General features: G+C 41.0%; 2 protein-coding genes and 1 long non-coding RNA gene across 3 annotated transcripts in view; 1 reads left to right on the forward strand and 2 right to left on the reverse strand.

The window, feature by feature from the left end:
- Window positions 1-43,358: 43,358 nt before the first annotated feature.
- pcgf5b (polycomb group ring finger 5b) lies at window positions 43,359-226,261 on the reverse strand. The gene is given in 12 exon segments (XM_087999271.1): window positions 43,359-45,920; window positions 45,922-45,962; window positions 45,965-46,008; window positions 77,005-77,009; window positions 79,609-79,698; window positions 85,753-85,851; window positions 89,321-89,466; window positions 98,309-98,368; window positions 101,536-101,591; window positions 130,829-130,925; window positions 223,452-223,799; window positions 226,045-226,261. Coding segments are annotated over 11 exon segments (912 nt in total). The 5' UTR covers window positions 223,564-223,799; window positions 226,045-226,261; the 3' UTR covers window positions 43,359-45,758.
- A 55,900-nt stretch (window positions 226,262-282,161) lies between these two features.
- Window positions 282,162-283,513, reverse strand: LOC122561074 (uncharacterized). The gene is made up of 2 exons (XR_006314897.2): window positions 283,051-283,513; window positions 282,162-282,258 (listed from the first exon to the last, which is right to left on the reverse strand). It is a non-coding gene; the product is annotated as an uncharacterized LOC122561074 (long non-coding RNA).
- Window positions 283,514-283,766: 253 nt separating this feature from the next.
- LOC122561073 (uncharacterized) overlaps window positions 283,767-288,358 on the forward strand; it is an 8,682-nt gene continuing 4,090 nt past the window's right edge. Inside the window, exons 1-7 of the mRNA XM_043712444.2 lie at window positions 283,767-283,916; window positions 285,114-285,320; window positions 285,481-285,612; window positions 285,710-285,817; window positions 285,917-286,015; window positions 286,639-286,737; window positions 286,832-286,930. Of these exons, the coding sequence (XP_043568379.2) occupies window positions 283,767-283,916; window positions 285,114-285,320; window positions 285,481-285,612; window positions 285,710-285,817; window positions 285,917-286,015; window positions 286,639-286,737; window positions 286,832-286,930 (894 nt within the window). The remainder of the gene's footprint in view (window positions 283,917-285,113; window positions 285,321-285,480; window positions 285,613-285,709; window positions 285,818-285,916; window positions 286,016-286,638; window positions 286,738-286,831; window positions 286,931-288,358) is intronic.

Consider the following 288,358-nt stretch of genomic DNA (forward strand, 5'->3'; position numbering starts at 1 on the left):
AACCAGAGTCTAGATTAGAGAGGTGCTGGTAAAGCACAGCAGTTCAGGCAGCATCCAAGGAGCAGTAAACTACTCCTTGGATGCTGCCTGAACTGCTGTGCTTTTCCAGCACCTCTCTAATCTAGTCTCTATATTGTAGTCTCCATTGAAATAAGTAACAAGTCCTGCGGCATTTGCAGTGGGCTCTGTAGTTGCACAGGACTGTTTGAGAGCAAGAGAGTCTTTCATGAAATGCTCACATTATTGTTTTAAAGGTTTCTTTTGTCAGATGTCAGCCAAGGTATGGGCTGGTCTACAGTATACAGGCTTCTTGCCATACTCTATAACACAAATCACTGGGATTGCTCAATCCCTCAGGTATTGGATTATAAATTCTGTTAAAAAATAAAATATAGAATCCAGATTACTTGAGAGTAATGACTGAATTAAATTTTATAATATTTTCTATTTCATCGCCACTCTTTTGAATTGTCTTCTTTCCTTGTTCAAAAAAAGGAAATTCAAACTTCTAGTTAAAACTGAAAGGATGTTTTAAGTCTTTTAGCACAGTAATCAAACTAAAAGCACTATAGTTCTCAAGGCAGCCCATACTTTAAACTACAGACAAAAGTCCCACCTTTACACAACTGAAGAAACCACTTCATAGGTAATCTTCACACTCCTCTTAAGTAAACATTTGATTTTCCCAGACCCAGTGAAGTGATTTTTAGTTCAATTCATTATGGCCTTTTCAGATTGGAGGCCTGTGACCAGCAGCGAGCCAAAGGATCGCTGCTGCATCCACTCCTTTTCATCATTTATTTAAATATTTGGATGTGAACATAGGAGGTATGGTTAGTAAGTTCACAGATAACACCAAATAGGAGGTGTAGTGGACAGTGAAGAAGGTTACCTCAGTACAACAGAATCTTGATTAGATGGGCCAATGGGCCAAGGAGTTTAATTTAGATAAATGTGAAGTGCTGCATTTTGGAAAGGCAAATCAGGACAGGACTTATACATTTAATGGTAAGGTCCTGTGGAATGTTGCTGAACAAAGAGACCTTGAAGTGCTGGCTCATAGTTCCTTGAAAGTGGAGTCTCAGTAGATAAGACAGTGAAGAAAGCATTTGGTATGCTTGCCTTTATTGGTCAGTGCACTGAATATAGGAGTTGAGATGTCATCTTGTGGCTGTACAAGACATTGGTTAGGTCACTTTTGCAATACTGTGTTCAATTCTGGTCTCCCTCCTACAGGAAGGAAGTTGTAAAACGTGAAAGAGTTCAGAAAAGATTTACAAGTATGTTGCCAGGTTTGGGGAGTTTAAGCTATAGGAAAAGACTGAAAAGGCTCGGACTATTTTCCCTTGAACATTGGAGGCTGAGGGATAACCTTCTAGAGGTTTATAAAATCATGAGGGACATGGATAGGGTAAATAGACAAAGTCTTTTTCCCAGGGTGAGGGAATCCAAAACTAAAGGGCATAGGTTTAAATTGAGAGGGAAAAAATTTAAAAGGACCTAAGGGGCAAATTTTTCACACAGAGGGTGGTGCATGTATAGAATGAACTGCCAGAGGAAGTAGTAGAGGCTGGTACAATTATAACATTTAAAAGGCATCTGGGTGTTTAAATAGGAAGGATTTAGAGGGATATGGGCCAAGTGCTGGCAAATGGGACCTAGATTGATTTAGAATATCTGGTCGGCATGGACAAGGGTCTGTTTTCGTGCTGTACATCTCTCTGAATGTATGACTCTAAGTCTACAAAATGCTTCATTCTGGTGTTGACATACTGGGTGATTGGTTGAGAAAACGCTGAGCCATGGATCTACTCTCACCCAGATGAATGACCAAGTAAGAGCCCCAGCAGCAATGTTATTGGGATAGATATAGATGATTCCATATTCATCCCATTTAGCATCTCTGTGCAAGTGTCAGTAGACGTGCCCAAATTGCAAAGAATCAGCCAGCTACAGCAGCAACAGATAAGACTGAATTGGTTTCACAGCCTTCAGTCTTCAGTCCAGCCACCTCCTGCTGCAACATGTCAAAGTGTCTGATCCTTCCAAACGAGAATCAGTTTGGAGCAGTCAGAACAGGTCAGTCAGTTTGACATAAATATTGAGCAACCTTCTACAATCTATAATGTGAGAAAGTGAGAACAAACAGCTAGAATCAATCAGAAACAACCAGCATAGTTAAAGATAATTTCAAATCATTTCATAAGTATTGCCCAGTATAGCTCCTTTGAGATGCCTTGAGGTCATGAAAGGTTTACAACATGAGGAAACAATAAGCATAAATAACCAAATTGACCATCTGACATCCAATGTGAAGAACTGACCACAAGATTTCACTTTTTGTAACTATGTGAACATGAAGCAGAACCAACACAAATTGACAGGCAAATGATACTTCAATAGAAAGATAAATTTCACTTTAAAAAGTTAATGCAACTAAAATACATCTTTTACAAGCATGTGTACCTGCTCCACTCCCTGCAGAAATGGTCAGTTTGAATGTTCCCGAAAGCAGTCTCCGGTACACAGGACCTCGCACTTGCCTATTTCCATTGAGTCAGCTTTTGAGTCATATACAGCAGTAGCCAGTTTCCATCTTGGGTCCCCAGATACATTCATCATCTGGACAATCAATGAATGAATTAATTAATTCATGATTTATTGTCACATATATCTAGGCAGATACAGTGAAAAGTGTTCTGCTGCCACAATCTGGCACCATTTTGAAGTACAGAAGAATAAAAGGAAGTACCTAAATAGAGTTCCTGATAGGCTTGTGACCACAGATTCTCCAGAGCCTGCATAATCACTTCTTTAAAACATCGCATGAAATGGCCTGGTCAGTTCTGCCAAAATTGAAAGCAGCTTCAGTGAACTTGCCCAAAATTCACAACCTCTGCTCTAAACCTATTTTCAGCTTGCTGTCCTATTTAACAGTATGACACATGCACTGTTCTTTGCAGATGTGCCTTCTCTGTTCTATTCTGCGCTGCAACCCTTTTTTTGTTCGTTCTTGGAATGTAGGTGTTACTGGTTGGGCCAGCATTTATGTGTCCATCCCTAAATGCCCTGGAGAAGGGCCTACGTCCCTGGTGGAAGAGAGGTTGGGATTTTGACCCAGTAGCAGTGAAGGAACAATGATGTATGTCCAGGTTGCAGTTTGCCCTGAAGGGGAATTTGCAGGTCATGGTGTTCCCATGTATCTCCTACTCTGTGTTTGGAAGGTGTTGTTGCAGGATGCTTGGTAAGCTACTGCACTGAATTTTACAAATTGTACTTGTTGCTGCCACTGCTTTGACGGTGAAGGGAGTGAATGTTGAATATAGTGAATGTGGTGCCGATCAAGTGGATTGTCTTATTATGGATTGTATCAATTTTCTTGAGTGTTGTTGGAGCTGCACTCATCCAGGCAAGTGGGAAGTACCTCATCACACCCTGACTTGTGCCTTGTAGAGGGTGAACAGACTTTGGGGAGTCAAGAAGTGAGTTACCCACCTCAGAATAATTAACTTCATATCTGCTGTCATAGCAACTGTATCAATATAGCTAGTCCAGTTGGGGAGACAGGCCGCCTACTTGCGGAGCGTTTCAGAGAACACCTCTGGGACACCCGGACCAACCAACCCAACCACCCTGTGGCTCAACACTTCAACTCCCCCTCCCACTCCACCAAGGATATGCAGATCTTTGGACTCCTCCATCGCCAGACCACAACAACACGACGGTTGGAGGAAGAGCGCCTCATCTTCCACCTAGGAACCCTCCAACCACAAGGGATGAACTCGGATTTCACCAGTTTCCTCATTTCCCCTCCCCCCACCTTGTCTCAGTCAAATCCATCGAATTCAGCACCGCCTTCCTAACCTGCAATCTTCTTCCTGACCTCTCCGCCCCCACCCCAGTCTGACCTATCACCCTCACTTTGACCTCTTTCCACCTATCACATTTCCGACGCCCCTCCCCCAAGTCCCTCCTCCCTACCTTTTATCTTAGCCTGCTGGACAAACTTTCCTCATTCCTGAAGAAGGGCTTATGCCCAAAACGTCGATTCTCCTGTTCCCTGAATGCTGCCTGACCTGCTGCGCTTTTCCAGCAACACATTTTCAGCTCTGATCTCCAGCATCTGCAGACCTCACTTTCTCCTCAGTTCTGTTTCTTGTCAATGGTAACCCATAAGATATTGATAAGAGGGATTCAGTGATGGTGAAACCATTCAACATCAAGAGACGAGAGTTAGGTTCATGCTTGCTGGAGATGGTCATTGCTTGACAATTGTATGACACAAATGTTACTTTGTTACTTTGCAGTCCAAGCCTGGATATTCTCTAGGTCTTGTTGCATATGGACTACTTTGAGAAGTCATGAATGGTGGTGAAAGTTGTGCAATCATCAGTGAACATTCCCACTTCTGACCTTATGAGGAGGAAGGGTCATTGATGAGGTAAGTGAAAGGAGTTGGGCCTAGGACAATACCCCTGCAGAGATGTCCTGGAGTTGAGATGACTGAGCTCCAACATTCACAGCCATCTTCCTTTGTGCTAACTATGACTCCAACTAGCGAAGTGTTTTCCCCCGATTCTCATAGACTCCAATACATCTAGGGCTGTTTGGTTCCACAAGGTGCATCAGTCAAATGCTGCCTTAAATTCAGGGGCAGTCACTCCTATCTTACATCTGGGCCTCAGCCCTTTCGTTCCAATCAAGTATATAATGAGGTTTGGCCCTGCTGGAATCCAAACTGGGCATCAATGAGCAGGTTATTGTTAGCAGGTGCTTCTTGATAGCACTGTCAATGACCCCTTTCAGTGCTTTGCTAGTGATCAAGAATAGACAGATTGAATGGTAATTGGCCAAGCTATATTGTCCTTATTTTTGTGAACTGAACCTACCTGGACTATTTTGCACATTGTTGGTAAATGCCAGTGTTGTAGCTGTGCTGGAACAGCTTTGTCAGGAGTGCAGCTAGTTCTGGAGCACAATTCATCAGTACTATTGCCAGAATATTATCAGGGCCCATAGCCTTTGCAGTATCCATGTCTTTAGCTGTTTCTTGACATCATGTGGAGTGAATTTAATTGGCTTAAGATTGGCACCTGTGATCTGCCTTAACTTTTATTTAAGTCTAGCTAACACAAGACCTTCAAAGTTCCTTTAATAACAAAGGTCACATGCACAGCACTGGGAACTTTCTTTGGGAATGCTCCCAGTAACAATATGTAAATATGAAGGTTCCAATGTCACTGATTAATTATGACCAGCTTCAACTCCCTTGGAGGAAACGTTACTGAAAATTGTGAAAGCAAGTTTCAGAAAAGTCATAGACACTCAATGGGCAATATGAAATGATGTGCCCCAGCAGGGACATATTAGGAGATATACAAGAACAGATGGTTAGCACTTCTCTGTCAGTGATAATTTTGTGCTGTTGCATATCCCTGCAATAGTGAATGCAGATGATGCTCCAAAACACTGTGCCAACAGTGATTCAAGCGAGAAATGCAATTGGCATTAGTACAGATATATCACAATTACTGTCAGATACAATTTTAAGAACTTCCTATATCTTAGTAAGGTAAGTGTCCACTTATCAATGCTACCCTAACAGATGGAGGAATAAGATACATAGGCAATTTCAAAAGAAAATTCTTCCATGAGACACGTGCCCATGACAGCATTTATTGCCCATCTCTAATTGCCTTTGAGAAGGTAGTGGTGAGCTGCCTTCTTGAAACAATGCAGTCCAAATGGTGTAGATGCATTTACAGTGCTGTTCAGAAAGAGCTTCCAAGATTATTCCAGCGATATTGAAGGAACAGCAATATAGTTCCAAATGAAGACAATGTGTGACTTGTAGGAAAATGTACAGTCGGTGGTGTTCCCAGTATCTGCTGCCCTTGTCCTTCTGGATGTTAGTGGTCAAAGGTTTGGAAGATGCTGTCAAAAGAGGCTTGGTGAGTTGCTGCACTCCATCTTGTACATAGTGCACAATATAGGCATTGTGTGTTGGTGGTGGAGGGAGTGAATGTTAAAGGTGATGGATGGGGAGCTGATCAAGTGGACTGTTTTGTCCAGGATGATGTGAAGCTCATTGAAAATTGTTGGAGCTGTACTCACTCAGGCAAGTGGGGAATAGTTTATCAGACTCCTGACTTCTGCTTTATGAACAGTGGATAGGCTTTGAGAGCAACAATACAAATAACACATATTTTGCAAACATTTTAATTTGTTTCACTGGTGTGAATGTTATTTGTAATACATCTTCATTTTTTAAAACTTCTGAATGTAAATGTCAACTATACTATCAATAGAACACCTGTAGATCTGAACAAAAGTTGCACAGGACTGCAGATGCTGGAGATCAGAATCAAGAGTGTGGTGCTGGAAAAGCACAGCAGGTCAGGCAGCATCCAAGGAGCAGGGGAATCAACATTTTGGGCATAAGCTCTTCATCAGCCCTTCCTGATGAAGGGCTTATGCCTGAAACGTCAATTCTCCTGCTCCTCAGATGCTGCCTGACCTGCTGTGCTTTTCCAGCACTACACATGTAAAGAGGATGTTTGTGTTGGGATGGTTGAAAGGTGGGGTGTAGTCAGGTCAGTAGACTGGATCAGGTGGTAATGAAGGCATACGGCATGCATGCCTTCATCAGTTGGAGCATTGAATATAAAAGTTGGCAAGTCATGCTGCAGCTGATAAGACTTTGGTTAGGTCACATTCTGAGTTCTGTCACACAGTTCTGGTCACCGCTTTGGAGAGAGCATGGAAGAGGTTTACCAAGATGTTGCTCAGATTGGAGTATATTAGCTATGGGAAAGGTTGGACAAACTTGGACTGTTTTTGCTGAGTGTCAGAGGCTGAGGGTTGACCTGATAGAAGGAAATAAAATAATGAGAGGCGTGGATGAAGTGGATAGTCAGAGTCTCTTTCCCAGGGGAACTATCAAATACTAGTGGGCATAGGCTTAATGTGAGAGGGGTAAAATTTAAAGGAAATGTGTGAGGGGCACTTATTACACAGAGGTTGTAGGTGCCTGGAACATGCTGCCAGGGGAGGTAATTGATGCAGATATGATAGCAAGGTTTAAGACACATTTAGATAGATATATGAACAGCAGAGAATAGAGGGATACAGACCATGTGCATGCAGATGGGATTAGATTAGAACAGTATAAAAGGCAGCAGATATGGTGTGCCGAATGGACTGTTCCTGTGGTATAGTGCTCTACATTCTATGTTCTAGTAGTTAGGCCAGGTTGGGGAGGCAAGTGATCAAGAGGGCAATTGAATCAGGGGATAGTTGGGCTAGAGGTTATTTGGATTGGATTAGTTGGGCTAAGGGGTTGTTGAGTGAGGTTGGCAGTAATTGCATAAGATGGGAGATTGTCAGATGGCCAGTCATAGTCAGATTGTGACAGTGTAAGTTCCATCAGGTCTGAGGTAAGGATAGGTCTGATGCTCAGTTGAGAAAAGTGGTTGTTTAGGGTGGGAGCCTGATTTGGGGGTAGGGGGGATTTCTGTGTGAAGTTAACTTAGAGTTGGACCAGATTTTAATCTGTCTAACATTCCCTGGGTGAGTATGTTGTAACTGTCCAAAATTGTTCACTTTAACTCAGAGTCACACATATTCATGGGGATCATTGGGGAAATTGAGAAGTTGCCCATATTCATGGGTTTTACTTCTGTTTACATTATACTGCTAACTGATTTGATAGGTATGTGATTTATGTCTATTAATATTCCTTTTAGAGTTTGGATTTCAAACTAGTGGCATATGTTGGCACTGAGAAGCCCTGCAGCGTTAATGGAAGATGGTTTATGATAAGGGAAGCAAACATCGAAAGGCATTAGCATGCGTTTAGTTTAGAATAAACAAGGATTGATTTTCTTTTTGAAAAGTCCACAGATTGAAAGTTTTTACAGCAGTTTTGGAGGAGACCCGACTGAAGTCAGACGCAAATATAGTTTCTCTTCTTGAAAGGAGTATAGGACAGTTTAGGGGAAGCATTGTGACCTTGGGGTAAAAGCTTAGCGTGAGAAACCACTAGACTTTGAGTGTTTAGTTAGAAATCTACAGATTATTAAAAAGACTGAGATAGTCTAAGCTTTAGTTTTGTCATGTTCATATAAGAAGGATTTACAGTTCACAGGCTAGAACTAGGGTGACACAATTTAGTTGAACCTAAAGATTTGATATCGAGTGTAATTTCTCTGGATTTGAATCATTGCAAAATGATGGTGTTGAGGAATAGATAAGACTTTATTTTGCTGTGTTTTAAGATCTTTTAAACTATTTTCTATATTTAAAAAGCTTAGTATGTTATTTTTCTTTCTTGTAATAAACTTCTGTTTCATTGTTAAAGAAAATCTTCAGCTTTGTGCACTTATGATTCAGTGATTGACCTCAATATTAAACAAAAACAATATGGTCTATCAAGCCAGATCTCATTCTGGGATCTGACTTGTCCTGTAGTAACATCAGCCGGAACCAGAACACAAACATTTTGCAGAACCTCCTTAAATATATTGTATTGGGTCCAAACTTTACAACTTACACCCCAAAATAGCTGTGCAGTAAGGGTCTGGGATTGCCCATTTTGCTAAGGGTACTTGTATGTAGGACCATGCAGATCATATATCATCAGCAGAAGTGATGTTGAGTATATTGCCATTGAGCAAGCAGTCCACTTAAATCTGGGTTATGCAGCCTGAACAAAATCCATGCATCAGTCCTGGCTCATCTGTGCAGAGGTACATGAAGTAAAATGGGAGAATAATAATGATAGTAGATTTGATAGTTAGAGAAACAGACAGGCATTTCTGCAGTGCTGAATCCATGACTGCATTTTGCATACCTGGGGCCCAGGTTAAGGATCGAGAGAGTGGTGTTAAAAAAAGACAGCAGGTCAGGCAGCATCCGAGGACCAGGAGAATTGATGTTTCGGGAATAAACCTTTGATCAGGAAATGTCGATTTTCCTGCCCCTTAGATGCTACCTGACCTCCTGTGTTTTCCAGCCCCACACTCTTGACTCTGATCTCCAGCATCTGCAGTCCTCACTTTCTTGTAGCCAAGGTTAAGGATAAAGTTAAAATTCACACAACACCAGGTTATAATCCAACAAGTTTAATTGGAAGCACTAGCTTTCGGAGCAACACTCCTTCATCAGGTGGTTGTGGAGGACACAATTGTAAGGCACAGAATTTATAGCAAAGGTTTACGGTGTGATGTAACTGAAATTATACATTAAAAAATACCTTGATTGTTTGTTAAGTCTCTCATCTGTTAGAATACCATGATAGTTTCACTTCTTTCATATGTAAATCACAAAACCGTTTTTTAAAAGTTACATTCTCAGGTTAGCTTTAATAATATGAAAGAAGCAACTAACATGGTCACTCTAACAGATGAGAGACTTAACAATCAAAGTATTTTTCAAGTATAATTTCAGTTACATCACACTATAAACTTTTGCTATAGATTCTGTGTCGTACAATTGTGTACTCCACAACCACCTGATGAAGGATCAGCGCTCCGAAAGCTAGTGCTTCCAAATAAACCTGTTGGACTATAACCTGGTGTTGTGTGATTTTTGTATATCACAGTTACTATGCATGTATTTGTATTCCTAGAATATATTAAATAAGATTGTTGAGTTACAGTCACATGGGAGATGAAAATGGAGATGTGAATCAAAGACAGATAAGTCTAGGTATACAAATTTTTGTACAAGATATTTAACAAAAGAAGGAAGGAGGTGGGTGACAGCATTGATTAAGAAGAACACTGCAGTTTAGAGAAGTAAGGGTATCCCAGAAGGGTAAAGGACAGAATCTGCTTGGCTAGAACTAAGGACAAATAATGTGGAATGACATTGCTCAGTATCATGTGTAGGCCCTAACTAGCGGCAAAGTTGGAAAGGAACAAATTGGAAAGGAAATTACAAAAAGGTGTAATACTTATAGAATATTGACTATGGGAACTTTAATAATCAACAGTACCATACTCTACAGGAGTTCCTCGAGTATGTTCAGGAGATTTTTCTACAGCAGTACATTTCCAGTCCAGCAAGAAAGGAGGTGCTGTTACATCTGTTTCTTGGGAATGAGGTGAGACAAGTAGACAAGGTAGCGGTAGGAAAACACTTAGACAACAGTGATCATTGTATCATTAAGTTTACTTTGACTATGGAAAGGACAAGGAACATTCCAGAGTAAGAATAATTAACTAGGAAAAAGCCAATTTTAATGAGGGTAAGAATAGATCTTGTACAGATGAATTGGAATCAAAGGTTTGCAAGCAAAACTGTAGCTGAACAATGTGTTGCCTTTAAAGACACAGTAAAGTTATATTCCCACAAAAGGAAAAGATGAAAAAAAAATAGTTCAGATGCTTTCAGAGTTTAAATTTACAAAAAGGAGATATAGGGTACATTGCTTCTATCAAAAGTTGATAATGGGGGGGGGTCCAAGATGGCAGCGACTCAGCAAGTCTGAGTCTATAGTGCTCCTCCCAAGACTTGGGCAAATTGGGCCACCCGCCCCCACCACACTAACCAAATAATTTAAAATAGTTTTTACTTAATGTAATTAGTTGCTCAGTACTAAATTTAAACAGTCTGGTCTCCTGTAAAAATGACTAAAGGAAAAGGAGCCTGCAGTTCTCAGCAGGCAGGAGCCCCTCCCCCACCCTCCCCAGCTGCAGCAGAGCCATCTGCAGCTGCCCCGGGGGACTTACCTACGGAGGCGAGCCTCGCGGAAATAATCTCCAAACGTGACGCGAAGATTGACGCCTTCATCGAAGAATCCCGGAGTAAATGGAATTCACTCTTGGCTGTGCTACAAGAGCACGACCGAGACATCGAGGAAATTGAGCACCGAGTCGGAGGGGCGGAGCTAAAGGAGCAGAATTGGCCATGGATCGGGTCGGGACTCTCGAACAGCGAGTCCAGACCTTAGAGAATCACATTGACGACCTCGATTATCGAGGTTGTCGAAAAAATATTAGTTTGCTGGGCCTTCTCGAACGGGAAGAGGAAGGCCAGCTTTCAGTGTTCCTGGAGAAGTGGCTTCCGCGGCTGTTAAATCTGGAGGCTGGATAAGGCTGGGTAAGGGTGGAATGGGCCTACCGGGTTGCAGTGCACGGGCCCGGCTCGAACCAGCGCCCCGGCCTGGTCCTGTTCTGGCTGCAGAGCTACAAGGAGAGGCAGATGCTTTTAGAAGCTTCCAGAAATCTTGGGAAAGATCCCCAAGCCATTATTTATAAAGGATCCAAGATCATGTTGTTTCAGGACTTTTCCCTAGCTTTGGTCTGAAAGAGGAAGGCATTTGATGAAGTGAAGAAGCATTAAGGGACTTAAACATTCAGTACTCCTTGCGCTACCCAGCAACGCTACGCTTTAGCCATGAAGGGTCCGTGTATAACTTCGGATCACCGAAGAAGGTGAAGGAATTTTTGGACTCTCTTAGATAAATTGTAAGAGTTAATTGATGTTGTTTTGCCCTTCCCCACCCCAGTTTACCCCCTTTTTTCTATCCCTTTCATTACCTTACTGTTTAATATTATCTCCGGGGGGGGGGGGAGAGGGGTTTATTTATTTGTTCTTCACTTAGCAATTTTCTCCCCTTTTTTTACATATATATAGGCCGGGGGGGTCTAGTTAATGTAGATGGGGGGAGGTGGTTACCTTATCCTATTTTATCTCTGTCTTTAGGAGTGGGGTTGTTTTCCCCTGTAATTTTGCATTACTATATTTAATTATTATTTGTTGAGACTGTAATTTTATAGTTATATATGTTCATACATGGTATTAACATTACCAAATATATCCAGGTGTTGGTGTGGGTGAGGGAGGGGTGGGGTGCTCACTGTTAACTCTAGCTCTGTAGTATATTTGAATTTTCTTTATCCTATTGTGGGGTGCCTGGATCAAGGGTGGGGCACTGGTTGGGAGAGGACATGATGGGCTTTTGGAAAGAAAGTGATGCCCCCTGGGAATAAGGGGGAAAATCTCCGTTTAAATACTTTTTACTTTTTTTTATTTAGAAATAGTTTTTTAATTGTATTGATGTGAATGTATTAAAGAGCCTTTATTTTTGTGAATTTTATATGCTCTATGCTCGGGATGCTTTGGATAGGTTTTCTTCTCCCAAGGGGTCCTGGACTTGCCCAGACGATTATGGTTAGTCAATCGATTAAATGGTGCACCTGGAATGTCATGGGGAGTAATTCACCAATCAAAAGGAAGAAAATATTATCAAACCTCAAGAAAGACAGGGTTGATATAGCTCTCTGACACACTTATTGGATAAAGAATACTTGAAATTACGACAGGGTGGATTTGATCAGGCCTCCTTCCTTCAGCTCAAAAAGTAGGGGAGTTGTTATCTTTACTCGGAAGAATCTCCCTTTCAAAATCCTAAATCAGATAAAAGACAAATCTGGACGATATATTCTGATTAAAGCCCTTATAAATGGAGAGGAATATGGGATCTTAAATTTGTACTGCCCCCCGGCACATCCTTTTAAATTTATAATAAAGCCTTCTCAAAATTGATGGCTCTTGGTGCCCGTCATACAATTATAGGGGGAGACTTTAATTGTATTATGGATCTGGAAATAGATAGGATTCCCAAGAGTACTGCAGGAGTATCCCCCAGATCCAGACAATTGGTGGATTTGAACAAAGAATTAGGATTAGTAAATGTATGGAGATGTCTTCACCTGCGGGGCAGAGATTTTTCTTTTTACTCCAATCCACATAAATGTCACACCAGAATCAATATGTTTTTTGCCCCCTCAATTTTTTAAAATTCCATATCATCCTGTAAAATAGGTAGTATAACAATTTCTGATCACACTGCTGTATATATGGAAATCAAGGCGAGGAACAATGGGACATCCCCCCGGCAATGGCGTATGGATTCCTTCCTGATGAAAGATAGTAAATTTGTAAAGTACTTCCCTCAAGAATTTAAAACTTTTTTAGAAATTAATTCAGGTACGGCTAGCAACCCATCAATGCTGTGGTAGACCATCAAAGCTTGGTGGGCGGCACGGTGGCACAGTGGTTAGCACTGCTGCCTCACAGCACCAGAGACCCGGGTTCAATTCCCGCCTCAGGCGACTGACTGTGTGGAGTTTGCACGTTCTCCCCGTGTCTGCGTGGGTTTCCTCCGGGTGCTCCGGTTTCCTCCCACAGTCCAAAGATGTGCAAGTCAGGTGAATTGGCCATGCTAAATTGCCCGTAGTGTTAGGTAAGGGGTAAATGTAGGGGTATGGGTGGGTTGCGCTTCAGCGGGTCGGTGTGGACTTGTTGGGCCGAAGGGCCTGTTTCCACACTGTAATCTAATCTAATCTAATCTAATCTTATACGCAAGGTTTGATCATTTCATACTCAGTGACCCAGAAAAAATTAAAGGGAGAACAACAGCGTCTGCTCGAAGCTCACTTAAAAGCAGCTGAAACAGCATACGCTGACAGACTTTCTACTATCAAATTACAAAGGATTATGGCCCTTAGGACAGCTCTAAACACCACACTTACCCAAACGGCTAAGAGGGAAATATTATTTGCAAAACAAAGATTATATGAATTTGGCGATAAACCTGGTAGATACTTAGCATTTCTCGAAAAGAAAAAAAAGGCCCCTCAAACTATCACGTCTATCAAGGAAAGTGCGGGTACTCTGACTCATGATCATAAAAGGATTAATGCAATCTTTAGAAACTTTTATTCTGATTTATATAAATTGCAGGATTGTGAAGATAGATCTAGGAGGGTGCAGTCATTTTTTAAAAACTTGACCTTTTTGGACCTAACTCCAGAACAGGTATCGGTCCTGAATGTTCCCCTAACAAGCCAAGAAATACTTGATGCTATCAGGCAACTTCAGAGCGGGAAGGCACCCGGCCCAGATGGTTTTCAAGCTGAATTCTATAAAGAGTTTACAGGAATATTGGCTGGTCCACTTATGGACGTGTATAACTACTCATACAGTGAGGGCTATCTCCCGCCTTCGCTGAAAGAGGCAAATATCTCTCTTATTCTCAAAAGGAAAGGACCCCAGAAGATTGCACATCATACAGACCAATATCCTTGTTAAATGTAGATTTTAAAATCCTTTCTAAAATGTTAGCATTGAGGCTAGAAAGGGTATTGCCATACATCATAAAGGAGGATCAGACGGGGTTTATTAAGGGCCGTAGATCATCCAATAATGTTAGAAGGGTTTTGAATATGATTCAAGCCTGCCATCAGGGAAAGATACCAGGAGTAGTAGTCTCATTAGACGCGGAAAAGGCATTCGACAGGGTTGAATGGTCATATCTGTTTTACACATTGGAAAGGTTTGGCGTTTACCAAATGGGTCTCAACACTGTATAATGATCCCAAAGCAGTTGTGATTACAGATGGATTAGGCTTGGATAGCTTCAGTGTGGGTAGGGGCTGCCATCAGGGATGTCCTCTCTCGCCATTGCTATTTACGCTAATAATTGAGCCACTAGCAGAAGCCAAATGGGCTGACCCTAATATAACGGCCCCGAGCGTTGGTACAGGTAAACATAAAATTACCCTTAATGCAGATGATGTTCTTCTATTTCTCAGTAATCCCCTGATGTCCGTGCCTCACGTAATTCAAGTTATTAATATATTTAGTGTATTTTCAGGCTATAAAATTAATTTTTCAAAATCGGAGGCTAAGCCAATGGGCGGCCTTGCTAGTATATCCCACCTACTGGACGGATCCCACTTTCCCTTTTGGTGGTCCCTGGAGGGTTTCTTATATTTAGGCATTTTTATCACCCCAGTGTTTGGTCAGTTATACAAAGCTAACTTTGTGCATTTACTGGAGAGGATGGGGAGACCTTCCAATTTCCTGGCTGGGTAGGATAGCACTAATTAAAATGAATGTCCTGCCCCGTCTCCTATACCCTATGAGAATGCTTCTGGTGATGCTGCCGAGGTTGGCACTACGTAAATTATATGGCTGGCTGGGTTCCTTCATCTGGAATCATAGACGGCCCCTTATTAAACTGAAGAAGCTACAGCTTCCATAGGCAAGGGGAGGACTGGATTTTCCAGATTTTAGAAAATATCAGTTCAATTCCCTAATAAGCTACTTAGCCGATTGGGTCTTGTCTGACCCACAATCAATCTGGCTGGACATCGAGGCTTCTCAAGTAAAATGCCCATTTATTAACCTCTTGTTTTCAGACAAGAGGAAAATCATCACGGATCACTGTAAAAACCTTATAATACTAAATACAGTTAAAGCTTGGAATATAATGCGACAAAATGAGGGCAATTCACATAAAATATCCCCCTATGCTCCGATAGTGGGAGCATGGGGATTTCAACTGGGGCTTACAGATGCCACTTTCAAACTCTGGAGATTCAGGGGTATCTCCTGTTTAGGGGATCTGTTTAAAGAAGCGGTGCTGATGTCTTTTGAACAGCTGCGTCAGAAATTTGGATTACCTAATGGTGATCTCTTTTGATACTTCCAAATTCAAGATTATATACAGAAGAAGACTACGCTATTAGATAATCTTTTTAAATCAGACAGAGAACGTAGAGTGTTATGGCCAATGGGGGTATCTTCGGTCAGCACTCTTTATCATTTATTACATGATGAAGTATTGGAAGATATGGACAATCTGCTTAAAACATGGGATCAGGATTTGGGGCTGGAAATCTCTATAGAAATGTGGAATGACATTTGGGAAAATGCCAGAAAAATCTCCATCTGCAACAGAACTCAGGCCATTCAATTGAAGATACTTCATAGGGCCCATATAGCACCGGACCGATTGGCAAAATTTAAGGCAGGAGCATCTCCAATGTGTCCCAAATGTAAAATAGAGGTGGGCACTCTTGTACACTGCTTATGGACCTGTCATAAGATCGGTAGATATTGGACTAAAGTAGCAAATGCTCTGACAGAAATCTTGGGAACGGAAATTAGAGTGGATCCAGTATATCTCCTTTTGGGCTTTTTGAACTTACCCTCTTTGGATATACACGGGAAGAGATTGTTTTCCATTCTCTCTTTCTGTGCAAGGAAAAATATTTTGGTAAACTGGGTGGCTGAGGGCCCCCCTGGATTTTCGAATTGGCACAGAATAATCATGGAATATATTCCCCTTGACTTCCTTACAAATATGGTGCACCAAAAAACCAAATTATTCCATAAAATATGGCAGCCCTTCTTGAATTACACAAATACAGATATTTCGGCCATCCTAACAAGGGCTTTTATTTAATTGAGATGGTGAACCTGGCTGGTCCGGGGCCCCCTTGGGAGAGGAATCCCGCACGAATACGGGTTTTGTTACGATCTGATGTTAACACATTCCGAGCATGTATTTCACTACTCAATTTCTGTGTTTTTTTTTCTATAATGTAAGAGATTTAATCATACATTATGGTTAGTTGTAGGTTAGATTAGTAGTTAGTTGAGTTTTATTTCTCGGTATATCTTTTTTCTGTTTGATAGATTTTGGTTATTATTTATTTAAGATTTAATTGTATATCAATGTTTATACTTGGGTTTTTTTTATTTGCAAACTTGTAAAAACATGTTAAATTTTCAATAAAAATATCTATTAAAAAAAAGTTGCTAAGGCTCCAGAATGGGATGGGATACAGCCAAAGATACTGAGAGAAGTAAAAGTGCAGAACCACTGGCCATAATTTTCCAGTTTCCTTAGACTCAAAGTGGTGCCAGAGGAGTGCGATAGGGATAGAATTGCAAATGTCCCTTGTTCAAAAAAAATAAAAATTAGCCTAACTACTACAGGCCAGTCAGTTTAATCATGGTGTGGGGATGCTTCTGGAAGCAATAGTTTGTAACAAAATTAATAGGTACTTGAGCAAATGCCAGTTAATTAATGATATTTAGCCTGGATTTGATAAGAGCAAATTGTGTCTAATTAACTTGTTTGAGTTTTTGATGCAGTAAGAGAGAATGTTAATGAGACTAATGCTGTTAATGTGGTGGACCTTGCCTTCCAAAAGGCATTTCATAAATGAGCAAGGTTAGAAGTTATAGAATAAAAGGTACAGTCATGACATTGGCATGAAACTGGCTGATTGTCAGAAAACAAAATAGTAGTTAATCATTGATTTTGAAGTGAAGGGAAATTTACGTGAATTTCTCCAGGTGTTATATTTGTTCATGATGATATTTATTAAAAATCTAGACCTCAGTGTACACATCACCAATTGGGAGTTTGTAGCAATATAAAACGTGAAGTATGAGATGTGGGCTGGTGGTTGGGGGCAGGGGGGTGGTGGTGTGCGTGGTGGTGGTCATGTCAAACTTCAAAGGGACATAGGTAGTTTGACAGACAAATGGCAGTTGAAGTTTAACACAGAGAAGTGTAAAGTGTTTCATGTTGGTAGAAAAAATGCAGGAAGACAATAAAAAGAATATAATATTAAAAAGGGTACAGGAGCAGATGGGCCTGTATGGATACATGTACAATGTGGCACAACAGATTGAGAGAGTAATTAATAAAGCATACAGTATCATTGACTTTATTCATAGGGGCATAGAGTTCTGGATCAAATGAGTCATTAACTTTGTATAAAACATCACTTTGACTTCAATTGAAATATTGTATCCAGCTTTGGAACTATGCTTTCAAATGAATGTGAAGGCATTCGAGGAGATAGAGAAAAGATCTAAAGAATGGTTTTAAGAGTGAGGAACTTCAGTTATATGGAAGAAGTTGCAACTGTTTTCCCTGCTCAAGAGAAGGTTAAGAGGAGATTTGATAGAGATATGCAAAATCATGAAGGATGTATACAAGATAAAAGGGAGAAAATGTTCCGATTGATGGAAGGATCTAGAGAGGACACAGACTTAAGGTAATTACAAAGCAAACAGAGGCAGCATGGTAATCAATTTTTTTCACAAAGCAAGTAGTTAGGATCTGGAATGAATTGCCTAAGACTGTGACAGCATAAGGTTCAATCGAGGCTTTAAAAAGGAATTAGATTATTATTTGCAAAGGATGCAAAGGGTTTCTTGAGGGTATGGCAATAGGCAAATTGTTCCTTTAGAGTGTTAGCATAGAATTAATGGGCCAAATGTTGTTCTTCTGCGCTATGACAATCCTGCAATTCCTTGATTTAATTGTCTTACTTTTTCAATGGGCAAATAATATAAATCATGGAGCCCTTGAGAACTGTGATCTGTCTTGTAATATTTTCTGTTGACTGTCCCACTTCATTTTCACATTGAAGGATCTAATAACTCTCTGTAAAATATTGACATAAAGCCATAATTGGCACTGACTGTAGGCATGATAGGCTCTCCCATCTCTGATTACTTTTGTTGTATGAAAGGCCTGATTCCTTTGGGAAACGTGTTCCAAGATAATTAACTCATGAAGCATATGCTTTTATTCATTGAATCTGCAGCCAGTACCAATTACGGAACATGAATCCTAGGAGTCTGAATCTCAATTTCTGATGTTTGACACTATGTTGCAGATAACTGGAGGAGTTCACCATAATTATTTCACCACTAATGTCTTCAACAAGATAAGATACAGGAATGATACAGAAGCTAACACTGCTGATATGACCTAAGTGGTAACCAGAGAGCTAGAGAGTATGTCTCTCCAGCAGGGCTATAGGGATGCTTACTGAAAGAATGGATTGGTAACACTAAAGCATGGCCTTACAGAAGCTCAAAACAGATGTTGAAATGAAAGCTGACAGGATAGTCCTTAAGAGTGATCTGAGACAAGGGTGTGAATAGCCAAGATTAAATTACTGTCAGTTTCTTTTCCATTGGCTGGGTATTTTGCTTTCTATTAATGTTGTATCTAACAGCTCTGTTACAATTGGCAACTTGCCATCTTGGACAACATTCAGAGTGAATATAAACCCAGGCAGAAGCTAAAATCTAGGACTTCCAGTCTGTGAATAACTGCAGTAAAGCATCGCTGAGTTACCTATGGGGCTTTCTTTAAATTAATTTGATCTTATGGGTACTTAACAAATTGGTATTTAAAAATGTGGAGAATAGGGATTGTGAATTCAAAAGTGCTTACAAGAAAATCATTGTGCACACTGGAGAAAATAATTGAAGATAACTTGGCTGGAGGAAGTCAAGGAAGCTTTTGAAACAAAAACAGAAAGTGCTGGGGGAAATTCAGCAGGTCTGGCAGCATCTGCCGGAAGAGAAAAACAAAGTAAATGTTTCAAGTCCAGTGAACCTTCATCAGAACAATTGTTTTGATACATTAAAATTACAGTGGAATTTACATTTGTCTGGAGGTAGGGTGGGAGACAGCAGGGATATGGTTGGAGACCCTGTCACCTCTCCAACCCTTCGCCATTGTGGATTAACGATCAAGGATGGTCTTCCCACCCAGAGGTCAATTGAGGACCTTTAGGAGCCACATAATGGTCTCTCCAGAAGGAAAAGCCAATAGAAAAAAGACAGTAATGCTTGGAAATGAATGTGCTGGTCATATTGGTGCTTCATTTTGAAATGTACAATTTGAGTCAGATCAGTATGTGTCATTTGTACTTTTTATTGTTTGTTTGTTTCTTATGGGTGAGTGGGTAAAGTCTGCAACCTGCCAGCTAAAGCCTGGGCAGATGTGTCTATTGTCCATTGGATAGTCCCTCCCTTTCCAGGCATCCTGAGCCCATGAAGGGATTATTACCCTTAACAATGACATGTCCTCCTTTCCTCCCCATCCCAGTTTCACCTTGACACCACTGAATATCCACAGTGACACAATGGGCCTCTTGTTGATAACCTCTTCTCACTACAATGTGAGGTTCCCGCCTGTATAAAGAAGACCACAATCATCCCAGTGCCAAAGGAAAATCAGGCCTTAATGACTACTGCCCGGTGGCTCTGACATCCATCATTATGAAGTGCTTTAAGAGGTTTAGTCATGGCACACATCAACTCCAGCCTCCCAGATTGTCTGAAACATTGGATAACAAGGGCACCTATGTTGAACTCCTATTTTATATACTTTAGCTCTGTCTTCAACACCATAGTTCCAACCATGGAACTGGATTCTTGATTTTCTGACTCACAGACCATAGGATAGGCAACAACACATCTCAATAATCCACAACACTGGTACCCTGCAAGGCTGTGTACTCAGCTTCATACTGTACTTGTTTGCACTCACAACTGTATGGCCAAATTCAGCCCTAACTACATTTACAAATTTGCTGATAACACCACTATAGGGGTCAGATTTCAAACAATGGCAACACAGAGTCCAGGAAACAGATAGACAGCTGAGTGGTGTGGTGTAAAGATAATCTCAATGTCAGCAAATCAAAGGAGATGGTCATCGATTTCAGAAAGCAGAATGGAGGACATGCCCTTGCCTGTATCAATGGTGCTGAGGTGGAGGTGATCAAGAGCATCACGTTCCTAGGAGTAAATATCACCAATTGGTCCATTCATGTCAACACTACAGTCAAGAAAGCACAACCACATCTCTATTTCCTCAGAAGGCTAAGGAATTTCAGCATGTCCATAATGACTCTTGCCAATTTTTATAAATGCACCATAGAAAACATCCTATCTGGATGCATCAAAGCTTGGGATGGCAACTGTTCTGTTCAAGACTGTGAGAACTACTGATAGTTGTGAACACAGTCCAGTCCATTATGAAAACCTGCCTTCCTTCCATTGACTCTGTCTATACTTCCTGCTGCTTTGGGAAAGCAGCCAACAAAATCAAGCAGCTCTTCCGTTGGGCAGAAGATACCAAAGTTTGGAAACACATACAAACAGATTTAAGAGCAGCTTCTTCCCTGCTCTTATCAGACGTATGAACGGAACTTTCATATATTAGAGTTGATCTTTCTCTGAACCTTCTCTGTAGCTGTAACACATTCTGTTCTATTACCCTGATGTACTTATGTAAGGTACGATTTGTCTGGTTAGCACACAAAACAAAACCTTTCACATGTATCTCAGTACATATGACAATAATAAATCAAATCAAATCAAAATCCACATGCTCTCCCCTTCCAAAAACTCTTTACCAAGTCTGCCTTTTTACCTCCTCCCTTCCAGCTATCCTTGGCCCCAAACATTCCATCCATGTGAAATGTTGATGGACTTATATTTCTTTTAAGTAGGTTTCCTGTATTCACTGTTCACTATGTGGACTGCTGCTCAGTGCATGAATCACACACAGACTGGGTGACTGCTTTGCTGAAAACCTCTGAGCATTTTATAGATCTGATCCTTGGCTTCCTTCCACCGGTCACATTACGCAGGATTTAACCATGGGCTTCATGCCCCCTACATTGTTACTGACTGGGAGCCTGAGGCTACTTTCTGCAGCTGTGGGACCCAAAAATTTAATGGACACAGCCTCTTCTGGGCTTGCTTTCAATATAGGATGGATGGTGAGATGTAGGTTCTGCCAGCCTAGTCAAAAAAGCCTTGGCATCCCCCTCCACCCATACCAAATGCTGACACAGGTGAAGAATCTAGAAGCCACTTCAATATGAAGCTCCCTTGGAGATGTGAGTAATTGTTTAAAATCAGAGATTCTAAACTTCTAGATGGCCCATCAGGATTGTGGGCTGACCTTCACTGCCCACAGTCTCCCCACAGGGCATGAGACCCCCAACACCAATGGGTCCCCAGTAGGCCACAAGATGACTGCCTCCATGAAGCTAGTCTAATTGGTAAAATTGTTGACCAAGAAAAGCACCCTAATTAAGGCCTTTAACAACAAAAATCACTGCTCATCTCCATTCAATGGGGAGCCAATTCGTATCCAGTCACAGAGCTGGGAAACCTCCCCACAGGAAATGGTCCCATTGGAAAATGGAAAGGGCGATATGTTTAATGGTGAGATCATCAAGTAATTGTGCTACACTTTAGCAAAACACTAAGCTTTACTGCTACAGAGATAGAGTTGAAAAGCACAGAAATCATGCTAAACCTTTATAAACCTTAGTTTGACCACAGATAATTCTGATTGTATCTTATAAAAATGAAACCGAGTCCAGAGAAGATGCAGAGAAGATTCACAACAATATTACCAGAAATATAGGAATGTTCACGTCAGGAAAGAATAAAGAGACTGGGTTTCTTTTCTATGGGAAAAAGAAGACTTGGGGTAGTCCAAAAGATATCTTTAAAGTCATTAAAGGTTTTGATAGAGTGAATAATAGAGAGACTGTTTGTTGGGGAAGAGCATAACCACAGGCCATTGCTGTAAAATAGTCACCAAGAAATACAGTAGAGAAATCAGAAGAAAGTTCTACTCTTCCAAAAGTGTGGCGAGAATGGGAACTTGCAAAAACAAAAGTAATTAAAGTAAATCGTATACCTACATTTAAGGGGATGCTCCTCAAGTATTTGATGGAAAAAGAAACAGAGGATAAATTTAGATGGAAGGAGGTTCGAGTGGAACAAAATCACAATCATGGATTTGTTGAGTCAAAGGGGCTTTCTCTGTGTCATATATCCAAATAATTATGCTGGCTGTAGCAGAAATGATAGGGAATGACAATGATAAATATAATGTCACCACATTTACTCGCATTACAAAGATAAATTGGAAAGGAAGTTGCAAGAAGGACATCAAAGGTGAAATCTCTCAGGGGCCTGACTGACATGGACTATGGCAAGAGATCTGTGGCAGAATTGCTTGAGAAGTCCAGCAAGACATTCCTCAAAGTTGGAAAGAACACATTGAACCTTTTATGCATCTGTTGGGTGTTAAGGCAAGTTTCTCACAAAACAGTGGTGATTTATCAATTAAGGAAAATTATTATTTGTTGAACACTGCAACTCACTTCATTAATATTCACCTTCCTACCAGACCATAGCTAGACATCATGGATTCCCAACATGGAGGTCAGAGAGACTTCCTGGTGACTTCAGTTCGCCCCTTGCTCCAAAGAACCTCCATGTTAGACATCGGTCTCCAACATCTCAGGGCTCACTCCGTGGACAGGACACACATATATCCCACACCCATGGACATTGGCATCTGACATTTCCAGCTTCCATGATCCAATTACAGGATGTTTCTTCACTTCAATGCTGCACCAGCAACTACTATTGTCATGCTTCAGCAAGGACACTGTGCACTCAGGGACATGTAACCAGCTCATGGACTGCACTAGGAAATCCTTTCTTGCATTGCCATTGCCTTTTTGTGGTTGTCTCCTCAGCCAGAGATACCAGGCTCCTCCTGCTTTAATGTTTTATGCACTCACAAAGCCAGGAAGCTTTCATGGTTGTCAGCAGTCCTTGGTCAAGGGAGCTAATCTTCACTCTGAGGATCCCGGCAAAGTAAATCAAAAGCAGCCTCTAATACCTGTCCAGGGGCTTGGACATAGTCACTCATTCACTCTGGACAGTCAGAGTCAGGATCCTGTCCTCATAAGGGGTGAGGTGGTAAATGTTGGGCAGCTCACCATCCGTTTTGACACTTTCTGCCCTATTTTGGGCTGTTTGCTGCTTGGAATGTGACAGGTAATAAGTGAGTTGAAAGAAGCTGGCACACAACAGTTACTTTTGGTGCAGACTGAGTGTCTTGAGCAAGTGAGCAGGCATCAAAGAGGGCATGCAGGATTAGTGTTGACAGGGGTTGGAATTGGTGAGAGCAACTGAAAGAAGATGTTGCAGGGAATAGTAAGAGTGGTAGAGCAAGAGCCTTGATGGGAGGTGGATACAGTAGCAGAGACAGCGCGAGAGTGAGGTATTGGAGAGAAGGTGGTGGCACACATACGCTGGCAGAGTGAAGGAGGTCATTGATCTTCTTCCTAAAGTACTGGACATTCCTGCCAGATGGCTGAGAGTACACTGACCTAGGTGGAAACCCAGAGCAGGCTGGCAAAGTCTGGTTTCTTGGCCTTCTCTGTTGGTCCTGGGGGAAAAGGCCATCTTGCCTTTGCACCACCCTGCCCAACAGGACCGCCAGGTCCCTCCCCACAACTCAGGGTACCAAATCTCCCCTGACTGCCATAGCAAGGGCAAATGGCAAAAACCTCTCAATGCAGCTCCAGACTGACATAGCTTGACTGAGTACATTGCTGCCTTTTAAAGATGGTGTCAGAATCGGGGATGCCAGTCCATTCTGTGAGTTTTTCCAGGAAGGTAAGAGGTGGCTAGAATTGGGCAAGAGGGATGCCATGGGGCCGGGTAGGTATTAATGAGGTGTGTTTGGTAGGATGTGGTGATGAAACCAGCTAGGCCTCATGATGAAAAACTACAAAAAAACTTGATGCAACTCGCACCTAGCCAATAAAAACATAAGTTTTAACCCAAAATGTCTGCAAAGGAATATTAAAAGTTAAGTGAGCTGGCAATATCTGGTACGTGGAGTGTAATATGGGAAAAATGTGAATTTGCCTCACTTTGGCAGGAATAATAGAAAAAATAGATATTTTTAAAATGGACCAATTTAATCAGGAACAGGTCAGAGAAGATTCTTTACTGGCTGATTAATGGAATGAAGGGGTTGTTTATGAGGAAAGTTTGAGGAGGTGGGTATATACTTATTGGAATTCAAAAAAACAAGAAGTGACCTTATTGAAAAATATAATGTTCTAAGGTGGCACTGACAGGGTAGAGAGCTGAGAAGATGGTTCTCTGAAGGGCGAATCTAGACCTTGGAGGTACACTTTAAAATTAAGGGGTCTCTGATTTAAGACAGAAGTGAAGAGGAATTTCTTCTCTCAAATGGTCATTAGTCTTTAGGATTCTCCCATTCAGAGAGTGAAGGAGATCACTGAATATATTCAAGGCCAAATTAAACAAATTCTTAGAGTTACTGGAGACTCAAAGGAAATGCAAGGTGGGTGGGTAAGTAGAATAAAAGACACAATGAGATCACCCATGATTTTATTGAATGCTGCTGCAGCCCCAAGCTACCAAATATTGAACCATGCTCCTGGTCTGCTCTTATAATTGTATGTTTGAAATGGAGACTTGAGGAGTAGATAGTGACTATAAAGAGTCCAGATTGTAGTTCTGAGATGGAGGAGAAAGAATTAGAGCACAAATCATACTAACAAGATCAAACATCATGTCAACTATGGGGATGGTATGGGTAGAGTCTTCAAGATTGAGAAATGAGGAAGAATTATTGGGAGCCCTGATAAGACAATTGGCTCCATTTGCAGTTGAACTCTCTAGTGCTTTAATATACCTTTGGCTTCATAGTCATTAGTTAAATCATTCTAGTTACATATAAGCAGGCCATTAAATTTATCGCAACATATTTAATCCTCTTGGAGACTCAATCATTGTTATTATCTGCCACTTATTTGGTTAATATAAAATTACCTATTGCTTTACCTACCTCTAGATTCAGTGCTCCTGATTTGTAGTTTAACTATTTAGCCTGTTCTTTGTCAGTTCCTTTTCTTCATCTGGCTGTATAATACATTACCTGGAGGGTGATTCATTCTATAAGTATGCTGCCTGCTATAGTATTCAGGTAGATACCTACTTCCTCAATATCGTCCTGCAGACATCAAAAAGGCAAAATTAATTCACGGAAATTAACAAACATCTCACTAAATAAGATAATATATAATCCAAAGTCCTCAAACTCCTCTGAAGGTAATCAATATTTTCATCACTGAATTACTCCCCTCTACTCTATTTCAATTTTCTTGCAATAGCCATCTTAGCCACCTTTGGTCTGATCCTCTATTTCCAATTAATTTAGATTTGGCTCTCCAGCAGCTTCCTTACCATCAATCATTGAGTAATTATCAAGTCTTGTCCAGTTTTTAAAATATTAAATTACTCAACCTCTTCAAACTTTAATCTGAAATTCAAACTGGTATATACATGTGACAGTAGGTCCTCCACAGACTAGTGTGCCTAGTATGTTGATATCAAAATAATGGGTGTCATTTCCTGATTCAAAGTCAGTATGTGTTTACTGAAAGCTGTTTGAAAAGCTTCCATGTGACAAACAGGTCAGAAAATTAAAGACTCTTAGGATCCAAGACCATGTGCCAAATTGGTTCAAAACTGTTATGCCTGGAAGCTATTTACAGTGAGATTTTATAAGGTTTAGTATTGGGTCCCTTGCTGTACATGAAATACACATCGATGAATTATACTTAAATACAGGGTGCATGATTAAAATGTTTGTAGATGATGTACTGAATGACTGCATAGTTGATAGTGAGAAATGAAGCTCTACGGCAGGAAGATGTGAACGTCACATGAGCTGAAAAATGGTGGTGGAATTCAATCCAGAGGATGTGAGGTAATGCATGTAGGGAGGGCAAACAAGGCAAGAGAATTCAAAATAATGAGCTGAATATGAGAAGTACAAAGGAACCTTAAAGTGCATGTCTAAAGGAACCTGGAGGTGAAAGCACAGGTAGAAAAGGTAATCAGGAAATCACACAAGACATGGCCCTTTACTGATTGAAGCATAGAGTATAACAGCAGGATGTGCTATGTACAGTGCTGCTCATCACCTTACATAAAGAATGTGATCTCTGTAGATTCAGTACACAGGTGATCGATGACTTTGTTGCCAGAAATTGAGTGATGTGGAGAAACTGGGTAGGGTAGAATTGTTTTGGTTTAGAACAACAGATGCTAGAAGAGGTGTATAAAATTATGAAGAGTCAATATAGAATGAATTAGACATTTCAAATGTAAAGATTGAAAGTAATTATCAGAGGGATTAGCTTTTCATCTGATGAAATGTACATAAATTAGGCCTCTCTGGAGCACTGTGTGCAGTTCTGGTCACCATCCATTGGAAGGACACGATTACTATTGGGATGTTGGCTGTAACAATTAAGCTATGAAGAGATGAAATGGGCTGGTGTTGTTTTCCTTTACATTAAGGGGTGGATCTGATTGAGATGTACAAATTCTAAGGTACAAAATAAGCTAAATAGAGAGAAACCTTTTCCCTTAGTAGATAGTTCAAGAACAAGAGAGCACAGTTTTAAGGTGAGGAGCAGGCTGATTAGAATGGATTTGACGAAATCTTTGTCACCCAGAGAGTGGTGGCTATCTGGAATTTACTGCCTGTGAGAGTGGTAGAGGTGAAATGCTTAAACACATTTAAGAACTATTTAGTTGAGCATCTGAAACACATTAGCATACCAAGTGTTGGAAAATGGCATTAGAATGGATGTTGCTTGATGACCAACACAGACACAATGGGCTGAAGGGCCTCCTTCCGTGCTGAAAAAACCTCTAAAGACCTATGGCTCCTGATGGACTTCATTCAAGATTCATGGAATCTTAGCAGTACAGAAGGAGACCATTGTGTCAGCACTGACCCTTCGAAGAGCATCTCACCCTATCCTAGTAACCCTGCATCTGCATGGCTAGCCCACGGAGCCTGCACAACCCTAGAAACTGCAGGGCAGTTATAGAATGGCCAATCCACCTAGCTATCTTTGGAATATGGGAAGAAAACAGAAGACCCAGCAGACACTTATGCAGACCACAGGGAGAACGTGCAAACTCCACACAACCAGTCACCCAAGGCTGGAATCGAACCTGGGTCCCTGGCACTGTGGGGGGTCCAGCTGTGCTAACCATTAAGCCACTATGCCACCCATAATAGAAATGACTAGTGACATAATTGATGCATTGTTTTTAATTTTTATCTTTAAAAGAAGGTTCCTTTAGATTATTCAAAGTGGGAAGAAAGAGGAAGCAGGAATCTGCTGGCCGGTTAGCCTAAGATATCATGGGGGAAATGTTAGAAGATATTATTAAACAGGTTATTGTAGAGCACTTAGCTATGTCAAGATAATCTAGTGGAGTCAACCTAGTTTGTGAAAGGGAAATCATGTTTGACCAATCGATTGGAGTTCTTTGGGGACGTAAATCATGTCATAGATAAAGGGGAACAGGTCAATGTTTTATGTTTAGATTACCATATACAGCTATATCAAAGGATATTGCAAAAGCTAATGCACATGATGTAGGCATTGTATATCAGCCTTGAATGATGATTAGCTGGCTAACAGTAAGCAGAGTGTCGGCAAAAATGGGTATTTTTAAGATGTAACGTCACAGGGCATGATATGGGTGGAGAGATGGAAGGTATGATTTCAAAACATTTGCTGATATCATAAAGATAGGTTGGAAGCTAAGTTTTGAGAAGGCTACAAAGGAATAAAGAACAAAGAAAATTTACAGCCGAGGAACAGGCCCTTCGGCCCTCCAAACCTGAGCCAACCCAAATCCACTGTCTAAACATACCGCCCAATTCCTAAGGATCTGTATCCCTCTGCTCCCCACCTACTCAGGCATCTGTCCAGAAGCACCTTAAATGAATCTACCGTGCCTGCCTCTACTACCTCTGCTAGCAATGCATTCCAGGCACCTACCACCCTCTGAGTAAAGTACTTTCTGCGTGTATCCCATTAAACCTTTCATCTCTCACCTTGAATGTGTGACCTCTCATTATTGAATCCGTCACCCTGGGAAAAAGTTTATCTCTATCCACCCTGTCTATACCCTTCCTAACTTTGATTTGGAGATGCCGGTCTTGGACTGGGGTGTACAAAGTTAAAAATCACACAACACCAGGTTATAGTCAATCAGGTCCCCCCTCAATCTCCTTTTTTCTAATGAAAACAATCCTAACCTACTCAACCTCTCTTCATAGCTAGCATCTCCCATATCAGGCAACATCCTCGTAAACCTTCTCTGCACCCTCTCCAAAGTATACACATCCTTTTGGCAATGTGGTGGCCAGAACTGAACACAGTATTTTAAATGCAGCTGAACCAAAGTCTTGTACAATCTTAACATGACCTGCCAGCTTTTATACTCAATACCCTGTCCAATGAAGGTAAGCATACCATATGTCTTCTTGGCCACTCTATCCACCTGTGTGGCCACCTTCAGGGTACAATGGACTTGAACTCCCAGATCTCTCTGCTCATCAACTTTTCCCAAAGCTGTTCCGTTTACAGTGTAGTTCGCTCTGGAATTAGACTTCCCAAAAGGCATCACCTCACATTTACCTAGATTGAACCTCCATCTACCACATTTCCGCCCAACTCTCCAGTCTATCTATATTCTCCTGTATTCTTTGACAGTCCCGTTTACTTTCTGCTACTCCACAAATCTTTGTATCATCTGCAAACTTACTGATCTGACCAACAGTGCCTTCTTCCAGATCATTTATGTTTATCACAAACAATGATGGCCCCAGCACTGATCCCTGTGGAACACCACTGGTCACATTCCAAGAAATTCCCTTCAACTACTACTCTCTGTCTCCTGTTGCTCAACCAGTTCTTTATCCACCTCACTAGAACACCCTGCGCACCATGTGACTTCACTTTCTCCATTAGTTTACCATGGGGAACCTTATCAAATACCTTACTAAAATCCATTTTTATGACATCCACAGCCCTTCTTTCATCTATCAACTTGGTCACTTGCTTAAAGAACTCTATTAAGTTGGTAAGACATGATTTCCCCCACACAAAACCTGTTGCCAATCACTGATAAGCCCATTTGTTTCCAAATATAAATAGATTTTATCCTTCAGTACCTTCTCCAGCAACTTTCCAACCACTGACATCAGGCTCACTGGTCTGTAATTACCTGGAATATCCCTACAACCTTCTTGTACAGGGGGCAACATTAGCAACCCTCCAGTCCTCCAGTACTTCACCTGTGTTTAAGCATGCTACAAAGATATCTGTCAAGGCCCCAGCTATTTCCTCTTTTGCCTCCTTCAGCAATCTGGGATATATCCCATCCGGTCCTGGGTGGGTCCGGTTTAGCCTACCCAACACATCTTCTCTCCATATGTCAACGTGATCCAGAGTAAACAAACATCTATCTCTAATCTTAACATTCATCATGTCCCTCTCCTCAGCGAACACTGATGTAATCATTGAGAAGCTCACCCATTTCATAGGTTCGGGCCATTTGGATACAGAACTGGCTCAAAGGTAGAAGACAGAGGGTGGTGGTGGAGGGTTGTTTTTCAGTCTGGAGGCCTGTGACCAGTGGAGTGCCACAAGGATCAGTGCTGGGTCCACTACTTTTCATCATTATATAAATGATTTGGATGTGAGCATAAGAGGCATAGTTAATAAGTTTGTTGATGACACCAAAATTAGAGGTGTAGTGGACAGCGAAGAAGGTTACCTCGGATTACAATGGGATCTTGATCAGATGGGCTAATGGGCTGAGAAGTGGCAGATGGTGTTTAATTCAGATAAATGTGAGGTACTGCACTTTGGGAAAGCAAATCTTAACAGGACTTATACACTTAATGGTAAAGTCCTAGGGAGTGTTACTGAACAAAGAGACCTTGGAGTGCAGGTTCATAGCTCCTTGAAAGTGGAGTTACAGGTGGATAGGATAGTGGAGAAGGCTTAGGATAACTAGAAAAAGTTTTTTTTTCCCTGGGCTGGGGGAGTCCAGAACTAGAGGGCGTAGGTTTAGGGTGAGAGGGGAAAGATATAAAAGAGACTTAAGGGGCAACGTTTTCACTCAGAGGGTGGTGCGTGTATGGAATGAGCTGCCACAGGAATTGATGGAAGCCAGTACAATTGCAACATTTAAAAAGCGTCTGGATGGGTATATGAATAGCAAGGGTTTAGAGTGATATGGGCCAAGTGCTGGCAGGTGGGACTAGATTGGGTTGGGATATCTGGTCGGCATGGATGAGTTGGACCGAAGAGTCTGTTTCCATGCTGTACATCTCAATGACTTTATGACACACAACCTTCCTTATGCTTTAGTGGACCAAACCTTTCTCTAGTTACCCTCTTGCTTCTTATATATGAATAAAAGGCCCTGGGATTCTCCTTAATTCTGCTCGCTAAAGGTATTTCATGACCCCTTTTAGCCCACTTGATTCCTCGTTTAAGACAGGTCCTACTCTCCCGATATTCCTCCAAGGCCCGTTCTGTTCTTAGCTGCCTGGACCTTATGTACACTTCCCTTTTCCCCTTGGCTAGTTGTACGATTTCTCCTGTCATCCATGGTTCACGAATCTTACCTTTCCTACCCCTTGTTTTCAAAGGGACATGCCTATCCTGCACTAATTTCAATCTATCTTTGAAAGCCTCCCACACGTCAAATGTGGACTTCCTTCAAATAGCTGCTCCCAATCCACATTTCCCCGCTCCTGCTGAATTTTTATATAATTGGCCTTGGGCCAGTTTAGTACTCTTCCCTAAGGATCACTCTCATCTTTCTCTACGACTATTCTAAGACTTACAGAACTGTGGTCACTATTCCCAAAGAAATCCCCTACTGCAACTTCTACCACCTGGCCTGGCTCATTCTCCAACACCAGGTCCAATATAGCCCCTTCCCTTGTTGGACTATTGACATCCTGCTGTAGAAAACTTTCCTGGATGCTCCTTACAAATTCTGCCCCATCCAGATCTCTGACACTAAGTGTATCCCAGTCAATGTTGGGAAAATCTCCCATCACCACCATCCTGATGCCTCTACATCTTTCCATAATCTGTTTATCTATTTGTTCTTCTACCTCACACTCACTGTTGGGCAGCCTGTAGTACAGCCCCAACAATGTAACTGCACCCTTCTTATTTCTCAGCTCCACCCATAATGCCTCACTGCTCAAGCCCTCCATAGTGTCCTCCCTTACCACTCCTGGGATATCATGTCTAATTAGCAATGCAACTCCTCCCCCACTTTTACTTCCCTTCCTGCCCCGTCTGAAGCATCTATATCCTGGAACATTTAGTTGCCAAACATGCCCTTCCTTCAACCAAGTCTCTGTGAATGCAAAAATGTCATACTCCCATACACCAATCCAAGTCCTAAGTTCATCTGCCTTATCCACTATACTTGTATTAAAGTATATGCACTTCAGGCCACCAGTTCTTTTGCATTCATCTGCTCTCTGCCTACTCTTCCCCTTAGTAATGCTAACTTCATGATCCTTACAGTCTCCAGTTTCCACCTCACTGTCTACTTGCCTTCTCTTCTGGTTCCCAGCCCCCTGCCATTTTAGCTTAAAACCTCCCCAACAGCAGTAGCAAAAACTCCCCCAAGGACATTAGTTCCAGTCTGGTTTAGGTGTAGACCATCCAATTTGTAATAGTCACACTTTCCCCAGAACTGGTTCCAATGTCCAACAAATCTGAACCCCTCCCTCCTACACCATCCCTCAAGCCACATGTTCACCCTGCCTATTCTTTCATTTCTACACTGCCTAGTACATGGCACTGGTAGTAATCGAGAGATCACTATCTTTGAGGTCCTCCTCTTTAACTTCACTCCTAGCTCCCTGAATTCTGATTTCAGGACCACATCTTGTTTTTTTACTTATATATTTGATGTCTATATGCACCACCACAACTAGCTGTTCACCCTCCCATTTCAGAATGCTCTGCAGCCGATCGGTGACATCCATGACCTGAGCAACTGGGAGGCAACATACCATCCGGGAGTCCTGTTTTCAGCCACAGAACCGCCTATCTACTCCCCTTACAATAGAATCCCCTTTGACTATGGCTCTACGAGTCTTTTTCCCGCCCTTCTGAACAGCAGTGCCTGCCATGATGCCCTGATCCTGGCAACTGCTGCCCTCCCCTGGTGAGCCATCTCCCCAGGTATACCTGTTCTGGAGGGAGATGACAGCAGGGGACACCTGCACTGCCTTCCTACTCTTTCTCTGCCTTTTGGTCACCCATTCACTGTCTTCCTCAGCAATTCTAACCTGCGATGTGACCAATTCACTAAACGTGCTATCCACAACCTCCTCAGCATCGTGGTTGCCCCACAGTACGTCCATCGCAGCTCCAGAGCCATCAAGTGGTCAAACAAGAGCCACAGCTGGACACACTTCTTGCAAGTGTAAGAGTCAGGGACGTCAGCCACGTCCCTGAGCTTCCACATCAAGCAAGAAGCACATGCCATGGTTCTGAGGTCCCCTGCCATTGTATGCTTTGGCTTTATATCAACAAACTAAAATCAAACTGCACTTAAATATATGAAAGAAAAGAAAAAACCCTTACCTTACAGAGTCTTTTTCTTCTGGTTAGAGGAGAGGGGTGTGGGAGGGAGATACTACATGTGTAGTATCTCTGGTTTAGCCACTGCCCAAATATATAGTAAATCCTTACCTTCCCAGAAACCTCCTGGTCTCCAATGTCACCTCTGTTTTGTCTCCCGCTGCTCCCGAACAGGAATAGCTTAAGTGAGTGGTCAATAACCTGGCAAAAGGAGTTTTTTTTGTGAAAATGTCCACTCTGGGAAAAATACAAAAAAAGGAGATATTATCTAAATAGTGAGAGACTGCAGAGCTCTGAGATGCAGAGGGATTTGAATGTTTTTATGCATGAATCACAAAAGGTAGAGCAAAGCATTGGGAAAGCTGATAGAACGTCATTGTTTGTTGAGGCGAATTGTAGTGATATTACTCCTCAGTTATAGAGGGTACTGGTAAGAGCACATTTGGAAAAACTGTGGACAGTATTGGTCACCTTATTCAAAGAAGAATATAATTATCTTGGAAGGAGTTCAGAGAAGATTTACTAGACTAATTACTGGAATTCGTGAGTTATCTTCAGTAAGAGGTCACACAGACTCGGCGTGTAGCTGTTGGAGTTTACAAGAAGAAGGAGTGACTTGATTGAAATATATGAAACTCTGAAGGGTCTAGACTGGGTAGATGTGGAGACAATGATTCCTCGTATTGGAGAATCTGGAGCTATGGGTCACTGTAAAAGTCAGAGGTTGCCCCTTAAAAACAGAGAGGAGATTTTTTTTTAAAATCCACGAGTTGTGAGTTTTCAGAACTCTCTTCCTGAAACAGCAGTGGAAGTAAAATCTTTGAGTATTTTTAGGACAGAGGGAGATAGATTCTTGTTAAGCAAATGATCTTATTGAATAACAGCACAGGGACAGAATGGCCTACTTCTGTTTTTTAACACCTGAGCTTCTCTGGTATTCTCTGTTTGCTTCAGAGTTCCAGCATCTACAGTATTTTTTCCATTTCCTCCTATTCCATGTTTATATGTTCGTATGTATTCACTTGTGTTTACCATATTTTACACATAAAGATCTACTAGTTTAGGAGATAGTAATAAAATTGGAAGAAATTAGTGTTATATTTAATTGTAACATAGCTAATTAGAATGTTCAACATCATTCAAATGAAGTGAATGACTGTTATTTATGTTGAAAAAAGGAAATTTTAGCCTTGGGCTGGAGGCACATGGCAAAGTTCTAAATTTAAACTTGTTATCTCAATATGAAAATGTGTGAGGTATGGCGTTAAACATGAAACAATACATAACTTGGAGCATTCTACACAGCAGGAACACATGAGCAACGGGTGGTGAAATGGAAGTTATCTGAAGTCACCCAGTGCCAATAGCAAACACTCTTGGATTAAGTGTTACAAAACCCAGTTGGACAGTGAAGCGTTCTCTAATTTTCTCAATAGATGCTTTATATCCAATCTCAAAAATATTCCAACTACTGCAAATGTGTAAACTTGCTCACTTCCCACATAAATCATCCTTTATACCTTCTCGAGTGGGACTGACAAATCTGGGCAGATTGTGCTGTTGGCCTGTGGTCACCAGGAACTGTATTAATCATGTCTAGATCCAGAACCATGTCATCCATACAGAAGTGCTAATCCTCTGCCTTTCCCTGGTCTCCAAACTGCTGATGGGTATAACACACTTCCTTTACTGTGCTTTTATTAATACTTTTTTATTTCTCATCATAACTGCTGATAGTTATGGAATCCTCTTCCATCTTGTGTGATAGACATAGCCAAAAGGTATTCATAATTGCAAGCATTAATTCTGACTGGATTGGTTCATTAAAAAGCTATGCAGCCCTGGGAAGGGCTGGGGTGGGGGTGGGGTGTCCCTTTTCAGTAATAGTAAAACACTATAACTAGCATCACAAGTGGGAATTGATTAAACTCAAATTACTGGCAAATGGATGAAACTATGAACCGTTAGTGAATCACAATCCAAACCACAAACCAGAAACACAGACAGAGTACATTCAGATCTCCACACATCATTCTGTATCAACTTACTCACACTTCTATTAACCATATATGAACAAGCTCAGTGGACAACAGCAATAAAAATACACTGGTTAATACATCAGTTTGAAATTTAAACTAGACATATTTTTATTTTTAGCTATGAAGAATGTTTTAGTGTGCCTAGAGTAGTTTGATCAGCAACATAAATGCATAGGAGAATTTGGACAAAAGTTCACTTTTAATAGCAGATTAGAAACTTCTTTCAAGAGTCTACATGGTGTAGTTTTGGAACAAACGCTTGGAATAACAAGTTAGAGCTTGAGGCACTGCTGGCATTCCTACGATAGAATGCAAGGTAAATTATAAGCTACTGTAACAGAAAATAACTATGAAGTATTGTAACTAAACTGTTCACTCTTTAATGGAATGAGGATATTTGAGAACAGATGTTAATTTCAAACATATCTCAGTTCCATAGCTGACCAAATTCATTATTATGGGTCCATAAAAAACCCTCAAATAATTCTGTCAGTAAATGGTTCCACTAGCTAAATGGGACTTTCACTCTTGGATAATAATTAAAGCCAGCCAGTATGTTCCAATTTGGGGACCTTTAGCAGTGAAGCACTTAGGAAATGCGATCATTGTGGTAATGCCCTAAAACATGTAAAGATTGCATAAGCAGCAATGAGATTCATGAGCAGAGAACTTGTTTACATAGGTGATGATGAAGGGATAAACACTAGAGAGGACACCAGAAAGACTTTTACTGTCATTTGAATAATGTCATAAGCCATCTTATGCTATTCCAAATATTAATAAAAGGAAATGCCAATTGGAATTTGCAGATAAAGCTGTTGAATTTGTTCTAGTCAATTTTCCTTCTCTTGCCACTAGGTATCCTTAGCCAGGATTTCCTCCTGTGGGATGAGTTGCTGAAATTTGAGGGTCATGACTCCCAAACAGGATGGCAGCCATGCAGTGCAGCAGGCCCAGGAAGAGTGTTGGCAGAACCTCTAAACATTGGGGCTGGGCTCATTGGCCAATTATTCTGCCAATCGGGATGGCCAGTGCCAAGAGCAGCCAATCCTGTGCAGATCATCCTGCATTGACAGGTTAATCAGCCAATGACTGCAGTTATCCTGAACAACAACAATCATTGGCCTGTTGGGATGCAGCAGGATCAGTGACCTCTTTCTCACCTGTCTCATGTTGGGGATGGTTCTCTCAGAGACTGCTGGTTGTAAATAGCTCTCTCACCTTTGTGAACATAAGACAAAGAGTAAGTGAAAGAGTAGAAGTGAATATGTCAGAAAATGAGTAAGAGTGGGAGAGAATGAATGAAAGAGTGAAAGAGGGTGAGTCACCTTTACATTTTTAATTTTTCTTGCATAGAAGTGAAATTTCAGCTAAAGAATTATCTGTTGTAATGACTTGCTGATCACACCTCAAACAATATCTTTAGCTGTCTTTATTCTGCCTCCTCTGGAAATCAAAAACAAGAAAGTCAGAGACATGTCTATAGATATGTTGACAGTTTCCTCGAGTACAGATTCATAAGTGTTTCAGTCAGATCCAAAGAAAGACTGAAATGTTTCATCTGCCTGACAGTGCTGTCCAGTGAAAGCACACAGTAGAGTAAACTGAAGCAACACTTGGAGACTACTCACAGGGGATACAGTGGGAAACCAAAACCATTTCTTGACAGCTCAGACGGGCAGCTTTTGCAGCAAGAATCTTACTTTAAGAAGTCATAAACATCCCTGAATAAGCTCAAACAGCAGTTTCTGAGGAGAGCTATTGGACTGCACAAACCAGGGAGCCTCAGACAATTGCAGAAACTGTGATCTCATCTGCTGCAATCAAAGTAGTTGAAATAATATTTGGGGAGGCACAGGCAAAAGAAACCTGGAGCAGTGTCCCTCTCAAATAACATCACAAAGGAGAGAGTTGAGGCAAGTGCAGCTGATGAGGATTTGACATTGGTGGGGCTGCTGTTATGTATTGTTCTTTGTTCTTCACATTATTCTTCATATTGATGTGAGTACTGAGGGGTGCGAAGCACATATAGTGACATCCTATTTTGTTACACACTTCCTAAACAGGGAATACTCCCTGTGCTGCTTTGTGTGTTACATGGCTATACAGAGCAAACAAATTATTTCTTGGATTATCTGGTTAGACTTGGTGTTCCAGCTATGGAAGGCTGCAAGTCAAGCGTGTGTAGAGAATTGCTCCCCTGCCTGGCCAAAAATGTCTTTGAATAGTCAAATCTAGATATAAATGAGAGTTTCAACAGCAGGAGAACTGAGGCAGTGATGGAGTTCAACAATGTTGTGGAAGTATGATGTGCTTGTTTAGTGATGGAAAAAACATATTTCTGATTCAATAATGTGACGTAGTGTTGGGCTATCTGGTTGGGCTATCATTTAATAGAATCTTAGAATCCCTACAGTGCAGATAGAGGCTGTTTAAGCCATCAAATCTGCACTGACGCTCCGAAGAACATCCCACCCTAACTCCGTAACTCTACATTTATCACGGTTAACCCACCTAGCCTGCACATCCCCAGACACCATAAGGCAATTTAGATTAGATTACTTACAGTGTGGAAACAGGCCCTTTGGCCCAACAAGTCCACACCGACCCTCCAAAGAGCAATCCACCCACACCCATTCACCTACACCTAATACTACAGGCAATTTAGCATGGCCAATTCACCTAACCTGCACATTTTTGGACTGTGGGAGGAAACCGGAGCACCCGGAGGAAACCCACGCAGAAATGGGGAGAATGTATAAACTCCACACAGACAGTTGCCTGAGATGGGAATTGAACCCGGGTCCCTGGCGCTGTGAGGCAGCAGTGCTAACCACTGTGTCACCGTGCCGCCCATTTAGCATGGCAAATCCACCGAAACTGCACATCTTTGGAAGCTGAGAGGAAACTGAAGCACCTGGCAGAAGCCCACACAGACACATGGAAAATGTCCACACAGACATTTGCTCAAAGCTGGAATCAAACCCAGATCCCTGGTGCTGTGAGGCTGCATTGTTAACCACTGTGCCACTGTTCTACCCTTTATTCAAAGTAAGCTTTTGCGAAAATGGTGGTGAGCTGCCTTCTTGAATTGCTGCAGTCTATGTACTGTGGGTAGACCCATAATGCTGTTTGGGATGGATTGCCAGGATTTTGCCCCAGCAACACTGAAAGCATGGTGATATATTTTCAATTCAGAATGGTGTATAGCTTGGAAGGGAACTTGCAGTTGTTGGTCTTCCCAAATATCTACTTCTAGATAAAAATGGTCATGTGATTGGAAGGTGCTGTCGAAGGATCTTGGCAAACTTTTGCACTGCACCTTGTAGATACTACAAACAGCTGCTACTGAGCATTAGTGGTGGAGAGGGTGGATGCTGCTGGGTGTGGTGCTAATCAAGTGGGCTGTTTTGTCCTGGATGGTGTGAAGCGTCTTGAGTGCACTCATCCAGGAAGTGGGGGTATACCATCACACTACTGACTGGTGCCTTGCAGATGGTAGACAGGCTTTGGGAAGTCTGGAGGTGAGTTACTCACTGTGGTATTCCTAGCCTCAGACCTAAACTTGTAGTTTAGGCCACTGCCTTTATGTGGTGTTTCTGATGAATGGTAACCCCAAAGATGTTGATAGAGGAGGATTCAGTTATGGTAACACCGTTGAATGTCAAGGCCTAGTGAGTAGTTTGTCTTTTATTGGAGATGGTCATTGCCTGGCATTTGTATAGTGTGAATGTTAATTACCACTTGTCAGCCCAAGCCTAGATACTGTCCGGATCTTGTTGCATTTGAACATGGACTGTTTTAGTATCTGAGGAGTTCTGAATGGTGCTGAACATTGTGCAATCATCAGCGAACATCTCCACTTCTGACCTTTTAGTGGAGGGAAGGTCATTGATGAAGCAGCTGAAGATGGTTGAGTCTAGGACACTGACCACAGGAACTCCTGCAGAAATGTTGTGAAGCTGAGAAGTTGACCTCTAACAACCACAACCATCCTTCTTTTGTGCCAGGTATTTTTTTTAATTTTGGGATATAGGCTTTGTTGGCTGTGTCAGCATTTATTGCCTGCCCTAATTACCCACAGGGCAGTCAAACGTCAAGCACATTGATGTGGGTCTGGAGTCACATGTAGGCCAGACCAGATAAGGATGGCAGTGTTCCTCCCTAAAGGTGGGAAAAGCCATTAGTGAACCAAATGTTTTTTACCGACAATCAACAATGGATTCATGGTCATCATTAGAATAGTAATTCCAGAATTTTATTGAATTCAAATTCCACCAGCTGTCATTGTGGGATTCGAGCTCAGGTCCCCAGAACATTACCAGGGTCTCTGGATTAACAGCCCAGGGATAATACATTCAGTTGAATGTGGCCTTGATGTCAAGGGCAGTCACTCTCACATCATCACCTGGAATTCAGGTCTCATGTCCAGATGTGAATCAAGGCTGTAATGAAGTCAGGAAATGAGTGAACCTGGCAGAACCCAAACTGCTGATTCTGATGTCTAGCAAAAGTCAGTCTTCAAATAAAAGTTTAAGCCTACCTTTGAGAGATTGATAAAATAGTTCAAGCTCACCCATGTTATGTGCCAAAAAATAGAGTAGAGTTTAGTCAGTTTTCGACAGCAAAGTCTTTCAACGTTATATATTAGTCATCATTAGCAAATGAACTGTTTCATTCAGTTCAAGTTGAATGACTAGAGAAGAGCCCTTGCCATAAAACGGTGAAGATTGTTTTCGTTCTAAAAATGTTTTCTGAAGAGGGCTGAATACAAGAATCCCTCTTTTGCAATGGAATTATTGGAGTCTGACTGCAGGAGAGCATCCTTCTGTGAATTCAGTGTTCAAACCATATGAGTGAGAGTTGCAGGATAAGGTAATGACACCTCCAATATCTGACACATTTGGAAACAAATGCTAAATTTCAATAGCATTTGAACTACCATGGTAAATATAGCTGCTCATCTGCATAGCATTTATTTATAAAATAACACCAACAATACTAGCACTCAACTAAAGTGCTTACCATTAAAAAATATCCAATGACACTAAAGAGAGGTGTAATGAAATGAACATGGCTGCTAAGACAGGAAAGAAGACATGAACGTGGAGTATACTGTATAGGTACCAACAACATAGATAAAACAGGGGCAGAGATTCTGTTAAGGGAGTATGTCATCTAGGAGCTAAATTAAAAAAGCAGAACCAAAAAGGTAATAATCTCTGGAGTACTACCTGAGCCCTGACCTAATTGACACAGGTCAATATCATTAAGCAGATAAGTAAGTGACTCAAAGATTGGTCTGGGAGAAATGAGTTTGAGTTCATGGGGCATTGGCACCAGTACTGGGGAAGAAGGGACTTGTTCCAATTCATCAGAATCGTGCTGGTACCAGAGTCCTCAAATTGCATAACTAGGACTATAGACAGGGCTTTAAACTAAATGAGGGAGGAAGGATTCCATTATAGGGAAAGTCAGAAAACCCAACTTAGGAGGTAAGAGTGCAGGTTAACAATGGGGCAGATGGTTAGCAGACAATAAAGGCGAGGGGCAGAACAGGCGAATATCTTTATGCAGCAAGGAATTATAAAAACAAAGTAGGGAAATTTAACAATGGAATAAATTTAAAAGCTTTGCATATAAATGCATGAAGCATTCAAAACAAACAAGAGCGCAAATAGAAACAAAATGGTACGATTTGGTAGCGATTACGGAGACATGGTTACAAGGAGACCAGAATAACCAGGGGTACTCAGCATTTTGGAAAGATAGACTGAAAGGAAAAGGAGGTGGTGTGGACTTGCTGGTGAAGGAGGAAGAAAGATGGTGGGGAGGGTAAAAAAAATCCATGGCTAAACAAGGAGGTCAAGTACAACATATAAAGTCAAAAAACAAGGTATACCATGTTGCAAAGGCCAGTGACATAAACAAAGGGATACTAAAAAATTAATACACAGAGCAAAGGTAAATTATGAAAGAAAATTAGCACGAAATATCAAGAAAGATAGCAAAAGTTTAGTGAGTTTTGAGAAGATTTGTAGCTCAGGTTGAGGTTCTGGATGTAGGTTTGCTCGCTGAGCTGGAAGGTTCATATCTAGACATTTTGTCACCCTACTAGGTAACAATATTCAATGAGGAGAAAGTGAGGTCTGCAGATGCTGGAGATCAGAGATGGAAATGTGTTGCTGGAAAAGCGCAGCAGGTCAGGCAGCATCTAGGGAACAGGAGAATCGACGTTTCGGGCATTAGCCTGAAGAAGGGCTAATGCCCGAAATGTCGATTCTCCTGTTCCCTAGATGCTGCCTGACCTGCTGCGCTTTTCCAGCAACACATTTCCATCAACAATATTCAATGGGCCTCCGGGCGAGGCACTGTTCATGATTCCTATTTATATGCTTTCTATTTATATGTTATTATTTATTAATTAAAGAAATCCAAACATATAAATAGAAAGCAGGAAGGCCTGGAGGCCTACTGAAGATGTTACCTAGTAGAGTGACGAAACGTCTGGAAATGAACCTTCCAGCTTAGCAAGCAAACGTACATACATCGCAAAAGCTTCTATGGGTAAGTAGAAGAGAGTCGCTGATGTGAATGGTGGTTCCTTGGCAGATGAAACCAGAGAGTTAATAGTGGCGAACACTGAGGTGGCAGAGATGCTAAATCAATACGTTGCCTCAGTTTTCATGGTGGAAGTCAATACTACCACTCCTGTTGGAATGGGCAAGTCAGAGGCAACAGGAAGGATCGAACTTAAAACAATCAATATTGATAGAGAAAGGCTACTAAGTAAACTATTATGATTGAGGACAGACAGGTCTGCCAGGCCTGCATCCTGGGATATTAAAGGAAACGACAGCGAAGATAGTAGATCCATTGGTTACAATATTCCAAAATTCCCTGGAAAGATTCTAGTGGATCGGAAAATCGCTAATATAACACCGTTATTCAAAAAGGGAGGGAGGCAAAATATGGGAAATTACAGACCGGTTAGTTTAAAATCTGTTGTTGGGAAAGTGGTAGAATCAAGGAAGCAATATCAAGCTCAGTTGAGGGTATTTTGTTGTTCCCCTAATTTAAAATGCAGATGGCGTGCATGCTGTAAGTTACATTCCTCCTTGATACAAAATAAATAATGTTTAAATTGGTTTTAAAAAGACAACTATTCTTATCCTGTTTGGAAATTAATCCTGATAAAGTAGGTATACGCTTTGAGTACATGCAATCATATTGCTTCCTGACACTATGAAACAGAGATTACAAACCATTTGGTCAGAAAGAATGATATAATGTCGTATATGTTTGTCCTTTGTGAAACGGTTTGACCATATAGTCTTGTGAAGAACAGTACACGGATTTCAAAAGCACATTTAGAAACCTAGCTACTATCCATTGGAGAGTTTGTTTATTTGGCTGTGTCTAGAAATATGCTAGGCTTTTAAGCTGGTTTTTGTTAATTATTTACTATTTAATTTAACCTTTATCAGTAAAGTAGGCAAAGTACTCTTTGCACTAAGTGGATTTGACCTTGGCAAAGAGCTGTAACCAGTTGAATTGGATCCATCTGTTTAAACTCACAAAGCATTTTCAGATCCAGGTCACTTCAACAAGTGACAAGAGATGCCTCTCACTGTTAACAGAAGTGTTTCAAAACCAGGTGGATGAAAAGAAATGAGTTGAATAGGCTGGCCTGTTTGATCTAACAGCAAGTTGCTTTGGTGTATCCAGTGCAAATGTAACTGCTAGCAAAAAGGAGGAACATGTCCTCCTTGTTTTAATATTATCGTGAGGCATAACTGAGGGAGAAAAATAAATGCTCAATGTGATAATATTTTTCAGTGACCTAAGTGATTTTTTGTTGTTAAATAACCATTGTTTCTTTATGCCCAATTACTGAGGTGAGCAGAAGTGAAGCACTTCCTTACAGAAAGGAGAGATGATGTTCATGGTTTTGGAAGATCACTTGACTAATTACCTGCAGCGGCTAGGCTAAGGAAGACCTGAAAACAATTGACAAAGAGAGTAACAAAGATTTATCATTTTTATCACCCAAAAAAACCTATCTCCAAAAGAACTATGCTAAATAATAAAGGTACACTGGTCATAATGCTCAACAATTTTAAAAAAAACTTCTGCTTCACTTTTTAATCCACTTAAGAAAAAGTTCATCTTTGAATCTTTCCTTCTAATTAATAGTTCCAAATTTCTGTACCATCCTCTTATCTTTCTTCAAATGTGGTGTGCAAAATTGTTTTGAATATTCCAAAGGCTTCATTAATTGCCTCATAAAAATGAAGATAGCATGTTTTGAGTCAAATGCTCAAAAGTGCACAAGTAAAATTAAAAAAAACAAAATTTTTAATTCGTTGATTTAATGACAATGGACAATAAGTCAGTCCATATCCACATAGTTCACTGACAGGACTGTGGCTTAAGCCTTTACAACAGCATTTTATTGCTTCTTTAAGTTAGCAAATCACTACAAGACAGTGGGTGAATTGTGCTTCAATTGATACAATTTTCAGACACAGTATTCATTTCTCATCCCAGTGTGATTGCAAATGTACAGAACATTCACTAAAACCCAAACATGGTTAAAGAGGAATGCATGTCTGCAGCAAATACATATTAAAAAATAGAACTGCTTCTCTAAACAGTTTTTTTGCAAAACATAAAATACTATTAACATCAGTATTGCAAACATTTACAATTGGTTTTGTTTACAAAAATATTTACATTTTAATATAGCAGGATTTAGTCATTTGTAATGATCTTCAAGTTAATTGCTCATTTAAAATTAAATGATTCTAGGACTCACTTTACAATCACAACAAAATTATTTTTAAATGGAGTTTTTCAGTGTAGTATTTTAGAGTGCAACACAAAAATATCTGGTAAATTCAGGAAATTTTACAGGCATAAAAAGAATGTAATACTATTAAAATGACACGTAACTGTACTGGCCTGATGATATTACAATGTTTTAACAGGTTACAAATCCTTAGGAATTAACACGTTTCAAAGCATTCAAAAATGAATATAACATGTAACACAATGAAGAGATGCTACGTTGACTACAGTACACAGCTGATAAATGCTTGCTTGTGTCACTTTAATTACTAAAGAAAGGCAATAAGTTACTGTTACTGAAAGTAGGTGAATGCTGAACACATTTAAATGACAAATGTTACACAGGTATTGTTCCACATATTTTAAATTGCTGTATGAATGTTGAAGTGTTTGTCCACCATCATGGTCAACAGTATTCTTTAGGTTTCAGGTCAGCTAAATCCTATCTTTCATTGAACATCAGAAATTAATAGTTAAAATAAACATAATTATCAGTGTCATCACCATTATGATCAATTATAAAATGCCTTAGTAGATTTTAACATATTTTGTATTATCCCAAGGAGTACACAATTGAAATAATAAATAAAACTTTGCACTGGTGTAAACAATAGACTCAAAGGCTGAACATAAAGTTGGGCAGATTCTGTCCTATCAACTTATAAATTTATTGACTGAAGCAAGAATTAAAATCAGTAGCTATTATTTTTAGGAGTGCCTGATAGTTAAATCACCAGTTTTGCAAGTCTCACTAGCTTAGAAGGCTGATTACAAAAATCGCTATAGTTTAACAATATAAATGTACATTTTCATGGGCTCAATCACTGACATCCAATTCACATTCAACCAGTGAAGCTTAACCCACAGAGCTCAAACTTAAAATGTACTAAGGTTTCCAGAATCAACATTGAGTATGAATTACTTAAGAATAATGCAAATTATTTTTTAATATTGTTTAATCATATATTCCAAAGTAAACATTTCATCTGATTGTCAAGGAGGTGATGACTGATGGGTGCGATAATCTATTTTAAAAGAATAGTTGTTTTCGTCAATGCTGATTGTTGTTCAACTAAAATGCAATGAAGGAGGAGAGTTGGTTCAAGCAATCTTTCTTTGTCAATCAATGCCTGATTTCAATCACTAACTTGATGTGCAACTTGCTAATAAGCAGAAAGTCCCATGTGATTTCAAAATTCACTAGTGAGATTCTCCGAAAAAGATTAGGAATCACTTGCAATTTAATGTCCGAGTAGAGGTCATTTTGAAATTTGATTTGTTAAGGAACAACATACATAATTCTGAAATCTTCATTAGTGTACATTTATTTAAAATGTAAAACTTAATCTTGAGGCTTAATAATTTTTAGTGAACTAATTTGTTTGAGTAAGGTATCTTTTGATAAGTTGTCCTTCATGCCTGTCCCTTTTGTGTGGCATTTACAGAGGCTTTTTTTGGTGATTTGTTTTTACTTCAGGCTATAGCAATGAACCATTTTACTAGGTAAAAGGATCACTGTTAATAGCAAGGGTAATTTTGAAAGAATTTCCCCCCTCAAAAATGTACATATTTCTTTATGATTACATCAGTGGTATATAACAAAAACATTTTACAGCTTCAGATTGTAATCTGCAGTGCTAATTAATTTACGATAAACAAAGAAAGTCAATACATATGTTAACCGGAACATAAATTTATTCAAAGACATAGAACAAGTTTTGCCATTTTGCTATGTGTTTTAGCATTAGCACAAGCACATGTATAACTTCAAGACATAGGCTTATAGACACATGGGCAGTGAACACTGAATCTCAACCCACAGGGCTATAGTGAGTGATTTTTTGAAGTATTCAACACAAATATCACACTGATCAACACAAATGATTCATGGCTCCAGTAGCAGAATAGCATTGGGCTTGTTCTTGGGAAAAATAAATGCGTCTGAAGAATGGTAGACAGATAAAAATTTTGTGTCTGTTCTGAATAATCTGATTCTGACCATTGTCCAATATATCCATTCATTGTGCAAACTGTCGATGGGTAAACTTTAGTGCAGTATCCACCATAGTGGATAACAGCTACTCTGGCTAACCAAAGTCAATCCTTGGCCGATACTGTAGTACCATTGGATAAGACTGGAAAATACAAAAAAGTTGTAAATGATTACTGCTACAATACAAATAATACTATATCACCTACTGAAGAGAATAGGATTCCTTGTTGTTTTGAAGGAGTTACATTTCCCCAATGCAATAGGATCTTTTTAAATATTTCAAGCATGCTCAAAGACACATCTGCAATAAATCAAGTGCAGTTAATGGTATAGGTGATTTTCCCTGTGCTCTATGATGTAGGAATGCCTCATCCTGGATCACTGAAGTAATGTTTTAGATCAAAAGTTGCACTGACTTCCTCTAAATGTACAGAGAATCACAAAACAAAAATAACAACTTTAAGAACCATCATGGCACAAAGAGGAAGGCTTGATGTGATGTTTTGTACATGCAGATTTAACCAGTCAAGGAGTGGTGAATTTTATCACAGAAAACAACATTACACAACTTCTCACTTGTTTTACTTGCGCACGCGTAGGTGTGATCTAAAGAAGGAGAGATATTTAAGCTGGAGATTTGTTTGTCTTCAGGTATTTTGCAATATGATAGTGACCAATTTTATTATCTAGACCCCTCAAATCAATAAACCTGGTCAGTCTTTACTGCCTTAAAGATAACCTTGAAATATATGTTGACCTGAGAAGTAATTACAGAAAAGAAAAACAAACTCCAACTTTCTAAGGTAAAGCTGTCCTGCTTAGAAGTAACATGTGATGATGAATCAATCAGTTAATTTATTAAGTTGTTTTTAAAAAGTGTTACAAATCACCTTCTTTCCAAAAAGTAGCAATTATCTACCCAAAAAATGTTCATATTATTATACAATGAAGCTGACACTGCACATCAACTAAGTGATAATTGCCTGTAAATGGAGAAATGCTGCTGATTAGAACCCATCACCATGATTCCCTGACACGAACAAAACGTCTTTCAATAAAACAGATAGGAGGTATGAGGATTATATCATCCAAGTGTCAATCATGGTGCCAACATGCAATTTATAATACACAGCATAGATTAAGACGACTTTGTAAAAGAAAGCATCCTTATTTAAATGTAAATCTTACCAAAAATCACATAATTATCTGAAAATCCAGAAAATTGATGTTTGAAATTTATCTCATCAACAGAGTGAGGAGGTCATTCAGGCATGAGTTTTTGGTGGGTTAGTTATTACTGAAATTGGACAAATAAAAAACCTAAGGTGACTATGATGTTCTTATATATTTAGCTCATTTGTTAATCCTCTTTCTGATTTGTGAAGAAGTGTTAATCTTATTGTGCACCTCCCTATGAAGTCACCAAGTGGATATGCCGCAGGTATCAGTAAGAGTTCAGTTATGAGGTGTGTGCAGAGGCAGGCTGAGAGGGAGTAGTGGTCGTCCTCTGAATGTGAGGTGGCAATGATATGGAGATGCCAGTATTGGGCTGGGGTAGACAAAGTCAAAAGTCACATGACACCAGGTTAAAGTCCAACAGATTTACTGGAATCACAAGCTTTTGGAGCGTTGCTCCTTCATCAGATAAAGTCACTTTGCCTCACTGGCATCTCAGCAGAAGTATACTTAAGAGGGGAATCAGGAGGGCAAAAAGGGGACATGAGATAGCTTTGGCAAATAGGGTTAAGGAGAATCCAAATACTTTTTACAAATACATTAAGGACAAAAGGATAACAAGGGAGAGAATAGGGCCCCTCAAAGATCAGCAAGGCAGCTTTTGTGTGGAGCCGCAGAAAATGGGGGAGATACTAAATGAGTATTTTGCATCAGTATTTACTGTGGTAAAGGATATGGAAGATATAGAAAATAGACAAATAGATGGTGACACTTTGCAAAATGTCCATATTACAGAGGAGGAAGTGCTGGATGTCTTGAAACGCATAAAGGTGGATAAATCCCCAGGACCTGATCATGTGCACTCTAGAACACTGTGGGAAGCTAGAGAAGTGATTGCTGGGCCTCTTGTGTATATATTTGTATCATCGATAGTCACAGGTGTCGTGCCAGAAGACTGGAGGTTGGCTAATGTGGTGCCACTCTTTAAGAAGGGTGGTAAGGACAAGCCAGGGAACTATAGACCAGTGAGCCTGACGTCGGTGGTAGGCAAGTAGTTGGAGGGAATCCTGAGGGACAGGACATACATGTACTTGGAAAGGCAAGGACTGATTAGGAATAGTCAACATGGCTTTGTGCATAGGAAATCATGTCTCACAAACTTGATTGAGCTTTTTGAAGAAGTAACAAAGAGGACTGATGAGGGCAGAGCAGTAGATGTGATCTATATGGACTTCAGTAAGGCGTTCAAAAGGTTCCCCATGGGAGACTGGTTAGATCTCATGGAATAAAGGGAGAACTAGCCATTTGGATACAGAACTGGCTCAAAGGTGGTGGTGGAGGGTTGTTTTTCAGACTGGAGGCCTGTAACAAGTGGAGTGCCACAAGGATCGGTGCTGGGTCCTCTACTTTTTATCATTTACATAAAAGATTTAGATACGAGCATAAGAGGTACAGTTAGTAAGTTTGCAGATGACACCAAAATTGGAGATGTAGTGGACAGCAAAGAAGGTTACCTCAGATTACAATGGGATCTTGATCAGATGGGCTAATGGGCTGAGAAGTGGCAGATGGAGTTTAATTTAGAAAGCAAATCTTAGCAGGACTTATACACTTAATGGTAAGGTCCTAGGGAGTCTTGCTGAACAAAGAGACCTTGGAGTGCAGGTTCATAGCTCCTTGAAAGTGGAGTCGCAGGTAGACAGGATAGTGAAGAAGGCGTTTGGTATGCTTTCTTTTATTGGTCAGAGTATTGAGTACAGGAGTTGGGAGGTCATGTTGCGGCTGTACAGGACATTGGTTAGGCCACTGTTGGAATATTGCGTGCAATTCTGGCCTCCTTCCTATTGGAAAGATGTTGTGAAACTTGAAAAGATTCAGAAAAGATTTACAAGGATGTTGCCAGGATGGAGGATTTGAACTATGGGGACAGGCTGAACAGGCTGGGGCTGTTTTCCCTGGAGCGTCGGAGGCTGAGGGGTGACCTTATAGAGGTTTACAAAATTATGAGGGGCATGAATACGGTAAATAGACAAAGTCTTTTCCCTGGGGTGGGGGAGTCCAGAACTAGAGGGCATAGTTTTAGAGTGAGAGGGTAAACACATAAGGGACCTAAGGGCAACTTTTTCACGCAGATGGTGGTACGTGTATGGAATGAGCTGCCAGAGGAAGTGGTGGAGGCTGTTACAATTGCAACACTTAAGAGGCATTTGGATGGGTATATGAATAGGAAGGGTTTGGAGGGATATGGGCCGGGTGCCGGCAGGTGAGTCTAGATTGGGTTGGGCTATCTGGTTGGCATGGACGGGTTGGACCGAAGGGTCTGTTTCCATGCTGTACATCTCTTTGACTCAAGATTCATTCTCCAACTGGAAACTGAGTATACTTGTATTTTTCATTTTTCACTTCTGAAATGGGTCAACAATCAATAAATTGGTGTAAGTAACAGAGAAAGCTATTAAAGAAATGTGAAATAGCAAGCAGATCTGAATAGTGACCTCACAAAGCCTAACTCATTGAACAAGTCACTAAAATGTCAATCAATTTTGTAATAGGCAAACAGCAACCTTTTTGGAGCTGCTGTGTGTAGGAATATCCACAGGCTGTTGACAAAGTGTGTGGCTAGATGACTACTTGGCTATACAGCCCAAATAATGAACCAACATTTTTGAAGGACATCCAGTAGAGATTTTATTACCATAAGAAAAGTATTCATGTAAGCCATTGACAATAGTAATGTATTAGGAAAGTGCAGAAAGAGAGAAAGCACTATAAATAATTGCTGAAAATTGGTAAAGCTACACCCAGTCAGGAAGGAGAAATCAGATCTGGAGTGAAGCACTGCCAAAGTGAGTACCTAGTGCAGTGAATTTGGAGTCATCATAGGAATTTGCAGATAGTAAGAGTTACTTTTTTTGTTCATAGTTTGTAAGGTCTTTTACAGGATAAATTTTGACATGATAAATTGGAGACCAGTACACCCCTTAGATTAAATACCTCGAACTCGGTCAATAGTCAGGGAAAGGAGGGTGTAACTATGAGTAGGTAGGTATAGGTGCTAATGCTGAAGTAGTCTTCCCCCATTCTGTGGAGTGGCGGGGGGAGGGGGTGGGGTGGGGGGGGGGAGTGGAGGAAAAGAGAAATGTAGTTGTAATCAGAGATAGTATAGTCAGGGGAATAGACACTGTTCTCTGTATTCTGGATCAGTGGTGCTGGAAGAGCACAGCAATTCAGGCAGCATCCGACGAGCAGCAAAATCAACGTTTCGGGCAAAAGCCCTTCATCAGGTTTTATCCCTGATGAAGTGCTTTTGCCCGAAACGCCGATTTTGCTGTTCGTCGGATGCTGCCTGAATTGCTGTGCTCTTCCAGCACCACTGATCCAGAATCTGGTTTCCAGCATCTGCAGTCATTGTTTTTACCACTGTTCTCTGTAGCCAGAATCATGAGTCCTGAAGGCTGTGTTGCCTGGCTGGTGCCTGGTTCAGGATAATATATCTTGGCTACAGAGGAACTTGGAGTGTGAGGGTAAAGATCCAGTTGTCATGGTCCACTAATTACCAACGATATGGGTAGAAAGAGGAAAAAGGTTCGGATGAGTTAATATGAGCAGCCAGGGACTAAATTAAAAAGCAGAACCGAAAAGGTTCTTAATCTCCAAATTACTACCTGAGCCATGAGCTAATTGGCACAGGGTCAACAAGATTAAAAATAAACACACGGCTCGAGGATTGGTATGGCAGAAACAGGTTCAAATTCATGGGTCATTGGCATCAGCACTGGGATAGGAGAGAGCTGTTCCAATGACACAGGCTCCACCTGAATCATGCTGGGACCAGAGTCTGGGCATTATTACAGCTGTGGATAGGGCTACAAATTAAATAGTGGGGGGATTGGGTTCAGTTGCAAGGTAAAGTATAGAAAAAATTAAAGAGGGAGAGGGCTCAGCAAAGGTTATTAAAGTTTCCAGAGTAATAAAGTTTCCTAAGTAATAGGGCAGAGAGTATGGAAAGGGTCAGGAGTCTAACTTCAGGCACAGCAGATAAGGGGAAAATAATGAGAAGGGAGGCAGTCAACGCAAGACTGAGGGGGTGTTGTAGTTAAATACATGCAGTAAACGAAACAAGGTCAGTGAGCTGGAAAGCTGATTAAAATGACCAAGTACAAAGAGACATGGCTGCAAAGGGATCTGGATTAAGGATACACATCCTATGGAAAGGATAAGCAGAGGAGGTGGGGTTGCCTTGTTTGTAAGAAAATAACTTACATTGATTGCAAGAAATGATACAAAGTCAGAAGGCATAGAATCTGTGAGGGGGTGGGGAGTTGAGGGACTGCAAAAGAAAGAAGGCCCCGACAAGTGTTATGTACAGACTTCCTAGTAGTAGTCAGGCAGTGGGGGCAGAAAATAATCAGACAATGGAGGAAAGGCATGTAAGAAAGGCACTATTACAATAATAGGCAGCACGGTGGCTCAGTGGTGAGAATTGCTGCCTCTCAGCACCAGGGCTGTCTGTGTGGAGTTTGCACATTCTCCCCGTGTCTACATGGGTTTCCTCGGGTGTTCCAGTTTCCTCCCACAATCCGAAGATGTGCAGGTCAGGTGAATTGGCCATTCTAAATTTCCCATAGTGTTAGGTGCATTAGAGGAAAATATAGAGTAGGGGAATCGGTCTGAGTGGGTTACTCTTTGGACGGTCGGTGTGGACTTGTTGGGCTGAAGGGCCTGTTTCCATACAGTAGGGAATCTAATCTAATCATTGGGGGACTTAAATATGCAGGTTGACTGCCAAAATCAGGTTAGTAATGGATCCCAAGAAAAGGAATTTGTGGAAAGTCTGCAAGATGGTTTTATTGGAGCAGCTTGTGAGAGTCCATTAGAGAACAAACAATTCTAGATTTGCTGATGTGTAATGAGGCAATCTTGATTAGGGAACTTAAGGCGCAGGAACCCCTGAAGGGCAGTGACCATAATATGATAGAATCCACCCTGCAGTTTAACAGGGAGAAACTGGAATCAGATGTAACGGTATTACAATTGAGTAAAGGTAATCACAAAGACATGATGGAAGAACTGGCCAGAACTGATTGAAAGGGGAGCCTACCAGGGAAGGCAGTGGAGAAGCAATAGGGTGACTTTCTGGGGTAATTCAGGAGGCACAGTACAAATTCATCCCAAGGAAGAAACATACTAAAGGGATGCCGAGGCAACCATAACTGACAAGGGAGGTCAGGGACAGCATAAAAGCAAACAACATGAATTAGATTGGAGGAAAGTCAGAAGATTGCTAGCCTTTCAAACCAGCTGAGGATAACTAAACATGCAACAAGGGGGAGAAGATGAAATATGATCGTAAGCTAGCTAGTAAAGAAGATTGCAATAGATGTATAAAAGATGAGAGAGAGAGGCAAGAGTGAACAATAGACCACTGGAAAACATGGCTAGAAAAATAGTAATGAGGAAAAAAAGAAATGGTGGAGGAACTGAAAAGGTAATTTGCATCATCTCCCAGAATGGGAGACACCAGCAATATACCAGAACTTCAAGAGAGCCAGAGGAGAGTGTAGTTGCAGTCACTAAGGAGGAAGTGCTGGGGAAGCTGGAATACCTTAAGTCGGATAAATCACTTACACCCTAGAATTCTGATGGAGATAGTGGAGCAGATTGTGGAGGCATTGGTGGTGATCTTTCAGGCATCACTGGAATCAGGGAGGGTCCCAGAGGACTGGAAACTCATAGAATCCCTACAATGTAAAACCAGCCCAAACAGCCCATCAACCAACCATCCAAAGAGCAAAGAGCATCCCACCCAGACCCAGCCTCACCACCCCCAACCCTTTCACCCTGCATTTTTCATGGCTAAATCATCTAGCCTATATACCTCTGAACACTATGGGCAATTTAGCTGGGCCAGTCCACCAATCTGCACATCTTTGGACTGTGGGAGGAAACCAGAGCACCAGAGGAAACCCACACAAACATAGGGACAATGTGCGAACTCCACACAGACAGTTGCTCAGGAGTGAAATCAAACCCAGGTCTTGGCACTGAGTATGCCATTGAGTCACTGTGCTGCCCAAATGGCTAATGTAACATGCCTGTTTAAAAAGGAAGGGAGACAGAAAATGGGAAATTACAATATATAGTCATTGTTAACATTTTAGAGTTCATAATTAAGAATGAGATTGTTGAGTACCTGGAAGTGCATGGTAAAACAGGAAAACGTTAGCATGGCTTCATCAAGGGGAGGTCATGCCTGACAAATCTGTTAGATTCTTTGAAGAAGTAATGAGTAAGTTAGACAAAGGTGAGGTACTGGACATGATTTTCTTGGATTTTCAATACGTTTTTGACAAGGTGCACACAGAAAGATGCTAAATAAAGTAAGAGCCTATGGTGTTAGGGCAAGGTACTGGCATGGTTAGAGGGTTGGCTGACTGGCAGAAGGTGGAGAGTGGGGATAAAACGTCTTTTTCAGGACGGCAGCTGGTGACTAGTGGAGTTCTGTGGGAGTTAATGTTGGAACAATTATTCACACGATACATTAATGATGTGGACAAAGGAAATGAGGGCATTGTTGCTAAGTCTGCAAACGACCAAAGACTGATGGAGGGTCAAGTAATGTTGAAGAAATGGGGAGGGAACAGAAGGACTTGAACAGGTTAGGAGAATGGGAAAAGGTGTGGCAGATGGAATATGATGTGGTAAAGTGTGAGGTAATGCACTTTGGGAGGAAGAATAGACTATTTTCTACATGGTGAACAGCTTTGAAATCTGAACCACAAAGAGACTTGTGAATCCTAGTTCAGGATTCTCTTAAGGTTAACATGCACATTCAGTTAGCAATTAGGAAGGCAAGTACAATGTTAGCATTCATTTCCAGAGGGCTAGAATACAACAGCAGAGGTGTACTGCTGAGGCTGTGTAAGACTTTGGGCAGACCGCATTTGGAAAGTTGAGAGCAATTTTGAGCCTCATATCTAAGGAATCAGCAGCAGGCATTGGAAGAGCTAGCAAAGGTTTACAAGAATGATCCTGGGGATTAAAGGCATTTCAAACAAGGAGCAGTTGAGGACTCTGTGTCTGTATCAATGGAATTTAGAAGAATGAAGGGGAATCTGATTAAAATTTACAGAATACTAAGAGGCCTGAGTAGAGTGGGCTTCAAGAACATGTTTCTACTAGTAGGAGAGACGAGGGCCTGAGGGCACAGTCTCAGTGAATGAACAATCTTTTAGAACTGAGATGAGAATGGTGAATATGTGGAACTTATTGATGCAGAAGGCTATGGAGGCCAGATCATTGAGTGTCTTTAACACAGAGGTAGGTTCTGGATTAGTCAGGGAGCAATGGTTACAGGAAGAAGGCAGGAGAATGGGATTGAGGAATATATCAGCCACGATCAAATGGTGTAGCAATCTTGATGGGCCAAATGGCCAAATTCTACTCCTATATCTTATGATCTTATGGTATTATAAAGGCTGGTTGTGCTTAAATTGAGTAAGTCACCAAACTGAATGGGATGCATGCAGAGATGCTTAGAGAAGCCAGAGTATAGCTAAGAGAAGCCAGAGTATACAATGTACAAATGCAGGCCATAATCTTCCAATTCTCCTTAGATAAGGCAGTGGGACAAGAGGACTGCAACAAATTGCAAATGTTACACCCTTGGTGCGAAATAGGTGTGGAGATAAACCCATCAATACAGGCCAAATTAGTTTAACCTTGGTGAACGTTTTAGAAATGGTAATCTGACTGAAAAGTAACAAATTACTTGAACATATGGATAAAGTGAAGTTCCCCAGGGATTGGTACTAGGACCACCACTTTCCTTGATACAATGAACTAAACCTGGGTTACCTCAAACTTTAAAAATTTGCACATGACACATCTGCCTGCATTTGGCCCATATGCCTCTAAACCTTTCCTATTCATGTACCTATCCACGTCTTCTAAATCCTGTAACTATACCTGCATTTACCCCAGCTTCTGATAGTTCATTCCACATATGAATTGCCCTCTGTGTGGAAATGGTGCGCCTCAGGTCTCTTTTAAATCTTTCTCATCTCACCTTAAAAAATATGCTCCCTAGTTTTGAACTCGCCCATCCTCGGAAAACAAACCTTTGCTATTCACCTTATCTATGCCCCTCATGATTTTATAAACCTCTACAAGGTCATTCCTCAACCTTCTATGCTCTAATGAAAAAAAGTCCTAGCCTATCCAGCCTATTCTTGCAACTCAAACTTTCTAGCACCAGTAACATTTAGTAAACCTTTTCTGAACTGTCTCCAATTTAATAATATGCTTCCTATAGCAGGGCAACCAAAACTGTACACAGAACTCCAAAAGTGGCCTCACCAACATCCTGTATAACCTCAACATGACATCCCAACTCCTATACTCAATGGTCTTATCAATGGAGGCAAGCATGCTAAATGCCTTCTTAACCACCCTGTTTACCTGTGATGCAATTTTCAAAGAACTGTACCTGAACCTGTAGGTTCTCTGTTTGAAAACACAACCATTAATTGTATAAGTCCTGCCCTTGTTTGACTTATCAAAATGCAATATCACATATCTATCCAAATTAAACTTCATCTGTCACTCCTTAGCCCATTGGCCAAATTGATCAAGATCCATTTATAACCTTAGTTAACCATCTTCACTGTCAACTGTACCAACAATTTTGGTGACATCTGCAAATGTACTAACCATGCCTCCTAAATTCTCATCCAAATCATTATATGAATGACAAACAAAAGTGGACCCAGCACCAATCCCTGTGGAACACCGCTGGTCACAGACCTCCAGTCTGAAAAACAACCCCCATAATCACTTTCTGTCTTCTCCCGTCAAACCAATTTTGTACCCAATTGCCAACCTCTCCCTGAATCCCACGTGATCTACCTTACTAATTGGCCTATCATTAAAAAACCTTGTCAAAGGCTTTACTAAAGTCCTCGTAAACAACGTCTGCTGTTCTGCCCTCATCAATCATTTTGGTTATGTCCTCAAAAAACTCAATCAAGTTTGTCAGACACTATTTCCCCTGCACAAAGCCACGCTGACTATCCATAATCGTTCCTAGCCTCTCCAAATGCATGAAAATCCTATCTCTTTGAAGCCTCTCCAAGAATTTACCCACCACTGATGTCAGACACACCAAGATTCTCCTTACAGTCTTTCTTAAATAAAGGCACAACATTAGCCAGCCTCTAGTCCTCCGGCACTTCAACGTGGGGACCCCAATTTCTTCCCTAACTTCCCACAATGCCCTGCAGTACACTTTATCTTGTCCCAGAGATTTATCCACCTTTACATTTTTTTTTAACATTTCCAGCATTTTCTCTTCTATAATGTTGACTGCTTTCAAGGCATCAATATTTATTTCCTCAGAGTTTCCTAGCCTCCATTTCTTTCTCCATAGTAAAAACTGACGCAAAATATTAATTTAGTACCTCTCCCATCTCCTGTGGTTCCACACATAAATGATCTCGTTGATCTTCAAGGACCCCTCTTCTGTCCCTCGTTGCTCTTTTGCTTTTAATGTATTTGGAGAATCTCTTTGGATTATTCTCCTTTATGTCCACTTGATTTCACTCTTAAGAATGCCCCTATGCCCCTTATACTCTTCAAGAGATTCACGTAATCCCAATTGTCGATAGCTAACATACGCCTCTTTCTTATTCTTAACCTGAGTCTCAATATGTTTATTCATTCATTGTTCCCTACTCTTAGCAGCCTTACCCTTCACAAACAGGAACATAAATCTCTTTGAATTCCTGTTATTTTACTTTTTAAAGCCTCCTATTTCCCAATCGTCCCTTTACCTGTGAAGTCCACTCTGAGCAACTTTTGAAAGATCCTGTCTCATACAATCAAAATTGGCCTTACTCCAATTTAGAACTTTAACTTTTATACAAGGCCTATCCATTTCCCTAACTATGTTAAAACTAATAGAATTATGATCACTGGTTCCAAAGTGTTCCCTTACTATCACTTCAGTCACTTACTCTGCCCTGTTTTCCAAGTTTTGCTCCTTCTCTAGTAGGTATATTGACATAATGATAAAGAAAACTTTCTTGCACATATTTAACAAATTCCTTACCATCCAAGCCCTTAACACTGTGGCAGTCCCAGACAACTTTTGAAAGTTGAAATCCCCTCCTATAACAACCCTATTATTCTTATGTATATCTAAGATCTCTTCCTATATTTGCTCCTCAATTTCCCTCTGACTATTGAGGGGCCTATAGTACAATCCCATTAAGGTGATCATCCCTTAGATATATCCTAAGTACAGCAGTAATGTTTTCCTTAATCAAAAACAGCACTCCCCCCTCCTCTCTTGCCTCCCTTTCTATCCTTCCTATAGCATTTAAACCCCAGAAAACTGAGCTGCTAGTCCTGTCGCTCCCTCAGCCATGTGTCTGTAATAGCTATAACGTTCCATTTCCATGTTCCCGTATATGGCCTGAAATCATCTGGCTTATCTGTAAGGCACCTTGCATTGAAATAATTGCAACTTAATTCTTCAGAGTTACTACGTTCTCTGACGTGGTCTTGCCTGCCTTTTCTAATTAACTTGCTGTTTTTAAATACAGAATCATTCTCATTGGTTTTCCATTCTCACTACTACGAGTTCATAGTTCCTTGAAAGTGGAGTCAGATGCAGAAAGGATTGTGAAGAAGGCATTTGGAATGCTTTACTTTATTGGTCAGAGAATCGAGCATAGGAGTTGAGAGGTCATGGTGCAGCTGTGCAGGACATTGGTTAGCCCACTTTTGGAATACTACATGTAATCCTGGTCTCCCTGCTATAGGAAGGATATTGTGAAACTTAAAAGTGTTCGGAAAAGATTTACAGAGATGTTGCCAGAGTTGGAGGTTTTGAGCTATGGGGGAAGCTAATTAGGCTGAGGCTATTTTCCCTGCAGCGTCAGAAGCTGAGGGGTGACCTTACAGAGATTTATAAAATCATGAGAGACATGGATAGTGTTATGAAGATGTGGGTGTACTGTACCTTTAAGAGAGTTAAAAGCTAGCAGAACTACTTGACATGGCATCAAGTGTTCTGAATAAGGTAACAATGTAACATTTGGTCAAACAGCTAGAATAGCTGGGTGCCTGGAGACGACAAATTCAGAATCGGCCAATCAGTTTAAATTATACCCTAAAAATACCAAACTCCAATCAAGTTTGAATTTAGTATATTGACAATATTAAAAGCCAATGACAGTAAGACCGGGAAAACCTGAACAGTTGAGAGAGAACTGCTAAGCTAACAGCATGTACAGACTGTCCGAAAAACAGCTCTCTTAAAGGTACCTTTATCTATCAACAGCCTGTGAAAGAGAAATCCTAAGAAGAAAGTCTCCAGAGGAGGATACAAAGAGAATATTCGACAACTGCCTGGTTTTGAAATTTGAATTTTTGGTAAATCTTAATCAGGGGTTTATCAGTCTAGTATTATAGAAGGGAAAGTAAAAGATAGATTAGAGGAAAGAGTTGTAAGTACTTGTTAGTTAATTATTCTCTGTTAAGCTTGTTACTTTTTACTTTAATTCATTTTGCAGGGGATAATCTTTTCTGTGTTACTGGTTTAAAATTAACAGAGAGGATCTACCCCGTGTCAGAAAAATAGGGTAAATAGACAAGGTCTTTTCCCCGGGTGCAGGAGTCTAAAACTAGAGGGCACAGGTTTAAAATGAGAGGGGAAAGATTTAAAATAGACCTAAGGGGCAATGTTTTCACATGGAGGGTAGTGAATGTATGGAATAACTTGCAAGAGGAAGTGGTGGGAGCTGGTACAATTACGACAATTAAAAGCCATCTGGATGGGTATATGAACAGGAAGGGTTTAGAGGGATATGGGTCAAATACTGGCAATTGAGACTAGATGAATTTAGGATATCTGGTCTGCATGGCTAAGTTGGACTGAAAAGTCTGTTCCGTGCTGTACACCTCTATGGGTCAACTTACAATCCCCTCCCCCCAACTAGTTTACAGGTTCCTGAATAGCAAAACCCTCCTCCAGGATATTGGTCCCATTCCATTTCAGGTGAAATCCGTCTCTTTTCAGCAGGTCTTCTCTGCCCTAGAAGAGATCCCAATGATCTAAAAATCTGAAACCTTGCCCACTGCACTATTTCCTCAGACATTGATTTATTTATCTTCTTATTCCTACTCTAATTAGCATGTGGCACCAGGAGTCATCCAGAGATTGCTACCTTTGAGGTTCTACGTTTTAACCTCACCTGGCCATAACAACATTCAGTACATGGCAGCTGAGATTTAATATAGAGAAGTGCAAAGTGATACATTTTGGTAGGAAGGTGATGTAAAATAAAGAGTACAATTATAAGAAGGGTACAAGAACCTAGTGACCTAGGATTTCATAAGCACATATTGTTGACAGTGGCAGAGTTTGATGAAAATGTAGTTTAAATGGCATCGGCGGATCCTGGGCTTTGTAACAGAGGCATAAAAAGTTTTTATGAACCCTTATAAAACATATTCTATCTGAAGTGGCGTATTGCATTAAATTAGTGGGTCTGGTGCTCTACTGATAATGACAGTGGATCACTAATCCAGAGCTAAGGGCTAATGCTCTGGGGACACAGAGTCAAATCTCAGAAGAACAGTGGATGAACTTTAGATTCAAAAGAATCTGGAATTAAAAGTTAGATTAATGGTGATCTTGTAACCATTACCAATTATAAAAATCCACCTGGTTCACTACTGTCTTTTAGGGAATGAGATCTGCTGTGCTTACTTGTTCTAGGCTACACATGACTGCAAATCCACAGTAATGTCATTGAATCTTAACTGTTCACCACTACCTTCTCCAGCAGAATTCTGGATGGGCAAAAAATACTGGTGATGTCCACATTTCATGAATGAATAAAACAAACTCCTAGCACTGAACATTATGAAGTATATGGAGGTGTTAGGGACTTTTCATAAAAGATTTATGGTATGAGAATGGCTCCAGGGATGAGGGCCTTTAATTACAAGGATATATTGGAGAAGCTAGATTTGGTGCTGGGAAAGAGTTCAAAACTTGGTTTAAGTCTGAAGATTGTATTGTAAGATTTAGAACAGAAGATCAAGGAACAATCTAAAATAGAACATCTAAATTGGAAAAGAACTAACTTCAGTGGGATGTAAGAGGTCCAGGCAGGAGTAAATAGAATGAAAGACAGACAAGAAAGGAAATATTAGATTTTAGATTTAGATTAGATTACATTACAGTGTGGAAACAGGCCCTTCGGCCCAACAAGTCCACACTGACCCGCCGAAGCGCAACCCACCCATACCCCTACATTTACCCATTACCTAACACTATGGGCAATTTAACATGGTCAATTCACCTGACCTGCACATCTTTGGACTGTGGGAGGAAACCGGAGCACCCGGACGAAACCCACGCAGACACGGGGAGAATGTGCAAACTCCACACAGTCAGTCGCCTGAGGCGGGAATTGAACCCGGGTCTCAGGCGCTGTGAGGCAGCAGTGCTAACCACTGTACCACCGTGCCGCCCACGGTGATCTTTGAGTAAGAGATGTTTCTGGTACTTTCCAAACAGTGGGAACATGATGAAAAGCAAAAGGGAGTATGCTGCATGTTAGGTAAATTCATTTAGCAAGAACCAGATCAAATATAATAAATTAAGAAGGGTAGTGAAGAGTTACTTAAGAATCACAAAGAGAGTCTCTGAGAAAAGAGTAGGACTAAATCTACATTTTAACTCAAAAACCTTCTACTGGTATGTAAAAAGCAAGCAAGTTGTCATGGAATGGAACTTTGAGGAATTAAAAAGGTGATATATAAACAGGACAGTCAATGATATGACACCATTTCCAAATCTTGCTATTCTGTCATTACAAAACGAGTTCTATGCATGAACACATAGTCCAAGATTGTTTATGTTTCTCCAAATAGGAGCTTTTCTTTTACATTATGGTCAGGATACATCTTATAAGCATGATAGAAAACTTTGTTTATTGATAATAATTTTGTGTTTCCACTCTTTTTCATGCACTTTTCTGTGCAATTAGCTTGGGTGTTAGTCAACAGTGAACAAACTTGAATAGGACAAAAATGGTGTGTCTCCTTAACCAATCAGATTGAGGAATTCTTACTGAGCAATGCAGCATCTGAACCAAGACGACAATGTTAGAATCATTATTCAATCATGAAAACCTGAAGGAGTGAAAAGTTATCTCTGTGAAATTAATTTTCAAGAGCAGAAAAAGTTATTTGCTGTAGTTAAGACATATCAAGCCATTAAAAATTAACTAGCACTGCTTGAATGAACAAACCCCAACAGTTTAGTTGAGCTTAGTAGCTTTCTAATAGCTGAGTGTCACAACTTCATACATTTCATGTGTTTGGATGCTGAACTCTGTGTGAGAAATTATTTGGGCAAAATGTTTGCAGGAGCCAAGGCAACTTGACCAGCAATTTTCTAACTTCCATGACTAACTGCACATGCCTGAAGCTGCTGTCCAATTTATTTCTTAATAATGGCAAGTGTTGATCATCATGTCTACAATAAAATCTGGGCTGTCACAAATAACACCTGGAAGAAATATTGTCTATTCTCGTTATTTCATAGTTGTTAAAGTGGAATGGCTGATTGAAGTAAATTATTTTAGTGCATGAATAAATTGTAGATTAATTAGTCACTTATTCTTACAAAGAAATATTCTGAACATATTATTTAAAGTAGAAATAAATAAACTATAATTTAGCAGATTCATCTATTATACCTTGTTGAAAGGTTTTTCCAAGCGAAAATAGTGGCTACAGATAAATACACACAGCTGGATAAAATGTTCCATGTTTAATTAAAACTGTAACCAGCCTCATGGCCTAATTACAAAGTAATTAGTAGAAGTACATTTTTAAAGTAATAATTAGCAGTTGCCTTGCAACTGATTACCAGGAATTAACAAAGTCAAAAACTATGTTCTAAATGAAACCATCAGCGTATTTTTGAAATTCATGCTGCATGAGTTCTACTTTGAAAACTTGACAGTCTGTAACAAATATTTTCTTTTTTTCTTTTGAAATGTATGTTTCAATTGATTTAATGTGTTAACCAATTACCAGCTTGATTAGTTTAAGCGCCTATTAAGTACTTTGATTAGATGGTAGTTTGCAGAAGAGCAACATAAAATTAGGCAACATCTGTTTTATATTGTGTGTAACATTAGTGTACATATTTGGAAAGACAAGAACAAAAAAGACCACAAAGGCGATTTTGTGCCTTCCTTGCTTTGAGTTCAAAATAGTACAACAGCACAGTACAGGTCCTTCAGCCCTCAATGTGCCGACCTTTTATCCTACTCTACGATCAAACTAACCTCCATACCCTTCACTTTACTCTCATCTATGCACCTAACCAAGAGTCGCTTAAATGCCTCTAATCTATCTGACTCCACTATCACCACTGGCACTACATTCCACGCACCCACCACTCTCTGTGTAATGAACTGACACCTGACATCTCCCCTAACCTTCCTCCAATCACCTTAAAATTATGCCCCTTGTGATAGCCATTTCTGCCATGGGAAAAAGTCTCTATCTATTCATTCTATCTATACCTCTCATAATCCTGTACACTTCTACGAAGTCACCTCTCATCCTTCTTCACTCCAATGAGAAAAGCCTGAGCTCCTTCAACATTTCTTCATAAGATATGCCCTCCAGTCCAGGCAGCATCCTGGTAAATCTCCTCTGCACTCTCTCTAAAGCTTCCACATACGTCCTATAATGAGGCAACCAGAACTGAACACAGTATTCCAAGTGTGGTCCAACCAGGGCTCGAGAGAGCTGCAGCATAATCTCCACGGCTCTTAAACTCGATCACCCTGCCAGTGAAAGCAAACACACCATATGCCTTCTTAACAACTCTATCAACTTGGGTGGCAACTTTGAGGGATCTATGGACATGGACCCCAAGATCCCTCTGTTCCTCCACACTGCCAATAGCTCTGCCTTTAACCTTGTACTCTGTATTCAAATTCGATCTTCCAAAATGAATCACTTCGCACTTTTACAGGTTGAACTCCATCTGGCACTTATCAACCCAGTTCTGCATCCTGTCAATATCCCACTGCAACCTATAACAGTCTTTCACACTATCCACCACTTCACCAACCTTCCTGTCATTGGCAAACGTACTAACCCACCCTTCCACTTCCTCATCCAAACCATTCATAAAAATCACAAAGAGTAGAGGTCCAAGAATAGATCCCTGTGGAACACCACTGGTCACCGAGCTCCAGGCTAATACTTTCCATCTACTACCACCCTCTGTCTTCTATGGGCCAGCCAACTCTATATCCACACAGCCAAAATTCCCTGTATCCCATGCCTTCTTACTTTCTGAATGAGCCTACAATGGGGAACTTTATCAAACACCTTGCTAAAATCCATGTATGCCACATCCACTGCTCTGTCTTCATCAATGTATTTTGTCACATCCTCAAATAATTCAATAAGGCTTGTGAGGCATGACCTGCCCCTCACAAAGCCATGCTGACCATCTCTAATCAAACTATGGTTTTCCATGTAACCATAAATCCTGTCTCTTAGAATTCTCTCCAATAATTTTCCCACCACAGACCTAAGACTGACTGGTCTGTAATTCCAGGGAGTATCCCTATTCCCTTTATTGAACAAGAGAATAACATTTGCCACCGTCTAATCATCTGGCATTATTCCAGTGGACAGTGAGGATACAAAAATCATCGCCAAAGTTGCAGCAATCTCTTCTCTCGCTTCCTGTAGTAACTTTGGGAATATCCCGTCTGGCCCAGGGGACTTATCTATCCTTATGCTTATGCTTTTCAAAATTTTCAGCACATCCTCCTCCTTAACATCAACCTGTTTGAGCATACCAGCCTGTTTCATGGTGTCTTCACAAAGACCAAAGTCCCTCTCGGTAGTGACTACCGAAGCAAAGTATTCATTAAGGATCTCCCCTATCTCGTCCGGCTTCAGGCTCAAGTTCTCTCCACTATCTCTGATCGGTCCTACTCTCATGCTGACCATCCTCATGTTCCTCACATAAATGTAGAACGCCTTAGGGTTTTCCTAAATCCAACCTGCTAAAGCTTTCTCATGCCCCCTTCTAGGTGTCCTGAGTCTATTCTTCAGTTCCTTCCTGGCTACCTTGTAACCCTCTGAAGCTCTGTCTGATCCTTGCCTCCCTAACTTTAAGTAATCTTCCATTTTCCTCTTGACTAAATGTTCTACATCCCTTGTCACCCAAAGCTTCTTCACTCAACCATCCCTTCCTTGCCTCAGTGGGACATATCAATCCAGCACTATTAGCAAGGTTTCCCTAAACAACCTCCATATTTCTGTCGTGCATTTCCCTTAGAACATCTGTTCCCAATTTAGGCACCCCAGTTCCTGTGTAATACCATTGTAATTCCCCCTCCCCCAATTAAATACTTTCCCATACCCTTTGCCTATCCCTCTTCATGACTACAGCAATGGTCAGACAGTTGCGATCACTATCACCAAACCCTCTCCCACTGAGAGATCTGACACCTGGCCTGGTTCACTGCCAAGCACCAAATCCAATATGGCATCCCCTCTAGTCGGCCTACCTACATATTGAGTCAGGAATCCTTCCTGGACACACCTGACAAAAACTGCTCCATCCAAACTATTTGAACTAGGGAGGTACCAATAAATATTAGGGAAGTTAAAGTTACCCATGACAACAACCCTGTTACTTCTGCACTTTTCCAAAATCTGCCTCCCAAACTGCTCCTCTGTGTCTCTGTTGCTATTGGGTGGTCTGTAGAAAATTCCCAGCAAAGTGACTGCTCCTTTCCTGTTTCTGATTTCTACCCATACCGACTCAGTAGAAAAACCCTCCTTGACAACCTCCCTTTCTGCAGCTGTGATACTATCCCTGATTAGCAACGCCACTCCCCCACCCCTTTTGCCTTGTCCCCATTCCTTTTGAAACATCTAAACCCTGGAACATCCAACAACCATTCTAGCCTCTGTTATATCCAAGTCTCTGTAATGGCCACAACATCATAGTTCCAAGAACCGATCCATACTCTATATTCATCACCCTAATTCCTGATACTGCTTATGTTAAAATAGACACACTTTAACCATCACACTGACTGCAACTTTTCCCTAACAACTGTCTATCCTTCCTCAGAAACTCTCTGCATGCTGTATTCGGCTGTTCACTACCTACTCCATCCTCAAATCCGTAGCTCCGTTTCCCAACCCCTTGCCAAACTAATTTAAACCCTCCCAGAGAGCTCTAGCAAACCGAGAATAACGTTGCCCCTCCAGTTCAGGTTCTTTCTTGTACAGGTTCTACCTCCCCCAAAAGGTATCCCAATGATCCACATAGCTGAAGCCCTCCCATCTACACCAGCCCTACAGCCACGTGTTCATCTGCACTCGGTCTCTGTTCCTAGCCTCACTAGTCCATGACCCCTGTAGCAATCCTGAGATTACTACTCTGCTCGTCCTGCCTTTTAGCTTCCAACCTAACTCCCTATATTCTCTTTTCAGGTCCTCATCCCTTTAATGTTAGATTTTTGCAAATTACAGTACATTAGGACAGAGATAGTCAATAATAAGAAATGGTTTGATGTTTAAAGATTTAGGTGGATCCTACAAGTTAAGATGTTACAGTTTTGAAACAATAGGCAAATTTCTAATTCATCCATTGAAAATTGGCTCAGAATTAATATTCGGCTTGGACTATTTATGTTGTTGAGAAGGATAAAAGAAACACTTTTTTTCCAGGAACAATTCCAACACACTTGCTTCACTGTTTCTACATACTTCCTATTTCTACATCTAGTAACCAAACATAAACAGTATAAAGCACAAAGATTTATTTGGCTGTAGAATATCTGGAGGCAATCCAGAAAACAACAGTTGCATTGGCAGAGGTCCATTTGCAATACAGAGAGTACCTGGGATTGCAATGACCTGTTTTAGTACCCCTACTTGTCATGCCCCCGAAATAAAAATTGTATTTTTAAGCTTCAGTTAACTTGTACTGTCAGCTGAAACTAGGAATAAAATACAAGATATATGCATCACACACTTCTGTCCTATATTGATTCATCAGAGGACCAAAGCTTGCATATTAAGACACTCAATATCTGCCCCTCTGAAGGGAGATTACCATGCATAAGTAGACTGAATAAGCAACTTGCACATCTGATTAAGTTGAGAATAGATCAATTCTACAGAAAGATTTCCAATCAGGTCTTTAATTCCATATTTGTTATGAAATAGGAATTACTGTACCTCTTGAACAGTTAAGCTTCATGTAAGGAAAACAAGTTTTAGAGCAACCCCTGGATTTTCTGATTAATTGCTTTTGGGCTTCATTGTCATGTGCCACATGACACTAAGAACACAGAATAACACCAAAACCTCACATCACATTCAGTTAGACCACTTGCCAGAAAATGTTTGATCAATTCAATTTTCAAAAGTAGAAAATGCATAGCAAATGTCCAAAAGGCTGACCTGGATTTTTCTTTTCAAATGCCGAAGCACTTATTGGTTATTTCAACAATACTGTTTATTTAATTTTGTCCACTTGACTTGTTCTTCACTCGGAAAGGAAAGGATTTGGGGAATGTTTTGACCAGGAAGAAACAATGGCGCTACATCAATGCTAAACCTCTGGCATTCTGGAGGAAATGAATAAGATTTTTAGTCTCTGGTTCCTAACTTCAGTATCAAATCAGAGTCTGAGATTGTGGCTGCTTGGAGCCAGACCATAGGAGATATTTTCCTGGACACAGTCTCATGTTTGGCTTCTTCTGAGTTCACTATCCAATTAAAAATGGCAAGTAGGCTCCCAATACTGCTGGCCCAGTCAGAGACCCAACTTCTCTGAAGGCTTAGAATCCCTGTCAGGAGAGGTTAGCGTTGGTACAGCAGGTAAGAGAATGCAAGTGCATCTCAAAGGCGAGATATCTTACTGAGGTCCAACTCATTCAATCTCAGAGAAGAGGCCGGCTTTTCAAAGTGGAGGGTAAATCCCTCCAGTGACAACATTTGAACTGGCTTTTGCTGCCAGCAGATTCCACTTTGAGGGATGGAATCCCCAGCTCTAAAGCTACACGGATCTCCAAGGGCTGCAGTGAGAAGCCAATCTACACTCCTGTCCATCCCAGAGAAACATCCAGCAGCAGGAATGCACTGGGGAGTCATCCAGACACCTGGTTATTTTCTCAGCACTCCCACCTCTAAGTCTGCCAACCTGAAGTTGTAGAAGTTCTGTCCAATATATTTAGAGAACTGAAGGATCAATTAATACACAGAAGAAATAAACATTAAGAATGCAATGCCCAGCATAATCATGATGAATGGCATTGCCTCTTGTGCTGTAGTTTTAATTCTAATTTCAGGTATTCATTCAGTAGCTCTGTCACAACAAATTTCTCAATAAATAAGCAGCCTATATGCCCGAGACCTGCCAATACAGATATATAACAGAAATCCACATCTCAAGTATTTTCAGACATTCAATCGCTCCACAAGATTTTATCATCTTGACTCACGTCTCTAAGTACTGGCCACTGACAGAGAACAAGTTTTAAAGAAGCTGCCAATCCTTCTAAAATCTGATGGCTAGCCAGGGTCAAACATTCTTAGACACATGTGTAATTGCTCTTTTCATTGGTGAACAGTCATAAACATTATAGTCAAACAATAAACAAAGTATTTTGTGCTCAGAGTAAATTCATAATTCTGATGAATGTCCTGAAATTCTCTTCTCAAATCTATACATCAATTTTAAAGGCAACATGTTCTCAATCTCTGCAAAAAATGAAACAAAACTCTCCTCTGGAAACAATCTCATTAATCAATAATCTGTGATGTAATTTTCTTGCATTTTTATTGGACAATATCACAATTCTCCAAAAGTATTACTTTTTCAAATTCCCTACAGTTGACTGAGATGGCTCAAATACAATAATGGGAAAGCTGCACCAGAAATGGCCATGTATTTCTGCAGAATTCAGCTTATACAGTTGTAGTGGTCAGATCAATGAAATAAAGCTGAAAAATGCTTAGGAAATGAGGCAAAAGGTAATCAGATAGATCAAAGCCAGATTAAGCGAACCAGAAGTTGAAAATGCTCAATTGAAAGAAGCAGTGAAAGAGATTGAAGAGGCAAAGCTAAAACCCTGGCTAGGAAATGAAGCAGTGTCCAGAAGGGTTACTAAAATTACCTTACAATGGTAGTTTATTCAGCAAGCCGAAAATTTATTCCTTTTCTGGAAGTGGAATAATGTCTGGCTCTGCTGGGCTCACACAAGGTTAACAAAGCTATGGAATAAACCAGGAGAAAATTCAAGAGAGAACTGCCTTGAACTTACTCCTGGGATTAGAGTATTTGCAGTAAATAACTAGCTATTAGTTCTGACTTTGGCTGGTGGCCTAACAAATGGAAGTTATGCACCTTCCCTTTTCCCAATGTTACTGTGTTACCTCACAATAGAAGACAGAGGAAGGCTGAATAACATTGCAGAGTGACCATCAAACTAATACCTGGCATAACAAATGCAAACTGCTCTTAATTCAGCCAAGGACAAGATGCAAATCCTGAAAAAATCGAACGATTAATAAAAGAATGAAAAAACCCTTGAGAAGTGCAGGTGAGAGGAGAATTGGGTGATCAGGAATTTTCTTGACCTGAAGGAGACATCTCTGCTTGGGCAATGGATAAAGAGAGGGCCAGGTTCAGGCCTTCACTCACCTTCCAGGAACAGAGATAGCCAGAATGCATCTCTACACAGCAGCCAGGCTGTGTGAGATCAAAAATACAGGAATGACATTATAGGAAAACTGTAAGTGCTTTGTTGAAGAGAAGCTGATGTTATTAAATTAAATATAAAACTATAAAACATACCATTTATAAAGAAGAGGTAGCAATTTGGATTTCAGCAAGGAATAATACTGATAGCAAAGTAAAGTTAAATCAATCATCCACAAGGCAGAAGAATACATGGTAGAGAGGTGGTCACACTGTAGGTTGGAAGTGTGCAGGCAGACAGGGAAAAGGGATCGCCAGGTGGTGTAGGAGAAGCAGGTAGTACCGAAGTCCCATGAGTCCATTCTTCCAGCCAGAACTAAGTCTACGATACTATGGGCACCTCAGCTGTACAGAGGGGGGAAGGAAGAACAATGAAAGACCAATAGTGGTAAAGGATTTCAGAGACGGGGTGCAGACAGGCACTTCTATAGCATTAAACATGTCTGCAGCATTGTGTGCCAAGATCAAGGTTATTACAGAATGGATGCAGGTCACACTTTTACAGGAGGGCAATCTGACAGAAATAATGGCCTTCATTGATATAAACAACATTGGTAGGAAGTGGGATGAGTTACTGAAAGCAGATTTCAAGGAGTATGAAAGGAAATTAAAGAACAGAATCTTAAGAGCTATGTTTTCAGGATTACTCCCAGTGCTCTACGCGGGTAAGCATAACAACCAGAGTATTATCAATTGAATACATTGAAAATAGGAGCAGGAGTAGGTCATTCAGCTCTTTAAGTCTGCTCCGCCATTCATCAAGATCATGGGTGATCATCCAACTCAATAACCTGTTCCTGCTTTTCCTCCATAATCTTTGATTCCTTCAGCCCTAAGTACCATATCCAACTCTCTTTTAAAATCGTACAATGTTTTGGCCCTAAGTGCTCTCTGTGGGAGCAAATTCCACAGATTCACCATTCTCAGCATGAGGAAATGTTTCCTCCTCTCAGTCCTCAACATTTCTGGTATGATATTTGTTTCCTTCTTTGTGAATGTAGAACCAAAGTGTGCATTTAGCTAGTCAGCCATTTCTTTGTTCCCATTATAAATTCTCCTGTTTCTCATTGTGAGGGACCTACATTTCTCTTCACCTAGCTTTTGGCTTGAGAACTGGTATAGGGATTGGTGCAGGAGAAAGGACATCAGATTTCTAAGGAATTGAGACTGGTTTTAGGGCAGGTGAGACCTGTCTAAGCTGTCAGTTGAATCTTAACAAGACTGGGACTGATATCCTGACAAGGAGATTTGCCAGTGCTGTTAAGGGTGGGTTTAAACTGGTTGGTTAGGCAGTGGGGACTTGAGGGTAATCATAATTGGAAGGAAATAAAGTTGATAACAAGAAGTAATAAAAATCACCAGGGAGACTAAGCCAGGCATTAAGTATGCTTTGAACTACATCAAAAAGATTAAGGGCACTCTACCCAAATGCACACAGCTTTGCACCAAGACAGATTATCTAAAGGTACAAATTGCCATTACAGAAATATTGCCAGATGTTGACCAAGAATGAGAAGTGAAATTCAACGATATTTTATGTTTAGGATGGACAAGAAGGAAAAGAGGGTGGAGTTGCACTGATAATAAGCAATGGGATCAGCGTATTAGTAAGGAAGGTCTCAGATTGGAAGAACAATGCATAGAATCTATTTGAGTGGAACTAAGAAATAACAAAGAGCAATACATATTGGATGGTATTACTTAGAGGCCACCAAATAGTAATGGTGGTGAGAGAAACATGGAGATTGGGCAATACAGTAATCGTAGGTCATTCAATCTGTAAAGACTGGTAAACCAAATGGGCACTAAAGCTGTAGGGGATGAGTTTCTGTAGTAGTGTTCTCAGATTAATTCTCTATTGTAGTATATTATGGTGCTGACCAGAGGACAAGCTATTTTACATTGAATATTATGAAATTAAGAAGGACCATTTAATATTCTTGTTGTAAAGGAAACTTTAGGGATGAATGATGATAAAATGATAGAATTTTACATTATGCATGAAAATGAGATAATTCCATAGAAACAAGGGTGTTAAATTTGAATGAGGGAAATTATGAAGGAATAAGGCACAAAATTGGCTGAGATGAACTGGGAAAATGCATTGAAAAATTATATACAGACAGTGAATAGCATTTAAAGAATTCTAATGCATAGTTTACAGCAATTATATATTCCTTCAAGGTGCAAAAACATATGAAGAATCAGTCAACTGTGACTGACAAAAGAAGTAGAAGATTGTATTAGCAGAGGCTTAATAAGTTGTCCAAAATACTTGTAAATCTGAGGACAGGAAGTTTTTAGAATATAGCAAGAAACTGGTAACGATAGGGAAACGAGAAATCCAATCCAGCTGAAAATGTGAAAACAGATTGTAAAAGCTCCTATTAGTACATAAAAAGGAAACATTTGGATAAGGTGATTTTGGGTCTATTACAGGCAAAGTTAGCAGAATTTATGATGGGAAACAGGATAATGGTAGAGAAGCAAAATTTTTACTTTCTATCTGTTTTTACTTGGGAAGATACAATAAATTTCCCAGAATTCAAGTTCCAAGTGACTAGAAAGAATGAAAAGTTGAAGGAAATCAGTTAGAACACTGAATTGGAGAAATGAATGGAGATGAAAGTTGGTAAGTCCCAGGGACCTAATAGCTGAATGAGTGGCTATAGAAGTAATTGATGCATTGGCGATTATCTTCAAAATTACTATTGATTTGGAAATGCTAGAACCTATTATAAAGAATGTGATGCATGGATACTTGGATAATATGATCTGATTGGCCATATTCATGTTGAATCACAGAATCCCTACAGTGTGGAAACAGGCCATTTGGCCCAACAAGTCCACACTGGCCCTCTGAAGAGTATCTGACCCAGACCCATTCGCTACTCTATTACTTTACATTTCCCCTGACTAATGCACTTAACCTACACATCCCTGAACACGATGGACAATTTAGATTTAGAATGGCCAATTCACCAAACCTGCACATCTTTGGACAGCATGGAATTGTGAATAGGAAATTATATTGATGAACTTATTGGATCTTTTGAGGATGTTATTAACAAAGTTGATCATGGGGAGCCAATGAATGTAGTATGCTTAGATTTTCACAAGTGGTTTGATAAATTCTCCTACACACAGTTGGTTAGCAAACTTAAAGCTCATGGGATAGCATGTAATGTACTGGCATCAGTATTAGTTAATAGGTAACAAACAAGAATAGAAATAAGTGGGTTATTCTTACATTGGCAGGCTGTGAATACTGAGGTACTGCAAGGATCAGTACGTGGCCTCCCTGCTGTTCACAAAATATATCAAAGATTTGCATGAGACGACCAACACAGTAATTCCAAATCTGCAAATGATACAAAGTTAAGTGGAAATGCATATTGAGAAAGATATAAAGCGATTTCGGGAGGATCTGGACAGGCTTAGTGAACGGACAAGAACATGGCGAATGGAAAGTAATGTTGAAAAATGTGATGTTATCCACTTTGGTATAAAGAACAGATGTGTAGAGAATTTCTTAAATGGTGAGAGGTTGTAAAGTATAGATATACAAATGTACCTCAGTGACCTTGTATATAAGGCAAATATATCAGGGCAGCAAGAGACAAAGAAAACTAATGGAATGTTAACCTTTATCTTAAAAGGCTTTGAGTACAGGAATAGAGAAGTCTTACTTCAATTGTGTAGGAGCTTGGTTTGACTGCACATGGAATACTGTATGCTCCTTACCTCAGGAAAAATATTACTGCTATGGAGAATGTGTAATGAACATTCACCAGACTTGCTGGGGGCTGTCCTATGAAAAGACAGAGTGGACAAATTGGGTGTGTATTCTCTACAGGTTAGAAGAATGAGAGATGATCTCATTGTATTCTACAAAATACTTAAAGACCAATACAAGATAGATGCAGGGAAGTTTTTTCCCATGGTAGGGGAGTTTAGAAATAGAGGTCCAGATATGAAAATAAAAGGGATGCCAGTTAGGACCAGGTTAAGGATATTTCCTTTTATTTAAAGGGTGGTGAACCTTTGGAATTCTCTACTCCAGAGGGTTGAGAAGCTCAGTCTTTCAGCATACTTGAAGTACAGATTAAGATTGACTATATCACCAATAGTATAAAGGATTCCTGGGATAATATGGGTAAAAAGCATTGAAATGTTTGTATTAAATGGTGGAGCAGGCACAATAGGCTAAATGGCCCAGTTCTGTTCCTATGTTGCTGAAGCTGCTTGTCTGAAAAGAGAAAAGCGAAATTCAACAACAAATGGAAACATCTGGGGACCTAAAGTAAAGGGTGAGCTTACATTAAAGGTGAACAAACATTAAAGACAGAATATCTGAATCAGCATAGAAAGACCGCAATAATATTGGTCAGAACTTCATTTAGCAAATCATATAGAGACAAATAGTATCATGATTAAGACATAATGAAAGATGACCAAAAGTATCTACTCCTTTGAAGAAACTACGGCAGTGTTCCAATAACAGAGGAAAAGGCTTGGCATGAATATTGCCAATTCTAGCTATGCTTCACTTTTCCTGAGAACTACATGAACAGTAAAGACAATATGCTGCTGTCTCCAAACAGTTTTAATTGGCATAAACCAGGTTTACAATGAACTATGGAAGTACAATCCAGTTATGTTGGACCACTTCAAGTACAGAGTCGAAAAGTGTGGTGCAAGGGTCAAAACAGACGGTGGTGAAATAGAGTTAGATGTTAGCGATGTTTTTATGCAATTTACATGGTATCTTCAAAGTGAGGGTATTAAAGGACAACAGGTTAATGAGAAATAGCTGAGGCCAAGATTAGATTCTTGGGGTTTTAAGAGGTAACAAGGCACGAGTAGGAAGAGAAGCCATGGTAGATAATTATCCAGCTGCAGTTGGATAGATAAAACAAAACCAGTTAGACAGTCTCACCTCACTGCATAAGGAGGTGTGGCCAACCCTACCAAAGGCTCAATCTTGCTGAGGCAGATGAAGAGGGCTGCTATTGAGCACAGCTAACTACTGTATACAGTTTTGGAAAGACAGACACATGGCATTGCCAAATTTCATGGAATAGAAATTCGAATGTTCCTCAAACTGGATTAACGCAACTATTAAAATGAATTATTGCACTGTACTTTAATGTGGGCACTCACTGATATAATAACTATTAACTCATCACAGTGCTATTTGCTGGATAGAAGCCCTGTGCTAAATTAGACTATCCCATGACTTCCTGAAGAATGAGACACAGGAGCCAAGACCAGGATTTGTCAGTGATTTTAAAAGCCCTCATTAGCACACAACTTAAGAGTTTATTGGAGTAAAATCAGACACAGTTTGAAAATTGGAGCAGGGATTGTGATATATATATATGGGATTAGCCAGCGTTCATTGCTTCCGATGCAGATAGCACACAACATTGAGCTACCTGCTAATTTAACGATTGTAGCACACAGCCAGTGCTAAGCATGCTATTGAATGTCTACAGACCTGAACAAAGGTGAAGGACTAGCATTAACTGAAGCTAGTCTGTATTACATAAATTCAGACTGCACCTTTTAAAGAAGTGCACTGTGGTTACTCGATATCATAGTAAAAGTGTTTTTTGTGTGGTGAATATTCACTAATAGCACAATATGAGCAGTTTCAAGATTTTCCAGTGGCACACTGGAAGTTGTGATGCAGAAGATGAAGTTGAGGAAAAGTATGTCCAATTCACAGGGAATCAAACAAACTTTGCAAATCCTGTGGGACTAGGGACCATAACTATTCATTCTAGGAGTTATGCCCTAAAAGCACTGATACAATGCTGCAAAAGATTGAAGACCTCTCACAAATAGCCATTATCAATGGATGTATCTTCTTCAAATGCCATCAACTCTACTATAGAGCTTACACAATGACCAATGAACCATACCCCATCATTGACCTATCCACAAACTCTATCAATCACCACTTGGATATCATCACTACAATTCACTTTTTCCTCACACAATTAGCACTATTATGAGTCTCACTTCAACACCTCATAGCTTGCACACAGTGCCAGACATTTAATCATCACAAAAGCATTTCAACACACTCACTAACACATTTCCCTCTTTCTCGCAGAAGTAGCACATAATGTATGGAGGCATCAGGATGTTACTAGGGTAGTTGCAAGTCCATACTACATAGTCAAGCAGGAAGCTGGAAGAACAAAGCAAGCCAAGCAGCATCTGAAGGTGGAGAAGTCAACGTTTCAGATATAACCCACATCCGAAGGCTATATTAGACTTCTCCACATCCTGATGTCACCTGGCTTGCGGTGTTCTTCCAGTCTCCTGCTTATCTACCTTGGATTCCAGCATCTGCAGTTTTTTGTGCATACTACCAGGCAGAAGATGGTGCTTGCCAAGCATTAGAGCAGTCATTACCACACAGAATTAACAGAACATGCTGGTACCTTCAATCCCAAACCATGGTCTCACACCCCACTGGCTCTTCGTCCCATAATCTTTTCTAATGTACAAGCTATAGATGGGGAAAGCAAGCACCTCTTGCTTTCCTCACTTCACCCCAGCCTGACTTTTGTGTATTTGTCCTTTCACATACCCATACTGCCACAGAGGAATAGCAGCTGGCAGAAAACCAAGAAATCAGTGATGAATAAGAAAAAAACTTATCTCCCTCTCACATCTTCCAGCTTAGACACTGACACCGTGCATAATTTAGGGATAGCATACAGGAGAAAATGCTGGTAGCGAGACACTGGACACATGTGGCCTGCAGCCAGGACATGAGAAAATCATCTGGGAGTAGGGCAGGGTAGTGAAATGTGCCAGTTTACCGAAGGTCAAAGAACTCAGATGAGCACTTCAATAGAATGAGCTACAGAGGAACACCTTTCGGGATGCACAATGAAATGCTTGGTGCATTGGCAAGCTTGCATACAATATTATGGCACAAGGAGGAAACCAGCTACTGTGGGTGTGGACGAAGGCATTATGACTGCTGTGTCAATCCGAGGCATTGATGTGCATGGTTCCCTGCATATGGTCACACACCAGCTGTATATTCAGGGAATGGAATTCCTTTCATTGAAATACATCTAAGAGCTGACTCTTACAAAGTATCCATAACATGGAGAAATCTGCAATCCTGGTGAAGTTGCATACTTGTTCTGCCCACCGCTCTTTGCCAAGAGCGAATTAAATGTATTCACTGCTCTTGCAATTAAGTATCAGTAACAGTGGTCAGTAATCCACATGAAGTTACAAGCATTGCTTGCCCAAGCCTGGAAATAGACTGACAGATCAAACTTCATAATTATAGTGACCTTCACAGCCACTTCTTTTCCTTGCTTGAGACTGTAGTTGTGACTACTTCAGGAGGTAGACTTCAATGAGAATATCCTGAATTAAGCGCAGAGGTCATATAAAATATTTCTTGCTCAGGTTTAGGTCAAAGGATTGTCACATTTGTCCCTGAATACTTTGTCTAATATAGCCTTCTGATGAAAGCTTGTCTCTTCCTCCTGTGCCTCCTTCAAGTAGTTTGTTCTACTCTGGGTTACCTCCCTGCCATACTTTAGACATTGTGAGAATGCATACTGCTGCCTTTACATCTGGGAGCAACTGGTTTGTTCAGAATCCTTGAAGTCAAGGCAAAGACCTTCAACAAGTGTTCACAATACCCTGTAATTTTAAGTAAGTCTGGAAGTCACCAAACGCTGAAATAATCACATTAGACCAGTAGAAATAAGTCAGCAACTAGCCTCAAGGTTGTCAATGCTCCCTTTAATTAATACAGGTGAAACTGTCATGACTGCCTATTCTATACACTTCCAGTGCATGCTCACTATGTGCTTACACTCTTACCACAATGGTATCTAGTGCAACTCTCACTTGAATATGTACACTTACATTGCAGATGCCATTTCATATCTCTGAATCACCCATAACATTCAAAACAACAAGGTCACAGATCCAAAGATTATGGCTTATATCATCTCTGGATGATCCTATTTCATATATAGTATGGAATTTCAGCACGAATTCCACTCCTGACGAGATTTCTACCACACTGAGGGAGAGAAATCAAGGCAGACTGGGGATTTAAAAACCTACTTCAGCTAAAATGACGAAAAGCATAAAATCATGGGAACACAGGCTATAACTATAACTTGCATGGGGCCTGGTTAGCTTAATTGGTTGGATGGCTGGTTTGCAGTAAAGAATGATGCCAATGGCATAGGTTCAATTTCTGCACTAGCTGAGGTTACCATGAAGGTCCCAACCTTATCTGAGTATGGTGAACCTCAGACTGAACTCACCACCCATCCTCTCTCCCCAATGTGAACAAAGAACATTACAGCACAGGAACAGACCCTTTGGCCCTCCAAGCCTGCGCCAATTCATATGCTCTATCTAAATCTGCCGCCTATTTCCTAAGAATCTGTATCCCTTTGCTCCCTGCCCTTTCATGTATCTGTCTAGATACATCTTAAATTACGCTATTGTTCCTGCCCCTATCGCGTCCGCTGGCAATGCATTCCAGGCACCCACCCAGGCATGAAGAACTTTCCATGTATATCTCCCCTAAACCTTTCCCATCTCACTTTGAACTTGTGACCCCAAGTAATTTCCCACTCTGGGAAAAAGTTTCTTGCAATCCACCCTGTCCACACCTCTCATGATTTTGTAGGCCTCAATCAGGTCCCCCTCAACCTCCTTCTTTCCAATGAAAATTAATCCTAATCTACTCAACCTCTCCTCATAGCTAGCACCCTCCATACCAGGCAACATCCTGGTGAACCTTCTCTGTACCCTCTCCAAAGCATCCACATCCTTTTGGTAATGTGGTGACCAGAACTGAATGCAGTATTCCAAAAGTGGCCGAACCAAAGTCTTACACAACTGTAACATGACCTGCCAACTCTGACATGCCGTATGCCTTCTTGACCACTCTACTCATCTGCGTTGCCATCTTCAGGGAACAACGGACTTGAACACCTAGATCTCTCTCTGTACATCAATTTTCCCCAGGGCTCTTCCATTTACTGTATATTTCGCTCTGGAATTGCATCTTCCAAAATCCATCACCTCACATTTGTCCGGATTGAACGCCATTTGCTATTTCTCTGCCCAATTCTCCAAACTATCTATATTCTGCTGCATTCTCGGACAGTCCCCTTCACTATCTGCTACTCCACCAATCTTAATGTCATCTGCAAATTTGCTAATGAAGCAACCTACACCTTCCTCCATATTATTTATGTATGTCACAAACAACAACGGTCCCAGCATGGATCCTTGTGGGACACCACTGGTCACAGGTTTCCATTTTGAGAAGTTCCCTTCCACTATTACTCTCTGTCTCCTGTTGCCCAACTAGTTCTCTATCCATCTAACTCGAACACCCTGGACCCCATGCGACTTCTCCTTCTTCATCAGCTTACCATGGGGAACGCCTAATTAAAGTCCACATATATGACAGCTACATCCCTTCCCTAATCAATCAACTTTGTCACCTCTTCGAAGAATTCTATTAGGTTTGTAAGACATGATCTTCCCTGCACAAAACCATGCTGCCTATCACTGATAATCCCATAGAGAGAGCAGCCCCATGGCAACTTTACCTGTATGCAACTTAACTGCAAATTAGCCCTTTAAGATCTAAAATAATGTTATCCAATTTGTATACAATTAGTATCCAACTATCTTTCAAATGCAGGTTCATATCCAAATTGACTTGTGCCCCTCTTTCCACAGATGCTGCATATTTTCAACAATGTCTGTTTTCATTTCAGATTTCTGGCATTTGCAGATTTGTTGTTTTTTCAGTCATAATAGCAGCAAAGTATTTTTGCATGGAAAATTAATGTACTTATTCAGACAACTTCAGAAAAGCTGTGGTGGGGACATATGACAATATTTATCACTTCATTCACTTGCAGTTTAAAGAAAATATATGTAATGTCAGCTAAGATCAGCAACAAGCTCAAAATACCTTGTGAGAAATGTTTACACTAAAGATATCCCTGGGTGTAACAAATGTGCTGGCCTACACAATAAATCTCGAATGTATAATTGTCGAGGAGTCCTAGACTCAATATTAAGTTCAATAACTTTACAACCTGATTCCATTCATCCATGTTTTTTACCCAGCCCACACCCAGTCCTGTTATGACATAGGTTGCTTTTAGCACAGTCACTCATTCTCACGTACTCTTAGGCCCATTATCACATTATATACATTGCATTCAGTACAGTTCAAACATTTTCTTCTACTGCTAGTTCTTATTTTCAGTTAGTCAACTTTTCTTCTGTCCTGATTTACTATCAGCGATGAAGAGTCGCTGAACTCAAAACGTTGATTTTGCTTTCTTCCCACAGATGCTGTCAGACCTACTGAATTTCTTCAGCAATTTGTGCTTTTGTTTCAGATCTCCAGCATCTGCAGTTCTTTATTTTAAGGCGTCAGTACTTCTTGCACATAAATATGTACTTGGATATCAATACTACTTATTCAGAAAGATTTTAAAATGTTGCATAAAGGAACAAAAACTACGCTTCATGACATAATTGGACCTAAGCCATATTCAATCTTTGTTTTCAAAAAACATTGTCAGTGTGGAATGAAGCCTCCATTGATCCTGACAATCAATGATGAAAAACTAATTTTTAAATATATAGTCATTAAAAATTTAAAAACTATTTACACATACTTACATTTTCAGCTCTGAGTCTCCATCTAGTCATATATATGAATTCCAATGTATGATCCTTCCCCATTATTTCCCCATTGCATAGAACATCGAGCTATAGGGAAGAAAAGTCATATTTATTTTACTAACAACTAACATTCCTCTTCAAGCGTAAAGTCTTTTGTTCTTTAACAACTGCCCTATAAGCAGAATACAAAATTGTGCAATTTGTGATTTCTGAAAATGCAATAAGGGCAGCACAATGTTTCAGTGGTTAGCACTGCTCTCTCACAGGTCCAGGGACCCAGGTTCGATTCCCGCCTCGTGTGACTGTCTGTGTAGAATTTGCACATTCTCCCCAAGTCCGCGTGGGTTTCCTTCCCGGTGCTCCGGTTTCCTTCCTCAGTCGAAAGATGTGCAGGTTAAGTGGATTAGCCATGCTAAATTGCCCATAATGTCCAGGGATGTGCAGGCTAGGTGGGTTAGCAATGTGGAATGCAGGGTTACAGGGGTAGGGGGCAGGTCTAGGTGGGATGCTCTTTGAAGAGTTGGTGTGGACTGGAAGGGCCAAAGGGCATGCTTGTACACTGTAGGGCCTCTATGAATACATTTTTGTAGAATGTTGATTGCAGAGAGATAAAGGCATTCCTTTGTTAAGCAGACAGCTTCACTTCAATAATTAGATTAGATTAGATTACTTACAATGTGGAAACAGGCCCTTCGGCCCAACAAGTCCACACCGCCCCGCCGAAGCGCAACCCACCCATACCCCTACATTTACCCCTTACCTAACATACGGGCAATTTAGCATGGCCAATTCACCTGACCTGCACATCTTTTGGACTGTGGGAGGAAACCGGAGCACCCGGAGGAAACCCACGCAGACACGGGGAGAACGTGCAAACTCCACACAGTCAGTCGCCTGAGGCTGGAACTATAATCTATTTGGCTTTTGGAGAAACTCTGATCCACCAGTAAGAACACACATGAAATTACTAGAAGGCATTAAAGACAATTTAATGGATAAATAATACAATGTTATTGCACAGCTTGTAATTTTCATCTTTTTATGCAAAACCTTATTTTTGACAGAGGCTTTTCAATTATTGAGTCAGTTCTTGGAATTAATCTTTTGCGTGGGAGAATAAGTAGTATTGTGGGGTGGACTTAAGAGTGAAAACGAGAGAAGATGGGAATCGGATAAAGAAGTTAGGGAAGACTTGAGTGTTGAAAGTGAACAAAAAAATAATCCAAAATGATCCACTTCCAATAGGATCATGACTCAAGTCGGAACAGGACTAGAAACCGAACATCCTGGGTTTTAAGGATTTTACTAGACACAGGGTGGGTAAAGGAGAGGAGGTGTAACAGTTGTGGTCAAAGATAATATCATCGCCCTTGAATGAAATGGAGTTCCTGAATCAGAATCTGTATAGGAGCATATTAGTGCAGATGCTGAAATCTGTACTAAAAACAGAAAATGCTAGAAATCAGTAGATCAGCATCCATGGAGGGACAGCAGGCTAATGTTTCAAGTCTAGATAAGTCTTCTTCAGAGCTGACGTTAGCTTGCACTCTCAGAATCTATCTAGTTGGAGGTGAGAAAAAGGGAGTGATGACTTTGTTCAGCATTTATTACAGACCCCCAAATAGTGAAGAGGAAGTCGAAGCAGCATTTTTAGGCAGATCAGGCAGGACAAGTAGGATTGAGATAGGTAATGATTTCAATTACCCTATCATAGACTAGGAGAAAGGTAGAGTGTGGGGACAAAAGAGAAGAAATTCTTGTAGTATGTGAAGGAGAACCTTTTGGAACAGTGCATTTCCAATCCTTCTATAGTGAGAGTTGTGCCAGATCTGGTCCTAGGAAATGAGGCAGGCTAAGTAGAAAATGTCAGAATTGGGGAGCTTTTGAGAAATAGCATTCATAATATAATAAGATTCAATATAATATTTAAAAAAGGATAAAAATCAGTGAATGATTAAGATTCCAGATTGGAAGATAGCAGACTTTAGTGTTCTAACAGTGAATAGAAGCAATTTGATTAGAAATGTGTTTTGGTGGATCAAACAGTGGATGAAGAACAGGAGAATTTCAAAAGAGTGATGAATAGGTGCAAACTAGGGACATTCCATGAAAAATAAATGCAGTGTATCCAAAGCTGGGGCATTCTGGATGACTGATGATATTGATGAAAAAATTAAGACAGACAAAGAAAGCAAATTATGCATATTGGAATACTAACAACAATAGAAATCAGGAAGAGTATCTCAAATGCATGAGAGAGGCTAAGGCTAGAATAAGGAAGACTAAGAGAAAGCATGAGGAAAGGATAGAAAGCTGCACTAAAACAAATAGTAAAATGTTCTTCAAACATATTAATATTAAAACATTAGTGAAGGATAGAGTGGAGCCAATGAGAAATAAGCAGTGTAACCTACTCACTAAAACAAAGGGTACGTCAGAAGTATTAAATGAGTACTTTGCTTCTTATAGAGTCATAGAGATGCACAGCACGGAAACGGACACTTCAGTCCAACTTGTCCATGCCTACCACATATACCATCCCAATCTAGTCCCATATGCCTCCAAACCCTTCTTATTCACATACCCAAGCAGATGCCTTTTAAATGTTGCAATAATTCTATTAGATTTAAAATAGTGATGGAAAAGGATAGACCAGATCTAAAAGTTGAAGTTCTAAATTGGAGAAAGGCCAATTTTGATGGTATGAGGCAAGAACTTTCAAAAACTGATTGGGGATAGATGTTCACAGGTAAAGGGACGACTGGAAAATGAGAAGCCTTCAGAAACGAGATAACGAGAATCCAGAGAAATTACATTCTGTTAGGGTGAAAGGAATGGCTGGTAGGTATAGGGAATGCTGGATGACTAAAGAAATTGAGGGTTTGGTTAAGAAAAAGAAGGAAGCATATGTCAGGTATAGGCAGGATAGATTAAGTGAATCCTTAGGATATATTCAAGAGGGATATCAGGAGGGCAAAAAGGGGACAGGAGATTTGTGTGGAGCCGCAGAAAATGGGGAAGATACAAAATGAGTATTTTGTATCAGTATTTACTGTGGAAAAGGATATGGAAGATATAGAATGTAGGGAAATAGATGGTGACACCGTGAAAAACGCCCATATTACAGAGGAGGAAGTGCTGGATGTCTTGAAACACATAAACGTGGATAAATCCCCAGGACCTGATCAGGTATACCATAGAACTGTGGGAAGCTAGGGAAGTAATTGCTGAGATATTTGTATCATTGATTGTCACAGGTGAGGTGCCGGAAGACTGGAAGTTGGCTAATGTGGTGCCACTGTTTAAGAAGAAGCCCAAGGAACTAAAGACTGGTGAGCCTGACGTTGGTGGTGGGCAAGTTGTTGGAGGGAATCCTGAGGGACAGGGTGTACATCTATTTGGAAAGACAAGGACTGATTAGGGATAGTCATCATGGCTTTGTGCATGGGAAATCATGTCTCACAAACTTGATTGAGTTTTTTGAAGAAGCAACAGAGGATTGATGAGGGCAGAGCGGTAGATGTGATCTACATGGATTTCAGTAAGGCGTTCCCCATGGGAGACTGATGAGCAAGGTTAGATTTCACGGAATACAGGAGAACTAGCCATTTGGATACAGAACTGGCTCAAAGGTAGAAGACAGAGGGTAGCAGAGGGGAGTTGCTTTTAAGACTGGAGGCCTGTGACCAGTGGAGTGCCACAAGGATTAGTGCTAGGTCCACTACTTTTCGTCATTTATATAAAGATTTACAAGGATGTTGCCAGGGTTGGAAGATTTAAGGTATAGGGAGAGGTTGACGATCCTGACCATGATCCTGTTGTAATATGAGGTAACCTTCTTTGCTGTCCACTAAAACTCCAATTTTGGTGTCATCTGCAAACTTACTAACTATACCTCTTTTGCTCACATCCAAATCATTGATATAAATGATGAAAAGTAGTGGACCCAGCACCGATCCTTGTGGCAAATTTTACCAGTACTGTTATGGACAGATGCATTGGTACAGGTTAACTGGTGAGGACTAAGTGGGTTTTTCCTTCTTTTTGATTCCCACACCACTTGCCAGAGATCCAGTATAGAAGTATGATCTTAAGGACATGTCCAACTCAGTCACTATTAGTACAATTAAACCATTCTTGGTAATGGACATTGAAGACCTACATCCAAGTACATTCTGCATCCTTGCTATTCACAGTACATCTTTCAATTGGCATTCAACATGATGGAATACTGATTCATCAGTGGAGTGAAATGGAAGTGGTTGTTTATGGTTATAGCTCGGGTTTTCTTGCGCGTTTTTGATTGATGCCATGAGACTTCATCGGATCCAGAGTCAACGTATAGATTCTCAGAACAAGTCCTTCTCATCTGTATGTCATCATGACCACCACCTTTGATGGTGCTGACGTTTTCTTAGACAGGATATACCCAGGGATAGTGATATTGATCTCTGGGTCATTGTGAAGGATGACTTGGTGAATATAACTACATCAAGTTGTCGCTTGACCAGTCTTGAGTCATATCTCTCTATCACTTAACTGCAGCAGTGGCATTTAAAGAGTGGGCATTTGGTTAATATTGCATAGAAAGAGAAGAACAAGGGTATGTCATATAGTCCCTAGAATTTATTCTCACATTCACTGAGATCTTGGCAGATCTGTGACCCAACTCCATGAACCCGTCTTTGCCCAGAACCTCTAAATATCTTTGTATAACACAATTCTATCAATCTCAGATCGAAAATTAAAATTGATTTAGCATAAATTACTGTTTGCAGAACAGAGTTTATATTTCAATCAATCTCTGGGTGCAGAAATGATCTGTGTCTATTTTTTGAAGGATTCTGGTGAGATGAAGGGGAGGGGGAAAGCAGAACAAGCATAAGCACAGATGTAGGGATGGGGATTTATTCATGGAGCTTTGTCCCACTTTCTCTGCTATATCCCAGAAACTGTATGATAGGGACAAGGGAAATCAAGCCCAAACTGTTTTTATTTCCTCTTCTAAGATCTTTTGTTATTAATTATCACAGGAAAATGAAATCTAAAGTGATGTTTTCTGTTCTATTTATTGCCATTACTCTATTCCTGAATGGTTACAAAGTTATAAATATACCAGTAATGTGTGTCAACAATATCATCTATGCAGCAAGTTCACACAGTTGCTATCATGAATCTTTATTTCTCAGCCTCCCTTGTAATAATTATGATGAGGAAGGGTTTTGTGCACTCCAGAATGGCTTACTTCACATTAAGGCCTATTTCACATTAACGAGGGCTGGCACTTTGGACTCTGGAAAACACCCACATTTTAAATGCAATTGCACATTCTATCAGTTGAAAGATGCAATGGTTGGTTTCTCCTCAATTAAATGTTTGCTTATCATTTCCTAATGATGACAGTGACCCTTTACATTTAAGTGCTTCAAATATTCCTATTATAATCCTAGATTAAGAGTCAAATCACTTGTTACGAGAAACGTAAACGCAGAAAAATCAAAAAATATTGTTTCCTTTTAAAATGAGTTTAAACCAGTTTCGTAAATCTCAGCTACCAAGATAAGTAAATGCAGGATCATCTTTAAAAATAGCTGTGCACAAAACCATACATATATTTGAATAATTCCATTGAATAACTCAGAATAGTACTGATGAAGACTGACAGATATGCTGATTGAATCAGATATTGGATTCTCTTCCAATCTTCTTCGTTGAATCAGAAAACACCACTAAGCAATAATTCAGTTACTTCAATCTTATTAGGTATGGGAGAGGCACCTAAAAAAACAAATTTATATTCAAGCATATTTTGCTTTATACTTAGACTGTTGTGTCAACTAGTGTCTGTATGCACCATGATCTCATCAGGCACATTGGTCTGATCATTCAAAATAAGGATTGTTATCTTCAGCCTTACATGCAGCCTCAAAATGTCTGTAAAACAAAATTCTATTTTAAGGAGATGAATAACATTTTCAAGACAGAGTCAGAACATCAGGTGTCTGTGCGTATTGAATGAATGGATAACTAAACTAAACTAAATGGACTGCACTGGTACTCTTTTCCCTACTGTGTACATATACAGACTGAGCAAAGGCTCACAAAGTTAGACATTTAGCCTATGGTCTTTTGCAGTCTCACCTCACAAGTGCTAGGAAGTTTTAATTTCAAACTCAGAAATTTTTTTATAGTTCCCACTGTGACTCTCGTTGAGCAGCGAATAAATTTCTTCATTAAGCCCTGTTGAGACAACACAAAAAGAATCCTGTGAGCAGCCAAGGTCTATCATACTGGGCATTGCAGTTTCTGTTTCTTACACACTGAATCTTCAAATTCTGATAACCATATTTAGCAGAAAATAAAACAAGCTCACTATGGCTATTCATGAAAAGAAACAAAATCGACCAGTGACCAGTGGTAAAACGTAATTGTGTTATATTGAAGGTACTGCAATAAAATTAATTGTCTTCTAGATACTTCTTATTGTGCAATGTGATATGCTGGATGGCAATAGACCGGGAAAATACATTACTGTATGAGTTCTCCAGCTTTTCTGGCTTTAAGTACAACCTGCTCCAAAAGTGTGTCATAGCTTTCCTGGACCGATTGACCAATCATATCAGCTCCTATTTGGTATCTTGACTTTCTAGTTACTTAAAATATGAAAGGGAAAATCTACCCATAATACACTGTCTCAATCTGTTGCTTCAGGATTTACTGCATCATGAAAAAAACAGTAAACTCTAGGAATCATTGTTGACATGTAAAGTAGAATATTTGAATTTGTTGAGTGTTAAAAAGCTTGCCTGATTAGATTAGATTCCCTACAGTATGGGAATAGGCCCTTTGGCCCAACAAGTCAACACCAACCCTCTGAACAGTAGCTCATCCAGACCAATTCCCACACCCTAAATTTAAATCTGACTAATGCACCTAACACTATTGGCAATTTAGCATGGCCAATTCACCTGAACAGCGCATCTTTGGACTGTGGGAGGAAACCGGAGCACCTGGAGGAAACCCACACAGACACAGGGAAAATGTGTAAACTCCACACGGACAGTCACTGTGAGGCAGCAGTGCTAACCTGAACCACCATGCTGCACCATGCCTATAACCAAAGATTTTGTTAATTTAAGACACAGATGTTCTTTTAGTTGCAGGACTGTGTGATTGTTAAGCATTTAAAATGGAGAGCTGAGGAACTGCCACGGGTATGCATGCTCACAAACTGTTTATGAACTCATTGGGATGACACACAATCCTTCTGTCTGTCTGCAGGGAAACCTCCAAAGTAGAAAAGTTATTTTCTCCAGTCAATTGTTTCTTGTATCGCTAATATTGAGAAAAAGGACTTAGTAATTTGGGTGGAATAGCTAACAACACAAAAAACAGACAACTAAACGTATCTTCTTTAGCTGACAGATGAAAATAGTAGAGCTCAGTACAGATATCATCACTGTTCCTCTTGACAAAAGTATTCGCAACCGGAGGGAACACAATATTGGGAGCCCCACTTCCTTTAAGGAGGAGGCTGCTGAGATGCTAGGAGGACCTTGACCAACCCCACGTGATCTGGATAAACAGGAGGATGCCCCTAGTCCGTTGCTGATAAACAGATATGCAGGACTAATTCCTGAGACATTACTTAGAGAAGCAAATATGCATAACCATCACCAAAGTGCTTTTGTTCTTCACTGCGGGTCTCTGCAGTATGTCCAAGACTACAAAGAGGAGACAGCCTATTGTCGGCTCCACCTTTAGCACCATCTCTGAAGACCGTGATTTAGAATTCTTATAAGATCCATTATCACTTCATTCACATTTTTCCTCTGTCAGCACAGATATATTCACCTCAGCGAGTGCATATTCTAGATTCGGCTTGGAGTCACAATCTGATTAATGCATCGCAGACACATGCCCATGGTTGATGGAAGCTGTGACAGTCAAAGTCCCTGACATTCAGGTACTTGTTGCAGAAGGGACACTTGCTAATTCTCATGTGGATGGATGACAAGCCTCAGGAATCACAGGCCTGATGGGGATGCAAAGACAGGAAAAAAATCTGACAGAAATGCCAGAGTGCAAGCACACACTAAAGTGAAAGGTCGAGGAGTCTGTCCAAATTCTCTCTGCTTCAGGCTCTGTCATGCAAGTGCTTGGCTGTCTCCAAGGAAAGGGTGTAACTGCACTGGAGAGTCAGACCCAACAGAGGCTGCCAGATATGTACCCAGACCCTCACTCCATCACACCAGCCATGGCTGCCATGTAGCAATGGCTAGGTAAGAGGCTGGGGGGGGGGTGCAGGCACCTCGACCTCCCTACAAATGGTCCTTCTCCGTAAGGAATAAGGGAGATACCATCATGCACCAACAGGAAAGAGGAAATCCAGCAAGGTACTCTAGAGAGTTGTTGCTTGGGCACTCCAAAGGTTCCCTGCTGCTCCACCTCATTTCTAACTGTAACCCCAGTTTGGCATCTAAGCAAGTTTGGCCATGGAGGCTGCATTTTGGGGAACTTGCATTTGTGTAGAAGACTCTCAGCAGGCCAGAGCATTCCAGGCCTCAGACCATTAACCGATTCTCACTAAAGTAATCAAGGGTGACATGGTACAGCAGTCAGCAGTCTGCCTGTATCACGGCTGTGGGTAGGGGACCTGCATCTAGGCATAACGGTATGTAAAGAAAAGTAAGACATTTTAAAGGCATAAAGATAGCACAGGTTTTTAACCGCTATTTTGGGAAAATAAAAATAAAAGCAAGATTGGAGAGTCAGATCCAACAAAATATGTAGTGGCCACCAGATATGTACCCAGATCCTCACTCCATCACACTGGAAATCTAGAAACTAGAAATCTGGAGCACTGGAGAAACTCAGTAGGTCTGGCAGAATCTGTGAAGAGACATTTTGAGTTCAGTATGATGGACTGATGAGATGATCTTTTTAATCACATGCAGATATGTGCAAAAGGGGTGCTTAAAATTTGCTGTTGAGAAGGTCAGCCCACTTCTAAAGTTCAGAAATATTATGCCACTCATTATAAGGACGGCATGGTAACTCAGTGCCTCACAGTGCCAGGGACCTGGGTTCAATTCCAGCTTTGGGTGGTTGTCTGTGTGGAGTTTGTACATTCTCCCCATATCTGTATGGGTTTCCTCTGGATGCTCCACTTTCCTCCCACAGTTCAAACATGTGAAGGTTAGTCAAATTGGCCATGGTAATTTGCTCATAGTGTCTAGGATGTGGATTAGCCACAGGAAATCTGGGGATAGGCTCGTGGGGGAAAGGTGCTGGGCCTTGGTGGGATGCTCTTCACACATCCAGGATTAGGATCTGATTTTCTGTCTTGGGCAAAATTAAGTTCCCCTGCCTTACTTTGGGAAGCATCACAAGATTCTACCCAATATTTCTCGTAAGCACTTCCTAAGCAAAACAAGCATTGAAATCACTATTACATTACATGAAGAGTTTTAGAAATAGAGGGAGATGAAAACAGTGTTGTACTGTTAGAATGGACAGTCACAGCCACTATCGTCTGGCAAGATTCTCAGTGACATTTGTCCCCATCATCACCTCTACATAAATTCTATTGCAAGCCTCAAAGGCACATCAAAATAAACATGTTAATACATTATACATTGTTTTAACATTCACTAAGAGTACCCCGTTTAGAGTAAATTCATAAATGAAAGAAACAATGTCTTGTTACCTTTACAGTATTATCCCCTGATTGGCCATTGTTGCGAAGGCAGTCTAGGCAAATGGCAATCTGTGGATCACTTCTATGATAATCTTGATCTTCTTGGTCCTCTTCCTCATCTATTTTAGCTTTTTTGGCTTTGGGGCCTTCATTATCTTTTTAGAAACACAATTATTTAAAAATATGTACAATAAATACGTCATCACAACAATTCTATCATAGGTAATTTTCTGAGGGGTAATATTTTATTTTCCAAAATGATCTATAACCATGGTAAAATTTTGGAAGATGACAGTCAAACATTCAATGATTGACATAAACCCCTATGTGATCGAAAGCTTGGTGATCAAAGTTAATTAGCCGCAAACAGATAAGATAGCAAGAAAATTGCATTACTAGTTGATTTGTCCATTCCTGCTTGTTAATCTTTGCTTATGGTTTAGAACAAAATAATTTATAGAAAGTTAAATTATAGCAATTCATGTTGCATTAAAATTGTTTGTATGAAATGACTCATTGCTGCTGATACATTACACACATTGTCTGTGCAGATGATCAGGGTCACCTAATTGCTTACAAATTTCCAAAGCAATTAATTATTCTTTATAAAGTTTCATCTTTATAGAATTCCATCCCTAGTATTCTTCAAATTTAAACCTCAGGAATTTGCAGGATATCATATATAAAATACAGCTTTAGTAACAAATACTAATTTGAAAACCTCAGTTTGATTTATCACACAGATTATGTGCAACATGAAAACATTAACATCAGGAAAAAGAGGGATCTTCTCTTGAGATTAAAGCTACAGCACAGTGCTAAAATTAAATATAAGAAGCTTTACATTGCACCTGGCCATTATAGTAGACTTGGTACATTTAATCAAGTGTTTGAATGGATGATCACAGTATAAACATTTCCCAACACCAACAGCCAAGCTTGATTAAAACCCAATTTATCCTCTAGCAGAAAATAAGGACTGTAGATGCTGGAGATCAGAGTTGAGAGTGTGGTGCTGGAAAAGCACAGCAGGTCAGACAGCATCCGAGCAGCAGGAGCATCAACGTTTCAATTCCTGCTGAAGGGCTTATGTCTGAAACATCGATTCTCCTGCTCCTCAGATGCTGCCTGACCTGCTGTGCTTTTCCAGCACCAATTTATCCTCTCCCTAACTTAAGAAAAGTATATCCCTTTTAAATGTTGTACTTTCTATCCATGTTCTCTTCCTCTCCTTTTTAAGTCCCTTCACTATTCACCATGAACCTACTGAAGTTTCTATAGTCATTTTGGATCAAAGGGTTGCTCTCTCATCAGGACAGAGATGACTGGTGATGGTTTAACCTGAGGGTCATTAGGCTTCAGGCAAGGGGAGAGGTTAAGAAGGTGGGACCTTTATGGTAACCTCAGTTGATGCAGGAACTGGAATCACACTGCACTGGAAACCATTCGCCCAACCAACTGAGCTAACTGACCTCCCATGAGCCTACTATGCCTCATTTGAATAGTAATATGAATAGAAATACCTATGAATGTATGAAATTGGAGCAGAAATACTGGAGACCATTCAGACCCTAGGTTCTGCTCAGCTATTCAATGTGATCATGACCAATCTGGTTGTCTTTCTAATACCATATTCTCATCTACATCTCATTAACCAGTGATCCCCTTGCCTAACAAGAATCCATTCACTTCCGTGTTAAGAATATTCAATAACATGACCTCCACTGCCTTCTGACGCAGTACATTTCAAAGCTGCATGACCCTCTGACAGAAAAACATTTTCCTCATCTCTGATCTGAAAAGGTAACTCCTAACACTTCACTCAATGAAGCAGCAGCACTCTGAAAGTTAGCGCTTCCAACTAAACCTATTGGACTATAACCTGATGTCATGTGACTGCTGACTTTGTCCACCCCGTCCAACACCAGCACCTCCACATCATGCCTAATTTTATAACAACGTCCTCTAGTTCTGGACTGATGTATGAGAAGAAACATCCTTCCCAAGTCCATCTTTTCAAGGTAGTTCAGGATCTCACACATCTTAATTAGGTCATTCCTCGTTCTTCTAAAATCCAGTAAAAAGCGGTCAGGTCTGTCCAACATAAGACAACTTGCACATTCCAGATATCAATCCAGACAATCTTCTCTGAACTGTCTTTAATGCATTTAAATCCTTCCTGAAATAGGAGCCCAAAATTGCTCACAGCATTTGATATGTGGTCTCAACATAACTGAAGCATAAAATCTCTAATTTTATGCTCAATTCCTTTTGTAATAAAGGAAATCATCCTATTAGCCTTCTTGATTATGTGTTATTGGCACACTAATCTTTTATGCACAAGAACACCTAATTCCCTCTGTACTTTGGAATTCTGCAGTTGTTCTTTGTTTTAAGTAATATGCTGTCATTTCGTTCTTCCTGCCAAAGTGAATAACCTCTACTTTCTCACATTATATCATATCTGCCAGACCTTTGCTCAATCAACCTAGTAATATCCATCTGCAATTTCCTTTTCTCTTTTTCATGAAATGTCTCCTTACTTATCTTAGTGTCATTTAAGTATTTAGATACTGTGCCTTCTCTCCCCACATCTATACATTGTAAAGTGTTAAGGTCCCCGACAAGTATCAAACTCCAGATGGACTTCATCTCTAGGTCTTAAAAGACATTGTTGATGAGGTTGTGGATGCACTGGTGTTAATTTTCCAAAATTCCTTTGATATAGCTAAGGTTCCATCAGACTGGAAAACAGCAAATATACTTGTCAGATCCTGCCAATTAGACAAAGACCTTTAGACATACTCTCTTTTCTGCTGACCAACCAATCTTCTATCCATATTAATATGCTACCCCTACACCGTGCGCTTTTATTTTCTGCAATAATCTTTGATGTAGCACCTCACCAACTGCCTTCTGGAAATCCAATTAATAGCACAGCTCCCTCCCCTCTCCCACCCTCTATATGTTATTCCTTCAAAGAACTCCAATAAATTGGTTAAACATGATTCCCTTTTGACAAAACCATTCTTATTGCTCCTGATTACCTTGAGGTTTTCTAAGTGTACATTTCAATTTCTTTAATGAACAATCTTAATATTTTCCTCATGACAGATGTCAAACCACCAGGCCTAGAGCTTCCTGTTTTCTGTCTATTATGAATGGGGGGTTACATTTGCTATGTTCCAGTCTGATTGAACCTTACCTGTATCTAGTGAATTTTGGAAAATTAACACCAATGCATCCACAACCTCATCAGCAACTTCTTTTAAGGCCCGTAGATGAAGTCCATCTGGAGTTTGATGCTTGTCAGCCTGGCAGCTCCTTCATTTTGCTGAATACTGCTTCCCTTGCAATTTCCCCAAGTTCCTCTCTCCCTTCCACCCCAATTTGCACATACTACTGGAATACTTTTACATCCTCTATAATGAATACATAATTAAAATATCTGCTCGTTTCATCCATCATTTCCTAACTTACTATTAACTCTCCATGCTCACTCTCTAGATCTTCAGTACTCATATTAATTACACTTTTCCTTGCTAACGACCCATAGAAACTCTTGCTATCTGTTTTTACATTCCTCCTAACTTCTTCTTAATTTTTTCATCCTGATAAACCTTTTACTCATTCTCTGATGTTTTTTATATCCTGACCATATCATCCAACATTTCTCCTTTGAATCCTCCCACTTCCTCCAGACCAAAGGGGTAGCCATGGGCAAAAAAAACACGTATGGGCCCCAGCTATGCCTGTCTCTTTGTTGGCTACGTAGAACAGTTGATCTTCCGTAATTACACCGGCACCACTCCCCACCTCTTCCTCCGCTACATTGATGACTGCATTGGCGCCACCTCGTGCTCCCGCGAGGAGGTTGAGCAATTCATCAACTTCACCAACACATTCCATCCTGACCTTAAATTTACCTGGACCATCTCTGACACCTCCCTCCCCTTCCTGGACCTCTCCATCTCCATTAATGATGACCGACTTGACACTGACATTTTTTACAAACCCACCGACTCCCACAGCTACCTGGACTACACCTCTTCCCACCCTACCTCTTGCAAAAATGCCATCCCGTATTCCCAATTCCTCCGCCTCCGCCGTATCTGCTCCCAGGAGGAGCGGTTCCACCATAGAACACACCAGATGGCCTCCTTCTTTAGAGACCGCAATTTCCCTTCCCACGTGGTTAAAGATGCCCTCCAATGCATCTCATCCACATCCCGCCCCTCTGCCCTCAGACCCCACCCCTCCAACCGTAACAAGGACAGAACGCCCCTGGTGCTCACCTTCCACCCTACCAACCTTCGCATAAACCAAATCATCCGCCGACATTTCCGCCACCTCCAAACAGACCCCACCACCAGGGATATATTTCCCTCCCTACCCCTTTCCGCCTTCCGCAAAGACCATTCCCTCCGTGACTACCTGGTCAGGTCCACGCCCCCCTACGACCCACCCTCCCATCGTGGCACTTTCCCCTGCCACCGCAGGAACTGTAAAACCTGTGCCCACACCTCCTCCCTCACCTTTATCCAAGGCCCTAAAGGAGCCTTCCACATCCATCAAAGTTTTACCTGCACATCCACTAATATCATTTATTGTATCCGTTGCTCCCGATGCGGTCTCCTCTACATTGGGGAGACTGGGCGCCTCCTAGCAGAGCGCTTTAGGGAACATCTCCGAGACACCCGCACCAATCAACCAAACCGCCCCGTGGCTCAACATTTCAACTCCCCCTCCCACTCTGCCGAGGACATGGAGGTCCTGGGCCTCCTTCACCGCCGCTCCCTCACCACCATTCGCCTGGAGGAAGAACGCCTCATCTTCCACCTCGGAACACTTCAACCCCAGGGCATCAATGTGGACTTCAACAGATTCCTCATTTCCCCTTCCCCCACCTCATCCTAGTTTCAAACTTCCAGCCCGCACTGTCCCCTTGACCTGTCCGGACTTGTCCGACCTGCCTAGCTCCTTTTCCACCTATCCACTCCACCCTCTCCTCCCTGACCTATCACCTTCATCCCCTCCCCCACACCTATTGTACTCTACGCTACTTTCTCCCCACCCCCACCCTCCTCTCATTTATCTCTCCACGCTTCAGGCTCTCTGCCTTTATTCCTGATGAAGGGCTTTTGCCCGAAACGTCGATTTTGCTGCTCGTCGGATGCTGCCTGAATTGCTGTGCTCTTCCAGCACCACTTATCCAGAATCCCATATCATCCAACTGCCATTCATCTTTGTGCAATTATATACTTTTTCCTTAAGTTTGATGTTTTTCCTAACTTCTTTACTTAACCATGGATGGTGGGTCCTACCTATAGAATTCTTCTTTATAGTAGAGATATACTTACTCCAAGTATTCTGAAAAATCTCTTTAAATACTCTGCTACAGAGTCCCTACTGATCGATCTCCTGGCCAAGTATATTACTTTAATTCAGCTACCATAGCTTTCATTAATATATGATTGTCCTTATTTAATTTAAACTAGTCTTAGATACAATCTTCTCCTTTTCAAACAAGATGCGAAGTTTAATCAGTGGCTGCTACCTAAGTCTGCCTTTATTCTAGGATCTTTAATTAATTGTCATTTAACACAATACAAAGTCTAATATAACCTGACATCTGGGTAGTTTCAATATAGATAGAAACCACTGCTGTCCCTTTAGCACAAGCCAATATTTTTTCCTGTCAGCCTTGTCCCATATTGTGATTCCTGTTAAGATGCTGTAGATCACTCTCACTAGTGATTTCTTTCCCCTACTATTCCTCTTGTATCTTAATCTCCTAACCTCATATCTATATCCTAATCTCCAAAGCCAAGGTGATTGTTAACTATTGCACAAATGCAATCCTGATTAACAGTGCTACCCCTCCACCATTAAGTAGCTTACTATTTTTCTTCAATGTCATATACCCCTCAATATTCAGAACCCAAGTCTTATCATCTTCCAATTACATCTTCGTAATGGACATCAGATCATAGTTATTTACTTCAATGTGTACTGTTTGCTTACTTCGTTATAAATGCTATTCCCATTCAGATGCAGAACTCTTAGCAAAATTAATCAGACTTAAATCAATGCTTCCCTCTACTACTATCAGTAAGAGTCAAGAGTGTGTTGCTGGGAAAGCACAGCAGGTCAGGCAGCATCCAAGGAGCAGGAGAATCGATGTTTCGGGCATTCGCCCTTCATCAGGAATGAGGCTTGTGGGCCCGGGGCTGAGAGATAAATGGGAGGGGGGCTGGGGTTGTGGGGGGGGGGGGGGGGGGGAAGGTAGCTGAAAAAGCGATAGGTGGATGAAGGTGAGGGAGAAGGTGATAGCTCAGAAGGGGCAGTGATGGACAAGTCTTGAGGGCAGTGCTGAGTTGGAGGCTTGAGATTGGGATAATGTGGGGGGAGAGGAAATGAGGAATCTGTTGAAATCCATATTTATCCTCTGTGGCTGCAGGGTCCCAAGGCAGAATATGAATCGTTCTTCCTCCAGGCGTTGGGTGGTAACGGTTTGGCGGTGAAGAAGGCCCAGGACCTGCATGTCCTTGACGGAGTGGAAGGGAAAGTAGAAGAGTTCAGCCACAGGGCGGTGAGATTGGTGAGTGTGGGTGTCCCAGAGATGTTTTTTGAAACGATCCGCAAGAGGACATCCTGTCGCCCCAATGTAGAGGAGACCACATCGGGTGCAACGGATGCAGTAGATAACATTGGTAGAGGTACAGGTAAATTTCTGATGATGTGGAAGGATCCCTTGGGACCTTGGACAGGGGTGAGGGGACTGGTGTGAGCACAGGTTTTGCACTTCCTGCGCTGACAGGGAAAGATGCCAAGAGTGGGTTGTGTGGACCTGATGAGGGAATGGTCTCTCTGGAATGCTGACAGGGGTGAAGAGGGAAATATATCTTTGGTGGTGTGGTCCATTTGGAGATAGAAGTGGAGTAGGGTGTATGCGGAGGTTGGTGGGATGGAAGGTGAGGACCAGGGGACTTCTGTCCTTGTTTCATTGGGAGAGATGGAGCCCAAGGGCAGTGGTGCGTGAAGTGGAGGAGATGCACTGGAGGGCATCGTCAACCACATGGGAAGGGAAGTTGTGATCTTGGAAGGAGGAGGCCATCTGGGACTTTCTGAGGTGGAATTGGTTACCCTGGGGACAGACGCGGCGGAGGCAGAAGAATTTGGAATAAGAGATGGTGTTTTTACAGGAGGTAGGGTGGGAGGAGGTGTAATCGAGGTAGCTGTGGGAGTCGGTGGACTTGTAGTAGGTGTCGGTGGTTAGTCGTTCACCGGAGAGGTCCAGGAAGGAGAGGGAGGTGTCCGAGATGGTCCAGGTGAATTTGAGGTCGGGGTGGAAGGTGTTGGTAAAGTTGATGAACTGTTCAACCTCCTTGTGAGAGCACAAGGTGTCGCCGATGTAGCAAAGGAACAGGTTGGGGTGTTGTAGGTGTAACTGCACAAGATGGACTGTTCCATGCACCTGACAAACAGGCAGACATAGCTGGGTCCCATGTGCGTGCCCATGGCTACCCCATTGGTTTGGAGGAAGTGGGAGGATTGGAAGGAGAAGTTATTGAGGGTGAGAACCAAGTCAGCCAGGCAGATGAGGATGTTGGTGGAAGGGTACTGGTTGGGACGGCATGAGAAGAAGACACGGAGGGCTTGGAGACCTTTGTCCTGCCGGATTGATGTGTACAGGGACTGGATGTCCATGGTGAAGATGAGGCATTGGGGGCTGGGGAAACGAAAATCTTGGAGGAGGTGAAGGGCGTGGATGGTGTCATGAACATAGGCAGGGAATTCCTAGACTAAGAGGGACAGGATGGTGTTGAGGTAGGAAGAGATGATTTCAATGGGACAGGTGCAGGCTGAGACAATGGGTCGACCAGGGCAGGTTTGTAAATCAGCTTAAGCCCGAAACGTCGATTCTCCTGCTCCTTAGATGCTGCCTGACCAGTTGTTCTTTCCCAACAATACACTTTTGACTCTGATCTGTGTTCCTCACTTTCTCCTACTATCAGTAAGATCCAGCATGTCACCAGGGATTCCTGAATGTGGGCAATTTAGCTGAATCAAAGTGCTACAGATATTACTGAAAGAAATCTTCTGTGATCTTTGATCTTGGAATGCAATTGACTTGTTTCTAAAATAATTTCACAGTAGTTTTTGAGTCAGAGAGTCATACAGCACAGAAACAGATCCTTCAGTCCAACTTGTCTATGCTGACCAGGTTTCTCAAACTAAATTAGTTCTATTTGCCCACATCCCTCTAAACCTTTCCTATTTATGTACCTATCCAAATGTCTTTTAAACTTTGTAACTGTACCTACCTTTACCAGTTCCTCTGGCAGCTCATTCTACGTAGGCACCACTCTCTGTGTGAAAAACATTGTCCCTCAGGTGTCTTTTAAGTCTTTCCCCACTCACTTTAAACTTATGCCCTCTAGTTTTGAACTCTCCTATCCTAGGGAAAGGACTTTTGCTATTCACCTTATCCAAGTCTCTCATGATTTTATAAATCTCTATAAGGTCATCCCTTAACTTCCTATGTTCCAGAGGAAAAAAGTCCCAGCCTATCCTTACAACCCAAATCGTCCATATATTCAAGTCCTTGCTCATTATTTTCTTAAAGGTGGGAATTGTTGACTGTATAAGAAATTTCTTATTAGTGAGGAAGGAAACTAGGAAGACAAATAAGTCTGCATTAACCACTTGGGCTAGTTCATATTCAGTAGCAGAAAGGTGCACATGGGGAATGGTATCCTCAGCTAAGGGACACTGAACAACTTAAGAGGCTGAGAAAGATGGATAATTTTAAGCAAAGAAATGTGGGGTGGAAATTTGTTAAAATTCACACATTTTAAGCTCCTGAAATACAGAGTTGGAATCATACTGGCTTTAATTTTTCCTCTCTACCAATGGCTACATTTATCAATCCTTTGAAAATAAATCAAGCTATTCCAAGGCTACAAGATCTTTACGTTAATTTTGTTAACATACCTTCTCCATTCTCTTGTGGTTTATTTTTTTTCCAGAATTCTTCTTCTTGCCGCTTTTCCACTGGCCAAAAGAACATAAGTATTTGCTAAAATTGTTGACAAGTTAAAAAGTTATAAAGCCAACATGGTAAGATTTCACTTGATTGTATATCTCCAGGTGGAAAAGTAAGATCTCATGAGGACTTTTGTTTTGGCAAACATCACTAAATGTTAAACATCATAAGAAGAACTAAGGGGATGTTTTCATTTTCAACAAGCTAATTACTTTTTGTAGAATAAATTGCACCAAGTAAGGTACTGGGTGCATAGCAGCTGTCTTCCAAAGTTTCCATGCCATCCCAATGCATTAACATTGTTGAAAGAAAGACATGCAATCAGGACACTGTTTTAATGTTGCTGTTCCCACTTCACAAGTATTGAGATGGTCACAGAAAGGGTAGAGCAACAAATATTTTGATAATCCAACTTGAGAATGTGTAAAGCGCATCAAAATGGCACAGTGAAGCTTTTACACATCAAAGGATACTTCACATTTATTAATGTATCACAGTTACTTTTTAGGGCTGGAGTGAGCTAGCCATTATGCAGTTCTCCAATAAATGAACAGCTTGCAGGCACACAAACTTCCAGTGGCAGCTCTGCCTAACACAACCTGAAGCATATTGGCGAAATAATTACTTGCTATTTTACATACCCATCTGGCACTGGTGTATCTACTACACTTTGTGTAATAATTTAATCTCTGTAAATTTAACTTGCAGTTTTAATTTCATGTGTTGAAAATATGTGTTCCAAAAAATATGCACACCTATTATTTTAACCAACTTACCAAACATTTACAATTCAGAATTTCCATTTTATAACATTTGAGTGTTAATTTGCACAATGGAAGTAAACACATTTAGTGTATCAGCACGGTTATTGCAGCTATTTTTAAGAAGGTACTTATAACTTCATCTCCTAAACAAACTTATAGGAGAGACTAATATTTATAGATTCCACAATTAGATGTTCAACTATATACACTGCACTTTTTGTGTGGAATTAACATATAACTGCATCTTGAATGCAACTCACTCAGTGAGAACTGTACTGAGAATCATTTCTTCCTATTTCACCCTGGCCCCCTGCCTCCCCAAACTTGCCTCTCTTTCTCTACAGTAAGCAGCAGGAAATATAACCCTGAAGCCATGCATTATACCAACTTGGATCTATGGGCAGAATATTTTAGATTGGATTGATGGCTCACCACCCCTGCTATCCAATAGTCTGCTCTCAAGCTATGGCATACAGTGGGTGGGCTTAACTGGTGGAAGGTGGGTATTCAGCTCCTCAGTGGAAAGAAATCCATTGGCTGGCAAATCTTCAGCTCCAACAAAACTAGCAACACCGAGAGTTTGGTAGTAGATGCTGCTGGGACCACTCTCAGTCTCAAAAAGAAAATCCAAAGGGCCCCCAACAGAGGAAAATCCAAGGTATTGGGCAGGGAGGGTTTTGCCAACTTAAGGTAGGTGGTGGAAAAGGGGAGTAGGGTGGATTTGGAGAGTAGATATATAGAACGGCTGGGGGTGGGGCGAAGTTTTGAACCAAACTGCAAAAAGCACCCCTCAGAGAGTACCATCCTTCTTTCCTATTAAAAACATAGGTGTCTACTCCCACTTATCTGCCTATGCCAACTATATTATAACATGGGCAGCATATTATTTTAAGAAGCTCAACTGATCTTTAATAATATGTTTAATATGGCATGCAGGCTGCCAATTTCATGAACTAGTTCTCGGATGCGTTCAGGGAAGCTTGTTGGTTGGGCATTCATTCTATTTTATGTGGACCCTTCCAAAAACATGTCTGGCAGTGACATATAAACTCTGCCCTATACTGCTATTCCTTTACTGTGCAGGATCACAATCCTGCAGCTTCCTTCCTTACAGCACCATGCCAAATAGACTGCATTAAGATGGCAGCTTACTACCAGTTTTTTCAATGGGCAATAAATTCTAGCTTTGTCAGCAATCCACACATCCCATCAATGGGAAAATATCCTTCTGATCTTGCTCCACCATTCTGCAACAACTCTTTGTGACTGTAGTGATGAATTCAAGTTTTGTATTGTAACATTGCACAATGTTTTTCTTGAATATCATCTAATCAAGACTTCGTATTCATTTGCACCCCTTTTTAGATAGCTAGCCTTTGGGTTTGTTTTAAACTGGAAAGATGGCATAGTAGTAGTAAAGACATTGTAAAGGTCAAAGGGCTGCTTTCTACTTTGCTTGTTCACTTATTCATAAAGTAATTCTTTAAAAATGTTAACAAGGAAAGAATGAATGGTCCTTAGTATGCCAAGTTGGTACTAAACCAGTTTCACAAAGAAGTGCCTTTTTTGTCAATTACATCAATAATTTTTACAGAAGAAATTAAGAATGTGAACTCTGCTCCAATATTTTCATTTTTAAGTGAATGCTGGTTTTGATTTCTGAAGTAGAAGGCAGTGTAATTCGAAAAGCAAATAATACACTGCTTAGTAACAACCATGTCTCAATTCAATGCAGCAAACTTTGCTTTAATATTTCACTAACAACAGATTTCAATCACAATCTGTTTAGGAACTATTGTAATTGACAAATTATCTTTGACAGAACAACTTTTGGAGGGAGTGCTGCAGTTGGCTGCATTGCCTATATTGGAATGTTTGCCTCAAAGAATGGTGTAAAACATGCATTTCACATCAGTTTCTCCTCAGACAGTCAACTCCCAAGCTCAGCTGTCCCTTCAAGGGAGAATTTAACAAAGACCAAGTGCTTCTCTCTGGAGAGACTGAGTTCCTCTGCCAGTCTGACTGGCACTGTCAGATACCTGTGCATGCTGTACGTGCACGTACATTAACAGCAAATGAAAGCGACAAATAAATACTGATTTTAAAATTTGCTTGGAAAATAATTAATGGGGCTGACACAGGGCTATTTATCAGAAATATAAACATAAAATCTAAACCAACAATTGTCTCCGCAACTACTTAGAAATGGCTATTGTTTGTGATTATAAATATGTGTAATAATAATAAGGTTAAATTAATAATTGTGCAAAATTTAATTTTCAAAATATTTCTTGCGTCATGCTGTGTATATAATCTTTAACTATTAGTTATTTAGTGGTTTTTAAAAATGGAATTGTGTCTATTAAACATTAGAAAGATCAATAAAGAGTTTTATGAGTCTGTTCACTTACTTTCCTTAAGACCAGGCACCAGCTTAAATATAATTTCTTCGAGCGTATTGTCCAACCTTGAGAAACCAGATTAAGAAAAGATCATAATTGGCTCAAGAAATAATGCTATAACTACACAGTTATTAATCTCAAAAATTAATAAGGTTTCATACACTGTAATTCGGTTAAAAGGAGCAATCAATCAATAGATCTAATTCCTGTTTCTGTTGGGCATATATCCGAACAGTGCCTGGCCACACAATTCTATTTTGACTGGATACCATTGAGCTGCACAACAATTGACAGACCTTCCACCTTTTGGTATAGCAACATTTAAAAGCTATTATCATTTTTAGGTAAGGGAGGCGGGACAATGGCAAGGAAGAGGCTTTACCACTGACTGGTCTTCTTCAATTTCTGTGGCCTCGTTTTTTATTTGCACCAAGTCAATGTGCATGTGCTTCACAGCAAAGTAGTCCATGCCCAGCTAAAATACAGTAAAGCAGTAAGAGACTCACTTCAAATGTTAGTATACCTGGAGGAAAACAGCACTTATTTAGCACTTTTTGCAGACAGATTTGTTATTACATGGAACAGGTTATTCTGTCATGCAAAAAGTCTGATTTAGGCATCATAAAATAAATCTTTCATAGGCTGTGTACTTCATGAGCCAGCATTTGTTACTCATCTCCAATTGCTCTTTACAAAGTTGTGGTGAGCTGCCTTCTTAATCCACTGCAATCCAGAATGTGCACATACAGTGCTATCAGAAACTGAGTACCATGAAATTTACTCTAACAACACTGAAGGAATGGCAATATAATTTCAAGTGAGAATGGTATGTCACTTGAAGAGAAACTGGTGAATGATGGTGTTTCTATGTATTTGCTTCCATACCATTCTATCTACCTGATCGAGGTCACATGTTTGGAAGATTTTGTCAAAAGAAACTTGACAGGTTGCTGCATATTGTGTATGATATGCATACACTGGTGGAGTGATTGGATATTAAGTAGTGGATGGAGTGCCACTCAAACAGGCTGCTTTGTCCTGGATGGTGTTGAGTTTTCTGACTGCTATTGGAGCTGTACTTGTTATGACAAGGGGAAGTAGTCCATGATATTCCTGATAAATGCCTTGTAGATAATGGATAGACTTCAGAGAATCAAAAGAAGAAGTTATTCACTGTCGAATTTTTGACCTGCTCTTGTAGTCACAGGATTCATCTTCTGACCAACTTTATTCCCAGGATGTTGATCGTGGGGAATTCAATGATCATAATGGCAGTGAGTGACAGGATGGATGGATTTTCTCTTGTTTGAGATGATTCCTTGACTAGCACATGTATGGCATGAATGAAAGTTACCACTGAATGTTATCTATATCTTAGTGCATACAGACATGAATTGCTTCAATTTCTGAGGAGTCACAAGTGAACACTATGCTATCATCAGCGAACAACTCCATTTCTGGTCTTATGGTGGAGGAAAGGTCACTGATTGGAGCAGTTGAAGACTGCTGGACCCAGGTCACTTCCCTGAGGAATTGGCTGCTGTAATCTCCTGGAGGTGAGATGACTGACCTCCTACAACCATACCCTTTTCCTTTGTGCTATGCATGACTCATCCCAATGGGGAGTTTATCCCCATTCCCATTGACTTCAGCTTTGTTGGGGCTTTTTAATGTCATATGCAGTCAAAGCAGTCAAGGACAATAACACTCACCAGCTTAATTTAAAATACTGTGTCCAGTTCTGGTGCTCTTGCACCATGCATGATATCAAGGCTACCAAAAAGACGCAGTGAATAGACTCAAGAACAATTCCCTGTTTAAAGATACCTTAGCTAGCCAAATAGCCTTAAAGATTCTTAATATATGTGCTATAGAGAACAACAGATTCACATTTGAGGTTCATAAAATAATAAATAAGGAGATTACACTTTTGGACACTGACAATTTTTTTTGCTAGGTTGGAAGACCATGGATTATGCATATAAGTTACCCAACCTAAAAAGATTAGATTAATTAGATGTTTTGTTTTCGTGCATCATACCCTTCTAATCTTCAGTTTATGAGTTTTGAATGCCTACAAATACTAAAAATACATTTCCAAACTCATTTTTCTATTTTGCTTTGCACTTTGATCTGTTGTTTTGCTTTTCTCAGGAGACTACAGAACATAGACAGGACAGTTTAGGTGGACCAGCCAATGTTACCTGTCTGACTGTCTTAGCACCTATTTGTCTTGTAAAGATTTCTGTCAGAATTTCTGTCCTAGGAGGAAGGAAGGCATGTGGGGGACTTTAATTGGGCAATAGCTAAGATTTAGAATCTCAGTGATGAATGATCTTACCCAATTAAGCTCTCCATACGTTTACAGCAAATCAAATTTCCCAACGGCAAATGTCAAGACCTCCTTTCACATGCTTTTGCATCTCATGAATGCCCATTCAAAGGCCAGCTTGCAAGAATTAAGTTCACCTTCCTGATTAAGTTCTGTGCAAGTGACTAATTTGGGTTTTCAGCTACCAGCTACTGATTTATCCTCTTTGGGAGTGTTGATCTATGCCATGCCACAGTTAAGATCAGTTAGCAATATTCAAAGCTGCATAGAATAGGAAGGTAATCAAGGGAGGTGAGCTGGAATATAATGAACCCAGGTCAAAGACAGTGGCCAAGCATGAAGACTGTCCGGTTAAAGAAGGCAGACTGACTGGGGATGTGTGGAAGGGCCAGAATGCCTAACTGCAAGCATCCACACTGAATTATCAAGTTGATTTCAGACAAATTTGGCCATATAGCTCACTGAACCGTTGTCATCAGACATGATAATGGGCTCACATTTCTCAGTGAGGCTATAACCAAGCCAACCAACTACATCAAATTGGTGATAAGTTTAAGCAGTCAACATCAGGATGACACAATCCTGACCACATACATACTTCCTCTTCTTCCCATCTGCCAAAAGGAAGCCTTGTTAGTCTGGGACTGAATAATTGACAGTACAGTAGCGCCTCGACATACGAACGACCCTGTTCACATACAAATCGATTTACGAACAGGATTGTACGTAAACTTTTGCTTCAACGTACGTACGAAATTCAAGGTACAAATGAAGGCACCAATGCAAAAAGTCCACGTGTGACCACGTGGTTTCATTGTTCTGCTTTGCTACGCGCTTGTTGAACACAAAAGCTCTCGGGCCCCGCGTGATCTCATTCAGTTTGTCTTTGGCGCGTGTGCTGTGAACAGCCATTCAAGCATTCTTACACTATCTGAACAATAGGAAAAATTGATTCAGTTCGCGAACTTTACGGTTCGTGAACCGGGTCCCGGAACGGATTAAGTTCGTAAGCTACTGTATTATGCTTGAAGAAGAAACTACGTTATAATTTGACATTATTTTCTTTATCCTTTTCTGTAAAGTTGAATAAGTAAACATGGAGCCTTATACAATGCCACAAATGGTAGGAGCATATCAAAATCAGCTGTCTCTCTATTCGAAGATGACTTTGTTGCAAATTTCCGCTTTGGGTCTTTATGTGACTGAACAGACCAATTCTCAACGCTTTGAGCAAGTGCAGCAAGGACATTGCGGAATCTAGAATTTGCTTCTTTCTTTTTCCTTCCCTGCTGCCACTCTACTTCATTAAGGATGAAACAACTTGATGGCCAAGTTATTGCCATTTGGAATGACTAGTAACAAACACATACCAATCATTAATGTCAGTCTGCTGTGCTTCAAGATAAACTTCAGCATCTTAGTTGCATTTTCTTTGTCCTTTTCTGGACTGCTGGCTGTTTGAGAGGTGAGAAAACAGATTCTGGTAGGGAAAATACTTTGCAGCCATCTGGACACATAATCCATCTATCCGAAATCAGAGAAGAGGTTTTGACTGAATATTTGTAGAGCTGGCCTCAAGAGGGAAAAAAATGTTTGTGTTCGTTTGATAGTCCTTCCATTGAATCCAAAAAATACAGCAAAGGTATGCTGGTGGAATTTCTCAAACACTCCTATGTGTCAGTGATACACAGTCCAAGACTCACTGTGATACAGGAGTTGACAGCAACTACGCTGTACACTAAGACGTTATTGAATTGCGGAGGTCTTTGTTGTCAAACATTCATTGCTCGGGTTCAGAATGGAGTTGGACGTGCCAAGATTTTCCAGACTGATTGTGAACAGCTTTTTGGAATTCTTCTCTTCAGTCAGGCTGGTTGATCTTAGTCTTGAAATCAAAAAATGTAGGAAATCACAGTGGGTCAGGCAACATCTGTGGAGAGAGAGAGAGAGCAAGCTAACATTTTGAGTCGAGATGACTTCATCAGAATTCTGATGAAATGTTACACTTGAAGTGTTAGTTTGCTCTCTCTCCACAGATGCTGCCTGACCAGGTGTGATTTCCAGCACTTTTTGTTTTCAGTACAGATTCCAGCATCTACAATAATTTGCTCCTTGATCTTAGTCTTCTGGGAGTTTTAGTTTTTTACGATGTCTTTGTGCTAGGTTAATTACCAATTGAACAAATTGATGATCTATCTAGCAGACACGAGTTGCCCATGTCAATGGAGTGAAACAAATATTACCTAGATCTTTGACGTTGATTTAGGATGCCTCCATGTCATGTTTTAAATGTAAAGAAAACATACCTAGAAATTGAAAAGGCTACAAGTGAGCTACTGAAGTTTATTGTTTATATAACTTTCTAGTCAGGCATTGAACCATCTGGGCAAAGAATAGCATTAAATTAGTACAAAAGCACTTCTGATTTAGAATAAAATCTAAGCAAAGGAGGGGCTTTTATTCCTTTTCGAAAAATTAATTGTTTTAAACAAAGACATTTAAAGGTTTCAGGGCATCTTCTGAGAAATAAGTTGGTAAAATGGCTTTACATAATACATATTCCGCGTTTTAACTTGTCTCTTACATCGTTAGAAATACTGTTGAGTCACAGGTAAAATTTTAAGGCACATTAACTGGTTTCCTGGTGAATTTTAAACTTTAAGTTTTTAAATCTCAATCTTGCTTTAGGTTACTTCCAAATGCTGGAAGTAGTTAGAGGAAACTGTTAGAGGAAACCCTAAAATTAATTTACCACTAAGGTTTCTATAAGTAGTTTCATATTCACCACATAAATGAAATTCTAAGGATCACCCACTGGTTAAGCTGTCAAATAGTGATGTGCCACATTTTCCCATTAATGTGCGGTTTCTTCCATTTTTGTCTGACTTGTGTTGCCAGTATCAGATGAGTCAGACAATGTCTAATTCAGTTTCATGTGAAACTTGGCATATACACCAGACAATAAACATGTTTCTCATCAATTAGTAAATGGATGTAGCAACCTTTTAGCATGGTAGACATTAGGGCTAAATACCTATGAAGTGACACATGGATTTATGAGACACAGATATCCTCTCATGTCTGCCTGTATATGTGTATTGTGAGGTGCCTTACCCTGTTGACAAAATTGAAGGTGTGCTTTTGTACACATTATTACACATGCTATGTACATTTTCCCATTATGATCATTATATAAAGTATATTCTAAAATATGTCATAGATCAAATATAATGCTAAAACCTGATGCTAACAAAGTACTTCCAAAAACTAGCTACAGTAATATAGAAGCAAGTTGAAATGGAACATCGATGGAAACAAATGCACTAAGAAAATGTTTCATGGGAAACTGCTTTGTGGCTGTGCAGTTTATCAGTTTATTTCAAAATACTCAGTGTTACTTCATAGCTGAATGACCAGACTCATTTCCACTGCTGAATCCACAATCAACAATTTAGGTCTCCCAGTTTTTATGATCAAAAGGTAAGCTGATAATATTCTATCAAAATTAACTGATGGATGAGGCACTATGGCAAGGCAGCTGAAAGGTGTCACCCTCACCAGGTCTTATTTTATTACCTCTTACATGGCCAGCTTTCGAGGGAAGGGTAAAGTAAATGCCACAAAAAAACATTTTGAAGCTCTTCTTGAAACATGACACCAATAACTGGTAGGAGCTTGTTACCAAATTGTTCAATTGTGACAATTTAAACTGCATCAGGCTTTGAGTCCAAACACCTCATGATGAGGCAGAGCAGTGGCAGAGAAGGAAAAGAAAATTTAAAAATAGTCCTGCACTCCACATCCCACTATGTTCTCAGATGTCCTGCCCCAAGCACCAAGGGGCCTGCAGGTTGGAAATCAGCCTGTTCAGTCACAGGAAGATCTATAGCAGAAGCTTGCAACTTTCAGCATTTGTCATCTTCAAACTGAGGGACAGAGGACAAAGACATTATGCAACATAATTGTAATTGCTATGGGGCAAACATTACTGCAACTTACATCACAGATGACAAGTGATAGAACATTTTTCAAGTTTTGCCTTCTCACTCTCCATGAGAGTCGTACCCAGAGGATTGGAAGGAGGCGAATGTTGTTCCTCTTTTCAAGAAGGGTAATAGGGAAATCCCTGGCAATTACAGACCAGTCAGTCTTACGTCTGTGGTCAGCAAAGCTTTGGAAAGAATTCTGAGAGATAGGATTTATGACTATTTGGCAAAGCATAGTGTGATTAAAGGCAGTCAGCATGGCTTTGTGAGGGGCAGGTCATTCCTCATAAATCTTATTGAGTTCTTTGAGGAGGTGTCAAGACAAGTCGTCGAAGGTCGAGCAGTGGATGTGGTGTATATAGACTTCAGTAAGGCATTTGATAAGGTTCCCTATGGTAGGCTCATTCATAAAGTCAGGAAGTATGGGATACAGGGAGATTTGGCTACCTGGATTCAGAATTGGCTGGCTGACAGAAGGCAGAGAGTGGTTGTAGATGGAAAGTATTCTGCCTGGAGGTCAGTTTTGAGTGGGGTCCCGCAGGGCTCTGTTCTTGGCCCTCTGCTCTTTGTAGTTTTTATAAATGACTTGGATGAGGAGGTTGAGGGGTGGGTTAGTAAATTTGCAGATGACACAAAGGTTGGACGTGTCGTCGATAGTATAGAGGGCTACTGCAGGCTGCGGTGTGACATAGACAGGATGCAGAGCAGGTCTGAGAAATGGCAGATGGAGTTCAACCTGGATAAATGCGAAGTGATGCATTTTGGAAGGTCGAACTTGAATGCTGAATATAGGATTCCTGGCAGTGTGGAGGAACAGAGGGATCTGGGTGTGCAAGTACATAGATCTCTCAAAGTTGCCACCCAAGTGGATAGGGTTGTTAAGAAAGCATATGGTGTTCTGTCTTTCACTAACAGGGGAATCAAGTTTAAGAGTCGCGAGGTTTTGCTACAGCTCTACAAGTTCCTTTGCACACTTGGGATATTGTGTCCAGTTCTGGTCACCCTACTATAGGAAAGATACAGAAGCTTTGGAGAGGGTGCAAAGAAGGTTTACTAGGATACTGCCTGGACTGGAGGGCTTGTCTTATGAAGAAAGGTTGAATAAGCTCGGACTTTTCTCTCTGGAGAGAAGTAGGAAGAGAGGAGATCTGATCGAGGTATACAAAATAATGAGTGGAATAGATAGAGTCAATAGCCAGAGACTTTTCCCCAGGGCAGGATTGATTGGTACGAAGAGTCATAGTTTAAAGATATTAGGAGGAAGGTATAAAGGAAACATCAAAGGTTGGTTCTTTATGCAGAGAGCTGTGAATGCATGGAATGCGTTGCCAGCTGTGGTGGTGGAAGCAGAGTCATTAGGGACATTTAAGCGACTATCCATGGATATGCACATGGATAGCAGTGAGTTGAGGGGTGCATAGGTTAAGTTATTATATTTTACATTAGGATTAAACCTCGGCACAACATCATGGGCCAAAGGGCCTGTTCTGTGCTGTACTTTTCTATGTTCTAAGTGGGAATGAAGTAAGCTAAGAAACACATGTTTGTATTATTTGGCTACTTCCATCTTTGATATATTTAAACTTCTTGTGCTCTTTGGTACGGAAATCTTAAACAAGAAACACAAAAGTCAGGATTTCATGGAGAATTCCAAACTATGACTGAACTCTTATATGCAACAATGCCTTATACGCAATGACAAAATAAGTTAGCTGCAACTACCGCATACTTCTTGTTATTAGATTAGATTCCTTACAATGTGGAAACAGGCCCTTCGGCCCAAGTCCACACTGACTCTCAGAACAGTAACCCACCCAGTCCCATTTCCCTCTGACTAATGCACCTAGCACTATTTAGCATGGCCAATTCAACTGATCTGAACATCTTTGGACTGTGGGAGGAAACTGGAGCACCCGGAGGAAACCCACGCAGACACAGAGAGAATGTGCAAACTCCACACAGACAGTCCCCCCGAGGCTGGAACCGAACCTGGGACCCTGGTGCTGTGAGGCAGCAGTGCTAACCACTGTGCCACTGTGCCGCCCACCGGAACATGTAGTTCAGATGGAATTTTCAGAATGTCTAAGTTTCTCTGCAGTATCTGCATCCATGATGTATTATCACAGCCTCTTTAGATACAGTAGGACATAAATGACAGAAGCTATCTTGAATGACTTAAAATGTAAGAACGAAAGAGTTGGGAGGACCCCTATGATACAAGCATTTGTCCATTTGAGCATATTTCAGCTGATAACATTGGAGTACTTTTCAAACAAGGAACATCACACTTAATTCGCAAAAGCGGTGCACTGTTAGTTTTGGTAGGTCCTTCTTTTAGCTAAATTCCTGTGTTCAAAAACAAGTGCACCTACAGTGTAAGCATCAAAATGTCACCAGTGAAGACAAATCAATATAGTGTCAAGAGCAAGATAGCTTCAGTTTTATGGCATATGCAAGTGATATGTCTTTTCCATTCTTCAATCTTCAGATTGGGCCAACACTGGTTTCTTTTTCCTCAAAGCTATTGGCTGGGGATTGTGAATAACAGTCAGAATGGCATCACATTGAGTTGGAGTGCATGGCTCTTAGAAGGAAAGGGAATCACTTGGTAACATATACCAGTATCAAGCTAATTAGCTCTTCATTTAATGGCCCAATAACTCGTGGCCACATGCAATTAATTTTCAAGCACAATGTATTCTATGACATGGATAGAATACACTATCAGACTTGCACAACATCCATCTATCCAGTTTTCTGCCTGATGGATAGCTATTTAGAAATGATTGTCCACGAAGTAAGCATCATAGCTCTGGTAGGAAAACAGAAAGTGACAAGGGAAAAAGAAGGAGCTATCATATTTTTATGTTTCTGATATACATATAGTAACTGATTGGCATCATTTCACATGATCTGAATGCAGCCCCAGAATTTTGGTGGGGCCAGGTGAGATCATCTGTGGCACTTTCTTTTGGTGGCTGAACATGCTGATTCAGAAAAATCAAGTTTTGCCGTCAGTGCCACACGTGAAATAATCCCTACTCATGATGCAAAGTGATCTCTCCCATTGCCTTGTTTGTAGAACTGGCATCTGTATACATACCTCTGAGCCCTGGTTGCCAATGTTTTTCAGACACTGGCATTTTACCTACCAGTCTCACAGTACATTCAATGGAGTTCAGAGATGGGGAGCATGATGCTGCCGCTCCTTTAACAAGGTTCAGTTGTCCTTGGTTTTTTTCAGAAGGTCATAAAAACACAGGTTCCGATAAGTCTGGGCTTTGATGGGTTTTAGGGCTAGATTGATTACAGCTAACAGATACTGCCCCAGGCAAAAGGCTTTAAAGTTTGTAATATAAACATTTGTACAACGAAAGGGGAATGACCAGGTCTCCCAGCTCAGCTTTTCACGGGTTTGGTCTGGCTATTTACTGAAAGCAGTCAGGCAGTTGTCAAGCTGCTGGACCCAAAGAAGCAGATCCATGCTGAACTCTACCTCCAACCTGTCTCCTGTAAGACCCTGTGTTTGATTTTACCTTTTGTGTCAAGGGGTGTTTATGGGGATTGTTGCAAGTATTGCAACCGATAACACTCTCCTTTGGCTTTCTTTCCCTGTCAAAATACCTTTTGAGCATATTAACATGATACATTCTGTGACGTTTCTTTCTGTCTGAGTCCTTATCAAATAGTTTACCTCGCTCAAATTCCTTTCGACTTGATAAGTTCCACTAAACCTTGCTTTTAAAGTTAAAAGTCACATAATGTCAGGTTATAGTCCAACAGTTTATTTGGAAACACTGGCTTTCGGAGCGCTGCTCCATCATCAGGAGGCTATAGAGCAGGACCATATGATACAGAATTTATAGCAAACGATTACAGTATCATGCAACTGAAATTATATATTGAACAAGATTGCTGTAAAATCTTTCATCTTTTAGAGTGTGTTGCAGATTTTGTTTCATTAATATGTAAATTCCAGAACTTCTTTTAAATCACATTCTTGAGATAACTTAAGGTTTTATATCTCAGCTCAGACAGTGCATTAAGGGTATGAGATTAGAGTCTGTCTGTATCCCAATCTTGAGTCAAACTGGTTCTATTTCCCATACCAAAATTACGAGTTTTTGATTTCTTGTCTGCTTCCCATTTCATTGTATGCTATGATACTTTTAAATGCTGTCTAGCCAACTCCCCAGCTCTATTTAATCATTCTCAAAAATTTGACATATAGTCCAAACATGTGGTCTCTGAATTGTGACTTACCAAGTTCTCCTTAATCAGTTTTAATGGTCCTCTCACTTCGTGCCCAAAAATAATTCAAATGGATTGAATTTGGTCGATTCATTTGATGCATCACTGATCGCCAAAAGCACAAATAGAATTCCTTTATCCCAATCATTTGGATAATCTTGACCATAAGCCCTCTAAATGATCTTTGATGACTGATACCACCTTTCCAGTGCTCCCTGCAATTCTGGATGGTATGCAGTAGATTTGAATGGTTTTATTCATAAACGTCCATAAATTCCTTGAATAATTTTGATGTGAACTTTGATCCTTGATCAGATTGTATCTCTGTGGGTAGTCTGTATCTAGTGAAAAGTTTGAGTAATTGCTACACAATCCTTTTAGTCATGATATGATGTAATGGGACAGCCTCCAGAAATCTAGTGGACACATCCATTATTGTTAACAAATACTGATTCCCAATTTTTGTTTTAGGTAGGGGTCCTACACAATCAATTAAGACTATTGTAAAAGGTTCCTCAAATGCAGGAATAGGTATTAAAGGTGCAGGTTTTATTACTGCCTGTGGTTTTCCAATTACCTGACATATATTACTTCCTTGTGCAGTCCAGGCCAGTAAAAATGTTTTTGTATTTTAACTTGAGTTTTTTTAACTCCTAAATTACACCCTAGTGGTAGTTCATACACTACCTACAACATCTCTTTTCTTTCATCCACTGGCAATACGACTTGATGAACTTTTGCTCATTTCTCATCTGCCTGAATATGTGATGGTCTCCATTTCCTCAATAAGACATAATTTTTAAGATAATAAGATAAGAAGAATCCTAATACATTAGGATTCTTCTTCTTCTATGTATTCCTTTTGATACAATTGCTTTAAATTTTCATCCTTCTGCTGTAACTCAGTTAATTTATCTGAGCTGAAGATGTCTGCTTTGTCATCTGTCTGCTCCTGGTTTGTTTCAACCATTTTATCCAACAGCGTCTCTGCTAATTCCACTTCAACTTTCTTATCTGTACTGTTGGATCTCTTCTGTTTCAACTGGTGACTTTGTGACCTTGTTACCACACAGTCAGGAAAAATCCCAAGATATGTGTCCTGCAATAATTCAGTTTCCATGAGCTTTTCAACCAAGTAGGCAGCACTCCTACCTGTGAACCATCTATACCATTAGCAAGGACAAATTGTATTCCTAGAGCTGAGGGTTTGTCGTGTATTCCCACCATGACTTCCCCACTCTTCATTGGACACTCTCAACTCACTTTACATAATTGAGTGCGTCTTGTCTCACTGTGAATTCCCATTACTATTACCTTTTCTGGCAGTAGTCCTTCAGAAGTACATATCCCCTCATCTTTCAACATCTCAGATTGAGAGGATCCTGTATCTTTTAATATCATAACCTCTTTACCTGCTACTCCTGTTATCGGTTACAACGTTGAGGGAAGAACCAAGTTCAGAGGATTCTGAATTGGACATTCCTCAAATTAAATTGGATAATAAGGAAGTTGTCAAAAATTGGGATAAATTATTGAGTTGCCTTCCAGAGGAAAACCAAAATGACCTGAAAGAGTTACTACTATCACATAGAGAGATATGCAGAAATAAGCTGGAAAGTACTAACCTAATAATGTATAATCTAGATATAGGAGATACTGTTCTGAATAAGCAACATTGTTACAGACAAAACTCTCCAAAGTTGGCACAGGCTCAAAAGGAGGTTGAATGCATGCTCCAAGACGACAAGCAACTTATATTTCTAGGTTGGACTTGCTCAGAGGATACTGGCAGGTACCTTTGTTTGAAAGAGCGAAGGCAATTTCAGCTTCTGTAACGCCGAATGTATCAGTTTAAAGTCATGCCATTCGGTATGAAAAATGCCCCGTCCACATTTCAGAGCCTAACTAATAAGGTCATTGCTGGACTACACAATTGTGTTGTATATAATGATGATCTGGTAATTTTTAGTCACACATGGAAGGAACATTTACAACATTTATTAGACTTCTTTGATCGACTTTGAAAGGCAGGATTGGTGATAAACCTGGTTAAAAGTGAATTTGCCAAAACCCAAGTCACTTTCTTGGGCCATGTTATTGGACATGGACAAATGGCCCTACAGATTGCAAAAACAGTGGTAATTGGGCAAGTTTCCTGCACCATTGACAAAAAGAGCAGTCCTATTGTTCCTGGGATTGAGTGGATTTTATCAAAAATTTGTACCAAATTTTAGCAGTGTGTCTGCTCCACTCATTGAATTGCTAAAGAAAGGCAAGAAAATATCTGTGCACAACTGTCAAAAGGCATTCGACAGCCTGAAAGCTGTGTTAACCACTGCCCCAGTATTAGCCACACCTAATTACCCAAAGCCATTAAAAGGTGGCTATCGATGCAAGTGTCGATGCTGTGCTCTTGCAGGAAGATGCCAATAAGATAGAAAGACCTATTGGGTATTTCTCCAGGAAACTGAACATTTTCAGCAGGAATATTTGACAGTTGAGAAGGAAACTTTGAGCTTTGTGTTGGCGTCACATTTCAATGTTTATGTTACCAGAAAGTATTTGAGGCAATCATATACACTGACCATAACCCATTGAAGTTTGTGGAGAAATTTAACAACAAAAATGCCAGACTGTTTAGATGGAGCTTGTTGTTATAGCCAATTAATTTGAAAATCGTGCCTGTGGCAGGATGGGAAAATGTGATTGCCAATGCATTGTCAAAACTTTAATGGGAAACAGAGGCGTATGGTGACAGGAGTAAAACAGACTGAAACAAAATGTAGTAGTGCATCTTTGCATGATTATTGTCAATGTAATGTATATGTGTGTTGCAGTGTACTAACAATTTAGGATTAGGGGGTTTGAAAATGAACCATCTTTGGATATTAATGGTTCTTTTTTTTAAAAGAGGCGAGTGTGATGATGATGCTCCTTTAACAAGGTTATGTTGTCCTTGTTTTTTTCTCAGGTCATAAAATCACAGGTTCCAAAAAGTCTGGGGTTTTAGGGCCAGTTTGATTATAACTAACAGATACTACCTCAGATAAAAGGCTTTCAAGTTTAAAAAAAACACCTATACAATGAAAGTGCAGTGGTGAGTTCTCCCAGCTCAGCTTTTCTTGGGTTTGATCTGTCTATTCACTGGAAGCCGTCAGATAGTTGTGAAACTGCTGGACACAAAGAAGCAGGTTCATTGTGATCCTCCCACTCTCTGACATCTGTCAGATACCCTATGTTTGATTTTACCTTTTGTGTCAAGGAGTGCTTATGGGGATTGTTGCAAGTATTGGAACAGCATCATTAAGTTGGGATGATCTGTTGGGCTTTTGGATAGGTTAACTTATTCGGTATTCCGTTCTCTTTTGTTTGTGGTTCATTTAGTAATCTTGTAAATAAATTGTAAATAGTTTAAAACTAAGTGGTTTGACCAACTGTATCCCTCCTGGAATATCTGCGTTATATCTGCTTAAAACAACTAACAAAGTCAGGGTCTGGGCTACTTTCTTGAAATGTTTGGAGGGGCTGGCCTGGTCCATTTCAGGAGGAAGTGGTGAGAGACACTGACTAGGGCCAATAGGAAATGGAGTAGGGAATCCTAATTGTAGGATGCCAATTCAAGAAGTTCGTCAGACTTTTAATACAATTTTATGTCAATCTAAAGTGCCTTTGTCCAATATGTGACAAGTTTAAGTATGAAATGGCAAGATAAGCACTGATTTACATATGGATACGAAGGATAAATGTCATGCATGCTATTGCCCTTCTGAAAGTGCCTCATTAAAGGGTGTGACGCATTCTTAAGAGGTAGCAGCTTCATCCATAACTAACTCAGCCATACCACAGCACATAAAGAAATTTGTTAACAGTAAAGGCATTGAGTTCCTGCGAATGACTCATGACTTCTAAGCCCAATGTGTTAAAGCCAGAGAAAAACTAGCCAACAACTCTATACCAAGTAGAATAAGGATCCACAAAAAATATCCCTACTGCACCACTGGGACTCTTTGGCTAATGGTCCTTCAACTTTCGAGATTCCTCTGGTAGACAGCAACTCAGTTAAACATTCCTACACTACAGCACATTTAGAGTTATTGCGTCTTTTTAACTTATACATCCCACAAAGAAACAAGAAGTTGACAATATCTTATAATGCTAGCTGCAGCCTAACATATTGTGTTGTATTTTATTTTTTGTCGAAAGCAGGCCAGTCAGCCCATTGAGTCCACAGCGTCCCTACGAAGAGCTTCCCACCTAGATCCACCCTGTTATTCTATCCCTTTATTCCCCATGGCTAACCTACCTAGCCTGCACATCCGTGAACACTATGGACAATTTAGCATAGCCAATTCACCTAACCTGTACATCTTTGGACTGTGGAAGGAAACCGGAGCACCCGGAGGAAACCCACACAGACACAGGAGGAACGTGCAAACTCCACATAGACAGTTGCCCGAGGCTAGAATCAAACCTGGGTCCCTGGCGCTGTGAGGCAACAGTGCAAACCACTGAGCCACCATGCTGCCCCCCAAGTGAGTTCTGAAAATGACAAAGAATCACAGCTTCCCATAGACTGGGGGTGTTTGGGTTTCACCGCATTTTATGTTCTCTTATCAGGTCGTCTTCTGGGGAAAGGTTGGACAGTCTAGGCTTGTATCCATTGGAGTTTGGAAGAATAAGAAGTGATTTTGTTGACATATGTAAGATCCTGAGAGATATTGACTGGATGGATGTGGAGAGAATCTTTCCTCTTGAAGAAGAATCTAGAATTATGCAGGGACTGTATAAACATTCATTTATGAAAGAGATTAGGCCTTTTTTTGTCTCAAAGGGCTATAAATCTTTGGAAGTTTCTTCATGAAAAGATGGTGGAAGCAGAGTTTCTGAGTATTTTTAAGGCACAGGTAGATAGATTCTTTTAGTAAGGTGCAGAAAGATTACTGTATGGTGTAGCAGGCTCGAGGGATTGAATGGCTACTCCTGCTGCTAATTTGTACGTTTTCAACGTAACTCCAACATTCTGGAAAGTAGCCTCTTCAAACTGCATAATGGCTTAAAGTTATTGATCCTCTACCCATGCGGATTTAGAAACGTCTTGGCTTGCCTTGTCCTGCAAGCAGAGATGTACTGTTCAGAAGTTGAACATTTACAAACACAGATGCTCAACATTTATGCCACTGTGTACATTAATAGCTGAACACAAATCATGAAGTTGGATTCTTTTGAAGGTCTGTTATGTTGATTCACCACAACAGATACTAGCAAGACACATGTTTTAATTTGCCGTCAGAAGGTACAATCTATTGCATAATAAGCAATGTGAAGCTAAGAAAGTGTCGTGAGGCAACTAGGGTGTTTTACACAGTCTCATTCAAGATGTAAGAGGCTGAATGGAAACTGGTATGTATATTTATTTTTCCATATCTTTTAAAATGAGAACAACTTGTCATTATAAATTGACAGATTTTCTAATGTTGTCAAAATTCCTTCTCATCTGCTCCTTTTCTAAGTGCACACTGGAGGTGGCAGGGAACTCACTTACTGGCGGTATATATTGAAAAACTGACAGCCCTCTGTTGTTTAATGCGTACTGCAGGTGCACCATATTCCCTTCCCCTCCCTTCCATACATAAATACTAAACTGTTCTCTTTCTTTCACCATCCCCTCTTGCGCAATCCAAACAATTCTCTTTGGAGCATCTAAAGGGCAGCCCTTAATTCACCAATTTTGTATGGCAGCAGCTGCACAGCTACTTTGTAGAATGAAGTATTAATAAAACTCTCTTGAAAGAAATATAAATTCTTCTTAATCTTGTACTGCAAACTTCTATCATTTTAGTCAATTAGATCCTAGCTGCTGGGGTAATTTGGGCTGGAGGCTTTATGAGGATGCAATGAGGTCAACCCCAGAAGATCCAGCATGATTATCCTTTTGTGTCTTTTGCCATTGTAAGACTGTGGCCCCACCAGCTCAGCGGTAAGATCAGAAAATCCATTCTTCCTTAAAACACCGCTAAACCTCCTAACCTTTACCTTAAGTCAGTGTCCTCTATTAAGGGAAAAGAAATTCTTCCTATCTATCTTATCAATACCTGAAAAATTTGGTAGACTTCAGTCAGGTTCCCTCCCTCAGCCTTTTCTGATGTAAGTGTCACAAAGCTAGTTTCTTTTTTCTAAAAGCTGTTCCTTTTCTCAAGGATATTATGTCCTTGGTTTTTTTCAGAGGGGTAATAAACCACTCTCTGTGCCAATTAGTCTGGTTTGGTACAGAGATTTAAAGGTATTGAGAGGCCTTTTTGTTTATATGTAAACCTCAGGCCAAAGTGGTCCTGTTTTAGAAGCGACCTGTATAATGAAAGGGGAATGGTCAGCTCTCTCAGCTGAGCAGTTTATTTCAGTCCAGAACTAGTTGGGAGTTCAACAGTGAGCTGTGTGGAAACAAACTCTCTCTCTCTCTCTCTCTCTGCCCTCCTAACTTCAACCTGAAAGCATCTGTTCCATTCATTTATACTAGCTTTTAAGGGTGTTTGCTTATTGGGGCTATTGTGTGTATTCGGAACAGTATAATTAAGTCTAGTTTGGATAGACTGAGTTCTGTAGGGGTTCTTTATGTTTCATTGTGTAATTTTATGAATAAATTTTTGTCTGTTTTTAATCTGATAGTTAACCTCGCTAACTTACTCTGGGTAATTTGCACTGTACACTTACTGAAAGAAATTGCAAAGTTATGGTCTGGGCTGCCTGCATAAGAATGTTCTGAGTGGTTTGGCCTAGTCCATAACATAAGGAAAACCATCCCAACCTATGTAGCCTTTCTTTGTAGCTGTAAGATGCTGCCTAGGTATTAAGCTGGTGAATCTCCTTTGAACCTGTTCTAGTGCAATCACATCATTCCTGTTTGTGGCAACTGAACTGCACACAATCCTCCAGCTGTGGCCTAAAAAATGTCTTATACAGCTTCATCATATTCTCCTTGCACTTGTATTCAATACCTTAACTAATAAAGGCAAGATTCCCACATGCCTTGTTAAACACCTTATCCACTTGTCCTGTTGTCTTCAAGGATCTGTGGACATGCATAAGGTCCCTCTGATCCTCTATACTTATTGCTACTCTTCGACAAATGGCTCATCTCATACCTTTCAGGAGTAAACTTCTTTTGCCATTTTTCTGCCCGTCAGACCAGCCCATCTATATCATCCTATAGCCTAAGACTTTCCTCCTTGCTGTTTATCATACCAATTTTCATGTCACCAAAAAATTAGCGATCAATCTTCCTAGATCATTAATGTGCACTACAAAAGCAAAAGACCCAGCACCAAACCCTCCAGTATGCTTATCGATACAGACAATCAGTTACAAAACCAACCTTCCGCTATCACCCTCTGACTTTTGTCACAAAGCCAAATTTGCCAAAAACCCTTGTTCCCTTAGCCTCTTATCTTCTTGGCCAGTCATCTATGTAAAACCTTATCAAAAACCTCCCATGTAGACTACACCCATTGCACTGTCCACATCCAGATATCTAGTCACCGCGTCAAAACCTCAAACAAACCTTTCAAACATGATCTTCTCCTGACAAAGCCAAGCTGACTACTCTTGATTAATCCTTGCTTCTCCAAATGGAGATTAATTTTGTACTTGAGAACCGTTTCCAATAGATTTTCTCTCACTGATGTTGTACTCACTGGCCTATAGTTACATGGTTTTTCTCTACAACTCTTCTTGATTAATGTAACCATATTAACCATCCTCTAGCTCCTCAACTGTGTCCAGAGAGGATTTGAAAATGAATGTTAGAATCCCCACTATCTCCTCCCTTACCTCCCACATAAGTCCCCATCTGATCTGGGCCTGGGGACTCACTAATTTTAATCCTCCCACTCTCCCATCCTCCCACTCAATTATAATTTGTTCCAGTATTTCATAGTCCTCTTCCCTGATTTCTATACCTATATCATTCTTCTCTATCGTGAATACAAATATAAAGCACTCATTTAACACCTAACTTACATCATCCAGCTCCACGCATAGTTTTCACTTAAGTACCTAAAAATCTTCAGTTTTCTCTGGTTGGATTCTTGCCCCTAATATACTTAGACAATGCCTTAGGATTTTTCTTTATTTTACCCATCAGTGTTTTTCACAACTCCTCTTCACTTTCTGAATTTATTTTCTAAGTAACACCCTGAACTTTCTTTATGCTTCTTCTGGTGCTCTGAGTCCTCAGTATTTACCATAAGCTCCCTTTTCTCCTTGTCAGATCCTGTAAATTCCTTGATATCCAAGGTTCTCTGGAATTTCTGATCCCACTCTTCACCTTTACATGGACACAAAAGCTCTGCACAGTGTTTTTGAAAGAGTCCCACTGATCTGATGTAGATCTTCCAACAATTTTCTGCTCCCAGTCCATTTAGACAACATCCTGTCTTTTCATATTAAAATTGGCCTTGACACAATTTAAAACCTTTATTTCTGCTCCATCTTGTCCTTTTCCATGACTACCTTAAAGTTTAATCGACGTTTCGGGCATTAGCCCTTCTTCAGGAATGCCCTGAAGAAGGGCTAATGCCCGAAATGTCGATTCTCCTGTTTCCTGAAGAAGGGCTAATGCCCGAAACGTCGATTCTCCTGTTCCCTAGATGCTGCCTGACCTGCTGCGCTTCTCCAGCAACACATTTCCATCTCTGATCTCCAGCATCTGCAGACCTCATTTTCTCTCTACCTTAAAGTTTACCAAATTATGGCCAATATCACTAAAATGTTCTTTCACTGACATTTCTAGTCACCCACCATCATCCCTTAAAATTAGGTTCAGCACTGCCCCATTGCTTGTCGCAATTTCTAATGTTGCTTAAAAAACTTTTCTGGATACATTTTAAGAATTCCATTACTTTTAAGTCTTTCAGACTCTGTCTGTGTCAGTTTATGTTGGGGCATTTGAAAAGCCCTACTATAATTACCTCATTGTTTTTACACCTCTGAAATTTGCCTACATATCTGGTCTTCTTCCCTCCCTGACGGTTTGGGGGTCTACAATCCACTCCCAGTAATGAAAGGGATTGGCCACTTTTTGTTTTTTTAAGTTTGACCTATATGGACTCAATTGAGAAGCCTTCTCATATGTCATCCCTCTTAATTACAGTATTAGATTCCATGATCAATAATGCAACATCACCTCCAGATTTTTATTCCTGTGTCTTGCCTGAAGATTCTATATCTCAGAATATAGAGCTGTGAACCCTATCACTCACTCAACAATGTCTTTGTGATAGCAAAGATGTCTCATTTCACCATGTGCTAAACAACACCCTCAACTTATCTTACTTGCAAAATTCCTTGCATTAAAATAATTACTGAGTTCTCTTGTGACCTGGCTATATATGCTCTGTGTACCACACTGGCTTGGGTTTTCTTCTACATTTGTCTGCACATGACACAGAATTGCATCTCCACTCCATATTCTATTCCCCTGCCAAATGAGTTTAAACCTCCAACACCACCACTAGTATTTCATCCCTCCCCATCATCCTCAACAAAGGACTTGGTCTCGGTGCAATTCCTATAGTTTATCATGCTCTATAATACAAACACCAAATTCATAACAATTGCCCCTGCAAAATCAGTGCTGAAATGCTAAGTTGTGAATAGATTCATATCAATTAGGTTTCATAAACAATTGATGAACAGAAAACAGATGGTGGCACTTTAATATACCTATTTATCTACAAACATCTTGCATTGAGCGAACAGCATCTGTCACACTGCAAGGTATCACACATGCAAAGAAGTGTGCCTCACACTTGCACATAATCAGCTCAAAACTTCATCTTCAAAAATAAAACGTACACTCTCTGATTGTGCAAGGCATTGCCATGGAAAACACATGCCTTGACCAATTAGTGTCCACTTGCTGAACAATCAGTACCTTATTTCATATATAATATAAATTGCTGTTCCCTTGGAATTTGGTATCCTTGCCTCTGCCTCTGATGAGTCTAAGATTACAAGTTCTAACAGCTTGACTCCTTTATTTTATTCATAGTCAAGTCCTGTACTACCAAGCAACTAAATGATCATTCCTTTGCTAATAACATTAAATACCTACATCACATGGTTCAGCAGCTCCAGAAGATGACTGCAATGAGGGATGGGAAGTTAATGCCTTGCTAGCAATGCCAACATCCCTTGAATGAATTTTACTGGCGCGTAGGAGGTTGAGGGGTGACCTTATGAAGATTTATGAAATCATGAGGGGCATAGATAAGGTGAACAGCGAAGGTCTTTTCCCTAGGATTGGGGAGTTGAAAACTTGAAGGCATATGTTTAGGATGAGAGGAGAAAGATTTAAAAGGGACCTGAGAGGCAGTTTTTTCAGCATTAATATGCTGTGAAGTACTATGCCAAAGAACCACCTAGTTTTTTTTCTGTTTTGCAAGTAAGGACTTTCTCACTCAAGAGTGCTGCAAACCAGTTTAAAATAGCACCAAGACAAAGGAACTTCAATCAGTCTGCAAACCAAGAATCTCAAAAAACAACTGTTCAGCAACCAGTATCAGAGGTAATGTTACCCTCCTCTGCAAAGTTCAACCATCCATTCTTCACAAACAATTCAGAGATTGATCAGGTTTTTAAAAAAACTTTACCTTTTGGAACTCACTTCTTACTTCTAAGTTCTGCATACGTGTGTTGCATTATTGATTCTTGTCACACATAGCAATTAATAGACTCTGTATTTTTGTTAATTCAAGATTGCTTGGTTAAATTGGCTCCTCCTAAAATATATGTTAATTTGGGTTTGGCAAAAGTTTGCACAAGGGAAAAATGAAACTGATTGAAACTAACAAAGGAGTGGGTGGATGAAGGAGGGGAGCCAGTTCACCCTGCCTCACCTGGGAGCCTAACAATTTGGATTATGCCGGATAGAACTATAATGATTTGGGGAACTTCATTGGATTGTAACAAATGTTTATGATGAAGGCAGCAAGAGTTAAGTTTAGGAAGAGTGAAGGTTTCGACAACAGAAACTGCAAAGTGACAAGGTTCACTGGTAGTGTGACTGGGAGTTTGGGAGTAATTGGGTGAAGCTGGGAAAGCAAGGGTGCATTATATGTCTTTTCAATTGTTGATTTTATGGAGCTAAATTTCAAAGTTTTGTAGTTTGTCATGTATGTATAATATATTTTAAGTAATTAACATTTCTGTGCCTTTTCTAGCATGTAAGAAATAGAGAAGAAAATCTCCAAAGTGGACAAGTTATTTTCTTCCATTCTATTGTTTCTTGGATCACTAACATTGAGGAGCATAGCCTTAGTAATTTGAATGGAATAGCTAACAAATCAAAAACAGACAACTAAATATATCTTCTTTAGCTGACAAATGAAAATAGTGGAGCTCAGTATTATAACGGTTCCACTTGTGGTATTACAAAGATTCACACTTGCTAACTTCAAGACATATTTTGATTCCTACATTTTCCATTACCATGACTATTAAATCAGGGAATCATGCTTGTTCAGTTAGTATTGACAACATTCATAAATATTGGTGAAATGTGAATGTTAGCTTGTGATGCTAACACAATCAAACCAGAAGCAGAAGAACCAGCAACAACAATTCTGCATTTCCATGTTTAAGAACCCTTAATCATTCCAAACCACAGAAAGCCTTTTTTCTTGCTTTCTAAAAAAACAATCCCTTAGTGGAACAAGCTGCCAAAGAAAATAGTCACAGCCCCATTATTTGGGATCTTCAAGACCCATCTTTAGGTTTCTTTCATGTATATGTTGCTCATTCTCAAGAATGCTATTCAGCAGATCATCTGTGGTTTAGTTAAGGCTACCCGTATAAAAGTTGGAAGAATAATTGGTGTTAGTCTGTGATGCCAAAACAAGTAAAACAAACGCACAGGAGGTTAGCCTCACATATGGATTCAGGACTCCTAATGTCTATTTCTCTTTGGGTAAGTCTCATTTTGGAATTTGCAAGTCAAGTCAATGTACTTGTAGAATCTAAAGAATTAAATGTTCTGAAGTAAAGAGTACATGTCATGTAAAAGGTATGCATCCACAAAATCGAAGCTGTGATTTGTTTCTAAAGTATGAAAGTATCTACAAAAGAAAGTACTAATTTTCAATTACTAATTTACAAAATGACCACCATAAATCTACAGGTCACAAAAAACTCATACAAGTATATTGGCATTATAATGTCAAGTTGTTTCTAAAAGAAAGAATACTAATTTTCAATTACTCATTTACAAAATGACTACCATAAATCTACAGGTCACAAAGAATTTCCTACAGGTCATTGGCATTATAATGTACCTATTATTATGAAACTATAAGAAGTGTTAACAATGAAAGCAACTCCAAGTTAAATAACAATAAATAATCATGCCCGACATGCACCTATTGGGCCATCATGGCAGATATTCTAGTTCACTTGGAAGCTCAGAGAATCACTATTCATGCAGAATCATGGTGGAAGGATAAATAGATCTTTAGTGCAAGATATTATTGTACCGAATAATATAGTAAGCAAAAACATTATTAATTGTTCTGTTTACTAATTCGTTAAATTAAAGTATTATTGAGTCACACATGGCATCCAGCTAAATACACAATGAATCTCAAGCTTGTTGCTCCGCTGTTTTGAGGAATGGTAGGGATGTGGGGAAATCAGACCAGTACGAATAAGCCTATTGAATTCAGATCAGTCATGCTTTTAACTTGTTTCTGCCAAATCGTGTTAAGTTGAATTGATACTGTGCAAAAAAAATGCCTACGTTTCTCAAATTAAAATGCTAAATTTGAACTATAGAATATGATTTTTAAGAAAATGAAGTTAGCAGTTCAAAACAGTTTGCCACCTCAAGTACAGTTATCTTTGAGGTTTTTTTATATTTTTAGATTCAAATTGAAATATAACTATTATGCCATCATCTATTTTTTGATATCACATGTTGTGTAAATTGAAAATTAATATATTCTGAATAATTCTAAAGTAGTTTCCATATCAATATTGTATTAAATCCATGACGACCTTAGCTCTTTTACAATAACTGCCTCTTACCACTGGGCTTTAAGTCCACTAAATTATGAATTAAATATCATGTGGATCATGAACCAAGCATGGTTTTCATTTCTGAATTCACAGAAGTTCTAACCCTGGCTTGTTGAATCTTATAAAGAGCCCCATTAGTTAGCAATTGGGGGGGTGCTCAAGAACTGTTTACTGTCCTTCCTTGATCCAACTACTGATATCAATCACCCCTTTGACTCTCCATCTGTGCCAGATAACTGTGCTAAATAACTGATAAGATTTTAACTAACATTGAAGCCTGCTTATCTCACTACTGCCCCCCCCCCACCCCCAATTAGGTGACTGTTTGATTATATCTTTCCCTCATCCAGCTTTTTCTAATTATAGCTAGCATCTTGATCAATCTGAAGCTTTGAAGCCAATTTTAGTGCTGTTTGCAAGCTTGCATAATAATTATTAAGAGTTTTTAATGTAACATAAACACAACAATAGAAAGAAGGCATCATTTGCTGTTTCACTGCTCCTTCTGGTTTCCCAAAAAAGCTATCGCCTGTAATTTTGTTTAGATTCCTCTTCCAACTTCTAGCTCTGCTAAAGGAAAGCTTACAACTTTTGGACCGCTACTCTTACAATTTTAATCTCAGTGATCTTGATGAGCTTCATTGTTAGCTTAACAATTTTATCCCAAAATGTCTGGCACATTCTTCAGTCTCTGAAGGGTTTCTAGTGCCTGCAATATACATCCCATTTTCACAAAATGCATACTTCCAAACTTACTCCTATTCTAGGATGAAAAATAATTTGAAAATAAAAAAGGACTAAAACGAGTATGCAAACATTGCTACAGATAATATAGAAATAAAGGATGATAATGCAACCAATCCTTCTAAGTATTAGTCTAAGTTACATACTCCAAATAGGGAAGGATGCCTACACAAAGTCTGAAGAAAGGTTACACCCGAAATGTCGACTTCTCTACCGCCTGATGCTGCCTAGCTTGCTGTATTCTTCCAGCCACCTGCCTGTCTACACAAAGTCCTCAGCAGAAGATGGGTTTGGTCTTGATAATGGGTTTACTACTGCAACTCACTTGGGAAAATGTGCTGAACCCAAGCTCTACAATTCCTCAGGTTAGTATAAAAGATAACAATTTAATCAAAATTCATAAAAGTCCCCGTTTTACATAATTGGGATCAGGTTAATAGAAAACACTGATCGTGTTCTGGCACTTAACATGAATGACCACTTATTACAAATAAACAAGCTATAGTAGCAGAAACTACCAACATATATCATAACTGGTTAAAATTCTAAGCCACCTTTTAAACCCTTACATACATATAGAGATAGTGATATATAATGGATTGTGGGTGAAGGAAGAAAAGCTGGAGAAACACAGTTCAATAGCACCAGTCCACATGGCTGAGGATTCAATGAGATGTTCCTTTTCCTCCCCAAGACCTTCTATTCTCCAATATCCTTTTCGCATTCATTCACTTCTTCCCAGATAGCACAGGTCGATTGGTTCACTAATTGTAAATTTTTGAGGTACTGCTTAAAGACAACAGCTTACAGCAACTGATAGGAGTAGGTACATTGGCTTTATTCAGGCCTCAATTACTTTTACTGCAGAGCTGGAGAGACACAGCCTTCCTTTTTCCAGTCCACAGACCTTCTGCCTTTGTATCAGTCACGCATGTCAGCTGTTCAGTCGCCCAGGAACCACAGATTGTCATCAGGCTAATGCCTTTCAGTATCTACAACAGGTCACATTGCACAAATGCATCAGCAATCTTTTGATAACAGAATCTCACACTGCACACACATCCTGGTGCTGCGCCATCTTATCCCTCTTCCCTCACTATTTGTAAAGCAATAGTGTAAACACCACACACAATGAGCTTCAGTAACTTGTTTTTGAAAGTGCAGCAACTTCTTCCACAATCCTTTGTTTTAAAACAGTCCTATTTCTATTTTAGCCTACAATAAAAAACTAAGAAAAGTAAAAATGTGGTCTTTACAGTTAATAGTTAGTTACCTTATTCTGAGGTACATGATGATCTCTTCTCAGCCCTCAGGCTGTACTTAAGAATAAGCTCACAGTATTGCTACTAAAATATCTGATTCACAATTTAGAGATAATCGAGCATCTGGAATATTGATTAACACCTCCCTGGAACAGTCCTTTATATCGTAATGCTGAGCTTTTTGCATAACGTCAGTTAACCCTATCATATACTAACTGAATTATATAACACAAAGTTTTGGAATAACCCTCCTTAAACTTCTCCACAATTTCTTCCTTCGCACTGCTCCTTAAATCTATCTCCTTGACCAAATTTTTTATTCTTAACATTATTATTTCCATCTGTGGTTTGGAGTCAATTTTTAGAACATTCCTACGAAGTGCCTTGGGACTTCTTTTTTGGTTTAAAGTACTAGAAGTTGTTGTAGTTAGAGCCTGAAGGGCTTAGAGATGGTTTAGTTAAACATTTAAAACATTGCAGAATTCTGATAGATGAACAAGAAAAGATGATGTTCAGGAGACTGAGAATCAAGAATTGTGGCATTGATAGGGTGTAGAAGCAGGCTATTCAGCCCATTGTGCCTGCACTGGCTCTCAAATAAGCATGATTAACCAGCGCCAATTCTATGCTTATCCCCTTGCACTTAATGTTTGTCCAAATAAACATCCAATACCCTCTTGAATTCCTCAATTGAATCTGTCTCCAGCAAGCACTGCATTCTATATCTTAACAACTTGCTGAGTGAAAAAGTTCTTCCTCACTTCACCTTTGCTTCTTTTAGGTGGGAAGTTTCACTACCTGTTTGTGATTTTGAAAACCTCTATCAGATTTTCTCTTGGCCGCCTTCTCTCCAAAGAGAATAATCCCAACTTCTTCACTCTAACCGCATACTTGAAGTTCCTTACCCTTGAAGGAATTTCAGTTAAGAGATTGAAGAAGTTGGAACTGTTCTGTTTGCTTATTTATATTAAGGATTGATGAAGTGTAAACACTTTACAACAAAGATGACATTACACAGATACGAAAATGATTAAAAGCATGTAACTACTTGAAGATAAGAAAATGCAGGGTCATATGTAAAGACAGAGCAATGAAATTAGTTTTAGATTATTCTAACAAAAAACTGGAAGAGATATGATTCGCCTAACTGGCTTTACTCCATGCTATGAATTTTTGTGATGTTGTTTATCCTCCATATCAATTTATTTTTTCATTATACAAACTTCTTTTTTTAAGAGAATTGTACCAAAGCTCTACTGAGATTTCTACCCTCAGTGTTCGCAACATCCATTTCTATACAAGAAATGAATCAATGCATTTTCACTTCCTCCGCATTCTTCAATGGGGCAATAAAAATAATTTCTTTTCAGTTGTACAAATACATGATTTACTCTTCCATAAGTTTCTTATCAAAGCTTGTTGAGCATGTTCATCTAATACCATAGTAACTATCAAACCTTTAAAGGAAATTCCACATCTTATTCATTGCTAAAGCTGCCTTCAAGATATTCACCTCCTGTTTCACACCTAACACTTCAGCTCCCAATGATGACACAACTAATAAAAATTAGCAAAATGCTGTCTATCACCTTAAATATTCCTGAACAGGATACTAAGAAAATGCCTATGCCTGATTCATCTCTCACCTCTGGACTTCAACCACTCCTGTTAAAAACATGTTTATGAAATTGAGTGCACACAGCTTAATACACAGCACTATATTTGCTAGGTTATTGCGTTTTTCAATGGGAAGTGCAAAATCAGAAAGGTTAGCACAAGCTCAAGCTAGTTTATATTACTTAAAGATAGTCAGCACCTCCAAAGGGTAAATACGTTGTGATTGGTGACAATATTGGAAATTATTCTACAACTGACTCTGAGCTGGAAGATACAGAAGAATGTCACAAGATGTGGAGAGCAGGCTGCAAGATTTTTCAAAGCTGCAAAGGCAACCTTAATATTGATGGGGGAAATGTAACACCCTCCACATACACTTTGCTAAGGCGGTGGGGCGAGAGAGCTGAGGACGGTAATACCTGAAAGTCTCTGTTTCCAAGGATCTGGATGCAGTATCACAAGAATTTCAGAATATCAGAGTGTCGAGATCAGTGAATGTAACTCCAATTGCATCAGTAGTCTCATATATATTCAACCTTCTACCCTGCTTTGCTTTTGGCTTCCTTGCTGTTATCTGTTTGTCTGCCATTCTAGACTGTTGCAGCTTATATCTGAAACTGGGCCTTCTAGAGTCTAGTTTTTCGAGGTTGACTCATAAGGTCATCTGCAGTGTCCTCCCTGAAAGTTGGCATCCTTCCCCTAGCCACACTGTAGCTAATGAGACAACACTCATTGTGTAGAAAAAAGCAATGGACACAATACTTAAATACCCCAGTGATCTACACTCAGAATGGCAGTCATGCTGCGCAATGAACAACCAATAGTCACCTCAGCCTTTGTCAAGGCAGCACAAGTGAGAGTTGTGAATCTTTAGAATTCGCTATTCCAGAGGGATGGGCATGCATTTTCGTTGGATATATTTAAAGCTGGCCGGAAAAATAGTGGCCCAAAGATCAGCTATGATTGTACTGAATGGTGGAGCAGCCTCTATGGGTTGGACAGTCTTTACTTCTATTTCTATGTTCTTACAAATAAATGTACAATGGCTTGCCACAAATGGGGTCATCACGACTGCTCATATGATATTGAGCATTAATCTACTTAGTGCTGAGACTGGAATCTCTTTCAGTTGCTGGACACCTCAGTGTTGTCATGTATTTGTAAAGTGACATGCAAGCAATCTATACCACCCTGAATCACGGTGAAGCCTGCAATCCTCATGATGCCGTGTGTGCTCTTCCTTCTCCCTTTCATTACGTAGTCCAGGACACACAGAGGTCACTGTTCCCATGTCTGAGAACAACTGGTTTGTACAGATTTTTAAAGTCAGGACAAATAATATCTTGCAGCATATGCCACACTATTCTATGTGAACTTCAGCAACTTTATAACAAACTAGAAACCACCAAACATTTCTATATTCGCAAGGACCAGTGAAAATCCATCAACTGAAACCTGATGCTCCTCCATAAAGTATTCTTGGTGTGTGTGAGTCGAAGTGCTTCTTGCTGCTCCATACAATGGAGAGCTGCTGTTAAATCCACTTCATGTGCAGGCCAATATCATGATCTTATAACTACGCGTACTTTGGGCAGAAGCTAACAGTTTGAGCTCGAAGGATGCAAAACGATGTCCAGCACAGAAGCACTATCAATACGTGCGCATGCCACAGTGAACAGTTTGGAGGACACATAGAATATGTGGAGCAGAAAATCTGGGTTCAACAGCACCAGATTTCTTGACGTTTACATCTCTGTTTCATCAATTCTACCAAACATTTTTGTAGTTTTGTGGTCCCCCTGATATGTGTTCACCAAGTTAAAAACTAAGCTTATTGTAAAATCTCTAAAATCTCACATTCTTTCTCAGTTCTTGAAAACTATGAAACATGACGGTCTTTTCTTTCTCATGTAGCCATCAAGCTATTTATCATGTAATCTCTATTGCACTTTGCTTCTTGGTTTTTCAACCTTGGCAAAGTTCCTGATTTCTTGATTTTTAAAAAAAATCTTAGTATCACAGCATATTTTATATATGAGACATACCTTAACATTTCCAAAGGATTCGTTTCATGAACTTGAATTCCACACTTTGGACAGTCATTTGTATCTTCAAAATGTTGAACTATACAACTTTTGCAAACTGAAAAAAAAAGAAAGGCATTTGAACCTACTGTTTATTGAAATAGCAGTTAAAATTGTCTTTCAGTTGAATCATTTCAAACAAATAAATTCTACAAACAAAGTTCTTTCATTTAGACTATCATTTATAATAAATAGACATGTGTCAATGTCTAATTGCTTTGGTGCACTAAATTTAAAGTTCATGTGAAGTTGTAGTTCTTCTGTTTGTCACTCAATTCTCAGCATTATGAATACATCCCTTTATTGGCCAGGAATGACACTGTGTGATCTTATACAACACTTTAGCTTTGTGCAACAGTATTGTTTAATAATTTAAAAAGATACAACACCTCTTTCCAAACAGCAGATCAATATATATCAGAAGAACACATTAAGTATAATTGTATTGTGCAGTATGATTTCTGATCAGAATTTTCACTGCTTATCAAGCACTTCAATGTTTACTCTTTTACTTTAAAACTTGATCTGTGACATCCTATGGGCTGTTTGGAACTCTTCATGACCTGTCAGCAGCTGCAATTGCTCACTTTAAGTTTTCAGCTTCACATAATGTGAAACTGAAAGAAATCTTAACATTACAATGATAGCTGTTTAAACTTCATGATTAACTGTATTTATGCAATACTGATGTTGTACAAGTAAAAAAGTATCAATTTCAAATAAAACATTATGGATTTCTAATTTCGGTGTGTACCACTTTTCCTGACTCCGTTCTTCAGCCACCGCTTTTACTTTATTTCTAACTGTTTACAGTTGATGTGTCATAAAACTCAAAAGGTGGAAATTCATGTATTGGTCCTGGAGAGATACCACTAAAATAAAGGAATCAAATTACTGCACAGTAGGGCATTAAACACTTTCCTCACTCTTCAATTTTTTAAACCAGCTAACAACATAAAATGAGCATTTCAAACAGGGATTTCTAACTTCCTTCCACTTTTCTATCATTGAGAATAAAAAAGCACAAAAAAGCTGTCACTCCTTTAAACTAATTCCTTAGTAACATGGGATTTTATAGCATTGGCCATTCTACACAGCTTTTAACAAAAACTATTCATGAAGTCTCAGTCCTCTAGCCTTTCTTTTTTTTTGTTTAAAAATATTTATCAATTCCCCTGACCAATCAAGGCACAGCAGGGAGAGTTGCAGTGGGGGCATGAGTTAGCAGAGCCCTACAGGCACTGGGGGAGCCCTGTATGTCTGAGGCACAAACGTCTTTGTTTGGTCAGGTCTGCCTCTCCTGGTGCCATATGAAATTTTTAAAATATACCTTTCACCCTTTTGCTGGAAGTTCCACAGGTCAATGTGAGCAAAAGCAGGGCTCACAAATTACATATGATGGAGCGACTGCAAATTCTCCCGTAGCTTGAGACCCTATACAGGTCATCTGGTGTCTTAGAGCAATAGAGATGTACAGCACAGAAACAGACCCTTTGGTCCAACTCATCCATGCCACCCAGATACCCCAAATAAATCTAGTCCTATTTGCCAGCCCTTGGCCCATATTTCTCTAAGCATTTCCTATTTAGATGCCTTTTAAGTATTGTAATTGTACCAGCCTCCAACGCTTCCTCTGGTAGCTCATTCCAGCATGCACCACCCTTTGTATGCAAAAGTTGTCCCTTAGGTCCCTTTTAAATCTTTCACCTCTTTCTTTTAACCTATGCCGTTCATTTTGAACACCTCCACCCCAGGGAAACGACCTCATCTATTTACCCAACTCTTCCCCTCGTGATTTTAAAATCACTCCAAGGTCTGTTTGTGTCATGGTAAATCTTGTTTGAACTCTGAGCAGTAGGTGGCTAAATTCTGACATTAGACCCATCTGAAAAGTTATTTTTAATTTGGGCATGTTTTAACACAATTCCAGCACAGGTGAGATTTTAACCTTTTAGGCCAGAGCTTCGTAACTACCATTGTACCACAAGCCTCTAATAGGACTTATCTTAATGTGAATGTACATCAATGAACTAGGGGAGCCAATTTAGCGAACGAACCCTCTCTCTGGCTAAAATGTTCTGGGTTCAAGTCGTGCCCACCGCAATGGTGTGTGATAAAATGTCCAAACAGGTTGATTAAAAATATTATTTTCAAATTGACTGACTCAGATACACCTCAGCTGCCTGGAATTAAAACAGTAACAAGCCAGTATCGTGTGGAGGTTTTGGAGAGGGTGCAAATTATATTTACCGACGTGTTGTCTGGATTGGTGCATATTAGCTATAAAGACAGATTGGACAAACCTTAGTTTCGGGGACTGAGGGGCAACCTGATATAAGTGTATAACGTTTATGAGGGGGCATGGAAAAGGTGGATAGGGAAAGAGGGAAACTTTAAAGGAGGTGAGCGAGGCACTTTTTACACAGAGGGTGATAGGTGTCTGGAACACACTGCTAGGGCAAGGTGGTAGAAGCAGATACAACACAAAGTTTGAGGTATTTTAGACAGATATATGAACAGGCAGAGAATAAAGGGTTACAGACTATGTGCAGGCAGATAGGATTAGTTAATGTCATCATGGTCAGCACAGACATTGTGGGTCAAAAGGCCTGTTCCTGTACTCCTAATGGAGAATAGATGTTGCTCTGTTTCAACTCTCATTGTACCTGGATTTTGCTGGGTGAAAGGAGTTAAAATCCTTCCAAACAATAGGTATCATTTGATCAGCTTGATAGCTTTTGTTTATAATTGATGAGAAACAATAACACAGGATCACCTGGATACAAAATTGCAAAATAATTGAAATAAAACTCAATGGGAAGGCTTTCTGTGTACTTCATGGTTCAGTGAGTGCTCATATTAGGTTTAATTCTATGGGTTGAATTTTACCAGAATTCAACCAAGTGTTAATCTTGTTGAATTTCATAAAGGGTTTCTCTTTGTTAGCCCTGGTGAGACTTCTCATTCTCTAAAACGTACATCATTACCTCAGCACCATGCATCTATGGCAACCTGCTTATCCTGTCTTCACTCTCATTGCAAGTGGAAGTACTGCCCAGGATTACAAGTGCCACCTTTAAACTCAGCTATACCATGTGAAGTGCTGCCAGCTCTTCACCATGCACATTGTAGGAGAGGAACTAAAACCAAATGGGCAGTATAGTTGGGAACAATTGACACTTTTTGCAAATTTAAGTGCATGTTCACTAATCTATTGCTATTTAAGAACCAATCTATGCAGGTTACCCATCCTTCACCTCATTTCATCTTAGAAGCCTATACATGGGAGTGCTGCTATTGTCCCAACACCCAGTGTAGCTTAAAGTTTAATCATGCTAACAACTTTGTCCTTCTGTCAAAGCCTGAGTGATTGTGACTATTGATGGCATCTACCCATTGTAGTAACCCATTTGCTTCAATGCGCTATCATCTCTCACCGTTCACAAATATTGTCTCCTCTGAATTCCAGCATGCACACAATCCCCACAATAAACACCTTTAGTTCTCACTGAACAGATCCCCACCTCCCACACCCCTCCCCCACCCAGCACTGACTGTGGCCCATCCACCTCCCACTAACTGATTTGTACAGACAGCCCGGACTGATGACTGACAAGATCTGAGTTATCTCTGAGTAGCTCAACTGACTCCCCAAATTCCCAGAATGGTTACAGTGGATCTGCAGGACTGACCATGGCCCACTGCCTGGACTGTGGTGATATGGACCCCATTACCCTGATCACCCCAACTGGCTGACTGACCGTGTCCAAACTCCTGGACTGATAGTGGATGTCATCTTTGATGTACTGTACTATCTGAAAGATTCCTCTTCCTTGGCTTGAGGATTACTTTGTTTACAGTGTGACATGGTGATTTGATTGAAATACATGCAATATCTATGCCACATATGTTGCTGGCAGACGCTGCAGATATGAGATTGATATAGCATGGTGCCACACAGCAACATGTGCACTTCCTTGACTAATCACTACTGACACTGCTGAAAATGTGTTGCTGGAAAAGCGCAGCAGGTCAGGCAGCATCCAAGGAGCAGGAGAATAGACGTTTCAGGCATGAGCCCTTCTTCAGGAAACCCGAAACGTCGGGCTCATGCCCAAAATGTCGATTCTCCTGCTCCTTGGATGCTGCCTGACCTGCTGTGCTTTTCCAGCAACACATTTTCAGCATCTGCAGTCCTCACTTTCTCCTAATCACTACTGACAACCAAGAGAAAAGTCTGGCCTTTTGTCTGTGCTAAACAGCAACATAAGACATAAGTACTGTGAGCATCCAAGAATCAAAATGTTAAGATTTAGAATGTGAGTTGATCACAAAATCCCTCGTGTTAGATTTAACTCTACATCTTAAAATCACATGCATTCTGCTTTTCTTTTAATTGTGTTGTTTTGTTCAAATTCAGGATTGAACCTTAAACTGTCTTTGGTCAAGTTGAATCTTAGATGAGAGGTTCCGAAAAAGGTGTTGTTGCAGAACTGGAATCAGGCTGATTTTAACCAATATTTATAATCAACTTACAAATCAGGTTACAAAATCAACAGCTATAGAAAATTCTGTGACTATCCCCCAATTCTACTGCACAAACCAGTGACAAACAGGTTCACTTATTGTCAATGGCTAAAGTATGTTTGATCAGATTTCTTTTCTGGGGATTGTGTTACAGGTTTGACTTTTTCCAATACAGTTCAAACATAATGTTAACAGTTTCAATTAACAGACTGTAAACTTTACACACTGTAGGTTTTGCTCCTTACTCTCTTGGGTTGGCCCATCTACATTATGTGAGGAGGGATCTAAATTAATACTCGACTGAGTGCAATAAGCACCTTTCACTCAGTTATGTCATGAAAACTTGGTGGGAAAGTAAAGCAAGATCTTATGGAAGATGGACCCAAAGCTAAGTCCACTCAACAGTCTTTGTAGTAATTAAAGACTATTCTTAAAATCTTAAAATAGTTGTGCTTTATAGCATCTCTGTGTCTTATTAACCCACCAAAACTCTTTTCATTGGGTTAGAAAGTGGATACCCTCGCACGCATAAGACTATGTTTAAGAACTTATGCATTTAGATGATACGGATGGCAGCACACACATCACCTACTCTGTCAGCAATTTCCTGAAAAATGGATATTAGGATGCCATGTGTCAGTCCAGTTGGTAGAAAATGTCAGGCCCTAGCCCTACTTCATACAAGTACTGAATGGTTTACCAGGTTAGGATTGCAAATCTTTAGATTTGATTGTTGAAGCACAGCTGCACCGTGCCAATTGTAAGTAGTTGCTCACCTAAATTTAAGGTGAGTTTAGATTAGATTTAGCAATTTTGCTTTCTCAGTCATTTTATGTTCAAGAGTGTGTTTGTACAGTCAATATTATAACTCAAGATTATAACAGAATCTTCCCGTGATCTGTAATTTATAACATGTCTTTCACACATGCCCTCACATTCACTTTTCTAATCGTTCAGTAAGCAAACTGAAAACATAGTGGAGCAACAACAGATGTGAAGAATTAAGCTGTTTTATTTGACAGACAGCAAGTGAATATACAAAGTAACAGTTATGATTAAAACTAATTTACTTAATTTGCTTTCAAACCCTGGAGGAAAAACATGTATCATATTATCAGCCATTTTACAGTCACTTGATCCTCTTTTTATCTATTTCCACTTGGCGATAAATGTTAAACCTTGTGTCCCTGATTTCAGAACAGTATGAGAGTGACTTTTAAGCATTAGGCATTGATCAGCCTTATTGATTTGACATTCTGATCATGTGATTAGATTAGATTAGATTAGATTAGATTACATTACATTACATTACATTACAGTGTGGAAACAGGCCCTTCGGCCCAACAAGTCCACACCGACCCGCCGAAGCGAAACCCACCCATACCCCTACATTTACCCCTTACCTAACACTACGGGCAATTTAGCATGGCCAATTCACCTGACCCTGCACATCTTTTGGACTGTGGGAGGAAACCGGAGCACCCGGAGGAAACCCACGCAGACACGGGGAGAACGTGCAAACTCCACACAGTCAGTCGCCTGAGGCGGGAATTGAACCCGGGTGCTACTGGACAAATACATGATATTTTAGATCTAGATGTTCTTGTACTTTTCTTATTAAAATCTGGAAACAGCCCAATTTTTCCTCATCTCCTCCTTAAATCTTAGTTTGAGCTACAAATCTATCCAATACTACAGTTAAACTTACTTTACACCCACTGTTGTGTTGTGTGGCACTATCACTATACTACATGGGATAGACTTTGAGTAGATCTAGCAACTCAAAATTAGGCATCAATCAACAGCAGCATTGCAGTCCAACGCAATCTGCACCCTCATCACCTGCCTTAGCCCGCACTCTACCAGTATTATCAAAACAGGGGATAAATCCTGGTTCAAAGGAGAGCACAGCAAGGCATGTCAGAAGCAGCACTGGGCATACCTAAAAATGACGTCAACTTGGTGATGCTACGCAACAAGACTACTCACATGCAAAACAGTGTAAGCAATAAGTGATAGATAGAGCTGTGTTTCCATAACTAACAGATCAGATTTAAGCATTGTAGTCCTGCCATACCCAGTGGTGAAAGGTAGTAAACAATTAAACAACTCACTGGAGGATACTGCTCCACCAATATTCCATCCTCAATGATTCCAGACTCCAGTACATAAGTGTAAAAGATAAAGCTGAAGTGTTTCCAATGATCTTCAGCCAGAAGCGCAAAGTGGATGATCAATTTCAGCCTCCTCCAGAGGTCCCAGCATCACACATAGCAGTCTTCAGCCCTGATTCACTCCATGTGATATCAAGAAACAGCTGGAGGAACTGGATACTGCTAAGGCTAGAAGCTCTGACAACATTCTGGCAATACTATTGAAGGTGTGCTGTAGATGTGCCATACCTCCTAGCTAAGGTATTCCATTACAGTTATAACACTGGCATCTACCTGACAATGTGGAAATTTGTCCAGGTAATTCCTATAAACAAAAAACAGAACAAATTCAACCCAGCCAATTGCCGCCCTATCAGTCCACTCTTGATTATCAGTAAAATTATGGAAGGTGTCATCAACAGCGTTATCAAGCAGCTGTATTTTAGCAATAACCTGCTCACTGACAGTCAGCTTTGGTTCTCCTACAGCCACTCAGCTCCTGACCTCACTACACATTCAGTTCATGCATGGACAAAAGCACCGAATTTTAGAGTTGAAGTGACAGTGACAGCCCTTGACAACAAAGGCATATTTGACTGAGTAAAACATCAAGGATCTCTAGCCAAACTGGAGACAATAACAATCAAGGGGAAAACTCTCTGCTCACTTAAGTCATACCTGGCACAAAGGAAGACAGTTATAATCATTGGAGGTTGATTATCTCAGCTCAAGGTCACCTCAGTAGGAGTTCCTCAAAGTAGTGTCCTAGGCCAAATCATCTTTAGCTACTTTGTCAATAATGTCCCCTCCAATATAAGGTCAGATAATATTCAAGCTTGGGCTGCAAAGTGATAAGCAATATTCATGCCACAAAAGAGCCAGGTAATGGCCATTGCCAGCAAGAGAAAATCGAACTATTGCCTTTGGACAGTCAATGGCATCACCATCCTGACTTAGAAATATACTGTTGTCATTCAGTCGTATTGTGTCAAAGTCCTGGAACTCTCTTCCAAACAGGGTTGTGGATCGACCTACAGGAAATAGACTGCAATGGTTCAAGAAGGCACTCACAACAACCTTCCCCAAGGTAACTAGGAATCGGCATTAAATGCTGGCCCAACAATGCCTACATCCCATGAATGAATAATTTTAATACTGCAGCAAGGTCACTGTGCACTCAGGGACATGCAGCCAACTCATGGGTTGGATCAGGGTTAGGTTAGGGTTAGGGTTAGATCCCAGAGTTAGATCTTTTAGAATGAGAGACAGGAAGTTCTAAAAGGAGATGGAAATGGGTAGCACAGCTTTAAAGGAGATGAAAGAGGGTGACACAGTTGTTAATTTTGTTGCAGGTGAAGAGATATCCCAAGCGAGGAAATAGGTAACACAGAAAGCATGAAGGGTAAGTGATGTAGGGAGTTGGGGTTGGTAACAAAGAGTGAGGAAAAATATCATAGGAATTAGAGTGTTGAGCACTCTAATTGGAGGGAGGTGGGTACAGTAGTAGAATTAAAGTGAGTGTGAGATCTTGTAGAGAAGATGGTGACAGTTATTCATGAGGAGTGGAGAAGGTCACAGACCTTCTTCCTACATTGCTGAGCGTTCCTCCAGATGACTGAGACTGTTTTAACTTGGCTAACAATCTCAGACCAGGCTGGCATGGTCTGGTCCTGGGGGAAATGGAAATCCTGCCTCTGTGGCATTCTGACAAATGGGACCTCCAGGTCCCTGCCTTCACATCAGGACACTGACTTCCCTGTCACAATTTGGGCAAATGTAGTGAACCCTGCAGAGCAGTTACAAACTGACAGCTTGACCTGGTGTACTACAAGCTTGCAAAGGATACCAGTTAATTCTCAGATATCCCTTGAGTGGTTAGTTGATCTGGGAACACATATAGTAAGAGGGGCTGGAATTAGACGTAATGGATACCATAGGCGTGAGATAGACAGTGAATGAGGCGTAATTGGTAAGATATGGTTAGAGAACTCACTAGGCATTGTGGGAGAAATCACTCCAATAAACACGATGCAACTCGGACTTCAGCCCTTTAGCTCTGTCTGTCTCACCATAGGCGGTCCCAGATCTGAGTGTTTCAAGATTGTGCTTTCATTCAAGGCTCACGTTACTTGTATTGTGATTCTGTTTCAGTTTCTCCCAGATAGGCTATCGCCAATGTGATTATTTTTGTTATATTGTTATAAAATATGGAGTAATGATCTTTGAATAGTGGCTGATGTAATATCTAGGAATTTCATGAATTGAATTATTTTTAAAAGGATTGAAAATACTCACTTAAAATGATCACAGGCATTACCTGATCTCCACTGTTCACCCAAGTTTCAAGAAATATGCAACATAGATTCAACAAATGCCAATCTTAGCTAAATTAACATTTTATCTAAGAAACTAGTCTAGACCCCATGAAAAATACAAAAGAGCCATGGTCTCCTATTTTGATTTTCACTATTATGATATTGGAAATGGAATCTCACCTACAATTATCAAGCCTGAAAACATAGCTTCTGTAGACCTGTATATACAACCAGCTTGATTATCAAAGTGCTGTTTTGGCCAGGCAGAGAAGATGGATTTTAGACCGAAGAACTGAAAAAAGGCTAGAGAAGCTCCTCTGTGTCTCAAGAAGAAAAGAATCAGGTTACAACACTCATTTGAAAAGTAAACCATTAATGCCAACAATTTCAAAGATCACTGTAAAATTTGCTACTGCTGATGCTCCAAGAACCCAACACCAGGTAATGGAAACTGACCACTAAACATTTCCTTTATAACAGCCAAGGCAACTCTGAGTTACAATCACTAAGCTGGTATTAAACTTTTTAATTGCCAAGTAGGCCATGGTCTTCCATTCTATTTAACTGAAATCGAGTCATGACTACATTTTTAAAAGTGCTGAATTAGCTATACAGTATTTGAAGCATCCAGAGGTCATAAAAACGTGTTCTATAAATGCAAGTTGTTCCTTCTTTAACTGAGTACAACTGTGCCAACAGCCTTCTTAAAAGTTACATTCCTCTGTGATCATAACACAATTTCTAAGAAAGCTATTTACTCACAGATTACTTACAGTGTGGAAACAGGCCCTTCGGCCCAACAAGTCCACACCGACTCACCGAAGCGCAACCCACCCAAACCCATTCCCTACATTTACCCCTGCACCTAACACTACAGGCAATTTAGCATAGCCAATTCACCTGACCTGCACATTTTTGGACTGTGGGAGGAAACCGGAGCACCCGGAGGAAACCCATGCAGGCACGGGGAGAATGTGCAAACTCCACACAGTCAGTCGCCTGAGGCGGGAATTGAACCCGGGTCTCTGGCGCTGTGAGGCAACAGTGCTAACCACTGTGCCACCATGCCGCCCACATTTGATCTTTAAAATGCACAAGAATCTTACAGTTCCCAGAAGTTACATGACTATTTTGTGAAATGCAGTTGGTATTGGTATTATGTCAGGACGAAATCAAAAAATATGTGAAATACAATAAACATTTCCAATAAACAGAAGCCTCTTAACAATGGTTTCCCTGGAGGTGTGACAGTTTTTTCTCACATGTGAAAATCAGAGATAGGGATACATCTGTATCCCAGTCATAGGCAACCCACATCCAATCTCGAAACATAATTTGCAGATTCTGGGATAGTGACCATTTTAAACTTTCATCAGTAAGCTGTAAGCAACCATGTTGAGCAGAACTGCAGCAGGAAGAACCCCAAGAGGCACCATCAGACAGAGGGTTCTCAGGAAGAAGATGGAGAAAGGTAAACAAGCTAAAGGACGGCTGTACTGACCTTGACTACCAAGGATTACAACCTGCAATGTTGGAAAACTGAAAACTGAACAAAGGTGCCTTCATTGCCTTCCAGAACCCCTTCTGCTTAGCCTGCACACAGGAGCAACCTCCAGCTCTTCAACCGCAGAAGCCACTAGTTTTGCAAAATGTGGCTTTACCTGTTTAACCTCTTCATTGCAGAAAGAGAATCTTCAAGCAAGAGACAGATCTGAACTGATACTAGACATTGATTTCATTTTCATCTTCATACATAATTTTTATTCTTATTCTCAATCTTTCTATCTGTCAAATGACCATATTATGTTTACTTGAAAAACGTTCAGTATTGATTGAGTAAACCTGTCATCTTGTTTAAAACATAAAGCGGTCTTTTAAAGCTGAAACATTGGAACCCAAAAAGGGAGCTTGAAAGAGCTATACAAATTTGCAGTTCACAGACCCACCCTGAGGACACAAATTTTTCAACATAGAGTAGCACATTTTCAACAGCTAATTGTGAAAATGAAAATCAGGCCGTTTCTATCAAGTTCCAAAATTTTACATGCAGGGTCAAGATGAAAATCTACACCATAGCACTTTAGTGTAAGATCCTTTGAAGGATTTCACAACTCATTAGCGAAGAAAGATCTGATTTTCTTTAACATTTTTAAAAATCACATCGAAAATGTGCTTCAATGGCTCAAGCATTAGCATGAATCACACAAGACTAAAGGAATTTGGTCATTTTGTGATTCATTGAATTACTGAAATCAATACTGCTCTGAAAAGACGCATAATGTTTGAACAAGTTAACTTAACTCCTAATTTAACCAAATCAGCACCAAATAGATATCTTATTTATAACTTATAACAAGTATGGTTCCTTGCATGATATTGTTTACAGTTATTTGACTAAAATTGTACACATTGTAGCCATGTAACAGACGGAGCTGAGTTACAGCACCACCTCTGGAACAACCGGCATTATTATTACTGCATTAAGATTGACTTCAATGGGCTAAAACTGTCACTGTTACAAAGGATCTTAGTAAACCTCCCATGGCATTGCTCATAGTTAGATTAAATTTGTGTTTTAGCTCTGTTTGTTCTAACAAGAAAATAAGTTATAGCGCCTTCTGTGGCATGAAGATGACTAATTGGCGCATTTACATTACTGTTTTTAAAGTAGTAATAGCACCATCTTCAGGAATAAGTTAAAACAACTAGAATTACAATGGCATGGGCCAATGAATCACGCTCCTTCTCAATTCATTGTCCTTCACTCCACCAAATGCAGCAGAGACTGCCAATGACAAAGTGGGCACCCAACCAGCAACTGGAGATGCTTAACATGTAGTTGACCATCATGGTGCAAACTATTATCTTACCATTCAATGAACTGGGGCATGAGATTGTTGTTAATTCAATTATTTCATTTAAACACACATAGACTGTGCACAGGTTTTAAAACTGATAGTCTGTACATTAAAATATCTCCACTCAGGATTCTATTATTCAATTTTGTTATTCATTGTTAATTCTAAACGAAATGAAAGGAACTCAAAACCATATAAAGAAATAGAATAATTAATGAATAAAAAAACTATGTTGTTAGACACAATGGATATAATAATGCTTCCATGCTGTCTCAAGCATAAACATTACATAAAAAAAGCAATCTCAGTACAAAATCATTTTTGATTTTTGTATTGCTAATTTTTTTGCTATTTTAACTGCAATAATTTAATTTACAGTAAAATTCAACTTGTCGCAAGTGTCCATAATCATCCTTAAATTATGGACTACATGATTACTTCCTTAGACATACACAGTTATATTCATCCCAACTGCTCAGTAATTTTGCACAAATAGGTTAACAAGTACATAGCACAAACAAGCATATAGTGTTAACTGACTTTGAATTAAAAGGAGTAGAAGGCATACTGTATCTATGATTTACTTTTGTAGGAACAGTATTTTGTACTAACTTAAAAATGAGTGGTCAATTCAAAAATGCACTGTGGCAACTATCCAAATACACCATAAGGAAGTCCAGAAGTTGATAAATCAAACTGTATGAGTTTAGTTTTCATTTAATCAATGAATCAAACATCCAGGTTGGATAGAATAATAGTTACAAATATTACAGACATACTGTAATTCTACAATATTTTTATCAATTGAACTATTCAACCTGAGCAATTCATTACGGAATTTCCTCCTGACAAGATAGACTGAAACAAAATTGTATTCTGCAGATTTAATTGTTTTAACAAGTACTAAATTTAGTTTCTTCAGAGTCACGAAAGTGGCATTTCCTCCATAATTGGGAACTTAGCTTGCAGCCTCTGCACATTTCATACAACATCCTTTTATGGTACATTATGTCAAGTCTAATCAGACCAAAACATTTGTAGACATATATATTGTGTTTTCAATATCTTGTTCTGCTTCTACTGACTTCTCATGGAAACAGTAACATTCATATAATAATATCTGGAAGTGCGTAAATTGTGGAACAGGACAGAATTCAATTCAAAAAAGTGTTTTCATAGAATCCCTATAATGTAGGCCATTTTGGCTCAACAAGTCCACACCGACCCTCTGAAGAGTAACCCACCCAGACCCATTCCTCTACCCTAATATTCTACATTTACCCATGACTAATGCACCTAATCTATACATCCCTGAACACCATGGGCAATTTAGCATGGCCAATTCACCTAACCTGCACATCTTTGGAATGTGGGAGAAAACTGGAGCACCCAGAGGAAATCCGCACAGGGGCGAATGTGCAAACGCCACATAGACAATCGCTTGAGACTGGAATCGAACCCAGATCCCTGGTGCTGTGAGGCAGCAGTGCTAACCACTGAGCCACTGTGCCGCCAATGATGGCAACAGTTTTGTAACAAACGTATCGGGAATTTGCACTTAATATATAATAATTTGAATAAATTTTAAAAATCTAGGTTGGATTCTGTGAAAGTCTTGATTTTAATATGTACAGGTACGTAACCCTTTATCCGGACATCCAAAACCGTAAAGTTCTGAAATTTGAAAGTTTTTTTGTGAAGTTTTTTTCTCATTAACAAGGTTGTTTGGCCAGCAAACAGTTAACCCAAGTTGAGACCCACTTGATGTGCGTCACTCAGATGTGACTTGGGGTGGGGGCATGGCCAAGCATCTACAGGCCTGAGGTTTTTCTGTCAACACCCCCAAGTCAACACCCACTCTGTGTGTCACTCAGATGCGACATGGGGGGGCGTGGTCAAGCACGTTTTTAGTTAGAAGTCTGCTTCTCCGGTAAGATTTTTAAAAATTTCACCATTAAACTGTCACAGTCTGAAAAGCGCAAAATTCTGATTTCCGCAAAGCAGCTGGTTCCGAGCATTTTGGATAAAAGGCTATGTATCTGTACTGAATAACATTCACTGACTCTAATGGCACATAATATTACCTGGGATCTAGCAAAGCCAGGTCATTAACTGTTAACATTACTGATGGACATTATTATGCTGTATCCATCGTAGCAAGGCCTTAATGAAAGTTAATAAAATATTAACTAACTCGCTGTACTTGTTCTCAAATTCTATTTTGCAATAGCTTATAACTGAAATATATGTCACTTTCTTTTACTCTTGATTCTGGGATTCTGATATCATTCCATTTTCTGTATTTTTGATTGTAGACTGAAATGGTAAAAGGAAAAGGGGAGATTGTGGAAGGAATTATGGCACTTTTAAAACAAAGTTGCTGAAACTCATTGTATTGGTGCCAAAACTGTTGCTTTGTTCATGCACCAGGAGAGGTTTTTTTTGGATGGCCTAGTAGAAGGAATCAAATGTAGAGTGAGATTTGGCTGGCAACAAATATCTGATTAGTTTGTGCAGTTGTGATCAGTCATGGATGAGAAGGTTCAGCAGCCTGATTGGCTTATGGGTAGCTGAACAGCTTGTAGGGATGAATGATACAGGGAGGAGGCTTTGGACTTTTGGAAGAGCAGGTCTGTGCGTGTGCCCATCTCTCTCTCTCTCTCACGGCAGTAAAAATACCTGAAACCTGAAGAAAGCAGATTATTTTCTCCCATCAGTTGCTGTAAGCTAGTGCCCTTAACCACCATCCTATCACTCTCCCTGGATTGGTTTCATGCCACTGATAAGACAGACCTGTCAGAGGTGGCAGCAGAATAATATACTGATGAAAGTGAATGAACCTGGGAGTCCTCAAGAATGATTCTAGACCCCTTGAAATCTTAATGCAGCAGTCAAATATGAGTGGATTACTATATATCACCTTCCCTTAGATACGGAGTCAGTATTCCCACATGCTGAACACAATTTGTAAGAAGCACTAAGGAAAAAAAGGGCATAAAATGTATCTTAATGTCCTCCATTAAGGGTGGCTTAGCAGCACTACCATTCACCAAGCTAGCCAAGTAATGAAGGGCACAGGTGAGGAACAACATTTAGAGGAGGTAATGACAAACATAAGGGAAAAACATATTTGAGCTTGTTCCTACATGTCTACCAGAGACAGATGCATCAGTCTGTCATAACAAAGGCAGGAGTGTCAACCATACAGGCTTTTATAGGAAGAAAACCTGTCTCAAAACCGAGGACATCTTCAATCATGTTGTGTAATACTACTACTGTTCTAGATGGAACAGATTCCTAATAGATATAGTCGTTCAAAACAGGGAATCTCTGAAGTGCTGAGGGCCATAAGCAGCCGCAAATTATAGTTCCCCCAGCATCTGTAACCTCATGACCTTGGATACGACCCTAGTACGATCATCATCAGGGAACCAGTCTTGGTCAATGTAAAATGTAACTGACCTTGCCAGGAACACCAATTTTGCCTGAAAATGAGATGCTAATCAGGTGAAGCTACAGACATGACTAGATTCATCTTACAACAACAGATGCAGCATTATATAAACCAGGGGTCATCAACAGTGCTCCAAATCACGTGTCGAAACACCTCATTTTCAGCTCCCAACCTTTTCTGCCTGGATCACATTATCATAAAAAAAGTGCCTGAACAAATAACGTCACATAAATGGCAGCATAATTTTCATTATTGCGTTGTTACCTCATTAAAACATTAGCTTCAGTGCTACTGCTTGAAAGTGGCTAGGCACTTGAATAAAATTAACAATTTATATTACATGAAAATAAGAACTTTTTTTTAATGTGTGTGCATCATTGATTTTTGGCTTAGAGATGACTTGTTTTTGTTTTATTAAGCCAACAGGTATATCTAGTGGAGGATGATGTTAACAAGAAATCAAATTCAGCCCAGCAATTTGGAGGAAAGCTAAAAAAAAACTCTAATGAAAACTGAAAGAAAACATATCATTATGATTTTCTGGACAAAAAGTAATGAAGTAGAAGGCAAATTTGAGATTTCGTTAATATTCAATTTTGGATACAAAGATTTTCACCTACTAGCTTGAAGAATTGGGATTTTTGCCTAAACTTTAAACATCAGATTGAAATTACAGGAAATTCACCAGGAATTGTGATCCTTCGTTAAAGTATCAGAAGGAAAATCCCTTTTTACAGCTTGAAATAGAGACAAATGGTTTGTTAAATTCTCAAAATCATTTTGACTTAAGATATGCTACTGCTTTTACTTTTTTTAACCTAACAGCTGATTGATTTTAAAAGACTGCCTTTAATTAAAACAATGGTCTTCATAGAAAGGAACAGTTGTCAACCCTTGCTTTAGACAGAGCCAAACATTCCCAAATTCAGCAGATCAGTTTAAACCTCTTCAGTTATGGGTAGACATAGGTGGCTAAGTAAACCACTAAGTGCCAGGGATGTCTTCATGAATATCTCCATCCTCAGTGATAGTGGATCCTCGCAGGTGAGTGCAAGATATAGGCAGGAGGTGTTCAAAATCATAACCAGCCAAAATTGCAAACTTCTCCATCATCACAGATGCTAATCTTGAACTAATTCAATTTACGTACGATGATAACTGGATAATGGCTGAGGTAGTTGAAGGTCAACCATCCCAATCCCAAAATATTGGTTGAGGCATTTTCCAAGTTAGTGTCCCAGGTCCAACATCTTTAATTGCTTCACTAAGGAGCTTCTCTGTATCAGACAGTCAGGAGTGGGGATGGTTGCAGAATTCAGTTCTACTTGCAACTCTTCAGATGACAAAGGACTTTGTGCCTATCTGCAATAAAATCTGGACAATGTTCAGGCTTGGGAAATCAAATTAATATTCACACATACATGTGCCAGACAGTGACCATCTCCAACAAATGCATGCTTAACCAACATCCCTTGAACATTCAACAGTACTGTTATCACTGAATTCCTTACATCAACACTGGGAGGTTACCTTGAATGAATAAATAAAATTCAGCCTCAAGCTTTACTGATATGGCCAAAGATTTTGTGCATTAATATTCACCATGACAATGTGATTTTAATGATGTAATGAATAGTGCAGTGAGCCCAATTCTATTTGCCTTTGCTTCCTTCAAACACACATAGAAATTTCACTGTTCAAATTTAAATTACACATACCACCTAAGCCAAAAAAAAAACAGCGTAAGCCACTGACTGCACTGAAGCCTCAGGATAGCTGAGTTCTTCTCGTATATCAACTTTCTCAGCAAGTTACAGAATAAATTATTTTCCAGATTTCCTGCAACCAAAAAGTAAACATCCGGCTTCTTAGCATATTTCAGTGAAGTACAACGATATAGATTTTTTGTGTGCTAGAACAAAGATCTGTAAATTGTAAAGAAATTTTACTTCTTCAGGTTCGATTATTATGGGCAAGAGTGAGAGATTAGTTATTTTATTTTTCTTTTCTGCCTGTATGCAGACAACCATAACATTTTTTCTTCTTTTTTCTTTTGAAATGGGCTGCTAGTGTGTTCCCTCCAAACTCTTTGTTTGTGAAGTCCACTTTTGTTTTTAATTGACTTGCAATAAACCCTCTTTAGGGTTAAAACAAAACTACCCTGTACAGTTTATTCATGCATCCAAACCCAGAGGATGATTGTCAAAATATAAGCATGTAAAGACAAAAGAAGAATTGAGTTCACAATTAACTTGCTTGATTTATAACTGAGTCCAGAAGGTAAGTGTTCAGTAGAAACTATTTTCTGTAGCTCATTGAGGTTAGGTGGGTGCAGTTGCATGAAGTTGCAAATTTTTTTTCTAAGGTGATGAAGTTAAATTAGGTTGGTGTCCTCTTCTCCAGTGAATACAAGATTTCTTCTTGAACTAAGTTTCAAAGGAGAATAGCTAAACATGGAGTCTGGTTGTGGTGGCATCAGTTAGATTGTTAGCAGACTAACGTAATTTTATTAGCAACCTGCTCCTTACCAGACTGAAGCAAGGCAGTCCAGAAATTACAATGCAGTCTTTTTCAAATACCAGAAGTTTCAGACATGTGGCAGGTTTCTTGAATGAATCTGTTTCAACCTAATGAAGTAGTGTTTATGTAACGTTTGATTCCTATCTCTCTAGCCAGAATCATTGTTCATTATATGATATCAATGGCAAGCTGTTAGTATCATTTCAGGCATAATGATTTTCAATTGCTCCCCTTTGCTCAGAACTGGTTAGAGGAGACATCGCGTATCGATTGTTTTTGTTTAAAAACAGCAAGGTCATATAAGGCAAAGATGAGACAATCTAGGAGGATGATGTCTGATTTCTGTCCTGGTAAGTGCTGTTTGAAATCCTTCCAGAAATTGTAGTCAACCTGCCTCATATGGTTGACATAGACAAGTTGGTTAAGTGGGCAGGTAGGCAGTTATGAGTTTTAATGACGAGAAGTGTGAGGTGATGTATTCAAGAGTGCAAAGTGATCTCATCAATATATATAAGATCCTGACGTGGGATAATAGGGCATTCACTGAGAGTTTGATTTCCTGGCTGAGGAATCTGGAACACTGGTACACAGTCTCAGGAATAAAGGGACAATCACATAGAATGGAGAATAAGAACAATTTCTTCTCAGAGGATTGTGAATTTCTGTCCACCCAAACAGGTTGTGGATGGTCCATTGTCGAAAAGGGTGGGGCTGGAAACCACAGCAGGTCAGGCAACATATGAGAAGCAGGAGAGTCGACGTTTCAGGCATAAGCCTTTCATTAGGAATGTGCCACATTCCTGATGAAGGGCAGATGCCCAAACCATCGGCTCTCCTGTTCCTCGGATGCTGTGCTTTTCCAGCCCCAACATTTTCGACTGACTCTCCAGCATCTGCAGTCCTCACTTTCTCCAGTGGATGCTTCATTGTTGCATATACTTACAATAGGAACGGAAAATATCTGTGACCACAGCCAGAGCGGACAAAGTGAGATTTATTTCTGTCTGAATACATGGGCTCTATTTGTGTGCCATGTAAGAACTTCAATTACATTAATCACACTTTCACAGTACAGTTTGAAGACATCTGTAATCATAGCATCCTGCACATGAAATGCATGAAGTGTCCAACTGCATGGAATAAAAATTCTGGTCACAAGCCATCCTGGCCATGTCATTGGTCATTACAGATTGATCACACCCATACATCTCTGTTAAGCAGAAGTAACTAGATGTGACCTCAAAAGTGTCACCTGAGGCCCACATTTCACAAGGACAATCCAAGATCTCATGGGCTGCACAAGGTCCCCTCAGTATGTGTAGAAGGTGATTTCCTCTCACCTTGAATTGTAAATGTTCAACAACGCACTCTTATATACAATGCTATCTTTCTTCAGTAATGTGGAGGAGGACAGTGAGGTTAAGGGGACAAGGTTTCACTATTCCTACTGTACTTACAATCTACTGTATCTACTACATCATTGTGGCATGACCTGTGCTGCATACATAAGAATAAGTTCCCCTCTGTCTGAAGTCCATGTACAGGCATTCCAAGCCTCCTCTTCTCAGAATCCTTTCTATCCTAATGTATGGAGGAGAAAGCAAAACTATCATTTGTGTCTGATGCAAATGCTGACTACTCACATTACTAACGGTTTCTGATATTCCCAGTACAGGTTCTCTGGAGTCATAACCAATGGATCTTGTCATATCAGGGGTCATTATTGCTGAGGTGCTTGAAAGAGCAGAGAAATGGATAGGAACGAATGCACCAGTAATCCCAGGACAATTAAAAAATGCCTGTGAAGAATTCACAGCAGAAGGTTTCCTCAAGATGTAGAGAAAGTTTGGGAGGCCAGAGTCTATCATCCTCAATGTTATTTCCTCCTAATGCGTGAGGCGCATTGCCACTGCAAACTGAGAATATTCTGGGACACCATGACAGAACTATGCTAACTACAGAATTGGGACCTACAAGGAATGGGTGACGAACTTATTCCAGCGGCTGACAAAGTGACATCTGTGTTAATTCTATGCACTGCTCCTTCCCAGGATCCACCTAAGGATTTGTGTGTCTTTTCATCCTTAATCCACAAATACATCAATGATGTTACCAGTACAATTTGTGACAGATCACACCATTTCATCTTATTTTCTCATGACAAACTCAGGGAAGTAGGCTTTGACCAATGAGGTTAGCATCCCCCAGGTGTAGGACACTAAAGACTCTTTACACATGATTATCGTTACCATATCTTAGAAGCCTATACCAGTTACGCTCGGAGCTTCCATGAATCATATATCCTGAGAACACTCATGTTCCTGCTTGGTTTCAAGGGCTGGATGCCTTACAAGGATGGCTACTGGGAGACAAGCTCGTGCAACCATGGCTAATGACTCCATTAGAATGAATGGTGCCCAAACTTCAACTAGATCAACACAGAGCAAAAGAGAGATCTCCTGACGATGAGGTTATGTCTGGGGGAAACTTATGGACACTCCAAGTATGACGAGGTGCACTCTTTGAGCAATTCAACCAGGCAAAGAGCGAATTGAGCAGGAGGAGCATCATCTTCAGCATGATAGCAGAGTATATTGGCGGGTACAGACTGGACTTAATTAATACCCACTTCAAATAGATGTGAGCTGGGAGCACTAATCATTCATGGACTGTAAATTTGTTGCTTGAAAGACAAGTGACTCCTGTTGGTTCGCAGAAGCAATTTCAGCCTTTGTTTAGCTTCTTTACGATATCCTGTGTAGTTTGTTTCTGTAGCTGCAGTTCAAATGACCCTGTATCAGACAGACGATTACATAAAGGACCAACATATTTTTAGATGTGAGCTTGTATTTGAAATTAAGTTTCATCTGTGCCATCTTTGAGCCCTCAGAAGCTTTTCTTTTTCAATCCTCTTCTACTTCTTGCAATGTAAAGGGCGATTCCTGGCTGGCAGATAGGACTTGGTGCACTGTCAAGCTTTAAATAAAGGAATCTCAGTTAATCCAGCAAAGGTGAGTATATCAGCTGCTGGTGAGCACACAATAGCATCAGTAGCGTGCCCTAGAAGTGTGATGCGTACAAAATGAGGTGAGCAGCACAGAATTGTGTTATATCTTCCTACAGCTGACAGGCAGAAACTTTCCATGAAATTGCATGAAATTGATACTTAGCCGATTTTTGGTAAAATTCAACCTATTCTAATTCAACCAATTCTACAGGTGTTTATTAAACAGTTAACAAAATCGGTGATGGTCCTACAAAAAGTGAATCTAGAGAAATAATAATGGAATATAAGTAGATAGCAAAATAACATCAGCCTTTACTGTAGAGGATGCAAATAACATCCTAGAAACAGTTCTATAGAAGGAAAAGAAAGACTCAAGAAAATTACAATCACCAGGAAGTGGAGCTGAGTAAGTTATTGGAACTGTGGACTGACATCCTAAGGTCTTAAAAGAAGCGGCTAGTGAGATAGCATGTGCTTTAGTTTTAATTTTTCAAAATTCACCTCCTTTGATAAAGCTCTATTAGACTGGAAAAGAACAAATATTACTCCTTTAATCAAAAAGAGAGACAGCAAATTGGAAGCTACAGGCCTGCTATCTGAATATCTATAATAGGGAAGATGTTCGAAGTTTTTAATAATATTAAAGTTATTATATCAAGAACATAGAAAGTTCAAAGTAATCACACAGAGTCAACATGGTTTATGAAAGGAAAATTATGTTTAACTAATCCATTAGACTTCTTTGAAGTAAAATACTACCGATAAATGAGAATTGGTTGATGTACTGTATCTGGATTTCTATAAGATACTTTATAAGATGCCATTTCAAAAGTTATTATGGAAAATAAGAGTTCATAATGCAGAGGGAAAACACATTGGCATGGATAGAAGATTAGCTAGTTAACAACAAACAGGTTAGGTTATTTTCAGGGATCAGTGCCATAGCCTCAATATTTTACAATTAACATAAAAGAATTGGATGATGACGCTAAAGGTATGGTTGTTACATTTGCTAACGACACAAAGGTAGATAGAAAGGTAGGCAGTGAAGGGGGCATAAGGAGGCTACAAAGGATATACATAGGTTAAATGAGTGGGAAAACATATGGCAAATGGATTATAAATGGGAAAAATGTGAAAGTGTCTATTTTGACAGAAAGATTAAGAAGCATACTATCTAAATGGTAAGACATTATAAAATACTGAAGTGCAGAAAGATTTGAAAGTCCTAGAGCATGAATCACAAAAGGTCAGTATGTAGCTAAAGCAAATAATTAGCAAGGTTAATAGATTGCTGTTGTGTGTTGCAAGAATTGAATACAAAAGAACAGAGTTGTGCTTTATCTATACAGAGCTATATCTCTGGAGTACCTTGCCCAGTTTATATGCATTGAAAACAGCTCAGAAGTTTACTGGACTAATACATGGAATGGTTGGGTTGACTTAAAGGAAAGTTTGGAAGGGCTAGGCTTGTATCTTCTGGAATTTAGAAGAGTAAGAAGTGATTTGATTACAACATATAAGATCCTGAGATGTCCTTGACAGTGTGCATGTGAAAAGGATGTTTAGATGAGATTACAGTACCAATAGTATGGAAACAGGCCCTTTGGCCCAACAAATTCACACCGACCCTCCGAAGAGTAACCCACCCAGACCCATTCTCCTACCCTATATTTACCCCTGACTAACGCACCTACACTATGGGCAATTTAGCATGGCCAATTCACCTGACCAGCACATCTCTGGATTGTGGGAGGAAACCAGTGCAGTCTTGGTGGAAATTCTAGCACTGAGGTAGGAGGCACTCTTTAAATATAAGGGGTTGCCTACCTAATAGAGAGAGATTAGGAGACTTTTTCAGCAAAGAGAATTACATGTTTTTGGAACATACTTCTGCAAAGTGGTGGAATACTTTTAAGGTAGCAATGGATGGATGATCAAGGTAAAATATTATCACAAGCAGATAGGAATTTACATAGCCATGATATTATTTGAATGTTGGAGCAGGCAAGGGGCCAAGTGGCATATGCTTACTCATAATTCTATGTTCAAATGTTTAAGTAGCTAGTCGGATCATACCAGAATTTTTTTGGTAGCCTCTTTAGGTTGCCAAATATTAGATGCAGAAACCTTTGCTAAGTTAATTGTACCCTTTGAAACTCAGCCAAACATTCATAAACATCCTTAGAAATGCCAATAAATAACTTGATTGAAAAGATGTCATGCCAGCTGGCCTGTCGATCAAAGTAAACTAGCACACTATTGTTAATAATTTGAAAACTGCTGTTGGCTTTATTTTTGCAATTTGAACTGTAAGGGATTTGAAAATGTCCAGATCATGTAAACAGACCTACTCCACCCTTGAAGAGCCTTTCCATCTATTCTATAAATTTGTGACGTTCACATTGCAGGCCTTTGCTGTGGCCAAAATGAGGTATGTTTGAAATTGCACTGAAATGGCCCTACTGAATTTATGTTTCATTCCTGTGATCTGAGATTAACACCCCTGCTCCAGTGCCATACCAACACAAATGGGACTGATCAGAAATGTGGTAGGACTTCCATCACCAGGTACCACCAGCATTTCTAAGGTTTAACAGAATTATCACAACTCCACAAAATAGTGTCTAACAATAGAATTTATAAAGAGAAAACAGAATTTATAAAGAGAAAATAGAATTTATAAAGAGAAAATAGATTTAAACACCAAACTATTTAGGTCTCCCTTGTCCAAATTTAGGACTCAATGAAAACTATAAGAAAGATGTTGAATACAATTCATATTAGTCTAGATATATGTCTCAGTGGATGATACCGAGACATGTCTCAAAATTAGAAAAAATTCAATAGTACATTTACAGCTAATGAAATACTTGTTAAGTCACTGCTGTAGCGTTATAATCTAATGTACTAGCCAAACCTGGGATCAAATGCTTAGATTTCACCTGGTAACATAAGGTCAACATTTTATATAATCCTTCTAATATGGCTAGTTATATTCTCCAGTGGCTCTCAGGCATGAGTATTCTTTCTTCATGCTGGTAAAAATTATACATAAAACTCCAGGTTAGGTAGCATTTGCAGCTCTTAAAGAACTTGTGGGTCATTAAAGGATTTGTTCTTTTGTGCAGGGTGAAAGCAAATTAGTGCTTTGGAGACCAAGTCTTTCAGGATTAAATAAATTTGGTCCCCCTACCATCATAATGTGAGTCAAGATCTTAGGCATTGTATCAACATCTGCTGTATTGAGAAGTGAACAATTGGGGTGCTTCTCAAAAACATGAGTGACATTATGGGAAGTAGTACTCATTTGCATGAGAAAGCTATTAATAAGCTTTATTGACTGCATTGGCTACATATTAGTATCAATGAAGAGGCCTTAGACCTCAGTATCCGATAATATGGAGCCCTGATCAAGTGAAAGGCAGCACTTTTCAGACTATGATTTTTGATAGTATTCTTGACACTTCCTCAGAGCATTTAACCTTCCACATCTTCCAGTAGTGTATTTTATTTCAGAATGAGCATTTCTGCCAAAAAAGGGGGAAGGGGGAGCAGGCATGGTTTGGAGGTTGGCACTGGGGAGAGACATGATTCTCTGTTTTGCAGAAGTTGTCACAAAGCAACTGTTTTTTGTTTTTTACTTTCACTTTAAAAAGGGTCTTATGTCTGTTATTAGCAGAACTGTTTTTATCACTGTAGTCTTAAATGAGAGTGCATGATCAAAACTCATTTTGTAGAAGTAAACATTAACCAAACTGGACTATTTTGGATTTATTTAGAAAATACTGAAAAATTACTCATTCATGCTGTTCATTTTTATATTTCTGTAAATACATCTACTGAAAGGGGGAACTATATATATCAAGTGACACTGACAAAGGGGAATAGTTTTAAAATTACTCAGTAATTAGTAGTAATAAATGTACCATATGGTGCGGTATTTGAGAGTCCAAGAGAGTCCCAGGTTAATACCTGACTGGTGGAATCGAGTTAGCTGACTTCAGCTAGAATGTCAGAGGTGATATTTGTATTCTTTTGTATTCTTGGGTTCAAGAAAAGAACTGGCTTGGATCCTACTCTGATCATTGTTTAGTTGGCTCTTATAGAATTACAGTTGTGAGGATGTCATGTAAAGTCATGTTCAGCATCTGTGTAAGGAATGGCAGTTTCAACAAGACACTTGAAGACACTTGGCAGCTGGAATTGTGGCGAGAGTGTGTTGCTGGGAAAGCACAGCGGGTCAGGCAGCATCTGACGGGCAGGAGAATCAATGTTTCGAGCGTAATTCATCATCGTCGTCACAGCATGAAAAACAAGGTGGACAACTGAAGGTTCATCTACAGTAGGTCTTCCAGGTGGGTGATAATAGATCAGCTCCCAGATTAGTTACTAACATTTGGTGATCCACATAATCTACTCTAAACCTCAATTGTGAGATGACCAGGAACGTATTGACAATCATACAGTGTTTAAGATCTAAACTCAAGATTGGAAGTTCTGTAGTGACACAGCAATAGCAAGTACACAAACTCTTCACTGATATATTTAAACTGATAATATTAATGTTACAAAAAGATTAATACCGAACTGTGAAAGATTCTCTCAAATCCACAAATTTGAGCTTTAGCTTAAGCCTGGTGTAAAAAACATCAAATACTTATGATTCTCAAACCACGATATTAACAACCCATGTTACCCTCTGAAATGAATTTAATAAGTTTATTGGGCATTACCCGCCTTTCATTAATTTGAATAAATGCATTCCATTATCCTCCCCTATTATACAATTGATTCATTGATGATTAATACTAGTATCTTTCGTGAATAGGTGCCAAGCCTTTATTTCTACTTCTGATTTAATAAAAAAAACTACAGAACATTTTCTTGTCTGTATAAAATATGCTCAGTTACTTTGCAAACACAAGAAGCTCAACACTCCAGTTAACATCTTTCTTAAACCTTGGACTGCTGAACATGCACACAGCAGTAAGAAAGTTTACTGATAATTAATTTCTATGGCTCTTGTTACAATCATAGAGGCATTTGCTTATTTTCAGAGTTCTTTAAACTTGCTGAAGGCTTTGTACAATATTCTGTTGGACTTCATCCTGACCTCAAGGATTCTCCACAAACTATTTGTTCCCATATATGCATATAGTAATATTTATCCCCAATGGACTACAAACGACAGACAGAATAAGCACAGATTAACTCAGCTAAACAACTTTCTGAAATGAGGGCAAGGAATGACCTAATGCCCCATTGCAGGAGATGACATTCACAGAGGGTGCATAGGAAACAGTTCTCTATTTGAACGTCATAGGAAAGTGACTTTAGACATATATGCTTCACAAAGGGCATATTCACTGTAATTTGTCAGCTATTGCATTCACAATTACAGCATCAAAACAATTGAAGACAGCACTGACGATGGCTAAACACTTGATGTGCAAGTGTTGAAGAGGCTCTGTATTCCATGATATCTGAATATATTTTACTTTGTCCTGAAAGAAGCAGAGAGAACAGGAGAATAGGCAGCAGCCTCAAAAGAATCTTAGGCTATTCCATGATGGAAGGTATGTCTGACTATAAGCCCTTTTTGATGAATGATTTTATTGTCACATGTATTATTCAGGGAGAAAATGAAATACAGTGAAAAGCTTTTCCATGGACACTGTGATCCAGGGCCATTTTGAATAGTTCTAAGATTAAAACGAGAAAAGAAAGATCTTGCTTAAAGAAGTCCATCAGTCCTGAGGCAGTTCATTATCAATGATGCATGCGCTGCCATTCCTTCTCCATCGCCTTGTCACCATCTACACTGGATCCAACCAATGTTGAAGTTGCTACTCTTCAGGTGCCATCTTCCACCGCTAGGCCAATTCTCCTCTGCCACTGCCACCTGCACAGGAGGCGCCAATGTCAGAGTCACATCTCTCGTCACTGGGCCCAACTCAATGTCGCTGTGATGCCCTTCCGCCACCTTTCATCGCTGGGCCTATCTCACTGATGACACCTCCGCCCAAGTGACAGCCACTATTTCCGATGCCACGTTGCATGCTCTCTCCAGAAAGGTAATTAGAGATCCACTTGCCACCACCACAAGGTCTGCACTGGGCCCACACATCGCTGCCATGTGTTCTGCACTGGGCCTGGTATTTTCGTAAATACCACATGCCGATTCTGAGTCATACTGCTAGCGAAAGGGATTCTGGGATATCTTACAACAATAGCATCCCCCCAACAATGTGGAAAATTACACAGATATGTCCTAAGTTGGCCAATCACCCCTTCCTCTTCCATCACTCTACTCTCAATCGTCACCAGAGTGACAGAAGCTGGTGTCGATGGTACAATCAAGCAGGACTTGAAAGGGAGTAACCTACTCACTTGGCTCCTGACCTCATTACAGATTTGGCCCAAACATGGACAAAAGAGATGAATTTCAGAGGTGAGGACAGAGTTACTACTCTTGACATCAAGGCAACATTTGACTAAGTATTGCAGCAAGAAATATGAGCAAAACTAGAGTCAACGGGAATTGGGGGAAAACTCTCTACTATTTGGAATTATACCTAAAACAAAAGATGATAGTTATGGTTGTTAGAGGCCAATCAGGACTTCACTGCATTGTTTCTCATGATGTGTCCTAGACCCAGCCATCTTCAGTTGCTTCAGCAATGACCTCCCCTCCATCATAAGGTCAGGGTGGGGATGTTTGCTGATGCTGGCACTGTTTGTGACACCTCACATACTGAGGAAGTCTGTGTCCATGTGCAGCATGATGTGGACAACCTCCTAGCTTGAAGAAAGTGAGGACTGCAGAAGATCCCAACATCTTGGGCTGATAAGTAGCAATTAACATGTCCACCACACAAGTACCAGGCAATGATCATCACCAACAAGAGAGAATCTAAGCATTGCTCTTTACATTCAACGACATTTCCATTTCTGAATCCCCAGCGACCATTGGCCAGAAATGGAAGTGGACTAGCGACATAGATACAGCAGCGAGAACAGAACCTAGGAATTCTGTACAAGGTAATTCATCTCGTGTCTCTCAAAGCCTGTGCACAATTTACAAGTACAAATCAGGAGTGTGATGGAATATTCCTCACTTGCCTGGATGGGTGCAGCTCTAACAATAAAGATGCATCACATCAGGAAATAGGAGCCTGCATACTGACACTGCATCCATCACCTTCAACGTTTACTCCTTTTGTGATTACTGACATTCACTGGCTGCAGCTTATACCATCTACAAGATGCACCACAGATTCTAAACCTGCAAACTCAACCACCAAAATGATCAAGGGCAGCAAATGCATGAAAACACTACCAAGTGCCTGCATGGTCCTCTCTAATCCACACGCTATTGGACTTGAAAACGTATCCTTCATTATCATTCAATTAAACTCCATATTTCACTTCCTAACAGCTCTGTGGGTGTTTCTACACTCGAAGATTATAGTGGCATTAGAAGGCAGCTCACACCCAATAAATGCTTACCTAGTCACTGATGCCTATATTCCATGAAAGTATAGTTTAAAAACTCTCAGTATCTTGTTGGTGTGTAACCATTTGCAGGTCATGGCTCAGTCATGATGCCTGTATTCTGAGGTAGCAGGCTGTTGCTATCTATATTTGAGCCATCACATCAAACGAGCGACAGGCTCTATCTTTTGAAAGCAGAGCTCTGGACTCCAATGTGCAGCATATATGTATAGTTGGTGCATGTATCAAATGGATGTTATGTTGCTACACAAGTGTAATGCAGCAGACCACTGATGTACTTAAATGATGCAACAATTGCTGGGAAGAGTTACCCTGGATGGGCTCTGCAATGCTTTCCAAAGTACATATTATGATTCAAGCTGGTCTACTGAAACATGTACAATCTCATGAACCATCATGAGGACTCAAACCTTGTCACCAACGATAGGGTGGCCAACTGAGGAGCCAAAGGAAGAAAAGATGGAGGAAGAATGGAGTGGGCAATAAACACAGCTGTTTCTGACTAAGCTGACTGTGATCAACTCATCCAACGTGGATGCCATACAAAACATGGCCCCAATTCATCAGTCACAAACCGTTTCACTTTTTTTTGGGCTCTTCGTATTTTTCCCTTACCCACAATTTCCAAATCACAGGATCACGTTTCCATAAAAATACTGGTGACACCTAACTTTGCCTCTACTTTAACTCTCTTGGCCTCTCCACTATCTCTAAACTGTAACTGTTTGTCCAAAGCCGATATTGTACAAGCAAAACTTTTCTCCAGTTAAAGATCTGGAAAAGAGATGTCATTATCTTGACTCCCAATCACACCTTCCATTCTCTCGCTATTATTCTCCTTAGCAACAGTCAGAGACTGAACATACTTTTCTATTTTGGTGTTGTATTTTTGCTTTCGAGATTAGAAGCTTCCTGTCACACATCCACATCACAAGGCTGCCAATTTCCATTTATGATTTGGAGATGCTGGTGTTGGACTGGGGTGTACAAAGTTAAAAATCACACAACACCAGGTTATAGTCCAACAGGTTTAATTGGAAGCACACTAGCTTTCGGAGCGACGCTCCTTCATCAGGTGATAGTGGAGGGCTCGATCGTAACACAGAATTTACAGCAAAAATTTAGTGTGATGTAACTGAAATTATATATTGAAAAATTGATTGTCTGTTAAGCCTTTCATCTGTTAGAATACAGTGATAGTTTCACTTCTTTCATGTGTAATTCACAAAACTTTTTTTAAAAGTTAAAATGCAACTTTTTTTTTTGCAACGCAGATACCACCTCTTAAGTTATGCTTCAAAATGCACAAAATATCAAATTATTAACTGATGACTGCAAGTGATGGTATTTCATCATCACAGTCTTCCTGCTCTTCCACCTTTAGTTCTTCCACCACTGACTAGTTAAGCAGCAATTTTAGGTACCTGAAATGAAAAAGACACAAGGGTACGATGGAGGGTATACCTACATCATCTGAAACTCGTAAATCATAAGACTGTGAGATGAGGAGCAAATGGAATATGAAAATGAGAATTAGAATTAGGTAAGTGGACGCATTATAGTCAATAGCTTCAGACTACTACTGACCACAGCCTCAGATCCAACGATAGTGAATATAGGCTCCTTCCTGGAGATGTGGACGTGCAGGCATGCCTGTCCCCTGGCAGTTAGGTGCTGCTACTTCCAGCACCTGGTTATGCATGGCCATGTTCTACAAGAATGAAGGAAGTGTGTCAGTGAGTGTGAAGTAATGTGGTTTGATGAGTCTGCTATCACGTTTGAATAACTAGCTATGTGCAGGCTACGTGAGCTGCAGCAATGCTACATATGAGAGTGAGAGCCTGATGCAGTGCCACAGATGTTTAGTTTCCTCATGAGTAGTCATGTTGACTGAAGGTTTCTTAAAATGCATTGTCCTATCAATTACATTACTAGCCTCACACTGCTCAACATAGCACAACATGCACTGGATGCACTGTTAACCATTAGCAGGTCAGGTGAATTGGCCATGCTAAATTGCCCGTAGTGTTAGGTAAGGGATAAATGTAAGGGTATGGGTGGGTTACGCTTCGGCGGGTCGGTGTGGACTTGTTGGGCCGAAGGGCCTGTTTCCACACTGTAATGTAATCTAATCTAATGAAACACTGCTAATGGTTAACAGTGCATCCAGTTAGAAATGCCACAAACCAAACTGAGAGATGGTCGTATCTGAGGCTGCAGTTGCACAGAGGCAGCCTATTCAGTGCAATACAGAACTTATTCAACTGAAGTTTTACAGGTTCTCTTCTAATTCTCACTGCCCTTTTCCGAATGGTTGGCTAGCCAAGTCAAAGGACATTAAGAACCAACTCAGATTGCAGCTTCAAAGAAAAGGCAATCCTTGTCAGGTCTCACAAGCCTGGATTGCAGGGTGCAGCACCATCACAGCGTTGCAGAGTTAAGGTGAAGATAGTATTCTAAAAAGTTGTGTATCCTATCAAACAGTAAGTTTAAAGGTCTAGTGTGAAGGTTAGTGAATGGATAAAATGTTAATGATTAGGTGAGTGAATTAATAAGTGAGTGTTTGAGTAGGAAGACAGGAGTGTGAGGTGGTACTTAAGTAGACAGAGGAAGTAGCCAGGAGTTCAAGGGGGGGTATTTGGAGGGTCAGTGTGTGTGATTGTGGTGTCAGTCCTCACAAAGAGTTAGCCTAAGTTTTTTTGATTGCTTTCTGGATAACTGTTCGGCTAAGTCCCACTGAACTGTCTGAAGTGTCCAAATCTAGCTCAGAGTAGGAGATTTTTGTAGAGGTCTCAGGAGCAGAGGAATTACTGATCAGAAGCTGAAATTTCATGAGGAATTCCCATGCAGGACAAAACAGCAGGACTTCTGCAAAGTCCCAATGTGCATCCCTAACTGCATATCCAGACTCTGACAATCTTTGGGTTCAATTAAGAGATGGGTTTATGTTAGTTAGTACCAACTGCAATTTATGCCAGCGCAAGATGTAAAACAGAACAACAATGGTGTTATAGAAATTGGATATTTTCCACCAGTGGTGACTACATTATTTGGAGAGACATCAATAATGGTGAAATGGTACACCAGACTGATTTGAGATGCCTATAATACATCATAACAGAGAAACAACTGAAATTGGCAAGCATGTATTACGTCTCATAGACATATACCAGAATTACAGCCAAATATACACTGTCAGATGATAAAAGAAGACAGAGTGTCACCCAGAAGACCGGAAGAAAGTACATTTCAGTAGAACCTTAGCCAAGAGCCAGTCATGACCTGGGCTACAGCAAAAAATATTGCTATGGGCAAGGGCTGATGGTGGAGTCATGCTATCCATTGTCTCATATTGACTTGGAGAAAAGAAATCTAAGTCAGCAGTTAGGACTGGGATCACATTTAAACCAGGTCCAATAAACAACAGGTTTCCTACCAAAAAGCACATTAGTTGAACCAGTTAGGATTTTACAATACTTTTACAGCTTCATTGTCACTTCTAATAATATCAGCTCTATACTTGAAAATTTCTCTTCACAGACTACAAATTATCGTTACGCTGATAAAGATGGTAGTAATACAGTCATAGAGTCTTACAGCACGGAGACAGGGTCTTTGACCCAAACTAGTTCATGCGATCAAAATGTCTAAGAACATTAACCCCATTTACCTGCACGGCCCAAATCCTTCTAATAATTTCTATCCACGTATTTGAGCAAATGGCTTTTAAATGTTGTTAATGTACCCTCCACAACCACTTACGCTGGCAGCTCATTCCATATGTGTACCAGCCTCTGTAAAATAGTTGCCCCTCAGGTTCCCTTTTATTCTTTCCCCTCTAACCTTAAACTGATGCCCTCTTGTCCTCGATTCCCAACCCTGGGAAAAAGACTGATTGCATTCTTATACACCTCTATAAAGTCCCCCATCAGTCTCCTATGCTCTAAAGAAGGAAGTCCTATCTTGTCCAACCCCTCCTTATAACTCAGACCATTGAGCCCAGGCAACGTCCTTGCAAATTTCTTCTGAACTCTTTCCAGTTTAATAATATCCTTCTTATAACAGAGTGACCAAAACTGAACATAATACTTCAAGTGTGGCCAAACCAACGTCCTGTATAACTGCAACATAACTTCCCAATGTCTCAATGCCCTGACTGATGAAGGCCAGTGTACCAAAAGCCTTCTTCACTGTCCTGTCTACCTGTGACTCCACTTTCAGAGAACCATGCACTTGAACCCCAAGCTCCCTCTTTTCCACTACAGTCCTTAAGGGCCTACCATCCACCATGAAACTTCTACATTGATTTGACTTTCCAAAATGCAAGACTTCACAATTATCTATATTAAACTCCATTTGGTATTTCTCAGCCCACTTCCCCAGCTGACAAGGTCCTGCTGCAATTTCTGATAACCTTCTTCACTGTCCACGATGCTGCCTATTTTAGTGTCATCTGCAAACTTACTAATCATGCCTTGTACATTCTCATCCGATACATTGATATAGATAACAAACTTAATAGGCCCAGCGCCGACCCCTGAGGCATCTACTAGTCACAGGCCTCCAGTCTGACAAGTGTCCTTCCACTACTACCCTCTGCTTCCTACCATCAAGCCAAATTTGTATCCAATTTGCCAGATCGCCCTGGATTCCATGTGATCTAACCTTCCATGGTAGACAAGCAGGAGGCTGGGCAGACCACAACAAGCCAGACAGCATCAGGAGTTGGAAAAGTTGATGTTTCGGGTGTAATGAAGGAACAAGTTACACCTGAAACTTCGACTTCTCCACCTACTGATGCTGCCTGGGTTGCTGTATTCTCCCACCCTTCTGCTTATATATCTTGGATTCCAGCTTCTGCAGCTTTTTTTATTCTAACCTTCCAGAGTAGCTGACCAAGTGGAACCTTATTAGAGGCCTTACTGAAATGCATATAGACTACGTCTACCATCCTGCTCTCGTCAGCCTTCTTGGTCACTTCATCAAAGAACTCTAACAAATTTGTGAGGCATGATCTCCCGCTCACAAAGCTACGCTGACTAATCATAAGCAATCCCTGTCTTTCCAAATGCACGCATACCTTATCCCCCAGAATCTTCCCAAGTAACTTATCTACCACAGTTTTAAGCTTACTGGTCGATAATTCCCAGGATTTCGTTTGCAGCCCTTCTTGAATAATGACACCACATTCACTATCCTCTAGTCTTCCAGGACCTCACTTGTGGCTAACGATGATGCAAAAATATCAGCCAGGGCCCCCACAATTTCTTCTCTAGCCTCTTGCAGTGTTCTTGGATACATCTGGTCAGGACAGATTTATCCACCTTCATACATTCTAATACATCCAACACCTCCATTGTATTCAACGCATTTTGTTTCCAGGATCAGGAAAGAGACCAGTAACTTTAGTTGGATAGCTAAATGCTGCCCTGAAGTCAATCAGAACTTCCTATCTTTATTGCAGCAGGGGAGGTTTCTAAATTTGTCGTTACAATGTGGGTTGATCAAACTTGCAGATCCAGGTTGACAAAATGTAGTTTGTACTTGTTTTCCAGTGCAAAAGGATGAATCTGTCTAAAATATTTTTATTTCGGACAGGTACTTGAAAGTCAGATTGCCTGTCTGAGTAAAGATTGTTGCAGCAGGTTAATACTCTCGCACAAAGTCACCAATGAGTTTTCAACTAGACACAAACATTGTTCAGCAAAGCCACATGGATGAGCAAACTATCTAAATCACTGCAGTTGAGTCTCTCTCTGCTGCAATTCAGGTGACAATAATGCTTTCCTTGTTAGATTAGATTAGATTACTTACAGTGTGGAAACAGGCCCTTCGGCCAAACAAGTCCACACCACCCTGCCGAAGCACAACCCACCCATACCCCTGCATTTACCCCTTACCTAACACTACGGGCAATTTAGCGTGGCCAATTTACCTGACCTGCACATCTTTGGACTGTGAGAGGAAACCCACGCCAACACGGGGAGAACGTGCAAACTCCACACAGTCAGTCGCCTGAGGCGGGAATTGAACCTGGGTCTCTGGAGCTGTGAGGCAGCAGTGCTAACCACTTGTTCTGAGTATGTGCCTCAGTTTTTAGCTAATCATGTTGCTTGCTGTCAAGGCATTAATCAATTTTGACTTCTCTGCAGCTAATATATGGAAGTCTGTCCTTTACTTCTCCCTTGCTAGTTTTTGGTTTCTCACATGTGCTAAAATCCTCCATTCTCATGCACAGCCTTCTATTTTCCCTCCTTACACTGAATAAATGGAAGACATTTTCAGTTCATAAGGAAAAACAGTTTTGTTTTTAAAACTGGAAGCAATATTCCCGATCAAATTATGTTTTCAAAATGGAGTTTAAAACACAATAAAAGGCACTATAAAATATGAGTGTCAAGATGGGAGAGAGGAATTATCAGTATAAAATGAAAATTGGAAGCTTTAAATTATGGAGAAAATTATTTTCACTTCATTGTATTGCTTTACTATAAATGCTAACTCTTCAAACCATCCATATCAAATGATTACAATTCTCAGGGTAGAACTTATAACATTAGAAGTGATGCAAAACAAGCAAGGGTAAATCAGCACTCCACTCAAAACAGGTGGAGCGCACGAAGGGTGGCCAAATCCATTTCTACTCCTCTTATGGTACAACCCTAGAGTCCCCAGCTTTGAACCAGAAAACCCAAGTTCAAGTCCCATCTGCTCCAAAATATGTCATAACATGTGAAGCTGACTGATTAAAGAAAAAAAGTCATTGCCATCCCAACATTCAAAATGAGTAATATGTTTGTTTCCACGAAGCTGTGTACACTGCATCTCTTCACAAGTGCATGTCCAAAGCCGCTGATGCTGAATGAATCTGCAAGACTAACTTCTCTTCCACTTATCCAATTGTTACCTTTCAAAATGACTCTGCTATGCCTTGACTGGTAGGTTATGGGAAGAAAATGAGCTGTTGCTTCTCTCCCAATAATCACTTTGCTGCTACACTTCAAAAACAATAAGCCTACCAACAGAAATGCTTTCATCATTGTAAGCTGATAATTCATTCATGTTGCGTAGTATTTATGCAAAAGTTACATGCACATAATTCAAGATAAAAAAGATTTATTATTGGTGGAAATTCACTGTAAGCAGATTAATTAATTGTAAATGGTATCTTAGATCAAAAGTCTTGCAGAGAATAGGTACTTCCTCCAGCTGTTATACTTATTATCTGTAACATTTTACATTTCACTTTGTAAAAACCCCTTCACCCTCCCTCCACCCCAGACCAATTTACTTTTCTGATTGGCAAAGCATGATGGAGAAAAATCTCCTGGCATTTTAATATACTTATATACATTAAGTACTTATAGCAAACATTTCATCAATGCAGTTCAGGCATTTAAAGCAGAGGAAGGTGGATGCAGCTTGGGATTTGAAATTTCTGCAAATGGCTTTAAGGTTTCACAGCAGTTGAGGTGGGGTTGCCAGTGCTGGAGGCTAAACTTAGAGGTGAGGTCCTGAAATTTGGCAGCACTGAGAAGAAAGAGTCCAGGCATTTAGCTTCATTATATCAGTATAATGGAAACTTGAACTGCAGGGCCACCCACCCACACATAGCTGAGAAAATAATTAACAGCCAAGTCTAGACATGGCTGGAGGTAGGACAATGGAACAGCTACAAGATGACAAACACTAAGATTATTGATGTTTCCCTGGAGTTGCTTCTCCAGGCAGTAAGAGCTTAGGAGGGCAGTTTCCAGATGACAACAGGAGGCAGCCAGACAGGCAAAACAAAAGGATTGGTTGGAGATAGCACAAGATGTTAGCAGCTTCAGTGTGACCTCCAAGGACACGTTTACAGTACTGCAACAGAATTAATGACCTGATGCTGCCTGGTAAGGAAAGTACAAATCAGAGTTAGGCAGCCTGGCAGCAGGACAACCTGTTATTCTTGATGACACAGGTGTGGAACATGGAGATAGTGAGAAAACTAATGAAAGGAGCCATTAAAATCTCCTAGTGACAATATAACGGCAGAACGGTGGCCCAGTGGTTAGCACTGCTGCCTCACGGTGCCAGGGACCCAGATTCGATTCCACCCTGGGTGACTGCCTGTGTGGAATTTGCACATTCTTCCTGTGTCTGCGCAGGTTTCCTCCGGGTGCTCCGGTTTCCTCCCACAGTCCAAGATGTTCAGGTTACGTGAACTGGCCAAGCTAAATTGACCATAGTGCTCAGGGATGTGTAGGTTAGGTGCATTAGTTAGGGTAAGGGAATGGGTCTGGGTGGGTTACTCTTCAGAGGCTTGGTGTGGATTCATTGGGCCAAAGGACCTGCTTCCACATCGTGGGGATTCTAAGGCTTGTTACTGAGAGCTGCCTGAAATTTTCCAATTCACCTCCAGGTTCCTCATGTCTGCCTGCTGCAACAAATCGTAGACCCTTGGGACATGGCCATCATTAACTGGACCCAATTTGTTGTCCATCTAATTGCTCAGGCGGCAGTTAACAGTCAACCATATTGTTGTGGGTCTGGAGTCACATGTAGACAAGACTAGGTAAGGATGGCATATTTCCATCTTAATGGGCATCAGTGAATGAGATGGGTTATTTTTATTACAGGAGAAAGTGAGGTCTGCAGATGCTGGAGATCAGAGCTGAAAATGTGTTGCTGGAACAGCGCAGCAGGTCAGGCAGCATCCAGGGAACAGGAGAATCGACATTTCGGGCATAAGCCCTTCTTCAGGAATGAGGAAAGAAGAAAGGCTTATGCCCGAAACGTCGATTCTCCTGTTCCCTGGATGCTGCCTGACCTGCTGCGCTGTTCCAGCAACACATTTTCAGCTATTTTTATTAATCATGTTGCACGGTAATCATTAGCTTTTAATTCCAGATTGTATTGCATTCAAATTTCACTTGTGTGTTTGCAACAGTTGACGCAGATGCCCTTTAGAGGCCTTCATTTTGAAGCAAATTCAATTCATTTACCTGCCACTGTATTGTGCTCTACTGCTACTTTCAAGCTGCAAGACTTCTGATTGGGAGCCTCTCACTTCAAGAGTCTGTCATTGTCTTTAACTGGACAGCAAGCCCATTCTCTGGCCATATTAGGCTACTCCAGTGGGAAACACACTAGGTGAATACATGGTACAGGCATTTGACCCTGCAGGCTGGAGTCAGAAGCCCACAGGGAAATTGCTGTCCAAAGAATTAGTGAACAGAAGAAAACGGATAGCAAATCAGCTACCAAACAGAAAACACCAAGTTAAAGATTAAAAGTAGCTATTCAGCTTGATAAATAGTGGATAATGATGTTCCATAAAAATTGGCGTTTGGACTACTGTTGTGTCAATGACTGGAAATGTGAAAATGGAAATACAAATTCCAAATTTATGAATGATGCAAAATCCGGGGTATACTTAATACAGATAAAGGTGGCAACAAAATGCATTAATATGCTTCTAAACTAGGCATGTAATGGACAAATGGACAAAATAGGTAAATGAGGTTATGAAAAACAAGGTCACATAATCCTGAGACGCAAAGTATCAAAAAGAGAGGATCAAGGACATCAGAGGGCAGAAATATGAAAGATGCAGAGTACTGAAGATATTTTTAAAAGTCAACAATAAACTGGGGTTCTTTTTGAAAAGGGGCAGAATTTAAAATTAAAGAAATTACGTTAAATGTGTAAAAACCTTCCTTCGACCATACCTGGAGCATTGCGAATAATCTGACCTGCACATTAGAGAGGACAAAAAGGCACTGGAAAAGGTGAACACAAGATTGACCACTGCTAGAAATGAGAGATTGAAAGCATCAATCTCTGATATCAATCAATGATAGTGACCTTTAAGATTGTGAAAGGGTTTGATACGGTACTTTTAAGATATGTTCACTTGTGGGCAAAATCAGTACAAAAGCCAAATATGTAATAATGGCACTGATAAGTTTGTGAGAAGATTTGTAGCTCGGGTGCTCGTCGCTGTGGTTCTGTTCGCCGAGCTGGAAGTTTTTGTTGCAAACGTTTCATCCCCTGTCTAGGTGACATCCTCAGTGCTTGGGAGCCTCCTGTGAAGCACTTCTGTGGTGTTTCCTCCGGCATTTATAGTGGCCTGTCCCTGCCGCTTCCGGTTGTCAGTTTCAGTTTCATGAACATCAACTAGCCACGAAACGCCACGACCAGCTATCCTTAGTAGCCACACACGCGGACGACAAGCAACATGAATTCGACTGGGACAACGCTACCATTATAGGGCAAGCCAAACAAAGAACAGCCAGGGAATTCCTAGAATCATGGCACTCATCCACAAACTCCATCAACAAACACATCGACCTGGACCCAATATACCGGCCCACTACAGCGGACAGCTGAAACTGACAACCGGAAGCGGCAGGGACAGGCCACTAGAAATGCTGGAGGAAACACCACAGAAGCGCTTCACAGGAGGCTCCCAAGCACTGAGGATGTCACCTAGACAGGGGACGAAACGTTTGCAACAAAAACTTCCAGCTCAGCGAACAGAACCACAGCAGGCACTGGTAAGTCCAGTACAAAATGCAAGAAAAAAAACTTCCATATCCAGATGTGGAGGTGTTGGTGTTGGACTGGGGTGGACAAAGTCAGAAGTCACATAACACCAGGTTATAGTCCAACAGGATTATTTGAAATCATAGACTTGACCTGATGAAGGAGCAGCACTCCAAAACATTGTGATTTCAAATAAACCTGTTGGACTATAACCTGATGTCGTGTGACTTCTAATTTTGTCCTTTTCTAGAGTATTTAGAGTAGGAACTCTATTACGAGGAGTAGTGAAGGTGAATAAGGCAGGTACATAGAGGGAGAAAGGAATAGAAGGATACATGATTTTATTGGATGAAGTAGTGTGGGAACAGACTCATTTGAAGCACAAAGACCAGCATGACTTGTACATCTTAATACTTCTTTTATATGTAGTAGATTTGACATAATTTAACTTTTGAATACATACAATTTTTAATACAGGAGACCAGATAAAATGTAGTCATCCAAATGAGACAAATATTCCCAAGAAAAAACTAACAGCAAAGTTTCTAGGAAATTTCTCCCCAACCTTGAAAGGTAAATTAAAAAAAACTTAAGGACACATTTTAATCTCAGATCCAAATATTCACTATAATGTTTGTCCTTGCTGCTGAATCAAATTAATATTTTAAAAAATGCTTTAGGATTTGGGACTCAACTTTTATTGAGGAATTCCTGAAGACTGGATTTGCCAGGTTTATTTTCACTATCGTGTTAATGTGTTCGACAATAATGACTAATAGTTCTACTTTACATCTATGAAGACTATCCTGCTGTACTAGATCATCACATATTTTTTCCAAACAAGTCGTTCTGACACTATTATCAAACTTTAAACTGCATTTTCTAACCTTCAGTGTTTATCTACATACATTCTTGGAAATGATGGTCACAGAGATAGTGATAACAAAGGATTTTGGTCTAGAATTACCCACCTCATGAGTAAAAGTATTCTCTCATTATAGCCCTTGTATAGAAAGCAATAATGAAGGAATTTGCCAAAATGTTCTTGTTGAGACATTTATTTTTAAAGTATAGGATCAGTTTTGGCTCATTGGCAGTTTAACAGTAAAGTTTTACTTGAGAAACTTGAGCAACAATCTGTTACTACTTCAATGAAGTACTTAACGAGTGCTGCACGTCAGAACTTACAATCTTCAATCAATACTATAGTTTAAATATTCTGATAGTCAATACAGCAACATAGATTGGAGATGCATGTCAGGATCATGCAGAATATCTGACTTAGCCAACTCTATGGGAATTACCTGGGAAACCAAATTTTCAAATCTGCAAAACCTCTGCATGTGGAACAACCTGAAAGAGTTCATTACAGTCAGATAGAGTCATAGAGATGTACAGCACGGAAACAGACCCTTCGGTCCAACCCGTCCATGCCAACCAGATATCACAACCCAATCTAGTCCCACCAGCCAGCACCCAGCCCATATCCCTCCAAACCCTTCCTATTCATATACCCATCCAAATGCCTTTTAAATGTTGCCTCCACCACTTCGTCTGGCAGCTCATTCCACATAAGTACCACCCTCTGCGTGAAAACGTTGTCCCTTAGGTCTCCTTTATATCTTTACCCTCTCACCCTAAACCTATGTCCTCTAGTTCTGGACTCCCCACCCCAGGGAAAGGACTTTGTCGATTTGTCCTATCTATCCATGCTCCTCATGATTTTATAAACCTCTATAAGGTCACCCCTCAGTCTCCGACGCTCCAGGGAAGCAGCCCCAGCCTGTTCAGCCTCCCATCCTGGCAACATCCTTGTAAATCTTTTCTGAAGCCTTTCAAGTTTCACAACATCCTTCCGATAGGAAGGAGACCAGAATTGCACACAATATTCCAACAGTGGCTTAACCAATGTCCTGTACAGCTGCAACATGACCTCCCAACTTCCTGTACTCAATGCTTTGACCAATAAAGGAAAGCATACCAAACGCCTTCTTCGCTATCCCATCTACCTGCGACTCCACTTTCAAGGAGCTATGAACCTGCACTCCAAGGTCTCCTTGTTCAGCAACACTCCCTAGGACCTTACGATGCCGCCGAGACATTAACCGCCTCAACCTGTCTACACCCCTCCCCCACTCCAACCTCTCACCCTCAATGTGCAGCCCTCCACTCCCTTTGATCCAATCCCAACTTCACCATCAAACCAGCAGAAAAAGGGGGTGCAGTGGTAGTTTGACGCACTGACCTCTACACCACTGAAGCCAGACGCCAACTTGAAGATACCTACTGCCCCCTCGACCATGACCCCACCCCCCCATCACCAAACAGTCATCTCCCAGACCATACAGAACCTTATCACTTCAGGAGATCTCCCACCCACAGCTTCCGGGAACCACGCACCGCCTGATTCTACCTCCTTCCAAGATCCACAAGCCTGACCACCCTGGCCGACCCTTTGTCTCAGGATGCTCCTGCCCCACCAAACTCATCTCCACCTACCTTGACACTGTTCTATCCCCCCAGTCCAGGAATTCCCCACATACGTTCGAGACACCACTCACGCCCTCCACCTCCTCCAAGACTTCCGTTTCCCCGGCCCCCAACGCCTCATCTTCACCATGGATATCCAGTCCCTTTATACCTCCATTCATCATGACCAGGGCCTCCAAGCCCTCCGTTTCTTCCTCTCCCGACGTCCCCAACAGTACCCTTCCACCGACACACACATTTGTTTGGCTGAACTGGTCCTCACCCTTGAAAATTTCTCCTTCAAATCCTCCCACTTCCTCCAGACCAAAGGGGTAGCCATTGGAACCCGTATGGGCCCCAGCTATGCCTGTCTCTTTGTTGGCTACGTAGAACAGTCCATCTTCCATACACCGGCACCACTCCCCACCTCTTCCTCCACTACAGTGATGACTGCATTGGCGCCACCTCGTGCTCCCGCAAGGAGGTTGAGCAATTCATCAACTTCACCAACACATTCCACCCTAACCTTAAATTTACCTGGACCATCTCTGACACCTGCCTCCCCTATCCTGGACCACTCCATCTCCATAAATGACGACCGACTTGACACTGACATTTTTTTTTTTTACAAACCCACCGACTCCCACAGCTACCTGGATTACACCTCTTCCCACCCTACCTCCTGCAAAAATGCCATCCCGTATTCCCAATTCCTCCGCCTCTGCTGTATCTGCTCCCAGAAGGACCAGTTACACCACAGAACACACCAGATGGCCTCATTCTTTAGAGACCGCAATTTACCTTCCCACGTGGTTAGAGATGCCCTCCAACGCATCTCATCCATATCCCGCCCCTCTGCCCTCAAACCCCACCCCTCCAACTGTAACAAGGACAGAACCCCCCCCCCGGTGCTCACCTTCCACCCTACCCACCTTCGCATAAACCACATCATCCGAAGACATTTCCGTCACCTCCAAACGGACCCCACCACCAGGGATATATTTCCTTCCCAACCCATTTCCGCTTTCCACAAAGACCGTTCCCTCTGTGACTACCTGGTCAGGTCCATGCCCCCAACAACTCTCCCTCCCTACCTGGCACCCTCCCCTGCCACTGCAGGAATTGCAACATCTGCGCCCACACCTCCTCCCTCACCTCCATCCAAGGCCCCAAAGGAGCCTTCCACATCCAAAGTTTTACCTGCACATCCACCAATATCATTTATTGTATCCGTTGCTCCCAATGCAGTCGGTCTCCTCTACATTGGGGAGACTGGACGCCTCCTACAGAGCGCTTTAGGGAACATCTCTGGGACACCCTCACCAATCAATCCCACCACCCAGCGGCCCAACAATTCAACTCCCCCTCCCACTCTGTCAAGGACATGGAGGTCCTGGGCCTCCTTCACCACCGCTCCCTCACCACCCGACGCCTGGAGGACGAATGGCTCACCTTCCGCCTTGGAACACTTTAACCCCATGGCATCAATGTGGATTTCACCAGTTTCCTCATTTCCCCTTCCCCCACCTCACCCCAGCTCCAACCTTCCAGCTCAGCACCACCCTCATGTCCTGTGCTATCTGCCTATCTTCCTTTCCACCTATCCACTCCACCCTCCTCTCTGACCTATCACCTCCATCCCCATCCCCATTCACCTATGGTACTCTATGTTACTTTCTCCCCACCCCCACCCCCCTCTCATTTATCTCTCCACTCTGCCTCTTTTCCTGATGAAGGGCTTTTGCCCGGAACGTCAATTTTCCTGCTCCTTGGATGCTGTCTGACCTGCTGTGCTTTTCCAGCACCACTGTGATCTAGACCCTTACTATTAAGTGTATAAGTCCTGCTAAGATTTGCTTTCCCAAAATGCAACACCTTGCATTTGAAGGGAATTTGAAGATGATTTGAAGGGAAAAGCTAGAGGATTAAAACCACTCTTAAGTCTTACTTATTAACTGAAGCCCTGATTAGGCTACTGACTATCCCCAAAACTGCATACCTCTGACACCCTAATGGCTCTTAAGTAATACTTCCAACTCCCTTGATCAAACCCAGTCCTGTTGGACTCTGTGGCACTTAACACCCCCACCCCCATAGTGTACCCACTCACGTCCAGCATGGCCTGACCCTGTGACCTACCCTAAACCCCATGTGCCACCCTACTTCCTCACTTACCTTTCCTCAGTCGCTGTCAAAGTACCTTTGGAACTTCTAACTCCTAGAATTTGACAGCCAGTGTCGTAATAAAGGGATGTGACTTGGCTTGCAAAACTACTCCAACACAGAGTGGGTTTCCTCCTAGGTCCCTCTAATGGACTCATTTAAGACAAGCCAAACTCAGAATCTTGGCCAGAATATTCTGTGTCAGCTGAGTAATTTTAAAAGGAAAAACAATGGTCAAATCTTTTTGACAGTAATCAGAATGCCTGGGCCATTAAATTGAGGCACCGTCATTGTTCTTAATTCAAAACAAAAAATTCCATGGCTCTATTGGAAAAAGAATAGGAAGTCCTATCCTGGCCAATATTTATAGCTCAACTATCATCAATAAAACTGATCATTCATTATCACATTATTATTTATAAGACCTGGCCCTGTGTAATTTGGCTGTTGTATCTGCAACACTGGCTATACTTCAAAAGCATTTTATTGGCTATAAAGAACATTTTCATGTTGAGGTTATGCAACTGACTATGTGTGAGCTAAGCTCTTTCTTTCAATCCCAAAATCATGCTGTGAGATAGGTACTTTGCATATCCCTCTGAAATTCATCCCTCTGCTACTTAAGCAATAATCTAGTTGAAATAAAACTTATTTTAGTGAAGATAGTAACAGAGGGGAATTCCAACTAATGCATTAAGTATCTTCATCCTCGTACTTCCATGAAACATTTCAGGTCTTTACTTATACAAGGAATGAGGACAGAATATTACGCTAACATGACTGCATTTGAATGTTACAGGTCAAACTACATTGGTTTATGTCTATCATATTCAGTTTGTTGGATACAACAGAAAAGAATAACGGTAAACAGAGTAGATGTTAACAGCCTCTTGATAAATCAAAAGAATTTAGATGCAGAACAATACTGCCAGCTTACAACACACCAACAGTGAATGATAACTTGTTCTGAACTGCAGGAAGCAGAAAGATAATTTTTTTCTTTATAAATACAATTCACAGCATTTGTAGCTTGTGTTACTAAACTAACACTAATTTCACGGAAATGAAGACGAGACTAAACGTGGATGTGTTGAATATTTGATCGATATTCTCTACTGCTATACCATATGAAGGGTTGAACATCTGAACTATATTTGGGTTATTTCTCAATGAAAAGCCATGAGCTCAAAAATCAGTCAGGTTGCTTGCATTCGGGCTCAGAGTGCGAAGTAATGGGGAAAGAAAATTAATGGAATGAAATGTCCATAGATTTTACACAACAATAAAAATAATATACCAAAGATATATGTAACTGCCTGTTTCATTAAAATTCAAAGGAAATTGGATGTAATTTCAATGTAAAACTTGTTACAGCTCAGACTTAGGAGAAAGTGAGGACTGCAGATGCTGGAGATCAGAGCTGAAGAGCTTCTTCAAGGAAGGTATCCTTGCAAGAGGATTCGCAGTAGGTTAAAATCTTCTAGGAGAAAGTGAGGACTGCAGATGCTGGAGAAATTCCTGAAGAAGGGCTCATGCCCGAAACGTCGATTCTCCTGCTCCTTGGATGCTGCCTGACTGCTGCACTTTTCCAGCAACACATTTTCAGCACAGCTCAGACTTAGTTAAGTCAGGTGGACATCCTACGTTTGAGCCAACATAAAATCCTTTTGTGCTTGCTGCCATTAAAAAAAGCTGAGCTAGCCTGAAATTAAAGCAGATTTCAACATGTGGATAGTGGCAAGTGATAGATTTTACTGGACTAGCACAGTAACCCAACGGCCCAATGCTAATTGCTCTGGGGACACGTTTAATCCCACTTCAGGAGTTGGTGAAATTTACATATAATTAAATTAAAATGTGAAATAAAAACCAGTCGTAATAATAATGCTCATGAAGCTACCTACGATTATTGAAAGAAACAATTTTGCAGAATAACTACCACCCTTATCCATTCTGTGCAACATGCGACTTCAGAGCCAAAGCAATAAGATTGAGTCTTTAACTGCCCTCTGATGTGGCCTAACAATCCTAATCAATTGTGCCAAGCACTACAGCCAATCCTGCCAAGTCCACCTTGCCAATATCTGAGGCTTTTGTGTCACACAGTCATCCTTCCAACCCCAGCACAATATTTCTGGGAAGTTTTCAAAATTGGACTTGGAGTCAATGACATCTCATGGCATTAAGTTAAATATAGTCAAAGAAGACTCTTGAAGACTACCATTTCCAGCCCTCCTCGGAAGGAGTAGTGACAGCATTAAGCACACAAAATACACTGTGTGGAGGACTTCAACAATGTCTTGGTAATACCACTATTAACAGAACTGGACAAATCTTGAAGTCATGTCTGCTAGATTTGATCTTGGGGTAGGTGGTGGGACACCCTTAACTACCATTTGCAGAGAAATCTGTCCAAGACACGTGTTGGTTGAAGTTACCACCACACAGCCCTTGGGAAGACAAAGCCCAGGCTTTATATAGAGGACATTCTTCTTGGATCATATAGCTTTACCACTGTGCTAACCAACAGATTCAGAACAGATTCAGTAGCTGAAAACATGGGCAGCCTAGAGGCACTGTGGGCCATGAGCAGATCTTATATTCAACCACAATCTTTCGCTCCATGGCCCGGTATTTTCTCTGCTATTACTAGCACCAGTTATTACTAAAAATGCAGTGCCAATCTAGGGGTGCTGTAACACAGGTGATAATATCATTTAAACAGTAATACAGAGGCTCAGATTAGTGCTCTGGAGACACAAGTTCAAATTCCATCACAGCAGCAAGTGGAATTTAAATTGAATTAACAATAATTTATAATCATTGAAAACTAATCCCTGTAATGGTCACCACGGAATTATCATTGACTGCTATAAGAAAAATCTTGTTTATTCATGTCACTTCAAAGAAGGAAATATCTCAATTTTCAATCTGGTTTGGTAACAACAGTAATATAATTGACTCTGGTTTAGTAAGCCATTTGTTCAAGTTTAGTAGAAAGGGAATATAGAGATGGACAACAAAGAACAAATAAAAAGCTAGAAACCATTCATTTCAGTCTTAAGATATAGCTACAGGTGTTCTTCAGGATATTGTCCTAATCTTCAAGCTGTTTCATCATTTACCTTTATCCATCATGAAGTCAGAAGTGATGATGTTCACCTATAATTACACACAGTCAGATACTGAAAAGGCCGTGTCCACGTGCAGCAAGACTTAGACAAATTTCAAGCTTGGGCTGACAAGTAGCAACTAACATTTGTGCTAAACAAGTGTTAATCAACGACCATTTGTAATAAAATGTAATTATCTCCCCTTGACATTAAACAGCATCACCATGGCTGAATTCCCCTCACACCACCAAGCTGGAGAGTACTATTGACCAGATACTGAACCAGGTCAGCAATGTAAATACTTTAGCGATAAGGCTAGGTCAGAGGTTGGGAATTTTGTAATGAGTAATTCATCTCATAACTTCTTAATGCTTGTCCGTCATCTACAAAGCACAAGTCAGGAGTGATAAAACAGAGTTTTACAACACTACTCCCATTTTCCAGCACTCAGGCCATCGCCTCGTATGCTATGGTGTTTCAAATGTTTATCTATATACTTCTTTAATGCTTTGAAGATGCCCACTTCTAGCACCCTGTCAGGCAGTGAGGTCCAGATATCCACCATCCTCTGAGTGAAAACATTCTACCTTAAATCCCCTCTAAAATTCCTGCCCTCAACTTAAATCTATGACCCAAGGTTATTGGCCCCTCTAATAAGAGGAAACATTTCTTCCTATCTGTACTATCTTTTCCCTAACTTTGTACACCTCAATCAGGTCCCCTCTCAGCTTTCTTTGCTCTGAGGAAATCAAGCCCATCCTATCCAGTCTCTCTTCATAACTGACACACACCAGGCCAGGCGACATCCTGTGAATTCTCCTCTGCACCCTCTCTAGAGAGATCACTTCCTTCCTAAAATGTAGCATTCAGAACAGTACGCTGTGGCCCTACTAATGTGTTATAGAGCTCCATCATAACCTCCCCTGTACTCAATGCCTCAACCAGTAAAAGTGAATATTCCATATGCTGCCTTAATCATGTTATCCACTTGTCCTATTGCCTTGGTGAATATGCACACCAAGGCCCCTTTGATCCTCTATACTTTTGTGGTCCTACCATTCATTGAATATTCTTGTCTTGTTAGTTCTCTCCAAATGCATCACCTCACATATTCCAATGTTAAATTCCATTTATCACTATTCTGCCCATCTGATCAGCCTATCCTGTAGAATAAGACCTTCCTCTTCCCTATTTACCACATCACCAATTTTCATGTCACCTCCATACTTAATAATCCTACATTCATGTCTAGATCATTAACGTACACAATTACAAAGAACTCATCACCAAGTCCTGCAGTAGTCCACTGGGTACAGGCTTCCAATCACAAAAACAACGTTTTACCATCACCCTCTGCCTCTTACCAAAAAGCCAATTTTGGATCCAATTTACCAAACTGCCCTGGATGCTATGAGCTCTTACCTTCTTATCAGTCTTCAATGCAACACTTTGTTAATATTAACATCCTGGGGGTTATCATTGACCAGACACTCAACTGCCCTCACCATATGAACAGAGAGACAATAAAATCAAGTCAAAGGCTAGGAATACTGTGGCAAATAACTCACCTCCGACTCACCAAAGCCTGCCCACCATTTACAAGACAGATGTGAGGAGTTTGATGGAATACTTCCCACTTGCCTGGCTGAGTGAAGCCCCAAACAGTACTCAAGGAGCTTGACACCATCCAAGACAAGGCAGTTCACTTGACTGGTACTACACTGGGCGGCACGGTGGCACAGTGGTTAGCACTGCTGCCTCATAGCGCCAGAGACCCGGGTTCAATTCCCACCTCAGGTGACTGACTGTGTGGAGTTTGCACATTCTCCCCGTGTCTGCGTGGGTTTCCTCCAAGTGCTCCGGTTTCCTCCCACAATCCAAAAATGTGCAGGTTAGGTGAATTGGCTATGCTAAATTGCCCGTAGTATTGGGTGAAATGTAGGGGAATGGGTCTGGGTGGGTTGCGCTTCAGCAGGTCGGTGTGGACTTGTTGGGCCGAAAGGCCTGTTTCCACACTGTAAGTAATCTAAGTACATCTACAAGCATCCACTCCCTCCACCACAAACACTCAGCAGAAGCAAAAATTCACCAAAGATCCTCACACCAACACCTTGACCATGACCATCTAGAAGGACAAGGGGTATGTGGGAACAGATATAAAGGAATACCACCACCTTCAAGTTCCCCTCCTAGACATTCACCATCCTGACTTGGAAATATATTGCCATTCCTTCACTGTCACTGGGTCAAATTCCAGAAATTCCCTTCCTAATGGCATTGTGGGTCAACCCACAGCAGTTAGACTGCAACGGTTCAAGAAGGCAGCCCACCACAACCTTCTCAAGGGGACCTAGGAATGGGCAATAATTGCTGGCCATCCAATGATGCCCACATCCCACAAATGAAGAAATAATTTTAAAAAGCCTTACTGAAGTCCACTGAGAACACATTAACTGCCTTATTCTCATCTGGACATCAAAAAATGTAATCAAACCTGTCAGACATGGCCTATCTACGATGGAAAACCCTACATTGTTACTCAAGACGCTAGATACAATCCAAGACAACGCATGCTGGCTTGATTGGCACCCCTGCCACCACCTTAAACATTCACCCCCTCCTCCATTAGTACCCATTCCCAGAAGTGGTTACCATAAACAAGGTACATTATAGCAATTCGTCAAGCCATGTTCAGCAACTTCCACATCCTGGAAGATCAAGGACAGCAGACACAAGAACACCATGAGCTACCAGTTTCCCTCAAAGCCATATTCACTTTCATTCACTGTCACTGAATCAAAAATCTGCAGTTCTCTTATGACAAAGTTCCCCATGGGAGACTGGTTAGCAAGGTTAGATCTCATGGAATACCAGGAGAACTAGCCATTTGGATACAGAAATGGCTCAAAGATAGAAGACAGAGGGTGGTGGTGGAAGGTTGTCTTTCAGACTGGAGGCCTGTGACCAGTGGAGTGCCACAAGGATCAGTGCTGGGTCCACTACTTTTCATCATTTGTATCAATGATTTGGATGTGAGCATAAGAGGTATAGTTAGTAAGTTTGCAGATGACACCAAAATTGGAGGTGTAGTGGACAGCGAAGAAGGTTACCCCAGTTTACAACAGGCTCTTGATCAGGTGGGTCAATGGGCTGAGAAGTGGCAGATGGACTTTAATTTAGATAAATGTGAGGTGCTGCATTTTGGGAAAGCAAATCTTAGCAGGACTTATACACTTAATGGTAAGGTCCTAGGGAGTGCTGCTGAACAAAGAGACCTTGGAGTGCAGCTTCATAGCTCCTTGAAATTGGAGTCGCAGGTAGATAGGATAGTGAAGAAGGCATTTGGTATGCTTTCTTTTATTGGTCAGAGTATTGAGTACAGGAGTTGGGAGGTTATGTTGCAGCTGTACAGGACATTGGTTAGGCCGCTGTTTGAATATTGCGTACAATTCTGGTGTCCTTCCTATGGGAAAGATGTTGTGAAACTTGAAAGGGTTCAGAAAAGTTTTATAAGGATGTTGCCAGGGTTGGAGGATTTGAATTGGGAGAGGTTGAATTGGCTAAGGCTGTTTTCCCTGGAATATCGGAGGCTGAGGAGTGACCTTATAGAGGTTTACAAAACCTTAAGGGCATGGATAGAATAAATAGAGAAAGTCTTTTTCCTGGGGTGGGGGAGACCAGAACTAGAAGAAATAGGTTTAGGGTGAGAGGGGGAAAGATATAAAAAAGACCTAAGGGGCAGAGGGTGGTATGTGTATAGAATGAGCTGCCAGACAAAGTGGTGGAAGCTTGCACAATTGCAACATTTAAAAGGCATCTGGATGTGTATATGAATAGGAAGGGTTTGGAAGGATATGGGCCAGATGCTGGCAGGTGGGACTAGATTGGTTGCGATATCTGGTCGGCATGGACGAGTTGGACCAAAGGGTCTGTTTCGGTGCTTTACACCTCTATGACTATAAATCTACACCCTGTGGATGTGCCTGCACCAAATGGACAACAGTAGTTTAAAGTTAAAATAGGACATTGTAAACTTGTGCTATAAATTCTGTGTCTTACGATCTTATACTCCACAACCACCTGATGAAGGAGCAATGCTCTGAAAGCTATAGCTTCCAAATAAACATTTTGGACTATAACCTGGTGTTGTGTGATATTTAAACTTTGTCCAACAGTGGCACCTCCAAATCATGACAGTAGTTCAAGTAAGTCACACAGCATCAACATCTCAAGGACATTCAGGGATAGGCAACAAATACTGGTCTTGGCAGCAAAAACCCCATCCCACGAATAAATAATACAAAGGACATTTATAGAATGAGTGGCGTCTTTATTATTTTTACATATAAAGGACAGTGAAGTTTATGACTCAAACTATTCATTTGTCTGTATTTTCTAAATAAAACACTTACTAGTTTATTGTAATAGCTTTTGTTTGACACACTTTTCAAAGAAACTTGAATTACACACTGGCCTATGATACACTCCAGTAGCTGGTGATCACAGTAAGGTTGTAAACCCATAATCTCTATTAGTTACACAGGTATTAAGCTGACTAAGGCATCACATTGCAGGTGACAGGAAACATGAAATAAAAATGTTTCAGTGCAAAATTCTTCAAGAACACCACCTGTTTTCTCTTCATTACAATTAGACTAATTGTAAGTTAAAAGGTCAATGTGACCTGTTCAAATTCACACTGTTACATTTGTTTTGCAAAAATCTTGCAAGTACTATTTATAAACTTTTTATTGGATTCTGCAGCTCATTCTCAACGGTAAATGTAAACAGGCTCAACAATAAATGCAAACAGTTCTACACTAGTCATTAGGCTCAGTTGAGGCTACGTGTGTAGAGTTACGCCACCAGCATAGGTTCAATTTCTGCACTGCCGGGGTTATCATGAAAGACTCCTCAACCTCTCCCCTCACCTGAAACATGGTGACCCTTAGGTCAAACCACCACCAGTTATCTCTCTCACTCTCTAATGGGAGCGCCACCCTATGGTCTAGTCAGAACACAGTGCCTTTATTTTTTACTTTGTACGTAATACCAAAGAATAAGGTTTTTGTCAACATCATGATCAAAATGTTCCTCCTGCTAAATGAGATTGGTTTTATAAACAAACATCACTTAGGTTTGTTAATAGTTTGAGCTGAGCTTGGATTTTTTTCGTGTGCTATCATTCAACTATTTAACTATCCGTTATGTCAAGGTCCTCAGTGAAAAATGTTCCAGTAAATCTTTTATTAGCTTAGTTTCACTCATTTGTCATCTGGACACTTATCCTGATCTTTCCATTTAAATCAACTAGATGCTTGGATGTTTACTTAAGAACGTACCAAAACCAAAATCCTGTAAGGTTCATGCTCAGCATAAATTTCTCTTGGAGAAAGGAATGAATCTTAACATTTCTTTTAAACCAGGTGTGCTGATACTGATCTACCAAAATGATGATGATTGTAGAATTTTCTTCAAATGAATGCCCGAGTGTTGTTGGAACAAAATATATTAAGCTAAGCAATCCTGGAATTGCAACTGTTCTACAGCCACAGCAAGTTGGACATAGTTCGTATGATGGAAACATCTTCACAGGTCATCTTTACCACTGTGCCATCGTTTCAACTGATGGCATCTCTGTTGTTTGCCACAAATATGTAATTGTCACTTTATAATTCTGCTTTGGTTAGTCACTTGGAGCAAAATTCTGGGTACACCAACTTCATTGGACTCATAGTGAGAGGTTTGCATTCCTTCATCACTCATGATCAAATGATCTAAAGTTTCTTTGATTTTTTTTTGCTTGCATATTACAACAAACTTAAATATGCAAAGGAAACTTGTTGACACTCCTGGTTATAACAGCTTGCTCAATAGCATACAACACATCTTTGAAATCAGTTAGCTGAATGCAGTTTTGGTCCTCATGCTGTTCATTTCTGAAGTATAGCAGCTGGGATGGACTATCTTGATTAGCACATAGCTATTTCATATTTGGGACATAAATTCAAATTCAGTAGAGCCTCGTGTTGTAAATGACAGAAACTAAAAAGGGTTTATAGCACACAAGCTGAGTATTTTACATAGCATTACTGTACATAGGATACATGGCACAGATACTTTCTATTTGGCTCAACTAGGCCAGGCCAGGCCAGGCCAGGCCATGCTAACCCTCCAGATAAAAACAAGGACTGCAGATGCTGGAAACCAGAGTCTAGATTAGAGTGGTGCTGGAAAAGCACAGCAGGTCAGGTAGCATCCGAGGAGCAGGAAAATCAACGTTTCGGGCAAAAGCCCTTCATCAGGAATAGAGGTAGGGTGCCTGCAGAGTGGAGAGATAAATGAGAGGGGGTAGGGATGGGGAGAAAGTAGCATAGAGTACAATAGGTGAATGGGGGTGTGAATGAAGGTGATAGGTCAGAGAGGAGAGTGGAGTGGATAGGTGGAAAGGAAGATAGACGGGTAGGACAGGGCAGGTAGGACAGGTCATGAGGGCAGTGCTGAGCTGGAAGGCTGGAGCTGGGGTGAGGTGGGGGAAGGGGAAATGAGGAAACTGGTGAAATCCACATTGATAACCCTCCACTCCAGCCTCCTCCCATCATTATTCATATTTGTCTACCATCGTACCCAGTTATTTCTTTCTCACATTAAATGTATCTGTACGATTCACTTCAACTACTCATTGCGGTCACGAGTTCCATATTCTCACCTTTTTGTTTTAAGAAAAGGCGCTTCTGAATTCCTTATTGGATTTTTTGGTAACTACCTTATATTAACAACCTCTAGTTATACTGTTTTCTGTATGAAGAAACATTCTTTCTGCATCCCCTATCAAAATATCTCATAGTTTAAGGACTTGTATTTGGTCATTCCTCAGCTTTTTTTTGTCAGAGAGAGACCCAGCCTATCAATACCTTGCTGATATATATACCCACCCATTTCTGCACATTTTCTCTCACCCTCTCTAGTGCCTTTAGTACTCTACATGCAGTTGAATCATTGCTCATTTTAGGTTTAACTTTACTTAACTTCATTTTTCAATTCTATCCCCCTAGAAATAAAACTTATTACTTAATTCTCTCTGCTCCAATCTTGCAAACCTACAGCCTTTCGTGATTAATATATTTGAACAAAGATACTGGTGTTCCTGTACCCCTTGTAGAGTTGTACCTTCCTCACATTTGTGCTCTATTCTTCGTACCAAACTGCAATCTCATTGTTATCTGTGTGGAACTTACATGCCCCCACCCCCCACCTTTGCTAATTATTTGCCCATTCCAAGTGTTCTTAGTAGTTATGGGACAACAGGATAAACTCCCAGGGAAAAGTAAATCTCAGTCAGAGGGCAATTAGTACAAAAGATGAAAGATACACAGTGAAGCTATTTTGAAGTTACAGTTAAGGCATATTGCTGGAGTAACATATTATATTTCTATCTTGTATTATTAGCAGTCTTGCACAGCTTGATGGTTAAAAACAAGAAAACTATTGAATTTAATGCAAGGAAATCTCACATGGATGAACAAATTAAAGGTCCCGGATCTACCTGGAACTTGATCCTAGCTGTTATACCAGTCACACCCACCAATACGTATACAGTAGAAAGCTAGAAATCACATAACACTGGGTTATAACCAGGTGTTGTGTGATTTTTAACTTTGTCCACTCCAGTCCAACACTGGCACCTCCATATTATGCAGTAGAAGTGAGATCATTAAGAGTTTTATTTATATGGTGCATCTCAGGTAGCTAAGCCGTTGAGGGTCAATAGTCAATTTTTTGAATCTTATTCTTCAGAAGTTCAGGTTGCTTCTTTGGCCCAGGTATCTTTCAACCTTTGAAGCCAATGTGATCCTTTCACTAGATGAACTTCTGAGTGATACAACTCCCAGGTTAGGTAGTTCTGGATACAGCCTCAGTTCTATCATTGTGTCTGCCCCTTACAAGGCCAATGAATACTCGTTAATAAGATGAAGTTGGATCTCTATGCATAAGTCATGATTGATCTTGCTGCATGAGTGCAACAAAAGGCAAATCAGATAAGGTCCTGAATCACAAAAATAAACAGAAAACTACATAGATGAAATTGAAACACCTCAGAACTTTACAGCAAGATTAGTAAAATAATGGAGCAGAGAAATCACTAGAGGAAAACACTAAACTCAGTGAATTGCCCAAAGATTTAAGATAAGAGTCTGTAACTTGAAGGGGTGTGCAATTGATAGCAGAGGTAAGTGTTAAAATTGCTTCCCACAATATTTATGCAAAACTCATTAGCACATTTATAGTCCATTTGTCTGTACACTATACACTTTTCTATAATTGTTAATTACAAATAGAGCAATTTCAACCATATGGCTTTAAAATAAAACATTTGTAACATATGTGCAACATTAAATATGTTAAGTTCATACTAGTGATAGCATGCTGAATAAATATAAAACCATAATTATACAAGAATCGATAGGGCAGATTTTCCTAATATCTGTCTTATCCAACCAGATAATGGTTTTAGAACAGTTAATGCTGAAGACTACATTAATGTCCATCCAATCTAATGGTAGCATAAGGACTTGACTGGGAAAACACAAAACTAGGAACTTGAAGGAAACAGATATGTTTTCCAAAGTTCCCCCAATAGTCTCAGTAACAATTTCTATCAAACTACTGGATCAAGTGACCTGACTGCTATCATTCAGTAAAGTATATCTTATTTAAGGCAAGAGTTTTTTTAAATTAGACTACCTTGCGGTTTTCCTTTACCACTTTAGACCAAATAGGCTCTGACAACCCAGTCAGAAAATGAAGATGGTCGTAGCTATTAACTCAACCATATGTTAGTAATCATGCCTGGCCTTTGAGATCAGTGCTCTTTGGTTGTTGGTGGCACAAATTGTCAATCAAGATCCACAGGGATGTTTTGAAAACACAACTATAATCACCAGTCTTCGACTGTGTGAAGCACAGGATAGGCCAGTACTCTAATTTTTCTAGAATCTATCAGAAACATAACTTTCTGCATGATTGCAATGGTTTGCACCGAGGTATCTGTGGCTTGGGCCAAAGAAATCCCATTATCCTCATACTATTGAAGGATACCACAATTCAAAATTAATGCTGGAGCATATTGCAGGAGTATGCAATGCCAATTACATCAGGTTTGTGCCTTCTCAGCATCATATTCCCAAATCAGGAGTGCCAAGATAGGTACTGTCCAGTTACAAGGGGTAGCAACACAAGCTCTTATCCTTCCAACAGCCATTGATTGTATTTTTTTTGATGTTTTCAAATGTGTTTTATATTAAGCTCCTTTCTTACTTCTCCAGTTTTCATAAACAAATCCTATACAATCTCTCTTAGATGTTTAAATAACTACAAAGTGATTGTAATGGTCACTTATATGGACCAGCAGATAGCTGACAGTAATCTGTTGTATTCTTAAAAGCTAATGGCAGCAATTAGCCATCATGCTGAATATTCAGAGTCCTGATGAAAAGGCATGCTTAACTTGAAACATTAACGGTTTCTCTCTCCACAGATGTTGCCAGACTTGCTGAGTTTCTCCACCATTCTGCATTTGTTCCTAATTTTAAATATAGTCTGGAGCTTTTATATCAATATACTATTTTGTTTAAACTATTATGCACAATTTATGTTTGTCACACTTCATGCATCAAGTATGTTGACTGGCTCAACATAAAACAGTGACAAATCTGAACTGATGTTATAGGCAACCAATGAAACGAAGATAGGAAGTGGTTTGACGAACAAAAAAATTCTGAATATCAACCGACTAATCTGCTGCTCTGACAGAAGATATGTTGTGAGAAGAACTAAATGATGTTTGAATGAAGACATCCCAAAGAAGATTCTTTCACTTCTCTTGAAGTTATTTGTATATTTGCTGCATCTTGAGCCTCAAGGCAATTAGCCACCATCAGTATCTATTTTTCCACCACTGCTGAGTTGAACAACTCTACGTCAATTACAAAAGTGAAACAATGGAGAACCAATAGATTTCAATTCATGAGCCAATGCCACCAGCATATTTTAGGGCAACCCTCCGCCTCTACCTGCCCGCTAACAGTTTATCCAACCACTGAAGTGATCATTATAGCTTCTCTAATGCTTATTTTAATTGAATCCTGGTTCTGCTATGCTGATCACTGGAGCAGTACTTTGCAGCAGTCATGGTGTGCTAAGACATAGGAAGTGCCACTCCATCAACTACCCTTGATTTCGTAAAAAAGTGTAGCAATGCTCGACTTCCAAATATTGAAATTATTGTGAGCATATCTTGCAGTAACTTGCATTTCAGTCAGTGCCTAAAAGTGAAAGTGATACTTTATTCAGGAAAAAGATATTCACTTGTGAAGATGTAATAACACAGCTTAACAGTCATGTCATTTATTACCAAACACAGTTGACTGTCCACAGAAATCTGCGAAATTTTGCAACTCTACTGAACTTTATTGCACATTTAAATACTTGTTTGGAAGTAGTGTCATTTTGATACGTTGGTCAGTCCTGGAAAACAGGATGTCTGTGGCTTGCTTGACACAAGTGTACATAATAAATAAACTTATTTGGCTAGTTCTCTACAGCAAGCCTATCACAAAACAAAAATCACCGTTGTTCTACTCTTCTCACAACTACAAATGTAGTCTTTGCTCTCATGCTGCTCTGGAAATGTGTTGCTGGAAAAGCGCAGCAGGTCAGGCAGCATCCAGGGAACAGGAGAATCGACATTTCGGGCATAAGCCCTTCTTCAGGAATCATTCAGGAATGATTCCTGAAGAAGGGCTTATGCCCGAAACGTCGATTCTCCTGTTCCCTGGATGCTGCCTGACCTGCTGCGCTTTTCCAGCAACACATTTCCAGCTCTGATCTCCAGCATCTGCAGACCTCACTTTCTCCTCTCATGCTGCTCTGTAAATCTTGCTCAGTAGAGTGTGTGTAGGCTTTCCAGGCTGAATCACAACTTAAGATTTATTGAGTGAACATTCTGGGTTTATACACTGCTTGTTGCATGTTGTAAGTAAAGTTCAGTTGTTCATTGGTGCTGCCGATTAAACATGCTTGCTGTGCCATAATTTGATCCTCCTCCTCTTCCTACAAGTAGTAAATTATTTATCATTGGTATCTCCATTTGGAAGCTTAATATTGCAGTCTTCAGAGACCCTCTCTCTCCATACAGACTAGAAGTTGAAGCCAATTTTGTGAATCTATCCACAAACTGTTTTACCTTCATCTCATCTTCCTGTTAATTTTTTGTTTTCATAAAATAGCAATGAACAAATAATAAATCAAGAGGATGGACTTGGGTTTAGGGGAAAGTATGCAAAATTGTTAAAATCACTCAAGTCTCAAATAAAAGTCCCAGAATACAAATTAGCAAAAGACAATTGCACTTCCAATGGTTTTTGATCCCTTTAGCCCTAAAACTAAACCCAACTCCTTCTAGTACAATGTCAATGATTTGGCCTCATCTGTTTTCTGTGGCAGAGAATTCCACAGGCTCACCAAACTCTGGGTGAAGAAATTTCTCCTCAGTTCAGTCCTAAATGGCCTTCCCCATGACTTTAAACTGGGACCTTTGGTTCTGAACTCTCCAGTTATCAGCAACATCCTTCCTTCATTTATCTTGTTTAATCTTGTTAGTTTTTTTTATTTTCTGTGAGACACCCCCCCCCCCATTTCCTTTGAACTCTAGTGAATAAAGTTCTAAATTATTCAGTTTCTCTTCATAAATGAGTCCTGTCACCCTGAGAATGAGTCTGCTAAATGTTTGCTGCATTTCCTCCCATGTTCAGAACATCTTTCCTTGGATAAGGAGACCTGAACGGCATATAATACCTCATTAAGGCTCTGTACAATTGCACAAAGACATTCATGGTCCTGTACTCTTCTTCAGTGCCTGTTTACTTTCAGCGACTGATGTCCAAGGATACCCAGGTCTCAGTGCACTTCCCATTTTCTTTCATTCATGGTCCCTTCTAGATGACAATGATTCTCTTCCACTCTCAGGTCCATAGGTGGTTGTACAGACCAACGCAGTTCTGGACACTGTTACCTTTGGGGCAGAAAGTGATCATGGGAAGGGGTGGGTGGGGTGTTGGTGTGGCAGTATGCTCTTTTCATTGTTTATGTTTGGCTTCCTCTTTTTCCACGATGACAAGTCTCGGGGTGCTTGACGCCTTTTTGGATGCTCCTCCTCCACTTTGGGCAGTCTTCGTGTTTCCCAGGCATCTGTCGGAATGCCACACTTTGTTAGTTAGGCCTTGAGGGTATTCTGAAGCGCTTCTTCTGTCTACCTGGGGCTCATCTACCATTTCAAAGCTGCGAGTAGAGCACCTGCTTACCAATTTATCACCAGTCAGATAATAATCTGCCTTTGCTACCTCACATTTATCCACATTATACTTAATCTACAATACATTTGCCCACTCACTCAGCCTGTCCAAATCATTCTACAATACCTCTGCATCTTCCTCTCATACCACAAATGAAATCATCAGCATGCATTTTCAAAATGCTTGAAAGTTTTCCTTTATAGTAATAGAACATTACAGGATCTACTTCTATTTATCTTCAGCAAAACAAATGATAAATTAAACACTTTGGAAACATTATTCAAACCAGATGTATTAACTTAGTTTCCATAACTGCCATATTGTGTCTCCTGAGTTTATGGGATAGTGCTTCCCTCTGAAAAGCGTCACCCTGCAGGAACATAAATTTTACATTGATTGATCTGCACTCTCATTACCATGAGGCTAAAAGAGCCAAAAAGATTTAAGATTACTTTCTCAGCAGAGTTCACCCAAATTTTATCACCTGGTCACCTTTCAAAATGTTAGCAACCATAACCTCACATTTGTGGGCGGCACGGTGGCACAGTGGTTAGCACTGCTGCCTCACAGCGCCAGAGACCCGGGTTAAATTCCCGCCTCAGGCGACTCTCTGTGTGGAGTTTGCACATTCTCCCCGTGTCTGCGTGGGTTTCCTCCCACAGTCCAAAAATGTGCAGGTTAGGTGAATTGGCCAAGCTAAATTGCCCGTAGTGTTAGGTGAAGGGGTAAATGTAGGAGAATGGGTCTGGGTGGGTTACGCTTCGGCGGGTCGGTGTGGACTTGTTGGGCCGAAGGGCCTGTTTCCACATTGTAAGTAATCTAATCTAATCTAATCTAATCTAAAAAAAATCCCTTCTTTTTCAGTACATCACTGCCTATCTCTTCCTTTTCTTCTGGTACGTCACAAGAAACTCTAAATTCCTTTGGTGTTGCATCTCATTAATGTATTATTAATTATTTTTGGCAGATACTAAAACCGCATGGTCATAAGTACCTCTGCTGGAGGGAGATTCCACACTATTAGAGGTTTGTTCTCTGGCATATGATCATTTTCTGGTATAAACACCAGTTTCAGACTTTCTTCTTCATTCTATTCATTCACATCACTACTTGGCCATCAACCTGAACATTCATTCAATATTTACACAGAAACATCGCAACAAGGCCCGTTAAGGCCCTCAAGCCTGCTCTGCCATTCAATGTGATCATGGCTAATCTTCTATCTCAATTCCATATTCCTATCCTCCATCCCCCTTTTTGCATTTAAAATTTAAAAATACATCTCTCTTTCTTGAATATATTCAGTGACTTGCTCTCCAAATTTCTGTGGTAGAGAATTCCATAGCTTCACTACCCTTTGTGTGAAGACATTTAACCTCATCTCAGTCCTAAACAGTCTAGCCCATGTCCTGAGACTATGTCCTCTGGTTCTAGACTCTCCAACCAGGGGAAACATCCACCCTGGATCTAGTCTGTCCAGCCCTGTTAAAATTTCATACATTTCAATCAGATCCTCTCTCATCCTTCTTAACACTAATGAATACAGGCCCAGTCAAACCAATCTCTCTGCTTTGGACAGTCCTGCCATCCCTAGCATGTAGATCTAGTGAACTTCCATGGCGGCTGCATCCTTCCTTAGGTCCGGAGACCAAAACTGCAAGCAACACTCCAGCTGTGGTCTCACCAAGGCCCTGTATAACTACAATAAAGCATCCCTAATTCTGAACTCTTTTGCCTTCCAAATTGCTTGCGTAACTGGTCTCTCTACTTTCACTAACCTAGAATCCTTTGTATATCTACACTTCCAAATATATCACAATTTAAATAATAGTCTTCCCTTCCACACCGAAGAGTACAGTTTTACATTTGCTATACTGTCAAAACTACTTTGGTGTCTCTTTACAATCCAACCCAGTTTTGTCTCATCAGTAAACGAGGAAATGATGCATTTGGTCCCTTCATCCAGACCATTTACATATATTGTGAACAGCTGGGGCTTAAGCACTGATCCTTGCAAAACCCCATTAACCATTGCCTGACACTCAGAAAAAGACCTATTTGATTTCATTCTGTTTCATTTGTCAATTACCAAATAATTTAACTTTGCCCACTAACCTCTTATGGGGGACCTCATGAAAAGCCTTCTGAAAATTCTGTCCTCTGGTTCTTCCTTATTTTTCTGCAAGTTATATCATCAAAAAGCTCTAGCAGATTTGTGAAGCATGATTTGCTTTTTGTAGACCCATGTTGGCTTGGTCCAATCCATTAATGTTTTCCAAATGTTCAGTTTATGATAGACTCTAGGATTTTCCCCTGTACTGATGTTAGGCTAACTTAACTGTAACCTTGTTTCTTTCTCTCCCTTTTTAAATAGTGGGATTATATTTGCCACTCTCCAAGTTGCAGGAACTGCTCTAAGTCTATAGATTTTTGGATGACCACCGATGTATCCAATATTTCCAGAGCCATTTCCTTTAGTATTTTGGGGTATAGATTTATCAGGACTTTGTGGTTTGTTGGTCTTTAACTGCATTAATTTCCACATCATTTTCTTACTGATGCTGATATCTTTCAATTCCACCTTCTTACCAGAAACTGGAACCCCCAATCATTTCTGAGACATTATTCGTGCTGTCTTTTCTGCCATTTCTTTGTTTAGCATTATAATTTGCCTGGCTCCTGTCCATAAGGGAATTACAATTGTCTTTACTATTTTTTTTCTTTCCATATTTATGAAAGTTTTTATAGTCAGTTCCTATGCGCCCTGGAATTTTACTCTCACTCTCTATTTCCTTCCTCTTGATCCAACATTCTGTCCCTCTTTTGCTGATTGCTAAAATACTCCCAATCCTCAGTCTTGCTTTTTTTTTTCCCTGGCAGTTTTATCAGTCTCCTCTTCAAATCTAATACTGTTCCTAATTTCTTTGTACATCATGATTGAGCCACTTTTCCTCTTATTTTTCACCAGACAAGAATGACAAATTACTGTAATTCATGCACAGTAATTCATGTATTACTGTAATTCATGGACCACTGCCTATCCTCCTGCCTACATCCAGCCCTTTAGTAAGTCTCCCCTTGCCAAATCTACACCTCATGCCATCATAGTTCTCTTCATTTCGATTCAGGGTCCTAGATTCGGATTCAACTGCTTCACTGTCCATTTTTTTAAATATTACAAATACAAAACAATGCAATTCAAAACAGTACAAAAATAGTACAAAACTAAACCCGAATAATAAAAAAAATTCCCCAACCCACCCTCCTATACGAATGTATAAACATATATAGGGAAGTATGAAATTTTAAAAAACCTAAACTAGTTATTTAACTAACTAAATAAATACCTAACAACAAACAAATAAATAGTAATAACTCAGCCCAGCCAAACAAAACATTCACAGTTCCTCTTCCCTGGACCCATGAAACACAATCTCTAGGTATTTCAAAAAGGGTTGCCATGTCTTGAAAAAATTCTCAGTTTTGTGGTGTTCCATATTTGTGAGAAAATCAAGGGGAATATGCTCCATAACAATCTTCCACCAACCCGACAGGCCTGGGGGGGTTTTCTGATATCCAACCTAGCAAGATATTCTTCCTTGCACAGAATGTAAGAATATTGAAAAGTTTTGCCTTATGCGAGTCTGCAGGAAATACAATGGGTAGGCACAAAAGGAGTGAAATAGGGTCCTTCTCCACCCCTACACCTAAAATCCTCTCCATTGCACCCACCACAGCGCTCCAATATGTTTGAAGCCTATCACAAGACCAAAGACAATGGGTAAGAGTACCCGTACAGACCTTGCACTTGGGGCATGCTGAAGATACCCCTGGTCTAAATTTTGACAAACGGTCTGGGGCTAAGTGGACCCTGTGGAGAATCTTCAACTGTAAAACATGGGTCCTATTGCAAATTGATATCTTCCTTGCATTCTACCAAATATCCTCCCATGCCTCTGAAGAAACTTCCAACACCCAGCTCTCTTTCACACATCTTGCAGAGTCGATCAGACTCATCTGAGGTGGCACCCCCCAACTGTTGATATAGAGTACTGACAGAGAGTGTACTCTAGCCCTTAGTACCCCTCTTTCTATGTCAGATTTGTAGGGATCAGTTACAAGTGTGGTCCTTTTTTGAATAAAATCCCTAACTTGAAAAAAACGAAAGAGGTCTCTAAGAGGTAACTTGTACTTCCGTACTAACTGATTGAAGGACATCATTGCTTCTCCCTCAAATAAATCGACCACGCAAGATATACCCCTAGCTGCCCAACGTTTCAATCCTGAATCTATCATACCGGGTTAAAAGCTCAGCATACCCACTAAAGGTGTAAACAAAGATGTTTTACCAATATTACATTCCCTCTGCCGAACTGCCCTCCATGCTTTAACAGTATTGATGACTATTGGGTTATGGCAATATTCCCTAACTGTCGTCACCTTGTCCAAAAACAGCAAACTGGTAAGGGGGCACCTTGCCTGGGAGTCTTCGATATCTAGCCATATTGAAAGAGGGTCCCCACAAACCCAATCACTTATGTAGGTCAAAAGGGAGCTTAATTGGTAATTTTTAATGTCCGGAAGGTTTACTCCCCCCAATCTGTGAGGCAACTGCAGTTTGGCTAATTTAATGAGGGGCCGTTTATGGTGCCAGATAAAGGAGCTGAACCAACTGTTCAGTCTCCTGAGTGTTTGTTTATTGAAAATCGGGGGAGCATCCGTATAGGGTATAGCAAATGAGGGAGAATATTCATCTTAATAAGCACTATCCGACCCAACCATGAGACTGGAAATGCCTCCCATCTTTGGAGATCTTGTTTAATTTTTTCAAATAATTGAGTAATATTGGCTTTGAACAGCCAATCCAGAACTGGAGTAATGAATATGCCCAAATACACAAAACCCCCCCTGTGACCACCTAAATGGGAATCTATAGTCACACTCAAAAGCCAACTCTTTCATAAGACCACCTATAGGCATAGCCTCTGATTTAGCAAAATTAATCTTATATCCTGAAAAAGCACCAAACGCATGAATGCATTGTATCAGGCAAGGCACTGAGACTGCTGGATTTGTCAAGAAAATTAGAACATCATCTGCATACAGCGAGATCTTATGTAATTTTGACCCCACTTCTGGAGCTGATATATTGCGATCCCCACGAATGGCCTCTGCCAACGGTTCAATCACCAACGTAAAAAGTAATGGTGAAACGGGACAGCCCTGCCGGCTGCCCCTAGAAATATTAAAATTGCTTGATCGTACCCCGTTGGTAATGACCGCAGTGAGAGGTACACTGTAGAGAACCTTTACCCATCTTATGAAAACTGCGCCCAGACCAAACTGGTCTAGAGTATAGAAAAGGTACGGCCACTCAACTCGGTCAAATGCCTTCTCTGCATCTAAAGAAATCACCAATCCCTGTATTGACTGCTGTTGGCAGGCTTGAATTACGTTAAGCAGCCTCCTAACGTTATTAGAAGATCTGCGACCCTTTATGAAGCCCGTCTGATCCTCTTTAATAATAGAGGGCAACACAGTCTCCAGCCTTAACGCTAGAGCCTTACAGAGGATCTTAAAGTCCACATTTAAGAGCAGATGGGCCTGTATGAAGCACAGTCTTCCGGATCCTTCTCTTTTTTTAAGTATAAGTGAAATATTGGCCTCTCTCAGAGATGGTGGGAGACAAACATGATTGTATGAATCATTAAACATATTCAGCATCGGGCCTGACAGTATACTTATAAATTCCTTATAGAATTCACTGGGAAGTCCATCAGGACCGGGTGCCTTTCCACTCTGAAGCTGCCTCACAGCTTCCTGCACTTCTTGCTCTGATAATGGGGCATTGAGAAAGGACTGTTGTTCGGGAGTCACACCTGGGAGCTTTAGATCTCTAAAAAAGGATTCCATTTTGGCCTGCCCCTCCTCACAATCCTCAGACTGATATAACTTAGAGTAGAATCTCTGGAACGCCACATTAATCTTTTTAGAATCACATGTTAGGTTCCCAGACCCTTCCCTAATCGCTATAATGGTTTGTGGGGCACTTCTCTTTCTGGCAAGGAAGGCTAAGTATTTGCCTGGCTTGTCACCATGCTCGCATAACCTTTGCTTTGCAAAAGCCAGCTCCTTCTTTGCCGTCTGCGTGAGCACGGAATTTAGTGCAGACCGCAGTGCCATAATCCTCTGTGGTTTGACCAACAAGGATCTGTCAAAATAGGCCTTCTCAGCTGCCTTCAACCGTGCTTCAAGGAGATGTTGCTGCTCATCCTTCTGCCACTTCCTACTTGTGGAATATGAAATAACTAACCCTCTGGCATAAGCTTTGGCAGTTTCCCAGAGAACAGATGAGCTATCAACCAAGCCTATGTTGATGTCTAGGAATGCCCGAAATTCCTGAGAGAAATACTCCACAAACTTGCTGTTTGAGAATAAAAGGGTTCATTCGCCAGTACCTTGAATCCACTGTTAACATCCTTAATTTTAACCATGAGGTACACTGGAGCATGATCAGAGATGGCAATGTTACCAATCGTACAGGATGCCACCAGATCCAGGGTTACCACAGGGATCAGAAAAAAAAATCAATCCTCATGTGACATCTGTGCGGATTGGAGAAAAACGTGAAATCCCTACCTGTAGGGTGGAGACACCTCCTGACGTCCACCAATCCTAATTCCCCAGACAAACCCAATAACTGTTTAGTTTGTGCAGAGGGTATCAAGGGACCTTTAGGTAACCTGTCTACTGTGGGGTCCATGAGGCAGTTAAAATCTCCCCCTATAATGATGTGCCGAGACTTGAGACTTATCAGTTTAGAAAAAGCATCTACCAAGAATTTAAGAGGATGAGCTGGGGGACAATAAACATTTAAAATGCCATATTCTTGCACATTTATCAAGGCTTTAAGAATTACAAACCTCCCATATGTGTCTTTAACACATTCCAACAATTTAAATGAGAGATTTTTCCTAACCAATATAGCCACTCCCCTACTTCTGGTATTAAATGATGAAAAATAAACTTGGTCAAAGCCATTCTGCTGTAATTTCAGATGCTCCTTGTCATCCAAATGTGTCTCCTCTAACAAAGCAATATCCAACTTCTGCTTTCTAAGACTCAAGAGTACCTTCTTCTTCTTAACTGGTGAGTGACTTCCCTTGATATTCCAAGTACACCATTTAATCAAATCATTAGCCATAATCTTCTGCAATTACATTTAAATTCCAGAGAGGAGGAACCCGAACCACAAATTGCTGAGCCTTAATGTCGCATGGTCCACCAAATATAAAAACTACATAAACTCAAACCACTACATTTAACAAACATACAAAATTATTAAAAATAAAAAACAACAAAAACTAGAAAACAAACCAACATATAAAGCGCCAATAGCGCTGAGTAGGGGAACTCACCCCCCTGCCCGGAGGGGGCAACTACCTGTCCCGAACTGCCCATAAATAGGCATCTAACCATTTCAACCACCTTCACTTCTCCCAGCTAGAGCCGCATTGCAAGCACAAGCTAAAAAGAATAAACACCCCATAGAATATCAATATGAATAAAAAAAATTCTTTTATAAAAAAAAGGGAATAAATACCCCACCCATCCTTTGGTATGTCCTAACTTAGAAATTTAAAATGTACATCTTAACCACCGCCAGACATAGTTTCAACCAAATTATTATCAATAGAGGAAAGAAAAGGGGAAGAACAAAGCTCCAACCGGATTTCCTCCATTTCTTTTACAGAATGATAAACGCATACCCAAGCAACAATATTTATACATACTACAATTGTTTAAATTAGGTTATTTTGTCCACAAAGTCTCTTGACTTCTCCGATGTGTCAAAGAGATGCATGGATCCATCTAAGGTGATCCGAAGCACTGCTGGATATCTCGGGGAGTACTGAATCCCAAGCTCCTTCAATCTTCTCTTGACACCATCGTACGATTTTCGTTTCTGGATCACCGCTGCTGAAAAGTCCTGAAAAAACATGATCTTGGACCCCTCGTAAATTAGGGCTTTTGGATCCTTTCCCTGGAGTCTGGAAGCTTGCATGACTCTCTCCTTATCCCAGCAATGATGGAACCGCACCAGGAAAGGACAAGGGCGTTGACCCAGACCCAACCTCCGTGCTGCGACCCGGTGAGCCCTCTCTTTCTTCAATCCTCTCATGCCAGTCTCCAAGTCAAGGAATTTCGGAAGCCAATCTTCAACAAATTCCGCAGGCCGCTCACCTTCCTTACCTTCAGGCAGACCGATGATCCAAATGTTTTTATCCTGCCCCTGTTTTCAAGATCATCCACTTGGTCACGCAAATTACGAACCTGCGCCTTCAGGGGCTTGGATCTCTTCCTTGAATGAACTGGCATCAGCTTCCACCACTGTGACCTTGTGCTCCACCTCATCCATCCTCTTCTCCAGGTCTCCTTGCTGCCGCTCATGCTTCTGCAGCTGAGAGAGACTGGAGCCAGCTTCTCTTCAATCTGTTTCCCCAACATCTCGCGAGATTTCGAGAGCTGGTTCACCAGGTCTTGGAGAGTAATCGGCTCCAAGGCTGCTGCAGGCCCGGTCTCAGATGATCCTCCTCCCTTTTTAGGCATTTCTGGACAGCTGAAAATACAGGTAAGTCAATTACCTGTACCATTTCTCCAGTCACATATTCATCTAATATATCCTGTTACTTTTACTCTGGGGCTCCACAACCTTTACAACGCCCCAAGAAATCCTGATGACTTGGGTTGGGTGGGTCAAAGGACCGTTCTATTCCTGCTGCGATGCGAAGCTCTGCAGTGTGATCTTCTCAGATCGCTGACATCTTAGATCCTTCCACTGTTCATCCTAATGAAGAATTCTATCATATTATTGCTGGGTTTTTATCCCCAAAGGACCCCAGACAAGAAGATTGTAAATTAAACCTTTCTCATTGCATAGTTCGGAGTTTTGAATAACCTGTTCATTGCTTTGCTCCTCAACGTATTTGTCTAAACAAAACATTACATACACACTCTAGGAAGTCCTCCTCCACAACATCATTATTATTAGTTTGGTTTGTCCAATCTATATGTAAACAAATGTTATCCATGATTACAACTGTACTTTTGCTGCACACATCTTCTTTGATTTCTTGTTTAATGCCTTCTCTTATATCTCCTCTACTGTTTGAGGGCCTACAGACAAATCCTGAGTGCTTTCTGCCCCTTGGTGTTTCTTATCTCCATACATAGAGATTCCACATCATGATTTTTTGAACCAATGTCCTTCCTCATTATTCCACTGATTTTACTCCATTACTAACAATACTATACCCACCTCCTTTCTGTTTTATCATTCCAAAATAACAAATGCCTCTGGACATTCCATTCCCACCTTGGTCACCCTTCAGTCATCTCAACTATATCTACTTGCCCTAGTAATTCATCGGCTGATGGTGAATGGTCTGCGTACTGAAACACAAAAGTCTTTCAGCTTTATTTTTACCTTGTTACTCACCTTAGCTTTATTTTGCATTTGGCCCCATTTATTTTCTGCCCTTGTTTTTCTATCTTCAATGTCTTTTTCTTACTCTTCTGTCATTGCTTTCTATCTTTGTTTCCCCCTCCTCCGATTCCCATCCCCTTGCTATTCTAGTTCAATCATCATCAAAAACACCACCCTCCACCTGCCCTGGATAGTGACCTCAGGCCTGCCCAAATGCATTACATCCTATTTATATCAGTCCCAATATCTCAGGACACAGAATCCTTCCATTCTATACCATTTCTCCAGTCACATATTCATCTAATATATCCTGTTACTTTTACTCTTGCTAGCAAGTGTGCTGATAGTCATCTTAAGATTAACATCTTTTAGGTCCCTTTTTTTATTCATTCACAGGACAAGGGCATCGTTGTCTAGGCCACCAGCATTTATTGCCCTTGCCTAATTGCCTAGAGGGCATTTAAGAGTCAATCACATTGCTATGGGTCCAGAGTCACATTTCAGTCTGACCAGGTAAGGATGGCAGTTTCCTTCCCTAAAGGACATTAGTGAACCAGATGGGTTTTTTCTGACAATTGACAATAGATTCATTGTCATCATTACACTCTTAATTCCAGATATTTGCTGAATTCATAATCCATCATTTGCTGTGGTGAGATTTGAACCCAACTCCCCAGAATATTACCTGGATCGCTGATTAACAGTCCAGTGATAATAGCACTGCACCATTGCCTCCCCATGAGGCTTATATGTCTTACAATCTGCTTGTGGGACCTAATCTATGCAGTTGGTACTAACATGTACCGAGATCACTGGTTACTCACCCTTCCCCTTCAGAATCTCCTGCAGTCGCTCTGAGACATCCTTGACCCTGGCACCAAGACGACAACCTATAACTACCACCTTTTCTTGCATATTCCATAAGTGTGGCATCTCTCCACTATATATCTTGAGTACCCACATCAGGTAATGGGTCTTTGGACATGATTGCCCCTATCATAGAAACTCACATTACCACGATCCATTTTTTGATCTACATCACTCTATTCCTTGGGATCTTTACCACAAAACACTGTTTGCTTCTGCTCAGTGTATGAGATTCTTTAATTAACCCCAATTAATAAATCGTAAACAGATTGACTCCTATGTTTGGTAAGTACCATTTTACCAGTACGATCTGTTACCTTTTTCATGACCCTCTCATTATACATCAGATTTTGTCAAATCAAATTATGTCTTAGATTATTTTATAATGTCTCAAAGCTCTCTCAATGTTGTCTGAGACCTTGGCATTGATGCAGGCCAGTCCCTCTACATTAAATGCATATGATACCCAGTTCAAGTCGTACCTGCTCCAGAACTGTAAAATAACACCGTGGCACAGTGGTTAGCACTGCTGCCTCACAGAGCCAGAGACTCTGGTTCAATTCCCGCCTCAGGCAACTGTCTGTGTGGAGTTTGTACATTCTCCCCGTGTCTGCGTGGGTTTCCTCCCACAGTCCAAAAAAATGTGCAGTTTAGGTGAATTGGCCATGCTAAATTGCATAGTGTTAGGTGAAGGGGTAAATGTAGGGGAATGGGTCTGGGTTGCTGTTCGGACCATCGGTGTGGACTTGTTGGGCTGAAGGGTCTGTTTCCATGCTCTAAGTAATCTACTCTAAACAGGTGATTGGAAAATATCTTCAAATGTGCCAAAAAAAAAGTAATTGTAGACATCCTTTGGGGCAGGAGGTCTATTGCATAAGCCAAAAGGCAATTTAGTATTTACACATAGACTAATTGATCTGAAACCAATTCTTTACTTAACCATCTATGCTATAGCAATTGTCAACTTGTAAGCTGCTTCATCAGCTAAGATTTTATACAGCATTTCATCTTTCACTGGATGATTCCTTTCACTGACTTCATTGCTCAAAGGACCTTAAGCTGCAGTGGTCATGGCTATCACATATAAGTTTTCGAAACGCCTTTCAACTTATTTTGGCAAACTTCTTGCCACCATTAGTAAGAAATGTAGCTGGTGTCGTTATATCCAGCACCTAATCATTTCTCCGTTATTTTGTCTATAATAGCCCTCGGCCCTTACCAAAAATTGTTGCCAGATTTATGAAACATAGAATGGAAATATTTCTTTTGATCCATGGGCAGACTTTATTAAAATCATGTATCAATGAAAGGTTTACATTAGATGCAGTAGCATCCTCTGATACACTATTGCCATTTTCATTCCTCTATTCCTCTTCCACAATAACACCTGCAACCTTTAGCAACTCAGTTTTTAAATCTTTGACAAATTGGATTTATAAATATTGCACGTCACTTTGAAGACTGCTAGTTGTTCATAATGACTTGAATAACCCTGATAAGAAATCTTAGTGTTATTCAGAGGATACTATAATGTTCTAACTGGATGAACTGTAGACCCCTTACTTCCCAAAAATAATTGCTTTACAATGCCATATGTTTTACTCCTGTCTTTTTCAAACAAAGATATCTCACTAGAAACTACATCATAAAAATGGCTGAATCCAAAATATAACGTGGAATTACAACTTTCATAATGGTCTGAATGCAATGTCACCACAAAACCTAAAACAAGTATAACTTTGAGATTTTCTAATCAACCTGTTCAGAGACGTTACAAAACACCAGGGACTATTGGTCCAGCGGTAGAGACACTACCACTGAACATGTAACCACATGCTAATCCTCACCACTTAATGAATCAGATAACACTAATCATTGTTCCACTTCTTTTCAAAGTACAAACTCGTTCTTGCACTATACAGTTAGATGAGTGCATGACTAATACATTCAACAAAAACTAAAACTCCTTGTGACCAGTACAATTGGGATTCAATGTTATCTTCATCTTCTGTCTCAGAACTCTGTGCGTATGTCTCTACTTTTAGCAATTCAGCTATTTCCTAATCAATCTATTTAGAGATGTTATGTTAGAGCAGGTGAGACTTGAACCGAAACCTCCTGGCTCAGAGGTAGGGACACTAACACAGCACTACAACAGCTCACTTTGAGTAATTCATTGCAAATTGATACACCTCAAGTGCCCATTAATTATTTCTTGGGTATGCACGTGATTAATTTGCCTATCATCGGTATTCCAATGCTGTCTTCTGCTGTGATAACCACTTCTGCCAAAGGTCTTTCCATCCTTATTCCAAGTTTCTTTAACCTATCCATTGCACTAACATTTGCATCCAGTCTCTGTACAGTTCAAACTTCCAGCAATCATCAAGTCCTCTATTCTCTGTATCATTGCCGAATCTTCCATTTGCTCCACCATGGCTGCAAATCCTCAGGACTGTTTTTATCAAGTCCGCAGACACCTAATGTAACAGGGACTCTCCCCTCCAAAACATGATCAACATAAAACCAAGAACCTATCTTTACCTCGCACAACCTTGAATTGTAAACACTAACAATAAACCAGAGATCTTTAACTTGAATTCTGCAATCTTTCACACACAATATATTAATACCCATAGTATAACCCTCCATGAAGAACCAGCTATTTTTCAAAACTCTTTGTGTAAGAAATTTACAAACATTCATTAGCATCTAACTGATCGGCACCTAGCACACAAAATACTATATTTCTGATGTTACTTTAGTCGGAAGTGACAACATAAAGACCATATCCCTACCAGAGATGTAATTAACACTTGACCAAACACCCTTTATATTCTTCTGTTGGTCATACTGTTCAGACTCTAAAAAACGTCAACTGGTAAACATGCCCCAATAATTCACACTGTTTTTTGACCATTTCTCAGAATGGTTAAGAGATTGTTGTCACCTTTCTCATTTTTCTTTCAGACAATCAATCATTCTCAGCTACCACATTGTATTCCAGAAAGTTAGTTGGTGAAGGTGCCATCTTTATGCATTAGAGCCATCTTTATCTACTCTTCCATTTACTTACATTTTTATTTCATTTACAAGCATACATCTCCTATCTCACACCAGTTTCAATAAATGCTTCTTTATATGTGTTTGTGAAAATCAGAATAATGCTGTCCACCTGCATATAATTAAACACAATTACTGTACAACTCATTCTTATTATTTCTGAAAACAATTTTGAATAATCAAAACAGTAGAATATACAAATAAAAATAGAAACAAGTGTGAATTATTAAAATTATTGCAACAGATCACTCACCATTTTCCCCTCTTTACTGGGAGCTTATGTCCAAAATAAGGTTTGTATAATTAAAACATTCAAAACTTGTCATAACAGTTAATCATAAATTTGTTTTCGTATCTTCAGTAGTTACTACTGTTTTTAATTAAGAGTTTAGCCTCAGCTAACAGAATGGAGGAAAAATACAACTTTAACAAGTTGCAAATGGATAGGAGCAGATCTGTTGCTCATAATATTTGCTATCAAATTTGCCTTTAAATTTCTTCAGAAAGGACATGTTAGCAGTTATTCTATCTTGTACTCTTCAAAGTCGACTATTGAGTGTCTTCCTTAAGTAAAAGAAGTGGTGTGTGTTTGTGGTCTGGTAAGACTAATATATCAAATTCGAGCTTACTGATATATTTAACTTTTCTGTTTGAATCATAAATATTCTTTTAACTTTTCTCAGTACACATCTAACCGTATTAAAGACACATTTTATGACAATGATTTAATTACAAACTGGCCAAAGGTATTGAGGAGGCTTTCAAACTTTTTTAAACATTAACATTTTCTAAGAAAGCCTCAGGAACTGTGTCAAACACAGTTAAACAGACAGCAAGATGAACTGTTCATTCTTTACATTTATTTTATAGCTGCTATGGATGAGTAAATTACTGTTGCCATTGTGGGAAATATCCCAAATGTCGAAGATGTCTAACTATTACCTAGATGGTGAAATCCATTTTGTTCTTTTCAGATACTTAAAGATAAAAAATGATTTGTATCTTGAAAAAACTATGTTTTTCTACAGTACCACTTGGCAGTGTTTTAAACTGACATGGAGACTACTCAGTTCTGAGGTATTTGTTTACAAGTGCCACTACCTTGACCCTACTTTCCAAGACATTCCAACATCACTGACTGAATTTTGCTACTTGAAAAACAAAAAGATTATTAAAGCGAGTACGTGTTTATAGTTCCACAGGAGTGGAGTGGAATTTGTATGTTTATTTATGCAATTTTACTAAATGCCAGAACAAATAAAATACAAATTCTTCAAATTAAACAAATCAACAACTGTTTTGTGAATAATCTTAATTAAAAACCTATGCACTACAAATAAACTGTTCTTCCCACAATTACTGTCAGCAGGTATGGGAGAGAGCCTAACACGGATAAAGCTGTAAAGAAAGACATGAATAGAACTCTGTCAGAAATAACCAAAAGTAGATCTTTAAATTTTTAGTCTTGATCTTTGCATAATGATTACCCAGCTGCAATTCGTTTATCTACGCTTATATGTGTTATAAAGAGGTCTGGGTACAACCACTGGTGGCTTGTAATTGTATACTACCACTGATCCTCCTTTCAACTATCTTATAACATACCAAATAGTTAAATTAAACCAAATTAAAATGACAGCTTAAGGCGTGTTGCAATGATAAATCTAAATTGAAAAGGAATTTTAAAATTTAAGAATGATGAACTCCAAACTCCACCATGCCCGCCGATAATGGAAGAACTGAAGCATACTGATGAGCACCACATGCTCCCTGTCCAACATCACACAAGTACGGACGTAACCATGGAAGAGAACCAGGCAGACAGATACAATGTCCTCCTCAATGACTCACTGCCTGGACATATTAACAACCACCTTAGCCAGGCCGAGAAGCAGACCCATGGAGGAAGTCCTCCAATTTAGCAGCTTCTCTCCATCCCAGCCTGGAGCTGAAGCACAACCAAAAGTTTAAAAGCAACTCCTTTAAAAAAAAATCTAAAGAAGCTGTAGTTACAATTCATATAAAGTTGGCTCATTGACTCCAGGAGGCCATAAAATTTCAAGAAACCTGGAGTCCATTAACTAACAACCCATGGTTTTACACAACTGTCACGCAACAGCTTTCCACTCGAGAGCCTTGACAGTTAACAATATGAAGCAATTCTTTTATGCCAACAAAGGAAATCTCAATAAAATCTTCCTTCTCTTGGGGTTCTGTCAATGAGTCTAAGAAGCCCAATGAAATCTCCTGTTGGTTTCTGCTTGACTGATTGGTTGGTTGGTTTCTGAATCAATCTCTTATTGCTACTGCAAGGAGGTTAAGGCGAAGACAGGTGTGCAGATTCAAAAGTGAGAAATGTTGACTGTGAATTCATGCACATTTCCATCTCTCATATTCTATTTGTCTTGAGGGGTTACTTTTACCATACCTTTAACCTTGGAAGTTGTTCACAGAGTTTTATCTTTGTAAGATGTAACATCTACTTTTCAGTGATGGCATCTGAACTGACAGTACAGTGAAACATATCTCATTGGAACAACATTTTCAAACTTCTCCAATAGACTGATTTTATGCTTCTGTCAGCCAACTTGTACTATTACAATTCACACTTCACCCACACTTATAAGCATTCCAATCTGTATGGGAATTATGTAAATTACCCAACATTTTTCTCAAATTTCCTTAAAAATCTTTGCCACTCTGTATCACTTGCAAAGTTTGGTGGTCTAATACTGAGAATGGTATTATCTCTTTTCCTAGCCTTACGTTAATGTGTATTCAGTTCTAACTCCTTCGGACAACATTATGTTCTAGCAGTGTGACCACTCTGCCATCCATTTGGCACTGCCACTTTCTTTTCTACTTCCACATAACTGTCATGAAACTATTACAATCAGGAATATTAAGGTTTCAGTCCTATCTAAACCCAGGACATGTCACCATTATAGCCATATCTTTCCATAAATGTTAAATCTTCTAACGACAGCTTGTTTTATACGTTTGAACTCTCTTCTTTGTTTTCATATGGAGTTGATATCTCTTTCCCCTTCCACAAACATTACTTTACCTCTTTATTTCCTTTAATAAAACTCCAATCCTTTTTATTTCAGCAAAGTCTTTTGTTTGTTTCAACAATTATACTAATCTGTTCTCCTCCTCTATCTACACTCCCCCTTAAAATTCTCCTCCACGACATTAATAACTTTCTCTGAAAAGATGTTGGTGCCATTTTGGTTCTAATGATAGTCAGCTCCTTGTTCTAGCCATCTCTCTAGTTCCCCAACACTATGCCTATAGTCACACTTTAGCATTCTGCTCCTCAGTCTATCTTTTGCATGGCATAACAAGTAACTCAAAGATCACCACTCCTGAGGTTTAAAGGCTTTTCAATCTAGCTTTCTAAGAACCTAACCACTTAAGACTCTCTGTTAGTTCCAAATCATTGATTTTCGCATTCACCACATTATTTCACAGCTCTCTTCCCCTTGTATGAATTTCTCCACCCATTCATTGATGTCCAGCACAAGAGATGCAGGAAGTTGCAAATGGATAGGAGCAGGTCTGTGAAAGAAGTTGAATATCGACTGAACACAGCATTTTCTACTAGTAACATTCTCCTATTCCTACAACCATACCTCTGTATAGCTGCTAGTGTTAGTTTGAATTCCGAATTGTACCAGCTTTTTTGCAACAATCAATTTCTGCTTTATTTCCTACAACTGTTAACTCTAGAAGAATGTTCCTGTCCTAATGCAAATCAAGGCTAAAATTCTGAAAGCCACCAATCTAATTTCCACTCTCCCACACTCTTTCATAACTCAATATTAATTTCATGCTACTAAGCTCAAACCTACGTAGACTTAGGTTATAGAACTGACTAACTAAAAAGGACAGAGAAAGATTGTCTGAAATCAGCACAAAAAGAATTGCGTTTATATAGCTACTTTAATGTAGAAGAAAACATCCCAAGGTACTACAAAAGAGCACTTACCAAAACAAAATTCAACAACAAGCATTGCAAGATTTTAAAACCTGCGACCAGAAGCTTGGTCAAAAGTGGTAGGTTTCATGTCTCAACAAGAGGAAGATAGGACAGTGAAGATGTTTCAGAAGGAAATTCCAAAGCCTAACAGCCTTCGCAGCTGATGACAAAGTGAAGAAAACTATTAGATGCTCAAACAGAGGTTACAGGAATAGGGAGAGGCAATGGCATGAAGAGTATTTATAAACAAGAATTAAACTTTTAAAACCAAGCATTTACTTGATCATAAGCTAATTAGGTTACCAAACATGGGGGTACTGTGTGGAGCCATATGTAAATAATTAACCAATTACCAATTTAATCAGCCCAGCATTAAGGCAGAAAATAAACTGAAATAGTACCTAATGTTAAAACAACTAAAATTAAACTCACAGAAGTCAAATAAACTAAAATCCAGTAAATATTTCCTAATCCAGCATTCCAGAACATTTATGTACTGTGAGCTCACTTTGATGCCTGAAAATTTGAGAACCCCAGACTGTGTTCAGGGACAGAGCTGAAGAATTGTTCATTGAGAGCACTGTTTTGTCCACAACCATTCTGAAAACTTTAATGGTGCACTGGAGTTAGGATTCATGCACATATGCATAATGGAGCCTCGGCTTCAATTCCAGGATTTCTCTGCCACTGTCTCTTGACTCCAAATGATCATCCAACAATCCTAGCAGAAATCATAGCCAACCCATCCTTTAAGTATGAATGTCCAAATCCCTCTTACTTCAAATTCTCCTAGCCTTTATTCTATATGCCTAATTATCAAACACAGGATATCATATGTTCGTTTAGATATACCAGGGTACTGTTTCCTTTCAGGTGCGTAAAAGGTGCGTAATTGCCCTTGACATTCTGCAGTTTTATTTGAAGTGATATTGTGGCTCGATTCTCCAATCAACATTATTAGAATGATAAAACATATAAATCTCCAATAAGGGCAATCAGACAGCATAATAGATTTCTTTTTCCCTTGTATTAAAAAGACTGTGTTGATAGATTTAAGAGTGGTTAAATGATGCAGTTTCAATAATATGGCTGAAACAGGCTTAAAACAAAAAAAGTTTAAATGTCAAATCAACTAGCTGGTTTTAAACTCACTGAAATAAATTTCTAAGATGAAACTGAACCATTCACTAGTTCACTGCCAACTGGAAAGTTTTACCATGTTTATCTAAAAACATCTGAAATGTATCTGCTAGTGCCTTTAAAGTAAAAATTAAATTTGAAGATGTTCCTTCAAAGATTGTAAATGAATTACCAGAAACTTGCTATGTTTGTTATTCAGATTTGGGGCCTGGTCAGGTTTGTGGACGCAGCCAGTTTCTGGAATAATGTTTTGTTTTAAGTCAGTATTATTAAAGACCAAGTATATTAAATTTATGCTTGTGCAACATGCACCTAGAGTCACTTACATTTATGCTGCTTTCACCAATTTCAGGCTAATTCCAGTGGAAAGTATGGAACACTAACCTCTCCCCTGTATTAAAAACCCTCAAGTTCAATTGGTATTTTGCACTTTATAAAATATTTCCATTTCATGTACATTTATCCCTTACTTACACTTCATAAAACAAATGGTGTTAAATTTTACGCTGCATTTGTCTAATCCAATCTACTAATTCTTCTAAATCCTCCTAAAGGCATTTATAAGATGCTTCTTTCAACTTCATTTTATCCGCACTCTATACGTACCTGCATTCTGTATTATTGTGCCACTATAGCACATCACTGTCTCATGCTTCTAGCCTGGAAATTTTACCTAACCGATAGTTTTTTTTAACCCATTGGTCAGCTTCTTATTCTACCTGTTTCCCACTTGGTGTGCTTTTTTTTCTATACAAGATACCTTATCAAACATCTTTTAGAAAATTCACATGGACAACATCCAAGCATTTCTTTTATTTATAGTCTGTTATTTACTATGTATTTACATACATTTATTTCAATACTTTGTCATCTTGCTTCCCCAGCAACAATGAAGATTCAGACGTTAATGCATGAGTTGGTCTGAATCCCTCAACTTATCTGTCAATCTTTTGTGGATAATGTATAAAAAGAAGCAATAACTCATTTACATCTAAAAACAACAAGGCAGCTGCCATTTCTTGCTAGGTTCTTTTTCTGAAAAGGGCAAAATAACTGGAAATCTAAAGAAACATTCAGCAACAGCAGAGATTGGCTATTAATCCCAAAATGCATCTCTTTGGATCTTTTTCATATTATGAAGCATTTTGATCGTCATTTGAATGAGAATACTAACATTAATGGGACAGGTTGTCAGTGACTAAGCATCTAAACACTGTTCCAGTGTTCAAACACAGCGAGAGTATCACAAGAGGTAATTTGCTAATATACTTGTAAATGAACAACTATGGTTTTTTGACCAAGAGGGCAACTGAAAGCACACCATCCAAGTACAAATGATGATTTGGTCACTATCATCTGAGGCAGTGACCACGTGATGGATTACTTAATAGATAGTAAAACCCAAGAATAAAATTACACTTTGATTCCAAACCTTCTATAAACACAGTGAGGACAACGACATTAAAAAATGGAATCATATAACAAAAAGCTATCTATAAAAGCACTTTTTCAAAGCTGAAGATAAGGTAACACACACAACATGGAAGTAGAACCTTTGTTTGTTTTTTCTAATCCAGGAAGAATCACTCTACTGCAGCTTCAACCCTTTCATAATTTAAGAGATCATGAACTGAGGCAGTGGGAATGTAACGATCATCAAATACGATACGAACCACATATTTCCCCACAAGGACATGATTTCATATAACTGAGTTTCATCGTGAATTGAAAGAGTTAGTTTAGTGAGAGAACTTGAATTCACAGATTTTTAAAACTGTCGGGAGAAGTAGAAAAGGAGGAGAGGTTTCGGGAAGAAAGTCTGAAATTAGAGAGGAAATGTATGCATGAAGAACCAATTATAGTGATGCAACAGAGGCAATCAAATGCACAGGACTCCAATGTCAAAAGAAAATGACAAAGATACCGAACATGACAAAGGCTGTAGGTAAACAGCTAGAAATAGCCACAAAAGATTGACAGATAAGTTGAGGGATTCACGACATTGAAGGGCAGCCAGAGGAGGTCAGGGTGTGGAAATTAATAAATTTGAAGATACGTATGTTCTAACTAAATATACTAACGACAAAGCCAGTGCACAGTGAGAACAGGATGTTTGGATGACTGGCACTTCATATGGGATATAATATGATTCGTAGAACAAGTAGTAGTTTACTGACCGTGAAGGCTGGGGAGACTGAAGGTAACATCTAGTCTACAGGCAACAGCAACACCTCCTCAGATTTTGCTGGCAGTGAGTAGATTCAGACAAGTGTAAATCTGAGAAGGTGGAATTCACTAAGCTTTATGTCATCCAGCACCTGAAGGCGGGCACAATCTGGATGAGCCAGGGAAGATGACATATCTGTAGCAAGTGAGCAAAGTTTCTGAGGAGATCCAAGTGAAATAGTTTCACAATGTTTATCTCAATATTCAACTGAAAGAAATTCTGGCAATCATGGAAAACAGGGATGGAAAGTAAAGCAACAAGAGAGTTGGAATACATATGTCATTATCACACTTATGACTGTTTACCTGACAAAAATTAAATGTAGATGAGGAAAAGGGCAAAGGCTTTTTTGGAAATTCTAGGAAAAATACATAGTTGGACAGGAGAAGATATTATTGCTGAGCTCCTTGAAGAAGGAGCAGTGCTCCGAAAGCTTATACTTTCAAATAAACACATTGGGACTATAACCTGGTGTTGTGTGAGTTTTAACTTTAATCTTATAAAAGTAATATGCTGTATATGATAAAACTCTGAAACAAACACAGAAAATGCTGGAGAAACTCTGCACGTCCGGCAGCACCCATGAAAAGAGAAACAGATTTAATGCTTTGTCCAGTATGACTCTTAGAGTCACAGAGTCAATGGTTGAGTCAGAAACTCTCAACACAAAAGCAGTATGATTTAGATATTCACTTGTGTTGCCATAGCCTCAAGGGTTATGAGCCAAAAGGTGGAATATAGGATTAGTGTTATCAGATTTTTTGGACCAGCACAAACATGATGGGCTAAATAGCACTCCTTCTGAGCTCTAAATAGTCTATCTGTCTAGGAATGTACTCAGAAGAGGTTAAGAACATGGAGGTGGCAAGATCAAATGGCTATAGATATGGGTGAGGTTCAGCATCAGCAAAAATGTAAAAATATTAGAATGAAAAGGGACAAAGGAGTAGTTAAAATAAACAAGAATTAACTAAACGAGAGCAAGCCAAGACAAAATGAATACTGGGTGAATTTGATTCAAAGTGGGAATTCAGTGCTTAGAAAGAAAGAGGTACATTAAGTACGGAAGATTTATTGCAAGACATTAAACTTGCTGAGTGGGGAGTTCAGTGAAGCAGAGGGCGGAGGTGTTTCTTTATCAGCAGCTGCTGTTCGAACTTTAAAATTTTGAAAACTATACACTGTTAAAACAACCTAGGCACAAGACAAATAAACTTATAATAAGGAGTATAAAAGTAAGATTAAAATAGAGCATGGAAGCTCAGCCAAGCTTAAGACCAATCCTGTGCGCATGGAGATTCATGGACACTTCAAGACCAACATAAACACAGGGCCGTTTCCCCAGCTGCACAAGCTTTGGGTGTGGATACTCAAATGGTAGTTGGAGTCACTGTCACACATCAGCAAAGATCTATAAAGATAAAAGGGTTACACCACAAAGGTAAGAAATGGATGATGCCAGGCAGTTGGACAACCAGGCAGGTAATGCAGAAGTCCCCCAAAATCTCACTCTCCAATTGATTTTCTGTTATGAAGAAGATTCTTTGGAAAATTGCAGCAATGGATGACCCAGCAAGACAAGAGGGAACAAAGATGGAGGAGGAGAGCAGGACTGTTGGGAGATTCATTACTTAAGGGAACAGAAAGACATTTCTGAGACCACAGACAGGTTGGTATGGTGCCTTCCCTGGTGCAAGGATTAAGCATATCAAAGAGCCGCTGCAGATTATTCTCTGGCGAGAGGATAAGCAATTGGTCCACATTGACAGTAATAACAAGGTAGAAAGAACAATATGGTCCTTCAAACAATATTTAGAAAGCTTCATAGAACACTAACAAGAAGGACCTCAAAAGTAGTCATTTTCAGTTTACTCCCAGTGTCACATGTGAATGAGAAATAAGAGGATGAGACAGATGAATGCATGGCTGAGAAGATGGTGCAGGAGGGAGGGCTTTACATTCTTGGGACATTAGGACTGATTAGGAGAAAGTGAGGACTGCAGATGTTGGAGATCAGAACTTAAAAATGTGTTGCTGGAAATGCGCAGCAGGTCAGGCAGCATCCAAGGAGAAGGAGAATCGACGTTTCGGGCATTAGCCCTTCTTCAGGAATGAAGAGGGTGTGCCAAGCAGGCTAAGATAAAAGGTAGGGAGGAGGGACTTGGGGAAGGGGCGTTGGGAATGCGATAGGTGGAATGAGGTTAAGGTGAGGGTGATAGGCCGGAGAGGGAGTGGGGGCGGACAGGTCGGGAAGAAGATTGCAGGTCAAGAAGGCGGTGCTGAGTCTGAGGGCTGGGACTGAGATAAGGTGGGGGGAGGGGAAATGAGGAAGCTGGAGAAATCCGCATTCATCCAGTGGCTGGAGGGTTCCTAGGCGGAAGATGAGTCGCTCTTCCTCCAGGCGTCGTGTTGCCATGGTCTGGCGATGGAGGAGGCCAAGGACCTGCATGTCCTTGGCGGAGTGGGAGGGGGAGTTAAAGTGTTCAGCCACGGGGCGGTTGGGTTGGTTGGTGCGGGTGTCCTAGAGGTGTTCTCTGAAATGTTCCGCAAGTAGGCGGCCTGTCTCCCCAATGTATAGGAGGCCACATCGGGTGCAGCGGATGCAGTAAATGATGTGTGTGGAGGTGCAGGTGAATTTCTGATGGATATTGAAGGATCCCTTGGGGCCTTGGAGGGAAGTGAAGGGGGAGATGTGGGCGCAAGTTTTGCATTTTTTGCGGTTGCAGGGGAAGGTGCCGGGAGTGGAGGTTGGGTTGGTGGGAAGTGTGGATCTGACTGGATCTGACAAGGGAGTCGCGGAGGGAGTGGTCTTTCCGGAACGCTGATAGGGGTGGGGAGGGAAATATATCCTTGGTGGTGGGGTCCGTTTGGAGGTGGCGGAAATGACGAAGGTTGATCCGATGTATCTGGAGGTTGGTGGGGTGGTAGGTGAGGACTAGCGGGGTTCTGTCCTGGTGGCGATTAGAGGGGCGGGGTTCAAGAGCGGAGGAGCGGGAAGTGGAGGAGATGCGGTGGAGAGCATCATCAACCACGTCTGAGGGGAAATTGCGGTCTTTGAAGAAGGAGGCCATCTGGATTGTTCGGTATTGGAATTGATCCTCCTGGGAGCAGATGCGGCGAAGGCGAAGGAATTGGGAATATGGGATGGCGTTTTTACAGGGGGCAGGGTGGGAAGAGGTGTAATCTAGGTAGCTGTGGGAGTCAATCGGTTTATAGTACACGTCCGTGTTGAGTCGGTCGTCCGAGATAGAGATGGAGGGGTCTAGGAAGGGGAGGGAGGAGTCTGAGACGGTCCAGGTAAATTTGAGGTCGGGGTGGAAGGTGTTACTAAAGTGGATGAACTGTTCAACCTCCTCGTGGGAGCACGAGGTAGCGCCGATGCAGTCATCAATGTAGCGGAGGAAAAGGTGGGGGGTGGTGCCAATGTATCTGCGGAAGATGGACTGTTCCACATATCCAACGAAGAAGCAGGCTAGGGCCCATGCGGGTGCCCATGGCTACTCCTTTGGTTTGGAGGAAGTGGGAGGATTGGAAGGAGAAGTTGTTAAGAGTGTGGACCAGTTCAGTCAGTCGCAGGAGAGTGTCAGTGGAAGGGTACTGGTTGGTTCGGCAGGAAAGGAAGAAGCGGAGGGCTTTGAGGCCTTCGTGATGGGGGATGGAGGTGTATAGTGACTGGATGTCCATGGTGAAGATAAGGTGCTGGGGGCTGGGGAAGCGAAAATCATGGAGGAGGTGAGGGCATGGGTGGTGTCCCGAACGTAGGTGAGGAGTTCTTGGACTAAGGGGGACAGGACCGTGTCAAGGTATGTAGAAATGAGTTCGGTGGGGCAGGAGCAGGCGGAGACAATGGGTCGGCCGGGGCAGTCAGGTTTGTGGATTTTGGGCAGGAAGTAGAAACGGGCGGTGCGGGGTTGTGGGACTATGAGGTTGGAGGCGGTGGATGGGAGATGCCCTGAGGTGATGAGGTTATGGATGGTCTGGGAGATGATTGCAAGGGATATGGCATCTGGAGAAGCTAGACAGGTTGCACCTGACTGGAACCAGGATTGAGTTCCTTGCTCATGCAGTTGTGGGGGTCTTTAACTCTGCAGGTGTATGGGAACAAAGAGAGTATATCAGATAATACCAGATGCACAAAACACTAAGAGACAGATAGCATCAGAATAGAGAACAGTAACTTAATAGATCGAACTGCAGAAAGAAACAGAGTCTATATCAGGGTTCCACTATGTAAGGAAATGCACAAATTGGTGCAGCTTGCCATGTGGAATTATAATGCTGTGACTAAAGTACAGAGATGGATGAAAGAAGGCAGTAGTGAATGCTAAATATTGCTGCTTATAAGGTTTTCAGAAAAGATAGGAAAAAGAATAAAGGAGGTTTAAGGAAAGAATTGTAGTGCTGCAGAAAGATGATTCACAAGTTCAACAATAGAGTCAGTTTGGGTAGAACTAAGGAAAAAAAGGATGCAATTACATTGTTCGATATCGACTGCTGACCATCAACCAGTGAGGAGGATGTAGAGGAACAATATGCAAGAAAATTACAGAAAGGTGCAAACATCGAGTAGTTATACTTGGGAATTTTAACTACCTGGATATCGACTAGGATACTGCTACTGATTTGATTTAGTCACTTGTACAATGAAAAGTTTTGTTCTGCAAGCAGTACAGGCAGATCACAGCAAACAAGATCAAATAGATCATAGGGTGCTTGGACAGAGCGAGGTATATAAGTTTATGGCTGCACAGGGGGCACACAGAGCAAGATCAACACTTTGAAGTTAGAGCGGCTAAAAAGAGCAGGAAAGAAGCTGTTCTTGAACCTGCTGGTGTGTGTGTTCAAGCTTCTATTTCTTCTGCCTGATGGAAAAGAGCATTATCGGGATGGGAGGGGTCTTGATGATATTGGCAGCCTTTCTGCAGCAACAAAAAGGGTAAATGGAGTCCATGGATGGGAGGTAGGCTTTCATGATGGTCTGGGCTGTGCACACAACTTTCTGAAGTTTCTTACTGTAAAGCGTAATGATAGACAAGCAATCCTAGATTGAAAACTTTTACCAGCAGTGCATGTGCAATCCAACAAGGAGAAACGGTCAGAACGGATTCTTGGGAACAAGATGGGTTAAATAATTCAAGTGTCAGTGAGTGAACATTTAGGGGTGGGGGGCTCAGTGGTTAGCATTGCTGCCTCACAGCACCAGAGACCTGGGTTCAATTCCAGCCTCAGGTGACTATCTGTGTGAAATTTGCACACTCACCCTGTGTCTGCATCGGTTTCCTCCCACAGTCAAAGGTGAGCAGGTTAGGTGGATTGGCTATGCAAAATTGCCCCGTAGTGTCTGGGACAGGAGGATAAGCCATGGGAAATGCAGGGTGACAGCAATTCGGTGGGACGCTCTTCAGAGAGTTGGTATGGATTCAACAGGTTGAATGGTCTGCTTCCACATTTTAGAGATTCTATGAAGAGGACAGTGATTACGATATCATAAGATTTAAGATGATGACGGAAAAGTTCAAAGAACAGTCCAGAGTAAGATTAATAAACTGGGGAAGAGCTGACTTCAATGGGGCAAGAACAGAGGTGGCTGGACAGAATGGACCAAAGATTGGTGGGACAAACTGTAGTCAAACAATGGGCTACCTTCAAAGACAGTTTTGACATCGCTGAGGTATACAGAACAACGTTGGTTATCTGAACAGCAAGGAAAGAAATTTTGGACTATCCGACTGAGACCTCAAGGTCCTGTAAAAATTATATTAAATTTAAATAAAAGAACAGTGAGAGTACGCAGCCTGGGCTGGTGGAGGGATCAGGTACAGATTTGCCACGGGACCCTGTTCCTGCTATTGCCACCCACCACGGGAACCCTGTTCCTGCTATTGCCACCCACCATGTGAACCCTGTTCCTGCTATTGCCTCCCACCATGGGACCCTGTTCCTGCTATTGCCTCCCACCTCGGGACCCTGCTCCTGCTTTTGCTATCGCCACGGGAACCTTCTTCCTGCTGTTGCCTCCCACCACAGGAACCCTATTCCTGCTATTGGCACCCACCACAGGAACCATGTTCCTGCTATTGCCACCCACCACGGGAACCCTGATCCTGCTACTGCCACCACCACAGGAACCATGTTCCTGCTATTGCCACCACCACAGGAACCATGTTCCTGCTATTGCCACCCACCACGGGAACCCTGTTCCTGCTATTGCCACCCACCACGGGAACCCTGATCCTGCTATTGCCACCCACCACGGGACCCTGTTCGTGCTATTGCCACCACCATGGGAACCCTGTTCCTGCTATTGCCTCCCACCACAGGAAACCTGTTCCTGCTACTGCTGCCACCATGTGGACCCTGTTCCTGCTATTGCCTCCCACCACAGGAATCCTGTTCCTGCTATTACTGCCACCATGTGAACCCTGTTCCTGCTATTGCCTCCCGCCACAGGAACCCTGTTCCTGCTATTGCTGCCACCATGGGAACCCTGTTCCTGCTATTGCCGCCACCACAGGAATCCTGTCCCTGCTATTGCTGCCACCATGTGAACCCTGTTCCTGCTATTGCCACCACCACGGGAACCCTGTTCCTGCTATTGCCACCACCACAGGAACCATGTTCCTGCTATTGCCACCCACCACGGGAACCCTGATCCTGCTACTGCCACCACCACAGGAACCATGTTCCTGCTATTGCCACCACCACAGGAACCATGTTCCTGCTATTGCCACCCACCACGGGAACCCTGTTCCTGCTATTGCCACCCACCACGGGAACCCTGATCCTGCTATTGCCACCCACCACGGGACCCTGTTCGTGCTATTGCCACCACCATGGGAACCCTGTTCCTGCTATTGCCTCCCACCACAGGAAACCTGTTCCTGCTACTGCTGCCACCATGTGGACCCTGTTCCTGCTATTGCCTCCCACCACAGGAATCCTGTTCCTGCTATTACTGCCACCATGTGAACCCTGTTCCTGCTATTGCCTCCCGCCACAGGAACCCTGTTCCTGCTATTGCTGCCACCATGGGAACCCTGTTCCTGCTATTGCCGCCACCACAGGAATCCTGTCCCTGCTATTGCTGCCACCATGTGAACCCTGTTCCTGCTATTGCCACCACCACGGGAACCCTGTTCCTGCTATTGCCACCACCACAGGAACCATGTTCCTGCTATTGCCACCCACCACGGGAACCCTGATCCTGCTACTGCCACCACCACAGGAACCATGTTCCTGCTATTGCCACCACCACAGGAACCATGTTCCTGCTATTGCCACCCACCACGGGAACCCTGTTCCTGCTATTGCCACCCACCACGGGAACCCTGATCCTGCTATTGCCACCCACCACGGGACCCTGTTCGTGCTATTGCCACCACCATGGGAACCCTGTTCCTGCTATTGCCTCCCACCACAGGAAACCTGTTCCTGCTACTGCTGCCACCATGTGGACCCTGTTCCTGCTATTGCCTCCCACCACAGGAATCCTGTTCCTGCTATTACTGCCACCATGTGAACCCTGTTCCTGCTATTGCCTCCCGCCACAGGAACCCTGTTCCTGCTATTGCTGCCACCATGGGAACCCTGTTCCTGCTATTGCCGCCACCACAGGAATCCTGTCCCTGCTATTGCTGCCACCATGTGAACCCTGTTCCTGCTATTGCCACCACCACGGGAACCCTGTTCCTGCTATTGCCACCACCACAGGAACCATGTTCCTGCTATTGCCACCCACCACGGGAACCCTGATCCTGCTACTGCCACCACCACAGGAACCATGTTCCTGCTATTGCCACCACCACAGGAACCATGTTCCTGCTATTGCCACCCACCACGGGAACCCTGTTCCTGCTATTGCCACCCACCACGGGAACCCTGATCCTGCTATTGCCACCCACCACGGGACCCTGTTCGTGCTATTGCCACCACCATGGGAACCCTGTTCCTGCTATTGCCTCCCACCACAGGAAACCTGTTCCTGCTACTGCTGCCACCATGTGGACCCTGTTCCTGCTATTGCCTCCCACCACAGGAATCCTGTTCCTGCTATTACTGCCACCATGGGAACCCTGTTCCTGCTATTGCCGCCACCACAGGAATCCTGTCCCTGCTATTGCTGCCACCATGTGAACCCTGTTCCTGCTATTGCTGCCACCATGTGAACCCTGTTCCTGCTATTGCCTCCCACCACAGGAACCCTGTACCTGCTATTGCTGCCACCATGTGAACCCTGTTCCTGCTATTGCCTCCCACCATGGGACCCTGTTCCTGCTATTGCCTCCCACCTCGGGACCCTGCTCCTGCTTTTGCTATCGCCACGGGAACCTTCTTCCTGCTGTTGCCTCCCACCCAGGAACCCTATTCCTGCTCTTGCCACCACCACAGGAACCTTGTACCTGCTATTGCCTCCAACCACAGGACCCTGTTCCTGCTATTGCTGCTGCCACGGGAACCATGTTCCTGCTACTGCCACGGGAACCCTGTTCCTGCTATTGCCACCACCATGGGACCCTGTTCCTGCTATTGCCACCCACCACGGGAACCCTGATCCTGCTATTGCCACCACCACGGGACCATGTTCGTGCTATTGCCACCACCATGGGAACCCTGTTCCTGCTATTGCCTCCCACCACAGGAAACCTGTTCCTGCTACTGCTGCCACCATGTGAACTCTGTTCCTGCTATTGCCTCCCACCACAGGAATCCTGTTCCTGCTATTGCTGCCACCATGTGAACCCTGTTCCTGCTATTGCCTCCCGCCACAGGAACCCTGTTCCTGCTATTGCTGCCACCATGTGAACCCTGTTCCTGCTACTGCTGCCACCATGTGAACCCTGTTCCTGCTATTGCCTCCCACCACAGGAACCCTGTACCTGCTATTGCTGCCACCATGTGAACCCTGTTCCTGCTATTGCCTCCCACCATGGGACCCTGTTCCTGCTATTGCCTCCCACCATGGGACCCTGTTCCTGCTATTGCCTCCCACCTCGGGACCCTGCTCCTGCTTTTGCTATCGCCCACCATGCTCCCACCATGGGAACCTTCTTCCTGCTGTTGCCTCCCACCCAGGAACCCTATTCCTGCTATTGCCACCACCAGGGGAACCTTGTTCCTGCTATTGCCTCCCACCACAGGACCCTGTTCCTGCTATTGCTGCTGCCACGGGAACCCTGTTCCTGCTACTGCTGCTGCCACGGGAACCCTGTTCCTGCTATTGCCACCACCATGGGACCCTGTTCCTGCTGTTGCCTCCCACCATGGGAACCCTGATCCTGCTATTGCTGCTGCCACGGGAACCCTGTTCCTGCTACTGCTGCTGCCACGGGAACCCTGTTCCTGCTATTGCCACCACCATTGGACCCTGTTCCTGCTATTGCCTCCCACCACAGGGACCCTGGTCCTGCTAGTGCCTCCCACCACAGGGACCCTATTCCTGCTATTGCCTCCCACCATGCGGACCCTGTTCCTGCTATTGCCTCCCACCACAGGGACCCTGTTCCTGCTATTGCCTCCCACCATGGGGACCCTGTTCCTGCTATTGCCTCCCACCATGGGGACCCTGTTCCTGCTGTTGCCTCCCAAAATGGGGACCCTGTTCCTGCTATTGCCTCCCACCACGGGGACCCTGATCCTGCTATTGCCTCCCACCATGGGGACCCTGTTCCTGCTGTTGCCTCCCACCATGGGACCCTGTTCCTGCTATTGCCTCCCACCATGGGGACCCTGTTCCTGCTGTTGCCTCCTACCACGGGAACCCTGTTCCTGCTATTGCCTCCCACCATGGGACCCTGTTCCTGCTGTTGCCTCCCACCATGGGGACCCTATTCCTGCTCTTGCCTCCCACCACGGGGACCCTGATCCTGCTATTGCCACCACCAGGGGAGCGTGTTCCTGCTATTGGCACCCACCACAGGAACCCTGATCCTTCTATTGCCACTCACCATGGGAACCCTGATCCTACTATTGCCTCCCTCCACGGGAGCGTGTTCCTGCTATTGCCTCCCACCGCAGGATCCTGTTCCTGCTGTTGCCTCCCACCATGGGGACCCTGTTCCTGCTGTTGCCTCCCACCATGCGGCCCCTGCTCCTGTTGTTGCCTCCCACCATGCGGCCCCTGCTCCTGCTGTTGCCTCCCATCATGGGGACCCTGTTCCTGCTATTGCCGCCGCCACAGGACCCAGTTCTTGCTATTGCCTCCACCATGGGAACCCTGATCAGTTATCCAAACAATCAGTTATCCGAACAAAATTACTCACTGCCTGTCTCATTCAGATATTCAATGTTATTCTGAACACCCTCAAAAGAACAAGGTGGGACAAACAATCCCAGAATCAGATGAGATACATGCAAGAATGTTGAAGAAAGTGAGAGTGGAAATTGTACAGGCACTGGCAATAATCTTTGAATCTTCTGTCGATTCAGGAATGGTGTCAGAGGTTGAACAAATACAAACTTAACACCTTTGTTCAGGAAAAGTAGAAGGATAAGACCAGCGATTACAGTCCAATCAGTTTATCTTTGGTGGTGGGAAAAATTCTTGAAACAATTATTTGGAATAGAGTTAATAGTCATGTGGAAAAATGACAATTATAAAAAGATAGTATGGATTTAAAGAAAATTTGTGTTTGACTAAGTTGTTAAGAGCTTTTTTGAAGAAGTTACAGTGAGAGTTAAAAAGAACAACATTGCTGTTAAGGTGTACATGGACTTCCAAGAGATTTTCAATACAGTACCACAGATCCGACTAGAGAGAAAAGTTATAGCTTGTGGAATATATAAAACAGTTGTAACGTAGATACAAAACTGACTGAAGGATTGGAAATAAATAGTACTGGTTAATAGATATTTTTCAGTCTGGAAGGAGGCTTGTAGCAATTACCTAGGGGTTGGCATTAATTATTGAGATCTTAGTGTGCAGATGAAGTTCAATGCAGAGATGTGGGAGGTGATACATTTTATTAGAAAGAACATGGAGATACACTACAAAATACAGGGTGCTATCTTAAAAGGTATGTAGCAGCAGACAGATTTGGGTGGTGTATGTATGTCTAAGTCACTAAACGTGGCAGGGTAGATACAGTAAATAGTTAATGGAGCACACAATACCCTAAGTTTTATTAATAGAGATATAAAGGAGCAAGATGGTTATGCTGCACTTATCTAAGACCAGTTGTTAAATCTCAGTTCTAGAAGGATGTGAAAGCATTGGAAAGAACACAGAACACGTTTACAAGGATGTTTTTGGGGTGAGAAACTTCAGTTATGAAGGGAGATTAGCAAAGGTGGGACTATTATTATTGAAGAGAAAGATAAGAGAAGGTTTAATATGTTTCCACAATCATGACAGATCTGAACAAAGTAGATAGGGAAAAACTATTCCTCCTCATGAAAGTATTAAGAATGAGTGCACAAAGATATAAGGAAATATGCAAAGGAAGCAAATGTGACCGTGAGAAAGTCTTTTCCACAGTCAGTAGTTAGGGTCTGGAATGCACAGCCTAGTACGACAGTGGAGAAGGATTCAACTGAGACATTCAAAAAAGCATTAGATTATCATTTCAACATAAACAATATTCAGGATTATGTGAAAAGATAAGGGGATGGTGCTAATGTTCATTCAGAAAAGAGCTGGTGCAGCAATAAAGAGCCCAACAGCCTCCTTTAATACTGTAATAATTCTATGACTGTGAAACAGAAATGCAGGGAGATCCCTTATAAGTGTTGTAAACAATGAAGATGGATGTGAAGGACACCAAAAAGGAATAGGGGGGTAGTGCACAAAGGAGGGAAAGTTACAAGAATAGGGGTCATGACAAGATGTGGCAATCAGAGCAAGAAATAGCAACTTCAGGAAAACATGGATGTAAGGTATAGGTTGGCACAATAGACTCCTTGGGGGGGGGGGGAGCAGGACAGGCAGGACTTACCGCAATGGATCAGCTGTCACAGCCATGGTAACATTACATTGATCCTCAACAATCTGGAGGATAACATGGGCATTGTTCAAAGGAAATGAGTGTTCTGGCTAGTCATTCAGGCAAGCAGTAGCAACATGATCAGAGTTTGATTGTCAAAATGGAAAGTGAACAACATGATCAACAAGTTCAGATCATGAAGCACCTGAAATATCTATTCTGAAAGAGACAGCAGCAGGCAGAATTGATATTGTAAAAAGAAAACCAAGGGATAAAAAGTATGTCATCTAGGATGATGCTTAATCCTTGACATTCTGGAGGAGATAAGGTCAACTGACATGTCAAATGGGGTGAAACCCAATTAGGGAATGTTATTGGAAACATAGATGACTTGGGGAGAGGAGACATAGAACTGGGATTCAGTTCAAAAATACTGCTTAAAGACTAGGATCCAAAGTGATAGCTAATACATACAACCAAATGAAAAATTTGGAATATTAGCATAAGTAAAAGACATCCAAGAAGTCCTTCAAACAGGAGCTGGATGAGAGGTGGAAACTTCCTACTGTCCATTAACTACCAATAGCATACTTTTTTATTCTAAAAAGATTAATTTGTACAATACAGTGGAAGCCCATCAACCAAGCAACCGTGACAGAAATAGAATCATTCAATTCTAAAGTTCATTCCTATTAATAGAAAAGCAGCAACAGTTGGAAGAAATTATCTCCACTTACTACCACCAACTTCTTTTAAACTTTTTTTGTTACTGTCAATATTCCAAAATGCAGTCGTTTCAACATGGTATTTTCATTTCTTTCCTCATATGCAAGAATTGACGATGAACTGTTTACCGAGCCTGTTGCAATACTCCCAGACTATCACTCTGAAACATAAATCATGGTTCTTGCAGCATTACTTACAAGTGTGTAGACACTCAGTCACTGTAGTTGGCTTGATTAGATAGCCCTTGCAGATGTAACAAGTGATGAAGGCATTAAATTCTCTCACTAGGTATTTCCTTTGTGTAGCCATTGTTGAACAAGGTAATAGTAAAAGAACAGGAAAATCAGGCCAGAGTTGACAGGTGGCTCTATGCTTAAAGGACCTGCTGTGCTGCTCGGCACAGCTGCACTGCTCCAGGCATCTGTCTGAGAAATTTGTTGAAACAAATTTGAAGCAAATCAACTTCTCCAGGAGTACATTGTCCTTTAGTCAAGGATCAAGGTTATGCTTTTCTCTTCTTCTGTATTGTATAAAGTGTCCAAAACCTATAGCATTACAAGATAAAGATGTTAACTGTACATTATAGCTGAAAACAGTGCAGTGATTGGCTATTGCAGTGCTGTAAAACTATCAATTTACTTATTTAAAATGTTTCTTTGAAGTTTAAGTTGTTCATGAAGCAACGAACATTTTAAAACACAAAATAAAAAGTACACTTTCATGATTGCATCAAAGTAACTAACATCAACAAACTGAAATTTGCATTTGGTGTTTTGGTTTTGGGATAGGGGTATGGTTTAAATTTACAAATCTCTTATTTCGTCACAAAGCAAATTTAAATCCCATTCTGTCATAAACACACACCTTTCAGTTTAAGATGTTTAGTTACTGACACCAACAAAAATAATATCCAAGTGAAAGAATGCTCCAGAATGATGTAAATGTTTTCGAGCGTTGTGAAAGATTATTGCAAATAATGTTTAATTTTTAATTAATTTGGATCAGATTCAATCCAAATTAAAAATAACATTTGTAGAAATAAAATAATTTGCATAAATGGTCTACCAGAAACAAAATTAATTGAAAATAATATTAAAATATCAGTTGAAGTGATATCATTATCTCATTAGGAAATTTTCAGCCAGGCTTAACTTATGGTAAAACCAGAGCTTCATGCCATGAAACCATCAAACCACAAGTCATTTTGGTAACCAGGTAACAATACAGGTTGTTGCATTGAACTTGTACATCTCAAATTTACACATCTAGGGTAAAAAAACTTGTAAAATATCGCAAATTTAACCATTATTTGATTCAATGGCATTTCTCCTTTAAATTAAACTTGGTTACTTTAAGGAATCCATAAATCCTACTCATAAACTGGGTACATGTGACACACACATTGGTGAAAAAACTGGGAGTTTGAGAGTAAATGTTTCAACTATTTGTCTAGATTTCCAAAATTATTTGTGTTACAATGCTGATTTTTCTAAAAGAATTTCACCAATAATTCTGTTCTTTGAAACTTTAAATTCCTACATAGAGTGACGGAATCCGCTGCATTATAAAACGTTACAAAATGCCGTTTTCCCCGTACTGCCCCACAACTTCCAAGCAACGCACATGAAGCCCTCCCATGAATGCTACTTGTGCATCGTCACGCAGCGAAGGGTGGAAGATGCAGCCTTGTGTAAAAGTAGGCCGTATCGCAATGCTGGCCACCAATCGGGTATCCTCTGTTCAAAGAGGCGCTCTTGCCTTCTTTGCCGAACAGCAAATTGATGGGTACGCTGTGAAAGCTGAACACGTGGAGCCCTGTCAGTTTGACTCGGTGTGCTGTAGTTATTATGTGCGCAGGTGTGTGCGTGGATTTAGTGTGGAGCGCACTGCACTTACTTATGAAGCTGTTCCAATTTCACTATACAGTCCAGGCAATGCTGTCCCTCTCCCTCTATATTATATATATAAATAAATCAGCTGACACACTACGCACCGAATTCTATCCCTGGGGTGAATACAGCTTATATCCACAAACAAACTCATCTCACCACTTGTATCTCGCAATAATGGAGATGGACCGATTGCCTCCCTCCCTCCCTGGGATTTTTTTGAAAAAAGCAACTGCGCAGCAGCATGATGTAGCGTGAAGCGAGTCAAGGGGAAAGCGAAAGTCCGCTTTCTACTGTAACACTGAGCGGTACCGAGCGCCCTGTGTCGTGTCTGTCTCTCATCAGGAAGCCACCAGCGTCACTATTTGCGTCAGGCTGCGAGAGAGAGAGAGGGAGGGAGAGGAAAACAGATCTGCTCCCGAGTCGGAGCCGCAATCCAACTGGGAAAGTCGCTTCTCTTCCACCGGACCCGGTAGAAGAGACAGAAAGAGGTGCTGGGTGAATGTATGAGGAGGGTCCAAACCCCAGCCTGTTCTCCACCAAACTCCCCTCTCTCCCTCAGTCTCCATAGATTTTTTTTAAAAAGCCCTAGAAGTTTCCAGCACAGTTTTGTGTGTGTGTGTGAGAGAGAGAGAGTGTGTGTGTGGCGCATTAGTTATTTCAGAGCTACCCGGGCACCTTTAACTTCAAGGCTGCTGCTGCACTAACAATTACGGCAAGGTCGCTCGGCGTCTACCTACCGGGGCAACTTGATCCTGACACATGATCGCATCCTAAACAAACTTTACAGGGACTGGAGACAAGAGCCAGCTCCACTCAGTCACCACATCGTCCCCCCTCCCCCCCCCATACCTCAGTGAGGCATTTTTTTTTCTTTCTTTTTGGCGACTGCGTTGCTTACCTTTTTTTTCATGAGGCCATAGTGATTACAAGAGGGCTAGAGTTTTATGAAAAAAAATTTTGGGGGGGGGGGGGTTGTGGTGTTGGATGGGAACCGCGGCCGGATGATGTCTCAAAAAAAAAGCAAGAAATGAATAAACACCCAGGGGGGAGGTGGTGTTGAAGAGCGAGAGGGGAAAGGGACAAGTTTTGTCAGTGGGTGAATGGCACTCAGCACTTGCTGCCCTGTAAGAAGCAGGAGTGAGATCGCGGAAATACCGAGAGGGAGGGGGGAGAGGGAGAGAGAGACGGGGGGGTGGGGTGGGGTGGGGGGAGGAGGCGGCTCTGCGCTTGTTTACGCGCCGCCCGGCCATTCCAGCGCCGAGCCGCGCTCATTGGACACTAACTAGGGCGCTCGCTTCGAACCGGGACCGGGGCCCTGCCCCGCTCCCTGGGACACTCTAACACCGGGGCCCTCTCATCACTCTCTCCCCGGGGTCTCCCTAACTCCAGGACCCTCACCCTCCCCCTCCCCATCGCATCCCCGCATTCATCGGGGTTTCAAACTCACACTCACACACACACACACCCCCCCCCCCCCCCATTGCTCGGTGGGACCCTCGTGGCTGGGCTGGCACCTTTCCTTTCCCCACCCCTTGCCGGGGCTGGGTTCACTCCGATTCTCCCTCTGATCTTCACCCCCATCCCGTAACAAACACGCTGTTCTGTTCCTTCTCCTACCCCTTCCCGCCAATAGCGGGATCCTGTCAGAAAGTTGGCGGCCCTGTGTGTGTGAGTGAGTATGAGAGTCGGGCTAGGCCTGGGCGGGCTCTGGGGTGCCGGTCACCGGTACTGTACCTGAGGGCCCGGCCGCCGGCTCTGCCTGTGTGAGGAGGGGGTGGTGGGGGGGGGGGGGGGGAAGGGTAATGGTGGGGGGGGGGGAGAGAATCAGCCCTATCTGTGACATCATCAGCATAGCAACGGCACGGTCCGACAATGACATCATCGCCCCGGCAACCTCCACAACACGTGACGCAATCACCGTAGCAACCTGGAACATGTGACGTCACCCACCACGAAGTGGAAGCGTTGTGACGTCGACGACGAAACCAGAGGACGACGGCCTCATGGAACTGCCCACATTGCAACATTGTCCTCGGAACTTGGAATTCAATCAATTGCCCTCATCAATAATTCATATTGACATAGTCAGTGGTCCAGTGACGCCTGTTATAGTCCAACAGGTTTATTTGAAATCGCCAGCATTCTGAGTTGCCCCTTCGTCAGCTGAAGCACTCCAAAAGCTTGTGATTTCAAATAAACCTGTTGGACTATAACATCACTTCCACCCCCAGTCCAACATCAGCACCTCCACATCGTATTGTTATGTTCACAGGACACGAAGAGGGGTCATGAATTATCCAAAAAAACTTTAAAAACCCTTGTTTAAACTTTAAAAAATTAACTTTGTTGGGCTAAAATGTGGCTGCCAGTCATCACACGTCACATTACATAATCAGCAGTTAGCTGAATAAAACTCAAGATATCATCCTCCCAAAATACTCCATCCTGCATTGTTTGGGCCTCGCTGTCCACAACACAAAAACACCACATGCAAAATAGCTTTGCGGCCAGTTCTGTCCAAAGGCGAACTATTCAAAATCATTATGCCTGAAGTGGTGCCAACAACTCACCACTGATGTAATAAAAAGGAAATGTGGTTCTAACTAGAACTAGAAGCCAATTGAAATTGATTCATCTGGGAATCTTCATATGTCCAAAATTCCTGCTCAGTGAAAATATGTTTTTAACTGTACATTTTCTGAAGTCTTCAATCTGATAGGTATCTAGTTTCATAATATTAGTCTGCTAGGAATCTAAGGCCAGCTAACATTATAATCACATTCAAAGCCAAGCTGAACCTATCTCTATTCTCAATATCTTCAAAACATGGTTCTCAAAAGAAATCTCATAGTTGCCTGAAAAATTGAATAACTTCATTTGTTGCACTTTCAACCACAAGGAAAAGGGATTCTAAAAGTTTAGCCAATCGCAAAAAACTTCAGCAGACACTAGACTCAGACGATATAACGTGAATTAATGCTCAAATTTAGTTTGACTTTAACCACAATTTGTTTGCTGCAGGTTGTTAATTTACCTAGACTTCACAAACAGAGGGTTCGGGGAAGGCATGCTGCAACCCATTTCAAAAAGAACAGAACAAAAAAAATAATTTTTGCTCACTGACAGAAGGGAAGAGTAATAAAATAATTAAATTCTCTCTCACATTATTCCCAAAGAGAAATGTATAAATTCATAAGATATTGGAGCAGAGTTAGGCTATTTGGCCAACGAGTCTGCTCTGCCATTCAATCGTGGCTGATATGCTCCTCACCCCCAAACTGGGAAACAGAACTAAGATTGATCCATTAATACAAACTGTATATGACTAACATTCACAAAATTTGACTAGAGACCAAATCTAAGAAACAAGTTTGAATTCAATGCTACACAAAACCAAAGGAAAATAAATATTAATGGCTGAAATTACTTTCTCTTTTGAAAAAAAGTAGCACAGCAAATTGTCTTAATTTTAACATTAAAGAAAATTGTGTGTAGAAAATGAAGAGTCAAACATTAGGCTTTCAGAGCAGAGGATAGTCAAAATATTGAGCTCTTATAGTGCAAGTGGAAGTACTGAGTGAGGCAAAATGACCAGAGTTATTCCATATGTTTCTTGAGCATTTGGGCTTCAGTCCATATCCATAACAGGTGGAAGAGTCAGATTGGGGTATTCTGCCCAGAATAAAGGCAAAGTTGTGGTTTCCCAGAAACTGTAGTGCTGCCCTCTCATGAGACAGAGACAACTGGTAGTGAGTTTAACCTGAGTGTCATACACTCTAGTTGGTTACTTAGTCGGCTGGATGGCTGATTTGCGATGCCGAGTGTTACTAATAACCTGGGTTCTTGTCCTGGTGTGGCTGATGTTACCATGCAGGCCCAGAAGGATTGTGACAGTCAAAGATATTTGGTAAAACTAGAAAAAAGGCCAGAGTTTCAGAAGACAGAAGAGCGCAAATGGGCTGCTGGAAAGATGCTGGAGATGAAATCTGAGGTACAAATGAGACAGAGGAACTTAACTGTATGACTGGGAAATGACTTTGTAGGGTCCCAGACATATGACCAGAGTTTCGAGAACAGTCTAAGGAGCCTGGAAAGCAGAAAGGAGCCAGAAAGATTCTGTTCAGCTCACAAGGGCTGAAGAGGTCTTGAACATGCTTGAAGGAATGAAAAAGTCCGTGGATATGGGAAAAATGAAGTGAAAGCCATAGGAGGTTAAGGAGACTATGTCAGAATACAACAGGGATCAGATAAGACTTGCAGGAATTAAAAAGGCCAGAAAAGATTTAATTAAGTTAGTAGGGATAATTTTTTTAAAAAACCTAGAACTCAGAGGTCCAAATAAGAGCCTTTGGAGTCAAAAAGAAGTAAGAATAGACCCCAGCAAACAGACCAGAGAAGTCTAACCATTTCAGCAAAGCTGTATAGGGTTGCAGAAGGCTGGAAAAATATCAAAGACCCTGCAAGGTGTAAGATTACCCGTCAAGTGGCTCAGGGGAAGGTAGCTGGTTTTAAAGAGATTGAAATCAGGCCAGGAAATTATCAGGGGTCAAGAAAGAAGCTATCAAAAGATATGAAGGAGTGAGCCACAAATTGAATTGGAAAATATCTTCCTTGCTGATTATAGTAGGGACCAGGGCAGTTCCTGTACAAGTAACCTAATAAGGAGAGGCCTCATCTAGTCCAACAGCCACATTGTAATGCAATGAAAGTAGCCAACCAATGTGAATCAGCTTGTCCAAAGGACATAGGCCAGAACTGGGACCAGGCCTTCCCTGCTGTAGCTGAATTAGAGAAATCATTACACTGGAAGCAAGATCTCTAAAACCATCCAAAAGGCAATTCAAGTGTTGCTGATAACAAAGTTCAGTGGGGAGCATGTCCCCAGTCTGCTCAGGTAATTTAAATAAATCAGTCAGATTGTACCCCAGAAAGAGTCCATGGCATGTACTTGGTTGAATCTCCATCAGTAAATCAAAAGCCCCACTAGCTAAGGCCTGAAAAATGGCACAGGTCAGATAGGATATCCAGCCCTTGCTGGATAACAAAGTCATTGACTCTAGCTAGAGCAGGTGGAGATCCCTGCATGTGCTGGTCTGGAAACCAGCTCTCATTTACACATGATGGATAAATACAATAAATACAGCCGAGGTTTAATCCCAAATCTATGCTTTGAGGAGTACACAAATATGATGGGCCATTTAGCCCACTCCAACAAACTGACCATTTAAGTGCAGAATGGTAAGTCCCCAAGACCTCCCTAGATTGAGAGCAACCTCAGGCTTTGTCAACCAGGAAGGTCTATGTCAGAGTAAGATCATGTCTTTTGGCCATAACAATACCCCAACAATTTTTCAGGCACTGATAAAGCAGGTAATAGCTGGCTCAGCAATTTTCTAGTATACCTGGATGACCTGGTTATTTTCAGCAACAGAGAGAAAATCACAGCAGATGTGATCTGGACAGGAAAGTGTCAAGAGGCTTATCTAAAAATAAATTGAACACCAATCTGCTATACACGGTCCATAACCCATTGAAATTCCTAGAGAAGTGCAAAACAGTCAATGCCAGATTGTTGCGTGGAGTATGTCCTTGTCGTCTGTTCACCTGAAAAAAAAATCACTCACATTACAGGAAAGAACAATGTCATTGCTGATGCCTTGTCCCATGTGTAGATTCTCAGAATGCAGCAAGAAACTGATATGATATGCGGGAAGAGTTTATAAAGTGTATTCAGGCAAATTTACTAGATTAGTATTCCTATCATAATGAGAAAGGAGGCATTGTTGAATATTATGCCCAATGTCTCTACAATTACTCCACGCAACAATCTGGCATTGACTGTTTTGCACTTCTCTAGGAATTTCAATGGGTTATGGACCGTGTATAGCAAATTGGTGTTCAATTTATTTTACTATTTACTATGAGGTAGGTAAAGTGATCATAGCATTATAAACTTTGTGTTAGCTATGAGAAAAGACAAGGAGCAATCTGGAGTCAAAATAATTATTTTGGGGAGAACCAATTACAGTGAAGTGAGAATGGGTCTGGTTGGTTCCACTAATCCAATAAACTGGATTCACAGTTTGGCAAGAAAAACACTGTAATGGAACAAAGGGCTACCTTTGGAGAGGTAGTAGATGACATACAGTTGAGGTACTTTCCCACAAGAGGAAAAGATTGGATAAATGAAACCAGAACTTCTCAAATGATGAGTGAGATAGAGAATAAGATCATATGTGGGTCTGTGGGTGTAAGGGGTTTTTGGGAGGTAGAGTTGGGGTTGTGTGAGGTAAGTATATGGTCAACTAGATAATTTGTTATGCCTCTTTGCAACAGCATGCTGGAAATCAAGCTCCATTTTCCTGAAGTCATCACAAGAGTTAAAATGATCTCTTCCCGAGTATCTATTTCATTTAATTTCATCAGAACCATCTGAAGTGTCCAACTTAAGTGAAGATTTGCAGGGAGTTCCAGACACGCAGGGATTGTGCAATGGTAAATTCAGTTTTCTGAGCAATTCCTTACAAGAGTGCGACAATGGATGTTCTGCAGTGTCCCCTTGTCAAATTTCTATCTATGTTGGCACAGTGCCTGTCTGGTCATTGAGAAAATCTGGCTCATCAATCCTGTTTGAATTATTACAGAATCTGTCAGATCTACTGAGCAGGGTGTCAAAATAATTTATTTTCAAGAGGCTCCTCCAGAGATTTACTCAATGCTTCTTTGATTTTTGTGGCTGCGTTTTTGGTTTTCAGGAATTCCTGTTTCAGTCTTGATTTGATTTGATTTGATTTGATTTGATTTGATTTGATTTGATTTATTGTAGCCACATGTACCTAAGCACAGTGAAAAGCTTTGTTTTGAGAGCACTATATGCAGATCATAGCAAACAAAGACACAGAGATCAAAAGGGTGCTTAAACAGAGTGAGGCATATAGGTTACACTGTTCAGGAGGTGCGCAAAGCAAGATTAACATTAGCAAGATCAACATTTTTTGAAATTAAAGAATCTATTCATCAGTCTAATTACAGCAGGGAAGAAGCTGTTCTTGAACCTATTGGTGCATCCTCATTAACTCCTTTATTAGGTGATCTCATAGTAAAATCAACTTCTTTATTTGTGCAGATGTATGGGGTATTTGAATGTACACAGGAGTCTAATTAATTGAATTCATCAATATCCTTAATAATTGTCACCAGTTCATTAAACTTAAAGCTACAAAACACAAGTATTAATTTCTAACACTTATTAAATTAAGTTGGCATGAGATAACAGGCATAAGTAAACAACAAACGTTTAAAAGAAGGACACATGCTTCTACATAGGAAATGTCATTACCGCTAACATGTGAGATCGCAGCACGCCATCTCTTACATGGTCAATGTACATCAGGTAATTCACAGCAGTCATAGAGTCAACAGGATCCAGACTGTTCAGTCCAACTCGTCCATGCTGACCAATGTTTCCCAAACTAACCTAGTCCCATTTGCCTGCATTTAGTCCATATCCCTTTAAACCTTTCCTGTTCATGTTCCTATCCAAATGTCTTTTAAATGTTGTAACTGTACCTGCATCTACCACTTCCTCCGGCCATTCATTCCACATACAAACCAGCTTCTGTGTGAAAACTTTGCCCCTCAGGTCCCTTTTGAATCTTTCTCCTCTTAAAAATATGAGTTCTAGTTTTGAACTTTCCCACTCTCGGGAAAAGACTTGTGCTATGCCTTTCATGATTTTACAAACCTATATAAGGTCACTCTTCAACCACCTACACTCTAATGAAAAATGTCCCAGCCTATCCTTATAACTCAAAACTTCCAGTCCCAGCAACATTCTGATAAATCTTTTTTGAACCCACTCCAATTTAAAAATAACCTCCCTATAGCTGGGCAACCGGAACTGTGCACAGGTCTCAAAATGTGGTCTCCCCAACATCTTGTACAACCTCAACATGGCATCCCAACTCCTGTACGCAAATGGCTTTAGAATGAAGGCAAGCGTGCTTAACCATCTTGCCTACCTTGACGCAACTTTCAAAGATTTATGTACCTGAACCTGAAGGTCTCTTTGCTTGACAACACTGCCTAGGATCCTGCCATTAACTGTATAAGTCCTGCCCTTGTTTGTTTACCAAAATGCAATACCACACATTTATCCAAATTAAACTCCATCTGCCTCTCCTCGGCCAATTGGCTTAATTGATTAAGATCCCTTTGTAATCTTTGATAACATAGAACAGTACAGCACAGTACAGGTCCTTCAGTCCTCGATGTTGTACCAATCTTTTATCCTACTCTAAGATGAAATTAACCTACATACCCTTCATTTCGCTTATCTATGCACCTAGCCAAGAGTTGCTTAAATATCCTTAATGTGTCTGACTCTACTACCACTGCTGGAGGTGTATTCCAAGCACCAACCACTCTCTGTATAAAGAACCTACCTCTGACATCTCCCCTTAACCTTCCTCCAATTATGCCCCCTCATGATAGCCATTTCCACCATGGGAAAAGTCTCTGGCTATCCACTCTATCTATGGCTCTTATCATCTTGTACACCTCTATCAAGTCACTTCTCGTCATTCTTCACTCCAATGAGGAAAGCCCTAGCTCCCTCAACCTTTCTTCATAAGACATGCCCTCCAGTCCAGGCAGTATCCTGGTAAATCTCTGCTTCACCCTCTCTAAAGCTTCCACATCCTTCCTATAATGAGGCGACCAGAACTGAACACCATATTCCAAGTGTGGTCTAACCATGGCTTCATAGAACTGCAGCATAACCTTGCAGTTCCTAAACTCAATCCCCCTGCTAATGAAAGCCAACACACCATACGCCTTCTTAACAACCCTATCAACTGGGGTGGCAACTTTTAGGGATCTATGGATGTGGATTCCAAGATCTCTCTATTCCTCCACACTGCCAAGAATCCTGCCTTTAACCCTGTTATCTGCATTCAAATTTGACCTTCTAAAATGAATCATTTCACACTTTTCTAGGTTGAAATCCATTTGCCACTTATCAGCCCAGTTCTGCATTGTGTCAATGTCCCGTTGCAATCTACAACAGCCCTCCACTCTACCCACCACTCCACCAATCTTCATGTTATCAGAAAACTTACTAACCTACCCTTCCACTTCCTCATCCAAGTCATTTATGAAAATCACGAGGAGCAGAGGTCCCAGAACAGATCCCCGTGGAACACTACTGGTCACCAAGCTTAACTTCCATGCGCCAGCCAATTCTGTATCCAGATAAACAAATTTCTTGTATCCCATGCCTCCTCCTTACTTTCTGAATGAGCCTACCATGTGGAAAATTATCAAACACCTTGCTAAAATTCATGTACACCACGTTCACTGCTCTACCTTCAACAATGTATTTTGTCACATCCTCAAATAATTCAATAAGGCTCGTGAGGCATGATCTGTCCCTCACAAAGCCATGCTAACTATCTCGAATCAAGCTATGCCTTTCCAAATAATCATAAATCCTGTCTGTCAGAATCCTCTACAATAATTTGCCCACCACCGATGTAAGACTGACTGGTCTGTAATTCACAGGATTATCCCTATTCCCTTTTTGAACAAGGGAATAGCATTTACCAGCCTCCAATCATCTGGTACTACTCCAGTGGACAGTGAGGACGCAAAGATCATTGCTTCCCTTGCTTCCCATAGTAACCTTGGGTATATCCCGTCTGGCCCAGAGGACTTATCTATCCTCATACAGCCATAGAGTCATAGAGATGTACAGCATGGAAACAGACCCTTCGGTCTAACCCATCCATGCCGACCAGATATCCCAACCCAATCCAGTCGCACCTGCCAGCACCTGGCCCATATCCCTCCAAACCCTTCCTATTCATATACCCTTCCAAATGCCTTTTAAATGTTGCAGTTATACTAGCCTCCACTACTTCTTCTGGCAGCTCATCCCATATACGTACCACCCTCTGAGTGAAAAAGTTTCCCCTTAGGTCTCTTTTATATCTTTCCCTTCTCACCCTAAACCTATGCCCTCTAGTTCTGGACTCACCCACCCCAGGGAATATTTCTCAAAATTTCCAGCACATCTTCCTTCAGAACATCAACCTGTTTGAGTGTATCAGGCTGTTTCACACTGTCCTCACAAACGACAAGATCCTGCTCAGTAGTGACTACTGAAGCATAGTATTCATTAAGGACCTCTCCACCTCATCCAACTCCAGGTGCAAGTTCCCTCCACTATCCCTGACCAGGGTCTGGATTAGAGTGGTGCTGGAAAAGCACAGCAGGTCAGGCAGCATCCAAGGCACAGGAAAATCGACGTTTCGGGCAAAAGCCCTTCATCAGGAATAGAGGCAGGGAGCCTGCAGGGTGGAGAGATAAATGAGAGGGGAATGGGCGTGGGTGGAAAGTAGCATAGAGTACAATAGGTGAATGGGGGTGGGGATGGAGGTTATAGGTCAGAGAGGAGGGTGGGGGAAGGTAGCAAAGAGTACAATGGGTGAATGGGGGTGGAGATGAAGGTGATGGGTCAGAGAGGAGAGTGGAGTGGATAGGTGGAAAGGAAGATAGGCAGATAGGACAGGTCATGCGGACAGTGCTGAGCTGGAAGGTTGGAACTGGGGTAAGGTGGGCGGAGGGGAAATGAGGAAACTGGTAAAGTCCACATTGATGCCCTGGGGTTGAAGTGTTCCGAGGTGGAAGATGAAGCATTCTATGGCTAGCCCTACCTTCACTCTGGCCATCCTTTTGTTCCTCACATAAGTGTAGAACCTTCGTCATTGTCCACTATATCACTAATTTTGGTGTCATCTGCAAACTTACTAAACATGCCTCCTAAATTCTCATCCAAATCGTTTATGTAAATGACAAACAAAAGTGGACCCAGTACAGATCCCTGCTGGTTACAGGACTCCAGTCCAAGAAACAGCCCTCCATCACCATCTTCTGTCTCCTACTGTCAAGTCAATTTTGAATCCATTACCAAACTCTCCTTGAATCCCATGTGATATAACTTTACTAATTAGTCCACCATGTGGAACCTTGTCAAAGGTTTTACCAGAAATCCATGCAGGCTCCTCCCAGCAATCGATGTGAGTTTTGCAGGTTGACCTAGACTCCAGGCCATGGCTAGACCCAGCTGCCTGCATTGGTGGCTGAGCATTCCAAACATCTTTATAGAGATACGACTTTAGATGTTTTATTACCTTTTGGCCCTTTTTAAAAGTTTTTTTGTTTTTTTTAACTCTGGCTTTATAACCAAGATGGTGCCAGAGCATGGCGACTTTGTACACTTTTCCCTGTACTTGTGTATTCCTATACTTGAGTACACATGACAATAAAATCTAATTCCAGTGCTAATTCTAATTGATGTTTATTATAAACAGTAATAAACATCAATCTGAAATAAAAAGAGAAACTGTTGGAAATACTCCAACGTAAAGCTCAAAATACCCATGGCGGCATTCCTTTTTTTAATACACAATTCCTTTTTTTAAATGTTTAAACTGCAGTCTACCTTTGCAATCCTGCTCACGTCTTTGCTGCTCCTCTCCCCTGTTTGCAGACTCCCCTTGCCCCCAAGCCCCAGCCTTACTCCCCAGGTTTCAGTCTCACCAGCCTGACATGCTGCTGCTCAAACTCTGGCTCCACTTCCTCCAACCTCAGACTGCATTTGTTCTAGCACCGCTCTGGCTTCAACAGACTCTCTCATTGCACTGTTCTTACTGCTATTTCAGCCACTGGCTACTTCTTGCTAGAGTTTACATTGACCACAAGACACAGAACCTACCAGTGATTGGATCAACAGCTCCTCTCAAATGCTGACTGTTCCAGTTACAGGGGAGTTGAGGGGGAAGTGTTGACTTTACTCAGGTTAGCCTGCCTATAGTTGTATTTTCATGGGCAATTTGCCAATTTTGGCCTGAATTCACCAAGTGCCGCCATGGGTATTTTGAGCTTTACGTTGGAGTATTTCCAACAGTTTCTCTTTTTATTTCAGATTTCCAGCATCTGCAGTAGTTTATTTTTTGTATCACTGTTCTTTCATTGTTGGTGGGACAAGATCCTGAAACATTTATCAATAGCTTTGTGGGAGCTTGTTCACTATGTGGACTGCAATGTCTCAAGGGCCTATCCCAAGATAATTATGGATGGTAATAAATGCTAGCCTTGCCAATGCACCCATAGCCTGAGAGAGTAAGCAAAAATAACTTCATATAATTTAAGTATAAAATCAAATAAAGTGTTGATTAATTGCACCTTTACCTTTGTGACTGAGAATAAAAATCAATTATAGTATCACAAGGATAACTCATAAATACATATCAGCTGGTGATGGAGCTATCATAAAATTATATGGCCACTTTCGACCTGGGAAAATCAATGAGTAACTGAGTACTTAATATTAAGGTATAGTTTTACAACAAAATTCACCATGGTCACTGGTTAATCCGGTTCGTTGTTTCAATTCCCATCCACTTTGACCTTGTTTTGATGGTTTTATAGTTGCCTTCACATTCTAAAAACTTAAAGTGAAGGACATGGAATTTCCTGGAGTCTTAGTGCTGTGTATGACACTTCATTATTATGATAATTCATGAAACTGTTGGGTATTTAATAAACTACCTAGTATATATTCTTTATATTATAATATTGGTTTTTCCAAAATGAAATGTAGGCAAATCCACAGTGACAGGATTGATTTCTGATGGTGTCGCCATCAATGCATTCATCACAATAATTATTTTAATTCATAATACGAGATGTGACCCACATTAGCAATGCTGACATTTATTGTTAGTCTTAATTAAGAAGATGGTGGTGGGCTGTTTTCTTGAACCATTGTAGTCTGTGTGGTGGGGATATTTCCACAGTGTTGTCAGTTAAGGTGGGGGTGTGGGGAGTATTCCATGGTTTTGACCCACTGATGATGAAGGAACAGTAATGTAGTGTGTGGTTTGGAGGATAAATTGTAAGTGTTGGTGTTTCCATAAACCAACAATCCATGTCGTTCTAGGCAGTCGAACTTTTGAAGTTATGCGATGTTTTCAAAGAAATCTGAGGGAGTTTTTACAATAGTACAGATGGTAGACACTGCAGTCATCGTGCTCTGGTGGTGAAGACAGTGAATGCTTAATGGGGTGGATGAGATGCTGATCAAACAGGCTGTTGTGCCTGGCACGATGGGAGCTTTCTTGAAAATTGATGGAATTACACTGATCCATCAAATAGGAAATATTTCATTACATTCTGACTTGTGCATTGTAGATGGTGAGTGGCCTTGGGAATCAGAAGATAGGTTACTTGCCATAAAATTTCCATCTTCTGACTACTGTCATAGCCACAGTATTTACATGGTTAGCTGATTTCTGGCCCACAGAAATATGTGACGCTGATGGTGGGCGATAGAACATTGTAGTTGAATGTCAGGATGAGATGTTTAGATTCTCTCTCAGATGAAAAGTCTGCATGGCATGATGATTACCTGTCACTCATCAGCCCAAGATTGAACTTTGTCCAGACCTTGACATAGACAGGTATGATCATCTTCAGTATCCGAGGAAACATGAATGACACTGAAAACCATGCAATTGTCACTGAGCATCCCCACCTCTGATATTATGATGGAAGGAAGGTCATTGATAAAACAGCCGAAGGTGGTTGCACCTAGGCCATTATACTAAAGAACTCCTGCAGAAATATCCTGAGACTAAGATGTTTAGCCTCCAAAAGCCACAACCATCTTACTTGGTGCTACAGCTGATGCTAATCAGTGCAGAGTTTTCTTCCTCATTTCCATTGACTTCAATTTTACTCGGGCCCCTTGAGGCCACATTTGGACAAATGCTACCTCAATATTAAGGTCAGTCATTCTCAGCTCATGAATTCTGCTGATTTGTCCATGTTAGCTAAATATTGTATAGACCTCTGGAGCCTAAAAGTTTCTGACAGAAACCAAATAGAGCAGGTTATTAATGAATGAGTGCTATTTGATAGTAATGTCACTGCCATCTTGCATCACTTTGCTAATGATTAAGAGTAGACTGATTGGATAGCAAATAACCACAATGGATTTAAAAAACTTCTGTGAACGTGACACACATGGGCAAGATGTTAGGATGTTAGAACAAAACACAAGAATGACAACAGTGCCTTTAATAAAACATCTCAAAATGCTTCAGGAGCAGTATAAAACAAAAATTTACAAGAAATGGAAAAATGCATAATATTTCCTCAAAGCGCCGAGGTCAGCGATGGTCCATACAGAACACAAGATTAGACACCTTGGAGAAACAACTCTGAAGATACAGTAATATCTCAGAATTAAATACCAAGTGGAGAGGTAGGACATGAATGTAGAGCTGTAGAATAGGAAGAGGTTACCATGAAATTAATTCAATAATGTCAAGCTATCTTCTTTAGAACCGATAGCCGAGGCATTCAAAGGGGAAAGCTGTAATCCCAACAACTAATGTTTCACAGAAATTGTTTAAAAGTCAGTGGACATCCTGTTAAATCAAGCTTTACTCTGTGCCGAGGTCAAAATTCGATCAGACCAGTTGCCGTGGCTGAAAATGTCATGGCTGATAGAAATGAGGACTATGTGGCATCTGTGGAATAACAGTCAAGAACACAGTAAAACTACAAGTTACATTACTACAGAGTAAGCTTAAGACAGTTAAAACTGTTTACACAACTCGCAGTGAACTCGTGTCACTTTTGAGCTAGCATGCTTGATTGGGCCTCAGTATCCTCCAAAGCCCAAAAATGTTCCATTAGTTCCAAGAGGATAATTGCTCATGAAACAGTCAAACCTACTGGTCAGGAAGCAACCGGTAAGAAATTTCACTGAGCCTCCTAGACCCATCACAAATCTCAAAAGAAAAATGAATCTGTTGAGATTATCTATAATAGTATAAAAGAAACATTTATTTTGGCCAAAAAGAACTATTGGTCAAGAAGCCAAAGCAGCCTCAACCAAATTCGATAAGAATGAAAGAATGGCCAAGAATGTGTTGGAGGAAGGCCAGACCAAACATCCAGCAAATTGGCTGAGCATACATACTTAGAGCACTAACAGCATTTCACAATTGTAGCTGATTTACTAGCGCACAACAGAAGACTAGTTATCCAGATTCTCTTCAGCAGGCTGATGTATTGGAAAGAATATCTGGGGACATTTAAGCACTGTCAGAAGTACAGCCAGAGCTCAGTCGGTGGACTGTAGGCCAGAGATCTCAAAAGAGACTGCGGATTTCATAACCCATTGTGAAATCTGTGGTTACACAGGACTGTCAGGTCTGGAAAAACACTCCTGTCATTAGTGAAGACAGATCAGAGAGAAAATTCAGCAAAGTTTGCGAGAGGAATAAAATTTCAAGAACAAGAAAGAGCAGCACCATCTCATTATGCTCACTCAGGATTCTTTCACCGAAATTGTTTGGACAGCAGAGCAGTCAGTGCCAGTGACAAGAGATATTGCTGAGTGAGCAGCAACCTTTCAATAATATTACTGAGAATGGGAAAAATTCAATTTCACCAGTCAAACAATCCAGAAGTGACTGAAAAACCCAGCCCGATCAACGAGGGGCCAGACCAAACAGCCACAGTTTTAAAACACAGTCAAGGAGAGGAGAGGAAACTGCCTGGTAATAGCATCATAACACAGATTCCAAAAAAGAGACTATTCCCCCCGCCCCACCGTTAGCAGCATTTTACCTAGCACTGAAATCCAGGCTGCCACAAGGAAGAAAGTACACATTTCAACAGTGCAGATGCCTTCCACGATGGACGTACATGAGTTTACAGATCCCCCTCTGATGCTGTTATGGGCCTGAGGTATCAGGGAATAATGCCTCTGCGAAGAGAATTCAAGAGTCATGGGTCCTCCAAATCAGCCAAGTTGTGGGAGGGAGAACACTGAGACAGTGACCAGCACCTAACTGAGTGAGAACAATGATAAACCTATGTGTCTGAAAGAGAGAGGGAGAGAAAGCGGAAATAGACACTCTGTGAAAAGCAAGTGCAGGGACAGCAGATTCATAAAGAGATGCAGAAAGGGATTGAATGTGATGAAATGGATAGCACAATAGTTACTACTCATGCAGGCAGGGGAAAAGTGGTATCTCAAGTGAGTGAGTAGGCAGCACAGAGGGAATGCAATGTTAATGGTTTTCAGGGTTGCATGGGTGGAGGGTGGATATTGCATGCAATAGTGAGAGTAGTAGAGCATGAGGCTTGGTGGAAGGTGGGGGGGCTGGAGCAGAGATAGTGAGTGTGAAGCAGCCGATGGTGATACTTACACTGATGGAGAGGAGAAGGTCATTGACCTTCTGTGGCACTGCTAAGCTTTCCTCTGGCTGGTTGAGGCTGCACTGACCTGGATGACAATATTGTACTAAGATTTGATTTGATTTGATTTATTATTATCATATGTATTGAGATACAGTGAAAAATATTGTCTTACATGCTAACCAGGTGAACCATACCTAACACAGGTACTCCAGGTTCATAGAACAGAATGCAGAACGTAATTTTACAGCTACAGATTCTGGTATCAAGGCCTCATCTGCCAGTCCTAGGGAAACATAGATCCTTCTTCTGCACTACCCCAGCCACCAGGATCTCCAGGATTCTCCCTGTCTATTAAGTGGGGCACCAATTTTCCCCTAATGTCCAGATCAAGTAAATCAAATTATGCAGGGCAGCTCCCAATGCCAGTGTTTGATTGGGTGCACAAGGACCTTTTAAATATGGTCCAGGATATCCCGGCTTTGACAGTTACTTCCACCTATGGTGATTTGGAGCATTGAGTTGGCATTGGATGAGTGTGCTGACATAGCGACATGGTACCTCATTAATAATGTGAGGAGAAAGTGAGGACTGCAGATGCTGGAGATCAAAGCTGAAAATGTGTTGCTGGAAAAGCACAGCAGGTCAGGCAGCATCCAAGGAACAGGAGAATCGACGTTTCGGGCATAAGCCCTTCTTCAGGAATGAGGAAAGTGTGTCCAGCAGGCTAAGATAAAAGGTAGGGAGGAGGGACTTGGGGGAGGGGCGTTGGAATTGCGAGGGAGGGAGGTCAAGGTGAGGGTGATAGGCCGGAGTGGGGTGGGAGCAGAGAGGTCAGGAAGAAGATTGCAGGTTAGGAAGGCGGTGCTGAGTTTGAGGGATTTGACTGAGACAAGGTGGGGGGAGGGGAAATGAGGAAACTGGAGAAATCTGAGTTCATCCCTTGTGGTTGGAGGGTTCCCAGGCAGAAGATGAGGCGCTCTTCCTCCAACCGTCGTGTTGCCATGGTCTGGCGATGGAGGAGTCCAAGGACCTGCATGTCCTTGGTGGAGTGGGAGGGGGAGTTAAAGTGTTGGGCTACGGGGTGGTTGGGTTGGTTGGTCCGGGTGTCCCAGAGGTGTTCTCTGAAACGTTCCGCAAGTAGGCGGCCTGTCTCCCCAATATAGAGGAGCCACATCGGGTGCAGCGGATGCAATAGATGACATGTGTGGAGGTGCAGGTCAATTTGTGGCGGATATGGAAGTGTCCCTTGGGGCCTTGGAGGGAAGTAAGCGGGGAGGTGTGGGCGCAAGTTTTGCATTTCTTGCGGTTGCAGGGGAAGGTGCCGGGAGTGGAGGTTGGGGTTGGTGGGGGGTGTGGACCTATCGAGGTAGTCACGGAGGGAGTGGTCTTTTCGGAACGCTGATAGGGGAGGGGAGGGAAATATATCCCTGGTGGTGGGGTCCGTTTGGAGGTGGCGGAAATGACGGCGGATGATACATTGTACATGGAAGATGGTGGGGTGGTAGGTGAGGACCAGTGGGGTTCTGTCCTGGTGGCGGTTGGAGGGGCAGGGCTCAAGGGCGGAGGAGCGGGAAGTGGAAGAGATGCGGTGGAGGGCATCGTTGACTACGTCTGGCGGGAAATTGCGGTCCTTGAAGAAGGAGGCCATCTGGGTTGTACGGTTTTGGAACTGGTCCTCCTGGGAGCAGATGCGGCGGAGACGAAGGAATTGGGAATATGGGATGGCGTTTTTACAGGGTGGGAGGAGGTGTAGTCTAGGTAGCTGTGGGAGTCGGTCGGTTTATAGTAAATGTCCGTGTCGATTCGGTCACCCGAGATAGAAATGGAAAGGTCGAGGAAGGGGAGGGAGGAGTCTGAGACGGTCCAGGTGAATTTGAGGTCGGGGTGGAAGGTGTTGGTAAAGTGGATGAACTGTTCAACCTCCTCGTGGGAGCATGAGGCAGCACCGATGTAGCGGAGGAAAAGGTGGGGGGTGGTGCCAGTGTAGCTGCGGAAGATGGACTTTGGGTTGATAAAGCTAGACATCATGGAGAGAAACCATCCATGAAAATGACATTTAGATGATTTTGTGTAATATTTGGCCCTGTGTTTATTTTCTGTATCTATAGTATTGAAAAGATTTGGGGAGAATTATAGAGCCATTGACAGAAGGGGGTATAATGGAGAATCATTTTTCAGATTAGCCAAGTACACAACATAACCTATTTTGGTCCTATGATCATGTGAACAAATTATATTTCTTACAGTTGAAAATATTTGATAATTCTAATAAATTAATCTTCATTGGCAGGAATATCTCATAAACATGTTTATGAGATTGGTCATAACCATCTATCACAAGTCATACATTCTTCACTTATAGATTAAATAATGAACATAATTTTCAGTTGGAATGTGAACCGAATCTGATGAAATCTTAGGAGTAGACCATTCAAGGAAGTGACCTGCATTACAAACTCCGCATTTAATGATGATAGTGAGAAGGTCTTTAAGGATGGCTGCTTAGAAAAATCATTACAAACCAAAACTCAAAACACATTAGCATTTATTCACAGCAAGAAGAACATGCACAATATGAGAAACATGTCCATAGGTCGGAAATGATTGCTTTGGTTTATTGGTTATTTGCCATACCCCTAACCAAGTGTCGCAGTACAGCTGTAACACTGGCATAAAATGGAAATTGCCCAGCTATATCCAGCACGTAAAAAGCAGGACAAATCCAACTGGACCAATTGCTGCCCCATCGGTTGCTGCTTGATCATCATGGAGGTGATATTAACTGCGCTATCAAACAACACTTGCTTTTAACCTGCTCACTAATGCTCAGTTTGGTTCTTCCAGGGTCAGTCAGCTCCCTGACTTTATTGCAACCTTGGTTCAAACATGAACAAAGGGCTGAATCACAAAGGTGAGGTGGAAGTGACTGCTTGGTGTCAAGACTGCATATGGACTGAGCACAGTTTTGAGGGTCCTGAGCAAAGCTGGAGTCAATTAGAATCAGGATTGGGTTGGAGTCATAGCTAGCACATAGGAAGACAGTTGTGGTTGTTGAAGGTCAATCATTTCAGCGCCAGAACAATTCTGCAGGAGTTCCCGCAGAGTGGTGTCTTAGGCGTAACCGTCTTCAGATATTTGACCAATGATCTGTCCTCCAAAATATGCTTATAAGTGGGATGTTCACGAGTGATTGCACAATGTTCAGTATCATTCATGGCTCCTCAGATACTGAAGCAGTCTGTGTTCAAATGCAACAAGATCTGGACGATATCCATGCTTAGGCTGACAAGTGACAAGTAATATTCACACCACACAAATGCCAGGCAATGTATATTTTCAACAATAGAGAATCAACTGTCACCCTTTGACAACACCTAATGGCATTATCATCACTGAATCCTCTACTACCAACATCTTGGGGTTACCATTGACCAGAAACTCAAATGGACTCGCCACATAAATATAATGACTACAAAAGCAGGTCAGAGGCTAGGAATACTGCAGTGAGTAATTCACCTCCTGACTCCTTAAAACCTGGCCACTGTCTAAAGCCACAAGTCTGATTTGTGATGGAACATTTGCGATTGGCATGATGGATGCAGCTCCAACAACCCTCAAGAAGCTTGACACTATCCAGGATAAAGCAACCCGTTTAATTGGCACCATATCCACAATCACTCAGTCCCTCCACCATAGATGCTCAGTAGTAACAGTATGTACAAAATACAAGATGCAAAGCAGACATTTGCCAAGGTTTTTTGGACAGCATCTTTCAAACCCAGGGCCATTGTCAACTGGAAGGACAAGAGCAGCAGATACATAGAAACAACATCACCTGCAAGTTCCCCTCCAAGCTGTTCACCACCCTGACTTGGAAACATATTGATGTTTCTTCACTGTCACTGGATCAAAATCCTGGAATTACTCCTCCTCCCAACAGCTACCTAAAGCACATGTACTGCAATGGTTCCTCTTCTCAAGGGCAACTAGAGATAGGCAGTTTATGCTGGCCCAGCCATTGACGCACTCATCCATGAATGAATTAAAATAAACATTTCCAAACACTCAACTCATAAATAATCAAGGGAACCAAAAATTAAGTGCACTTTAAGGATATTTTAGTCAAGATACGTTATTCTAATCATGTATAAATTATGTTCTAATTAAAGTTAGGAAGTGATGATTATATGAAACCAAGCCTGAGCTGAAAAGCTTTCTGACAATTTTCTTTGAATAGTTTGTTGACTGTTCAGTACCACCAATACACTTTGCTCCAGCTGTCTTCTATATGTCTTGCAATTTCCTTTTTATTATCCCAGAAGTTGGATTTCATTCTAACTTCTTTATGTTCTGTTTTTCATCTGGAGGCAACATACTAATGAGTGTGGAGATTTTTTTGTGGGTGTCTGGCAGACCTGTTATGATAGCAGTCTTTAGCACCAGTAAATAGGAGGATTCATCTATTGCAGATAACAGCAACAAGAGAAAAGTCTGCTTCCTGGGTTTGAAGGGCAAAGGCAAATGATGGAAGTGAGGGAAAATGATCCTGTCAAAAGGAAATGGTTATAAAAAAAAGGACAATGTGAAATCTGGACAGACTAAAACAATATTGATGAGAATGTGGAGGGGATGATAAGTGAGTTTGTGTGTGACTTAATGATTGGCTGGGTGGTTAACAGTGTTCCCTCTAATTCTGTTACTGGCTTCATGGGACTCCAAGACCAATGCTGTGATCGCCATGCCAATGCTGATCACCATGCCAATGCTGATCACCATGCCAATGCTGATCGCCATGCCAATGCTGATTGCCATGCCAATGCTGATCGCCATGCCAATGCTGTTCGCCATGCGCGAAACGTTGGAGCAGCTGTGCATGCATGCAGCCGCGCAGTATCAAGGGAACACGGGGGATTAGTAATGAAGAAGAAGTTCTTAGCCTACAGGACAATAGAGATAGTTTGGTGAGATGGGGAGATCAGTGGCAGATGCAATTTAATCTTGAAAAGTGGGAGGTGATGTACTTTGGAAATAGGAATAAGACAAGGGAGCACACAATCAATGGCAGGACATTAGGAAACTCAAAAGAACAGAAGGATCGTGGGGTGCTTGTCCACATAACACCAGAGGCAGCAATACAGGTTAATAGGGTGGCTAAGAAGACATAGGCAGCACAGTGGCTGAGCGGTTAGCACTGCTATCTCACAGCGTCAGGGACCTGGGTTTGATTCCACCCACGGGTGACTGTGGAGTTTGTGCATTCTGCATGGGTTCCCTCTGGATGCTCTGATTTCCTCCCACAGTCCAAAGATGTGCAGGTTAGGTGGATTGACCATGCTAAATTGCCCATAGTGTCCGGGAATGTATAGGTTAGGTGGATTACCCATTAGGATTGTAGGGTTACAGGGATAGGATAGTGGGTGTGGCTGGGTGAGGAGCTCTTCAGAGGAGCAGGATGGACTGAATGGCCTTCTTCCACAATTTAGGGATTATATGATTCTATGCATACAGGATACTTGCATAGATTATAAGAGCAGGGGGGTTATGTTGACAAAACGTTAGTTAGCCACAGCTGGATTATTGTGTGCAGTTCTGGTCACTGCACTATGGGAAAGATGTGAATGCACAGGAGGGGGTGCTGGGAGATTCACCAAGATGTTACCTGGGTTAGAGCACTTTAGTTATGAAGAGAGGCTGGATAGGCTTGGGTTGTTTTCTTTGGAGCACAGAAGGCTGAGGGAAGACCTGATAGAGGTGTGTAAAGGTTATGAGGGACATGGGGGGACAGGAAGTAGCTGTTCTCTTAGTAGGAGGGTGAATAATGAGGGGGCATCATTTTGGGGGCATCATGAAGGGCAATAGGTTTATAGGGGATTTGAGAAATTTGTCTTTTACCCAGAGGGTGGTGGGAAACTGGAATGTACTGCCTGGGGGGATAGTTGAGGAGGGAAACCCCACAGTCTAAAAATGCATGTGGATGAGCACTTGAAATTCAAGGCTATAGGCCAAGTGCTGGAAAGTTAATGTAGATAGGTCAGCGCAGACTTGATGGGCTGCAGGGACTCTTCAGCATCATATGACTCTATAACTATAACGTTGTACAGACATGTCAGCTCACTACATTTTGTGAACTGATGCTCATGATGAATGTTGCTGCCACCATCCTCCTTAAGTGTAGGAAAATACGCTTGGTCTAATGTGGTGGTACATTACCACTTCTGATCTAACTGGAAGAGTCTCTTGCAAGAAATTTGGCATGATGGCGAATACCCTTGCCAACCTTTATAGATGCGCCATCAAGAGCAATCTGTCTGGATGTATCACTACCTGGTATGGCAACTGTACCATTCAAGATCGGAGACAGTTACGGAGAGTGGTGAACTCGGCCTGGACAATCACAAAGGCCAACCTGCAATCTATAGAATCCATCTATCAAGCCCGCTGTCAAGGAAAGGCCGCCAGTATTCTCAAAGATCCATCCCACCCTGGCAATGTTTTTATACAATCTTTACCATCAGGGAGAAGGTACATCAGCAAGTTTTGAAACAGTTTCTACCCTAATGCTGTTGAAATACCGAATGGACTCAAAAACTCTTCACATTCGCCTGTACCTGTGTTTTTGTTTTTGCCGCTGTTCACCTATTATTTACTTATCTGTGCTACTTAACTATGTGATCTGCCTGTTTTGCTCGCGAGACTGTGCCTCGGTACACGTGACAATAAAGTCAATTCAATTCAATTCAGATAAGTCAATGTTTATTGAATGCTACCAGCTAACAGCAGGTTAGGAGAAGGAGAAGATGAGGTAAGGATCTTGTGACAGGTAGTCAGAGACAGAGTTGGATTCATTGGGGCTGGTTGGAATTGGCTTATTTGGGTGGCACTTCCTTTGATTATTGAACAATGTGTACAAAGTTATATGATAGCATGTGAAAATAAATTGTTCTGAAGTATATTGAATGATTGTCCTGTAACTATTACAATAGGTGATTATCAGGTTTCTTGCCTATTACTGAAGCACTGATCAGGAAAAAGAACCTTGTCAGGGTTCTTGATTGGCTTGTAGTTAGGAATTTTAAAAGGACAATAAGGCGAAATGGCTTTGCAAGTGAGTCAGCTTGTATCGGAATGTTTAGAGATTTTATGAATTTATGGGCATTCAAGGAAATGGATAAGTCTTTCTTGGTGTAGTGAAATTTGCCAAATGTTGAAAGAGCATGACAATGTCCTTGTTGAGAGCCTACTCCAGACTTTCCTCAGGCAAATTTGCAATCCACCTGAAGCAAATGCACTTGGGGATAACATAAAGGAGTTGAAAATATTTTCCAAATGGCACAGGGCCTTTTCCAGACTACAAGCTGTATTATTCCTATGGGACATTTCTGGAACTGTCAGGCCTTTTGACCAGAGCCTGGAGAGCTGATGACTTTGTTGAAGGAACACAGGAATTCATGAAGGCTGGTAAGTACGGGGGAGATAACTGAAATAAGGGTTGGAGAGCTCACGTCTGAGCACAAAATGAGAATTTTAAAAACAAATCATTGATGGACAGGCAAAGTCAATTAATGAGCAGAGAGGAAATGTGAGTTAGGACACAATCTACAGAGCTTTAAATGACCTCAAGTTTATAGAAAATTGTAGATGGGATGGGGAGCCAGGATAACACTGGAATAGTTAGGTCTGGAGGTAACATGGAGCTAGGATGTTGGTTTCAGCAGCAGCCCAGATTCTAAGACTCAGGAGGTGATGGGTAATATCACAGAAGTGGAAGTCTATACTGTGGAAGGATATGCAAAATTCAGCTCAGAGTCGGTCATAGGGTAGTTTGTAATTCAGGCTGTGTCAGCAATCAGTAGCAAGACAACAGAGCTTCTAGAAGAGAATCAAAGACAATGGCTTTGCAATATTTAATTGGAGCAATATACTGATGTTGAAGGTTCATTACAAAAAATGCTGAAGGAAAAGATATAAAATACCATATAGAAATGACCGTGGACAGAGATTGAAATCTACAAAGTCCCAGCTGCTCCCATTCTGGAACAAGTTGTTGATTTGTACACAGAATACAATGCAGGATAATATAAAATAGCCACTTGTAAGTACAGGAAATGGTCATACGTTAGATCTTTAAAATTACACACCTGTATCGGATCGTGTTCATAAGTATGAGCATTCATATGTTCGACATTCGTGAACGGGGACCCCTGCACTGAGAATCCTCATGGTGGAATTAATTCATATTTCCGGTTCCCACTGAATTGGAATTTAGTTCTAAGAAAAATAGTAAAGTAAACCAAGGTAATTGCAGATCCTTTAGCCTTAGCCCCAATAATAAAAAAACACAATGAAATCATTCTTTCAGAACAAAGTTGAAGCGTATCTGTTTGATAACATTCTTCGTCTGCTGTAGTGAACAACTTCACAAGAGGCCGATCCCGCATAATTAACTTTCATGACCTCAGTGACATTTCCTAGCAACTCATGTTGAATGGTACAACACAGATGATATAGGCATGGAGTGTAGATAGAACTGACAGTGAGCATTGACATTCAATGCAGCTGATGATGTTAGACGGACTGGTGTGTGGTGCTTTTTTAGATAGAACTTGTGAGCTTTGACATGAATTGGGTTACTTCAAGGAGGAGCAAAAGTTTCCTTTGGGCCCAAACTAAATCAATGCTGTGTTTTGAAGCTTTGGGGAATAAACAGAGCAGAAACTTTCCATTGCCAGGGAGGAAATGCTGCAAACTTCGTGTGCCTGAAGGAGTGAGTAGGCATCGATATAAGGAATGAAAATAAATGTGGAAGCTTCAAGTTTTTTGAAGACATTATTAGAATGAAAGAATATGGAGCTATGCCAAGAGAGTGAAGTTAAAAAAATCAGCTATAATGCCTTTGAATGCTAAATGGTAGGCTTGAGGGACTGTACTATATCCCACAGCTAGTATACAGTATACCGTGAAAGAGATTTCTCATGATATCATGGCTACATCATACAATGTGACCTGAGGATATAAAGGTGTCACCTTACAGCTTAACAGAGACCAGTTGAAGCATAACACACTGATGGAACCAAATAGCTTAGTATTGGTCCAGACTTTGAAGGGCCTGTGACCATAATATTTGCATATTCAAGGCTCATGCTTTGGAACAAAGTGCATGTCACAGCTCTTCACTTGCTTTCTTAGCTCTCATTCACTTTGTGCTACTTGAATGCTCACAGCATCTCTGCTTTGCCTTACTTTGCCTTTTAGCACAGGCAGATAACCAGGCAGCTTGTCACCTTAGCAGCAATGAACAGTCAAGGGGTCTTGACTGGAAGGTCAGGGAGCTGGTCCATTCTCATTGAGGACAAGAGAACTTTCTCAAGTGAGTGAGTAGGAAGTGTAGAGGTCAGGAAGGGTTAGTTACTTTGAGAAAGATGGAACTGATGAGAACCATTGAGGGAAGATGCTGTGTGCTGTGTTGAAGGTGGTAGACCAAGAGTCTTGGGGGAAGGGTTAGAGTGAGGTGTGAGATAATGGTATTTACTTGAAGAGTGTAGAAGATCATTAACCTTCTTGCACCATTGCTCCAGACCATCAATGACTTCAGACCAGGCTAGCAGAATTTCAAAAGGTGCACAGCTGAGGTTCAAATATAGTTTCTGTGGCATAAATGCCAAAAGGTCCAGGCATCAGTGAGTATTTTGCCGCTACTGTGCAAGAGAAAGACTGTGGAGTCATGGTGCATAATTAATGAGGTGAGCTATGTAAAATTGTATTGAGATAAAATTGTAAAATTGAAATAAGTCACTGAGCCCATGGAGGGAAACACCCAGGAATTGACATTTAGCCAATTTTTGGGAAATTTCAGTTCAAAGACTTTGGTAAAACACCAGGATTTTGAGCAAATGATATTTAACCAGGAAATAGGGTAAGGTATGAGGAAGCACTGATGACATTTAAAACTCTCATACAATGATTATTACTGTGCTTGGTATCATGGAAATTAGTGCTGGGTCACATATGTTTTGACCAGGTGCCAAAAAAAAGCTAAATGACAACATTCCTTTCAGTTCTTTCAGCTCAACCTTAATGTGACAGACAAACAGGTTTTAAAAGATACCACTTTGTGTGAGTTACCCACACACCACGTGAGCTCTTTAATCTTCCAGAAAGTCAGAGAATTATTTTTTTCCAGGGATCAGGCCCAACGCTCTCGGATGAGATTATCAAAATGTACAAACAGAATTGTTTGTGTCACAAATGAATGCTTGAGATGCAGACTACTATTTTGAGAAGAATCATGTGATTAATATCCGTATAAAATGTCAGTCAAATGTGTCAATCTAAATTATCAATTGGTAAAGCAGAAAAAAAAAGACTGATGTGCTTAACTAACTGAGAGGAAGAAAATACTACTTTTGTTTTTAAATTTGCAATCTGCACACATAAATTAGATAGTGTTCATTTTTTATGAATTGTTTAGAAAAGTTGTCAATACAGTCCATGATAATAGGAGGTGTCTATACTACTATCCTCAATATAAAATTTATTTCATTTGTCAGTTCTGCCAGACCCATGAGTGCCGTGACCTTTGAGCCATCTGTTAATTTTCTTCCCCTCTACTGCTTAAACATGTCGGTCTGTTTTTTCCTCCTTTCCCATTGATAATCTTTTGTCTTAGTTCATCATAATCATCCAAAGTCTTTTCCTTTAATTTCAATTTTATATTCAATGACAGTCATGCTAAAGAGAAACTATTAAAATTAATAAATGACATTTGTTTCTGAAGATTTTAGTTCAAGGATGTGCCACAACTAAAATAAAGTCATTCAAATTATGTGAAAAAAACTTGCATTTTTCTATCACTGTTCGCATAATGAATCCACAAAGTAATTTTAAGGCAACAAATTACTGTTGAGGGGTAGTCATTCCAGTGTTTAAGGCAGATACAATGAGCAGGTTGTACACAGAGAGCCCACAATAAGGATAGCAATAAATGATCAATTAATCTTTTTTAGTAGTCTTGCTTGAAGCATAAACATCCAGTCAGACACCATCTCTTTTTTAATATCACGTCCTTTAATGGTTTATATCCATTTGACAGACAAATGATTCTTCAGTTCAACTTCATACAATCATAGAATTTTACAGCACAAAATGTAACCACAGCTGTTCCACTAGTCTAACTCACCTGCTGTTACCCCAACAGATTTGCAGACTTTTCTTTTTCAGATATACATCCAATTGCCTTTTCAAAATTAGTTTAGAATTGGCATTCACTCTTTCGATCAGTGCCTTCAAGTCTAGATCATTACAACAGACTGCATCTGGAAAAATTAAATAACAGTGAAATTCACAACTGATCTTGGAGGAACCTGTTTGGAAGAGGTCACAGCACAGAATCAGATAAGTGGATTTTAAGCGTGGCCTGACAGTAAGTCTGCAGTAGTGAGTAGAGTGGGTTTTTTCTGGATTATATGTTTTATTGAGCTACATCTCTTGATTAAATTTAAAATATAAGCCATAAGTATTAATTTAACCTGGAGCAGTGTTTTGTAGAGGAATAAGACAGTGCTATTTTCTGGGTCTGTAGACTGAAAGAAGCAAAATGGCCCTTATTAGAGTGACATGCTCTTCTTGTCAGGGAGTTTAGGGAGAGTTTATGGGTTATTGAGGATTATATCTGCAATAAATGCCATTGGTTACAAATCCTATCAGATCAAATGGATCGATTGGAGAGGCAGTTAGAGGCAATGAGGAATTTACAAGTGCAAGGGGATGTGATAGAAGGTAGTTAGAGGAAGGGCGAAAGTCTCAGATAAAGTCACATAGATGGGTTAACACCAGGAAAGGTAAGAGAGGTAGGCAGGTAGTGAGGAGTCTTCTGTGGATATCCCCATTTCAAACAAGTATGCTGTTTTGAAAAATGTAGAGGGTAATGGATTCTCAGGGGAACATTGCACGAACAGCCAAGTTTCTGGTATTGAGACTGGCTCTAAGGTAATAACAGATCGGGTTCTAAGTGATTGATTGTATTAGGGGTCTCTCTAATCCGATTTTCAGACAGACGTGTCTGTGCCCAGCAGCGAAAAATCAGAATGATGTGTTACTTCCCTGGTGCCAGGATCAAGGATGTCTCAGAGAGGGTATAGAATGTTCTCACTGGGGAAAGCAGCAAGCAGGAGGTCATTGTACACATTGGAACCAACGACATAGGAAGAAAAAAGGTTGAGATTTGAAAGGGAGACTACAGGGAGTTAGGTAGGAATTTAAAAAGGAGGTCCTCGAGAGTAGTAATATCTGGATTACTCCCGGTGCTGCGAGCCAGTGAGGGCGGGAATAGGAGGATAGAGCAGATGAATGCATGGCTGAGGAGCTGGTGTATGGGAGAAGGATTCACATTTTTGGATCATTGGAAGCTGTCTTGGGGTAGAAGTGACCTGTACAAGAAGGATGGATTGCGCGTAAATTGGAAGGGGACTAATATACTGGCAGGGAAATTTGCTAGAGCTGCTTGGGAGGATTTAAACTAGTAAGGTGAGGGGGGTGGGACCCAGGGAGATAGTGAGGAAAGAGATCCACCTGAGACTGGAACAGTGGAGAACAGAAGTGAATCAAACAGTCAGGGCAGGCAGGGACAAGGTAGGACTGATAAATTAAACTGCATTTATTTCAATGCAAGAGGCCTAACAGGGAACACACATGAACTCAGGGCATGGTTAGGAACATGGGACTGGGATATCATAGCAATTACAGAAACGTGGCTCTGGGATGGACAGGACTGGCAGCTTAATGTTCCAGGATACAAATGTTACAGGAAAGATAGAAAAGGAGGCAAGAGAGGAGGGGGAGTGGCCTTTTTGTTAAGGGAAAGCATTACAGCTGCACTGAGGGAAGGTATTCCTGGAAATACATCCAGGGAAGCTATTTGGAACTGAGAAATAAGAAAAGGATGATCACCTTATTGGGATTGTATTACAGATCCCCTAATAGTCAGACGGAAATTGAGAAACAAATTTGTAAGGAGATCTCAGTTATCTGTAAGAATAATAAGGTGGCTATGGTAGGGAATTTTAACTTTTTATATAGATTAGTTTACTTACAGTGTGAAAACAGGCCCTTCAAAGAATAACCCACCCAGACCCATTCCCCTACATTTACCACTTCACCTAACACTACATGCAATTTAGCATGGCCAATTCACCTAGCCTGCACATTCTTGGACTGTGGGAAGAAACCGGAGCACCTGGAGGAAACCCACGCAGACACAGGAAGAATGTGCAAACTCCACACAGTCAGTTGCCTGAGACAGGAATTGAACTCAGGTCTCTGGCGCTGTGAAGTAACAGTGCTAACCACAGTGCCACCGTTCCAAACATTGACTGGGACTGCCATAGTGTTAAGGGTTTAGATGGAGAGGAATTTGTTAAGTGAGTACAAGAACATTTTCTGATTCAGTATGTGGATGTACCTACCAGAGAAGGTGCAAAATTTGACCTACTCTTGGGAAATAAGGCAGGGCAGGTGACTGAGGTGTCAGTGGGGGAGCACTTTGGGGCCAGCGACCATAATACTATTAATTTAAAATAGTGATGGAAAAGGATAGAGCAGATCTAAAAGTTGGAGTTCTAAATTGGAGAAAGGCCAATTTTGATGGTATTAGGCAAGAACTTTCAAAAGCTGACATTAAGGACAAAAGGGTAACTGGAAGAGAATAGGACACCTCAAAGATGAGCAAGGCGGACTTTGTGTGGAGCTGCAGGAGATGGAGGAGATACTAAACAAGGATTTTGCATCAATATTTACTGTGGAAAAGGATATGGAAGATATAGAATGTAGGGAAATAGATGGTGACATCTTGAAAAATATCCATATTACAGAGAAGGAAGTGCTGGATGTCTTGAAACGCATAAAAGTGGAAAAATCCACAGGACCTGATCAGGTGTACCCTAGAACTCTGTGGGAAGCCAGGGAGTTGATTGCTGGCCTCTTATTGAGATATTTGTATCATCACTAGTCACAGGTGAGGTGCCCGAAGACTGGAGGTTGACTAATGTGGTGCCACTGTTTTAAGAAAGGTAGTGTGGACAAGCCAGGGAACTATAGACCAGTGAGCCTGACTTCAGTGATGGGCAAGTTATTGGGAATCCTGAGGGACAGGATGTACATGTATTTGGAAAGGCAAGGACTGATTAGGGATAGTCAACATGGCTTTGTGCATAGGAAATCATGTCTCACAAACTTGATTGAGCTTATTGAAGAAGTAATAAGGATTGATGAGGGCAGAACGGTAGATGTGTTCAATACGGACATTCACTATAAACCGACCGACTCCCACAGCTACCTAGATTACACCTCCTCCCACCCTGCCCCCTGTAAAAATGCCATCCCATATTCCCAATTCCTTCGCCTCCGCCGCTTCTGCTCCCAGGAGGACCAATTCCAATACCGAACAACCCAGATGGCCTCCTTCTTCAAAGACCGCAATTTCCCCTCAGACGTGGTTAACGATGCTCTCCACCGCATCTCCTCCACTTCCTGCTCCTCCACGCTTGAACCCCGCCCCTCTAATTGCCACCAGGACAGAACCCCGCTAGTCCTCACCTACCACCCCACCAACCTCCAGATACATCGTATCATCCTTTGTCATTTCCGCCACCTCCAAACAGACCCCACCACCAAGGATATATTCCCCTCCCCACCCCTATCAGCGTTCCAGAAAGGCCACTCCCTCCGCGACACCCTCGTCAGGTCCACATCCCCCACCAACCCAACCTCCACTCCCGACACCTTCCCCTGCAACCACAAGAAATGCAAAACTTGCGCTCAAAACCCCCCCCCCTTACTTCCCTCCAAGGCCCCAAGGAATCCTTCCATATCCATCAGAAATTCACCTGCACCTCCACACACATCATTTACTGCATCCGCTGCACCCGATGTGGCCTCTTCTATATTGGGGAGACAGGCCACCTACTTGCGGAACGTTTCAGAAAACACCTCTGGGACACCCGCACCAACCAACCCAACCGCCCTGTGGCTGAACACTTTAACTCCCCCTCCCACTCCGCCAAGGACATGCAGGTCCTTGGCCTCTTCCATCACCAGACCATGGCAACACGATGCCTGGAGGAAGAGCGCCTCATCTTCCGCCTAAGAACCCTCCAACCACAAGGGATCAATGCAGATTTCTCCAGCTTCCTAATTTCCCCTCCCCCCACCTTATCTCAGTCCCAACCCTCGGACTTAGCACCGCCTTCTTGACCTGCAATCTTCTTCCCGACCTCTCCGTCCCCAACCCCTCTCCGGCCAATCACCCTCACCTTAACCTCATTCCACCTATCGCATTCCCAACGCCCCTCCCCCAAGTCCCTCCTCCCTACCTTTATCTTAGCCTGCTTGGCACACCCTCCTCATTCCTGAAGAAGGGCTTATGCCCGAAACATCAATTCTCCTGCTCCTTGGATGCTGCCTGACCTGCTGCGCTTTTCCAGCAACACATTTTTCAGCTCTGACCTCCAGCATCTGCAGTCCTCACTTTCTCCTATATGGACTTCAGTAAGGCATTCGACAAGGTTCCCCACGGGAGACTTGTTAGCAAGGTTAGATCTCATGGAATACAGGGAGAACTAACCATTTGGATACAGAACCTGCTCAAAGGTAGAAGTCAGAGGGTGGTGGACTGGAGGCCTGTGACCAATGGAGTGTGATAAGGATCAGTGCTGGGTCCACTACTTTTCGTCATTTATGGATGTGAGCATAAGGAGTACAGTTAGTAAGTTTGCAGATGACACCAAAATTGGAGGTGTGGTGGACAGCGAAGTAGGTAACCTCAGATTACAACAGTATCTTGATCAGATGGGCTAATGGGTTGAGAAGTAGTAGATGGGGTTTAATTTAGATAAATGCGAGGTGCTGTATTTTGGAAGAGCAAATCTTAGCAAGACTTCTACACTTAATGGTAAGGTCCTAGGGAGTGTTGCTGAACAAAGAGACCTTGGAGTGCAGGTTCATAGCTCCTTGAAAGTGGAGTCACAGGTAAATAGGATAGTGAAGAAGGCATTTGGTGTGCTTTCCTTTATTGGTCAGAGTCTTGAGTACAGGAGTTGGGAGGTCATGTTGCAGCTATACAGGACATTGGTTAGGCCACTGTTGGAACATTGCGTGCAATTCTAGTCTCCTTCCTATCGGAAAGATGTTGTGAAACATGAAAGAATTCATAAAAGATTTACAAGGATGTTGCCAGGGTTGGAGGATTTGAGATATAGGGAGAGGTTGAATAGGCTGGGGCTGTTTTCCCTGGAGCGTTGGAGGCTGAGGGGTGACCTTATCATAGTTTATAAAATCACGAGGGGCATGGATAAGATAAATAGACAAAATCTTTTCCGTGGGGTCGGGGAGTCCAGAACTAGAGGGCATAGTTTTAGAGTGAGAAGGGAAAGGTATAAAAGAGACCTAAGGGACAACGTTTTCACACAGAGGGTGGTACATGTATGGAATGAGCTGCCAGAGGAAGTGGTGGAAGCTGGTACAATTGCAACATTTAAGAGGCATTTGGATGGGTATATGAATAGGAAGGGTTTGGAGAGATATGGGCCAGGTGCTGGCAGGTGGGACTAGATTGGGTTGGGATATCTGGTCAGCATGGACGGAAGGGTCTATTTCCATGCTGTACATCTCTATGACTCTAACTTGTATTTCAATAAATTCCCCCCATCTCATTTTCCTACATTTGCATCCATTCTAGTCTAATATTTCCAACCACGAGCACAATCGGTCTACATTATTAAATAAAGTCCTTGGGAGAAGGGTAACTCCTGTCCTTTTGAATCAGCATTGAGAGTATCTTTGACTTCAAAAAGGTTGATAGTTTAGTTAGAGAAAAAGTACTGCAGTAAGATGAAACAAAGGAACCACTCACTTCATATCTGACAGCATGTATTCAACATAATGCTATAATAGTAGTCTTTCAAATCCAAATGACTGATCATGTTTAAATCAATTATATGCATGCCAGGAAACAGAATTACATCTTTTCCATGTTCTTACGCAAGATTCCATGAGTTCTAACTCTCTATGTCTCATGTGTGTAAATATTCTGAGCAGACTCTTGGTGTTTTCGACAGTTGAGGACTGGAAACTATTTTCATGTAAACTGTAGCCTGAAGAGGTCATTGCATTATCCATAATCTTGTGTCATGGTGGATCCATAAATGACAACATCATTCATATGGCCTTCTCTAAGTTGCCAGTCTTGGTATGCGGAAGATTTCAGGTTCTGAGGCATTTCCAAATAGCAGATGGTGAAAGCATCTTTCAGAGGGAGCAATAAAAAAAAGCCAGTTACAAATTTGGGCCTTTCATTTAATGGGACCTGCCAAACGCTATCGCTTGCATCCAAACTGAACAATCCAAAAACATCAAGGACTTTCACCACTGGACAGCAAGGAGTGTATTTCTTATTCCTCTCGTTGAGCTGTATGAGGTCTACACAATATTTAAGGAACCATTTAGCTTTAGGTAGCAGTGCCATGTTGGAGGACCAGGAGCTGGCCTGGATCATTGGTGATATGACCTCCTGCTGCTGCATGGCTTCAATCTCCTTTTCTCACTTTTGGAAAGAAAGGGCATGGAACTTCTTCGGGTGAATGGGCACAACGGCTTGTCAGTTGGTTTTAGGGTGCAATGGTAAGCCATTCCTAGCTCTCCAATCCTGAGAATAGCTTTGAAAATTCCCTCTTGCACTTGTTTGGGTTGTCCTGCTTGTTCGGCTCACCTATCCATTGGTACAGGTCTGGGCAGACTCTGCTGCTCAGTACTAAGGGCTCCTGATTGTGGGTGATGTAAACGAAAGGCAGTGGTCTAGTGGTAATGCAGTGAGCTAGTAATCTAGCACCCCCACAGTAATCCTTTGGGACAGGTGTTCAAATCCTGCCATAGTAGATGGGAAATTTGAATTCATTGAAAAATTTGGTTAAATGGCCTTCATGTAACCATTGTTGATTGTAGAAATCCATCTGGTTTACTAATGCCTTTAGGGAAGACTATCAACATTCTGTGGGTTGCTCAGTGGTTAGTGCTGCCTCACAGCACCAGGGACCTGGGTTTGATTCCCACCTCCAGCAACTGTCTGTTTGGAGTTTGCACATTCTTCCCGTGTCTGCGTGGGTTTCTTCCGGGTGCTCTAGTTTCCTCCCACAATCCAAAGATGTTCAGGTCAGGTGAATTGGCCATGCTATGTTGCCCACAGTGTTCAGGTGCATCAGTCAGGGGGAATGGGTCTGGGTGGGTTACTCTTTGAAGGGTTGGTGTAGACTTGTTGGGCCAAAGGGCCTATTTCCATACTGTAGGGAATCTAAAAGATCTCAGTCATTTCTATTTTCTTGTAACAACTACTGGAACCATGTGGCATTATATGTTCAGTGCAGTACCCCACCCACCCCCAGGTCATGGAGGTGGAAGGCAGACAGCTGGAGAAACTCAGGTTTCAACCAGGGTACGATATCCAAAAAATGGAGATGCCTTCCCTTGTGTTCATTTTGTAATGCTTTTTTTGAGGCCATTAGCCATTTTAACAGAAGCCTAAAGTTATTCCAAAACAATAAATTCCTCACAGGAATAGCAAGGGGAAACACAGGTTGTTCCTGATCACCAGGGAGTTCAGGATCACTGTTGAAGGATACAGGGTAGACTAATAACGACTGAGATGAGGAGAAGTGTCCTCACCCAGAGAGCGGTGAGCCTGCTGAGTTACTTGCCGCAGAAAGCTGTTGAGGCTAAAACATTGAATGTTTTCAAGATGTGGATGGATATAGTTCTCTGGGCTAAAGAGATTAAAGAATGTGGAAAGAAAATGGGAACAGGGTCATAAGATGGATGATCAGCCATGATAATTTTGAATGGTGGAGCAGGCTCAAAGGGCTGATTGGCCTACCTTAGCTCCTATTTTCTATGTTTCTACACATCTGTGTTCTTTAGGTGTGCCACCTTATTGGAAAACAGTGGTCAGGGCCTCATGACTCTTCTCTAGTGCTTCAGAAGCTGTTGCTGGTTGTCTTGTGTGTTGATGATTTCAAATTGGAACCTAAAAGCTGCCTACCATGGCATCCTGTTTAAAAGTGTTTCCTCCAGCAGCAGACATGCCTCAGGGCTGATGCAGTGCAGTCCCACTACAACATGGACATTGATTAACAGTTGTAACTGTGCTGCTTGCCTTCCAGCTCCACCTTGGTGTTGGCACTCTTGGTGGGTCTTCTTATCTTGATGCTAAGCTGGCACCTGGTCGAGGGAATTACCACAGGAATGAAAATTTGCTTCAGAGCCCTGAGTTTTTGTGCCATATATTTCCAGGGTATTACATTGAAACTCAGAAAGGAATCAATGGCTTGAATTACTTCTTCATATTTAGTGGTTTCATCAACTACTCCTTATCTTCAATATTATCAACTCAGTTGCTATTTCTCTACAGGAATACACTGATCTGGCCCTTATCCAACTTTTGAGTGAGTCTGGATACAGTCCGGGATCAATTGGATCAGTAACATAGTTTCTCCAGGGCACAGTTTGGTCAAGGCCTCCTACAAGGTCCAGGGGCTTGGATGGAGGTAAGACATTCTCCACAGCTCTTGTACACATCTATTCTCTAATTATTACTACATGGGTTTTCTCAAATGACTTCATCTTCATCAAAGTCAGCTAAAATGGTCAGGAGACCACTGCCACCATTTATAAATATCACAAACAGGTGCCTGGTGCATTAAAGAAGCCATCTAGTATGAACTACTATACATTGATTAACAATTCAAAAAGGAGAAAGTGAGGTCTGCAGATGCTGGAGATCAGAGCTGAAAATGTGTTGCTGGAAAAGCGCAGCAGGTCAGGCAGCATCCAGGGAACAGGAGAATCGACGTTTCGGGCATAAGCCCTCCTTCAGGAATCACCCGAAACGTCGATTCTCCTGTTCCCTGGATGCTACCTGACCTGCTGCGCTTTTCCAACAACACATTTTCAGCTCTGATCTCCAGCATCTGCAGACCTCACTTTCTCCTTTCCTGAAGAAGGGCTTATGCCCGAAACGTCGATTCTCCTGTTCCCTGGATGCTACCTGACCTGCTGCGCTTTTCCAGCAACACATTTTCAGCTAACAATTCAAAAACACAATGTACAGATGTTTGTTTCAGCAGGATTTCAAGAGAAGCTTCTACACACAGCTCCCAGATCTATGAGATCTGATCTCATTTGACTTCATTGATACGTAGACGAGGTGCTAATATATTAATGACATTTACTTCACTGCAGCATAGGTTTTAAGGCAGGACTGGCAAGAATATTTGAAAGGTGGGTTGGCTGATATACTCCCAGCACTGACTACTCTTGTCAGAAGCAGGACGGAAGGGGCAAGGTGGCAGCAGTGGTGGCCAATTTACAAATTTAACGGCCCCTCCCGGTACGCAAACATCAAGTGTCACTACGTACTGAGGTTCTACCTGTCCCCGGTGTTGCGAAGGATGGGCCTGGCCTCGCTGCTGCGGAACGCTCCAAGTAGTTGGACCGTTCCGTATCACCTGTCCTTTGTGGAGAAGTTTATGAAGAAAAACACCTTTGACCACAAGTCCATCAGGAAGTGGTCAGCACATAGTGTCCTTGAGACCCTTCGGGAAAAGGAGAGGGCGGATCCTATCGAGTAGTTCCCTGGGCAGAATGTCAAAGCCATTTGGCAGAATGCCTCATCGTCAGATGTTTCCAACAAGCACCAAGACATGGCTTGGCTGGTGGTGGGAAAGGCTCTGCCTGTGAGATCCTTTATGCACGCCCGGACTCTTTCCCACACCGCACGCTGCCCTCGAAACGAATGCGAGGGTGACGAGACTGTCACACATCTCCTTCTGGAATGTGCCTATGAAGAAGAAGTCTGGAGAGGAATGCAGTGGTGTTTGGTGAGGTTCGTCCCGAGCAGCACCGTGATGCGGGACTCTGTGCTCTACAGCCTGTTCCCTGGGACGCACACCGAGATGAACATCAACTGTGCCTGGAGGATCATCAACTCAGTGAAGGACACTCGCTGGGCGGTCCAAAACCTGTTGATCTTCCAGCTGAAGGAGTTGACCCCAATTGAGTGTTGCAGACTGGCACATTCCAAGGTTCAGGACTACGTGTTGAGGGATGCACTGAAGCTTGGGGCAGCTGCCGCCAAGGCGCAGTGGAGAAAGACCACCATGTAACATCTGCCTGCCTAAGAAGAACAGGGGGTTCACGCAGTCATTTGGGCTCCGCTGATGCCTCAGCTAAATATGTAATCGTACTGACCTGTCTCTGTATACCAAGAAATGGAATGTTTACGGATGTGTGGCATGACCAATTGTACAGATCATCAAAACATTTTATGAATAACGTATATTTTTGAAATTGAAAAAAAATTTACAAATTTAACGGCCCGACTGTGGGCAGACCGGTGACATTGTCGGGTTCTTCCCTGTGATACACAGTGTCCCTGCCGAACCCCGTACCGGAGATTTCCCCTGGCAGCTATGTCCTTAGTTTATTTTATAAAATATCAAACCTCTCCAGAGGGCATTTCAAGATTAATCCAGCCCTCCTGTTGCTCCTCCTGCAGCAGGTTGAGGGAGCTGCCGTTTTTTCTGGGACTACAGTCCTTCTGATGGGGAGCATGGTCTCTGGAATTCACCCACTGTTCTCAGTTGGATGGCGGACTCTGCGATGACACAGGAAGTACGTCCAGATGTATGCTGACAGCAAGTGCAGGACTGCAATCGGGAAATAGTCTTGTCCATTGATTATTTTTAATTGGGATAAGATTCCATTACGTCAGAGCAGCCTTATGTAAATGAACTTGTAAGAAGCCTCCTGCTATCACTTAATTGTTGACACATGATCATTCAATGGTCAAGTTTGGCAGCATTATGTTTTGGTAAGCCCAGAAAAGCAAGAATATAAGCATCTTTATGCATTGACAAAGATCAGCAGTTTGTATTTTCCCAATTTGTACCAGATTTGTAATGAGGAGCAGGAAAAGAGTTTGACAAGACAAGCTATCAACATTTAACTACATATTTGTTCACTTGACAAACTCCCTCAACCAATTCTTACAGGTTTAGGGCAAAGGTGAGACAACATTGAACAGTAGACCTGAAAACAATCCAACACAAGGACTCGGAAACAAGGAAAGGAAAAAACACTGAGACTAGCTCCAATACCCGTGATCAGTCACTAACAGTATGAGGGATAAACTGAATAACTCCAACAGAGGACCAGGGTCTGTGATACACAATTGCTTGCTGCCAGTTCATTATCATGATTGTTAAATGTAGCTAGGACCAAATGTGTTGTGCATTGAATGTACATACCAGTGAGAGCCCAATATCACCATACACATTCATTAGTTAAAGCCCTGTTTAAAGCAGCCCTGTCCCACCAAAAGGACAGATTCATTTTGGCTGCTGGAGAAGCTGTCCATCACTCAGAAGAGCACTACCCAACAACGAACAATGGTCATGTGTGCTGAAGTTTTCCAACAGTGTGCAGGACAAAATGGAAATGGAAAGGAGTGAACCCTTCAGGGGATAGGAGATTATCCAGGCATACATTGAGAAGACAATGGGAACAAAGATCTAGAAAATGCTAATCCCAGCAGTGCTTCCCAAGGATCTGATGGCCCTCTTACACAAAGTTTAATGACCCCACAGAGATGGTCAAAAGCAGGAAAAACAGCTCCAAATGCTCAATTGCACCAACTGCAGCATGAATATTAGTCTCTGCTTTGTTTACCACAATCCACTGACCAATCAATTATCTGTATCAATCAGGTCCCATAACTAACTTCACCACACCATCACTTACTCAGCACTGTACACGGCTCACACTCAATTCTCCTCACCATCATGGCATAAACTATTATATGGCACTTACTGGCTGACTTCTCTCTCTCTCTCTCTTACAAGATAATGTGTGACAATAATGGAACCTGCGGGAAATAAAATACTGCATCCACATATTTTAAACCCCATGGAAGAGACAGTCCTGACCATTACTCGAAAGATCAAGTTCGGGCTGTGGTCAGTGGCTAAATTGATTGAAGATGATGATATTCTGCTCCATAATCCTTCCTCCCAGCTGCCACCAGTTCCTCATCCCTCAGTCACTCTGTCTGGCAAGATGTAGATTGTGTAATCACTAACTTCTTACTTTTCCCTCTCCCTTCACCATGCCCTTAGCCTTTCTTCTGAAAGACAAGGCATGTGAAAAACAATAGGAATCAGCAACATCCTGCACCATGGGATAGCCTAAATCCTGTTTATTCTTGCAGCACCCATTTCTGGCTAGGAAGAGAGAATCACAGAATTGTTACAATGTAGAAGACCATTTGTCACATCTTGCACTCGCAATGAGCAATTCACTTTGTGCCAGTATTCCGCCTTCTCCCTGTAACCTTGTGATTTTTTCCTTTTCAGATACTAGGTTCCTTTTGAATGTGTCCATTGAATCTGCCTCGACAACACCCTCAGGCAGTTCAGACCAGACCTTAATTATTTGCAGCATTCAAAAGTGTTCCTCGTGTCATCTTTGCTTCTTTTTACGACAACTTTAAATGATCACTTTCATTCTCAAACCTACCATGAATGGGGATAGTTTCTCCCTATCTCCTCTGTCCAGAGCCCTCACAATTTTGAATATCTGTCAAATCTGCCTTCTTTTCTTCAAGGAACATTGTCCAACTCCTCCAGTCTCTCTTCCTCATGGGGGGTTGCTCATCTCTGGAATCAGTCTCCTGACGCTTTTCTGAAGAAATCTAATTATTTAAGTGATTTTCCTTTTATAAGAGTGAGATGCACACTGCACGATGTTGCTTTTATCTCTAGCACCAGATGCATAAATGTTCATTGCTATAGCCACCTTTACTGCTCATGGCAATATAGTTTTTTGTAATAATGTGTGGTTGGAGCTGACAAATTGCAGTTACAACCTTTTTAATGAAGTGTCCCAAATGGTCATTGCTGAAGACCAGGTAGAAAAATGCTGCCTGAACCATTGGCTGGATGTAGCCTCCTCCTGTTCTTCCTCTTTCTTTAGCAACTTAGTATAATACAACTTCTTTTTATTCTCCACATCATGCTATATTCCAAGAGGAATGCCTAAAGTGCACCAATGAATGGGGAAGATAAGTTTGTATGAAGGACTTAAAGTAAGCGAGAATTCCTTCAAAGCTTGCACACCCCTGCCTATGCACTTTTACAACTGGAAACTACAGAATGCACCAAAACACTTGCAGAATTGCAGCAACAGCCAGAACAAGTCAACCAGCACCTAATCTCTAAGCTGACTATCCCTTAGATAGCGCTGTTGAAAATTCCTTTATGCTGCTTAACACAGATGTAGGGAGGCGAGGAGAGGATATCAGCTGAAATGTGAAGCTCCGAAATGTCAGTAATAGCATCAGATCAGTATTGTACATTACTTAATGTCAAGATTTACCTGCTATCCAGGATTCCAGTGCATGTTAAGTTCACGTGCACAAACCCCTTTATCAAACTAGCATCCAGCATGCTTCCTATCAAAGATCTGTGGATGTGTCATGGTTGTGATTTTGGAATCAAAGGCACTGACAGCACCCAGAAAATTGGTACTACAAAGTCTAAATTCACTACATATGAGGGCAAACATTTTCTCAATTAATTTTAAAATTATGGTTAAAGCAATCTAAAAGTCTAAAGTTTTTTAAATTTTTTTTTCACAAGTTTTTCTGAATTGTTAACATCCAGGATTTGGTCATGGAAACACAGGTGTGGAAATGTTTGGAATAGCTAGTTCCAGTAATGATGGAAGAACTAGACTGGTTGCAGTTTCAGACTTCAGAATAGAAAGCAGAGACAGCACTGGGAGATGGTAGAGCTGGTTTGAATGGGGCAGGGGGCTGACAAGGACACGTTGAAATGAAAGCGGGGAAGAGGGGAATTGAAGCGTTGCTTAAAAGGTGAAGACAATGGGAAAAAGGGCCAGGAGAAGGCTGAAAGCTTGGTTTTCAAATCCGTGTAACTGTCCCATCCACACAACTCTTCAAGTTACCAATACTTCAAGTCAGGCATCTTGTGCATCCTTGATTCGAATTGTTCCAACATTGGTGTCCCTGCCTTCAGCTGCCTAGACTGGAGGCTCTTCATTTCTTTGCTAAACTTTTCCAACTTTCTGTCTTTCTATAAGACTCTCTGGAACACCTATCCCATTGACCAAACCATTTGGCAAATAGCCACACATCCCTGATGTAGCTGGGTATCAAATTTTGTTTAATAAGGCCCCTATAAAGCACATTGTTATTTTCTTACTATCTTCAAGACATTAGAGAAAAGGGGTTGCTTTAGCGGATAGAGAACATGAGAAATGCTTTATTTAACAATACTAAGTCCAGGAATTATTCATGTTACTGTTTTTGGATCTTTGAAAGAGCTAGTTACAAGCAAGTGAATGTCTAAGTGATCCATAGACCCTTGCCTGAAGGGAACCCAGTAGCAATTCAGGGTCAGATGTAGCTTGAAGGCTATAAACTGGTCATGGAGCATATTCAGTGATGATAAAGTGTCATTCTTGAATGATAGAGAGATAAAATAGGAAGGGAACAAATTCCATATCAGTCATAAAGTGGCACCAATGCATTATAAAGGTAAAGTTCATTTGTGGCTGTTTGATGAGGATAGCTTCAGGTTTTTTGAGTGATACAGTCTGGGCCAGATCTTCACTAGTTGCTGATGTAGAGAGTACTGACTGAGAGAAACTGAATGTTACATATCCTAGCCTGCAGTGACAAAGCCTGTTGAACTGTCCGGTACCAATGGTGAATTTGCTGAAACAGGCAATAGAGAGGAAGTACAGCAGCCAAGACTCCAATGAAGGCACCTATTGCACGATGCAAATGGATTTAAGAAACCATTGCAGAGGCATCAGGAAAATTATTCTACTTAAGATAATTTCTACTCTCACCTTGACAGTTTTAAACATGTGAATAAGATGCATGGCACTTTGTGCCTTGTGTTGAAATAATAGTATGAATCTGATCACAGAAAATAGCTTGCAACTTCTTCATTCACCAGTCAATAAATTAAGATTATTGCTACATAGTGCCCTCTACAGGACTAAGTATATCAAGTGCAGTTCACATATTCAATGGCACTTTATTATCATATTTATTATTATAAGTAAGTAGTTTAGACCAGAATGTTAAAAGGAGTTTTATCCAATGTACTAATATTAGGAAAAAAAACTAAAAAACAAAGGGTAGTTTTTGACCCTGGTGGGATTAAGTGCCAGGCAAGTAAAAACCCAGTCATGGGCCTACGTTTGAGGCTTGTAATATTTTCACTCCTGGCTTCAGCAAGTTGCTCGAATTGATGCTTAATCTAACAAGTAAATTAATGCAAATGGGGTAGGTCTTAGACCTCTGATCACATCACTTAAAAAGGTCCTCACTTTTTGAATATTTTCAGGAAAAAGCAATTTAAAATATGGAATCTGTTGAAAGAAAAATGGCACTTTAGAAATACCTGTGGAATTGTAATTGATGCCTTCATACTGTCTGAATAGGAGGATGCCATTTGAATGTTTGTGTAAGTACCTAACTGGATAGACTTTGGTATGAAGATGAATTATTCACTGAACCGAGAAAGCAAATGAATCATCATTTTCAACACAAGCTGCTAACCTCTTTGGTGAGGTCTTACTGTATAGATATAAATACAATCTCAGAAGATTCACAGATGAGAGGAGTTATTCAATTCATTGGATTTCAAGCCCATAAATAGAACTTTTAATCTCTCTCTCTTTCTCATGGCATCCAGTTGACTGAGTGTCAATGTTTGCACTTCCATTATTCCTTGCAGAAGCCCACTAAAACATGTGAGTAAGGAGCAGATGTAGGCCATTCAGCCCCTCAAGCCTGCAGCACCATTTAATAAAGTCATGGCTGTCCCGATTGTAATCTCAACTCAATGTTCCTGCCCACCCTGATTATCTTTCACCCTCTTCCTTATGAAGAATCTATCCACTTCTGCCTTTAAAATATTCAAAGACTCTGCTTCCACCACCTTTTGTGGAAGCGAGTTCTAAAGTCTTATGACCCACTAAGAAAAAGAATTCACTTCATTTCTGTCTTAAATGGATAAGCATTGAATTTTGGAATGGTGATGCCTAGTTCTAGATTCTCCCACATGAGGAAACATCCTCTCCACGTCCAGCCTGTCAAGTCCTCTTCAAATCTTGCATGTTTCAATTAAGTTGCCAATGGATACAAGCCTAGTCTGTTCAACCTTTCCTTATAAAACAACTAGCACTTTCCAAGCATTAGTCCAGTAAATCTTTTCTCAGCTGCTGTTGATGCCTTTATATCCTTCTTTAAACAAGGGGGACCATAGTTGTACACAGTACTGCAGACATGGTCTCACCAAAACAATGTCCTCAGATTCAAGACACAGTCAGAAAGATGAAATTGCCTGATCTGAACATCCAAAATACTGCAAAAAAAAAACTATCTGTTTCAATCAGAAAGATATTGCCAGTCCAAAACTCCAGATATACAAGAAAGAATGCACTTGCTGTAACAGTGCAGCATGTCGTCATCATGGATGTTCATGAGATAAAAGATCCCCCAGGTAATTTAATGGGGCAAAAATCTGAGGTAGCAGGGAAGAGTTCACTTGCAAATTAACTTTGGGAGCTAAGGTAATGGATCAACTGTTGAGTTTAGCAGGAACAACTTCCTCTGTGAAGGACTTCTGAAAAATAAAAGATCCTCCTTGGAGAAATGATTTAGAAGTTCAGAATCACGGTCAACAGTCCTCAAGTCAAAGATCTATCAATGTGCAAGTTAGAAGGAAAGCATTCTGGAAGAACTGTGCAACCTGCAGACTGCCTGAATTTGTGAAGTCAGAGACTTGGTGGAAGATGGGAGAGTGATTACTATAACAGTAGTTATATACATGAATGTATGAAGAATCAGACAGTATAAGGGTCTGATGGAGACAGATATGTCATCTCTGGGTCCTGATAGATATAATTAGGCCTAGTTCTTTAATGTTATTTGTACCAATTGCTGTCATGGAATAAACTATATCTTGTAATGTAGGACAAGTGTCTCTTCTGGTTCTTGCTGTTAAGACTTCCTGGTGGTGTATCCTCTATAACTGATAATTAGACAGGCCCTTAGATTTAGCATAGAAAGAAGATTGCCCCACTAGGTGCTGCTAACTGATTAATGTTTCCTTTACAAGAGTAGAAAAGATGATTAATTATAGCAAATTGCTCAACTGCAAGCTACCAGCTTGGTCTCGGGGTCCAATACAATGTACTGCACTGATGTGATAGCCTAGGTTGTATTGTCCAGACTCTGGAATGGGACCTAAAATCACAACCTTTTGACTGAGGAGGAAGAGTGTACCCACTGAGCCAAAACTGAAAGATAGCAATCAGACAAAAGGACTCCTAATTGTTGATAAATGATGGGAACATTATGAAATATAATGATGGCCAAAATGATTCACACCTGTATAAATATTGACAAAATGAGCCATAATGTTGGATTGATTATGAAGCAATGTTATCTGAGATTTCTGAGTCATTGTAACTAGATACCTAGCTCTCACAACTCTAAGTATTTCTGAGGGCAATATATAAGTGCAGCTCTTGCATTCCGAGCATATTCATTAGCAGAAATTCAACAGCTGTTAAGGTTAAGTGGAGAATCTAGGCTGAACTCTCCCATTCGTACATTTATTATCTCTTTAAAATTCCCAGACAGATGACTCCGTAAGTGAACAGCTGCACAGCTGTGCCAATAACTTAAACTCGATGATTCAATATGGTTCCTTTTAAAATTTAGAATTAAACATTGCGTGCAAAGTGCACATTTCAAATGGTGTTGCATCTAAAAGTGTTGACTTAGATTCCTCAAACTTCACAAGCATCATGCCCATATGCCAGAGAAATGAATGCCTCAAGTAAGTACTCATTTAAATGAGAAGAATTCAAAACTGAGCACAAGGTTTTCATGAGTAAAAGGAAAACTGAGCAAAGTCTCAAATAATTTTCAAAGCCATCACTCATATGTTAACAAATGCTACAGTACTGAACATTTCATAATTCATTTCTATTGTTTTTGGGCATGTTAGCTCATTGTAGTGCAGGAGCTGCTGTTCTTGATGAAAGGCCCTCCATCCTCTTTAAGCAGGAAACGACTGAGCCTGCTTGGTCTAGTATGGATGAGAGAAGCCTTCCTATTCTAACTTTAGTTAACAAGATATAGTTTATTGTATGCTAGCAACGGGTTATGATTTGCACAGACATGTAGACATTGTTACAGAGACTTTGAGGAGGACCAAATGCCATGTTTCACTTGGGACTGCAGAGGTTTAAGAAGACAACTCACCAACGCATCGTCCATGGAAATAAAGGATGTATACTTAATGTTGGGCTGGCCAGCATCACCCACATGCCATGAATGATATTTTTGAAAACTCTTGATATTTGAAGCTGTTCTGCCCATGGGTCTACCTGACATCATTATAATGGGTGATGATCATAGAATGCCTCTGTATTATATCTTACAGACCCATATACAACCACTGCCACCTCACTCCAAACCCTGGATTTCTCAGCTTGCAGCTCCTCTCCTAGACTCTCATTTCCTTCCTTTCAGGGAATATTGGTTAGAGACAAAAGCAAAACTGCAGATGCTGGTTTTGCAGTTTGCATAGAATACTGATCCCCAAAATACCAGTTAAAATCCAGCATCAGGATTGCGATTTGACTTCACCACTTTGCTTACCACCCGTTCACGACCCCTCTGCCTCCTGCCTGTCTATTTCGGGGAATATTGGACACCAATAAGAGGCAGTGAGGGGGTCGTGAACGGGTGGGAAGCAAAGTGGTGAAGTCTAATCGCAATCCTGATTGCTGGATTTTAACTGGTGTTTTGAGGATCAGTATTCTGTGCAAACGACAATCCTTAGATGTGGTATTAGGCTGTCAGATTGAGATCTCGCATCCTTTAAGAATTTACACATCAGAGAAAGATTTGAAGTAAATATGTTTAATTGGTGCTGCACTTGTTAAAATATCTTTACACTGCTCACTGTTACAGATGGTCCTAATGTTTGATGCAGACAGTGTCCTGCAGCATTGCTGACATTGTTGTCACAGGTACTGACACTGCATTTGGGGTGAGGACTCTTTCTGAAAGTTGTGGTGTCAACAAACAGCCTTCTTTCTACGTGTGACATGAACTATTGCAAATTTTTTTTATTCTTCAGAAGCAATCAACAGGAAACAGTGATAGCCTTGAAAGGATCAGACCATTATTCAACTACATAGAGAGATCTGAATAATGTAAATATACTCATTTAGCATATTTATTTAAGAAATTATGCTTACCCAAGCATAATGTTTTGGTTACAAAAATATACACTTTATGTAAGTGCATATAAAATTGAACTTTTGCCCTTGATGTAAAAATAATCTTAAGCCCCCAAGAATGTGGTAGTCTGTCCAATTGCTATTTTAAGTAAAGAACTATTGCCAGTCTCAAAAAACTATTGAAAGTAAGCATCATTCATAGTGTGTTACTGACAAATATCTCTATCACCTATCATCGCCAAAATATTAGCATATTTCTTTAAATGGTTAACACTGTCAGTGAAACAACAGATAATGGAACACTTACCACCAATATATTGATTAGTCATCTTGAGGAAATTGTATTTTAAATCTCTAATCATGAGGAAATATAAAAAGATGTCTGGGGAAAATATTATTCTTTCAAGTTGATTTTAAAGCTTAAAGAAAAGTATAGTTAAAGCAGTTCAGTTGTTGGTATGCCTCAGTTAATGCTATACAGGTCAGATAAATGTAGATTTTAAAATGTTAAATCAGTAGTTTGATTTCCTGAGAAAAGCTGTTCGGAGTGTGACAAACTGCCATCTGCTGTTTATCTGGATATATTGGTTAGATGAAATCCTGTACCTCAATAAAGTTATTGTTTTAGCCACTGTTGTGACTCTCAAGCCTGATAAAGTTAAGAGCAAAATAAAAAGTCCCTGGGTACCTAAGAACTTGTTGAATGGAATAAAGCTAGAGTTTTGGCCCTAAGTGGATAATGGCCTAGTAGTATTATCACTAAACTATTCATCTAGGGATTCAGTAATGTTCTGGGGACTTGGGTTAAAGTCCTGCCATGGCAGGTGCTGGAATTTGAATTTAATAATAATCTGAAAATAACAGTCTAATGTTTTTTTTATTTCAAAAAATACTTTATTCATAAAATTATTTGGATCTCTATACAATTGGTCGTGCCATTCTTGTGCACACATTACATTGCTTTACATACAGATATCAAAATTTATTTTCCATATATACAAGTCTGTACATTTACTATCCAGCTCCTCTGCTGAGGCGTCAGCGGAGCCCAAATGACTGGGTGGGCCCCCTGTTCTTCTTAGGCAGGCAGATGTTACACGGTGGTCTTTCCCCATCGTGCCTTGGTGGCAGCTGCCCCAAGCTTCAACACGTCCCTCAACACATAGTCCTGGACCTTGGAATGTGCCAGTCTGCAACACTCAGTCAGGGTCAACTCCTTCAGCTGAAGATCAACAGGTTTCGGACCTCCCAGAGAGTGTCTTTCACCGAGTTGATGATCCTCCAGGCACAGTTGATGTTCATCTCGGTGTGTGTCCCGGGGAACAAGTCGTAGAGCACAGAGTCCCGCGTCACAGTGCTGCTCGGGACAAACCTCGACAAACACCACTGCATTCCTCTCCAGACTTCTTCTTCATAGGCACATTCCAGAAGGAGGTGTGTGACAGTCTCGGCCCCCCCACAGCCGCTTCGAGGGCAGCGTGCGGTGTGGCAGAGAGTCCGGGCGTGCATAAAGGATCTCACAGGCAGAGCCCTTCTCACCACCAGCCAAGCCATGTCTTGGTGCTTATTGGAAAGTTCTGGCGATGAGGCATTCTGCCAAATGACTTTGACAGTCTGCTCAGGGAACCCGCCCTCTCCTTTTCCCGAAGGGTCTCAAGGACACTACGTGCAGACCACTTCCTGATGGACTTGTGGTCAAAGGTGTTTTTCTTCATAAACTTATCCACGAAGAACAGGTGATATGGAACGGTCCAACTACTTGGAGTGTTCTGCGGCAGCGAGGCCAGGCCCATCCTTCGCAACACCGGGGACAGATAGAACCTCAGTACGTAGTGACACTTGGTGTTTGGGTACCAGAGATCCACGCACAGCTTGATGCAGCCACACGCAAAGGTGGCCATCAGGGTGAGGGTGGCATTGGGTGTATTTTTTCCCCCGATGCCCAGATCTTTATACATCGAGTCCCTTCAGACCCAGTCCTACTTTGATTTCCATATAAAATGGAAGATGGCCCGGGTGACTGCAGCGGCACAGGTTCTGGGAATAGACCAGTAAGAGTCTAATGATAACTATGAAGCTATTGTCAGGGAGGAATCTCATCTGGGTTACTAATGCCCTTTATGGGAGGAAATCTATTATTCTTACCCAGTCTAGCCTGCATGTGACTGCAGACCCACAGCAATGTTGGTTGATACGTAACTGCCGTATGGGCAATAAAGGATCGGCAGTAGATGCTGGTTTAGCTACTGATGTCCACATTCCATGAATTAATTTAAAAAATTATTGCAGTTATATTTTTAGAGCAAGTGGAGCGCTTGCAGCCATGATCATTCGGTTGAAAGATAGTTACAATGCCATGTCATATGCAATGTATTAACATGGTATTCATTGGTGAATAAAAAGTGACAATTTTTATTGTTATGTATTAAAGAAATCTACTTGGATTTTCAGCATACAGTTCTGAGAATTGTTTATTTTCCATGAAAAATATAAATGAACTTCACTATTCAATCATCTTTTACCAATGCACCTAATATTTACATCCCTTAAAGCTCACAGTATAGAAACAAAATGGCAGGCAAGATTCCTGGAGACTGATTTAGCAAGATGGAAGGGACACATCATAGGATTTACCAATAAATAACAGAGAGGCATGTCTGGACTTTGGTAATGTTAAATGGTGGTACAGTTGGGGGAGTGGTGGGGACTGATTGGTTGTCAGCTCCAGAGGAGGAATTACAGCAGCAATTGAGAGAAGAATGTGGGGATTGATTGATTGGACAACTTCTGGAAAGACTAATGGGAAAAGAATCTCAGATTTGGCAGCACTTGCTGAATCCCAATTATTATATCGTAAAGGGGGCAGTTGAGCATCTGAAGATGTTGTTGAGTAATTCCAGAGCCATTTCAGGACATGAAGCAATGTCCCTTTGACTCCATGGGTTTTCATTTTAAACGCTCTTCCTTTCCCACTCATGAAAACTTTCTGCCTCAAGCATCATGCCTTTGATGATTGTTCAATTGCTGTTTCGCAGCAAATATTTGATTCCAATCCATCTGATCCTTTTATAACTCTCTGAAATTACCCCAGCTTTCTTTCAATGTTTTTATGCTTGATGATACCTTAAATTTTATAAGTATTTTAAACTTGATAATGTTATGATCATTGTTCCACAATTGCTTTCCCATCATGACATATTCCAATTTAATCAGTTCATTTCACAGAACTACCTCCATCGTTACTTGCTTCCTAACTCAGCTGAATCAAGAACATTTTTATGATACATTTCAGGAATTCCATGCCGTTCCAACTCACTTTGCTGGTTACATTGTTACCTGTCCACTCCACGTTAGGGTATCTCCAGTGATATAACAGATTATTGAAGAAATATAGCTACAACCATCTTTCACCCACCTTATCTTATTTTGCTCTTTCCTATCTTTTTTTGAATATCTTGTGGCCAGAAAAATTTAAAATCCTTCACTTATTTGAATGAGGTGTAGGATTTTCACTGTACACCAAACAGACAATCTTGAAATTCTGAGAAAGGGCCAATGGACCCAAAACATTAACTCTGCTTTCTTGCCACAGATACAGCCAGATCTGCTGTGGTTCTCCACCAATTTCTGATTTTGTTTCTCATTTACAGCATCAGCAGGTCTTTATTTTTTGTTTAGACAATTTTGTCACAAATATATTGGTCTTGAACCCAAGTTGTGAAGATGACAGGCCAATATCCAATCCATTTCAGCTTCAGATTTTTGTTTCTTAATATCTTTATTTCAATTTTTAGCTTAGGATACATTCTCTAGAATTCACACTTGGTTGAACCTCATGCAATAAGCAAACATATAATCATTGCATCAGTAAATTTCATAGAATTCCTAAAGTGTTGAAACAGGCCATTTGGCCCAACATGTCCACATCAACCCTCCAAAGAGTAACCTACTGAGACCAATTTCCCTACATTTACCCCCTGACTAATGCATCTAATCTATACATTCATGAACAATGTGGGCCATTTACTATGGCCAATTCACCTAACCTGCACATCTTTGGACTGTGGGAGGAAACCCATACAGACAGGGAGAATGTGCAAACTCCACACAGACAGTCGCTTGAGGCTGGAATTGAACTCAGGTTCCTGGCGCTCTGAAGCAGCAGTACCATCCACTGAGCCACCGTGCTGCTAAATTGCAAGCGATGGCTTCTACCAAATATATTGAAGATCATTGGACTGTACAAGAAAGATATTCTGAACACCTTGTGAACAGATTCTGTCTTTATTGTTTGTTGTAAAGCTTTTTTCTTTGCATTGGCCTTCTCAGTGATTCATGGATGGTACAAAAAATTAAGGGAAAACTCCACTTACTTAATATTCTTTTGCCAATCCCAGAGCAATTCTCTTGTCATCATTATCATCCTCTTCCGCTTCCTGCTCATATTGCAGCATTTCAGTGAGGAAACACAGTAGCTCAGAGAACTGGACTGCAGTATTCTTCATAACTGTGAACAAGATAAATTCTGTGAGGTCAAACAATGTCAAATTAATAGCAGAGAGAGAGGGAGAAACATCATTCTTATTGCCACTAAGCATCAGGGTATTGTCCATATTAAGGATTCCACACTGGCTAATCTTTGATACTAATTTATTTGGAACGAACGTTACCATCCCCCAGTTTGGTGTTTTGCTCTTGAGTTGTGCCTCATTTCTTTGAGACCTAGAGGGGAGCAGCTTTGCTTTCAATTCTCACCTGACTTTCCAGCACTCACCAGAGGGACAGAGACCAGCAGACCGGGCTCCTGAGGCTTTGTTGCTGCCTTCACCTTCATGAGAAAGGAATGGAGGCAGGTTCAAGGTAATTCTCAGCAACCTACCTAGATAATCTCAGTCATAACAGATCGATCCAATATGTGGGGCAGCAGTCAAGGCAGAGAGAGAGAGAGAGAGAGAGAGAGAGAGAGAAGCCCGTTGACAGGAACCAGGACACACCACCTTCACCAACTTGTCAATATACTTTTGAAGTTCTACACAGTCTTCCTCAATTCTTCCAGATTTCATGTCATCTGCAAACTTTGAAACTGCCCCACACACCTAGATCCAGATCAGGGAAAGTAAGGATCCAACAGAGATCCAGACAAAGCTTCATTACAAATCATTTCCAGTTCAGGTCACACCCATGAACAATCTAGTCAACACAAAGAAGGAAGCATATGATAGGTATAGACAGCTGGGATCGAGTGAATCCCTGGAGGAGTATAAGGGCAGTAGGAGTATACTTAAGAGGGAACGCAGACGGGCAAAAATGGGACCTGAGGTAGCTTTTGCAAATAGGATTAAGGAGAATCCAAAAAGATCTTACAAATACTTTAAGGATAAAGAATAAATATGGCGAAAATAGAGCCATATTAGGGAAATAGGGAACAATGGCAGTTTGTGAGAACTAAACAAATATTCGACATTAGTATTTGGTGTGGAGAAGGGCATAGAAGATGGGAACTTAGAAAAATAAGTACAGGTGATTTTTCTGTAGCACGTGTTTCTACAACACGAATTGGCAATAACAAAGATTGCTGAATTTAGACCAATATTTGTAGAACACAAACTTTCCTTACCTGTATTGACTATAACATGATCCTGGACCTATTATTTTAATTGGTGCTGGAACTGAATGATTTTCTTATAAAGCAAGGTCACATAGAAACCAGACTATGGCGTTATAAGAGAACTACCAGTAGCAAAGTCTTGAAAAGTGTCCATATTACAAAAGAGGAGGTGCTGGAGTACTTAAAACATGTAAAGGTGACTAAATCCCCAGGAGCTGATCAGGTGTATCCCAGAACCTTGTGTGAGTTAGGGAAGAGGTTGTTGGACCCCTTGCTGAAACATTTGTATTATCGAAAGCAATGGGGGAGGTGCAAGAAGACTAGAAATTGACTAATGTGCTGCCGTCATTTAAGGAAAGTGGTTAAGGAAAAGCCAGTGAACCAAACACTGGTGAGCCTTACATCAATGATGGGAAAGTTGTTGGAGGGGATTCTGGGAGACATGATTTACACACATTTGGAAAAGCAAGGACTCATTAGGCATAGTCAGCATGGCTTTGTGCATGGGAAATTGAGTCTCACTAACTTGTTTGAGTTTTTTGAAGAGGTGACAAAGCAGAGCAGTAGATATTATGGCTGTACAGGACATTGGTTTAGGTTACACTTTAGATTACTTACAGTGTGAAACAGGCCCTTCGGCCCAACAAGTCCACACTGACCTGCCAAAGCGCAACCCACCCAGACCCATTCCCCTACATTTACCCCTTCACCTAACACTTCAGGCAATTTAGCATGGCCAATTCACCTAACCTGCACATTTTTGGACTGTGGGAGGAAACCGGAGCACTCGGAAGAAACCCACGCAGACACAGGGAGAATGTGCAAACTCCACAAAGACAGTCGCCTGAGGCAGGAACTGAACCCAGATCTCTGGCGCTGTGAGGCAGCAGTGCTAACCACTGTGCCACCGTGCCACCCACAGTTAGGCCACAGTTGGAATATTATGTGCAGTTCTGGTCTCCTTCCTATCGGAAACTTGAAAGGGTTCAGAAAAGATTTACAAGGATGTTGCCAGGGTTGGAGGATTTGGGCTATAGGGAGAGGCTGAACAGGCTGGGGCTGTTTTCCCTGGAGCGTGAGGGGTGACCTTATAGAGGTTTACAAAATTGTGAGGGGCATGGATAGAGTAAATAGGCAAAGTATTTTCCCTGGGGTCGGGGAGTCCAAAACTAGAGGGCATAGGTTTAGAGTGAGAGGGGAAAGATATAAAAGAGATCTAAGGGGCAACGTTTTCACGCAGAGGGTGGTACGGGTGTGGAATGAGTTGCCAGAGGATGTGGTGGAGGCTGGTACAATTGCAACATTTAAAAGGCATTTGGATGGGTATATGAACAGGAAAAGTTTGGAGGGATATGGGCTGGGTACTAGCAGGTGGGACTAGATTGGGTTGGGCTATCTGGTCGGCATGGACGGGTTGGACCGAAGGGTCTGTTTCCATGCTGTACATCTCTATGACTCTATGACTACGCTCTTTATATTGACCTTAGCAAGACATTTGACAAAGTTCTTCATGGTAGACTGGTTAGCAAAGTTAGATCACATGGAACCCAGGAGGAGCTAGCCAATTGGATACAAAATTGGTTTGAAGATTGGAGACAGAATGTGGTGATGAAGAGTTTTTTTTGGACTGGAGGCCTGTGACCAGCAGTGTGCTGCTAGGATAAGTGCTGGGTCCACAGCTTTTCATCATTTATATAAGAGATTTGGATGTGAATATAGAAGATATGATTACTAATTTTGCAGATGACATCAATATTGGTGGGAGTGACAGTGAAGAAGGTTATCTTAGAGTACAACAGGACATTAGTCAGATGGGCCAATGGACCAAGGAGGGGCAGAAGAAGTTTAATTTAAATAAATGTGAGGTGTTGCAATTTGGTAAGACAAATTAGGGCAGGACTTATACAGTTAATGATAGGACCCTGGGGAACAAAGAGACATATTGGTGCAGATGCATAGTTCCTTGAAAATGGCATCAGATGTAGACAACGTAGTGAAAAAGATGTTTGGCCCACTAGCTTTCATTTGTCAGAGCATTGAGTACAGAACATGGGAATGTTACGGCTGTACAAGACATTGGTAAGGCCACATTTGGAGTACTGCATATAATTCTGGGTCACCTTGCTATAGGAAGACTGTTATTAAACTGGAAAAGGTGCAAAAAAGATTTACAAGGATGTTACCAAGACAGGCAAGTTTGATTTACAAAGAGAGGTTGGATAGGCTGGGACTTTCTTCCCTGAGCATAGCGGATGAGGGGTGACCTTATGGAGATTTATGAAATCACAAAGGCCATGGATAGGGTGAATAGCCAAGGTCTTTTCTGTAGGGTAGGGGAGTCCAACACTAGAGGACATAGGTTTAAGGTGAGAAGGGAAAGATATAAAAGGAATCTGAGGGGCAACGTTTTCATACAGAGGGTAATGCATGTAGGGAACAAGCTGCCAGAGGTAGTGATAGAGGCAAGTACAATAACAACATTTAAAAGACATTTGGACAGGTAAATGAATAGGAAATGTTTAGAGGATTTGAGCCAAATGCAGGAAAATGGGCCTAGTTCAGTTTGGGAAATCTGGTTGAGCTGGAGAGTTTCCATCAGTGCTGTATGACTCTATTAAATATTTATGCCATGATTCTTCCACAATAAAGGAAATGTCTCTAATTCTCTGTAACCATCAATCCAAGCCAACCATGAGGCTTGTGAGTACATTTAGTTTTCTGACTAAGCAAGTCTCAACAGATAACAGTGAGGCACACGTGAATGCAGTGAAATCACCATGACGTGAAGTATTTACAAGGGAAATTTAAATTTGAAAAACATTCATGCCATCTGTGCTCTGTAAACATACATGTTCATGGCAATGGACATGGGCAGGAAAGTTGGGATCATGATTCAGAGCCCCCTTGTTTGATCAGGAACCTCTTTAATAAACCATTTGTAGATGTAGTATTGTCAGCTGACAGCAAATTTCACTGATGAACGCTTACCCCACTGTGGAATCCTTTGCATGTAAGTTCAAATTTTAATTATATTCATGTGGGTAAGGACACAAACAGAGAACATGGAGGTGACCCACTGTTCCAACTGCAATGTCACTCAGTTGACCAAATTCTGGCCTAGTGAAATGCATTAGAACAACTTCCCACCTCTGGTAAAAATATTGCTTCTTGCAATACAATCACAATCTTCATCATATCCTGACTTAGCTAGGATATTAAATCTTCCTGGTTGACTGTGGACTGACAATTTTTCATTTCATATGAAACCAAACCAGCCTGAATGATCAAATTTTGAGTGCCTGCAGCATGCTTTATTTCACATGAAACTGAATTGCGATCCTACTGACTTATATCATTAATGTGCATGGGTCAGTCGGATTAGATCAACAATGAATATCAACAACACATCACTTCCAAAATTGTGGACTGGAAATAATTATATAGTGATCACTAATAAATCCAATAAAGAATGCAGCAGCCACCACTTTACACAGATATTGGTTGGAATGTGAAATTTGTTACCAAATGGATTTATTGTGGCAAATAGCACAAATCATGAGGATGAAAACATTAGAACAGGATTAGATGAAGTAGGGCAAGTGCAGCAAAAGCACCAGCTTAGAGTAGTGGTTAGCTTCAGTAAATATAATTCTATGAAATGTTGGATAAATCTCCATTGTCAGTGCTAGATTTGTAAATCAGACTGTTATATCAGTTATTTTGCATTTACATAGTTTGGACAAATTAGATTTTCTTTCAATTAGTACATGTAGATCGCTTAAATATGGTTGCAAATTGATAGCTGAGATTTTGGAAGATTATCATGAAAACTTTGCACCATCATCATTGTTGAGTATAAAGATGCTTTACATCTTTCCCAGTATAAGTTGCACAAGACATTCCTCTTTACCCTCATTCTCTGATTTACAGACCGCAAGATAGTTGCTGAATCAGGCTATTCAGCCCATTGAGTCTGGTCCAGCATTCAAGGAGATCATAGCTGAGCTGATCTGATAATGGTCAACCCCACTTTCCTGCCTTATCCCCATAATTCCCTTAATGATTATAAATTTGTCTATCTTAGCTTTGAACATGCTTAATGACCCAATCTCTAGGGTAACTGTGGTAAAGAGTTCCACAAATCCACTACTGTCTGAGAGAAAACAAAAATCCTGATCTAGTTTGAAATGGGCCTCCTTTACTCTGAATCGTCGATTCTCTTGCTCCTTGGACGCTGCCTGATCTGCTGTGCTTTTCCACCACCCTTTTCGTCCCTTACTCTGAGTATGCTCTCTGGCCATAGACTCTCCCACAAAGGGAAACAATCTGTGCATCTACCCTGTCAAGCACCTTAAGAATCTTGAATGTTTTAACATAGTTGCCACTCATTCTTCTGAACTCCAATCAGCACAGATCCAACCTATTCCAACTCACCTTATATAAGAACTTCAAAGAGTAAAGGCGTTGGAATAATTTCCATGCTAGTTTGTACCCTCACATACTTTGTGGGAAATAGCACGTGTTGGCAAATGTTCTAAACATGGTCATAAATGTTTTCTCCAGAATGTTTAAGGAAAGCCTGCGGTGTCAACACTAATATATGGCGTTGACGTCCCCCTTCAGCATCGAAAAGGCAGAGCTTATTTTATTTTAGTGACAATACAGTAGTAGGAACTATAGCAAGGCTGACAAGTGTTATTCTTAGTGCGAAAAAAACAGCTGAGGCCAAGAGGCTCTTTCGTGAACTGTTTATTTCTATTTGGTCTTTTAGACGCTACATTCCAGTCAAATCCACAAAGGGACACACACTTGCTTCGAGCGGATCACGTTCTGAAAAGACAAACATAAATACGCGTGTTAAATTATACCATAAATAATATCGCGCTTACATAATCAAAGTAAATATTATTAGACCGTCAACTCGGATTTCATATCAGCCTCCGATGCAATATTTCGTCTGTTCATCTGATTTGGAATCAACAATAAACCCTGACAGTTTGTGTATTTGTATAACATCTGTGTTTTCCTTGTCGGATTGTGGCTGTGTCATTACGGCTATACATGTCATTCGCGTGTAATTCACACAGTCCAACTCACTCTATTAGCTCCATTCACCAAACTGCACAAAGCCAAGACTGAGTGGACCATCTGAAATCAACATTTAAGGATTCCAGTAGCCAAACACAGAGTTACTACTGTTTCCTGAAACCGAACCCGCCGCCCCCTCCCCCCCCCCCCCTCCCCCAGCAGCTCCACGTTTATCCAAATCATCGGGAATTGTTTTCTTTCCTTGGAATTCTGAGGAAAGGAAGTCGCAGCAATTCATTACATCATCTGAACAATTAAACCAGTGAACATGGGTTGGGGAGGGTGGTGTGGAGTGAAGATATGAAACATAGAAACGGCATTTAATGCAGTGTATAGACGCTGGGATAGGAACATAGCTATCATTAATTAGCGATTTAGGGAGGAAATGACAGACAACAGCTACACACTACTATGATGGAAATCTGGGACAAGACCAGAACGCAGCAGAGCTGAAGCAGGATAAACAGGAACTGTGGAATAAAGAGACAGATGTCATTGCAAACACCGTTTGGAAAGCTCCCAGTGGCCACTTACCTGCAGCTACCGCTGGACTTGCGCTGGGATGTTGTTTACTTTGGTTTCAATAAACCCCACAGCGCATCTCATTACACCAACCATCTCTCCGTGTTGACAGCGATCCTTTTACCTTGGTGGGCAGTATTTCCGAAAAAATGACTCCACTGTCTGTGACTGCATCATCTTCAGGAAGCACAGCGGGATAGTGATACCAGCTACGCTGGGTGAATTCAGATACAGAAACATCAATCTGACCAATGGGCTGCTCATCTGGTTTGAAATGTATATATTTTTGTATCGGTGACCAATCGATCTTGCAAGGAGACAGACGTATTAAAATGATTATGGGATGTAACGGAAACTCACAGGCAGACCATGTTGTGTTTGAGCCCTGACTCTGTGTCAAGGTGAATTGCAACATTCATGCATTTAACGCGCCCTTGTTTCTCGGATCTGCTCGACTGGTAAAAGAATTTATGGAATTCCGCAAGACAGCTGTCACGTAACACATGAGGTGGCAACATGATTAGCATAGTTTGCTTCTTTAGTCAGTTCTAATAGCACAAGGATTACATTTCAGATGCTTAATATATGCAGTTTTGTCTGTGTTAAAGGCGCCTTTCATCCTTGGTTAAAAAGGTCTTGTGACATGAGATCACGCCTCCTACTATGCCCGGAATGACAAGGAAGCGCTGGCTCTGACTGAACTCTGGCTGAAGCTCCCAGCTTGGAACATGACCTCACCCAGAGGCGCCCATTTTATATATAAGGAAGGTAGGCTGGGAGTGTCATCAGAAGTTTGCAGTTGTTCGCTGAGGAAACTCAAGGAGCTTTATTCCCCAAAAACCACTGGCAACATGGTGATGCTGCGAGTTGAAGACTTGGTAGGAACTTTTGACCCTAAAATATTGTTTAAATGCATGTCTCTGCTAGGGATAATCATCCAATACCGGAGTTTTACGAATATTGTCTTTATTATTATTCAATTGTGAATTATTATCTCACAGAATCGTGTTAAGAAACAATATTTAATCCTTGAATCTGGTGCGTTTGCACTTAGTTATTCCTGCAGCTACTATATTCATCACTGCCGACTGTTTTGCAAGGCAAGTGGAGCTGTTGACAATGTAACAAATTGTAGCTAGATAGAATGGCCATGATAAATCACAGAATAATAGACAGCAAGTATGCACAGTCAGTTCTTTCTTGCTGTGGTTGGGGATACAATGATTAGGAGGTTTTTGCATTTAAACTGGCACTATCCATGGTGTTTCATCAGCTAGAAAGATGCAATATTTAATCTTATATTTTGTGGGGAGTTTATATATTTTAGTAAACAAATTACAAAACAGTTTACAAAAAACATTTACAGCTGTACACAAGAGACAGCAATTTTACAAGGGAGAGGAGCAGCAAAGCTAGGCCCCAAACCCTACCGTTCTGAAAATGTGTTGCTGGAAAAGCGCAGCAGGTCAGTCAGCATCCAAGGAACAGGAGAATCGACGTTTCGGGCATAAACCCTTATTCCTGAAGAAGGGCTTATGCCCGAAACGTCGATTCTCCTGTTCCTTAGATGCTGCCTGACCTGCTGCGCTTTTCCAGCAACACATTTTCAGCTCTGATCTCCAGCATCTGCAGTCCTCACTTTCTCCCCAAACCCTACCGTTCAACCATTTTACAGGGAGATTAGGACAAACTTCAAATCCCAGTTCCACATATGACAAGACAGTGACAATGACATTTGTACATTAGACAATACTGTTACAGACAAAAGTGCATTTGTGGGGAGTTTATACTGTACTGGGGAACTGTGAATACAGACATGAACTTCGCTGTTTAAATATATATTTCGAATGCACCCGTTGATGAGTTTAACTGAGCTGGGATATTGCCTGTAATTCAATCCGAATTAACAGTCCTTCTTCCTAAATTCGAACACGGGGAAGTAGAGATGATGGTAATAAGTTATTTCTGTTGGATAAGGTTGGGGATAGTGGGCTGAGCTGCTGCGGTGAATCGGATTTCCGAGGGCCGGGGGCCCCGCTCTCCATCCGCAATCATTGCCTTCTCCTTTCCACCAGGTGACCGGTAAACAGAGTGAGGTGAAATCCGGCGGATGGGAGGCCGAGCCTCCGTCGGTGCAAGAAGAGTTTGGCAGCGGGGAATATTGCTCTGCGATGGCGATCGAGAAACAGGACGGAGTGAAAAGCCAAACAGCGCCCTTCCCGTTCATCCCCTGTCCTAAGCACCAGAAAGAGAAACTCCAGCCGGTGCCACGCAACAAAAATGTACGTGCGAAAAGTGAATGTAACAACACTCACTATAAGGCCAGCGACTTCCTTATTGACCGTCCGAACGGCAATTCATGTAGCTCCCCTTCTCCTTTAAGAGGATCTATTGATGGCGTGTGCCACCTGTCACTAACCATTGTCGCTCTTGTGTGTTTAGGTTAAGCCAGCGGTGCAGAGGCTGAAACTTGAAACGGTGGATGATCTCCAATTCCTTGTCAGCCTGAAGAAACACAAACAATCCAAGGCCGTTGTTGTGGAACCCGTACCTCAGCAGGAACCCGACACTATTGTAAGTTCAAAGCAGCAGTCACAAAACTAAAGAGCGTCAAGAAATGGTGCTGATCTTCTGAAATGAAAGTCTGACCTCCTTGTTGTGATTGGCTCAGGTTGGACCTGTAGATGTGGAGACCTTTTGGCGGGCAGCGGTGGAAAATAATCTCCCTGTGATTGAGAAATACTTGGCCGACGGCGGGCAACCAGATATATGCGACCAGGTAAAATAGATAAGCCAATCCAACATATTAATGTGATTTTGTTTTGTAATTCTTGCTGATTAAATGAAATCAAACAGTTCCTTTTTCATACTTAAACAGTTTAACAGGACTGCCATGCACCGGGCCTGCTCTGAGGGGAACGAGGACGTTGTACTGAAACTACTAGAAGCCGGAGCCTCCACTGAGTTTCGAGATATGGTAATGATCATTGACCGTGTGCTATTTACGCAGCAACTCAGGGTGACTCAGGGTGATGGAAAAGTCATGTGCCTTAAGGCAGTGTTCTGTTAACTACAATAATTGCTTACAAGAACTGCACAAACGGTGCTTTCTAGTTGCTGGATTCAATTACAAGAGAACACAAACACAGATTGTATTCTTTGGAATGTAGATTAGAGAGCGATTTTATTAAAGTTTTAAAGATTTTTAAGGGAAATAATATGATCATTACAACTATATTGGTTGAGGTGTCTGGGACTAAAAGACATTGCTAACAGCAATCGGTCCTAGGTCGTTTAGTTTTACATTTAACGTGAAATCAACTGAATTTTGTTAGTCAAACAAATTAAAGACAAAGGTAGCGATTTTATTGAATGTCAGAGCAGATTTAAAGTGCTCGATGGCTTAGTCTTATTCCTGTATTTCTAAGATCTAGTTTGAGAATGAGCACACAGAAAAATGAACACGCTTAGCTTAATGCAATAATTGACATGATTTATGCCATCTCATCACGCGATTACAAAATTTTTTTCATGCCACTTTAATCCATCCTACTTGTGAAAGATTCTTTACTAAGTGACATTAACTTACTTCATGCACAGCTCGATGCCACAGCGGTCCACTGGTCCTGTCGTGGTGGTAGCCTGGAAGTGCTGAAAACCTTGTTAAACAACGATGCAAATGTAAACGCCAAAGACAAGGTATGCAGCTATCTATAGAGTCAAATATCATAGCTAAGATTTACTTGCAACAGTGCATGTGCCAATAACATCATTTTGTTTTTATTTAACACAGCTATGTAGCACTCCTTTACACGTTGCTGTCCGAACTGGGCATTATGAATGTGCTGAACATCTTATCGCATGTGGAGCAGATCTGAATGCCAGAGATATGGTATGTATTAATTCATGTACAAGGAATTTGTTCTGTCTTATCTTACCTATCATATTGGATGTATGTCTTCTGTAAAAGACAGATGTAAAGGGCAAGGACAATTGTTCAACTATGTATAGACCATACGGGATGACTTGAGTGGTATCAAGGGTTATAGCATGCCGAACTACTAAAATCGAGATTCTAGTCTTGATTTGAGGTGCGCAAGCCAGCTATTTGACAGGTGTTTAATGTGGAGTTATACTGCCTGGTATGAAATGCGATGGAACATTTGAAGCCTGTTCCTAATAACCATGGAAAGACAACATAAAACGATCTAGAATTCAACATCACAACTGACCATGAGCTGTTAACTTGTGCCAATAGCCCAACTGTTTCAGTAATGCCCTTTCGTGAATCAAATCTTCAAATCTTACCGCGTTAGACCTAAAAGAGACTGATCACAAACCTGAGGCTGATCCATAACTATTATCTGAAACGACCCCATCGAGTAACTTAGTTCTATCATGATTATAAAAGAAAGTTCACCACACCTCAGGAAACAATGGATGGTTATTAAGGCCATTCCCAAGAAATATGGGAAAACTCATGCGGAAAATGGAAATGCCGTCCAGCTAATAGACAATGTTTGAGTTTAGGTTTTGATATTGGACTATAACAGGGTAGCTCTTGTTGAAAAGACAATGTTTTACAGCGAGCTATTAGACTGCAGAGGTGGGTTTAGTGGCGGGACCAGGAGGGTACAGGAAAGGTCACCGTCGGGTCAATGGCTGGACACATTCTTTGCAGAGAAGATGAGCAGTGAAAGTGACATTAGAGGGTAATACAGCTATTATGAGGGATGGAGAATTGTCTGCTGGAATCTGTGTGTTGGACGGGGCTGACACAGTATCGAGCTGAGCGAAAAGGTTGCACGTGTGGCTGTCCACTGGAATCGCCTTCCTGCCTAAACAGGCGAACCTTCCTTCCTTTTACCCGGGCTCTAACGTAACCGTGGAAGCACTCCTGTTCTTTTTTTTCTTTTTGTATTTAACCCCCACACTACCACCTAAGTGCGGTAGTGCTTATTATATATATTTTTTTTCCCCCAGCACCCATGGTGTGTGTGTGCACAGTTGTGAGACACAGTGAAAGACACAAAGTGCACCAATCTTTATTCAAATTCCACCACCAGGAAGATAGGAAAACACCCGGGTGGCCAGTGACAAACACTGCCCTTCACATCAAAGGGCAGTGCTATGTGGAGGCGAACCTTCCTAACCGGCTGTTGTACTTCTAAGGCTAATTAGCCTCTTAATTGGCTACCTGCAGGCGATAGGAGTAGCAGATCACCAGGGTCAGGATCTGCATTTGTCCCCTTTCGTGAAAAGCAGTTAAGATATCACATTCTGTCCCCAATAATCTGATAATAGTTTCCTTACAGGGATG

This window comes from Chiloscyllium plagiosum, unplaced genomic scaffold (assembly GCF_037043375.1).
Source record: "Chiloscyllium plagiosum isolate Xiang-an unplaced genomic scaffold, Cpla_swu_hap1 HiC_scaffold_22, whole genome shotgun sequence".
Classification (NCBI taxonomy): Eukaryota; Metazoa; Chordata; class Chondrichthyes; order Orectolobiformes; family Hemiscylliidae; genus Chiloscyllium; species Chiloscyllium plagiosum.